The 288,358-nt window shown below is 40.3% G+C and overlaps 5 protein-coding genes across 7 annotated transcripts; 4 read left to right on the top strand and 1 right to left on the bottom strand.

The window, feature by feature from the left end:
* The first annotated feature begins 134,961 nt into the window (after positions 1-134,961).
* On the top strand, positions 134,962-167,777 carry lama4 (laminin, alpha 4). Its single transcript, XM_053337220.1, has 40 exons — positions 134,962-135,392; positions 140,757-140,858; positions 140,987-141,114; positions 141,217-141,297; positions 142,493-142,707; positions 143,275-143,375; positions 144,471-144,651; positions 145,104-145,184; positions 145,271-145,422; positions 145,678-145,788; positions 146,155-146,266; positions 147,394-147,558; positions 148,546-148,739; positions 152,579-152,695; positions 153,324-153,472; positions 154,303-154,444; positions 154,535-154,628; positions 154,712-154,828; positions 155,833-156,018; positions 156,145-156,284; positions 157,058-157,222; positions 158,110-158,255; positions 158,364-158,526; positions 158,642-158,775; positions 159,169-159,340; positions 159,456-159,587; positions 159,678-159,820; positions 160,053-160,182; positions 160,470-160,607; positions 160,909-161,042; positions 161,931-162,095; positions 162,377-162,530; positions 162,689-162,882; positions 163,002-163,191; positions 163,308-163,463; positions 164,661-164,820; positions 165,348-165,475; positions 165,610-165,703; positions 166,932-167,051; positions 167,151-167,777. The coding sequence occupies exons 1-40, from the start codon at positions 135,288-135,290 to the stop codon at positions 167,294-167,296; spliced, it is 5,637 nt and encodes a 1,878-aa protein (XP_053193195.1). The 5' UTR covers positions 134,962-135,287; the 3' UTR covers positions 167,297-167,777.
* A 1,076-nt stretch (positions 167,778-168,853) lies between these two features.
* tube1 (tubulin, epsilon 1) lies at positions 168,854-179,225 on the top strand. The gene is made up of 12 exons (XM_053337137.1): positions 168,854-168,937; positions 169,068-169,141; positions 171,307-171,359; positions 171,449-171,506; positions 171,719-171,834; positions 173,671-173,792; positions 174,070-174,257; positions 174,342-174,514; positions 175,420-175,560; positions 177,027-177,167; positions 178,125-178,299; positions 179,067-179,225. The coding sequence occupies exons 1-12, from the start codon at positions 168,913-168,915 to the stop codon at positions 179,223-179,225; spliced, it is 1,425 nt and encodes a 474-aa protein (XP_053193112.1). The 5' UTR covers positions 168,854-168,912.
* Positions 179,226-179,839: 614 nt separating this feature from the next.
* Positions 179,840-184,916, bottom strand: ccn6 (cellular communication network factor 6). Its single transcript, XM_053337053.1, has 5 exons — positions 184,869-184,916; positions 181,971-182,250; positions 181,096-181,338; positions 180,204-180,376; positions 179,840-180,121 (listed from the first exon to the last, which is right to left on the bottom strand). Exons 1-5 carry the CDS (start codon positions 184,914-184,916, stop codon positions 179,840-179,842), a joined length of 1,026 nt encoding a protein of 341 aa, XP_053193028.1.
* A 7,963-nt stretch (positions 184,917-192,879) lies between these two features.
* Positions 192,880-206,459, top strand: si:dkey-119m7.4 (uncharacterized protein LOC560629 homolog). The gene is made up of 10 exons (XM_053336740.1): positions 192,880-193,233; positions 195,381-195,484; positions 195,763-195,917; positions 196,613-196,781; positions 197,226-197,349; positions 197,694-197,800; positions 200,489-200,700; positions 200,863-200,971; positions 202,133-202,345; positions 206,279-206,459. The coding sequence occupies exons 1-10, from the start codon at positions 192,880-192,882 to the stop codon at positions 206,457-206,459; spliced, it is 1,728 nt and encodes a 575-aa protein (XP_053192715.1).
* Positions 206,460-212,813: 6,354 nt separating this feature from the next.
* On the top strand, positions 212,814-287,941 carry fynb (FYN proto-oncogene, Src family tyrosine kinase b). 3 transcript variants are annotated; one of them, XM_053336507.1, is made up of 14 exons: positions 212,814-212,945; positions 227,134-227,202; positions 257,505-257,761; positions 262,606-262,702; positions 268,088-268,186; positions 269,920-270,023; positions 270,443-270,592; positions 275,601-275,765; positions 276,111-276,266; positions 278,197-278,376; positions 280,191-280,267; positions 282,637-282,790; positions 285,348-285,479; positions 286,170-287,941. In XM_053336507.1, the coding sequence occupies exons 3-14, from the start codon at positions 257,515-257,517 to the stop codon at positions 286,376-286,378; spliced, it is 1,770 nt and encodes a 589-aa protein (XP_053192482.1). In that variant the 5' UTR covers positions 212,814-212,945; positions 227,134-227,202; positions 257,505-257,514; the 3' UTR covers positions 286,379-287,941. The 3 variants fall into 3 exon arrangements, with proteins under 3 accessions (XP_053192482.1, XP_053192480.1, XP_053192479.1); XM_053336505.1 differs by lacking the exon at positions 275,601-275,765; XM_053336504.1 differs by lacking the exon at positions 276,111-276,266.
* The last annotated feature ends 417 nt before the right edge of the window (positions 287,942-288,358 follow it).

Below are 288,358 nucleotides of genomic sequence, written 5' to 3'. Positions count from 1 at the left end.
CAAAACTAGATTTACATCGCATTCCCATAGGATGGACTTTATATGGCCTACTTTCATGAGGCGGATGTGTACACTATTTATGCTACTTCTTCTGTCAACCTAAGTTGCATGACCGGTTCATCTTATTGGCCATTTAACACTGATACTGACTATAAAGTGGCTGCCTTTAGGCTACAGAGAACAAATAATATGATGAAAAGAAGCTTGGCACTTACACTTAAATTTTACGACCTTTATGCAGGAACATAATTCACACATAGAAGGTATCTTGCTGTGTAGCAGTTCAAACCTAATATTGACTGACGGATCTGCCAGAGCACTTGTTTTCTCTTTAAACTATGACAGCTCCAGCCATTTATTGTCTGATGGGTCCATATGAAGTGTTCCATCAATCTGCAGCTGTCTATAGTTCATTCTGGTTCAGCAGTAAAGCATTAAGACAGGACACCTGCTGATAACTGACCTGGGTACAAAATGGGAATTGGCGCGTCTAATAAGAATAAATGGCATCTTGAGGCTGGTTGAGGGTATAACTGTCATGCTGTTGATGTAAGATGGTTGAAATGGACCTTGATAAATAATGGACTTGTTTTCTAATCCCCTGCTGAGAAGCCTTACAACATTTCATGTGTTTCTCTGTGTTGTTGCCTGGCTACAGCCTACCACAGAATATGACATATTTTTTTTATCAAGGTTGCTGTGTAATCTGTGTTGTTTCCTTGGTTGCTGTGTACTCTGGTTTTTATGCTTGGACATTATTTGCTGGAAGATGCCCGTCTAATTCTTGATAGCATGTGGCAAATACAGCAACGCATTGTCTCATCTTATTTGTCCTGTGGCAGGGTTTTTGTTCCACAGTGGCTTTTTGCCTTTCGCATTTAGTCGAATCCCTCCTGAACAATTACACACCTGCAGTCCTGATAAGCGACACGGCCATTAGTGCGGGCAGTGCTGTCATCAACGATAATGGTGGCCATTTCCTCAGACTTTCACAGTCGGACTCGACTGTGAACCAAGCCAATTATGGCGGTCATATGTGACTCTGTGCGGACTCTGATGACGCATTCTGCCTCCGATTAATTCAGACGCTTATTAATTAGCCATTTCCCATAATTGATTTCTGGAAATTAATGACTACCTTTCGCATCTCAGTGTGAAGCCGTAAGATGGACCCCTTCAAATAAATCAAGGCCTTTAATTCAGTGCCACGTTAAATGGATAGTAGCTCTGTGAAGCATGAAAGCCTAAAGACAACAGCCCCCCCGAGGCTCAGCAGCGTGCAGACAGCAGGGCACAGGGCTGCACTCCAACTGATTACCTGAACCACAGGCGGACGACATGCCCTCTCTAGCTTCCTTCTCTTTCCATCTCTCACTCTGCCTATGTTTTCCTTCAATCTCTTTTATCTTCCTCTCAGAGTGGAGACCAGGCAGCACACTCTGGGAGAAGAAGCCACTTAGCTGATAATGACGCTTTGCTTCACCAGCCTGTGACACAAATAAGGCAAGTGGGCATGGAGAGGGAGCATGCCCATCTGCCACGGCTTCATCATTCCTAATATGCCATGCGTATCCCTGGGAGACCAGCAGGGGTTTGTGGGAAGTGAGGAAGTGATTACCAGCAGTAAACAGGCTGCTGGCTAGCCTGCATCACACACCATTGTAGCATTGGAGAGGCAATTATAAATAAAGAAAGGCGCCCTTTACACCTGGTATTAATACTGTGTATACCTCATATGCACACTGAAGTGGATTATGTTTATGTCTGGTATTAATATCCATCTTGTTAGGCACATAGATTTAATTTCTCATTGTCTTGCCAATCCACAGTAATGTTTATGTCAGTAAATATCTGCTGGCTTCTGAACAGCAGACACTTTCTTGAGACACAATATGGTTATACTTTGTTGTAAATGTGGCTAAATTGATTTCTCAACCATGTATTCAGAATGCAGTTTTACACAGAACCCTCTATTGTAACACTGACCATCTTAAAACATAGAAATGTAACCATGACCTCCCCCATAACAATAGGAACTGAATGTTGCAAGCAGCACTTCTCTGTTCTGTTTTATATTTTATCATATGTGTTTCATTTAGTCAGTTTCTGCCAAACAACAAAATTAAAATGTTGGCTGCTCTTTGCTAAACGTGTATTGCAAGCTGGTGTCAGTACATTGTGTAAAAAAGAGGTGCTAGCTGTATTTTTAATATTTACGACGATGTGGAATATGTATTTTTCGCTAGCCAAAACACCAACACAGTCCTAGCCTACCTAGCATTAGCTGACTGCACTTTTTTGTGTCCACCCAAAAGTTCCAATGTCAAGGGTCTGCTTGGCTACATTATTGTGTTAACAGCTGCCACTACTGCGACCACTTTTAAATGTCATGATTATTTGTGAGAATAACTAGGAAGTCAGGGTTTTGTTTACCATTTACAGGCAATATAAAATCTAAGCTAGCTAGCTAGTGAGCAATAACTGCCCATTTACACATCCAGCAGACAGCACTAGCATTCATTTGGATGTTTCTGATCACCTGACATTTGCATTGAATTCAAGACAATACAACACACTCCTTTCATATTAAACCTAGTAATTTGGTCAGTTGTTTATAGAATAATATTTGAGCCGCTTTTAAGATCTCATTAATGTGAGCTTCAATGAATGGCTGTGGTTTTCTAGATAGAACTTCAAGGTTCTTTGAAGTTTAGCTCCTAATATAATATTGATGAAATTTTCACTGGCACATTTAAGCACTGGTGAAACAAAGAGGTCTGAACCACTAAATTCTTAAATCATTTTAATAGCAATGTGCAGTATTGACAGTTTTTCCCCTCCTTGAATAGAGTACTGAACTCCTACAAAAGTAGTAGTGGACACATTTGACACCCAAAGACTATCCTGGTTCAAATGATCATAACACATGTAAAGATGGTTTATCTTGGCTGTACTATACAATCACCACGTCAGTAACTATTTCAGTGAATATTCGCAGGGTTTGTAAATAGGTACGCAGAACATACTGAAACGTTACTGTTACTGAAACGTAATCGGATCCTGACCACCGATCCACTGATTAAGCGCCAGTGGTCATTTGGAGAAATAAAAACTGAAGGAAAATTAGAATCTTATGTTGTTTTGGTTACCTTTGGAACTTTAGAACAGCACAGTAGATTAAAACTCACTTGACGTTTCCAGGAAAACCGCTAGAAGTGTGAACAGTCTCACATCCACCCGATGAAATGACCCCAATCTAGCTCCCAATCCTTAACCTCCCCAGAGTGTGACTGCCACTGCATTCCAGATCTGTGTTTTTTCCATCCATACTGCCAGTCGCTCCCTAAATCTTGTGAGGCTGTGTGCCCTGAGGGGAGGGTGGGAGGGATAGGAAGCAGGGCTGGAAGTGTGTGTGTGTGTGTGTGTGTGTGTGTGTGTGTGTGTGTGTGTGTGTGTGAGTGTGTGTGTGTACACCTGGGGCTACAGTCCCTGCAGGGTGAGGGTTTGTTTCCACCAGACTAATCCAGGACAGATTTAGGAAACCGTGTGCTTAAACAGACATCTGGCTGCTCTGTCTAGAGCATTGTCCTTTCCAGATTCGAGCTTAGATTTAATGCTCATCTCTTAGTGAAGACACTGTAAAAAAAAAAAAAAAAAATGAAAGCAAGACTATACAGTAGATGCATGTTTTTAATCTTTACGTGTTGGATCTCGGCAAGTGAGATAAAGAGAGCAAAGAACTGGATGAACTGCGGTTAAAGGAGAGGACAGACAGACAGCTGAAGCCACAGTGCTGCTGTACAAGTAAAGATTTTCTTCTAACATGGGTGGTAGTGGCTATTAACTGGTGCAGTGATGTGTTGCAAGTAGTCTCCGGTCCTTTCTGTAATTGGGTGTATATAAACTAACCATTTCCCTATTAGCCACACTTGGAAGGGCAGGGTTTTTATATCCACACAAGTTGTGTATATTTACTAGCTTTTAAACACACAAAAAGAGGTGTCATAAAATAGCATTTCAGGCCCAGGCTCTTGTTTGTATGGTATGTATTCAAGAGATTGCAAGAGAATAATTTACATGGCTAAAGCTTTGAAGGAAACATATGAGGCAAATTAATTTGAGCACCCTCACACCCTCAGAGAAGAGTCCCAGTGTGGAGGATTCACATATCATTATCTTTCTGATGTCATGTTGCTTTGCACTGTGTAACAACAAAAAGATCAGCTCTTATCTGACTGAGTACAGGCACTGGTCATCTCTTGCCTGACCTGACTGTAACCTCCCTCTGGCAGTGCTGTCAGCGTTCACAATAAAACCTCTGCAAATGGTCCAAATGGCACGGTACTTATGGTTTAAACCAGTCAGAAACAGCTCATGTTACTCCACTTTCATTACTTTCCACTGGTTCTCTCCCGCTGCTTGCCTACAGAGTGGCCTCTATCACAGCACCTACGTACAGTAACTGAGCTCCTTTCAGGTGTAGGAGCCTTCTTGTTAACTCCGGTCTGCAAATAAACGACTAGTCCTCTTTCGATCCTTCTCCATCTCTACTTGATGCATCTCCATCCTTGTGCCTATTCTCAAAGGCTTCTCCATGATCTACTGTGTTTTAGTCTAAATGGATACAGTCCAGTAATCTTCTTCATGTCTGGAATTGATTTGAATTTTCCATTCCAATGAGGAAATGATGCTCTGGGTTTCTACTGTACATTCCTTCTCTGGCGATCTTGTTGCTTTGTCAGTCATGCAAGTTTAACCACATTGGAAGTGATTTTAAATGGCTACCTACACCAGCGGCTCATGTTGTGTGCCATGCTCCCCATGTAATCTTGCACATCACCAGTTTCAATGCTGTCTAATTTCACAGCAATTACTCTCAAGATGAGCAGCAAGTTTATCATATTGATTGGCACATTGCTGCAACTGTACCCTAACTATGGTGTGTTGTACTTAAAGACAAATCAACAGTAGATTTCTGAAGGGGAAGACACAGCTGCTCTGCCCTCTATGGGCTGAAAGTTATTAAAATCTCTTGAACCTCTGACCTCACCCATCATCACAGCTGTATGTGAGCAGGTGTGGTCTTGTGATCACACCCAGCTGTGATGTAGTGTCATACTTTAGTGCAACACTTCTGCACAGGCTGAAAAAAAGTACACTGTCACCACAAGTTGGCAGCACAAGAAAAAAGTAACTAGACTCTTGTAAAGCAATAGCTCAGCAGTTTGGGGAAATATGCTAATTTACTTTAAGAGTCAGTAGATTGATATCACTTTCATATCTGAATGCTAGATATGAAGGTACTGCCAGCAGCAGGCTACCTTAGCTTAGCATAAGACTAGACAGCTTCATATTTAACTGTACAGACATCAGTCTTCACATCTAATTCTCTGCAAGACCGCTAATAAGTGTATGTTTTAAAATGTCAAACTACTCCTTCAAAGATTTAGATTGGTCTGCTCATTTGTTCACTGCTATGTCACAAAGAAAGATCTCCTATTGGCCAAATATTAATGAAATATGGTGTAGATAGTCATGGTCCCCAGATGATGATGATGATTCTCTAAACTTATAGAGCATCTTTACCTTTCTGCTAGTGCCACAATCAGTTTGTAATTTCCCTTCACCTATGAAAGTAATGGCTAGTTATCTGTGGATATTATTGGATACATCAACATTTTATGCTCAGACTGCCATCAAACCAACTTAGCACATTCATACTCCTCTCAGGGTGAACTCTTTCCATGTTTGATCTTCCATGAACGTTCTTCTTGTGCTACTTTCAGGATAACATTTGCATTTTTTTATTTTGGCAAAGGATTTTTGTATTCAGTTTGCCCAGAGATTGTAATCAGGGTTATCATTGTAATGTAGATGACATTTTTTTGCCTTTTTAAAATCTCCACAACCTCTCTTAAGAAAGGCACTAGCAGCTAACTGGACATTCAAAGTCCCATACAGACAAATACAGAGTGAGTGATTTATGACAAAATTGGTTTGTAAAAGATGAATAGTGTCACCAAGTATGAGTGACGGACACAATATTTACATGGACGTGAATGAAAAACAGTTTGGCAGAGAAGGTTTTATTTTTCAGCAGCAGGACATGTTAACTGTGTTATAACAGGGGCGTGTCAGTGGCTCGCAGGGGAAATACGATACACAACAGTGAAGGCAAGAGAAACCCAATCCCCCAACTCTATGACTCCTCCCCACTTAGCAGGTACACTCTTTGTCTCATTTAAACACAAACACCAAACACTTTTTATTTTGTTTGGCCGCATATAAAAATCTCTTACACATTCATCTCACATTATATATCATCATATTACTCAACCCATGTATAATATGAGCTTTTAGACGCATGTGAAAAATGTTCTTTGTCCTGTTGAATTAGTAACAAGAAGTCCAGATATTTGGCTCCCACAGCAGGCTGACAATAAAACATGTCAGCCTGTTAACGATGCTGCTGTCATTGGAGACAAGAACATGCAAGCCAAGTGCAGTGACAGGTGTCGTACAGAGACATGCTTTGTCTGCCACATGTACAATACATGCTACTGTATGTTGTCCAGAGAAAATGGAGGCCTTCATTATGGGATGAGGAGCTTGACTGTGGCCTCTGTCCTCATTTATCCCTCTGGAATGTTCAGAAAAATCCTTGTGTAGTGTATTTCCTCCTACTATACCAAACACACAGTACTCATACTCATAACCTATATACAGTAGACATGCAGGAGGAAGACTTGATTGTTCTGACATGTGATTGCTTTCTTTGCTTACTAATGCACATTTTGCGGTTAATTAGTAAGACCAGTAAGACATTTATACTAAAAATGCTCAGAGGCCATGAAAAAAGAATTGATGAGAGAATCCAAACTTTCCACTACTTTCTGCTTGATCTTGTTTTTTGGCTGCTGTTAATCACGTGTTCTTGTGATTTTTGTGTGTTGATGCATTTGAGTTGAACCCTTTGCTAAATCGAAAAGGCACACGTGATACAGTGCATAATTTATTAGATTAAGCATAATTTACACTTTTCAGGGCTATGCATATCTCTGATCATGGATGGGTGTTCATAAATCCACTTTGAATTTTAAAGAGATGCTACTCATAACTGCAGCTTTAGCCTTGTAACTATCATATTTGGAGTTTTGTGACAGTAATCCAGTGATTGCTGCAAACAGGATTTGCTAACAGTCCATTCAGCAGGACTTTTTCATGGTGATAATCTGCCAGCATGTCAACAAATACTGGCTAAATATAGGTTCAGGTGTAGCCCACACTGACTCTTTTGCACATCCACCTCCTAGATTATCAAACTCTAAAGTCAGGAATGTCTGTCTGTCTATACTTTTATATATATGTATGTATGTCCTTTGCATACTGTGAGAACCGTTTGTCTGATCTACTTCATACCTGGCAGGTGTATTACTGGGGACCCAAAGAAGTGCAGTGTGCAAATTGGTGCAATTTGAACATGCAGTTCAGTGTAAATAAGCCTTGAATCAGCAGCTGCTCTGCTCTGCAGCAGTGCGGTGGGACTTCTGGGCTCTACTCTACGTTCTAAAGCACAGATAACCATCAAACACTTAACAAAGGATCTGCATTTGTCCTTTTCATTCATTCATTACATCCAACTAATGCAGCAGTAAACACAAAGAACAACAGGGCACATCTGGGTCTTTTCTTTATTTGTGAATGCTGTGTTTCAAGTATGTCAGCTGAGGAGAGAGAGACAGAGAGAGGGAGTGGTAGAAAGCTTTATCTGAAACAGAAAGCCTGTGAATAAGATTAATGACTGACCAATCAGCAGTCTGCAGTGTTTTCACGTCACCTTTAAGTGTCAGCTCAGCTCGAGAAAAGTTTTTTCACTTTGGCATGCTCTAAAAAGAGAAAAGTAGACAGAGAAAACACTGCTTTTAATCAAGAATAAACAGACTCTTAGGCTACTTCCCACGAGCAGTTCAAAACCAACATGTCTCATATAAGCACAAATCTTATGAGCACTCAAATGATCCCAAATGAAGCCACAGAAAATAAAAGATCTAAGAGCCTAGTTTAATAGATCCATAGATGATGGATATAGATATGATAGATCTTTATTTTAGGATGCTCTCTCTCTCTTTTTAAAAAAAAATGTGGCCCTCATTAAACTTGAGATGAGAAAGATTCACTATGACAGTACTTAAACTCTGTGTATAATAGAATGTTAATGGATAATCATTCACACTTCATTTCTCTGTGTTGAAGCAGCAACAGGCACCTTCCGAACAGGCATGTTTTGAACGGTTGCTGCACTAGTCCCCCAATAAAGAGCAAAGATAACAGAAGAATAGGCAAACATGGTTCTTATTTCCCTGGAACATTGTAAAAACATTAATTTGGGCTTTTGAGGTATACTTTTTCACTGCTGGATCATCTTTTCTGTACAGATCTTGTTGATGCCATTTGAAAAACAGCAACATCTATTACCAGTCACAATGTAGCAGTTACTCTGGTGGATAACTCAAAGATCTGTTGGTTGGTGGACAGTTTTAACAGTTTTATTTTGTAAGGAAATTGTCCTGATGAAATCTACCATTGAGGTCAGACCTTTTCTGGAAAGGCACATTGCTGCTGAATTGTTTAAAGCTTTGGAACATGAATGGGAAATTCCTTTCTCATCCATTGTATCGGTGCAGGGGCAGAAGTTTAAGTCACAGCAATCTCAAAACTTAAGCAAATAAAACCAAACCTAACTGCAGGACTCAAAACCACAAGAAGCATGTGCCCAAAAATCTTTTATTGAATTTGATTTAGGTGAACAGACCCTGTCAGCCTGCTTAGAACAGCAAATTCAGTTAATATAAAGTCTTTAATAATGTGGCTGGAGGTTACATTTATATTATGTTGGAGTAAACATACGACTTATGTTAAACTTGAAAATGGCTTGTATAAATATGATATAAAAATGTCATGCTGTATGACTTTCAAATGAACACTGATCATTAAAGTTTACTTTGGCAACAATTTAGCACTTGTATGATTTTTCTGCCTGGATCTATAAAGTCAAAACACTGCACATGTTTCATATTTAAAATCCACAGGCTATCAAAAGCCCGTTGGCACAAATAATAAGAATATAGACATGAATAATTCAGATCTTGGGTGTTGCAGAGGAGGTGTTCCCTTAAACTGAAACACATTTTTGTCACGGAATAAAACTTGTAAACACAACTTTGGGTAAACATTAAAATGTTTTCCTTATAGGTTGCGTAAATCATGACAGAAAGCTGTTTTTCTGGATTGTTGAAATGTTAATTGAATCAAAATGTTTATTTTTATGATGCCAGAAAACACACATGATCCAGTATTTAATGCCTGAGAGTTATTTCACCAATATTTACATGTTTAAGTTCTTAATCATATCAGATACAGTTTTACGACATGAAATGTGCTCTGGGGAGTTGATTTAATTGTATCCATAAGCAAAGCAGGGTTTTGAAATGATTTCAAATGTGGTCACTATAAACATTTGTGGTCACACCCACATGAGAAAGCCCCAGAGCAACGGATAAATCATCAGTCACCACATATTTCAACTCAGTCTGAGATCCTCTGTCTCTGTTTCCCTCTCTTGCACACTCTCCACCTGAGTAATCACAGTTCAGTCTCTATCTCTCCCCCCTTTCTGACACAAAATAAAACATTACAGTAAAAGTTTGACTTGCACTGTAGGCTTGTACTTGTAAAATGAAACATTTCAACGGGAAAATTGTAAACCAAAACCACTTCTTTTCAAAGGAATTAATGAAAGCAACATAAATCTGTGGTGAGTTCTTGTGTAATTCAACTTTGGTGAACTTTGACACTTACATTATGTGTCACAGATCAGTGATGACCTTTAAGTGTTGGAGAATCCAAACCAGAGGAAGCTACCATATTTGCTGTGGCAGCATATAAAGTGCCACACAATAGATACATTGTTTGTTGTCAGCTGAGATGTAGGGGAGGATGGTACATTTTTTTAATTTCTATTTTGAGTTCATTAAATGGGAAAAGGCTCATCAGTGAATTACTTTTGTCCCTAGCTCTATTTCCCTAAAAAGACCTCTAAAGTAGAGTAAAAGTTTGAATCCTTCATGCAATCACTCCTGGTTTCTGGAGGACAATTCAAAAAGCCTTTCTACATACAGGAGGAATTCACCAGAAATGACTCAGCACATAATCCATCCTTACTGTTTGTAGTTTAATCTTACTGATATCAGTCTGTTTACTGTTCACTCTCCTCACACCATGCCACAGCTGTACTAAGTTGCTAATGCAAACCCAACATTTACATCTGCTTTTGCCTAAAAGAATTCAAGCGGCTAAATTGGATGACTTCCATTGTTAAAAATCTAAAATGTATCTACAAAACATCAGTCATTGTCTGTATCAGTTGCAAATGTTATAGGGAGTATCACCACAATTGACTGTGAACTTTACTGGTCCTGTGATTAATGATGCCTTCTACTCAACTCTGTTTTTCTGTTTTCGGTTTTCTGTCTGTGTGTTTTGATTGCCCCCTGAGTTGGAATATGTTCTATGGAAATGGTGGACAATGGGTTATATAATTTAAGTACTGGCTATCTATCACAACTGTGATTTGTGGATTTTTGGATTATTCAAGGTGAAGTAGTATAGTAGTGTAGGGTTTTTCTTCAACTGGAGCTCCCCTCATGTTTGCTTTAAAGATCTTGACTGTTTGACTGTGTGCACAACACAGCCATTCTGCCTAGATGACCCAACTGATTTAATTATGACGTCCTACACCACCACACAGCTACAGGGTTTATGCAGCTACCTAATTACAACCGTCATGGGGTTTTTAACCTGCTAAGACTTTGGTATTTTAACAAACAGATATCCGCCATGGTTTCAATGTGGAATACAGAAGCAACACAAACTACCAGGTGAGATGCAAAATATGGAGTGGATCACAGTGTTCGAGTTTACAGAGCCTACCTTCCTCAGCTCTGTCTCCTGCCACCATGGAACTAACTAAATACACAATCACTCACTAAAAAATCCCTAGACCTACATGACCACATGTTGGGCAAGGGGCTTGATTTGAGGGCCTTTCTGAAACCTGGTATAAACCAAGGGAATACTCTGTACTTAATGAGGCCTGTCCTACTAGCTATATTTACATGGAAAGAACCCGCAGCTCTGGCCATGGTGGTGGTTTAGCAATCATAAACCAGGCTCTACTGAAGCTGACTCCCCTACCAATGCCTGATCTCTCTTCTATTGAATGCCTTGCCCAAAAATGTAAACCTTCATGCTCTATGACAGTGCTTCTAATCTACCACCCCCCAAACCAAAGCCATCACTCATCCCTGACACAAGATACAAGACTTCCTCACCTCACTCTGATCCCTGTAAACCAACATGTCTCTGCTATTATTTTCCGGTGGAAATTGTGAGTCTGATTGAGTGCCTTGGCTTAAATGAGCATGTTGGCACAGACCATGGGGCACACACTTGACCTGGTCATCACTAACTCCATAACCTATAGGTCCATGACCTGGGTGTGTCTGAACCCAGGGTGGTCTCAATGGATTTGACATTCCTGTCACCCTTTTACTAAATATAGGTGTCAGATATCTTTTTAGGACTGCATGATGATGGACCCCAGCACATCACCTGCCAAGCTTCTGCATCAGTGGATGAACTAGTGCCACTCTACAATAAATCCTTGAGCAGTGTCATTGATCTTCATGCCTCTGTCAAGACACGTTAGGTCAATTTATCATGTTAAGCTCCCTGCTTCACTCATGACCTGTTGAAAATAAGAAACAGCTGGATGGGTCCTGCAACAGTGCTTCAGATGCTCTGGGCTCTCTCTCCACACATTGGCACTCCATGAATATCTTAGTGACAGTCCCTTAAAGATGCTCAGTCACAGTTCTACTCCTAATTAATGAAAATCCTGACAACCTTAAGAATCTTTTTCCATCATAAATCATCTTCTGAAGTCATAATCATCTTTCCCAATTAAGGCTACAAAAGAGTGTTCAAAGAGCTTCCAATTGGACTGAGTACATCTCACTGGGAGGATGCAGGTCTAGAAAACCCATGCTGATGACACCCCACTGTACATTAAAATATAAAACCCAAGCCTTTCTGCAGCCATGTCACACCTTAGCACCAGTCTTTCTACCATCTCAAAAACATCTCTACCCTCTATCTCAACCCCCCCAACCCTGTCAGACGTAGAGAAACATGTCTATGCTTCTATCTCCCCAAAACTGGACCAATGAATTGTGCTCTATACAAGGATCCCTGGCAGGAGTATCCTTCTCCAGTACATTCAGAGCAGTCCTGCCAGAATCCTGATGAGAGTGCAAAAACATGAACATATAACACCAATTCTGTTTTCATTGCTCTGGTGGCCTGTCTTCTTCAGGATTGAATAGAAAGTCCTGCTACTCCCATACAAATCCATCAACGAACATGCGCCTCCCTACCTGCAGGAACTTATCATACCACAAACCTCCACCCGCACCCTCACATCTGTCAGCAGCTTGCTCCAGTACTAAGCTACACACCGTGGGAGATCAAGCTTTCTGCTCTGCTGCATTGTGGTTATGGAACAGCCTTCCTAACCATCTGACAGAAGCACAGACCCTAGACTCCTTTAAAAAAAATCCTAAAAACCTTTCTATCTAAGAAGGTTTTTTAATTTGAACTCTTATTACTATTTTCTTTATGTTGTGTGTTTTATGTCATTAATACGGCAGTATTTACTATGAATGAAAAGTGCAGTGCAGATCATTATTATTATTATTATTATTAATGGAACAAGAAGGATGAGCCGCACTGTTAAATGAGGACCTCCAACTTTACTGTACTTGTGTGGAAACTACTCAGACCTTGCAAAGGATGAAATCAGTTGTAATTATCTTAACTAGATGTACAAGAAGTCAGCATGTCTACAAAGTATTTTGCAAGGACATACAAATTAATTTCACTGTGTCACGTTCTAGATTAATAGGCATACATTTGTAGTTGGTGTCCATCTGTTGCTCTGTGTGCCAAATCTTTCATTTGGTTAAAATTGTCTTTTTATAAAATTTTGGGCTACCTTAAACCATGTGATAGATAATAATGGTAGAAAACACTGACAACAGAAAGAACAGCCAGAATAGTGATTATTTGCGTAGATGTTTCTTTTTTTCTTATTCCACATGATGCAGTTTAGCTGTCTACCAATCCAAATGCTGTAGAGGTCTAATGAATGCTGCTCGCCTCCAAGGAGACAGCTCCTTAACATGACAGACACATGTTAGATGGAAACCTTAACAAGTGGAAGAAGGAAGAACAGCATTCTTATAACACTTCCTGCCTTCTGGCAAAAGTTGCATAATGCAGTGTTACTTTAAAAACAAACAATCTGTCTTCTGAAGAGCTGCTGAGAAGAGCTTCATCCAGTGAAAACTACATTCATAAATGTTAATTATGTGTTTTATATGTTTTCTCTTTTTGTTCACATGATAAAGTTCAGACCCAGAGTACAACATTAGTGGCAGCCTTGAGTATCTGATGTTACATTGCATGATTTCCAATCATAGATGTCTTACAGTTACATCAAGTTAGAGTCAAAAACACAGATTTTCAAACATGAACATAAGAACATGAGTGGGGTTTGATGCATTTTTGCAGAATTTTCTTTTAATGCTTTTATGTGATTTATATCACATTCTTGTCAGTGTTTGGAAAGAAGATTTGCTCTTTCCTGGGGGCCAGAGGATGACAACAATATCTGGAGCCATTTCAAAGTTTGCAATGGAAACTCCATTACTAGTGGAGTGTAGAGGTCATGCAGTCTCTTAACAATAAAAAGAAGAGCTGTGAGTAATGTCATTTCCAGCTTGTGTTTTGTTATCCTCAAATGCATTGCCAAAATGTAACCATTCTCCTAAATATAAATTTATGGGCTGTACATAAATTAGACATTTAAAATGTAGACCTCTGTTAAAGTCAGAAAAAGTTGTTCCCGGATTTGGCTGCTCGTCCTTAGAAGTTCTTTTGGCAGCCGAGTTTCAGCATACCAAAGGTCTGCCCTTTTACCTGTTGCTTGATTGCTAGTGCACCAGGTTCTTCCTGCCTTTATGAGTAGTGGGCCCACATGGTGCCACTTACCTCTTTTGGCTCAGTCAAACCAGGCCCCATGGATACAGGTGCAACCTCCAGGTGGTCATCAGCAAGCTCCAATCCCAAGCCTGGCTGCATGAAGGGGCCCCAGTATCTCTAATATAGACAAGGTTGATTCCTCATCGGGAGGATAGGGGGAGGACCTCAAACAGACTGATTCACATCAAAAATTGGTTAGAGCATCTGTTAAAGGCATCAATATGCTTCAACCAAAGTGCTTGTAAGATGGTTGAGTGGTATCTTAGACCCCTTACCCCCACACCCTTACAACACTGTAATTGGGGAGTTTGTATCCAACAATTTTTGTAACTTTTCAAAACCAACAGTCCAATAAGCACCGCCAGTTTAGGAAACAACTGGCCAGGTGACAAGGATCGAAGCTTCTCTTTAAAGCTCTCTTTTATAATTCCTTACGCGGTTGCTTTGTCCCCATTTGAATGACTATCATACATCAAGCACTATTGCCTCCAGTGTTTGGACAGTACACTTACCAGCCCTAAGGAAGCCTTTCTTTAGAGGTTTTCAGACATGCCCTACTTGGAGGAGACCCCAAAGTGCTGGTCTGGGAGTACATGCCCAGAGAGAAGGAAGTCTGGGCTAACTTGCGTAACTTGCTGCCACCATGACCCGCATAACTGCCTGAAAATGACTGGATTTGATTTTCTCATAAGCTGTGATTCCTTTTGCTTGCAATGAATGAACAATCGCATTCTTGTCATTTTTAAAGACATGAAAGGAAATGCCTGAAGTAGCAGTGCATGTCATCATGTGTACAGTGGGAATTCTAAGAAGAGGCCTCTCCACTCCACAGCTCCTTCCTTCTTATCAGTTATGAGCCTTTTGTTCTTTGTGCATATGCACTGCCTCTGGGTTGGACGTGTCATTACAGAACTATTTGTATTGCAAAATGGAGGGTGCAAAGTTAATGAAATGCCTTTTTGACAGCCAGCGTCCCTCTATAGTCACAGCCAAAGGACAATGACACTGTTATGTCCTCTGGTTTTTAAGATGGGACACAGTCAGCGGTGTCTGCGGGAGAGTCAGAGGTTCTGCACTCAGTGAATGTACTTTTGTGATGGCTCTCTACAAAAGAACCACACATCATGTCAAACAAGGCTCTGTACAATGAAAGAGCATTATGCTGTGATGTATAGACTCGTACCATCTGGATTCCTGGCAAGTGACAGAAAGATGTTTTTGAGGCAGAGACTCCGGGCTTTGTTTGATTTTTTTTCTGTGACTTTCATTAAGGACGAGGCCAGATTTATGTGATTCGTACCCATTGGGGAGGATGGCACACATGAAAATACAATGACTGCACACACAGACACAGATATCGAGGCAGTGCCAGATATAGAGATGAATCGTCTCATTCAGTCTGCAGGTGTTGTATTGTGCAGCCAAAATAAAATCAGGTCAGCTTTGAACTCCCCCGCAAAGCAGGAGAGAAGTTTAAGAGAAGCTGAGCCGCAGGAGGGTAAAAGCAAACATCTGGAATGTTTGCAATGCAAGACAAGCACACGTGCAAATTAGTACAGTGCTTCCAACCTCGACAGCAGCTAATATGCAAGTATTGTTCCACCACAGTGACATGACAGGAAGACATCAGAGCTTAATAGACTTAGCTTTCCAGGCTTAGTTGTAATATTGTTATGGTTTTTATCAGGCCCAGATGTGACAGTGCAGCATGCAGGTATTCACAGCTCTCTCGGAGCAGTGCCAAACAGGAAACTGGAATAATAACAGCCCCTCAGCTATATGCTACCGCCCCGGGACAGCAAACTCAACCGGCGCTGTCCAGCCCAACACACCCCAGGTCTGTGTGTGCGTCACACCGCTGTGGTCTTCCCTGCCAAGCTGGCCAACAAAAGCACAGCAATGGGAAGTTTTATGTGTTAAATTGCTGCCATGGGACAGATTATCAAACTGGGTGTGCACTCTTCACTTGTTATGAGCCACCCCCCACCCCCACCCCCCCTTCCAAAAAATAAATCTTGCAAGATAAGTGTATTGTTGTTGAAGGAAACTCATGATCAGATTATTTAGGATTTTAGCATTGGCTTGTGGAAGGCATTTAAAGTCTCTCCTTTGAGATGTGTGCTAATCTGTTACAGATGAGTGCACAAACCCCAGACCGTCACAGTTGTCAAACAGACATTCTTTAGTCCTTTAACTGAAGGGTTCACCCAGCAGTATCTGTCATACTTTGTTTTGGTCAGATTATATAATGTTGTGTACACTTTGATTTATATAATGACTCTTTTTTTTGGCAATATAAGCAGCCTATAAATTTTCCATTTTAATATCCTGATTTAAATGATTACAGAGCTATTAAATAAACCAAGACCATCACAAACAACATCTGTCATTGATAAGTCATGTTATCTTTTACATTATACTAGAGCCTGACTGATATTATCGGCCGATATTGACCTCTCACAGATACATCGCTATTGATGGATATGTTATATGTTATGTTGTATGTGTGCGGGTATTTATTTTATATTATGTTAGTTATATGAGCAGAATTTTATGTACATAAAGTAGAACAGTAAAATATCACAGCCTCCATTATGTATCTTTGTGTTTGGTAACCACATCTGATGGATCATTGCTACTAAAATGTGTGTTTATGTACATATTCTATACATGTAACATTATCGGCATATATATCCATATAAGATTTGTTTTGCTCCCTAATATCAGTATCAGCATCTGCCCCAAAAATCCAGTATCGGTTGGGCCCTATGTTATACGGTATTATATTACTACTTATAAATATGATTATTGAATACAAATGGATGTAATTAAACCTATGTAAATGTCATATATATATGCGCCTACTAAATATACTATGTAGGGTTATGTACTGCTTTCTAACTTTTTGCTTTTCTTACCTACCTCACTGGCCTTTTTTGGATTGTTCTGTTAAATTTGTCTCTTTGGATCAGTAAAATTTAATTTTTCTAACTTTAAAGATGTAAAAACTTAGAAAAGTGTGAAGGCTTCAAGGTGGAGGTTTCTGGTTTAACTTCACCTACTTCCAATGTGCATGGAGAAGCGAAAAAGTCAGTCTGTTATTGAAGTTTATTCACGTCTACGCAAAATAGGTGGTGTTAATGGATTGGTGACAAAGTGACTATTCACAAGGTTAGCTGGGCAAGCTAACCATTATATATTTGAATTAGCCTTGCTTAATCTAGCTAGCTTGTTTGCTCGTTTGTACAGTTTATTGAGCTTATGTGTAGATTTTATTCAGTAGAGGTCAACCCATTGTCTGCCAAACTATGCCTCCACTGTGTAGCAGTTTATACCCATCAATTTGATAATGCGACACAACTGATATTTAGCTGTTTTAAAAGCCAGTGTGACTCGGCCATTATAGCTACTGCAAATTCATCATTTTTCTCATTTGCTTCATACATTTTCTCCTGTCCTGTTTTCTGAGCAGTACATGGATATCCCATTATCCCTGTGTGTGTGTGTGTGTGTGTGTGTGTGTGTGTGTGTGTGTGTGTGTGTGTGTGTGTGTGTGTGTGTGTGTGTGTGTGTGTGTGTGTGTGTGTGTGTGTGTGTGTGTGTGTGTGTGTGTGTGTGTGTGTGTGTGTGTGTGTGTGTGTGTGTGTACACATTCACAAGTGTATGCATGTCCTTTTAAACCCACTTAGTATCTGGCTCTCAGAAGTAGAGGACAGCATCACTGTTGCTCATCTCATCAAACAGAGCGAGGCCTGAACTCATGAGGGCAAATCACTTCAGGGCTGCTCATCATCGCCATGACAACCTGACAGACTGCAGCTCCATAATCGCTCTTATGTCTCTTTCTCCACTTTATGAAAGGAACTGCAACCATCAGTCACAGAGGAAGTGAAATACCTGTAGTTAGTACACTGTGACAGTGAGATACTTCTGTTATCTTCATGAACTCTTCTATTAATGATGTTCACCATGACAACAAGATACTAGTTTTGTTTCTGGCAACATAGTTGATGTTAAGCAGTCCAACACAATGTTCCATTCATTCATTCAGTCATTCATTCATTCATTCATTCAGTCATTCATTCATTCATTCATTCAGTCATTCAGTCATTCAGTCATTCATTCAGTCATTCATGCAAACCTTTATTTATACAGGGTAGGCCAAGATTTGGTGAATTTGTTCCCATGACTTTTTACAGTGAGTGCGTTGACACAGTAATATAATACATTTTAAGGTAAGATATTCCTTTATTAGTACCACAATGGGGAAATTTGCAGTCTTGCAGCAGCAAAGTGGACAGTAAAAAAATAGAAGATCATCATTAAAAAAAAGAATAAGAACAATAAATAATTGAGTATAAAAGCAATAGTAGTAAAAAATATAATAAATAAATAATCATAACATTATGTTACAAGAGCAATAATGGTGACGTGTCCCACATGGGGTGGAAGTTGTTGTTCATCATTATTTATAGAGCACTTTTCTTAACCATGTTACAAAGTGCTTTACAGAAGAAATACAACCAAACAATGCAGATAAAAATAAGGCAATAAAGAGGACGGAGCACAGAGATACAGAGAGGCACAGACGTTATAGTACATGATGTAGAATATAATAAAATGATAATAATAATAAAATGCACAGAAGTAAAACACTAAAAGAATAAGATCAATTAAAAGTTAACAATAAATATGGCAACATTTTAGAAATGATCTTCAACTGGAAAACTATTACCCCCAAATTCCTTGCAGCCTGTGTGACATTGTTAGACGGCTGAACAAGATTTTGGGGACCAAACAGAATGACCTCACACTTGTTGTCATTGGCTTTAAGGACATTTTGTGACATCCTAGATTTAATGTCAGTGAGGCAAGATTTAAGTTTATGTAGGCTGCTGGGATCTGAGGGTTTTAATGGAAAATATAGCTGTGTGTCATCAGCATAAAAGTGGTAAAACACATCATGGTTCTGTATACTGGGGCTTGAGTATCCCGGTTATGATAGGGTTTTTAAAGTATTCCCTTTTTGTGTTTGTGCTTGTAAACCACAGGCTGTAAAAAGTAGCAGATGTAGCCATGACATCACCCAGTGGTTTGTTTTGGATGTTTTGGAGCCAGAAGTGACCATATTTGGACAAAAGGGTGGAGCTGACCGTAACACTAGCAGCTTTCTTTCTTAGCACGGAGCATTTACAGTCTATGGTTAACTATGATCAGTTTTGCTTGTGAAAAACAAGCTTAAAACCATTAAAACAAAATGTGCTTACTGGGGAAACTGAACGCCTGACTCCTTAAAGGATCATACAGTATAGCCAAAATGAACAAGATTTTTTTTAGGTAACCAGAACGTTACAATTATCTTTCATGAAGTGAGAACACACTAACATAGCAAAGGCTACAGCTACACGCATACTACTGTAATTCATTATACTTTGGTATCCTACAGTCCACTTTATCCCATCTCCAAGTCATTCAAAATGCTGTAGCTAGAGTTCTGACAAAATAAAAAAAGAGAGATCACATCACTCCCATTTTCGCCTCTCTACACTTGTTGTTTGTTAAGTAGACCATTGATTTTAAATGATCAACAATTGTTTATAAGGCCTTGAATAAAAAGAGAGAGGTCTTTCGGGACTGACTCACTTTTGGAGCCTCAATTAGCTCTTAGCTACTAAAATGTGCTTAACCTGCCCAGTGCAGTGTCCAGCATTAAGGAGAGCACTTTAACCAAACATTAGCCTTTTTTTAAAAAAATTATTATTACCTTTCAGCAAGAAGCACATTTCACATACTATGTGTCTCCAACAACAGCAAAATTTGCATTTACTGTAACTAAGAAGTACATCCGCATTGGCTCATTGCACCTCCAGTCATAGCAGTTGCCACTTGTTTGAAGCACAAGGAGAGATGAACAGTTCCAGAAATACTTTTAGGATTTCCTGATGAAGTTCTGAGCACTCTTTCAGCCTGTTAAACCATGGTTGTTAATGCGGCTCATGCTAACCACTGAGATAAGATTTTATTCCAAACAAACTGTGTTCTCAAATATGTAAATCACATCTCTTTGTGTTTGCCAGGAAACATCACAGAGTTCATATTGCAAATCAAATAGTTTTTCTGCTGTCTGTCTGGCAGTGTTTGGAGTGAGATGATCTGATTTACATTCCATTGTCATGATTTTTATGGCACCAACCCTCTTCATTTTTTTTTTCTCTCACAGACAAACACATGTCACACAATGACGAAGCTGGTCCGGGTCAGAAATGCGCTTCTTCCTGTTCTCAGATGTGACCCCGTGGCTTAGGAAGCTCTTTGCAGCTGGACCACTTTCCCAACTGTGACAGCAGCTCTGAATGGCAGGATGTCCTGCTCCAAGGTCCCCTGTGAGGCTCTGTCAGAGGCCGGCCACCGTGGCAAGGTTCACTGGCCACCGGAAGGATCCTGAGTGCCACGAAACAAGGTATCCTCATACACACCAAGAGGACAGTAATGGTGCAGTTGTGGCATTTAAGGGTGTTCAGTTTATACTAGGGCCCAACTATTCTGGGGGCCTGATAGCTGCAATATTAGTATTTGTGACAAAGATATGTAATGAAGGCATGATATTTTACCATTAGATATTAAACTTCACTGGGAATTTAATAATTATAAATAACTTAACTAACTATAACTATAATTAACGATAATAACTACAGTAACTAATAACAAAAAACGCAAATAACGAATGAAAACATGTATGTATGCATATATACAGTATATGTATTAAACTTGAATTAAGAAAAAGGATCAAATATAAATTAAATGCGGCCTATGAAAAACATACAACAACATACAGCAACATACAGCAATACTGATATATCTGTAAAAGGTCAATATTGGCCGATAATATCAGCTGACAGAGATATCAGTCAGACTCTAGTTTATACTGAACGGAAACTCATGTTTTCCGTTATGTTTTTGCAGTGTCTGTTTATTCACTCAACTGATCAAACTGTAGCTAGTGAGCAACATATGCACTAACTGTGTGAACTCCAGTAGAGACACACAAACTTTTCACTTAACTTGAAATATTTTCTGATGTAGTTGGGTCAATGCCTTGTTTAGCAAAGGCAATTTTGTATCAATTTGTGTCTTTGCATTGACTTTCTATTCAGTAACATTGTATTTCACATTGAGTCCGTCTATGTGGAAAAAACATCCAAACTTTTCATGTGCAAGATGGCCAGACTTTTGACTTTTTTATCAAATATCTTTATTTTCTATTCTAAAATCTACATGAACTAATGAATAGATTTTACAATGAGAGATAAATGTTGCTTTATAAGAAATGATCTCTCTTATAAATCATGTCAGTATCCATGAAAAACACCTGGACTTAGATTTTGGTGCTTAATTGGAACATTTACCCTAACAGCTGAAAACATTGGTTAGAACATTAGAAAAGTCATCAAATGTAATAAGTTACATTACTTTGATGAAGTCATTCAAATAGTTACATTACTTATTACATTTTAAATAGTATAACTAGTAATCTGTAACCTATCATTTAAAAGCCTTTCAAAAATATATTAGCATATCATATATAAAAATATATGATCATTTTTTGTTGGTTGTATAAAGAACAGCTTAAAGCTCAGTCAACAACCACATGGGTAACTCACTGTAGCAATGTTGATTGTGTTTTCAACCTTTAATAAGACTCTGCTCTGTTGCATGGAAATAGGAATTCTAATAGAACAGCTACCTTTATAAACCTCTTGTAATCCCACAATTATTAGTCATAACCTGATTATGTTGTGCATTTTCACCATTTATTATGTAACCTATGAGTGTAATAGCAAATGTTGTCCTCCACAGCCCTGCACAAGCAGTCTGCGATAATACTTACAGGAAGCTTGTGTGACTGTCAGACTGGAAATACCATTTGGTAATCTGTCTGGAGCTGATAGACGGTGTCTGAGTTGTTGGGGTGAGGGGCTCCGCTGCCGTCAATCTTGCCTTGCTTCAGGAAGTGTGCAAAACTCGTGTTTCCCACAGAATTAGATAGTAATTGTCTGGTTGTAGCTTACTAGAGGAGGGTGACTAACAGCAAAATACAGCGTGCTAACCTGAAGTAGCAATGGATTGGCACACACTATCAATGATGCCACAGTTGGACTTGTTTGATTTTTGCATACTTTGTCTTAGTTTTTTCTACTCTCTTCCCAAATTCATCCCAAAGTTACAATTTTGGACAAATTTGTGCAGAGGTGTTGATGATACTAACAAAGCCGTAGCCAGGATTTTTCAAATACCGAGGTCAAAAAGAAGACTACAACTTATATGTAAATTCAATGTAATCTATGATGTATTTATAAAGCTTTCTTGCTGTGCATTCCTCAGTCATGGTCACTCTTGTGGTCCAGTTCTTTCTTATCACTTCCAATTTTGCAACTTAGTTTGTTCTTAAAATATGGACTGGAGCACGGCCTGCTGGGAAAGGGGGAAAGGGAGAAAAGGGCTCATCCAATGAATGAAAAGTTTGCAAAATCGGGTCTCGACGGCTATTTTCACTTCACAATGAAATGAAACTACGGCCATGGATACTAACTATCTATGTTCTCCAGCTGTCTTCCCTGTAGGAAAAAGTCAACCCTCCTCTTGTTCTTCTCTGGTTTTAATAAGGGACTTCACACTCATACAGCCACCTACTGTACTTAAGTGCGTAACATCATGTGAGGGATAGAGGTAGTGGGCCGAATGCCTCCAAAAATAGAAAATCATTATGTGGCGGGATTTGTTGGTATTGTGGCGGGCCGTCAAAAATAAACGACTGTACGGGAAACCCTGAAACTCATCTACAGGATTTTCCTGTGCACAAATCATCATCCTGTCTCAGAGGAATTATTTTTACTGCACTTATCAGCTGGAGTATCCTCTAAAGGTCACAGTTTTTGGCGTCAGTTTACAGTGAGTGCATCTTTACATGGATGTCCCGAATGCCCCCATTATCTTTCCTCCTAACACGCATGCCATGATTGTTAAACAGTCAGATGACATGACTTGTTAGGGCTGTTTGACACCGGGGACTGAGACAGCACTCAGGATGACACGATGACTGCATCCCATCAGAATGTCAATGCCCCAGCCCAGCTGAGTTCAGCTCACTTCCTGTGGATCAGGGCTTTCTCTCATGCTCCAGTGAATGGGGATGGTGTGACAGCGCTGAATTGGGTTCCTGTTTTTGCTCTTCAACCGAAAGTGATCCACTTGCCAAGGTTCTGCCCACTTTTCAACATTCTACCCAATAAAACGACCCGGGAGCTCTCAGGAAAAGAGAAATGAAAGTAAGGAGATTCTTTAGAAAAAAACCCTTGTGCTTGGGGATTTTTCTTGGCCAGAGAAAGGTCAAAATGTTTTTCATAGGAAAAGCCTTTATTTCAAAGTTAATGTAAAGAACTTCCTTAAGGTATTTTTTTGAGGAAGACACAATGTGACTTTGGCTATCATTTTTGATGTGGCAGGAGATGTTGACATTTGGTTTTGGTGTGTGCTAAGACTGCCCTGTAGTCAGTTCCTCTATGCAGATTTGACAGACTACACAGAGCAGAACTGCCTTAATGTAGGGCATAGTAACTATAGTCCATCACTGCCACTTTGACATGTGAAAGAAGACTATTTAGACTAAGTGCTGTCAAACACTACATTAATTGAAGGGAAAGGCTTTTATTTTCATAGTTTTGTTCATCATTGGTTAATGTAACATTTGACCAAAGTCCCATCAGAGATCTAGGGACACATCAAAGCTACTGAAACATTTGCCAACAGAGGATCAGACAGGTTGTAAACACACCTCCTGTTGACCCATACTCACTGAACTCATGATGAAACCAAAACCAAAAGTTAGCACTGCCAAAATGTTGGTCAGAAGTCTTCACTGGCTCTTTAAAACTGTACACACACACACACACACACACACACACACACATACTTATAATAAGTAATGGGAATCTGTAAAATCTATGGAGGTATGTTAATAACATACTCCACTCATTTAGCATTACAAAACTATAACGTTATGGGACTGTCTAGAGGCACAATGAAGCTGCACTTTGGATTAACAATGGATCAAATGACTGTAATAAGAAACCTGTCACTCATAGAGAAGAGCCCACAGGGAATTATCACTATACTCTGCAGCAACCCTCAGCATTGTAGTATCTTTCAGTTCATTATTTTGGTCTGACTGTTTTTATTCACTCTCGTCAACCTAGTTAAGGTTAGCCACTAGCCTGTGCTAAAGAGCACGATCTTTCCCTCAGGGGTTAATGGAGACCAAAACATAGGTAAACAGAAGTTAGGATATATAATATTGAACTTGCATTCATCAGGTTGCCAGGAACGTGACTAAATAAATGTTTACGGCAGCTTAATTTTATATGGTGATAATATGTCAGTTATGTTTACCGCTGGTTGTGCTGCCCCCAAGTGGCAAAAAAATATACCTACTACTGAATAAATTTACAGTTAAAATTGATGTAGCAGACGCTGAGATGTCCCGATTTTTGACATCCTCATGGCTATTTTCACAGACTTGAGTACAGCACTGAATATGATTTTTTTTATTGAACAGTTTGGGTAATGGTTTACCGTTCACCTTTGTTCTCTCTTCTAATTAAAATGGGACTTTGTTTCTAACCTGTATAATGATCTGACAGCTCATTATTTACTTTTCACAATGTTTGCCACATGTCAGCAGTCACTTTGGTGAGCATGGAAATATAGAACTCAAATTCCTCCAATCCCATGAACATTATCAACACCGATGGACAGAAACAATTTTACATCTTAGTTTTCCACATATTCCTGCAAACTCTCTCTAACCCCCGAATCTAAACAAGAAAAGTTTGTTGTTACAGTAGCAGCCCCTGGGACCCTCAAAATATATTGTGCATAAATTCAGTCACTCATTGTAAACTTTTCTTGAACTTTAGGGAAACAGAGTATGAGCAGAATTGGATGAATTCTTGCTACAGCCACAAAGCTCACAGGAATGCGTGTCAAGTCGAGACCATATCCCAGAGAAAAGAATATATCTTTAATTAATTGCACATTACAGTGGTTCTGACTTAAATTCCTCTGTCAGAGCTCTAATGTTTTCCATAAAGTTGGAGAATGTGTTGATTAGTTTCTTCTGAGATGAGGTTGTGGAAACATCCCACCACAGGCTTGGATTCCTCCGTTGCTCTATCATTCAGGGTCTCACCTGGATGTCCTTGTCACTAGGACTGTATAGGAACAAATGATTTAGGCTTTTGGCAGGCCAATTTTGTAGGAGAAAAGAGACCATTAGACGTGTTAGATTCTGTGCTTTGAGATATTCAGAGTAATAGAGAACTGAAAGCACATTTGCAAAAGCTGTTTTTGCCATGAAGCTTCTGGAAGGAATTTTATCTTTGGAACTGCCAAGAGAAGCCTGGAGTCTGTGGCCTTTTCTGTATTTTAAGACTTTTAAAAGTCCTTTAATGGATCTTTGGAGAACTTTCCTCTATTTGATGTTTTTCACAGGTCATCCTGACTTTGTGTAGAATTAAATATTCCATTTAGAGTTGTACAAATCTTTCCTCCCAAAATGAGAAAATGACTTTTGCATTGCATGTGGTTCTCAAATATATTTTCCTCCAAACATGGCTCAGGGACAATGTGCAACTTATTATTCCCTGCAAAGAATCTCTGTGTTGAATACAAAACTATGTCAATGTTGACACTGGTGCAGAGTTGTAGTGCCTCTCCTAGAGAGAGAGGTGAACAGCCTCTTTGTAACTCATCAAACAGTCTTTCTGATTCACATTGTCTCCATGACAACTACATGTGGAGCTGCTCCTGGATCTGGCACTGTTCATGTAATAACACCCCGTGTATTTGCTGAGGACTCAAAATTGGATTTCTGAGAAGGAGCTGTTATCTCAGTGATATAGTGGTCATACAAATAGACTAACAATATCAGAATGACTTCTTGAGCCCATCACCACAAATTTAATTCACTTCAAATTCTTATTGACAGGTGCATCGAATCATAAGCACACTAAAAAACAACAACCAAAAAACATGACAAAAGTGTGTACCCTACTAGCATGAACTTAAATGGTCAGTGCATCTAAATGACATACATACATATATATTAAGAATGTCAAACGAGAATGAAACCTATTTTCTGACATGAGTAGAAGGACAATCTAACTACTTTCTTACTGTTGTACTTTACACGTGTGCTTTGAGCTAAATGCCAATGTGAGGCGATATATTCACAATGACAATGCAAACACATTGACGGTTAGCAGGTCTATTGTTAACATGTTTGCTATTATAATTTAGCATTTTAGCATGATAACATTTGCACTACGGAACCTCATTAGTTTTGCAGGTATTTAATCATAAATTAAAGAATTGGACAAATTAAAGTAGTAGTAGCTTTATTGTATTGATATTGAGGGTCAGACAATGATATAATGAAATTTAATGAGCCATAAGAAGATTTAAGACAATTAAATTACCCTATATACTCTATAAATAAAACATTGATAATCTATAAGGACAATAAAGTGCAATATAAAAAGGTGCAAACACACCAAAGAGCAGCAATTCTTGTTGTAACACTAGGCCATATGTAAACTATTGAATCAATTTAAGGCACACGGTCATATTTTTACACAAAAAGAGTTTTTATTTGTAGTCCTCCAGTGAGTGAGTGTGTGTGGGTGAGTGGGATGAGGGGATCAGGCCATGTTCATTAGTTTAACAGCTTGGGGGAAGAAGCTGTTTTTCAGTCTTGTTGTGTGTGACTGAATTGTCCTGTATGGCCTGCCAGAGGGAAGTAGTTGGATGAGGGTGGAAAGTACAAGGATCACTAGATTGATTACAGTCCATCCTCTGGGAAAATGTGTGTTGCAAGTTTCATGACAATCCATCCAATAGTTGAATTATGTCACTAAGAATCTAGTACAACCTCAAGGATCACCAAAATCAGTTGGGTTCCTCTTCTTGGCAACATCAATATCTGTACAAAATTTCCACAGGATGATGGTGCTGAAGTCCAAAGTCATGGAATCGCCAACATGAGTACAATTCATCCTAAGCAGGACATTAAGCCAATAAAAACAGACCCCCAGCTCGTGGCCCGAACCGGCTGTGGGAGATCATTGTTTTCATAATCCTGTTCAAATTGATCTAAAAAAAAAACCCGTCAAAGCTAGAACACTGGGAGGCTTCTGTCTTTCTCATCATCATATTATACCCTGATGTCGCAAGTTGACGATGTCTTTACATTACAGTACGTTACGTGGTAACTAGTCAGTAGATCAATAGTTCATATCAAAGAGAGATTGAGAGAAATAGGATTTAGTAGCTTTGAGTAAAGTTTCCATCAAACAACAACCACCCATAGCCTGTTCAGTGCTGCCTGAGGGAGGTCAGGTTCCATAGGCCAGATTTGTATATATATTTATAGTTTCAGTCATTTTATCGCTCATCATGATTTATCGACTAACTAATAGCATTTCAGCTTATCGTACAGATGTTGGGGATATGAAGCGTTTGAAGATACTCCAAGAAATGACATCACCAGTAAGCAATAATCCTAACGTAGGCACTGGTGGACCATTTCTTTTGCAGAGTTCAAAGGGTTAATGTCTGTACAACATTCATGACTATCCATCCATGTTTAGTGAATTCACTCTCAACCACAAAGTCAACCTCCTGGTGTCAATAGAGGAGAAGTCAGGGGATCGCCACAGTCATTAGAATACATCCTCTGGGGACTCTGAATGTCTGTACCAGATTTCATGGCAGTCCATCAAAGGACCATCGTGGTTGGCTGACTAGCTGACAGTGCCATCCCAGGAGACCCATCACTGCCATGACTTCACTGATATTTAACAATGTAAAGAGTTTTAGTTTTTCATAGGATTACTTTTTCAGTGGAAAATAGCCCCAACTGTCTATCAGGAAGTTTGTGGATTATCCTGGGAAGCGATCTCATCTCCATTTGATTAGCATGGTTGCAGACATCTGGGAGTTTTTTCTTTCTTTTGTGACCTGGGTGAACTGACCCTTTAGTAAAGGCAATAGCAGCGTTGGCCTCATTTGTGCTCACATGGTGATGAACGGACAGGCACATACGTGATTTGTGGTTTGTTGCAGTGGTCACGCTTGCAGGACATCAGGCCATGTGCTACTAGTACCAGATCTACTCTGAACTCTGCAAATCACATAGCACCAAAATAAAAGGTTGAGTGAATTACAGGCCTCTTGAGAGGGTCTTGTGTGTATGTGTGTGTGTGTGTGTGGAGACAGACCTTATGCATGCTTTGCCCTGCCCTGTCATTATTAACAACACTCTGAAACCCTGGTGACAGGCTAATGAGCAGTGCCAAAGTGTGAGTCATTCTCTGGCTGGCACTCTGCATCCTAGGCAGGACGGCTGATGACCTGCCCCAATGGCCAAATAGTTGCAGAGAGGATGTGTCTGATAGAAACCCTCAAACTCTGTCTGAGCTGCTGCTTTTCCTCTCATAGCTAAGATTGTCTTTTGCTCTTGCAGTCAGTTATCATAATAACAATACACCAGGGCTGTCATTAAAAATAGTTTCCATGCTTGTTATTTGTATTTTGAATGTGCCCTGTGTGTGTGTTTTGCTGTGTATACTGACCTACTAAAGGGATTGCAGATGAAAATTGACTATAAGCTAACTCTGGTACAGCATATCAGATGGTAACATTTATGTTTATCACTGTACATGCGCTCAGTAAATAAATGACTACTTATTATCATTTTGACTATAAAATATCAGAAATATAAACAAAATTATCATTAAAAGATGTATTTCTATTGCTTGTTTTTGCCCAAAACCCAAAGATATTCAGTGGCTCTATGAGGGTGTATTTGGACACAGTGCTAACATTATCACAATGACAATTTAAAATGCTTATTTTTAGCATGTATAGTGTAAATCATAGTACAATGGATGATAATTAGATTGTCATTAGTCAAAATAAGTCAAAATTAAATTTTGACCTTATCATTGCACTAAACATCAGGGATATTACAGAGAAGATAACATACATTATTATTAATCCCCCATTACATTGACACAGCAGTACAGTGGAAAAAAGAGCAATTTAATGGTGAAAGTGATAAAATAAATAAAATACTATACATTAAATAATCTGCAATGGATGAATATGCAATGCTGAGATTACATACAGTGTGCAGTGTTCCTGGGATTAAACAGTAAGGACAGCATCAGTCTTATTAGTGGGAGTGGGAGGTACTGGGAGCTGTGGTGTTGTACAGTCTGATGGCTGATGGTATGAAGGAGCCCCCAAGTACTTTGAGGCACATGGTAATCCATCCAACATTTCTAAAACATATTTCACTCAATAGCACAAAGGTCAGTTTTATGGTGACACTAGAGGACCAAAGTAATTAGGATGCATCCTCTGGGCACCATACATATCTGTACTGAACTCCCTGGCTGTCATTCCAATATTTTTAAAAATGTTTGAAACATAGAGGCAGACCAACAGACTGATATTCCATCAAGATGTCTGGCAATGCAGGTAGATACATCAGGCGAGACTGCTGTCATACTTGCCAGAAAAATGGACATTTTATCACATTTGCCACCTGAATGTTCACATCCTGGCTACTGTACCTTGACTTTCTCTGTCTGTGTCACCTGTGCTGTAAGCAGGGTTGTGAAGGTTACACATTACTAGTTACTCTATTTAAAAAAATAATATAACTTATTACATTTGATGACTTTTCTAATGTTCTAACCAATGTTTTCATCTGTTAGGGTAAATGTTCCCATTAAGCACCAAAATCTAAGTTGAGGTGTTTTTCATGGATACTGACATGATTTATAAGAGAGATCATTTCTTATAAAGCAACATTTATCTCTCATTGTAAAATCTATTCATTAGTTCATGTAGATTTTAGAATAGAAAATAAAGATATTTGATGAAAAAAAGTCAAAAGTCTGTCATGAGTTTAATTGGTACTGTGACTCTATTTAAGCCCATGTGTGCTCCAAATAAGCCCACATCATGATTTATTTACTAAATATAAAAAATATTGATTTCAAAGAATTAAAAACAGTAATATATGTATTCAGTAACATGTTAAATATTAAAACCCTCCTGAGTAAAATTACATGTTTTCTCAGTAACTGGAAAGGATTACGCTTACATATATTTTGTCATTAAATTACGTTACACCATTACATCTAACGATTTACTCCCCAACACTGACTGTCAGTCTATAAAATGACATTAAGGAATGCAAAATGGCCAATTTACATTCAGCTTGACCTTCAAGCAGCAGTAAAGTGCATGTTATGTACAGAATGTTGTCGTTGTAGCTGACAACATCATGTAAAGAATTAAGGACCTGGCTGCCAAAGCAGGCGTTGAAAATTGAAAAAAATTAAATCTCTTATTATACCACCTGCTTCAATTTCAGTCAGCAAATTGCCGATAGCTGCATTTTGTTAAGATGATAAGCAGCCATCTACTTTTTCTTGCCAAAATGAGCTGGATCCATTCATCCAGTGATCACACGTACATGTAACTGAGCTGTTAACAATCTCCCTGTGTGATTTGAACAACACTTTGATTAAACATGACTAGGGCAGAAGAGAATCATAACAACTTAAATAACTCCGTCTTTTAAAACTGTGAAGCATCAACGAGTGAAAAGCAAATCCACTGTGGTGGTAAAGAAACAGCTGGCTGACGTGCTATGAATGAAAACTGATAACCACTTTGCAGCTTTCATACAGATTCCATCCCCAAACGAACAAATGGAACTGTTATGAACTTTTAGTGTTTGCATATCTTGGACTGATTGTTGTAACTTTAGTAGATTCAACAAGCGGCATAAAGTAACAGCACTTAGGACACCAAGAATGTCCACAGTGGTTTCTGTAAATTGAAACTTTTCCTTGTTTCAGTTGTTTTCTTTGGCCAGGTGAGTAGACTGTCATTTAAAGTAAAAATCTGGCTTTCTGCCTTCTTCCTAGCAACAGCCGCAGTTTGTTAGCGAGAGTCCGACATGAATTAGTGTCAATGCAATCCGAGCCAAGGACATGAACCCACCCTAAAACCTGCTATTATATTGTCATAATGAAAAAGGTGTTGACATTCGATAGCCAGAAGAGCAAGATAATAAAAAACTAGCAGTATGGAAGAGCTCATAATATTAGGTATATGCAAGCCAATTCAGTTTGGGGGAAGACATATCCATCATGCTTTACTAATGTTAAAAGTCAGTTTAGTTTTGCTCATATCAGCTAAAATACATCAAATATAAAGATGGTAAAAGTGCAGTAAAATGTAAATAATAGTAGATTTTACACCATGGTTTGATCCACCAGATATTACATCATGTTAGCCCCCTCATGTTTACTCTCCACACACGTCACTTATGATGTTCAGGCAGGTTGCAGTTGTTGTCACCATTGCTGAAAGGGGATACAAATGCTTGCTTGGACAATCAGAGCTTTTAGTCACAACGTGCATTGGTGTGTATGACTGTCAGTGCTGGGGAGGTAGATTACAGTCCAGCAGCTCTTATCTCCCACAGCCAGATTCCAGTAGCAGGTGGCTCAGGACATTCGATTTCCATCCCTCTTTACCTTAGCCATCATAGAAAATAGCTTGAGGTGCCTTCTGTAAAGTGCCTCAGCAACATGGATCTACTGCCCACCGGTATCCACCTAAAACATTTACACCATATATATCATTATAACCCTAACCCTAACCCTAAATTTTTGTAACGAACACGTCAGAAAACATCCCACACATCCTGCAGATGGGTGTTTCTGGCTACCTGATGAATAAAAGTCCACTCTGCTTTGGTCTCCACCAACTTCAGATAGAAATATCTGTCTCTAGCTGTTAAATGCTCCACACTATGCTAGTGTCTATCTCTGTCTGTTTGCTATTCTGTGTTGGGCCGGTGGTATACAGTGGGTCTATCAGAGCTTTCTTCTCTGAAAACAGCTGCCTGGACTGACTGGAAACAGGTGTTGATAAGAGTTGAGAGACTGAACCAGACAGTTAAATTTCAGTGTGTAAAACCAAAACAATGAGTTTAAAGAGACTAAAAAGTTTCAGGAAATGGCAACGTCTGGTAATAATTCTATATTGTAGCTCAGGAGGTAGAGCAGTCATCCACCAATCAGAAGATCAGCAGTTTGATTCCTGGCTCCTCCAGTCCACATGTCAATGTGTCCTTGGGCAAGATACTGAAACCCAAATTACTCCTATTGGCTGCGCCAATGGTGTATGAATGTGTGTGACTGTTATTTTCCTCCTGATTAGCAGGTTGGCACCCTGTGTGGTCGCCCCCGTCATCAGTGTATGAATGTGTGTGAATGTGACATGTAGTGTAAAAGCACTTTGAGTGGTCAAAAAGACTAGAAACGTGCTGTATAAGTACAGTCCATTTACCATTTATAAGTTAATCACTGCTAATAACCCCTTTTCACATTACACATAGTTATTTGATCCATTGTCACCGTCAAAATATTGATTAGTGTAGCTTTAACCCTCAGTTACTCAGGCACCACTCGTTGTCTAGCTCCCAGGTACAGAATGGACTCTGGACAAATGTGCTTGGTGAACTGGATTAAAAAAATTAGAAATGTTAAAAAATTGTTGATATACAGTGTGGTGAATTTATCCTCACAGGCTTAATATTTAATATGACTCATTTTTAAGAAACTGTGCCAAGCCTAAAAAGTCTAATTTATCAGCTCATTCGTGTTTACATGCTTTACCTTTAGGTGCATATTGTTATCAGTTTGTAGCAGAGCATGCTGCAGTTGCTTCACTGTCTCAACAAGTACTGCTCATGAATGGCAGGCAGGATAACAGAGCTCACAAACACTTGTGAATGTCTGCCGATTACATCTGGTGGATCATGAGCGGGGCAATGAATTGAACTGTGCAGCACAATCTATCATGGTCTGTTTTTAGAATTGCATGCCTCATGTACAGCAGGTTAAACATCAGCAGATGAGAGTTACAAATGAAGCGAGGAATGATGGCATGATGCCATGTCATAAACTCGTCACGTCAAACACTGACTGTGCAGAGATGCTTTCTATTAAACCTTGGAACTTGGAGGTTTAGAGTCTGTATTATTATAAACTGTGTGAACGCTTCTGCACATGGTCAGTTTAATTTGATGATTCATCAAATAGACAGCAATTAATAAGTCAGGGGGTCACACCCAGAAATAACGTGCAGGTTTTGCAGAAAGCTTCATCAGGGGAACACATGGCCCAAACATGTCAGGCTATTAAATCTAAAATAAAAGATATGTCTGGTGTTAATTCTGTATGTTTCATCTTGTCAACAAATCCATTGAATGATCAAAGCTAACAATGTGTGAGTCCATCATTCAATACTCAATGATTTGTCTACCCTGGCTGTAGGATTCAGCTCCACGCCCACTGATTTCTACCAAAGACTAATTTCTAATTACTAATTACTACAGGTATAGTTGAATTATATGTGGTGGCTATAGCTCAGGAGGTGGAGCGGGTCATTCACCAATTGGAAGATAAGTGGTTCAATTCACGGCTCCTCCAGTCCACATGTTGATGTGTCCTCAGGCAAGACACTTTACCCCAAATTGCCCCCAATGGCTGCACCAATGGTGTGTGATTGTTTGTGAATGTTAGAATGTTGGTCTCCCTCCTGATTAGCAGGTTGGCACCCTGTATGGTAGTCCCTGTTATCATTGTATGAATGTGTCTAAATGGGTGAATGTGACATGTAGTGCTAAGGTGCTTTGAGTGGTCAAACTAGACTAGAACAGAGCTACAGAAGTACAGTCAATTTACCATTTATTTGGAGCAGAGGAATAAGCTGTATCAGACTCTGGCAACACAAGTAACAGTTGTCTGGATTTTATGAGAAGCTAGGTCATGTAACATGTCATCTGACCACATCTAAAAGCAAAAGTATTCATACCTGTGCCATATTCTGTGTTGGTCTATTGCCATTGTCATATTAGTTACTTTTTATGTATGAGAAAGCCTTTCCAAAGCAACCATATGACTTTGTCTTTACAGAAGGACTCTAGAGAGAAGTTAAAACCTTGCCTGACCTGATGCTGTCCTGTGCAGTGCTTGTTGGATTGTCCGCGTCAAAAAGTCATTGGGAAGGTGTTCTAGAAGTGAAGAGTTTTCAGACACTGTTAGATGATCCGGCAAGAACACATACTGTACAGCTGACAGGTTGAGTTTTTTTTCCACTGAGAACAGTAGTGTGGAGGGAGAGGTGAACTACTGAGGAGCAGTAAAAAAAAAAAAAAGTAAAAGAAGAGACCTGGAGAAGCACTTGGCCTGTTTGGCCTCCAGTGGAAAGCATGTGTGTGCTCTCAGGCGTATCTGTACAGTCTCTGAGATACTGAATAGAATAAGCAGACCTGGAGTCACGGAAACCCCTCTGCAGCACCGACAAGCATAGAAACTCTCTTCAACATTGATACAATTTTCTGAGTAATATGACTTCAAAACCAACAAAAAGAAAAGTGGAACAATTGCTAACAGGCCTCACAACTGTTGGGGTTCATTACCTCTTTATGTGATCCTGATGATGGCGGACACAGTCACTTTGGGACAGCACAAACTTGACTGCAGAAGTTGCTATCATCATGAACATGTGTTGGAAAGAAACACAAGTATGTGCTGTCCAAAAGAAGGCACTCTGTATCTAGTTAAGCCTTCTCAGCAGCATTTATTTTACTGCACTGTCTGTTTTTATTGCATACTTCTTTTAGTGCTTTGTGCTTTAGCTGGCCAGACTACCACTACTAACAATCTCTATAATTATAATGGATGGATGCCAAAATAATCACATTGGATCCAAGAATGTCAGACCATCCGCCGGAGACATTCCCCAGAGGCTATGAAGTGCAGCTAGGTGTGAGGTGTAGCGTTTGTAAAAAGCTTGTCGATACAGTTCTATCAAGTGAAATCTGTGTCCTCAGATGACCATGTGAAGGACAGGGTAATGTGGAGTTCACTTCTCTGTTTACCTCCCCGAAAATGTCTCAAAACTGCTGCGCTCAGAGGCTCTGCTTCGCTTCGGCTGTTCTCTGGTTTTCCAGTTTGGCACTTCACTCGAAGACGTGGCTGCTGAAAAGCATGACACAGGCACATTTGTGAACTCTTGACACAAGAAGGCTTCCAGAAGTCCCCTCTGATGATTTTACATTACACACTAAAGGCTTTGAAAACACATTTCCCATGACGTTGCTTTGGGCTTTTGTGGTAATGTAACTGGCAGATTTGAATGCCATTTGGTTCATTGATGTTTTCACTGCTCTAAAAAGCTCAATTCTCTGACTTCTTGACTCTAGGTATCCATTAATGAGTTATAAATGACTCTTGTATTACATAACTCACAGTAATGTAAGTTCATACTTTTATTTGTAAAATTTGTAACTGCAGACTCAAAGCAACTTTAAGGCTTGTTCCAGATACCAAACATTGATACAGTCTCACATAGCCAGAATTACAAGCAGAGACTTGGCATCCACCATTTACAAACTCTCCAATGTGCTGCATGCCACCATAAAGTAGAAAAACATTACTTGGACTTGAACAGATAGTGTACTCAGACTAGAAGTAAATAGCATCCAGTAATATTGATTTTACTTTTATGTTATACATCGTGCACACACCTGAACTCACTTTTTGTGGTGGTCCCAGTACCCCAGATATTCACAGGAGCCTAAATCTGCTTACAAATCATAAAAAATAACTTCAAATCCTGCCTCATAATCTTCAAATACATCATCTTTTCTAACTATCAAAAGTCGTCAGGCTGATTGCTGACAGCGTGACTTTCCATCGTGCCGATTCGCCAAAATTTAAACAAACACAGACTCAAACAAGACCGAGCTGTAACTGTATGAATGCCTTCATGTCTGAGATGCAGCTGCAAGCCCACAGCTGGTCTACACTAAGGCCATGTGACCTGACAACCAACCAACAGTGTGTCATGGAACTGACTGCTCATGTCAGCATCAGTTATTTATGCGAGTGCCCCAAAATAACATATATTTACGTTCAAGTGACAGAAACCCTCCTGCAGTTGTAGTAATTATGAGCAGATGAGAGCAATTGATGGTCCTTAACCTGCCTGAGGTTGGGCTAGATGGACTTGATTACTGACTGATGATTACTGTCATCCAAGTGTGTTCAGTGGAGGGACTTGTCTAAGGCACGTTAGCTATAGGTGCAGGGGCCAGAGTTACTTGTTGAGCCACACTGTCTTCTTTTTTATTTCTACACGTTATTTCAAATGTAGAAAATGCTAAATTTCTATGTGTAGACTTTGGAGTTTTTGGAAGGCACCTTTGATGGAGTCTGGTTAAGTAACGGAAAGTCCTGCAACATAACAAAGAATGTACAGTAACTAAATAGTTTTGTTGTTGTATCATTAGTAAAATAATGTCATTACTGTGATACAATTGTGACATAAACTGAAAGTAAGCTGAAATGGACAAAGAGGACCTCAAAGATTTTATACACCCAAAAATGTCTAAAAATCTTACCTCATGCTTCTCTACTAAGGGTTTTTCTTTTTGTGTTAAACTGAAATACATAATTCATTCACAATTAGTCTTTGCTTTTCTTCTTCAACATTTTCCGCTCCAGATAGCTTTCCAGCTGTCTGGCCAAAATACATATTGTTCATTGTAGATTAGATCTTCATGTTAAAATATGTGGGTTATATTCATCAAAAGACATGTTTTATATTTAGTGTCAGCCTTTGGGTTTGGCAGGACTTACATTGAGCGGACAGGCAGAGAATGAGTCTCCTGCTCAAGGTCAAACAACATTTGGCTGCAGCAGGGATTGAACCTGTGACCTTTCCATGATGGTACAGTCACGCCTACTGCCAGGCCAACCTGCCACCACAATCCAGGACTGTAAAGGACAGTGTCTCCCTCCTGCCAGGCCCTGCTGCTCAGGATCATTTTCTGTTAACAAGGCTTGAGCAGATCATGGTGACAGCTTTTCTGGCTTTGACTGATATCAACAAACCTGTCATTTTGATACTTAAACTGCTTTGCCCCCTTTCAGTTAATCCACCCATATCCAACAACTAATAAAGCACAGCTTCAAGGGATCAACAAGGCCACTTAATGCGTCTAAAGTGAATGGAATCCTGATGCCATGATTCGAAACTGGATGCAACAAAAAAATGAGTGAGATTGGTTATTTAGATTACATAAATTCACTATGTGTTTGATCAAGCTGCACCTGTGATTTAATTCATGGCTACAGAATCAGGCCAAACTGGAACTGTCCTCTTTACCAGTAACCAAACATGCCTGCCACAGTTTATTCGCCCAGTATCATGATGCTGAAAAAGTAAGTGTGTCATCTCCATGACAACTTTGCCACAAACAAAATTGAAAAAAAAAAAAAAACAGTAGTCACGGTCAGTGCGCTCACAAATCATCCTGATTTATGAGGAAGGGAAAATATCACAGCGGGATCAAATTAGAATGGCTGTTTCCAGTCAAAGGTGACAACAGAGTGTGTTTATTTCATGACCTTTACCTGAAAAAAAGCACAATTACTGTGCAAGTAATGTAAAGATTCAAATTCCAGGCATGACAACCCTGCAACAAATCCTACATTTAGGAGGAGTTTGTCACATGCAATCGTTGAGGCACAATCAGAGAGAAAAAATAAATAAATAATAATAGTAAAATAATGTTCAGTTTTTGTTGAAAAATTCCTGAGAGTTGTTGATTGAACTTTGTGATCATTTCGGATGCTGTAGTTGGCGATTGTATTGATTTATAATATTTTGTCTACCCCATTTACATCAACAAGGCATGACTAAATATTAGAATCACCTCTCAGCAAGAAAACTGTACCCAAATATCATCCTCATACAGTACATTCTTTCATTGTACTTGCAGTGATATTGAACTCTTCCTGACCTTCTGGGATCTTCTCAAAGTCCCTGCAGCCCACATGACGGTGCTCAGTCAAACTAACTAGCATTGTGTTCTGTTTGGCACAGTGAATGGCTGTCTAATGTCAGATCTGCTCTTTGTCTCATGTCAGATCTCTGGCACAGTAAGCAAGGGAAAGGTTTGGGAGCTTGGTATGGGGTGAAATATCACGCACTGTCTTCTGCTTCAGCCAGACCCTCAGGGCTTCTATCACCCTCAGACGACTCGAGATCTGGAATGCTGGATAGACTTTCTGTAACCTCCTTACCACAATGAGAGTGTTCACTGTGGAAACATCCACCCATTTACTAGGTCGTGTAAGATTCCTCAAATTATTCTCCTCTAAAGAACTTGATTTTTAGGCCTTGGATAATCACAGCTCATCTAATGGCTCCTCTCAGCAGGAGGCCCTTTATGTACTGTCACAATAACGTCCTGGCTCTTTTAAGGATGAACCTCTTGCTGTGACCGAGAAACGTGGCCCATTTGTAATCGCAGCTGAATTATTCAAAGTAAACAGTGGAAAAACAAACATTCCACAGAGTGCCTCATGCAGTGTCATTATTTCTTCATATTAAAGGAAATGGCCCAGGCTTCCCTTTGGTTTAATTGAAAATAATCGACATTCAGCATTGCTTGTGTTGAGTCTACAAATCTGTGTGAACCAGACATGTAAACAATGAATAACCGTTCCTTACACCTTACTAGTGTCCCCAAGAGGCCGTGAAAACCATTACATCCCACAGTACGAAAGCATTAGATAGACAAAGCTTATTCTGAGGGTGACGCTAGAAAAAATCATGTATTAGTCAAATCACTAGTATATCCTCTTGGGAGTATGAATGTACTCAGCAAATGTATTGTGAGATTATTAGAAATCACAACTACAAAATTCACGTTCATTTGGTTTTTGTGTTGGTGTGGGGAGGAGGAGTCTGGGGGGCTATAAAAATATGACGATCCATCCTCTGGGGACCATGAATACCCACAGCAAATTTCCTGAAAATTCAGGCATTAGATTAGAAGATACCTTGTCACCTTGTTGTATTGGTCAAAAGTACATTTTAACCTAACCACGATGTTATCAAAGGGTCATGGGGTCTATCTTCAAGAAGGTTACATTAGACATTTTGTAAATGATAAGTCAACAATCTAAAGGAAGGAAGGAAGGTAGGTCTTATATGATTGATTTGATGTCCATGGTGCTCTGGATCTGGGATCAAAACCAATTGGCCAACAGCTTCTTACTCTCAGCCACCACCAACCATCATTATTGCTGGTTAAAATGGGCAACGTTGTCCATGGCAGGTCATATTGGCAGGTCATATTACACATCTCTAATTAAAGTAAATCCTGAAAGTAACTTTATTACAGGCCCAAATTAAACATTGCTTTTGTCAGGTTCATGTGCTCCCTGCAAGCTGGTGTCTGTACTTAGACAAAGATAATTTGTGAAGGACGATACTCACTCCCTTCAAATGAGACTTTCAATCATATTCTATCAATTTTCTTTTATGAGCTTTTTTACCAAGACCTTCAGTATTTAGATCAAGTCGCAAATGTAAAATAAGTTGTGCTAGAAGTTCATGGCTGTTTTATTGCAATGTTTCAAATACATTCAGGTATATTAAAGTGTCAGGTTGAACTTATTAAATTACTCGGGTTGGAGTCCAAAAAAAACTTAAACAGGATATATTTTTATACAGTATAACTGTGTAGTTTGTAGAGTCTGGAATCAGTACAGCTTAAAAGTGAAGTCACACAGCTTCTGTTTCATTTGTGCATGTTAGTTACTTGGAGAATTTCCCAGCTTTGGCAGAGCTTTGCACTCTGTAGTACTTAACTTGTAGTGGGGTTGCACTTGGTAATTTCACTTCTATGGTGAACATTTGTTCCATTTGGGGGAAATTAAGACTTGAGAGAAGTTTGTTCAAGGATATTTGCTCAATTATCAGCCTATCACAGACAGCTTTGTTTGTTACTTGGCCTAACTTGACTGCTATCAGGCCCAATCCTCTTTACACAAATTCTTATTATTATTCTCCATTTAAATTTAGAGTAACTGACAAAGATTGTAGTGAACATGTAACATAGAGGAGACTGTCCATGTTCTTTACAGTTAAGCTGTCATTGCTGTGGTTAAGGAGCAGCTAATACATAGCTATGGATTTATGATCTGTCAGATATGTCATATACAAATCTGTGGTATAAAATGAACATTTCTATGCATGTAAAGAGGCCACTTGTCTCACATTTAGCAGCAGTACTCATAAGGACACATCTCACATTAAAATACCCCCAGGCCATCATAAAGAAATGTGGCAGTTAGAATAGATGTCGCCATAAGGAGGACTAGGGGATGTCCCATGCCATGAAATCTACCCTATATTATGCCACTTAGACACTGTTGTATTATCATGGTGAAAGTGAGTGTTCATGTGTGTGTGTTTTTGTCCCACGTGAATGCATAGTGATCTACAGTCCAGCTGTGTAGGCATTAAAGCAGACAGTTAAGTGGACCACTGCTGCCTTAGTCTGGCCACAGCTGGGATATGGCAGACATGGCAATAACACCCATTATTTTATAATATTCTACAGTTTATGACTCATATTATTGAACTCCATTGTTGGTCTAACAGTGTTGGCAGTATACAGTGTAATTCTAATCTTATTTGAAGGGTAATCAATTGGTAATTACGCTTTCTTGTAGTTAGGGCTTAAATGAGTGTGCTAGAACTCATTTCATTTTCTTTTGAGCTTATTGACTCTTCTCATGCATGATTAATCGCTATGTACTGTAATTTGTTCAGGGACACTCATCATAAAGCTCGACTGTTAATTGCATCAGCATCTTCTCACACTGGCTCAAATGCTTTTCTAATGCTAACTGCACTGTTATGGTTTATTTTTGTAGATAATATGATGTTTTTATGTTCCATCTTGTACTTATGTCTGGTAGAATTTTGTCTTTACTGACAGAGGTACAAGGCAACAGTTGGACCTGACTTAGAGGTTATAAATTATTAATGCAATATGTACAGTCCTGCTGAGACAGAGATTGAAGCTGGAAGTAGAGTATTCACAGCACTGTATGTGTCTGGAGTCAAAAGAAGTAGAGTGAGATGAGAAGGTTGATATCAATTTCATGTCTGTTACATGTGGAGCTAAAGTGGAGCACTTGTTAGCTTAGCTTAACAAAAAGAATGAATGTAGGGGAAACGGCTAGCCTTGCTCTGTCCAAAGTTTAAAAAAGTGATACAGATAGCACATAATAGGTGTGTTAGTCAGAACTTTAAAGGTATTGGTAGGTGTATTTTAAACATTAAACAGAGCCATTATGGTCCTGCTAAGCTAAACTAAGCTAAATCCTATCCTGAATCCAGCTCAGTATTGAACACACAGATATGAAATTGATGTTGAGCCTATTTTATTCTTGGAGAGAAAATAAGCATAAGCAACTTTTGTTTAAATGCAAATATAGGTACAAATATTTTGTGTAACACATTAGCTCCAGGCTAATTATTGACCTACTCTGCTCTGTAATGTCTGGGTTTGATAGACTATGTGTATAAGAGCTACTGTATGTGTAGTTAGTTGTCTTAGTTACTTTAGTTTAGTTTACTACTTTTGCTTTTGGATATTGCTTCAAAGAAACAGCTTGCTGTCATAGTCTTTGTTGGGGCAGATAAAGTAGAAGACAAGCATACATTTTCACCACATGCAAGAGCTGTGTGTTGTTTTTAGATTGAATTTTTGGTATTCTGTCTGCATGGTGGAATAAGAAACATTTCTTTTTATCCAAAGTAGTCTCCATACTTTACTCCTGTCAGGTCACACCTCTCCTAGTTGACAGAAGAAGTGTTCAAAACTGCGCTGGCAACATATCAGAGGCGAGCCTCGCAGCATGTTTGTATTTTCACACGTTAAAATCAGCAACATAAGCCCAGTGGTGTCACAGATTGCCAGACAAGACGTCTGTCACATTTTCACACACCAATTGAAATAAATGGCAGCTTTCCATCACAACTCTCCTCAGCTGCTCCACTGTCTTTTCTACGTCTGCCAACAGCATTTCAGTTAGCTTCAAGTGACAGACAGTATAAGAACATTTCTGATTGAAATCATTGATTCACTTTTTAAATATAGCACATGGCCTGTAAAGAGCTTCTATACTGTTTAATCCTGCATAAAACATGCTGATCTAGTGTATGGCAACCAGACCTTAATGACACAGATATGTGAGATGTTGAAAGGACCCAACCCCCCCACACCCCCCTCTCTATCTCTGTCAGGCGGTTAGTGTGTCACACCAGAGAGTCAGCGGCTCTGTTAGGTTTTGCAGCGTAAGCCCCGGCTGTCAGTGAACCACAGCTATCAGAGCCAGCAGCATCCTCCCCTCGTTTTTTTTTTAAAGCCTCTCCTTCATCAGCATTATGCCCTGCTCTAAACCTTCCAAAAGCTCATCTCTATGCGCGGCTGCCTGACGCGTTACCTGACCCTCCAAATGAGCATGCACACACACACACATGCAATTTTCAACTGAAACTAACATGAACTTGACCCACACATGGTCTACCCCACCCCCCACACACACACACACACACGCACACACACACACACACACACACACACACACACACACACACACACTTACTCTCTCTCTCTCTCTCTCTCTCTCTCTCTCTCTCTCTCTCTCTCTCTCTCATCTTAACCAAAGAAGCAGCACATTAGCATCAAATAGTTCAACATTGTATGTGTGTGTTTGTGTGTGAGTGTGTGGGGTTGGGGTGGTGGTGGGTGTAGATAATCAGGCAGCCGTTCCCATTGTTCCAAGCCAGGCTCTAACTTTGGAAAGCCTAAATTAATGTCATTACTGCGGGAGCTGAATGTTTACATTGGCTTTGTTTTTTTGTGTTGGACAGCTGAGCTGCAGTGTGTCTCCCCCCAATGCAGCGTGTGCAGTTTTACCCCCCCCCCCCCCCCCCCCCCTCCTCTCTACAGCTCCCCCTTTTTTTGTCTTTGACCCCATCAGGGTAACAGCAGTGTGATGCACACAGTAACAGGACGCTCATGTGTACCAGCCTGGGTGGTCTGTGATCACGTAATACCCAGTAGTACAGAGGAGAGGAAGTGGGTTTGCAGGTTTTACCCAATTTTCTTGAAGTCATGTACACTTTACATTACTGGTGACTATTTTCCTCCACAAGCCATTAGTTTTCCCCATCCTCTACCCACCACTGGTTTCAGTTCATGCCAGTTCAGCATGAACTTTAAGGAGCTGCGTCCACCAAAGCATTTTTTTTTTCTTTTTTCCAGCTGAAAACATCAGGCACTCCTCTGAAAGCGACCGTCTGGGAGCAGTGTTTTTTTGGTTGCTTTGGTTGCTGTGATATGGAATATCTGCTGAAGTATGGCTAATTTATATGTTGCAACTAATTTGTAAGATAATTTGTCAGCAAATAGTTAAAGTTCTTGCTCCAGATGAAGGGAAGGCTGAAGTATGGAGAGAAGACAGACCCAGTAACTTGGGTAATGTAACTTGTAGTCATTGTTCAGTACGTGTAGGATGTGATGGTTGGTCTCTGTGATATTTATACTGTCCATACTCCTCTGTAATTGGATGGTTGGGTAAAAAGTGACGGTGACGAGCACAGCTTTGTATCCAAAGTTGAACACTTCAACTTTCAGCAACCAGAAAAAACACCAAATGCTCAATCCACAGGGATACTCAGCCATCGCTGTGTAACTTCAGAGAAGTGCTGCTCATGTTTCTGCAGAGTGTCGTTCACTTGTGTATATTTCTCAATGTGGAAAGTTCCTCAGTTTTCAACTGAACTGAAAGATGATGGATCTATGGACTGTTTTATGTTAGTTATGCACTTTATTATAATGTGCTGTATATTTTTTGCACTTCTGCATATTTCTCTATGTGGAACAGTGTAATCCTTCAAAAAATGAATGTATTTCACAGAAGAAGCACATTGAAGTTGTGTTCGACTTCAAGACCACACTGTTGTTGTACCATTTCTTTTCTATAGTTTTGAAGTAGACATTATGTTACCTCAGGCTCATTGCAATTCTTTTGATTAGAACTAAATCTAAAAGTCAAGTTCATAAATTTACTTTCTTTGCATTAATTTGATTCCCAATCAAAATACAGTGGCAAGAATTACTTTACATTGTTAGTATGGACATAAAAAGAATTTTAAACATGCAATAAAAAATTATTGAATTATTGAAATTAAGCAAATTCAGCCAAAATCCCTCAGTTCTACTTTAAGCATTTAATCAAGTTAAGTGGGATATCTGGACATTCTAAGCTTCTTCATTAGTTTGTAAAACTTCAATATCAGCTAGCATTAGCTAATGTAACATTAGCACCCAAAGGAATGACTGGGAGCTGCCTATAGAATCAGTTTAGATTATATGTGGTATTTGATCATATTTTGATATTTTCATCTTTAACTGACACACTTTGTCCTTATTACTACCAGCCATCATTACACATGATGCCACGTTTGACTATGATGATATAATAACCATGTAGTTCTCACTGAGTGTGAACTACAGTGTATTGCTCTGGTGTTTTATGTACAAATTACTTTTCAAGTTCTTTGAAGTTGACTTCAAGTAAAATACTGATTATTTGTCAGTGATGTAAAGTCTTGATGAAAGGAGAGTACCTGCTCATATATTTCATCATTTAAGAATTCACATTCCATCATTAGTTACATGTCCAAAATAATATGTCACATTTATATTCTTATATCATTTTAATATTAGCATTCACCAGATGTACAGATTTTTTCAGTATTATTTACTGTGGAAGGAGCCATGAGCTCCTTTGAGAAGCACTAATGGGCTCATTTGATCTCCTCCCAGAATATCCTGGCTCCAACACTACATGACCACGCTGATCACCCTGTTCCTCATTATGTGTTTTTTTGAGGAGCCATTTTTAGAAACTGCTAAACTATCACTGTGAAAACAACATCTGTTATTGACACTGGCCAGTCTCTCACATGGCGTTGCTTGTGTATCGATTGGCGTCTTTGAAATAAAACTAAATGTGGAAAAAGTGAGTGATGTGATGGTGATGGACACAAATTGCCTGAACCTTATGACAATTCAATCAGTCCAAAAGCCCTTTGTACAAATTCATTGTGTAAAGTAATCATTTTAACATTTACTGTCACTTTCCTCAAAGAGTGACTTACTCTTAAAAGCCAAAGGGTTCAATATGTCCTCAACTGAACACAAAGCTGCCTTTCATTTTCCAACTCTTTGTATCTCTGCGTCCCCATAAGGGAAATCTTGTTCTCTTATCCCCGGGAACTTAATTTATTTCCCATTATTGTGCGAGATGGCTATTTGTTCTCGGAATATAAGTCAGGTGTCCTTGGAGACAAGCGCACAAAGGGCCCCTCTTGGTGGTTGTGGAGTTTATTCATTGCTGTGTAGCCTCCTCCCACTACAACCCATCAAGCTTTCACATAGCTCACAGGAGTCTCCGAGAAATTACACAGTAGAGCAGAATTACACCTTCAGCGCCTTGTAAGAAAACTCAGTAGGACGCTTGGTTGGGAAAGATTGGCTCAGCTAAAAGTACTACGTTGTGTCTTGGTTTTTTTAACGCTGAGGTCAGGTTGTAACAGCACAGGGTGAAGCACATTGCCAATCCAAGCATCGTCTCACGCTGGCACTGACAATGCTGTGATTATTTAACTGAGTGGTAATGAAGATGCAGATGGAAGTAAGACACAGAGCGGCTCACAGAGGCAAGAAAGAGTTCAACCTCGAGGATAGGAACCCAAATTCAGCAGCCTGCCTATGAGCTGAGTTCTAATCTATTGCTAGCAAGGCTTCTTTTTTATATAGTAAAAATAGTAATAATAATAATTAACTATTTCTATAGAACCTTTCCAAACTGAGTTTACAAAGTGCTTCACATAATACAATATACATCATTAAAGCAAAATAAAATGAACGGATTATCATACAGTACCATACAGCACAAGGATAGTATTTAATGAGAAACTGTGGAGCCCAATTATAGAATAGAATAGAAACGTGCACTTACTGATTCTATAAAATAAAACTCAAAAATATAAAAAACATAATCCAGTTTTTTTTAAATAGTTTTTATAATTTTTGCTGTTTTGCTTTATTTTATTTCACAATGTTTGTCTGTAATATTAATTAAGTATTTTTTAATATTTTAGTATTTTATTTATGTTTATTTTGATATTTAACTTTGTTATTTTGTTTTATCTTTTTATAGATGAGGTTTTTAAGATAAGCTCATAGTTGGTTTCCCCTCACGTTTCAGCTGCTATGCTTTTACACTGAAGCAGTTGACAGTTGATTGACTTGCTCAAAGGGACCTCAGCACTATTTACTTTAGGGGAGGGGAGGGGCGGCTCCTACCTAGTATTGATCCTCATCTGAACACTATGGTCACTGATGAGTCGTGACTGGTAAGACCAAAGAAAAAATCTTTTATTACATATATTGGTAATGAATGAATGCACCCAGCTGTCTTCTATTGATTAAGTTCATTTTAATATGATTATTTTATTGTTGTATTGATATCATGAAGAAGTCGATCACATGATTGATTATAAGATGATACATTGTCTAATCTGCTCAGTTTAATGGTTAGTGGATTTTCCTCATGATGTCATTACCACAGGATGTTCTGACCAGCAGAGAGTCAGTGTGTCCTATCAGGAGTCAGTGTATCGTATAAACATGTGTTGATCATTATTAGAAGCGAGGGGAGCAGCAGGCGCCAGCCAGCTGACCTGTATGACAGAGAATCTACCGGAAGGGTATAACGATGCACTTCAGGGGCTTTTAAGTGTGTGTAGGTGTGTGTTTCTGTGTAGTATCACCATACGTTTGTCCTGACGTCATGTGTGTGTGTGTGTGTGTGCATGTGTCAGAGCTGGTCTGTCTACTGTTATGAAATAAATGTCAGTTACATTTTATGTAATGTCAGTGTTTCATGGGGTCTGCTGGTCGTGCTGATAATTTATCAATTAGGATCCAATCATAAAACTGAAGATTATAATAGAGTATATTTTCAAATAAAGGTGTGTTTTTTTTCTGACATGAACAAATATGTTCTAGTACTTATAGAGGCTGGAGGTAAAGGACAATATGGCTTACATGATGAGTTTAGCATTATGGAGTTGTTGCTACATAAATAAAAATAAATGATAAAGATAAAAAAAACTTCCTAAACAATATCAGTTATTTCAGTTTTGCTGTTATTTTTTTGAAAGTTAAAGTCCTCCACTCACAAATGTGTTTCTCTTCTTTTCCTTCAGTTTGATATTTGATCTTCTCTGTGCAGATTGATAACAACAATAATAATAATAATAGTATGTTTTATTAATATAGCACCTTTCACAGACCCAAGGATGCTTTTTATACAGAAACTGAACAACAACAAAAAGATGCATGTGTAGAATTTATTTTCAAATGAATCTGCTGAAAGAGAAAAAGTGTGATGGGCTCACCTTAAATCTCAGTGTAACGTGTACCTACGGGTATGTTTTGTGACATCACAAATAGTTTGGAACCAATCGAGGGCCAGTATATGTATATCATAAGAAGTGCCATGCACAAACACTGATAATGGACTTTTGTGTCCAGCAGTTAAAGTTTAAGTGTCAGATACAATTAATTGTTCCAAACTGGATGTTTTTATATGTCTTAAAATATTTAAGCTGTCATCACAAACATCAGTACTAATCCATCTAGTGTTTTCATTATCTGTGTTGTTAACTTTAACCTGCTGGTGACACTAAATGAAAAGTTAGAGGATCACTAAAATGATCAGAATTCATCCTCTGGGTGCTCCAACTGTTTGAACCAAATTTCATTGCAATCCATACATTAGCTCTTAAGACATGTCATTCTGGACCAAACACATCTCCATCCATAGAGTCCTGCAGCTCGTGTTGCTAAAACAAGATGTTTTAATACAATATGATTAAATCTACTGAAAATGAGGGATACAAAAACATCAGCACTGATTACCTGGATTATTCCTTATTTCACCAACCTTCATCAGAGTGTAATTGATGTGTTTCCATAGTGACCCCTTCAAAAGAGACAATGTCCACTTATAACCTTTTGTCACCTGTACTGATGACACTGCAGCAAAGTGATGTTTAATCTTTTGTTGTATCCACTAAAGTCATCTTTGAACCCTTCAAGTTTATTTAGTGACTGTTGATGAGGTCATGCTTCAGTTAGTGCTGCAGTCCTCAGGTCCAGTCAGCAGTAGCCATGCACATGGCCTCACAGCTGCTCCATGTCTCAAGGATGCAGCAGGCTTGTGGTGGACCCAGAGCTGTAATCACTGTGAGGCAGAAATCACTGTTATTTTAACCCAGCAGTGTGAGGAACTTCTACATTCCCAACACAAGACAGAGCAAGCCAGAGAGAAACAGAGCATGTCCACGATGCTCACGGAATTCCTCGGGCAGTTTCTGAGAAGTGCGGTCTAATGTCGGTAGTCCTGTCTGATGCATCGTTGATTCATATCAGCTGTGTCCAAATCTCTGGATTCCTATTTGAGGCCCCAGTGTCAGGGTAGCATTACTATGAGATACCCTTAAACATACCATAAAATCATCCAGCCACAGCCCAGATTTAGACTTCCCCGTGGATGAACCCTGCTCAGAGCTCCAGAGGCCTGCCTGGTGCCCCTCATCATAAACAAAGTGATTATGATGTGATGAAGCTGTAGCTCAGAGACTCAGAGAGCAGCTCTTTGCTCCAGGAAACTTATATGTCCTATTCAGAAGATTGTGTTAATGCATGTGTGTGTCTCCATGTGGATTACATGTGGTAGTGATATCCTCGATGACATCATCTGTGAATAATTTGTAAAATTATCCAACAAATTTCAGCATGGACAGAGGTCATCTAATGATATGTGTCCCATGTGAGTCGGCATCTAATTTCAGGGTTAAGTAGGTTTCCTGTGAGTTTTTGTTTTTTGTTTTTTCTTTTTCTTTTTTACTTTTGAGAAATAAAACTTGAGAAATAGTAGTAGTAAAAATTCAGAAGGGCTATTTAAGTTTGATTTAGTGGGAAAGTTGGGGGAAATGCAGAATGAATTAACCTCATAATAATACGGATAATATTCACTTAGTGATTAACATGGAGTTCTGCCTCCAGCTATTTAGTATTACACTGCTAAGATGTGTGGATTCAAGTTATGAATCTGATGACTTGACAAAAATCGGCTTTCAATCAAACTGTGACTTTAATACCACTGACTCATGACTTCAGTTGAACTTGCAATTTTTGACTTGGAATCATTTTATGTTCTCCAAAAGCCAAAAAAACGAACTAACATAAACGTAACTAACATGTTTCACAAGCTGGAGGTAAAGGAACAGACCAGCAGACACAATATGATGGTTTGGATATGAAGACAGTGCTATTAAATACATTGGGAGGTATCAAATATTTCTGTTAATATACTGACTGTTTAAAAATGTAAATAGTATAAAATTTGATTTCGGATGCACAATACAGTTCTTCTCCTAAACCTAGCTTACTTTTATCTATGAGACCTGTTCCAGTAAGATTCACCAAACTGTACAAACGTGTCATAAATCCTTCATTTCAGGCTGATGAGTGTCACTAATTCATAGAGTTATTTGATCATTAGGCTGTCTGTTCTGCTTTATTGGTTAGCAAGCTTCATTCACAAAATGTTTTCCATGCAGGAATAAAAAGAATTTCACACTGTGGAGCTTCAGGTCTCAATGTCAGAAATCAGATGAAAATCCAGCAGTGTCGGTAACTCTGTATTAGAATAAAAATAACATAAAAATATGAATACCAGCCAACAACATGTCAAAATAGTTTGACATGAAGTTAGATGCTAAAAAATGTCAAAGTGCTCCATGATTGCAGAGGCATAAGGAAATCTAATATAATACAACTGTCAGGTATTATGATAAGAGGTTAAACTGGACAGTGACAGTGATGCAGCTTCTGAATGAGACATTTCTTATACTGAATATACTGAAATGAATTCATTGTTATATCCAAATATGCCAATAAAATCTATTAAACCTCTTGAACCTCTCACAAGACTCAGAAACTATAAAATATGGATGTCTATGGTTTCTATGGTTCAGTTGCACTTGACACTTGCCTGAGGGGGAATAAAAATGTAGTGTAGTACAGTAGCAGGCCACATATGTTCCTGTAAGGGATGATGTCACCCGTAACACACAACAAAGACGTGTCATGCTCTTTTGGGAGCTGTCCATTGTGCGCTTTATTGATTTCTACAGTTTCCATCTGTCAAATACTGTCTATACTGTACCATCGACTCAATGAAGATCATTGACGTTCTCCCATGTAATGTGTAATGTATCAACGCTGGGTGTCATGATCAGTAAGTGGATTACTGTACAAGTGTTTGGGCTGTCACACTGTAAAGGAGTTTTCACCAGGTCACTCTGACCCTGGCTCTCTGGAATAATGAGTGTGAGCAGCATTGTGCAGGCGTGTCAGTCTGTATCTGTGCCTGCCCAGTAAAACACCAATGCCCTGACCAGCAGACCATGGGAGGGAATGTGCTGTGGGTCACAGACAGGCCGTTTGGCCGTTTCAGGCCATCCACTGCAGACTCTACCCCTCCCCTCCTGCCAGGAAGCAGTCAACTGTGTCCACAACCCGTCCCACTGCCAGACCTGCATATTGATTAGGACACACATGTGATGTAAACCTGCACACACACACACACACACACACACACACACACACACACACACACACACACACACACACACACACACACACACACACACACACACCTCTCAGTCCTCCAGTTCACCCTTTTTGAGTGTCACATATTGTTGCTTTTTAATAAGTCTTCAGTTGTTTGCTCTCTGGCAGAGACCCAGCCTGCATTAAATCACACATGAGTCTTTTATCCGGGGTCGTGAGTGATGAGTTTGAGGTTTTCGGTTACAGCACATGAAAGAGTGTTTGTTCAGCTGTTCTCTGTCGTCTTGGATCCATCCTGATGGAATTCAGGAAGTGCTGTTAGCAGACCCATTCAGACGTTGTCAAACCACATTCTGTATTTCATCCATGAGATGTTGTGATAAGTCGATATCCTTTTTCTTTTTTTTTTTTCCTAAAATTTACAATTTGACTGAGTTTCATTTGGACACCTGAACGTGCCACACAAGAAATAGAACAGAAAGCGGTTTCCTCGAGAACATTTTCGTGGAAGTCAGTAAATGCAACAATAAGAGTCTGATCAGGCAGGGTAAGCACTGAAAGACTGCAAATAAACTCCTTTCCCACACAGATTATTGTTCTGTGAAGCCAAAGCAACAGTTTCAGGCAGCTTTGGAAGACAAATATATTTGTGTTTCCTCCCAAACTCCATAAAATAATCCAACAGAGAGCCAAGATCCACAGTGATCTTCAGGAACTGCACGATGTTTGCAAGTCCGGGTTTTTTCAGATGTTTCATATTGAGATTCATAGTGAGAGAAATGTTATGTTTCTGGTGAATGATGACAACTTCATTAATACACACTACTACTTCTCATGGAAAATAAGTGACTGCTGCTGTAAAACCAAAATAATGAGCTGTTTGACATTTGATTCAGTGTTGATATAAAATATATATATATATGAATGTAGAAATAGTTCTGAAACCTTCAGAATGAAAATAAAAAACTTTTTGAGAATGTTTCTCCTGTAACTTCTGTCCAATCAAACCACAGCAAAAGTACAACTAGCCATCAGCTGACTGGGCCACATATCCCCCCCACCCCACCCCGGAGTGCTCCTCATTAAAGTTGCATTAGTGAGGACTCAGCTGTGTCGTACCTCCCAAGCTAAGAGACTTTGCCTACTCCTGTGTTCACATACAATAGATCCTGAAAGACCAATATCCTCGGCTGAGATCAGTTTGACATTTGAATGGCCGGGGAAGCTAGAGCAGAATAGGAAGTAATTTAAGGGGCCGCTTTCTTTTTCTGGCTTTTTGATTTAAATATCAGTAATTGCTTCGAAGGACTGGCAGAGATGAGAGTTTTAAAGCAGACATGTCCTCACTGATTACCCTCGCTGACGTGCATTGTTTAAATCCCATGGAAGACTGCAACCATAAAAGTAGTTGTCTTCCAAAACTATTGTGATAATGCAGACATCCATAAGACTCAGTGATTTAGGGAGTTTGTACTGAAACATGGCCAGTTTATAATCCCTCTCCCTACATTCCTGTCTCACCCTGCCTTCTACTTTAAAAAAGAGAGAGACAATTGTGGTAATGTGTAAAAAAAGAATTAAGAATCAATCAGTGCAGGGAGGGTTTTTTGGGAGGTAAAGGTGAATGCTTTTGACCCCTGTGGTCAGTGAAGCAGCATGTAGTCTGTGCTGACAGCTGACCAGGAGGTTGAAATTTCTCAATTTTGGTGATGAAGGCTTTGTTCAGACCAACGGTGAGAAAAATCCAACCACCCTCATTCAACTCAATGACATCACTGTGTTGGCATACTGCCCCCCCCCCCTAAAAAAAAGCAGGGTTGTTGAAGGATGAGGACTGTGATAACTTTCCAAAGTTATAAAATCCTGTCTCACAGTATTATAAACTCCTGTGCAAATGTTTTGGCTGCTACATGTAAGCCTCACTACTCACAGATCTATTACTCAGTCTGGCTTCTCCTGTCTACAGTAACGCACCCACCAACACAACTCATGCATTTAAACTTGGACTTGGACAGAAATATAGACCCTTAGGGTCAATTTATTTGTAAGGTATTAGGTTTATTGAAGCTGTGGTTTGGCCTGAGTCTGTAACAGAGCTTCTACAGTGGATTCATTATCATGGGTCATAACTGGCTGAACCCTGGTGATAATGGGAAATATGAAATCAATGCCTCTTACACATGGAACAATCTGCAAAAGGCCTTAAAATTAGATTTTTATTTATTTATTTTTACTATCAATACAGCTGTTCAAAAGCCTTATTTATTCCTTTATTTGATTGTAACTGTTTTTAACTTCACTGTATCTTAACTGTTAATCCACATCATAGACACATTACTCAAATACACTAATATGTCAAACTCATTGTGGTGCTAGAGGAAAAGACAGGGAATCACTGAAGTCAATATAAATCATCCTTGGGGGATCATGAAAGGTATCCAGGCATCTATTGGTAGGTAAAAACATATACATATTTAAACTTCCACACACAGTACTGTAATCATGTAGCTTGTGAAACACAGGTGTACTACAGTTCATTACTACAATGGTGTATGAATGTGTGTGAATGTTATTTTCCTCCTGATGAGCAGGTTAGCACTCTGTGTGGTAGCTCCTGTCATCAGTGTATGAATGTGTGTGATTGTGACATGCAGTGTAAACACACTTTGAGTGGTCAAAAAGACTAGAAACGTGCTGTATAAGTACAGTCTATTTACCATATGCAGTAGAATAATATTCATATATATTCCTAAGATGACCAGATGTGTGATTCCTGGAGGAGCTGTGTAGTTGTGAAACATCTACACCTCATTGTCCTGTGTTTACCGGCTGTACTGTAAATAGTGATAAGCAAACATTATCTCTGAGGTAAAAATGTAAGCAGCCATTCTGAGAATGTCAGAAATTCCCGGCCGAAAACAAAACAAACCAGACGACATAATGACAGCACGTAGATGTTTGAAACAACAAAACAATATTCCGAGATCATAACTCCAACCTGGTCAGTGCGTCGGGCTGCTCTGTTTACACTCGGAGGAGGAAGAAATTGCAAGTGTAACCGCGCTCGAAGAATGTGTGTGTTGATTGCTATCTCACATGTCCCATATACGTTCCGAGAGGAGGAATGCTGGCGGTTTTCTCCAACTAAACGGTAACAGCTGTTTCTGAGTGATGTGTTTGATGGAGGTCGAGAGAGCCGTCTGCTTTTATTTACTTTGGCCACAGCCTTGGAAGGGGAGTACTTCAAACGGACACAGTCTGCCATCAGACGCCAGGCTCAGCGGTCAAACATTCTTTGGTTTCCTGCAGCAAAACATGGCATGTTACCCTGGGCGTTTAGTTTCAATGGGAAAGACCCAGTTTGTGTTGGGCACCGCAGGGCCCGCAGCTGGACTTTTTACAGGTCAGCACATTTCAGCTGGAGGGTTTACGTCTGATTATGGGAGGGAAAAGGAAACAAAATAGATTTACCTCTGCCTGGGAATGTGTTTACAGGCTGCTGGTTATTCTCACACTTCACACATAGCTTGGCTGGTTTTGGTTCTCACTCGGTGTGTTTACACTGAGCACTGAAATAACCAGCTCTCCTACCTAACTCAACTATATGTCATTTAGGAAATTAGATTTTCTCTCCTTGATTTAGGCTGTGAATGTGATATATTTTTTTTGTGGGGGGGGTTGGTTTGTTTGTATGTATATACTGTAACTTTGTGTTTTACATGTCATCATCTATTACTGTAAGTCAAAGGTGTCCAAACTGTCCCATGTGACTGCAGCTTTTCATTCCAACCAAACAGGAGCAAGTGACCTCAAGTGATGCATCATGTATTCAAGTCCAACTAAAACTGAAACTCATAACGTATCTTCTATAATTGTGAATAAGACCATTCTGTCTCATATCTGGATATAAGGTTATTCATTGGTATGATATATATGTGAACCAGTCCGCCAAATGAAACAATAAAATACATAGTTGGTCCAAAAACTCCAGAAGGACACACGGATGGATTTTCTGATCAGAAGGGATGACATCATTTGTCTGTGCCCTCTGATCTCATGTTAAAATCCAGTATTTTATTAATGTACCCTTCCACCCTGTCTTCCTCCCTATATCAACTTTGTCACCCTGTAATTACATCACCTGATTATCTCCAGACAGATCATAAATCTGATTGTAATTAATGTTGGTTTTCCTGGGCTACAAACAGAAACAAATGACCCATGTCTGTTCCAGAGGGATGTGTTAATGCACCCGCAGTGGTTTGATGACCAAAAACACTAAAAGAAGAATAACGTACACACCTCAGCAATTAAGCTATCTAATAACTACCCATAAAATGATACAAAAACATGGCTGAGTCACCTGCTCTGCTCTTTCATCCACATTACATCTCATGTACAGTATGACAGTATGTGTTAAAACTGCTAGAGCAGCGTCCTTCCAGATGTTTTAGTAAGAGAAAGAGAATGATGGCTCATCTGCCATTTTTACAGAGGACAGACCAAAACAGCCCAATATGATTTCAAGAGGGCGGGGCTAGTAAAACTATTGCATAATAATCTATAAATAATATGTAATATATATTATAAATATACTACAATAAACCATCTATTTACAAATACAATGAACAGCCCGAGATGTCTGAAGAAAAACAAGAGCAATTTCAACAATATTATGTATTTTTTCATTTTATTAATGGTTTAATAAATATGACCACAATATATATTCATTGTTTTTTGTCAGGATGGAAAAAAAACTCGGAATTAGCTGAAATATTAGAATTACTTTTCTGCAATTTTTATTCTTTGCAAAGTTATTGGGCCAGATTGGACCCCTTGGTGGGCTGTATCTGTCCCACGGGCCGTATGTTGGACACCCCTGCTGTACGCTCTTTTCACAGACTGCTTCTTTACACAGTTCCACTCAGGAGAGGTAGAGTTATGCTCTTGTGCTTATTGGAAAGACTGTATTTAAACTTATGTAGAATGATTTCTGACTGACTCTCAGAGCAAATATATTTCAGTCCGTCTCAAATGCTTCTTGATTACATTTATACTTGGTTTTGTTCATAGCAGATATGATCCACCCAAGATACTTAAATAACTACATTAACCTCCTAACTCTGAATTGTTCTTGATTGGAGCGGTGTGAAAGCTGTAATAGTCGACTGAATGGTCATTATTGAATATAGTGTTATTCAGAGACACACAGAGCACACTTCATTGGTGGGCTTGTTACCTACTAAGTACTCTCAGCTATACACACACACACCAGTCATGTCCTGATGTAACACCGAATATTATACTGTACTGTCTTTAAAATGTCAACGTTTCCTGTTGTGCAACTTACCGTTATCCATCGGCCTCAGACGTAGATTCCAAAGCAAAACAAGTGTACTGTGATTATGTTCAGCACCCTTCATTTGTGTGTGTGCATGTAATGCTGCTTGGTATGTCCTGCCTCAGCCTACTGTAATGACCAACTGCCTGAGATTTTTGACATATCTGCGGTGTGTGTGGTTGTTCACTATGGTTAGTATTCTGAGAGAGATTTCCTGCTCTGTGACAGCATGTCACTGTTTAACATTTATGTTTCTTAGTAGATCTCCATAAAACTTGGAGTGGGCAGTTGTGATCTGCAGAGGTAGATTCCTTCATTTTGATCATTTTGGTGCTAGTTTTTACCACCAACAGAAGGCCATAAGGTCAAATTTTACACTTGTATATAAGTTATCTCATAATCGAAGAAGCAGATTGACATGAAATGTGCTAAGACACATTTGTCTGAGCCAAGATGATAAATCCTTCTGATTTTAGCAAACATTCCTGTAGCAGCAACCAGGACAAACTTCACCTTTTAAGTCTGACAGGTAAGAACAGCAAAATCATCAATAGCTGTGCATCTTTTTGTTTGGATTTTCCCGGGGCTAAAGTTCAATGATTAGATGCATCAAAAGAGAAGCTCCCCGAGATGAATCTCACATTTTGTCAGATGTATTGCTGCCTTTATTCTTTAAACTGCATCATTGTATGCAACGTAACGCAGGGTGACAGCATGACAGGCTGTACACTTTTATAGATATTTGTCACTAAATGATGTCAATGCAGAAGTGTGATGGAAACACATGGAGGACAGCATAGTGTTTCCTGCTCAGACTCTGATGTTCTCATCTCAGGTGTTAAATGTTACTGAATGGCTGCTCTACTGGTGTACTGGATGGTACTGTAACTGGATGACTAAATGAATGTCATTTCTTATAGCAGCTGGGAGGCTATATTGAATAAAGAAACAACAGTAATAGCATTAAGTATTTAAAAGAACAAATGTATATTTATATAACACTCATGATCACACACAGTTGATGGTGAGGTTATAGGGGCATATTTGATTATGCCCAACTCTTTCTGATTGTGTAGTGTAATTGAATTTCATCATATTGCCACAGCAATATGTAAGAAGGCCTTTTTATATATGGGTCAATGACGTGATGCAACCCAGTGTCAATTGGTGTAACCAATATTTTTTCAGAAAAATATATGTGAACTAAAGTGTGGAATAAATATAATCCACTTTAGCAAGGCAACATTATGTTTTGTTACAAATTGTACATCATTTGTCAAAACTTATTTAGAAAAAATGGCTTTTTTAGGATATGTCCTGCTCAATGTTGATAAAATGCTTTAAAATTGCAATGTGAAAACACAAAAATGTCTTTTCATGTTTAAAAATCAAGTCATTATTTTTAGTACACTTATATACACTGTAGGTGAACAAAATATTTAATATTTATCATTCTTTTATGGTTACCCCATTTGACATTTTCAGGAGCATTCAGTCTTACTTTTGGTTAAAAAAAAATGTGTACAACAAAAATACTAAAAGTACATTTTAACAAACCTGATGCTGCTTTTAAAACTAGTTTTAAAGATATTTTTGAATTGTTCCGTTGTTGCCGACCCTTATTTGTCACTGAGTCATATACCTGTTCATTATGGAGGCAACAATCCAGAGTCACCACAGTTCCTTGACTCACTGAGGCTGCATATTCATTTTGCGGAGATGAATCAAACATACAATGGGACTGCTGTAATCTCTTTATGCATGGGAAGGTGAAGTTGAACTTAGTCAACTCTGGCAGTAATCTCTTCTTCCTTCACTGTCTTCACCCCCCCACCCCCACCCATCCTCCCCCTCTCTAAGAGACAGAGAAGACAAGTGGGAGCTGAGGAATGCACTTTAGCGCTGGCACAATGGAAGCCTTTTGTGGAAGATGAAAAGAATATTAGTCACCACTAATGAGATTTGATGTAGGGCTGCCATTGTCAGTTCAGGCCAGACGGGCAGGGTACACGGTGGAGCAGCCCGTCTCCATACATCAAAGACGAGGGGATCCCTGTATTGCGTGCTCTTCTGGCATTTAACGCAGTGACAGAAATGAAGAGATTAATTAAAAGCATGGCTTTTGTCAGCTGTGATGCTAATGAGGAAGCTGTTCTGCTGCGAGGCCTTTAGCAGGAGCCACCTACAATCCATGACTGGGTCTCCGCTTTGAACTTGACAACAAAACATCCTCTTGGGCTGTATTCTTTTCATCTCCAACACTCTACTCCACACTTCGCCTCCCTCTGATTCTCGTCTTACCTTGGTTCAATCTTCCTTCCCGACTTTGTTTGCTCGCTCACAAACTGTATGATGACACAGTCCTGAAAGTTTTGTAAATCATCTTTGTCAGCTGCAATAAAATCATTTAAAAGTATCTGTATGGATGCAGACTCAGAACATACATTATATTACATAATTTTAAGTTAAAACCAGACTACCTTTACTTTTAATTAAACTAAAGTTCTGCTTTGTGGAACATTTAATTCACAATCTGGTTGATAATCCCAGTTTATAACAACTAGAGTCCTACATGTCTTATATATGTCATTCTTATTGGTAACTAAGGCTGGGTATCATTTGCAAAATTACAATATCAGTACCAATCCAAGTACCCTTAAAGTGATTCTGATACCAATTGTGTACTTCATTAAATACCCATTCCACATTTAGTCTTTTATCTGGTGTAACAGGTGTGTAGTGTAGACACACTTTAGAGTGTTTAGGTGGCACCTTGGCTGCTGAACTGCTAAGCACACTAACTCAAATTCACCATGACTTTACCACCACAGACGGGTTGTAGGTGCTGTGGCACTGGACCAATCACAATGCAATAAATCGAATAATGCTTGCGTTGATTTGCTGATCTATTTATTTCGGTTGATATCTTAAAGGTATTGGGTACTGACACCCAGTCCTATTGGTTACAATGATATTGTGCTGGTGATAACTGCTGAGGACTGGGAATGCTGCAACATTTTTAAGGTTTTAAAGGTCAGTTAAACTAACTTGGAAGAGGAAAATTAAACAAACTGTAAAATTATTCCCCAAACTGTTGACATGATTCATCACAAATGGATGGATGGAATTCAGACTAACTTCCTGCTTCAACATCCTGGTTCAGCTGCACTTACTCTAGTTATGTGTTTATCTGTGCAATGACAGATTATCACAAACATACCTGGTACACTCACTAGTTAAATATCTTGTTAACTCATCATCAGCCCATTGAATTGTCTGAGTGAACACATTATTACTCATTGCTTCAGCATGTATGTGGGACTGAGTCAAAATAAACTGCAGTGTGTTTGTTCATAGTAATGAAAGAACATGTTAACAATGTGGCTCACTGATGTGTTTTTAATAGTTTTTGAACAACAGTGGAGCTCTACACAACAGAGGAATAAGATATATCAGGTTTTGGATACACACACACACACACACACACACACACACAATACTTGTTAGTCTTGGGTTTCATCCATGACAAATCCCATGGGAAAACAGGAAATACGCAGCAGTGTCCCATCCAAGCTACTTTCACCTTTGCTACCCTGAAATGGTATGTAAGCATTTAAATATACAGTGACTGATGCTGTTTTTTTTGGAGGGACAGTCTGTGTTTCCTGTCCTGTCCTGTACATACAATATCATAACCTATAGAAATTATGACTAAAATAAGTTCTATGTTTTGATAAATAAACTACAGACTACATACAAACAGCCCAAGCTAAAGCAAAGTAATGTAATTATAGATTATCTTTAAAGGACCAGTGTGTATGATTTAGTGGCATCTAGTGGTGAGGTTGCAGATTACAACCAGCTGAATACACCTTACCCTCACCTTCCCCTTCCAAGTGTTTAAGAAAACCTATGGTGACTACAAAAGTCACAAAAATAAATTAAAGGCAATTGCTAGAGTCAGTGTTTGGTTTGTCTGTTCTGGGCTACTGTAGAAACATGGCGGTACAACATGGTGGACCCGCTCCCTATGCAGACATATAAGGCTCATTATAAGGTAGTGAAAACACAACGATTCTTATTTTCATGGGATTACACACTAATTAAAACATACTTATAAATATTATATTCAGTTTTTCAAAGCATTTTCCACTAGATGCCCCCGAATGCTACACACTGCACCTTTAAGTTTGAACAGCAAATCAATCTTAGCCCTATTTTTTCACTGATACTTGATTTAACAGTCTGCCTTCTCTGTTATGACTCTTACTGTTAATGGATGGAGGGTAATATTATCTAAAACGTGTTTCTATGCTCAGTACTTTATACCAGACTGTGTACATCTTGACTAACTGTAGAAGATCAAAGACCATATGTGGAATTTCTCTTTAGGTGTTTTATTAACACATAGATGACGCCTTCTAGCAAACCATGCTTCACATAAATGTATTTCTCTGATGATGAAGTACTGGAAACAGGCAGTGTTTGTTATATATTGTTGTACACTTGTTCTTATCAGAGCTGAAATGAAATTTATTTCAGTCTGGGGAGTTTTGCCAGCAATTAATATGAGATGTAGACAAGCTATTTATGTATATTCCATGCATTATACTTGATTTAGCTGAAGTGATTCCCTCCTTATTGGACGTGTTCCAGGAATCTTTCTCTTTCTTTCTCGTAAGAGCGGTGTTAGAAAATATTGTGGGATGTTTTGCCAGACTGTTGCACATAGTAATGACTATGTCTTGCTCATGCCATTTATTATTACTCATTATTTGTCCTCTACACCACCTGAGCATCAGAGCTTTATATCCCATTATTTGTTATTCCACCAGAACCCTGACTTGTTTCTCAGCCGAGTATATTATCTTGTGGTCTCTGTATACAAGCACTCACACCTATACATTAGGTATGGGGGGGGGGCTATAATTCATGTGCTGAATCAAGACTTGATTTTGCATTAAATCCTGACCTCAGGAACCGAAATCAAATTGAATAATGACATACCCAAAGATTCACACCCTTACCCAATAACACAATATGTAGTTTGTCACCTTAGCTCCCAAAACAACTCAAACATTCATTATTTGAGTGTGTTCTGATCTGCCACCTCAAGGGTTTAGGTCTGGTTATGTTTAGGCATAAAACTTAATTGGTTAAGTTTGAAACAGTCAACTTCATGGTTAAATAAAATCAGTGTAAACTACTAGTAGGCAACAGAATGAAAACCATAGTTTGTGACACGTAAGCTTGTAAAGCTGGGTTACTTAAAGGATTTGTAATTTCTATTTGTGTAATTAGTGAACAAAGACTATGTAAACAGATGGTTTGCAATCTTCAACTTGCTTTAAGACTGCTTCCCTGCTTTGAATAATAATGTATGTCTAATATGGTTTTTATATGAATGGAAAGTGGTGTCCAAACTTTTCACTGGTACTGTAAAATCTACGGGTTAGGGTTAGATTTGGGTTAGATTTAAGGTTAGGGTTGGATTTTGCAGTGGGACAGGCCAAACTCACCATTTAGAAAAGCAGGAAAAATCAAATGGAAAATGTTTCAGGTGAGGAGCTGCTGTCAATGTTTAAGTTGTTGGTGAAAGCCAGAGTTAGAGTGGATTTTAGATTCTGATCACTCATGAATAATGTTAATGAGTTTTAGTCTCAGTGGTGCTTCACTAAAGCTCCTTGCTCTGTTGCTGAGGGGCGGCTGATTTCTTTACTATTAACTCTATTTAGGCTTTTAAATCCTTAGTTTTGTTGTTTTTTGTGTTTTTACTCTGTTTAATCTGCTAATTATTATGGTCAGTTAACCCGTGGGTTTAAGTGCCTCCTTGTCACTACTGTCTGCTAACATTCATGTATTGCATATAAGTACAATGTATAAAGTGTTTCAGTATATGCTATAAACTGCCTCTTCATCTCTGGCACACTTAAGGGGTTCAAACAATCCTTTGACCAGCTGCTAGTTTCAAGCATTTTGTTAGTGTTTCAGGACTTGGTTGGATATTATGGCGCCAGTTGTTTTCCACTTCTGATGGGCGTGGTTTTCAGATGTTGAGGCGTTGCTCTCTGTCTGTATACTGTAAGTGCCAAACATCTTATTTCCCCCCACAGGTCTCTGGTCCCGGACAGGGGTAGCTGGAGCCGCTCAGAAAAAATGTTTGGTTGACCCTGCATCCAGATAACCCAAGTTCTGCTGTCGGTCACACAATGTGGACACTTCCTGTCTGGGCCCCATCCAACCTGATAAAGAGGAGTGGGATCAAAGGTATACCACAAGTTATACGTTGATGCTAAGAGTGTGACAGTTTGAGGGTGTTGCATTGATTTGAATACAAGTGAGAAAAGTCTTTTGTGTGAAATGTTGCTTTTAAAGTGTCTCTAAGAAGCAGACAGGAAGTAGGTTTGGTAGGATGGTCTCTCACCTTTTAACCTCACAAATTCAACACAGCAAAATATAATGCAACTTTGGATCTGCACTCCGTTATTATTGGTGTCATGCTTTCTATACAACTGTTTGCATTTGATTTATGATTTAAGGTTTTGAACCTTGTTTTATTTCACCAGCTGTTGCAGTAATTCAGTTAACTGCTCTCCTAAATGTTTTTCACTCTTGTAAAACAGCACATATAGCTAGCAGAGGGGCTGAGTAGCAAGAACTCATACTAATTAAAAACTTGCATTATTTCTGTTCTATATGTAAAGCTTCATTTAAGGAGAAAATATAAACACCCCAAGACTTTACATTTCTAAAACATTCTTTCTGTATTGTTCTCAAGTGCCTTTTTTGACTGGACCAAGCAGTTGCAAAAGCTCTCCCCAAGGATAATGGGAAGTGGAATTTCAAGTACAACTGAAGTCCAAACAGCAGTCAAGTAGCATGTAAACATGTATTTCCTCCTTTTAATGTTTGCAGTCATCCATAGATGCATACCATCTGGAAGATAACCAAAGCTTTCACTTTATCTGGGAAAATGACACTAATGCTAAGCTTTCTCCAACGTACCTCCACCAGTTATTATCCACTTTACAGTTACAGTAGTTTGACAGTGTTTTGCATAGACTTAGTGATGCCAAAAGGTTAGTTTTGGTTTTGTACTGAACAATGCCAACAATCTGTTTTTAACTGTTAATGTACAGTGGCAAAGAGGGAGTCGCTTTTTCTGCGAGCTGTCTGGAATGTCGACTCCCCCTTACTTCCCCTCAGCACTTCCTCTGCCCATCAAAATAAGTCAAACTCCTCTGCTTCCAGGAACTGAAGCTGCTCAATCAAGTTTCCAGATTGCACACAGCGAAACCAAAAAATGCTGTAACAGAATGTCATCGTGGCGACAGGAAAAGTGTTTATGCGAAATTACAGCTGACACAAATCAGATGAATTTTGCGGTGACTGGAGGAAAAACACAGCTATAATTTGACTCTTGTTTATGCCTGGAAGTGAAAGTTGGTTTGGAATTCATGCTGGTAATGAATGATCTGGAGCTTTAAACAAGCTGACATTAATGGTGTTGAAGTCGACAGGAAGTCTTGTAGGATATTTATAGAGACATCACCCTCTCAATGCAGAGTTCTCTTTTAACCGTAATCAGCTACCCATCAAGTTTCCTGGAAGTTCTGGACTAGGACAGGGACCAGTGTGGCTGCTAAAATAAGATTTTCCCCACCCAGTCCCAGAGCCAGAGCTTGAATCAGCTGACATACATGTGGATGTAATGACTTGTAAAAGCTTGTTTTAACAGTATAGTATGCAGGATTTGTTTGTTGGTTTTGGTAAATGCAGCATTCAACGTTGGTGCGTTCAGGGAGAGCTGAGAGCAGAGAGAGACAGTGGTCAAACAAGCTAGAGAGTGAATAAAGAGAGCAAGCAGCGGTGGCATGAAGCCGTGAATCGGATAAATAAAATGTTATTTTCCTATTGTTTCATGATGGTTACATTCAAAAACATACATAAACACACCCACACACCAGCACAGGGTCATCCCTATGTTCCCACAGCCCTATGTTCCCTCATTTTTAAGAAATATTCCTCCCATCAAAATGAGGCCCTATGTTCCCTTAGCCTTATGGTCCCTCAAGGATTTGCCACCAAATTAGGTCTGATACAGGGTCTTCAAGTCCTGATACAGGTGCACATTCTGCCTTCAGAGTAGTTGAAGCTGTATCACTTATGTACTTTGATTAGTTTTTTTGAGGGACAGCGTATAGTAATGAACATCTACATGAGATGTAAGTATGTCAGATTATTAGCGGACCATCATGAAGTCACACTGATCTTGACCTTTGAGCTTTGACCGCTAAAACCTAATCAGTTCATTGTTGAGTCCCAGTGGACGTTGGTAACACATTTGAAGTAATTCAGTCAAGGCTTTCACACTAACGAGAGTGGGGCAGAGCATCTTGAGGTCACAGTGACCCTGATCTTTGACCACCAAAATCTAATCAGTTCATTCCTGAATCCCAGTTGACATTGTCACCAAATTTGTAGCAGTTCTGTCAAGATGTTCCTGAGATATGACGCAAACAAGAATGGGTGAGAGGAGGATCCTTTTCTGCGTCCCCCCCCCCCCCCCCCCCCCCCCCATCTATGAAAACGTTTGAAAGACAGGAAAACATTTTATTATTAAACTAAGGGAACATAGGGCTGTGGGAACATAAACACGCTCCCCCCAGCACAAGGTTTTGGGAAGGTGCCCCATTGCTGGATTTAGTGTGAATGCAGAGCTTCATCTTCTCTGCTGTGGCCTCTCTGCTCTGTGTATGTGTATCTCTGTAACAGACACACAGACCTGCTGCTCTTTATACATCTATGAGACAGAGAGCAGAACAGAAGAGTGATGTAACCTGCTCACTAACCTACCAGTCTTGCTGTCACACCCTGCGTGCTGTTACTGGCTGAGGGCTACATACCCGCTGCCCAAAGGCCCACACCCAGAACTATCCTGAACACAGCAAAATAAGAAGAAAATAAAGGCAGAGGCCTAACCGTAACCCAGAGTCATAAATGATGATCCATCTACCTAATTATACTGTACATATGCCTGCATGGCCTTACTTTCACCACCTCATACACAGAGGTTCATTTGGAAGATGTTTTGCACATGTCTCCACATCCAAGTCTATTCCGATTATAAATATTTACACAGGTTTAATCTGGACAGTTGGTTTCAAAAACATTAATTTCATTATTTGCTTACTGCAAATAATTATCATTCCAAAGAGAGCATACCCAGTAAGAACTGATTTGGTCATTTGCATGTCAGGAGATATGTAGAATTGTGCTGTAGTTTTAAACTGGGCTGACTTTGGTTGAACATTTACAGTTGCTTGTACAACATAGTTCGTTTGGTCCCCTCCAAGAAAAAAAATGACATTGTTGCTTTGTAGTTCTGGTCTGCCTCATGTTTACACGTTTTTATTACAAATGAACAAAGAGCTTTAAACATGAAGTCATATGGACTGAAGCAACACATCTGTGAAATTTGCTCATCCATGTGAAATAAGTGAGTCTGAAAGCTTTATGGCTTAGTGATACTCATATTACTAGTTGTTGGTGAACTGTTGTGTTTGGCAAGCTAGTGCATTGAGATGACTTTTGTTGTGATTTGGCGCTATATAAAATAATTGAAGCTAGCTGTTGACTGACTAGCCGGGCTAGTGCTTGTCAGTCACAATCACTGCTGGAGCTTCTGTTTATCTTCTCTCTACAGTCCTGTTTGCTTCCCCCCTGGCATTTTCATTAGCATTACACACCATTTCATTTAATAAAACATTATTGAAGAAGCTTAGTTCGGTCACTGAGTTCACACCGCTTATTCAAAAAATAAAGATGTACCATCAACTCGTCTCTCATAACTGTAAAACATTGCTCATCTATGGAACAGTTTTGTCTCCAATAAAGGAGGTTACATAAATGAATGGAACAACACACCTAATGGTATGTTTTTAATTTGTCATTTTGGACTCGAGGACACTCCATCCCCTCTGAAGCTGGCACTGTCAAAATAGCTTGTACATGGTCAACAGTGAAATGTGTGTGTGGAAAGTTCACCAAAGTTGAACTTGATTCAAAAAAATCTGCATATTTACTTTGCTGCTGTAATGGTTTTGGTGGCTCATCTAGGTGGACCCATGTAGGGAAATCTAATTCTGGAGACTGACGGCAAATTTAACAGTTAACTAAACCTTGGATGGATGGATGGATAGATGGATGGATGGATGTAACTAGATCTTGTGTATCACAAATAGTGGCTAGAAATAGGATTAAAAAATAGTGTAATGGAGATCATTTTTGTGGTCGCCACAATTTAAAGATTTTTTTATTGAGAAACTATTGTATAGATCACAAGTTTAATAGACCTGTGTTTGAACTATTTTCCAATCCCCACACTCACATGGTGACACGCATTCATTTTCATGGATGATCATATAGAAATATAGGCTGTACAGCACTTATACCTATCAAGAGCTTTCTCATGGTGTATTTAATAGAAGTTGTCACAGTTAACTAAAATCACACATGCACGATCATTAAAATCTCATGTTTGGTCTGTTTTTCTTTCACATCACAAGCAAAATGCACCAGAGTCTGTTTTAAGAGTCCCTCTTAGGTGGTTTTAGCTCAAGTGTTGGGTTAGCACCAGAGTGTGGCAGCTTTCACGACTGAACTAAACAGGCAAATGCAGCAAAGACAGTGACTGATGATTTCAACTTGTAGTTACAACCTGCTTGGCGTTGCAGTCTAATCATTGAAATGATGTTGAAACAATAGTTATACAGTGGATAAGCCAAAATCTTTTCCATCAGGCTAAGACCAGTATTTATTTTGGAGTGACATAGAATTTTGAGTCATTTTTAACTTATCAACCAAATTTAGGTCAGTTTGAACCTACAGCTCTAAGAAAAGACTGCAGCTCGCCTATTTAAATATTTACTGCAGTATATATAAATATATGCATAGTTTCTGGGATGCTTTACATTACTGCACCAGCATTTTCTACATACACCAATGTACTGTAATTAAGTTCATTTTCAAATGACCTGCAACCAACAATTATCCTCTAGTTCACCCTTGGCTAGTTCAGAGCTGATCCAGGAGGCAGGTTTCTATAGGAGACAAAGCTATGAGCGTCAGTGCCTTTGGAGGGGGGTAAAGGAGTGTTTTTGTTTAGACTCTCAAAGGGGCCCAGAGGCCGTCTGTCCCTCCCTATCTCCCTTCTGTCTGAGGAGGAAGGGGGAGGCTGGGCGCACGGTGACTTTTGACACTGGGCATCTGTTGCCTAACCAAGCAGCTCTTTCTGGAGTCCATGTGCAAACTAATACTGTACACAAACACCCCCGACTCCCCCTCCCCCCGTCGGCTTTTGACCCCGTAACACATGGCCCACACTACTCAGGTTAATGCTGGACAAAACATCAATGGATTCAGTTTCAGTTTTATAGGCCAGTGTTTCAACTGGGTCTAAGAAAAGTTTGAAAAAACTCACTAATAGTGGAGGTTGTTAATGTGCTGAGTAGTGAACATTTACAGCTTGTTTCATTACAGGCAGTTAGTTAATGTCCCCTCCAGAGGATAGTTACATCAACAATTTGCTAATTTGGACCCTAGTCTGTACTGATACTTTTGTTAAAGAAAGAATGCACAATCTGTCTTCCATTTGAACATTAACAATGCTGTTTATTTCCAACTGTTACCCTGAAAAATGTCCTGTAAAGCCTCACATGAATAGTACAATCTGCTTCCATTTGGATGCGGTGAGTCCCTCGGTACTCCCAGTCATTGTCAATCTGTGCTTCTCCTCTTAATTAAATAAGAGGTGTTTTTTTTTTCTTTTTCTTTCTCCTTCTCTCGCTCCGTTGGGTAAGTCTTATTCATTAATGGCACTGCTGTGATTAATGGCTTCGTTTCAAGCGGGCAGTGTGCTGCAGCTGTTGTCCTCTCGGTCAGGGCGCAGGGTTTCTTTTTAACTTGTAGAAGCAGGAGATTTGAGCATGTGGAGGATGGCGGTGGAGAACTCAGGCATAATAGTCCAGACTTGAAAAATGAGCAAGCAGTTCATTTAGAAGTCACTGTGAATATGCATCTTCTACAGTGACGGAGAAAGAGAGACATTTTTGGGCTGGCCTGTGACAAAGCAGATAAGATAAATAGGCCAAGATATTGTTTGCTTTGACTCCATTTTCCACAATGCAGTCATTCCAACCACTGTATAGAAAGCATACCAATAAGGAAATTGTAAAAATACATAATCCTTTTGTAAATATTTTATTATTGTAGAAAACAATGTTTGTCAACTACGTCAATATGGAAAAATATGTGGCATATCCTGAATCCCCTTTGTGTTAATGAAAATGGAAAATTCTGGTCAATCAAATTTGACTTGGTGAGGTTTCAACCGAGCTGAGCCGAGTAGTGCTAGAACTGTATAATGGAAAAGCTCCATTAGCTCCTGTCTCTTTAAGGCCCCATATTCTCTCTAATTGGTCAGCTCTCTGGAAGCCTGCTGAGTGGCAGCCATATCAGAGTCGTGTTAAGTTACCGCCGATGCAAACCCAACATTTCCTGCGTTACTGCTTCATATTAAAAGCTTTTAAATACCTAAATAACTGGAAACATTTATTGTGAAGAATTTACAGGAATTTGAATGTGCTCCTCACAGAATTAGTTAAGCTTGAAAAAGATGACCAACAAATCCGATGTCAGTTTGGACTGAAAGTAAAAAATAACATTGGAAACTGAGTGTTCAGAGTAGTCTGAAGCTAGTGCTTTTTGCTCACAGAGACTTCTACATATGTTTACCTCATTATTTGATATCTTTAGAATGAACATCCAATAACGGAAAAGAGTGAAATATACCCACATTGATTGGTTTCTATTGTACATTATATAAACAACCACAGAGATTAAAGGCACTATTTGAAATTGTATGACTGAGGACCAAAGTGCCACGCTGAGGTCATGTGACACTATAAAAAGCTAGTACGTGGACCTTTTTGAAATCAGTTCATTATGTAACACATATGCTGCAATGATTCAGAATTGTATGGCCATGCTCAAAGACAAAAACTCTCCACATTTATAAAATAGACATTCTCAGCAATGCTTAGATTAAGTTTTCCCTTCCATTTAAATGTTTAGGCCTCCCCATCCATGCTAGACCTTGGTGTGCCCAGGTCTTCTTGTGGCTACACATCTGGCCTACTACACTTCTTTTACTCTTTTTCTGACTTGGGTGCTCCAGGCTTAATTTGTAATTATCAGTAAAGGCCAGGGTGGATCAACAGGCCCATCCAGCCTGACAGGGTAATTCAGTAAGTCACTCTGAAGGAACCAGGGAGGGTTTCAACAGGAGCTGGCCTGCTCGCTGAGCCAGAGAAAGCTGTCAAGTGCACCATTAAGCCAGGCGCAACAAACTATAAATCTGCCAGCAAAGATGTGTTACAGATGTCTAATTCCACACACAAGAAAGACAGACGTGATGAGAGCAAATCAAGCATGGAAGGGTTTCAGTGGTATGTGTCAAGCATAAATCTGAGCCGTGCCACTTTCCCCCAGTGTTTATGTTAAATTTCCTTCATGTGAGCGCAGCATTATTTGATCTGAAACTGGAATCAAGCCAGAGAGACACATTTTAAGCACCACTTGGCCAGTAATTTACAGAGATAAAACCTTGAATGTTTAATTGTATTGATCATGTTCCAGAGCACTGAACCCAGTATTAAGTGCTTGTGAGCAGGAAATTAAACGCCTACTAATACAGTCCAGCAGTGTTCCTTAATACATTACACACCAGGAAATCTGTAAAAAATGACTCAACTAGATCGACTCATTTCCATAGCAGTACACCCACTAATTTCCATGCTAGAACAACTGCATTTTTCTGTACGGAAGAGGATTAGGGCCAGATGTGAATATTTTATTTGAGTTCAAAGTTAGAATTCTGAGATTAAAATCAAAATTCTGAGAATAAAGTTTATTTTTCACGTGGCCCTTATCTTCTTCCATACTTGCGAAAGTCCAGATAAACGTTTATTTTAAATAGTAGAGCATGACATCATCATTGCCACAACACAGGTTCCAACTGGGGTCACCCATGCAAAATAATCCATGTACCATGATACTGCAATTTACCCATCAAATGGTAGGTTTTGAATGTCGTATTGAATGGTCCAAAATGTCAAAAACCTAATTTAAATCTCTATAAATATAGACTGTGCTGGCATTAGCTTGAATGAATTGTCCCTGTAAGAAAGAAGGAGGTGAACCATTTAAATCGGGTCTTTGAGAAGAGGTGTGGTGGCTCATAGAAAGGTCAGTTCCTCCTCTGGGAGAAAAAGTAAAGAGGAATTAGTCAAAAGAAAAGGATACATGAGAAGCCAGTGCCTTCTTTGTGGCAGTGCACTGTGTAATTAAAGCCTGTAAAACCTTAATCAGTGTGAATTTGGGCTAAATCATTAGTAAGAAAAGAAGAAACTTGAGGTTATGGGAACAACATCCCAGGATATTCTTTGACAAATTTGAAAAGGGATTTAAATAGCTTTTTTGGCGCCACAGAACAGAAAGTAAATGATTTTTTCCCCCCACTGTCTCAAGGGAAGGCCGCGCCATATATTGGCCTGAAGTCATGGCCACAACACTAGGTTTGTCATTGGCCGGCCTCCAGCGCTTCTCCCTTATCAGATAATCAGGTTATGATCCTCTCGCCCGTCCAGACTATGATGTCATACCCACTGGACCTAGAACAGGAAAAAGAAAGCAAACTCAATCTCTTCCTCATTATATTACAGATTAATGGCCGAACAACCAATGATAACGTAGAGTTTCTGCAAATCCAATCAAGCTCCTTGCACCGAGTGAAGGCTTCATGCCCCTATGAATTGAATGTGTTAGCAGTCAAACCTGGCTCCATGTCTGCTGTCCTGAGCTATCTACCATCTGCTGCTCTTCTGGACGATGGGAGGACCACATTTGTCTCACTGCATGCTTAGGCTTGAGCGTTACTAATTTGGAAGAAAAACACTAACACACAGCAGAGAGGTATAGCAAAAACAAAATATTTGAAAGATTTACCATTTCTTAATATGTGATACTAGAACAAATCATTATACTACCAGATTGAAAGCATTAGATTAAGCACATACATCAAACTGCTATGTTGCTGCCATGATGCTGCTTGACTTAATTTAAAAGAAATCAACATGGGAAATTCCATATGTGAGTTTTACTCTGAGGCTTTCTAGTATGTTGTACATGGCACCACACTAAGCAGCAACATGTCAAATAAGATCCTGACATATTAGCATCACTTCATTTCATTTACAACCACTATGTTTTGTGTTATTATACATTAATACTCTGTTATATTAACACATTTTGTCCCCGTTTATCCACATTTATAGATTATTTGGACAAGTGTGTTATGAATAGATTGCACATTGATACCCAGTTTTGGTTGGATGGCCAAGATTTGATTACATTGGCTGAGTTACATATAGACTATGCTAAGCCAAAGTACAAAGAAAACTATTTTAAAAAAGCACAGATGATGTATAGTTTGCTCTGCATGAAGATATGAGCATACCTCAGTAAAAAAGTAGTTATGAATAACCTTCTTATTGTTTATATAATATGTTTGTTTGTTTTATTTATTTATTTTTTGGCATTTTTGCCTTTATTTGACAGTAGGTGGCATAGGGGCCGACAGGAAACAGGGAGAGAGAGAGTGGGGAATGACTTGCAGTAAAGGTCTCTTGCCAGGACGCTGCCATTATGCGGCATGCGTAGTAACCACTTTGCTACCAAGGCGCTAAATATATATAGAGAAAGAAGATAAAATGGATAATGCTTGCCAGGTAATGATTGACTGATCCTACAGTACTTCTGTTCTATACAATGTTAATCTCTTTAGCTTCTCTTCTCATGTCACAGGTCACATCCACATCACCATCTATCCCATAATTCTTTGTTCACACAGATACTCCCATCTCAGGCATTAAAAAGGGAACATTTATCTCTCTTAAACTCGTGTGCAGCACACCCTGCTCGGATATAAAGGTCCTCAACAAAAGGTATGCAGAGAACCTCAACTGTGAGCAGATAAGCACCATAATCCAGCAGATAATGTGAGTGTAATAGCTACCTTTTACATGTCTGTGTGTGTGCAGCAGCACAGAGATACAGAGACAGCTTTAAATACACCTTGAGCAGTTTTGGTTGTTCTTTCATGTCAAGTCAGGTCATGTTTTATTCACTGTATTCTGCAACAAAAATGTCACTATAAAGTGTGTTGAAAAGAAAAATACATGTCCATCAATGTCATGGCCACACTGCAAAAGTACATATAAAAAATGGAAAAGGCCATCCATCACAACCATGACAGGACAGTAATAAGTACCTGACGGTCTTTTACAACTACTCTGTACTACACCACTGCACCATCAGTGTTTCAATTTCAAGCCTCCAACACCTTCAGCAGCTGTTCAGGCCTTACTTTTGAGGCAGTGCAACAAGAAGCACCAGCAGCTTTTTCACAGTTTGGTATTTTTCGTGACTTTGAAAATGACTTTGCCCATCTGTGTAGTATTTTGGTGCCCAGCATGGTCCACATGTGCAATGGTCATGTAGATGAGGAAGCACAAAGCAAGCTGTTGGTATTTTGGTGGAAATTGGGTTTTAGAAGATGTCTCAGAACCACATCTGTTCCTGCTTTTTGTGACATCAACAAACTAAATATTTGCAGCACATGCACTGCAATTAAGGAATCATGCTTAAAATGGAAATAAACTTTACGTTTTGATTAAACACTGGCATAGTTTAGGAGCCAAATGTGTTTTTTTTTTATCAAGGGCTGGTTGATTCAAACAAACAGTTAAACACAGCAGCAACTTATATTCCTTAGGTTGCCAGGATGTTGTTACATATATGCAGTAAGCAACTTAACACATTAGCCTTGACATCTTTATGAAACAAGAAGTCAATGTTGTATTTATAGCTTGTTCTGCTGAAGTTACCAGGAAATAGAAAAAATAGTAACTCAGCTTTTAGATGATGGTGATGGCACACCAGGAAGACAGGACGTTGAGAGGAAGACTGGGGTAATGTGAGATGCAATATTTAAAGAACACATTACTCTGAAGAAATAACAAAGAACCTAGGCAACAGAGTGAAAGAACAACAGGCATTAGCAATCCATCAACACTGGATTAAAACCGCTAAAAAAGTCTCAACTAGGAAACAGTGGATGGATGGAGACAGATCCAGGAAGACATTCACAACTCACACTGAAGACCATCCTGGAACTGAAGACCATCCTGGAACTTAAGACCTCAGTTACAAGATGAAGAAGACTATAAGATGCAATTGAAAGCTCTGATTTGGACACACATGCTAAAGATGACTTGTAAACTAGCACAGAGCTAAATAAGTTTCAGTGATCCGGTTTTCACAAGTCCACTCTCAGATTTCATTACATAACATCTCAGTGGAAGCCTTGCATTGACAGAAACAGGAGCATGACCTCATTCACACACTTCCAAGGAAGCATACTGTATGAGATGCTTTGAACAAATGCAAGACCAGAGGGAATGTGGAAGCATTATACAGTGGGTTTCCCATCATAGTCAGTGAGTAAGAAACAGAGAGAGAACAAGAGGTCACCTGCTTACTAGAGGGCGAAATCAAGTAAAATATTCAGTAGTTTCTAAAAATAACCTTGATCCCAGAAGCTCTTTAAAATTACATTCTTATGTCTTGTATATTACGTGATAAATATTTCATCACCAGCTCTTGTGCAGTTGCTCTTTGCTGCTCGGCTGCTTTGAAGTTTCTTTTCATTTTACTTGGTGGGTTTCCATGACTTTTGGGTGCTCTCGCTTTGAATGCAGTGCTGATGTTGTGTGTGGGGGTACACCAGGAGGTTTGAGAGGTAAATTAGGTTCCATACGTTAAGTTACTTGTCAGCCAAGGCCAGAATATTGGGACACAAAGTAAAGGAAACACCAGTCTTTTATGGAACTCTGCACAGATTGTAAATGAATAGAATCAAAGATTGTTTTAAAGTTGTATGTAAATAGGGACAGAAGCGTCTATCCTGATGAAATGTCCTTCACCATGTTCCTTTATCCCTACCCCCTCTAAGGTCTAACATCCACATAATCAATCAATCAATGGGATCTTGTCTTGTTCGTAACCATTCATCTATATGTGTTGTCTTATTCACGAGACTCCTGTCTTGTTATGTTGATGAACACTGGCATTCTCATTTAAAGGAACCCATAAAATGTTGATTTACAGTTGGGAAAAATACAAAGTATTAATCAAGTGAGGTAGAAGCCATTCTTTAATACTGTAATGGGATCACTGTGAGAAATGAAATGCATTCTGGGAGCATTCTGGGAACAATTACAAGTTATTCCACGCTGATTCCATGACTGATTTCTCCCATATCTGCCAGACTGAGTTAGAAAATGAGAACAGGCTTCAGTTTGTTGCTTTCAGCTATATGAGTTATAAATGCAGTGGAGGGAGCAGAAGTGAAAGAGATGTCGATAGACAGCGAAAGAATGAAGCTGTGTCCCTCTGGCAGCCTTGTTGACCTGTTATGACATCTTTTGCCTTGAAAGGTTTTGAAATAGGAGAAATGGGAGTAGAGAAAAAGTGAGAGTCATGCCCCCATACTTCTAACATAACTTGTTAGTCTGGTTTATTAGAGCTCCTGTTGGTGCATAAATTGGTATCTTTTCTGCAACACCTTTCTCCTTGTATGATTGCTTAACCTCTATGCAAAATTAAATAATGTGAAATATCAAGCAAAATTAGAGTTTCAGGAGTGGAAAGTTCATATATTTTAATGTGTTTTGGATGAATTTTCTAATCAGTGAGTCATTTCAGTGATGGCAAGAACACCAAGGTTAAAAGAATATTCATGCGATGTTACATTGCACTCCTGTAATATTGTCAGTCTCATGATTGCAGACCAGAGACATTGTCTTTTTTATTTCATTATTACATTTAGAAAATGTGCTGGAAACACCACAACACAGTACAGAAATGATGGTCCAAGTGCATTCGTCTTCCAACCTGCTGTACATAGAGACCAGTGTTGTTTGTCCAGCTCAGAGGACAACTTGTCAAATTGATGCTTGTGTTTTGACTTTAAACTACTTTTACAGCATGGTCAATCTCAAACACAGTTGTCTCCATTTTTTGTATAAAATAGATTCTGGCTCTGGAGCAGGAAGATCACGTCCCCAGTCTAATCCTAACCCTAACACCAATCTACAAAACTCTCTTAATTTAAAGTACTGAAACCGAAAAAGGAGAAGTGAGCACTCTGAATATAGTTTGTAGAGATATGGGGCTGCTCCAAGACTCCAAGGACTCATAACCTGGTAGCAGTTATTTGTCAATTCCAAAGTGAGTATCTGTGAACCTAAATACAGTATACTGTATCATACAGTCTGTATGTCTGAGCTGTGGCAATGTGGCATACTTCCATTTTTCACTATTTCTGGTCAAATTCGAAATGGAAGGAAACACTTGGTGTGCTGTATCGGCTCATGTAATATTGATGGGGAAAAAAGAGGATGAAAAATGCATTCCGTATGCAACAACACCCTCTAGGTCTCCACAGTCTTCCTGGATATGAGCTTTGAAGCCTTGTGAGTTGGTGTTTGCTGCCAGCCATCTGTATAGGGAAAGAAGCAGGTTATATTTAGATCTGCCATGCATTCATGTGTAGACACTCACCATGGGAATCAGAGCTACTATCAATACACTTCCTGTCTGTGTCATTCATATAGGCTTGGTTATAGGCTTCCTCTGGGAGTCGATCATATTCAAAGGAAACATCCAAATGTTGGGGAAATATATTCCAATTAATCATGCTGTGTTGATCACAGTTAAATATGTCATGTATTATTGTTTGTCACTTACTCTGACATGCAATTTATGTAGGTTATAGGCATCTTTACACTATATTTATTGTATCATTGTGAAAGGATAGTCCAAATCAGAACCATTGAGTTGAACAGGCCAAAAGGTCTGAGTCAACATAAACCGTTGTGGTTCCCTGGGAAGCTAATTAAAATCCATCCCAATAACAGGCAAACAAATGTATTTATGACTTCTTGTAGAGAATGTTTAATGAAGGTGTGGGATGTAAGGTGCAGGCGTCGAAGGAGGGCTATTTAATGAGGCAGAGAGGGCAAGGGTCCAAGTTGAAAGAAGGCAAAGCTGTTTTTAAAAATTCTGTTTTCCATTAGTTTTGTTTTTACTCTGTTCTGCATTTTGTATGAGAAAACTAGTTTTGCTTCATAAGTGCCACATATTTCATCTGGGGATTGTGTTTGTCTTACTTTCAAGGAGGAGTACACAGGAGTCAAGTCTTAGTTTCCTTTAGTGAAATGATGGCAAACATGTCATTAAGTACATGAAGAAGAGCTGTTTTTAACTCTTTTGGGGCTAGTCAAGTCTCAAGTCTGTCAGATTAAAGGCCTGATCACACAAGCATTTGGAGGAGCTTAATTATGAATTCAGTTCTAGTTTGTTAACCTTTAAAGTGCAAATTTACATTACTGTCCAGTAGCGAACTGTCTTTACAGTGCAGACCTTTGAGGGAACGAACAGCAGGGAGGGTCTAGTAGAGGTATCTGTCACATTAGCTTTGTTGTACTATCCAGTTATTGATGGCCTGCTATGCTGGACTGTATACTGCTCCACAAAGCAGATGAGATACAGTTTACATTCAGTCCTGAAGTGAGAGAAGTTGATGTTACAAGTATTGTATGCCTCTCACAGGAACGGGATTAACAGGATTTTAGTTAGCAGTTTAACTACCTAGCTTGCTAACAGACAGGTAGTGAGCTTGGCTAGCAGCTGGCTAGTGTTGGCATGTTATTGATTTGCTCACCAGCCACAATAGCTTGCTAGCTAGCTCTGTAGTTGTCAGATTACTTTCTGTACAGTACATAATGTACATTGTAAACTGTAGAACTAGGAAGTCAAGTCTCACAGGCCTCATTTTTATGACCATTTTTATGTCCACAGCTCTGATCTGAGACAATGTTCAGATCATTTTTCCAAGTGTTTTGTTTAAACAGCAGAGTCAGCCCTAACAGAGAAATAAAAACTGTAAGCAATGCAGATCTTAAAGGTTATTAATGTCATAAAGAGGATCTTGTTAAGGTTAACTTTAATATATTATTTCCCTCAAATATCAATGTGGTCAGATCCTGATATTTGTTTTTTATCACTTCCTCAAACTTCTCCAAGCAGGCAAACCTTTAGTTCCACAGTCACTTCTGCACCAATGGCTCTCTGGGTTTCATAGTTGGAGCCTTATAGGGGTGCCTCATTCCTCAGTAATCCCCCCAGCTCTGGTCTGACTCATAACCCTCAGTGTCTTCCACTGCCATGTGATGAGCGCTGCAAGGACTTGTGGTTGCAGCCGCTGTAAATCATCGATCCCAGCTGCACTCTTGGATCAAGTGGAGGACAAGCAGACTTTTGTAAAGTGTCTCTAACCGATTCTCCAGGGTGCCAAACACACTGGTTAGCCTCTTCTCTGGTGCATGCTCGAGCTGCATCAATTTTCCCCAAATTGTAACGCGTCACACATACTGGAGATGCCAATACAGAGAGGTTAGGATTCTCTTGGACACCTGTTGTAACTCACTTTACAGACATACATTTCTTTCTTTTTCCTTTGTTCTATTTTCAAGAACTTAATGTTTAGAATGTGGAGCTCATCATCATGTAATTGAATGATTTTTTAAAAAAAAGTGAGATGGTCATCAGCATTTCCTCAGTGGAAAGTGTTAGCAATAAAGAAGTGAAACTCATGATGCTTCAAGTACAGCCACATGACAATTCCGTCCTTACACTTGTAAACAGCACAATTCCTTAACCCTTACATACTGTTAGGGTCAAATATGACTCATTTTATCCTACTTTTGACCTTGAAACCAATTAAAAAACACCCTAAAATGATATGATTTAAGTCTAAAATGTTATGAGTTTTCCAGAAGTGGCCCAGACAATACATACATGGAAATTCTTTTTCTTTTTTTTTGTAGATGGGTCAATGTTGATTGGTTGGTTGGCTTTAACGGTTATAATGAACCCTAACATTCAAATATTAAAACTTTGTTGCATCCATCACTTCCACTATTTTCTGTATTCGCTAACCACTGATAAGATATCTATGGATGCAAAACACATTTGTAAAAATTTGGTATAGGAACTAATGACCTGCTATCCTGCTGTGAAGGGTCAGAATATATGTACAATACAGTAAAGGTTAAAATGTCTGACTCCCATTTATATTAAAGGTTTGTAATCTTCTTTAACCGCAAATCTGAAGATAATAATTAACCACAGATTAATGTTCATATCTTATTATATGTAAGTGTTTATTATGCGGCCCCACTGGGCACATTTTCACTGTGCCTTTTCAAATCATTGTTTGTCTTGCAAAACCAAACCAGAGAACCACATGGCAAAAATCATGATTCTCTGCTGCAGCTGCTATTATCTCACATTTATTTGTATTAATTGTTCAACTGGAATCAAATAGTTCCTCAGAGCCTCCTGATTTTGTTATGACATATTAAATGTGTGCAAAACCAGCTTGGCAGGATCTCAGAATGTGTTTGTACACACCTCCACTAAATATATCCAGCAAAAAGATGCTGCTAAAAGTCAGTCACAGGGGTAGAAGTCTTACAGTAGCTGCAATAGGAGGCTTTGAGGCATTCAGCTTGAGACAAACAGTGGGGTTGTCAGAAGAATACCTCATTACTTACCTAACCAAAGTAATAAGTGAGGTATGTACACTTCATTCAGAGAATGTTACTAACCTTAACATGAAATTTGGGTTGGAGTGAAATACTATATCTCAACCACTGGATTGATTTTGATGAAATTTGGTACAGATGGTCCTGTTTTCTCAAAAGATTAATTATTTTAACTTTGCTGAACCCTGAATTTTTGTGTAGTGCCATGTCCCAATGAGCCCACTCTGTTCTGATTGGTCAGCTTTATGTAATTCTGCTCAGGGCCAGCCGTTTTGGAATCGTGTTAAGTTACCGCTGATGAAAAACCAACATGTCCTGCTTTACTGCTTCATATTAAAAGCATCAGAGCAGAGCTTCATTAGCAGCACTAAAAACCAGTCAACACAACAACATCTGGAGATATTTGGAGCTGTTTATTGATCGGATCAGTTAGAGATAATAAAGGGAGTGACAGTACAAGCAGAAACAGCCACAGTGATGATGATATTTAATGAAGAGCTGCAGACAACCTGCACACCTCCAACAGGTTAACCACTTAATTTAGTTTGCTTGATGTTAAATGGAAAATCAGTCACTGCATTCCAGCTAGACTGGAGTCATGTCTCGACATGACTACCCCTAAAACATTGGAAAAACACCATAATGTTAGCAGTAGATGTGCTCTGCATGGAGCAGATGACCATAAATAGAAATCCATCACGAGCTGATGTCAGCTTGGGCTGAAAGTAGAAAAAAATGCAGTCTGAATCTGGTGCTTTTTGTTCACAGGGATTACTGCTACGTGTGTTTACCTCATTATTTTAACACTTTGGCCACATTTAATATGAACATCCAACACTGTAACATTATATATGTGACTGAAAATAAGAAAAACGATAGTAGGTCCCCTTTAAATATTTGTGGGTAAAATACCAGTAAGCCTGTTAGATGTTAAAGTCGTGATGTTTTAATCAGAGCATCAGCTTTGCTTGTGGAACAAAGAAGAAAATGGACAGAAAATAACCCACGCACGTGTTTTTCATGGAGTTCCCCTATTGATCTGAAAGCCTGAGGGTAATTCTCTGGCTGTTCAGTGGGAGTTGTGTTGGGAGTCGTTCCAAAACCAGAATAAATTAATCAGAACTTCACTTTGCTGCCTGGCTCCTGAGGAGCGGCCGGTGTTATAATCAAAACAGGGCTTGGAGAAGTGCTGTGTGTTTCCTACAGGATCATCAGGAAGAAATCAGCTTCTCCACTTATCACACCAGTCACAGCAGAGGAAAAACTGGCAAATTACTGTAGACTTCCCTAATTGGGTGATGATGCAGTTTTTTGCTAACACTCTGGAGTAGCTTCATTCCAGTGTATTAACCTGTGCATTACCAGTGCCTAAAAATCACAACAAATACAGATCATCTGCAGTAGTAAATGTAATGCTGCTCACATTATTTTTAACAGCATAAAAAAGGAACAACATTATACCGAACTTTCCTGCAAACTAATCACTGCTGTTGCAAAATGTTTAGACATAATATATCTGAAAAATGTTCACTCTCAATGCATTTAGTAAATGGTGTGCATTTGTGTAGGATCTTTCTAGTTTTTTACACTGCACATCACATTCACCCATTCACACACATTTATATGCTTATGGGAGGGGCTGCCATGCAAGGTGCCTGTTCATCATTCACACACAGATACACACAGCGATGGCACAGTCTGCAGGAGCAATTTGGGGTCCAGGATCTTGTCCAGGGACACTTCAACATGATAATAATGAAAATGTGTAGTTTTAGAGGAATGATTACATGCTGTATTTATTGGTGGACAGCAGCCAGCGATCAGCATTTCACATGCTTGTCACAGAGACGTTGTGCCTGTACGCAATAGTACCAAAACCAAATCCTGTGCTCACCAGCAGTAAACCTTCATGGTAGCAGCAGACACTGCACAGAATCTGATTGAAATGGACGGATGAATAAAATGTTGTTCTTCAAGAAATAACCCCAACACCTCCTCTAAAATCATCATATGTCATATTTAGATATCAGTTAATGCACTGTTTTGGATTTGGTTTTGTTCTCTTATAAACAACCCACCTATTGACTAAATACTAACATTTTTTTTAAATGAGAGACTGTTTTAATCCAACATGGAGTTAAAACAAACTAAATCCATAGTTTAAAGTAGTCAGCTTCAGATGTGTTGGAAGATTTATTTTTAACTATGAACAAAGCCAAGTAATGCTGTTTCCCCCAACTACAGCACCTAATGCTAAGCTATAACCACATCTCAACTCCTGCATTGCACTTATATCACATACACTAAAATGATATCAATCCTCTCATCTCACTGCCAGTAAGAAAGACACATTTATTTAATCAAGAGAAGCCCTGAGATACAGGATATACACCCCGCCATTCACCCTGATCTATTTTCTCCCACTTCTGTGCAATATGAGGATGTCACACTTCCTGTAATTGAAGAAAATGAAGAAATGGTGCTAGTGGACATTTTCTGCATCAGCAGTTGCTTTTCCTCCAAAACAAATTAAACAAAACAAATGAGTTGTAACTGAACTTTCTGACATGGCTGCATTGATATGAAGATGTATAAACATAATTTTGAAGCATGAAAACATAATGTACTCTCTATCTATCATATTGACAGAATCACCATTGACCTTGGTCAGAGCATGCTGTGATTAATATGATTTGTGCTATTATTCCAGTATGTTCTCAGCTCCCCATCCCCCATTCATAGGCACAGATAATGAAACAGGAATCACTTAGAGCCAAAGCCTCTTTTCAGTCCAGGAACAAGAAAGCTATTTTATGGCACATACACACTGTATGTCTGTAATGATGAAGAATGTCCTTGTAATCCCAGCTCTTAATGACACCATGACATAAAGGAGACATATCGCTGTGTGTGAACAACAAGAAGAGAATTCTCAGTCTTGGACCACAGTCACACACACACACACACACACACAGACACACACACACACACACACACACAGAGGAACATGTGTGACACTGTTGATCACTGCCGTCCCAAGCACAGAGACGGCTGCACCCATATTTATTGGCATAGGCCTACTGTAGAACCGGTTCAGATCAGTGTTATTTACTGCCAGACAGTGACATGAAGCTGTTAGTGTGTCTGTCTGTCATAAAAAAAACATTAAAAGAAAATTGGGCCATATATTTGACTGACTTGTAAAATATTGATGAGTCAATGAGGTTTTTTTGTGTCCATGTGGTTTAGTCAAATTTAAAGGGGTTAAAATGTGAAAATAAACATATTAATAAGTTGCACACATTATTTTTTGTGGACTCAGCATCAAATTTCTGCTTTTAATCCATTTTGAGAGAATATATTGGAGGATTATGACAAAAATGTCTAAGTGGTGTAACCATAAAAACTTTGTACCAAATAATTCAAATAGCTTAAAAACAGTAAATAGTCAATAAAACACCATATCAACTAGTTTGACATGATCTTACATTATAACTTTTATATTAAATAAAGCTAATGGAATACTATTGTTCTAAATATTACATTTCATCTGGAGAATCATGGAGATCAGGAACCATTTAGTCATTATTCATTATTCAAGTCATTATTAGTATAAGTCCACTTAAATACACTGTAGGTGGATGAAATATTAAATATGTATGTGGTTACACCATTTGACATTGCAGGAGCATTCAGTCTTACTTTTGGTAAAAAATGGTGCAAATGTCATTTCAAATGATATAAAACCAACAAAAATACTAAATGTACATTTTAACAAACCTGATGCTGCTTTTAAGACTAGTTTTAACATATTATTGAATTGCTCATCTACTTGTCACTGACAGTGAAACATGAGGACATCTACTGTGACAATTTGACAGTGTTTCATAATAAAAGTCATTCTTACGGCAGACATTTTGACTTGTCATTGTAGGGAAAGTGCAGGTTTTACTCATAATATTAATGATGGCTCCTGGTGTAGCTAAATGGAACTTTCATTATTACTTCATTCATTATTTACACCTCTACGTTTCCTAATGTAACATAATGTCCCCTATGAAAAGGGCCTGCTGGACCTAAGACACTGCATCATAGTTACCCAATGCCTCCTTTTTATAAGATCTTAATCCTCAGCTTCTGCTTGCTGAAGTTTAAGCTCAGTGATTCACTCTTAGTGAAATGCTCCTTTGGAGTCTTACTTGACTTTTCAGTAGGGTATTATAGTTTTTGGCAAATGTTATTAAGACAGAAGTTGCTGAATTGATTGGGGACTATTTTCAGTCATAGATTTGGTGGAATATTTCTGGCAGCAGGACTGTGTGTGTGAGTCAAAATAAATGACAGTGTATTCACAGTAATGATCCTTCATTACTGTAAACACATACCACCCAGTGCAACAATGTGGCTCACTGATGTGTTTTAATAGTTCCTGGACGACAATGGAGCTCTGTGGCACAGAAGAATAAGCTTTATCAGGCTTTGACACACAATACTTGTTAGTAGATCAGTTCATTGTCAATGTTGGTATTTTCATGGGATTTAGTGACAAAAAAATGCAGAATATTGTCAGACATATCCTTTAAAATAATGTATTTAATGGAAATTAAAGATTAAAAGATTTTTCCACCAAAAACACTGACTGCCCAGAATAACTCCTCCCACTTTGTTCCCACATCAAATTCTGATAGAAAATGTATTATTTATGTTCATTAAAATCATATTAGGGGACAAATACTGTCATTCTAAAGTCTCACCTCATTTGAATACTGTAACATTCATAGAACTGATTACATTTTAGTCAGCATTACACAGCATTAAGTGTGTATGTACACCACTTCAGGATTGTTTTCATATAACTGCAGCTCCCAGTGGCTCTTAGCTGTGTCCACTGTCCAGCCCTCATGTCTCATTTGTCTGAGCAGGGCCATTAGCAGAGTCAGTGACACAAGACGGCAGAGACTCTCCTGAGAACCATCCAGGACCATATGGCCGATGACACGGGGGCCCGTGTCGTTTATCTGGACCAGTGCGGGAGCGCGGATTACGCTGGCCTTGTTATCTGAAGCCTTGATAAGGACACTGTAATATTCTCCTCCCATAATGGAGATCACATACTGCCAAAGAAAAGAGAGATAGAGAGAGAGAGCGGCTGGGGAATGGTGGTGGTGGTGGTGGTGGTGGGGGGGGGGGGAATGGGATGGAGAGGGTTGCCAAGGCAACTGGTTACTCAGCGACAAGCGCACCATAGAAATACACTCATGTTACATCAGTCTTATTACTCCATCGCTCCCCTCCCCCATCTTATCAGACACAGAGCTGTTTTAGTGAGCTTAAATTAAATGGGTCATTAAGTAAAGCCTTAAATAAACCTCACGTCTTCATACAGAGCTCTACTGCCTCATCCACTCTCCACTTTAAATACACCATGACTCCGCCATTAAGAGCTTGTTTATCTTTATTTTCCCAGCTTCCAATGGACAGAGATCATGAGGCATCTGGGACTGACCAATTCTAAGCAGGCCTCACTCAACAGTTGTTTTAAAAGAGCTGCATTTGTGGCATTCTTTGCTTTAAAGAACAGCCACCTGCAAGGACTGCTTTGCTTGCAAGGGGGCTGAATAGTATTTAGGTTACCATGGAAACTTCAGGAGCAAAACTGAAATAAAGGAGTGAGCACAGCGGCCCTTTTCTGGGTGACAAGGGAGTGATACTCTCTTTGTAGAGGAGAGGAGTGTGAAAGGCAGCCTCATCGGTATTCTGGCACATGAACAAACCCAAAGATATCCTATGCATAACTGCTGTTGCCCGAGGCTACTTTAGAGGTAGGGGGAATCTCTCCTTTCCCTCTGCTCCATTTAAAACTTCAACACTCCATCTCAAGTTATTCTCCAATAGTGAGCACTTCCTGGACAATTAACAGATAGAGTAACAGCCCTGCACATAAACCTGAAACTTGTCACGGAGTGAAAAAAACAGTTTCTCCAGACATCCGCGCTAGCTTTCAGGATGCAAGTCACTGAGCGGAATAATGGAGTGTCTCAGTCCTGTCCCCACAGTCTCCCATTTAGCCACAAAAAAAAGTAGTTACAACGATGAATTTAGCTGAATGGTGCTTTGTGGCTAATTGGAACATTCTCGTGAACTCAGACCAGCGCCCATTGTTAACTCAATTTGAGTCACCTTGGCCTGAGCCCCTATAGAAACCCAGAGCCCTATAGGACTAATCTGATTGGTGCATGTCTTGGATTCCACTGTTGGCACACATGCAGAATGCTGAAGTGTCAAAACATCTTGCCATGCCAAGAAGCCCTGCTTGTTGATGTAATTATCATTACTGTGACAACAACAAAACCACTGTGGTCTATGCAGATGGTAAATTGCTGACTTTGTCCTGAAGATGTTTTTCATTTTATTAGAATAAGAAAACCATATTCCAGGAGGCTTTGCCAGCCAGATGTCTCTATGTGATCATTTTATGAACCCAATGTCAGTGTGTGTATTTTAATTTAGTTGTATTTCAATACAGTTATCTGAATGGTCACTTCTCTTACTTACATTTATAATAAATTGTCTTGCTTTCGTTCATCAAGTCTTTTTACATTTATATTGAAGATTTCTGCCTACATGCCAATAAAATGGAGATGAATGGAATCTAATTTGTCCGAGTCCAGTCCAACTGGCAGTTTCAGTAATCCTAAGACTGCCAATTGGTCCGACGGCCCATTATTCTGAAAACCCCAATAGTTTGAAAAATGTCCTATTGGAATGAAAGTCCATAGTCCAACTGCCCAATGGTTTTTCCTGAATTACAAAAGCCCAATGCTCTGAAGACTTTCTTTTTCCGAAACTACATCCTCTGGAGTTGGTGTTCAATGACTGCCGGCCTTCCGTTCCGTGCTTTCTGTTGTTAACATTTTGCTCAATTTAACAAACCATAGCTCCCTGTTACACAAATGACACTAAATCACAATGTCTGACTTTGTATGACTCCTAAAGAAAGACTTCATCTCATCTCTGCTCATATTTAACTTGAACAGCTCCTCTGTGAATTAACCTTTACATACTGTTCTGATTCATAATTAGTCTCTACACCAATTTCATTCTCACAAGATTATTCATCCACAATCACTATTTTATGGTCCATGAGAACATTTTATAGACTATAATAAATAAAACAGGTTTGAATGGTGATTTTTTTTAATATTCTTTAGTAAACATGGGTCAAATGTGTCCATTAAATAAAAAATACTGTGGGTCACATTAGGAAAAGTCCAGCTAAAAGAAAAGTATATATGGTGTTTTTACAGCTCTCACATATAAAAACAGATCAAATTGACCCTGAACAGTATGTAACAGACAAGTTAAATAAACCAAAGTAGGATGTGTAATGTTACTGTTTGATGTTTTGAAATACACGTCCAATTTTTATAACCCATTAAAGGGAAACTACAGTATATTTCAACCTTGGTGTTTTATGTCTAAGTCAGTGCACGTCAACTAAAAACAGCCAGAAAAACACTTTATTTCTCTGTTGGGTTCTTTCCATAATGTCATCAGACACTTATATTAACAATCTGAGCCTGTCAGCAGTAAAAGCAAACACTTTCAGTGGACATTCATTGATGGGGTGCTATTGCCCCATCAGATTACATTGCAGCTCATTTCACAGCTGCCGATTGCAGTTCTCACTCAATACTGGACCAGTGTCAAAAATGTGTTATCTCCATTAGTCAGACACAAAAAGATGGGAAAATAAAGTCCAGATTGAAAAATACCAAAGTTTTCCCTTAAATTAGAGTTCTGCTTTGTGAAACATGACACCAGGTTTAGCAGAACTGAGTAAATTATGAAAAGTCTGTTTGATAAGTTAATTTCTATCTTGAATGACCTTTAACCAGTAATGATGCTCTGCAGTTATTTATGTTTAGGATACCTCTGTCATCTTTTGCCATTAATATGTTAGTATAGGCAGCAGGGTGGTGCGGTGGTTAGCACTGTCGCCTCACAGTAAGAGGGTTCTGGGTTCAAACCCACCGGCTGGCTGGGGTCCTACTGTGTGGAGTTTGCATGTCCTCCTCATGCCTGTGTGGGTTCTCTCCGGGTTCCTCCCACAGGTTAGGTTAATTAGAGACTCTAAATTGCCTGTAGGTGTGAAAGTGAGTGTGAATGGTTCTTTGTCTCTGTACCCTATGGGCATAAGCGTTATGGAAAATGGATGGATCTTTGTGTATTTTGATTTACTTACTTACTTTTTTGACTTTCTGGAGTGACTTACATACAGTTCATAGCTACTTTTTAATTAATCACAGTTCATATTGGACTTTATTTTGATATTGGCGGTTTTGCCTCATACATGTTGACACTTGTTTAGTTCTGTTTGCCAAGAGGCAGATATCCATAGCTGTCAAAACATCTCAATATCAATCAGTCATTTGTAACCAGGAGGCAGGCATGACCGGTTTTTCGCACTAAGCTGCCATCAATTATGGTTTAAACCATATAATGTGAACCCAACTCTACTCTGGATAATTCATAGTCCTCAGTGTCAACCGTTTTCATTGGAGATAAAGCACATGAGAACATATGTTTTTTCCATACCATTTGGGTAAAGTGACCCCAGTATAAGGATTTAAGCATTTTAACATATCTGCTCTTAACACGAAGAGCCTGTAAGCTTTTTATTCTCACAGCTACTCACGAGCAGAGAAAACGCATGTGTTTTAATCCTGGCCTGTGCATGAGTGGACCTAACACAGGAAGGGCAGCGTAGTATTACCTCATCCCTTAATCGCATTATTCAAATTACCCCCTCCTCCTCCTCCTCCTCCCTCTCTAAACATCAAGCACCACAGGCCGCATAGTCTCTTACTTACTGTATTTACCACTAAGCTTTCCTGTGCTATACTGAAGAAAGAATATTACATATTCACTCCTGGAATCAGTTCGCTCCAGTGTAACAAAAGCGGGGAAAAAAAGAGGAGATCAAAGTTGCTGTGCAGTTGGGTAACATGTAATAAACCAAAATAAACAGGCAGGAATTGGAGCCGCTTGAAAGCTAGCAATTGTCCAGGTCTGGAGGGGTGATGTGATGCTCGCTTGGCATCTTTGTTGCAAGCTATTGTAAACTTAACACAGCACCATGGTTTTCATTTTTCTTGATTACTTTATTTCTCAGGCTGCATATGAGAATCATAGTGAGGGGAAGAAAAGAAAAACAACTGCAGGTATTCAATTGTGGAGGAGGAAAAAAAAAAAAAAAGTCTACTTCCTTGGGTTGACTCCAGCCGTGGTAAACACAGCCTTGGGGAATGGAGCCAACTGTCGAGGCCTAACAGGAACATCTACGCTGGTGATAACAGCAAACAAATGCCTCAGATTCCAAATATTTTCAGTGCGTCGTATTAAATGGCTCCATTGACGTCAGGGCCACACACTCCTTCTTATCTCTATGGACAACTGGAAGTACTCTGTCCTGATGTTGCATTTCGAGACCTCCTCCTCCCCCTCCTCCACCTCCTCCTCCTCTTGCTTGCCACTCTCCTTCCTCTATTTCACTTTCCCCCTTCGTCAGAGCTTGTGGTTGACCCACAGGGGGTAAATGGGTGACCCCTCTACTTTCTCCGGACACAATAGCCTTTGATACCCGATGGTGGGAAAGGGAGCGAAAAAAAAAAGGGGGCTCGTTGCACATTCAGCCACATTTGGGCAGCCGGGGCCGGTGCAGCAGCCCCCTTAAATGGATGCTGCCATTGATGGTTAAATCAATTCGGGATGGTGACAGCGTAGCAAGGCTCCAGACTGTAACAATTGCAGATTACAACAGTACTACGCCCCTCCCCCATCATACACCCCCCCCCCCTCCCCCCTTCCTCCTCCTTCTCCTCCCCCCCTCCTTGCACTGCCTTTTTAGATGAAGTGTGGGGGACTTCAGAAGGGTTTGGATGGGTGGGGTTGGTGGGTAAAGGTGGAGGGGGGGGGGTGCTTTAGATGTGCGGGGAGGGTTTAGAGTGACAAAAGAGAAAGCTCTCCAGTGAAAGAGAAGAGGGCGAGAAAAAGAAAAGACACATTCGGCGCAGCTGAACGCACAATGCTGTTTCACTCTTTTCTGAAGAAGAGAGAGAAAGAAAAAAAAAAAAGGCGGCGCGAAACATTACTCAGTGATGAGAGAGAGCTGCTCCACTCAGCTGCTCCCTGTCCTCCTCCTCCTCCTCCTCCTCCTCCTTCTTCTTCTTCTTCACTTTCCTTTTCTTTCTTGCTGCTGCTGCGCACATACATACATGCATGCATACCAGCACACACACACACACACACACACACATAGAATACATTTTTTGTGTATTTTCTGTAGGTGATTTGACGGGTGGGGGTGGGGGTCAGTAAGGTTTAAATCCCAGCCAGGGACTTTTAGTGCTGGATGGGTGGTCCTGCATTCATAGTGTGGGTTGTGACACAGCAGGTTTGTGTGTATTTTTTTTTTTGTGTGTGTGTTTTTTGTGTGTGTATGTGTATGTGTGTATGTGTGTGTGTGTGTGTGTGTGTGTGTGTGGTGAAGGAAGTGTCAACACGGCTTTGTGAGGAAAGGCTCAAGGCTGCCCTCTTTAGATAAAACCTGGTAAAAACAAATGGGAGTTCTGCATTGCCATCTCAGCGTTCTACTCGCCTCCACTCTGCTGTTATCACCACTGAGGAGATGAGATGGTGGAGTAAAGATCTACAAGCATGAGTTAAAAAATGAATGAATCTGTCATGTAGTATATTTTTTCTACAACGGCCTAAAAATCAAGCATATTCTTCTATAAACACATGAGGAAATAAGGTCCATGCCGATGCTGAAACACACCGTCATGGTAATCAGAACGAGTGCAGGCAGTGTGTTTGTGTATGTGTATAAGAGGGGAGGGGGATATTGGCTGACAGATGCACTAGAAGCCAGAGGTGGTCCATGGTTGCCATAGCGACAGTGTGGGCTGAAGGAGCTGTGAGCATATTGAGTATGCAGAAAACTGGTCCCCTGAGATCTCTGAGTGGATATAAGATGGCTGTCAGAGAGAGATCTGACTGGGCTTTCATTTGCTGTGTTGACAGCATGAGGAGACGTTCTACAGATGCATCATAACTTCAATTTGTTTGGATTTTGGAGCACTCTGCAGACAATAAGAAGAGATGAAGCCCAGTTTCCTTTTTAGTGAAAGATCTGTTGATGAACCAAGTTTAGATACATCTTCCTTTCACCTACAGTTGGCTTTTATTCTGCTGCCTCTCCTGTTGAACGCTGCCGCTGCCTTCGCTGCAAGACCCCTGTTGCCATGGTCACAAGTAACTACGTGACAAAGTAAAAGGAAGTGGATGATATCTTTTCCAGATGTTGTCTTTTTCCTAACAGACAGGAAATGAAAAGCAAATATTTCAAACTTGCTGATTTTTAAAATAATAATAAAAAAGAAGTATGTTTACATACCAGGGAGAGGTCACAGCTCCATGCTTTCATTTCATTCAGAATGAGCAAAAAACAGCATGCAATAAAATTTCATAAGGATGGATCTGTAGTGTATTCACTTTTTTTATAGAATGCATGATACAATGCAATAAAGCTAATAGGCTTGTTTTCTCATTTTGTCCTTGTGTGACATTAAATGGATAAATGTACACATTCAAAAGTCTGAAGAAAGATCCAGTAGATTACCAGACCAACATGTTTTGCATTGGTCTGTTCAGAAACTTCTCTTCTGTCCCTCTCCATGCTCCTTGGAAGTAGGTGAAGTTGTGCCAGAAACCTCCACCCTGTTTCTACATACTCACAATTCAATCACTTAAATATAATCACAAACAGCAACTATAGAGCACTTTGTAGGCTAGTAAGTAAGGAGGGGTACTGCCCAGCACAACCCTAAAAAAAATCAAAATAAGGGGGTGAAGATACATAGGTCGACTGGAAAACAGATTCAACAGATAAAGAGACTGCTACACTGATACACAACCACAAATCTGATGCAAAATTTGTCAAAAATCAATATGGCTGTCAAAAGCTGATCTCTAAAGTTACTCTTTCCCTCTGTCCATGTATTCGTGTTCCTTTATGTGTGCATTTCTTTCAGTCCGCCCTTTTCCTGTTAGCTTGCTAGCTAGCTAGCTTCACTCTCCAATCTTATCTATTTCAATAAAATTCCTGACAAAATAATTCCATGCTGAATTAAATAACATAAGTCTGACACTGCAGGAAATTGTGATAGCTGGTGGCAACATAAAGTTACTGATGACAGTAATGTTAGTGTTAGCAGCTAATGCAAGATCAAAACCGCAATTTATAAGGACAAGCAACCAAATATCATATGAAATAGCATATAATGGTTGGCACTGACCCAGAAACCAAGGTAAACAATATCCATTAACTGTGGAATGATACAGAATTATCTGAGGTATGTGATATAGCATTTTAAATAAAAATTGAGGAGATGCATTGATACAATCTTACTGAATGAGCCGGAGTATTGTAAAACTGTAACTGAAATGTATCGAACAGGCTTTTAATCGCAGTTCATCACATTGCTACAAATGTAATTGTACTTTATTGTATCAGGTAGTGGACTATGTATCTAGGTATATAAGTAGAGACCATTTAACAACATATATAGAGAGAAAGAGACTGAATATATTAAGATATTTAATCTAACAGCAGGAGTGGCTTCTGACAGGAGCACGCTGCCTCGGAAACACATATACAGTAGGGTTATAACATCTATGTCTGCTTCTTACAGTCAGCTCCTTGGCAGCGTTCAGATCCAGAGCTACACATCAAACAGCCCAGCCTCCCATTCAGCCTGGTCCATGCTGTTATACTTATGAATTCATTAAGCCCCTTCTTCAACGTGCCACCTCCACAGCACTTCACATGTTCTCCAGGACTCTTTCCACCAGATCAGACGAGTGAATGAGTGTGCTTGTGTGTGTGTGTGTGTATGTGTGTGTGTGTGTGTGTGTGTGTTCCCGCAGAGTAGGACCGTGAACAGATGTGGCTGAGATTGAAATTTGTGCCAAGTAATATACAGTAGTTGGAGCATTTAGGCTTTGCTGGAGTTTGAGTTTGCAGGAAGAGTAATTTTTTTTTTCTTTGGCCCTTTGAAAATCTGAATGGGGTGTTCTTTGGTTGAAATCAGGCCCCACTAGGCTTTAGAATGTCATAAATGAGGTCCCTTGTGGCAAGAAGGAGATAAGTCTGGGAGCACTGTACTTTGAACTTGAGAGAGCTGGAGTCTAGCAGAGTTGCAGTGTGACAACAGAATGCTGCCTTCTCTGGCATAGCTGCATCTTTTATTTTGCTTCAAACATTCGAAACCACATGTAAGAAAATATTCTTCAGTGAGAAGTACATCTGCAGTGATGCAAGCACTCCTTGCAGCTTTGTTTTTACTGAGGCCAAACTTCTTAGGCTTTTAAGTTATTGCAATTAGGAATTTCTATTTTGGCATTAGAAAAGTCAGAAGTTCCCACACACAAAATTAACAACACCACAACAACTGGTTTTCCCCGACACTGTGTGCCAACCAAGACCACCTGGAGCTGCCTCCCCTTGAGTTCCAGTCTGCTGCAAGTGGCCAATTTTATTGCACACAAGGATCATGAAAGGAGTCTTTCATCTGTGAAGCCTGTCTTTAACGTATAAAAATTGGATTCGCACTTCTGCGCATTGCTAAAACAGCTGTTATGTTACACTTTTGTGTGGAGCCTCTTTTTTATTGTCTCAAAGTTCTCGGACACACAACCGCACTTCCCTTTAATAGAGGAATTGCGGTAGAAAGACACTTATCGAGATGAGTTCCCCAAATCCTTTTCTTCCCTCTGTTTGTCCACGCTGTCTGACTGCTAAAAAGAACTGAGCTTTTATAATGTAGATTAAAAGCTTTGTGCAAACTCTCGACTGGACATTATCACTCCAGTAGAATTAGGAAAGCGAATGAAAGGTAGTAGAGTTTAGTTCTCACATTCATCACTTGTCAGTGTGTGTGTCTGGTGGGTTTGAGAGGAGATTACTCCCATGCTTGTGGTTTATCCAGCAGGATAAAGAACCCCCCCCCCCCCCCCCCTCTTGCCGTACCTACTGTATCTGTAGTTCCTCCCTGGATTCCATTCCACTTACCCAACGTATGACCCGCAGCTCACATCACCTAAGCTCTTGGAGGTGTATACATTTACCCAAGCATTGTTCATGGATCATGTATCATGTTAAGTGCCATGGGCTAAAGAAAGTTTGACTTCTCTGCTCAAGTGTTGTGTTACATATAATACCATCACAGCACTTTCTATCATTCTGTTAAAAAAAAGGACATTTTGTAGCTTTTTATCAGACAACTCTATTCTATCTGATTCTATTTGATTTCTATTACAAGACAAAAACATGTATGTGTTTTGGTATGGTTAAGACCGGACCGGTTAAGACTGGTTAAGAGCGCTTTTCTAGTCCATATGACCACTCAAAGTGCTTTTACACTACGTCTCATTCACCCATTCACACACTGATGGCAGGGGCTACCACGCAGGGTGCCAAACTGCTCATCAGAGGGAAACTAACCATTTGTACACCGCTGGCGCAGCAACGGTAGCAATTTGGGGTTAAATGCCCAAGGACACATCGCCATGTGGGCTGGAGGAGACGGGATTCGAACCGCCAATCTTCCAATTGGTGGACGACCGCTCTACCTCCTTAGACACAGCCGAACTTTACTTTTCTGTACTGTAGTGTAGTGAATATTAGTGTAGTGTAGTGTAATGCAGTGTAGTGTAGTTTAGTTTAGTTCAGTTTAAGTTAGTTTAGTTTAGTGTACTGTAGTAAAGTTTAGTGTACTGTAGTGTATTGTAGTGAAGCGTAGTTTAGTGTACTGTAGTGTATTGTAGTGAAGCGTAGTTTAGTGTACTGTAGTGTATTGTAGTGAAGCGTAGTTTAGTGTACTGTAGTGTATTGTAGTGAAGAGTAGTTTAGTGTACTGTAGTGTAGTGAAGTTTAGTGGATTGTATTGTAGTTTAGTGTAGTATAGTGTTGTGTATTGAAGTGTAGTGTAGTGAAATTTAGTGTGGTGCAGTGTAGTTTAATGTAGTGAAGTTTAGTGTAGTGTAGTTTACTTTTAGAGCTTAGTTTAGTTTAGTGTAATGTATTGTATTGTAGTGTAGTTTAGTTTATTAGGATCCCCATTAGCAGATTACAAATGGTAATAGTTGTTCTTCCTGTGGTAAGATTTATCCTAGTTGACATGGAGACATATACCTACTTACTCGTGGTATCAGCAAGATTGGTTAAATACTACAGCAAACACTTGTTGAACAGGGGCTCCTTCACAAAAGTAATTTGCGAACACTGCTTACAAGCAGGTTGCAAATGGTGCCAGCTCCCTATTTCACAAATGAGTTTACAAATTGCAGATAAATGTGTGAGCCCTACAGACCTCTTACATACACGTGCTTGGGCTGCAAGTATGTTGTTACTTTTGATAGGTTGAACATGTCAAAATGAACGCAAGAGGAAATTAATGTTGCAAATTTGGTGAAACAGGGCCCAGCTACCTCTCAAGAAATCCAACAGAAAAAACTGGTGTATCTATCTTTACAGTGCAGGCTAATAAACTTATCTTGCTTTATTAAATAAGTCAGTCACAATCTGATTTCATGCTGCACATGGTGCAAATAGCTTTCCACAGAACAGCAGTAAAAAGTTGGTTTCCTTGCTGTGGAGTTGGAGGTCTGCAACCTGTCAACAAAAGCTCTTCATACAGCAGCTCACTGTAGCAGCTGCTTCTTGTTCCATTACTTGTTATAATGTTTTCAATGTTAAACAGCAGCAATAGGAAATGTTTGGTTTAGCCTTGATATCTTCTTGTCAGACTGATATCAGTGAGACAAAATTGAAAAGCATGATGATGGACTACATAAATGTATAGTTAGTGAATCTCTTGTGCATGGGAACGTAATATAAATCCAGCATGGGAATAGCAGACTCCACCTTTAACAGTAAAAACTAACATAGAAAGAGGTCATTACAAATGTATAGAATGGCAGTTGCTGAAATGCTGCAGGCTATATATAGTATCAAACACAGGGCCCGATTTCATGAAAATTGGAAGGATTATTTGGTTACCCATCCATTACCCTGACCTCCATATCCTTCCTTTTAACCTTACTTCCTGCATTGGGACTGAACGTTGGCACTGGGCGTAAAGGGTGAGGTGTGGAATCATCCGGGATGTACATAAGTCCTAAACTTACAGGGCTGGACAAAGGTCTCATGTAACTTTCAGTTCCAGAAATGCGACAGACTTTTTTCCTCTTTGAGAGTTTCATTTCTTGTGAGTGATGAAACAATATCTGCATGTCCAAGTGATGTGAAGTAGTACAAACACTTCCACAACAAACAGTGTTCACACTGACAAAGATCCATTTCATTGCCCCATTTTGGACAAAAATAAGTGGATCTAGGTTCCCACTAGCAGTTACATCCAAAGCATTAAAGCTCCAAAATTGTCCATGATTTAATTAACCAAAGGAACAAATCCCCTCTGCATTTGGCAACACTTGATAGTCCATGGATACAGCTCATTAGTAAAAGAAATCTCCATGACATTGGAGAAAAATGTGCTTTCATAGGCCCAAGGGTAATGTTCCCTCTGACTGCTCTCACACAGTCAGTTCCTCTGTCCACCCTTCAGTTCCTCTCTGGTCTCGTCTCAGCAGACAAGACAAAGTGGACATGATAAATATCACATCTGCATATCCATAGTTGGTTGTTTGGAGTCTCACATTGTACACAGTAAAGATGGGCACTCAAGCAAAACATTTGAATGAATGCGCCTTTTCTGGTCATCTCACCTAAAGCCTGGTCCAAGTCCAGGCTTCCAATCAGCATATGTTTAACTATTACAGAAGGGGACCTAAAATGACTCCTTGTGGAACACCTTTGTGTAAAGTTGGGAATCAAATTTATTTTGTTTGTATTGCAACTTATTGATGACCATTTTAGTGTGTTTTTTAAAATCAAGTTTGAAGGTATGACGGTGTATTAGGGCCCTATACGTAAAAAAATAGAGAAAGAGAGAGACCTGGAGGGGGTGAGGTAATATTTTGGGAAAAAACTCTGAGATTAAAGTAGTAAATTTAGGAAAAAGAAGCTCAGATATTTTCTGATATTATGAAGTGGCAAATATACGAGAAAAAAAATCATAAATTTATGAGCAAAAAAAACATGTGAAAAAAGGTGTTTTATTCTGCCAAGCAGTCACACCGCCTCACTTTGCAACACTGGAGAGAGACGTGGCTTGTCAGACATTATGCCTGCTGTGGAAAAACTGATCCAATTGTACTCAGTTTTTTGTTGTTTCTTTTTACACATATGGGCTTAATACTCTGTCATATACAGGAATCCAGCGTGGTGAAAAGATTAAAGCTGATGATGATGATTGACAGTGTCAGAAGACTTTCCAATGAAGGCACAAGTCTTATCTTTTACAAAGAAGCTGAGGGGATTGTACTGAGGGGAAGCCAGACTGATACATATTTTAGTTTGGAGATAACAAGAGCTTCTCAGATAGAGAAGGAAGTGTTTCCAAGGTGTTCAAGAACTTTTCAAAACATAGTAGAAAGTCAGAGATAGAGTCCATGGGTCATTCCCTTCCCCCTTCCCCACAGCTGTAGTTGTGGCAGGCTACTCAGTCCTGGGGCCTCCCTGCTTCCTGACCCTGGAAGCCAGGGAACTCCAGGCTTCCTGGGCTGAAAAAAAGGACTCACCCACTGTGAAATATCTGCAAGGTATTAGTATTGACCGGCCACAATGGCAGAGGCCCGCACACAATGCTGGGAAGTTCTGCACAGCAGCATGAGATGACACATCCGGAGCGGCCAAAAGAACACATCATCCCATTGTACGCTATCATTGTGCGGCTGTGGGGGTGCTCTAGGGGAAGAGAGGCAATGTGTCCCCTTTGTCTTTATCTCCAACTGTCTTAATCCTTGCTCTTTTCACAGGGAGGCTGTGGTCTAGGCTGGGCCCGTGGAGCAGTGACAAGAGCCCGACAGTTAGCAGGCAAGAAACTGGCTCCCAGACTCTAGGCAGCCCCTGTACTGGCCTTTTCTTTCCCTCTCTTTTCTTTTGACTCTGAGCCAAGCTGAGCTACCAAGTAATCTCAACCATCCCCTCCTCCTGAACTATATTGTACTGCAGACTCTTCCCATCTCCGGAGAGAGATTATATACTATAATAAAATAGCTATTTTCTTGGCACTGTGACAGTTTGGCCTCCGGTCATGTGGAGATCCTGCTGTAACAACCTCTGTCACTCAAAAAATGACACTGCCTGAATTCACAATGCCACACTAACACTAACCCTTATGCAGTTCCACTTATGGAATGTATTGATCAGGGTCAGAGGCTAGAATATTCAGTCACATCTGTCAGCATAAGACAGTATAAAGGATTCAGATTTATTGGATGTTCAGGATCCAGTTCTCCAGGTACATTAATGTGTCAAACAGAAAACGTGGGAAAATCCATATGCAACTGTCCATTACATAGTTCCACATGCTATAGCTTGCATGTGCGTGCATGTGTGTTTCTGTGAAATATGTTTGGGTTTTTTTCAGCTTGCTGAAATGTGTACATGTGTTAAAGTCCTCAGTGTAACTGGAACATTAACAGGAAGTGAATTATAAACTTGTCTTCCTGAGACACAGCACCGGTCACCCTGCAAATATCCAACTTGACAAACTTGAGCAAACAACTCAGATGTTAAACAAGTGCAGGCAGGGGTGTGGGGTGCCCTTTTTTTGCAGTATCCTGGGGAGAAGGATAATAAACAGTGTTGTTCAGTGTGGCCTGTGGAGTCTGATGTATAACAGACTAACTGAAAATGCTGCCTAATTTATTTATTTTTAACTATAGTGCAATACATATAACATAAAATTTGTTGAATCACGGAATTATATCATTCTATTCCCATTTATCAATTACTCACTTTCATTGACAAACCATGTTCAAGTAGCATTGTTTTAGTTAGATTGTGTTGTTAACGTTATCAAGTTAAGCACAAGAGTCCCAGAAAGAATGCAAACCACTGATGTGACCTATAACATAAAATCTAGTCATCTAATAACAACTGAAGGGTTTTTTTACATTGTGACAAATGAACTTTTCACCAGATATTTCTGTCAGATTTCTGCTAGCCTAGGCACAAATTCTAGTGGTGCCTAGTGTGTGTAATGTTGTAAACTCCACATTATGAAATTGTTAGATTAAACAAACCACTGAAAGTTAAGCCTCACTAGAAATCAGTTGGAAACAATGGAGGCAACTACTCTGTTTCTGAAAATACTTGAAATTTCATCACTGGGCATCATAACTATGGGTCAGTGACATTTTTTTGTGTCCATGTGGTTTAGTCAAATTTAAAGGGATTAAAATGTGAAAATAAATGTATGAATAACTTGCACACATTCTTTTTCATGGATCCAGCATCAAATTTCTGCTTTTAATCCATTTAGAGAGAATATATTGGAGGATTATAGCAAAAATGTCTAAGTGGTGTAACCATAAAAACTTTGTACCAAATAATTCAACTTGCTTATTAACACTAAATTGTCAATAAAACACCATATCAACTAGTTTGGCATGATCTTACATTATAACTTTTATATTAAATAAAGCTAATGGAATACAATTGTTCTAAATATTACATTTAATCTGGAGAATCATGGAGATCAGGAAACATTTCAGTTTATTTTAAAATGAAGTAATTATTTGTGCTGTAATGGTTATACCATTTGACATTTTCTTACTTTTGGTAAATGGTGCAAATGTCATTTCAAATGACATAAAACCAAAAAAAATACGAAAAGTACATTTTAACAAACCTGATGCTGCTTTTAAAACTATTCTTTAAGATATTTTTTAATTGCTCATCTTGCCAACCCTTATTTGTCACTGACTCATATGGCAAACATCATAGAAATATGTCCATTAAATATAGCTAGTAGACAAAACTGATGGTCAAAGAGAAATGTTGACCTGTCAGTGCAACCAGAGGAAAAGCCAAGAGGTCAACCAAGTTATTAGAATTCATCCGCTGCCAATCATGTGTATCCATATCACATTTCATGGCAATCTGGCCTGGAATTGTCAGCCACACATGCACTGGACTGTAAGGCTACACAGGTCAGCCAACTGATGCCAGTTTTAGGGTCGCATTACTAGCAGGACAGTAATTTCACTATGGTGTTAATGTCAGTAACATGACTCTATGAGATATTTTATTAGAGTACCTGCTTGTCACTGATTGAGGCTGACACACATAATTGATGATAAAGGGCTGCCGCAGTGGCCAGTGTGTTAAGCATTGACTTGCTACTCTATCAGTCATTGCTTGGCTTTGCACTCTGTCCTGGCTGGGAGCTGTGTGGTCACGAGGTCAGAGCCCTGTGCTGCTCCAGTAGTCGTTCTGGCCAGTCTGAGCGGGAGACGAGCCAGGGGCAGCACAGGCAGCCGGGACTCCTGCCAAACAATGCAGCCAGCTGGATGCAGCAGGAAGCTCGTTTCTCGCCTGTTTTGAATCAAACCCAAGACGGGCAAAGTTCTCCTGTTTTCCGATGAGTATTCACTTCAAAGTCATTGTAGTGACACAGATGAATGGTGTTGTCGGTCGTGCACCTGTATAAGCAGCGACTCTGTAACCAGAGATGGAAAGAGAGCTCTAGCAAAACAGGGAATTCACTCATCAGCACGTTTTCACAGTGAGAAAAGTCATCAGATGATCCCAGTGATTGCCTTTATTCATATCCTTGTTTGACTTAAGTTCAATCTCAGGGTGATTATTTACTTCAATGCACTAAACATACAAATATTACTGTAGCACTAACATGGCAGTCTAATATATCTTAAAGGTTCATTTTTCACTTTGAAACAGTGCCCCCCCTCCCCTTTTTTTTGAGTAATGTTATCTTGTACAGCCACCACCCAACACTGTTTGTTACTTAGAAGTGTGCTGTACAGTAAGTACTGTAACTGGGATTAGGTGGCTTGCTTTAGGCATTTTAGGTATAGGAACCTGTCTAGTGGGAGGACATGCTGTAAAATATTGCCCATGTATCAGTATCCATGACAACCTTATGGTCTCTGCCTATGTAATCATTAGTATTTATCTCAACAAGCCACTGCATCCACCCTCAGCCTCCCACTCAGAGGTCTCCTCAGGTGGTCTGTGACTGACAGCTACCTGCTGGCCCCGGCTAGACTCCACAATCATCCAGGCCACACCAGAAATAATAACAGGAGGGATATTGATCCTCTCCTAGGCTGTGTTTTCCTTCCACTGAGAGGATCTTCAAACTCACAGCCTTCACAGCTGTGACAACACGCGGGATTCAGGAGAGGGCTCAGGTTACAGTAAATGGACAGTATGGGCTGATGTCAAGTCGCGTTTGAGCTGAAAAAGAGAGAAAAAAAGAGCATCGCACATTTGTTCAAATGCTTAAAATGACCTTAATATGTTCCTGTCAAGCAACCTCTTGCGGTCATGTGAATAATGGCTGTGCTCTCTCAGAAGAAAAGAGGAGAATAGTGTGATATTATAGCACCGCAAAACCTCTAATGCTAGGTTCAGATGGATGCCGTGTCAGATTAGGGGATCATAGTCAAACATTGTTGCTGTGACTTTGCCACAGTAAGTGACATGGCAGACTACATTATGGGCCCTGACCAATCATAGCTTGCCGTCTTTCACAATTTGGTGATGTCGAAGGAGGTGCCAAGATCTGACTTCTCTGTTCCAGGTTGATAGTGTGATCTTGGGGTCAGGATAGATTGGGAAGATATCCAATGTGTTTCACTTTTACACCAGAGAATACACTTCTTCACTATCTCCTACCAACAGTCCGATTTGGCTTATTTTAACCACAGACCACACTCTTTCCCAAACCTTTAAATGGTAATCAGACCTGAATTATAGAGGTTGCACATTAAAAAACACCACATGGATGATTTTGGAAGGCCAAATGATGCCATCCCTCAGATAGGCAACATGGTATTAGAACTTACTGGATAACATACTGTACATACTGCGGTGGAGTTATTCAGTGGCCATTGGAAGTAAACCAAAAAGGATAAAAGAACATTTTTGCTGAACAGAACATATATCCTCTGACAGCTTCTCAAGGATAACTAAAGGTTCAAGTCATGTCAAGCAATGAGGTGACACATGTAATAATTCTTAGGGAAGCTAATATATGACCGTGTTAGCACCGAGGCAGTGAACTGTCTGGCATTGAACTGTTTGTTGAACTGTTTGTGGTTTGGCGTCAGTGTTGAGGATTGCAGAGAAGTGATTAATTATCATCTCAATGGTTTAAGTTGCGTCCAAACACAACGACCTCTCAGGACAGCAGAGGGAGGAGAGAGAAACTACTCTGTGGCCATTGTAGTTTCAGATCTCAGACAGCCAGGAAGTCTCTCTCCTGGGAGGCAGCGGCTCATAAAGTCGACTCCAGCTGGAAGACTATGCGCTGTCTGTCGATGGAGACCACTTCTCACTTTCTAACATCTGACTTGGACAGAAAAGAGAGATGTGAAACTGCTCTGCTTCTTGTCAACATTTTTTGCCACAGTGCTACAACACAGCACAGACAGCTTTCTCTCTGTTCTGGCTTGTTAATCGTAGTTGTGCGTGTGCTTTGAATTGTATGCCCAAACTTCAGTAACATTTTTAAACAGGTGATTTATCTTCATTTCTTAAGTTTAAGCTTTGATTTGATCCAATACACTGCTCTCAATTTATTCCAGGATAGAGTCACATCATCACATCATATTGAGTTTATCTATGTGCTGTCATACATATAATCAATCAATCAATCAATCAATCAAACTTTATTTATATAGCACCTTCCAGATAAGCTAGTGTAGTTCAAAGTGCTTTACAATGAGTTGATAATAGCAGATAGCTGATAATAAGACAGAACAAGTGATAACATAAAGAAAAGAGCAAATTAAAAGACATAAAGTAAAATAAGAGTGAAAGGACAAAGGGTTATTAAAAGTTAGAGTAAAAAAAACTTAAAAAGGCAAAAGAAAAGTCAATGAAAGATAAAGTTTATTAAAAGCTGGACTAAAACTAGGTTTAAAAAAGAGAGATTACGAGACAAAGAAACAGACAAATAGAATAAGATAAGAAGATAAAACTATAGAATGATAATAAGATAATGAAAAATTAAAAGATAAAAAAAATTAAAACATTAAATCAAATACAATAAAATAGAACAAAAAGACTATAAAACAATTCAGATTTGAATCAAAGGCCAGACTGAACATGTAGGAGTTATTTAATAATAATAATAGATTATATCTAAACATAATAAATAATAATGTTACAATTTGAATAATAATGTATTATTATTATTTATATAGTCCTTTTCTTTACCACAAGTGCTTCACATAAAAGAAAAGAAAACCAGATGAGGCAGATAAAAAGAAAGTACATGTAATAAAATGATAGGATCAAATAAATTAAACCAAATATTGAACATTTCCAAAAGCTTTTACAAAGAGAACAGTTTGAAGAAAAAGGATATATTTGGACATAAAATTGCTTCATGTTATAATGTTGGAACCTCTGATGTGGTGTTACTGTTACAAGGTTGAATATCATATCATGCTGTGGAATCAAACACAACAGAGTATGAGCGACCACCAGAGCTACGTTACAGCCACAGCCGACACAGAGGCGCCACAGCCAGAGTGGCTTTGCAGTCTCCACCGGTGCCCAGTGAGGATCATCAAAAAGAATGGAGACAGTATTGAAACCTCAATGCGGCAACTCCATAGTAATAAAAGAAACAGCACCTGAAGGTAGTTTTTTACTCCCAGTCCATCATTATTTCCTAAACCAAGCTGAAATAGAGACTGTAAACCGATGTGCTCTGCCAGCATTCTGGCATGTGTGTAGCTCTCTGTAAGTTTGCAATGATCCGCATAACTAACTCCAGCATACTGTTTGTTTTTATGATCCTTGCACATACCAATACTGCAAGAATATAGCTTACTTGAAAAGCCTTGATAAAGAGATAAAAAGCTGAAATACTTGGTGTCTCCTGGGCTGATCTGCTGGGAAACGCATTACCACTATACAGTCATAGGAGTGCTATAGTAATGAATACATCTGTAAAAGAATAAAGAGATAAATGTTTAGTTTAGTTGATTGACAGCTTGGCCCTTCAAGGAGTAGCAAAGGGGGAAAAGAATAAGAAAAATAAAGGGATTAAAAATAAATAACTGAAATTATATGAAATTGATTGAAAAATAATAATAGGTATGTATTCTTTTTTAGAGCAATCCTACTGTATGACTCCATATGCCACCTGCCTTCTATAAACATACCATCAGTGGCCTTGGACGGGACCATGCACAATGGAAAATGTTGTAGGAACCTCTACCATGTGATAGGGCCCAACCTTAAAAATGATCCAGTCATACAGCACCAATTTTGAAAATAATTGCAGATTTCTACCACACATGTAAATGGTAAATGGTAAATGGACTTTTGTAGCAGCAAGAAACTAGTTTAATTTGTTGACATATTGAATTTTTTACTGTTAAATGCTGATAATTCATGTTTCTCATGCCCTATTATGTCTAACTATTGTGTAATTGCATGTATCTGCCTCCTGCCAGCTTACCTTTTTACTATTGTACATAACTCAGCAATTAGTGTTTCTTACACACACAAACTATCATCACAATCATCATCACCGCCGCACCTCACATCATAGTAGTGTGTTACTGATGGAGACGAGGTGCTGTTTTGTTAAATTAATCATTAGACAGGGAAGCTCACATTCCTCTGTGAGTGAATGATTAATACATTTCTAATCACCAACACAAGGACATGAACTTGGGGAGATATGGGAAATGTTGAGGGGGAGACAGTGACCAAACATCCAAAGGTATTTCCCAGGATCAGTGCTTAGGACAGCGCATACATTCAACATTACTGTAAAATAATGCATGTGGAGGCTTTTTTTTCTCTTGGTTTTCGCCACCTCCAGTGTGATGTATCGTAAAACATATATTTTCCCTCCTTTCCCTTTCCAGCTGTGAAAATATTTTCTCTGTCAAACATCTGTTGGAGGAATGTGGCGACAGAGCGGGACCGCTTCCTGTCAGTAAAGCTGCCGAGTGGTACCCACCCCACCCTCCCACCCACAGCCACACTCGCTGTTATGGGCCAACATTGCTCACCACAGTAGGTTCACAGCCATGCCCCATACAACTCCCAGCATCCTTATACTCACTTATACCCTTGTACAATTTTATATGTTTATATGTCCAGTGGTTTCAGTATAACCTTTTTTTTTGCCTCACGAAGGGAAGCAGAAAACCTATTCACTCTGGACAGCCTGCTATCTCCAGTTACCATTTTGACAACACTCCTTTAGAAATAATGTGGCAATCTTTTAAATTTTTGCACGAAGATCATGTAAAAAATAGCCAGAGGTTGAATGTAAAATGAAATAACTTTGGTATAATGTATATTAACAATAGATCGAATGACTAAGTGTAGCCTACTGTTCAAAGTATTTCTTGTAATTCCCTTGCTCTATGAGGATTTTAATGCGTTTTAGCCCTCCTGTTGTCCTCAGGTCAATTTTGACCCAGGAAAACAACATACTTCCTTAAATGAGGCCCATTGACCACCAAAAAAATTGTGTAAAACCTGTAGTAATAAGATGGAATGAAGTTGGCTAAAAAGGTCTAACACAGCTTTGGGTAATGCTTTATTAACAGTAAAAGCAGACCGGGTCTATTTTGACCTGGGAGAACAAAAGTTGCATAGTAGCTAGGCAACAGGAGCGTTAGCTTAATGTTTTGGTTCCTAGCCCACAAAGTTAGCTGTCGTCAAGTTTGTTTCCAACCACAACAAAAACACCCTGATGAACCCAGTGTACACTACCTTCCCACCACCAAAATGGCAGAAAAGGTTAGCTACTAGCCTGTGAACGTAGTTGAGTATTAGCAGCTGAAGAACCACATCATTTTCTCAGGTGTTGATGAAAAAAGAAACGCAGAGCTAGAAGGTCATGAAATATTGAACTTAGATGGACATAACAAACACCTGAATGCTAATGTTCGTCTGTGTCTGTTGGATAACACATTAGCCATAGCAACTTCATAAATGATATTTCAAATGTTTTTTCAACCTGTTCCACTTTCCCCAAGTGGCCCAAAAAATTCAGTACTGCAGCTTTAAGGTAAATGGCTACATGTCTATAAAACTTTGGCCAAGATTCACAAGCAATTACCACTTCTGTACAGTCACATATGTGGTTTAAATACAATGTCATGACAGCTAATAACACAAGAACGGACTCAGAAGTGGAAAATTTACAGTGTATAACCTTGGGCTGTCATAAATTCATGTGAACCCCCATAAATACACAATTTTGTCATAATATTTTGATGGTTGGGGCAAGCATAGGGTACAGAAAAGTACATTAGTGGCAATTATTGTAAAATGGCTTTGTGTTTTGATATGAAGAATTAGCTTACACGTTGAAAAGGTAATTGCTCATGTCATTGAGGCTTTGAGGTAGTACAAATAAAACTATGTTGTCACATTTAGGATAATATTTTGATCACAAGATCAATGGAGAAAATGGGTTGCCATGCCCACCCATAACCTGTCTACTGGTTAAAGTATTTTCCTAAGTTGTCTCCATAGACACCGTCTGAAAGGCCAAAGTAAATGTGTGTGTGTGTGTGTGTGTGTTCACCCAAACTTTTTTTTTCATCTCATTACTTGAGTTAACCCTAAATGGACAAATCCATAGAAGCACAGTATTTTGAAGCACCAGGTAGTTTACTACAAAAGCTAAGTACCTAAAGCTAAATACAAACAATTAAAAATCTATAAGGCTACTGATGGTTTTTCCATCTTATTTAATAGCCAGAGTGAACACTTCCACATTCCCAGCTACTATTACCTCCTGTCTTTTTCTCTGGGTTTCAGTTGAAAGCCCCTGTGTGTAGGTATTGCACATTTCAGCTTAGGCGATGTCTAGTGGTAATATCAACACATAGACTGCACCACTCTCCACTGGGATTGTCTCATTTTTCTTCAATAACAAATCTTACACAGTAAGAATAATATAATAGACAAAACTATACCCATAGGGGCTTTAACTGGCCCCTTACCTTGAAGGTGTGGCTCTGCTCTGAAATGATTTCTACCTCCTAACTGCTGAACCGTTCTTGAACAAAATATTGAGTCCTTGCCACATTTACATGAGCTATTTTCTTTGCATGAATCATTCAAATATAACCTCTGAGACACACACATAAACAGCCCTCCATCATGTTCCCTGGCCTGTAGCCTGATTGACAATATTTTGTCATTTCTCTCACCATGAACTTGAATTGAATCTTGAATGCTTGTTGATGTGTCTTTGCACGTTGCTGCAATAACCCCAGAGTCATGAAGCAAAGACAGTTCCTGTCAGCCGGTGCTGTTCACACACTGACAGCTACACAGAGCAGCTCGTGGGATTTTATCATAGCAGGTCAATAACTGTCATTTGACTGTCTACCCATATGATCAGTCTGCTTATTCAGTGTGTGGCTTTGCCTCTATAAATATCACTTAAGGTGTATGGTGTTATGTCATGTAGAATGTATTATTTGTATGCTTTCAACCTCTGATTATTATTAATTATTTTACAAGAGAAAGGAGGGAGGGTAACTGTAGCGCCACATATAATTACCTTTTGTAAAATGAATAATGAATGTTATGTCAACATTACAATCATGATTTAAGGTTATCATCAGAATAAAGTCTGATCACACATGTACTAGTTTACACATATTACCATTACAGGTAACGTGTGATACAGGTAAGTTAGTGGCTAATATCATTTACGATTAGGATTAATATTATATTAAGGCAAGTTAACATTGCAAAATATTTTTACATTAAGAAAACATCAAATGACTATGATTAATGTGAAAGAGAGAAATGTGGTGCCAAAACCAACAAAGCATTAGCACCCAACTCTTCTCTTTAGATCTTTAACTTTTTTATGTTTTTCATTGTTTTGGTTCAGTTTCCGCTCTCATAAACCTCATTTCCAGCAGCAGCACGCAGCTGTTTTCACAGGAAAAGCTTTCATAAATCCACTGTATGCCGGCTGAACAGCACACAAAGTTAGCAGCTAGCTGGTGAACATAGAGGAGCATTTAGCAGTTAAAAATACAGATTTTCCTCAGTAGTTGGTGGAGGTCGGTGGATATCAGACTTCAAATGGTACTTAATCTCTGCAATATTTGCTAACACATAACTTTATACAGTGATAATATGTCAGTAATAAGTGTATACCTTGTTCTGCTGCTCTCAACCACTGCATCTTTAAACTGTATGACAGTTTGGATCTTGTTTTTGTAGTTTTGGCCATCCGTCCTACAGATAATAATAACATAAGGCGGCACCATTAAAAAAGAAGTCAGATGATTACAAGAGGTCAAACTGTCAGAAAGGTTCATCAATAGAACCAACAGCTTAGCCAAATGTATTCAGAGATGAAAACAAAGGTGAACATTACATTTATTCCCACACTTTCTGTTATGAACGCTCAGCACACTTTACAGGCTGATTTTTGGGCTCAACACTGAGCTATTGTGCTTATTGTAGTTTTGCATAAATGCAGTTGTCATGTTTCTTGCTGCTTCAGATCACAGAAAGCAATTACTTTGCTGAGTACAATATAATCATAACTAATAGAAGCTATAACCACAGCTTTGGCTATAAGGTGCGTTACACCAAAATTATTATTTAAGGTTGGACTAGTTCAGAGTAAAATGTGGTATTAATATTTATTTTTATGTATTTGATTTATTGTGCATAAAATTTAGAATTGGTCAGGGTTGTAAAAGAAAAGAGTTAAGCTACAAAGTCAAACAATTCCCTTCAGGTTTTGTATTTGTTCTATTTCTTTTCTTTTCTTGACTGCAGGTCACACAAAACTAAGCATGGGTCTATCTTTCACTTAGAGGTCATCTACTCAAAGCAACTGGCCTCATCCTTGGCCTTACATCCGCTGTCTGTGTGACCTCCAAGGTCAATCAGGCCAGGAAGCAGATGGGCAGGGGTCTGAGATATCACCACACGCTGTGGTCAGTTGTGATTGGCCGCGTTCCTGTGTGGCTGGACGATGACAGAGCGTGTTATCAGAGCAGAGTGTGAGGGGCCTGCTGTTTGGCTTTGGCTACGCTGAGGCCCAACAGGAGCAGCTGGGCCGCTGCACAGGGTTCCCATTATTCATGTGGGGTCCTGGCATTAGCACTCCTGCACACTGCAGTTGCTGCACCAACTGCCACTTACTGTACAATCAAGTCTGTAGAAGGACACAGCAAAGGAGAGGGCAGGGGGTGGATGGGAGGGTTTCCTGCCAAGAATCCTGAAAGACGCCCGTGATACTGTACTGTGAAGAGTAATTATGTTGTATCGCTGAATGCACTGAGGTTGTACTCAGATCATATACAACAGATACTCTTCTTGCCTTGTAATTTGTTTCGGAGAGTTGTTGCAACTGCCCTACTAGCAGTGGGTGGTGTGGTTACTGATGTTGGTTGGTTGGTTGGTTGGTTGGTTGGTTGGTTCCATACCCCTAAAGCTGAGATCCAGAGTGAGACATCTCAATGACTAAAATGCCAGAATGGTATAAAATGTGGTATGGATGTTCAAGGTCCCTGTAGGATGTCTCCTTCAAAGACATACTTGTTTAGGCTAATACAAAGACCAAGTCACAGGCAAAAGGAATGGAGTGGCTGCCCACTGCACACCAGTGTGTGTGCATAGGATGGTTCAGATGAAGAGGATCAATTTCCCCATAGGGATCAATAAAGTACTACTACTACTTCTTCCTCTTCCTCTAAGAATTCCTGTCTTCTAGCACAATTTTGAGGTCAAAATATTAACTTGACTAATGTTTTTCATTTCCATTAAATCTGCTGCGGACACTCACAATGCCCAGAATATTTATCTTAATATTTTTGGTGACTGCTTGATCTTTTTTACATTACAACCATAAAGGAAAACAAATCCACTTGTATGAGCACCTACTTTATAGTCCACCACCATTGTCAGTACAGTATTAAGATGCCTTAAATGTTTAGTCAGACACTTGCCAACAGTTGTGCCTCATATCATCTTAACAGCATGTGGAAACTCCCTCCTCCCACAGCTTTCTGACACCAGAATTGCAGAAACAATTCGAGTAACTTTAATTTACACAAGTGCAACACCATGAATGCCTTTGAGGAGAGACTATCTGCACAGTAAGAGTGCACTGTTATCCCTGTGTTCATGATTATCATGTCTCTCCTCTTTTTATAACAGCAGGCTTTTCACACAACCATTGAGTGTGACAATATGTAACACATTTGTGACACATTTGCTTTTTAAGGGGTGTTCAGACAATTCTTCATTTAATTTTTAATTTATCTAAGGCAAACTCTAGCATTTAGCCCCACTAAGATTCTATCTATCTCTGCTCTAGTGATATACAGGTGTACTACAGAATCTCATGTTATCACTCTGTATGGACACAGGTGCAGCAAAGTGCAACAACTCCTCTGACCACACCCAAGTAGGTGTTAAGTTACTCTATAAATAGAATCTACTCTGTGCTCATTGAGGTTGAGTTGCATCCATGTGAGTTCAAACTTTAGCTGAAGAGCTTACATTTATCCTGAGGCTGTATGACTCCACTTCATAAACATGCAGAAAGCAGAAGAAAAGGAAATGAAATGAAATAGAAGAACATAACAGTAAGAGTAGCTTTCTGGTCAGTTCTGAAATCAGTGAGAGTTGTTACATAAACACACTAACTATAACTTCAATTAGTGCTTTTAGTGCTTTTCATTTAGTCTGAACACATCACAAAGCAACATATCCCATTCCACCTTTTAAGTTACAGTGAATATATAAGCAAACTTAGAAGTATATCTTATGGGTGCGCTTATTTACACAACCAGACACAGAGCGGCATTAACATTTTTTTGAGCTCTGGCAAATGTAAGTCCAGTAGTCTCTGTCTCTGTTTGGCTATGTTTTGGTTTTTAAATCTCCTGTCATAACAGACAGACAAAGTTAGTGACTGATCTCTTCAGACTATCTGTCCAAACAGATCTGCCTTTCACATTTGATCAATTTGCTTTAACAACAACTAAGTCATCTCATATATTGTTGGCCCCGTGTTGAAAACTTTTGTCTTTTCATTGTGTGTAATGAACATGGCCCCTCATACTTCATATAGCCTTAAAGGAACTCTGTTCCATTAAGGCTGGGGTTGCTGTGTGTCTTGAAAAAGACTGTAATGACTGTGATTCTAAGGAGTTTCTAAATAGAGCACATCTCTATATTGTCTCTGTTACACAACAGCGCAATTTACAAAGCCCGGGCCCAGCTGCACCATCATCTATTCCACAGGGGCCCTGACTGATTACAGTTGTTGCCTCCTACTCTTCCTGTCTGTGTAGCACTGGCATTCATTGGGTTCATTTTGTTGAGCAGCTTGTCCTCCCTTCGCCTTCCCCCCGGTGGGGCGATTAGCGTTCTGATGTGGACCCCGAGGATATGGCGTTAAATCTGGGCTAATCACCACTGTCCCTCTCCTCTGCTCTTTGCACCTCCATTTAGGATAATAACTTCCTGCAAGGAGTCATGTGAGGATCCAATATCTGTGCACACTTGTAAAGTAATCTTATTACAGGGTCTCTGAGCACATGAAATAGTGCAGCAGGAGTCCTTCATACCATCTAATCTCAAGTGCTCCATGGTGGTGATATTACTTGGCCATGGTATTATTTGATTAAAATGTTTTGCCACAGTGACTGTTGGTGGTGAAAGCTGCAGTAGTATGTCCTTAGCATGAGATTTATATTTATCTCAAGAAAAAGAAAATCTGTATGTTATGGTTTATAAAAGAGCAGCACAACTCTTAATGTAGCATATAGGTGACTTTTACTTTCCTGTTATCATACCATCCCCATACATGTGAACTGCCAGAAAGCACATTGTTATGGCTGACAGGTATTAACATGTCAACAGTCGTATTTCAACAATGCATCACATGTGAACTCTAGCTCAGGCACTGCTGGTGGCAGTTCCTCGTCTTCTACAGGGAGACCTTGGGGGATTTGGTTGCAGTGTCCATCCATGTAGCAGGTAGTGCCTGAAGTCCTGAGGTATCGCCTGTATTCTCGAAAGGTGGAGTCGCTCTACAGAAGGTGGAAATGGTTGCATGCAGTAAAGAATGAAGGACTTGCATTAGCTCATGCACTGTTCGATCACTCTCAAGATCCATTGAGCGTGTCACTGCCAGACTGGGGATGGAGAGAGATAGCATGTCTGCCACGATGCTGTCTTGTCTGGTTGTAAACTAGAGTTGAAAGTTGTATTTCTGCAGGCGTTCCAACCAGCAACGGAGGCAGGATGGCATGTGCTCTCTCTCCCACTAAGTAGCGTTGCGCTGTAGGGCCCTTGAGGCAAAAGCGATTGTACATTCTACTTCATCCTGTATTCGGGAGAGGACATCCCCCATGGCCAGAGCAGAGGCGTCACATGTAACAACAGTATTGCTGGCCAGATCACAGTGGGTGAGGATAGGTGGAGAGGTGAGCTGACTCTTCAGAAGGCCTGCTGCCTCTGCACACTCGGGTGTTGGTAGTATGCTGCCATGCTCAAAATCAAGGTGACGTGGGTAGTCTCTGGTGGTCTGTTGATTGCATCTTTGTTGAAATGGAGTGGGAAGATGCCTTAAGTCGAGAGGTGGAAGCCCACATACTTGAAAGCAGGTGCTGCAAATACACACTTCTTCAGCAGAAGACAGCATGAGAGATGAAGGCAGTGAGGTTGCAACAGCCGCCTGGATGTAGGAGAAATTGGAAGTACCCCTATTGAAAATCCAACTTGCTGAATACTGCGGAGCCATGGGTAGAGAGTTCCTCAGCAGTGGGGTATGATGGCCATTTTAACTGCTCACAGGTCTGTGCAAAGCTGTAGGCGTCCCAACTTTCTCCTGGCTGGTACTATGTTGGAGATCCATGGTGATGCATTGATGGGCTCAATGATAACTTCCTCCAGGAAGTGCTACTGTTCCACTGACACCTCTTCCCTCAAAGAGATTAGGGAATACAGCTTGGCGGTTGTATGACTGGCTTGACTGTGGCATCGACCAGTTGTGGTGGTGAAAGAAGTAAGGCACCTGAAACGAATAATACTGGCCATTGTTTATGAATCGGGTGATTGGTGAATTTCCATAACCCAGTAAAGGAATGGATGGGGCACTGAGAGGATGATTGGTGAAAAAAATCGTTGTATGTGTCCAAGTTGAGCAGGAATGTTGTTGCCCCGTAACTACAAGGAGATTCAAAACCTCAGCAATTACTATACAGGTTTTAAGATTGACTTATTTGGAAGTGACATAATTATTTTTTGACTGTTAATGATTCCAGCGCTGTTCAGTTTTGGCTAAGTGACATACTTTGTTAAAGAGATTGAGCTTGCCACAGTTTCTTCAGGCCTGGCCTCAGGGTAGTTTTGGGCTCTTGTTTTATGTGATGATGAAACACAAAGTACAAAGCTGGTGTGGGCGGGGCCAAGCCTGGGACACAAGTCAAGTCAAGTCAAAGATTATTTATATAGCACATTTAAAACAACCTCAGTTGACGAAAGTGCTGTACAAGCTGAAGACACAAGATAAAATAAAATCACAATTATGAGTATGATGAACTATAAAACACAACAATCTTTAAAACTGAACTGATGTGTTGGTCAAATTTAAAAGCTCTATCAAAGATCACACCAAGGTTCTGACACAAGGGCGAGTGTACTGTCAACGCCATCCAGAAGTTCAGATTCCCAAATATGATAATTTTGTTTTTCTTTTCATCGAGGTTCAGGAAGTTTAATTCCATCCATGATTTCAGCATTTTTGTTTTTATTAGCAAATAGATTTGTAAATCATCTGCAAAACAATGGAATGAAATGTTGTATTTTCTAAAAATGAATCCCAGAGGCAGCATATATAAAGAAAAGAGAACATGGCCTAAAATGGAGCCCTGAGGGGACCCCACAACCTAGTGGGGCTACTGCTGACAAGTATTGGCCTAGATGGATGGGAAAGGTCCTATGACTGAAACCATTTAAGGGCAGTACCTTTAATGCCTACACAGTTCAAGTTGTGATAAAAGAATCTGGTGATCAAGTGTGTCAAAGGCAGCAGTCAGGTCTAAAAGTATCAACACAGCAGAGTTCCCAGAGTCAGCAGTTAAAAGAAGATCATTAAAAACTCTTAAAAGTGCTGTCTCAGTGCTGTGACGTGATTTAAAACCAGACTGGGACTCTTCAGGAATGCCATTAAAATCGAGGTGCAATTGTAGTTGCTTTAAAACTACTTTCTCTAAAACTTTGGACAAAAATGGAAGCCTAAGGTTAAAGAGAACCGAAGAGTCTAGATTGTGCTTTTTAAGAAGGGGCTGCACTACAGCATGTTTAAAAACAGTTGGAACACAGCCTAAGGTTAAAGAGGTATTTATTAAACTCACAATGCATGACCCAACAGTGTTAAAAGCATCTTTTAGCAGTCTGGGGGGAATGTGATCATACACAACCTGTATGATCTCTGTGTTTACCTCAGAGCCTGAGGGGAGGGACTGTCACGTATGAAGGCTACTGCTTGGCAACGGTTTTCAGTTAGGCAGCACAATCTGCAGCAGATTCAACTTGGAACGACAACTGTAGAGCCCTTAGAAGTGTGAGATCATCAGGTTCGAGCAACAGCTTATCTCTTACTGAGAATGAATGAGAATGAGTTTGAGCTAAGCCCTCATCATTTTGTCCTGGTAAGCCTCAAATTTGCACAAACTTGCGAGCCCATGTAGATTAACCACCTACTGGTGCTCTGTCTCTCCTGATAATTGGTGCTTAATTGGTATCTTACTCTGTCTGAAGCTCAAATTCACCTTACACCTGTAGAGCTCACTAGTCAACATGTTATAGCTCATCTGTTAAATGTGTACAGTCTACCACCATGCAAGCCACTCTGTGAGGCTGTGCATTGAGCTAAATGCTCACCTCATGACAAATTTGGATCAGTGATGATGGTGCTAGATGAAAAGTGAGGGGATCACTAAAGTGATTAAAAGTATCCTGAGGAGGGCAAATATATCCAATAGTTTGGTATTTCAGTCTGTTCGTATAGAAGTCTATGAGAACATGACCCTACTTCTCAATTAAGTTATTACCTCAGTAAACAGTTCCCCAATGCATGTATGGTCTCAATCATTAGTTTCATGTCTTTTCAATACAGCATGATGTTTATTTTGTATATTATAGTCCAATTTAGAGTAAAATAATCAATAAAGCAGGATATGCTTTAGGGCATGGCTCACTTGTGATTGACATATCGGGTGCATGCAACTGTGGTGCATGAGGGGCTGTAGACACTGGGGAGCTCCTATCCAGCTCCACACTCTCGTCCAAATATGGTCACTTATCCTCACTTCTGGCTCCAAAAAAACAAGATGGCGACGGTCAAAATGTCAAGCTTAAGGCTTCAAAACAGGAGTCCACAGACTACATCATGGTGTCATGGTCAGTCTATGGGAACTGCAAGTACCCAAGCAACTAGTAAATACCTTTCTCAAACGAGAGATACCTTATTGTGAAATGAAACTCAGTTATTTATTATGGTTCAAGTCATAAAACGGTTCATGTTTGTTCAGAGACTGAGGGGTGTTAACAAGAAACAGCTGTGCATGTATTGGTTAGGCCACAGTATATAGACTGTAATCTGAAAGGGCCTCTGGTCAGAACTATCCAGCAGCTGGTTATACTGTACCGTGAATCACTGGATTGGCAAGAATGTACAAGTGTATTTTGTAGAAATTGTATAAAGTAATGGCTAATCAGTCCATCATATGTTTATGGATGTCTTAAATCTCAGGCTACGTGATCAAAGCTGGAGTTCTGCCTTTTTCTAACTCTGTGTTTGAAATTGAAATACAAGCTTTGAGCATGTGATGTATTCAATACATTTCATCATTCAAATGTCAACCCAGGCTGGAATTTACTACGACCCTGGTTGACTAAGATATATTTTTTACATTAACATGCGTTAAATGTGTATTGATTTTCCATTTGGGCTGAGAGCAAATGGAAAAAATGTGTCCCATCTCTGATGAATTACAGTATAGTATAATTTGTGCTGCTTGTGTACTAAGCTGAGAAGCAAGAGGCAGGCAGGCCCAACACGGGAGGCTGATGGAAACTGGCCTGACATACCTAATTGAATAATGGTTCCATAAATTGCTATTTTGTGGGAAATCTGTAATCATGTCAGAGCTGCATTAACCATATTTTACAGCCTGTCCCCCCTGGAGTTCCAAACATGGGGGGCACAACAAACTACCTGACTGGCACAAAGGTTTAAAGAATATAAAAGTGATTGATGAATTTAACATTAATGTTGACTTTTTCCTGCCTATAGCACCATAGAATTTGCATGCATTCATTCAATGTGACACACTTTATACCCAATCCTGGTGGCCCTGAGATACTCCAAAAACATGCATGATACCAAATGTAGCATCATTTTGGCCTTTACTTAACATTATAACAACCCCCAATTTAATTTGTACTCTTAACAGTACACTTTTTTACTCTGCAGGGAAATGTCAGTCAGTTTGCTCTCTACGGGATTCTTGGGGAGAGTGTGCAGAGGAAAGCATTCACAAGTCTTATATGTTCTCCTTATCTGTCGTGGTTACCCTGTGATGTTATTTTTTCAAAGATCTATTATTCTACAATATGCATCTTATACAATTCAAACTTTTTGCATACTCCTGCTCTGCACCACACACTGCACACATCAGCAGAGGACTGTCGCAACACATCACATAGAGAATAATAGAGGAGTTGCACAACCGGTTTTTCAGCAATAATGGGAATACAACATTACAGGTTCGGATTATAGAAAGCTGTTGTTGTGGAAATTGGGTGTTTACACGTTCAGACATGCTCATACATGCAAATATGTTCAGATGTGCATACATGTTCACGCGTGTAGTTAGCACGTTTGTCGTATGTTCCTTGAGCTAAATGTGAAAGGTCCACGTGAATTTTGTGAGCAGATAACAAAATCTCTGAATGTTAAAATGTTTTTCAGTATGGTACAACATTGAGTCCCACCAGCAGAACCCAGAGGTGAGGAGTGTTAGACAAAACATACAATGTACTGATCACCAGTGGAGCTAAAATCGTAAAGTTTTAATTTGAGGACAGATCATGGAGTGCCTTGATAATCCTGATAATCCTGACGGTAGAGATCAAGGGGCTACCAGTGTAATCAAGAATCATCCTCTCAAGATCATGAACCCCAATAAGTTTCATGTCAATCTGGCTAGCAGTTGTTGGGAGTATGTTGTCCTTTGCCCATATTTTTTTGCCATGCACAGTTTTGCCAGGTGTTTCCAGGTATTTTCTAAGAGTATAATTCTGTTTTTGTAAGAATTCAGAGATGCACAAAACTAACCTCTCTTCTATTGTTTACTACAGTAACATTGGCTCGTGCATAAATCTAGCCTCCTGTCGATGCCGGCATGTCTCTGGAAGCCCCTCCATCAAACTTTGGCTGCAAACACTGGCGTAAATTCAGGTAAGCATGTGTCACTATGGCCCACACAACAGCTCAGGCAGCCCAGTATCCCTACAATTTATGTCCATATTGGCAAGTTCACACCTCATATTTTAAATACAGCATCAACATTCACTGCAAATGCAGGAAGTAGTGTGTCTATTATGTGGAAAGATGGAAAGTAAGTGTGTGGCGGTCTGTGGTGGATGGGCCTGCAGAGATTGGAATTTACTTTCCAGACTTTCAGTTTATATACGCTTCAGTTTTAATTCATTCAATTTTTTTGGAAAGTGAGAAAATCAAACATGTTGGCATTGGACATCAAACAATGAACATAATCCATTTCGTTTACAAAATCTTTCAACATCGATGTTCTTGTCTGGCGATTAGGTTGGCTCAGGAGAGAGCAGCTGCACTCTCCGTTGGAAATAATGGCCTTGCTTGGCACAAACGTCACATTGCTCATTCAGTGTGAAAGCCTGATGAAGCTCCTCTTGACACTTAAACACAACATCCCACCAAACAGAGCCTCAGCGCTCTTCTGTAGATTCACAATGTAGCGAGTTGGTATGATGGCCATGCAGGAATTAAGCCGTACATATTCCCACATTAACAAGAGCTGGCAGTTGTATAACACTGTAATGAATCAACCGTGTCAGAAGGTCATAACTGCCTCAGCAGAGGGAGTGCCTCGTTCCCTTGGAGAAAACTGAATATTGTCTCACATTTTGAAAAATAAGCTTGGTAGATAGAATAACCTGCAAATGTTCCAGATGGGTTCAGACAGAAACAGAGAGGCAGGGTCAGTACTTGGCAAACAGGGCTATTTATTTGAGGACTTTTGATTGAGTATTATTACTTAACCTTTGGAGGGTAACACAGAGCTACTTGAGCAATTATTACAGCTAATATTGTATTATAGTCTAACTCCAGAAAGGACTTCTTCTGATCCCATCGGCCCACTGTTTGCATTTCTCTGGAACTCAGCGAGGATGGCTGTTGTTTTTTTTCTTTACATGACGATGGCAGCAATTGTGTGTCTGATTTTGCACCCGTGACCTCAGCAGTCCCAGGGGAGGGGTCGCGCCAGGGAAAAAGATTAAATCTCCTCCTACAGGTCTAACGCAGGAAGCACAAATGTATACAGCAGTCAATTTGTTATGGGTATACGCAGCGAGCCATTGCACTAACAACATTTCTTGCTGATGTTTGTTGTTTTGTGCACCTACGGTCTTCAACATATCCGGCCCCAACATGACTGATGCTTCAAATTAGAATATTTTATTATCACAGTCGATATTTCATAGTGTATGCTTTCAAGTCAGCCTTGACCTCTTCCTATCCTTGGAAAATATTTGAATACAGATTAGACAGAAGTGACGTTGAGGGATGTGTTTGTCATTACATGTCAGAGAGACTTGACACTGCAGAAAATGTCCACCTCTAAACTCTCTGAATGTTTTTTGCAGCGTGGGATCTCTGACCTGGAAGAGCTTGATTTACAACTGGGAGAATCTGAAGAGTGACAGGCCTGATTGGTCACGCATAAGATTGATTGTAAATTACAGACATGTCACATGAGGGTAACCCAGCCCAGCCCAGCCCAGCCCAGCCAAACCTTCTTACACCCCCAACATTCATTTGCATATAGTGAAAAACCCTCAAGAATGCATATATGCAGTATATACAGGTGTCTAAGGTCCAAGATGCATCTTAATACTAAACTATACTTCTCTAGAACCTGAACCTTTACACCTTTATTCAATGGATCTTGAATACAATTGTGGAGGGCTCCAGGTCCCTCAGGTCATCAAATTTATCTCCCAACAGTCCTCTAGTGTCCTGATTCACATTCACGATCCAGAAATAACCTCTTTATTTTCCACCTTTATAGTTCTTGTGGATCTAGAGTACACATTTAGAGGGCTCCAAAATCTACAAACCACCTCTACATTGCTCCAGAATCCTCATTGTTGCATGTGCACAACACAACACACAACAAGAAGCAACCCCCACATTCTTCAATAATTGAATGCATGTTTTTACAGTCCTCATTGATCCTGATCATTCCACTTTGATAACACCTCAGGATCCATAGCTTGACGTCTGTGGATCCTCAAAGCCCCCAAATCTGGCATGGACACAAATGTTCAGTAATCAAGATCTCTATAGTCCCCATGGATCCACAATGAACATTTATCACCTTTCCAATTTTAAAATACACCATTAGAGTTAACCATTGCTTTCTTTATGAATTCAACATATGCTTTTACCTTTCTAATGGATCTAGAATAAACATTTAGAGGATTTCATCAAAATCTGAATTATACTCATCCAATTCTCCAGAATCCAATAACCTTTCCACACTTTAGGATCCTAACATAATCTAGAAATCAGGGTTGATTTTAAGTTTCATGGAACCCAAGTAAATGCCCCTCAAATCAAGAGTTTAGATAAATGCGACCCAGCTTCTTTCCAGGATCTAAAACTCAAATTTACAATTCTTGTGGATTAAAACTACACATTTTTAGGAAAAATCTAGAAAAGACCTTTTAATAATCCCCTTTGCTGTATGAAGAATCAAGAATACATATCTACTAATTGTCCAAAATCTGTAAAAATGTAACACTCTCCTGCAGGAGATCATAATGGTCCTTATGAATAAACACTAAACCTTTTATAGGACTTTAAAATCCAAGGTAAATGTTTACATTAACCTCCACATGGATGATCTTTACAGTCCTCATGAATCCAGAATACACACTTAAAGACCCTCAAGATCTAGTATGTGCCCCTATGGCCCTCTGACCTCACACTACTCAGACATACAGATGTTTTTTTTTCTCTCTTTTCCTTCAAAAATACACCAGACCTCCACAGTCCATCCATCCATATGGAAGTGTGGTTCTGTTTGGTGACCATTTTGCAGTCTGTACAGGCATAGCAGTGTGATACAGATAAGGTCATCTATTCTGATGCCGTAACAAAAACAAGCACCTCAGGGAACAAGGACATCTCAGGGAATACACCATACATAATTCATACTTTGAATACACTCAGCCGACTGGACATGTTTAAAGTTTGCTCTCCTGTGCCTGAACACAGCAGGTTTTCCTCTCCATCTCTCATTTCTATGGAAAGCAGCAACATGACATGAAGACCCAGGGTGCCTTTACCCCATATGATACCCTGAGAGGAAATAAAATGCTTCTCCATTGACTGGTCCGGACCATAATTGCTGTATAGCTGCAGCCATAACACTCAATAAGCGAGCCATGCCAGATCTGCAGATTTGTGATCCGTCTGCTCTCTCTGCCGCACAGTTTTTTGTTTTTTTCACTCAGTGTTTTAGAGGGAGGCTGGCGGGGGTCCCGTCCTGCAGCAACTGGGAAACAAAAGAGGAAGAGAGCCTCTTTCCTTTACCCTGGGAGGCCCTGGGAAGACACTGCAGCTGGTTCCTCTGCTTCAATCTGAGTGCAACACTGCCCTCTAGAGTGTCTGCTGCTGCAACTGCAGGTTTAAAGAGGCTGATGACTGTCTGCACTGTGCTGCTGTGGCGGGGCTGCTGCTGGTGGCGGTGATGTGTGTGTGTGTGGTGGTGGTGGTGGGGGGGGGGGGGGTGCTGATGACAAATCAGATTGTTTATCCTGCTGGGTCTAGTGTAGTGCTTTGTTTACCCATGCAGATGTTGACTAAGCAGCAGCAACATACGTGTGTGTGTGTGTGTGTGTGTGTGTGTGTGTGTGTGTGTGTGTGTGTGTGTGCGCTGGAGATACCCTGTGCGATTAAGATTTAATGTGTGGCTGAAATGTTCATTAGCAGAGATCCAGGTTGTGAGGTGAATTGCTCATTAAGGATATGATGACACACCATGAAATACATTTCAAAGCGTGTGAAGGGTTTCAATCTCAGCTCTCGAACTGATTTTCTCTGATTGGGTGACAGCTGTCGACTCATTAAGCTGATTCAGTTCTTCTGTTGACAACTTCTTACCAAGACATGAGATTGCAAATTAAGCCTTTGACAATTATTTTTCAAGTTCTGCCAGTATGGGTGAAATAATGCCATCATTTAAAAATGCAGATTCTACTTTTTTGTGATGTGTGTGTTTGAAGGAGCAATTGTAAAACATTATGGTGGAGTTTATGAACATTTAAGTGATGGAGAGAAAGGAGGACATAGCTGATGACTATATGCTAACAGCAGACTCAATGCTTTTAACACAAGATTGATTTAATGCCTGCACTTCTTTTCTTTTGCACTTATAGTAGAGAATAGAATAGTGCTGAGAATACTGCACGTTGAGGGTATTTTAAGACTGATTCTGATGTATCACTTTCCTGATGCTCACTGAACACACTCAGACCTGTTCTGTCTTTTTTAAAGGATACTCACTCATTCATTTTGGACTAGAACCCCCCCTAACCCTAACCCTAACCCCCCTAACCGTAACCCTAACCCTAACCCTATACTGTCCCTTCATGCAGTCCCTCAGTTCAGCCTCTGTTTCTAACAGGCAGCCTTTGCTCCTGATTCTCCTGATTTGCTCCTGACGATGCAAACCCAACATTTCAGAATAAAAGCTTTTAAATGATTGAATAATAGGAGACTACTTTTGTGAAGAATATACAGGGTTGGAATGAAATGTGTCTTTAACCAAATTAGCAGAAGATAGTGGCACTAAGAAAACAGTTCAACTCAACAGGATATGGAGATATTTGGTGCTCTTGGAAATATACGGTGGCTGAGGAGTGCAAAACAATATTACAAAGAAGAAGAAGAAACCACGTAATCCTCCAACCCCTGTAACCAAAGTATGTGAAGTGTGATACTCTCTGGCAAATATTTAGCCATTTTAATTGATGCCTGTCTTCGTTCTGAGCCACCTCTCATTTCCACATGATGTTTTCATTTCTTCACTTGCTCCTTTTTTCCCTTCTGTCTCTTTTATTGCTCACATTTGGATTTCTCTGACAGTTTTCTCGATAGAATCATCCTTCTCTTTCTCTGATATTATTATGAGTTCCATTCAGTTCTCCATTTTGTTCTCAAGAGGAAGGACCGAGGGTTAAGTAAAATGGGACATGCTCCAGGCAGTAATCTCATAACAGTCTCTGATCTCAACCTTCAGTTCTGTCTACAGGGGACTGAACAACATAGCAGAATCAGCTTATAGTGTAGTAGCCACACAGATATCATCTCATAAGGTCCAGCAGTGTTTCAATATCAGTCACAACCACTGTAACATGATGCAAAATGAAAATGTCACAAAAGTCATGTTGACATGCTGTACTGTACGCCACAGGCAAGCATTATCATAAGTTGATCCTTAGCAACAGTGACTGACTGACACTTCATATGAACACACTCCTCCAAAATGAACAAATATTATTTCACTTTTGGTACGGTGACTTTAACAATTCAGTATTAGAATTAGAGTTTGACTTAAGTCTCTGTTTTTATTTATTGCACAACATGCCAGGTTCTCATATAGATAATAAAAATACAGACTTTTAATAATGATATCATACTTGTATTCTTGCTCTCTGGAAAAGTGAATCAGCTCCTATTTTCAAGATGTTTATAGACCACTTAGCAAAATGTTTTCCTTTGGAGAGACTGACGTATGACAAATATGCTCATGGAGAGATTTTTATTGAATTATGGAGACCTTTATTTTCTCGTTTTAAGGAGTTATGATTATGATCTTGGTTTTGAATTTGGCCCTTTATGGTTTGAAATGTTAATGAACTCCAGATGTTGTGTTGTCGCTGTTTTGTTTTTGTTTTATTTATTGGTTTGTTTGTGATCAGTTCATTTTCTTGCATTGCAGTTTTGACCAATTTGCCACCTGAACATCCAAAATCTGGCAAAAGTTGAAAAATAATGTATTTATGTTGCACTTCTGTTACTTCTTCCTCTCCTTGACTATGTAATGTCTTCCTGTCTACATCTCCAGCCAGTTAATACCTTTCAAGTGTGTGATAATGACATTCTTCCATAAATCTCTTCTAAAAATGAACTCAGACTGTCTGAAACAGTAATGAAGATGTCAAAGTGACTCAGCCTCGAGCACAGGTGTTATCATTCGGTGGACTTACTGTCTCTCCTGCCTCAGAGAAATAGAAAGCAATTTCCTCCTGATGACAGCATCTGAAATTGAGTGTGCACCCAATTAGAAACAGTGCATTTGTAGCCTAAAAATTCTCTCAGGCCAGCTGTAGAACAAAACAGGAGATATGAATGAAGCTTTCGGTATATAGAGAAACAGGGTGAATGAATGGATGGTGGATGATGGATAGTTTAAAGCTGTCTCACAGGGAGATTTGTCTGTCAGACAGGGTGTGATGCTGCCTGGGATTACTCAGAGATTGTCTTGTGTTCACAGCAGCAGAGAGAGGACAGCAGGTAGACGGCTTCATCTGGAGACTGCAGCTCTCTGATGTCTGAGGTGTTAGTGAGTCACGCTCTGCTGTGACCAAATCCTCTTGATTTGATGCCAGTGAGACGCCGACTCTGCTGCTCCACTCCTCCCTCACTGGTTCTTTTATACTGAGAGTCTGTTTTTCTCTCAGTGTAGTTATAACTCACCATATTTAAACAGACTACGAGCAACATAGTCTAGCAGAGCAAGTGATGGCAAAAACAGCTTTTTCTCACTGACTGCATTCCAAAACACACAAACGCAGTGATCCTAAGAGGAAGGACACACTAAAGCAGTATTCCTCATATCAGTCTTTTTTTAGACTTTTCCTAAAACAGCTTTTTGTGAGGTTCTGACAAAAAGATCACCTATCTGCCTCAATGATGGCTTTTTTTTCTCACTGAGTATTGTAGCTGTTGTTAAATACATAAGCAGAGTATCATACACGCGTTGTACCTGTCGTAACTTAATATGAATTCATTGTGGAGATAGAAGGGGCTCTAGTGGCTCAGGAGGAAGACCTGGGTCCACTAATCCCAAGCTCAGCGGTCCGGTTCATAGTTCCTCCAGTCCACATGTCGATGTGTCCATGGTCAAGATACTAAACCCTGAATTACTCCTGATGGCTGCACCAACAGTGTGCCGATGTTAGTTTAGTTCTGATGAGCAGGTTGGCACCCTGTATGAATGTGACATTTAGTGTAAAAGGGCTTTGATTGGTCAACAAGGCTAGAAGTACAGTCTATTCACCATAAAAAAAACACATCCAATATTTTGTATGCAATATTTGTTTGGGGTTTTTTTCTTTTAGATTGAAAGACAGATAGAGAGAGATTGTGTGTGAGAGAGAGGAAAAGAAATGTGAGACCAACATGAGTCATCTGTCTCCTGCTGTTATAGATCCATTATTCTTTGCCACATGGAACATTAACAGCTACACAGCTTTGATTTAGACTCAAATTTGTCTTTTTCTTATTTAAGATATGGTCATTAAATACAGTTCATTGTTTTCCATTCTGCTAATTTAAGAACATGAGTCAAATATTATCTGCTATTTTTTGTGAGAAGAATTTTAGTACACAAACACATATTGTAGTTTATCATTACACCCATGATGTTTCTCACAGCATGGCCTGATCATTGTTATATTCCCAACACTTCTCAGTCTAAGCTGAGACTAAAATAGTCCAACAACAAGCATACAAACAGTAATGTGCAGTTACTTCAGCTCTGTTTGCATGATTGAAAGCAAATACATGAACATAGAATATAATGTCAATGTAATAATGACATGTAAGAGCATACACATTATTTGCATAGATACAGTGTCTGCACACAGTGTCTGGTGTAGCTTGTTTTTCATGGTTTGGGTTAGACTCCTTAGTTCCAACCAAGCAAAATCTTTAAAATCAGTGATTTGTTTTTAAATGTAGCCAATGAGCAGGCATAAAAATTAGTTGCCTTTCACTTTTTGACCAGTAGGGTGCACTAGTATTTACAGTTTAATTGGATTATAACATCAGGTCTGACAGTGTCTTACTTCCAGATATAATTGTAATCAGTGTAAATGTAGTGTGTATTTGAGATTCCATCACATGTAGTTCAGTGTGTGTTTCCACTGTGGAACTCGTAACTTGTGTTGTACAGTGTGTTTGTAGGCTGCATGAGAATGTCACTGTCACTTTGCATTGTGTCTCTGATAGAAGGATGCGGTTATGTTCTCACAGTGTTGGGGGTGGGGTGGGGGGGGGGGGTGGTTCCTGTTCCTCTAAGCATTACACATCTCTGTTCAGTATCCACACTGCTGTCTGTCATGTAACTCTTCATTCACACTGAGCCTGAAGTGGAACGCTCACAAGCCAAGCATTGACTCTCTAACCTCTGTATGTAAAGTGTTGTGCTGGTGGATCCCATCTGTTCTGAGTCATTTCAAAAGTAGACTACACCAGACTGGAGGACTCTGGGCTGTCCAAGGTTCTGGGATTAACGTAAGCATGATGGTGTAATTTTGGTTTGATGTTAGGTCAATTTGTGAAACTCTCTGACTCACAGGAAACAGTTTAACTGGTACTTCCAGCAGCAGCTAGAGCAGCATAGCAGCATGTTTAAGAAAAAATAGTTGGCCAAAAAAAAGTCCCAACTAATTGTGAAAGAAATGCCAACTACATAAATTCACACTAATCAGATAATTCAACAGGAAATCTGACGAAAAGATGTAACTACACTTAATGGCCACAGTTTTATTGCAAAGTAAATTTTCCACAATTTTCAAATTATCACCTGGAATATTTACTTCTCTCTCAGGAATCTGAGGAGTTCTTGCTATTAATGAAAATAGTGTATTATCAGTCATGAAATGGCATTTATTCTTTCATACTACTACATACGTAGATAAAAAATGCGCAATATTTGACGTGCCATACTGTATATTCTCATTTAACATTTGGATTTGGATTTAATACATCTTTGGTTGTTTTGTCATGGAGTGTATGATCATGTTAGTGATGAGGCAACAAAGGAAAATCCATCACATGCAGACATTCCAACATGTAATGTAAGTAGAAGAAGCTGCTGCAGATAAAACATGGATTCGGTCATATCGCCATCAAACAGCATATCAAGGTGCAGTAATCTTCAGTATAGATGCATTCCTAGACACACCTCCAGGTTCCAGCAAGTATTTTTCCCTAGAAACAGGAACAGATTCCAAGAATTCCTTGTAAATACTAATTCCCAACATTCAACCCTAATCTTTATAATGTGCAGAGAAAAACACCACAACACTGAACAGTTAGCCCTGAATGTTTGCTCAGTGGGTTCTCAGCCTTGGGTTTAGGACCCATGTGGGATCACTTATGGGGCTGCAGGATATTTGTACATTTGAGTCATTAACATTCTTCTCCAGCAGTCCTTTAGGAGTTGTGCAGATGTACAGTATATCAAGTTTAGCTTAGTGTGAATGAGTGTACTGTATGTTACACAATGGAATGGGCATCTTTCATCATAGCTTTAGCTTTCATAGCAGGAAAATCACATATAATCAATGACTGTGTTTCATTAGGATTGAGCAGTTTCTTGGCCAGGAGTAAACTGTATGTAGTGTGCAATTAATAATAATATGATAATAATAGTAATAATACAAGTTTGCATCAATGTAATGCACCATGTGTGATTGAGATTCACAGATGTGCAATTATAAGATGATGGTGTTTTAATATAATGTGTAATGTTAATGGGTGGGATAGCGTCGGTGTCATTGGGGGGTCCCAGGCCTTGTTGATGAGTCAGACTGCAGATGGGAAGAGCCTTTTCTTGTTGTGTGAGGACTTGGTCTGAAGTCAAGACATTCTGAGTTGTTTTACTCAGTTGGTGTTTGCTGACTAGATAGTACGTCATATGCAGTGCAATAAATACTGAAGATTCTCAGGCTTTGGATAAATGCTAAATTGAAAATAAATTGCTTTCTCATTTCACAGTCGATTTGTCAGCCCTATTGTACTACACAGCACTGGAGAACAGCTCACTGTTACACTGTAAATGGATTCTATCATGTTGAAGTAAATAAGGTGGTTAAGGTGGAAAATATTGGAAAAACTGAGTCCAGGTCCAAAACAGATGGAGCTATGCGTGTTAAGGATGTTAAGTGTGATCCCACATAGCAGCTGGTCCCATAGCAACTGTACAATGACGTCTGGCTGTAATGTATATCACAGCAACGGTACATCCTGTAGAGGCACACAGCAGCTGTAGTCGATGTGGTCTGTGCTGCTGTAACCCAGTGTGTGGGCAGATAATGCTGTGTGAATGTGAGCATTCACCACTGCAGCTGTGTCATAACATACTATCACAGAAAGGACTACTTAACTTACTTAAGAGGTTGCTTCCATTCAAGTCATCATGATAAAAGCCTGTTTTTGATCCAGCTCAACATAATTCACATCTCATTTCAAAGCTTTTAAAACCTCTGCGTGCAAACAAATTTTGGAATTTGCAGATGAGTACAACTTAATTGTCCTGCCTGGTTTTCATTAGTAGCATTATACAGATAAGACTGTGCTTTAAATGATTTCTTGCTGCAGTGTAATTATGGCAAACGCTGCATTATTGATTCATCTAAATTAAAATGCTGCTTTTAATCACATAGACCATATTACTTTATTTGATCATCAGAGGAAGTGGTTTGGTGGAGCAGTCAAATGGTTCCCCTCCCCTTAAACTAATCAAAGGATCTTTGTTTCTGTTGCTGAAAGTATTTGATTGCGTTCCTCAAGGATCAATCCCTGGAGCTGTCTGAAGGATTCAGGATTGAGGGAACATCTGAAATTGGGAGAGAGGTTGCATCTGACCATTTTTTTGAAGTTTCTGAATCTGACTAGTGACTGCTTCATTACTTTTTGGTGTATAAGGGTCAGTGACAAATAAGATGAGCAACTGCAGCAGCATCAGGTTTGTTAAAATGTACATTTAGTATTTTTGTTGGTTTTATATCATTTGAAATGACATTTGCACCATTTTTTACCAAAAGTAAGACTGAATGCTCCTGAAAATGTCAAATGGTGTAACCACAAAACAATGATAAATGTTAAGTATTTGATCCACCTACAGTGTATTTAAGTGGACTTATACTAATAATGACTTCATTTAAAAACATGTAAATGTTTCCTGATTGACATGATACCTCAGATGAAATGTAATATTTAGAACAATTGTATTCCATTAGCTTTATTTAATATAAAAAGTTATAATGTAAGATCATGCCAAACTAGTTATGATGTTTTATTGAGAATTTAGTGTTTTCATCATAATCCTCTAATATATTCTCTCAAAATGGATTAAAAGCAGAAATTTGATGCTGGGTCCACAAAATTTTTATTTTTTTATTTTCTCATTTTAACCCCTTTAAATTGGACAAATAGGTATATGGACACAAAAAACATTATTGACCCACACCAGTCAACACCATCAGTACCTCTTAGAAAGATAATTTTTTTTTTAAAAATTGGGTAGTTATTGTTATTTAAATGATAATCATTACCCACTGCCAATCGAGTATACCTCAGACTGTATTCTCCCTTTACATGTTCCCTTTAGAACGTACTATCCATCAGTTTGTCTATTCTGACAATATGCAGTTTGATGTACTTGTGAGACCTGTGCTTCTATTTTCACACAGTGGGGAATTTTCTAACTGGGTCTGAAATGATGTCTTATAACAATATCTGGCAGCACAGAACATTTTTCTTCCAAGTAAAATAAAAAACAGTGTATGACAATATCACATTTGTTCTCTTCATCAGTTCTTTGTTACATGATGCTCTGACTGAGTAAAATATTCAACTAAAATGCATTTTTTCACTTTCACTTGTACTATTCCATTAATACTCTAGATCAGTGGTAGGCAAATAGCAGCCCGTGAGCCAAATTTAGCCCTGCAGCAAAAGTATTTGGCCCTCTGATGAAAATTCTGACTTTCATACTAGTTCAATCTACAAATAACACAAAGTAAACACAAGGCTCCTGTAAATTGTAAGCCTGTTTTATTCTTAAATAAATTAAAAGAAATAAACATATAAACCTGTGTTTCTACTGCATTGATTAACAGCCCCCCAAATGAAAAATCCTGAAAAACTGGCCCATTTTTAACCTAATTGCTGACCCCTGCTCTAGATGTTCCTAAATAAACTTCTGCTTGAATGTTTGCCACTACGCCAGACCTTAAATTAAAAATTAATTGAAGCGTCAGACTTTAATTTCCTTTCATTTCAACTGATCTGTAAAGAATCATATTTCAACTGATATGTAAAGAATCCAGACAGCTGAGGTTCACCTATTTAATATCCTTAAATCAGTTCCCTATTTTTCCCATCAGATGTCTTGGAAAGAGGCTGGACTCAGCAGATGATAAGCTAAACTTTACTTTGGGGAAATGCACAGCAAATCACATTAGTTCTGCCAGCATTTACACATGTGATTTGTTGTACAAACTCTGTGGGGTACTTTCAGTTTTTCGGCGAGGACAGCTTACGTGAGTGAAGATTGGATCATTGCTTTTCCCACTAAGTCAGACCTCTGTTCTACATTTTTGAAATCGCTCTTTCACACACCCCCGCCTCCTTACATCTGTTTCTAATAAACATTCGCTGCCAAGACCGAGATATTCTTCCCCCTGAAGAGTCATCTCACAAGCTGAGAGAAATTACGAAGCATTATGTAAACTGGACAGGATCCTACAGGAAAGATGCACTTAGAAGAAGAGACTGAGGAAATCAGCCTTGTACACTGTTGACTTTATTTGTATCCATACATATATATTTATATTAGCTCCACAGGAAAAGCCCTTAAATGTCTAAAAATTCTAATCATTAGAGATTCTGTAACACTGATATTAACACAGCCAGGTCCTTAAAGCCCCAACCGGTCGAGGCAGATGGTCGTCCAACTAGAGTCCGGTCCTGCCTGATGTTTCTTCCTATTAAAGGAGAGTTTTTCCTTGCCACTGTCACCAAATGCTGCTCATGTGGGAATGTTGGGTCTCTTTAAATTAAATTACAGAGTACGGTCTAGACCTGCTCTATGTGTAAAGTGCCTTGAGATGACTTCCGTTGTAATTTGACGCTATATAAATAAAGATTGATTGATTGATTGAGTGTACAGCATTCTCACAACGTACATGTATACTTGTCAAAGACAGAATGGAACAGGTCAAACTATCAGTTTGGCACTCCAATAAGTCATTCCACTGAATTTGCACACCTAGAATGTAGCCATTAGTAAGCAGCAGGGCCTATAAGTTTTAGTATGCTTCAAGTGAAGTGCTTTATAGACTGTCCAACAGCATCTGGAGACTCCTTTCCAACTGCAGGATCGAGGAAACGACATACAGTAAGACAATTTTGTAACTTTTCACAACGGAAATCACATGATCTAACATCTCATACCTACTTTCCAGGGATTAACCAGGTGTGCAGATGTGTTCAAGTAAACAGCTATTGAACTCAAGTTCCTGTTTTTCATTCTTTACTCAGTCACCTTTTCAAACTGTCTGAAAATGGGCACCGTTTTCCCCAACTCATATGATTCATTGTGTCGAGACTACAAGGCAAGGAGAAGACACTGAATTCTGTTAGAGAGATCAGTGATCAGAATCAGAATGCCTTTATTGTCATTGTATTGTTCAAAAAGCCATACAGACATTCAGACATACCACACACAATGAATAGAAATAATAAATACATGTAGCAGTTAAAAAAGTGCTGTGAGAAAATGAATGTAAGAATATTGCACATAAAAGAAACATGTTGCTTGAATCTATTCAAAGTGTGTTTTGCTGTTGAGAAAAAGCTGAGATTGAGTCTATTAGTGTGTGATTTTAGTGATGTGTAGCGCTTCACAGATGGCAGCAAGTCAAATAAGTGGTATCCTGGTTACAGTAGGATGTAACTCGAATGGTAGGCTTTGAGTGTAACCATTTAAAACAGGTATAAACATGGACATCAACTTGTACAGTCTAGTTGGTGTGAAGCATTCTGAGGCCCGGGCCTTAGGAAGACCACTGTAGGTCAGTCTATGTTGTGTGTTCTCCATTTGTCACCAGATATCTCAGCAACTACTAACAAGGTTGCTGTTAAATATAGTATGGATTTCTATGGTTCACAACTGGATGATTCCTAACAATACTGGTGACATCCTACTGTAGCTTTTTTTTGTTATGACATTCACACAAAGCATACGTTTGAATATCAGACACTTGTGTACCACCCTCAGAACAAACCCTCAACTTTGTACACGTGATACAATAACTAATATCTGCTTTGCCATTAAAGGATAATTCTGGTTCATGTAAAAAATATCTGGAAATGCTGTTACATTGCCAAAAAGAAGTCAGACAGGGTGAGGAACATAAGCAGTCAGACAGATTTTAAACAAATACTCAGCTAAGTGAAACTCAAGCAAACAGTGAAATTATTCCCCAAACATATCTGTTGCAAACATTAGTCACAGTCTACAGACTTACTTAGTTATTCACTTGCTGAAGTTAGAGTTAGGGAAGGGTTAAGGGTTAGGTTTAGGGAATACAGTATTTCTGTGCAATGAAGGATTATAGCGACAATTCAGGTGTTTCACTTTTGGTTTTAGCTCCAAATAAAGTGGTCCATATAAACTGTCTAAATTGTTGGCTTGTTTATAACATGTCTGACGGCTCCAGTTTAATGCCTTGTTGGACATTGTGTGCATTCCCTGATCTCAGCTATTATTTCATGGCTTTCAACACTACTGTTGCACTCACCCAAGTCAATCCAAAGCATGTCAGCTAAATTGGTAAAACATAAATTTCACCATTTCCCGACATAAAAAATCTCTTGTGTCTGAAGTGAACATTATTTATCTCTAGAAGCGTGTGCTTGTGCTCTGCCCAGGGAGCTTTTAGCACTACCAGTGAGTCTGTAGCATTATAGTGAAGAGGTGTTTGTTGTGATAGAGGTTATAGTTTTCTCTGGTATGTGTGGAGAGTGTAAGGAGACACCGCAGGCCGAGGGGAGAGGGCTGACCTGCTAGACTCTTTGACCTCCCAGCTCTCTCAGGAGAAGCTGCCATGCATCTCTTCTTCTTCTTCTTCTTCTTCTTCTTATTCCCTGATCTGCAGATGAACTTACAGCATGCAGATGAACTCACAGCATGCATGAGTTAGGAGCAGTCTCCTTTCAAAGTGAGTTTGAACATATGTGGACAGAAGTAACTGAAAAGTAACCTCCCAGGAAGGTAATAACTTTGTTGTTCAGCTTTTTCCTCTTCAACACATGTTTAGCTAACCTTTGGGTTTATGTGACGTTTTTATGATATTGAAGCATTCCCACATTAATGTAGTATTATTTCTTATAGTAATGGCCAAAATTTGGAAAGTACGACATTAAAATTGTCCTCTGTGTGACCCTATAGCCCTTTTAACATGTAATTTATTTCCAGGAAAGCTAGAGAGAAAGTAAAAGTAAAACACCCTGGGGTTGTAGCAAAGCCATAGAAAGTGTATTAAGATCTTGTGATACTCACACTGCAGCACTGCGGATGGATTTCTCCCTGTTGTTTTTGGCTCAGAGAGCATGTATCATTCATCTGCCAGACTCAGTAGTGGCCTTTGATCACATGAATGGCCTTAGCTGAATAGGTTGGACAGAAGGACCCCTCCAGTACTAACTCATCCTTTTGTGAAGAAGTTAAGAATACAGTGTGGCTGCTGTGAAAACCTCCACGATCACTGAATACGACCCTGGCCCGCAAATGATCTGCGGTGTTTATACTGTCCCCGTGCTGAGAATACCAATGCACAGAGGGCCAAAGAAGGAGAAGGAAAAGTCCTCTCAGTCTCAGTGAGCTGGTGAAGGAAACAGATTGCGGTTCAGCAAAGCCTAACATCAGCTCTTCGGTGGTTAGTGCCGCCCCTGTGCCATTTACTTTGCATGAAAGTGGTTTAAAAGGCTGAAATTGAACTCAAACGTGCTTAACTGGAGTACAGTGGCTCCCAAGACAGCAGTTAACTCATGTTGTGATACTTTACCACAGCCATTTCGTAAAGGCATATAGGAATAATATGACTATTTTGATTTTAGTGCTCTACTGGAGCAATTGTTTATTATATTTTGCTATCAGTGTTAAAAATGCAGCTTAAAAGTACAGTAACATTCATTTTCACTAAGAAAGTATTGTATAGGCCTATATGTTCTTGTTTCATTACCAAAAAAGAAGAAAAGTTGTTTTCTGCAGTAACGCTTCCTACATTTATGTTGACTGGGTTTGAATATACTTCTACATTTATGAAGTTTATACATTTTCGGTTTTTGTGCACATTTATTTCTGAGGTTGTTCTAAGTGGTGGAGTACTGAGGTGAATTATATTGAGTGGTGTTCTTAATACTTTGCCACCCTCATGTAATGTTAAAGCTATCCTAGACATACATTTTTACACATTTGTTTGTTTAGGTTAAAATGCTATTGATAAGGTAATAGCACTCTAAAATGTTAGATAGATCCACCAGGCATAGAAACTCATCATTATTCCATTCTCACAATATTCTGTGGAAACTCTGACCAATCATATCATTCGGGCCGAATGATATGATTGGTCAAGTGACCTGCCTAACCTAACCCTAACCCTTTCCCCTTCCGCATTACGTTATCGCGCGCACCCCCACCCGGAAGAGAGTCTGTTGTGGATCCATGGCATTATAATACATCCATGATAGCCATAAACAGACAGTAGCGACTGACAATGACCGACAAAAGTGGGCCACGGCTTCCACCTCCAGCCGCTCCCACGGGGAAAAAGAAAACTATATATATATGGTGCACGTTCGCAGAGGGGAACGGAGTGTGGGGGTGGGACATAGGAGGGAGGAGGGGTTGTTGCTGTTCAAAGTGCTGTGTGAAATGCAAGAAAGGTAAGAGTAGCTTTAATGGCGTGGACAAAATATTAGGAACACTATTCAATTTAATGCACCACCATCAGCCACTATGACCTCAGTAATAAACATAAAGCAGAATGATCACCTTCCTGACAATGTCACACAAACACAAACTGAAAATGTATCAACTTCATAAATGTAGCATTTAAAGCAGAGCTGTTGCATTGGATTGAAATAGATTGCACAGGTGGACCTAAAGAAGTGGTCACCAGAGTGTACAGTACCAGTCAAAAGTTTGGACATGCCTTCCAATTCACTTGAATGTGTGTCCAAACTTTTGCCTGGCACTGTATATTGAAAAACAGTTGGAAATGGGAATAAAAATGCACAATTGGTGCAGTATCATATTTTAAAAGATATGTCATATTCACAGTAAGTGAGGAGAACAGCCCTGGTCCTGTTTACAGTAGTAAATATAGAGCTGCCTCAGTCCTTGTTTTGCTCTTCTTACGTGAAGTTAAAACGACGTCTCTGCCATAGTTAACTGGAATGTGACAACCTGTTTATTAGTCACTTGAGACATATAACTTCTGCATGGTGTAACGGACCGACACGACATAACTTGGACGTATTTGGAACTGTTTACAGCATGGTCTTTGTGAGCTGAAAAGAAAAGTCACAACTGTCTTTGGACTTGTGTGATGTACAGTATCAGCTATAGGAGTCATGAGTTTCAGCACGTGTAAAAGTAAAAACACACTTAACCAGGTTTAAGTGGCCTTTACAGTATCCAGCCATTCAGATTGCAAAGGAACTACTGTTTTAAGACCGACAATGAGTCCTTTGTGCTGGAAGTGTGATGCTCAGGCTCTTCCTGTTAAAAGCCTCGCACAATATCCATAAATTTAGCAGCTTTTGATGGTGTGGCCTTGGAAAACAAACAGAAAGCTGAGTCTGAGGCTGTGAGGTGGAGCTGGGGGATATCAGAGCAGCTGTTTCTTTTCTGCCTGCAGAGTGCAGAGTGAGTGTTGAAGCTTTTAGACCCCCTGCCCACCCTGGACGAACAGAGGGGAAGGGGAGGGGAAGAGTAGAGGGAGGGGTGCCTGCCTGTTGAGCCCAAGGTGAAAGGGTGCCACGGACCTGCAAATGGAGACGAGGAGCTAAACACTCAATCTTTCTCTGCCGGTCAGGGTTGAGGGGGAGGTGGGGTGGGTATGCAAGCTTGGATGGGTGCACTGTCTGCCTCAAGCCTGCCTCCTGCTCAACAGACAGAAGCCCTCTGTTGCTCATTTGCCTCTCTGTCTGTCCTTCTGTCTCTCTTTCTCTCTCTCTCCTCTTACTCTTTCTCTCAGTTTCCAAGCCTTCCCATCTGTATGTGATTTAGGCACAGGCTCAGGGGAGAGGCAAGTCCGCTAGGGGAGAGGAATCAGGGCAGGGAGGGAGGGAGAGAAAGGGAGGAAGTCCACACACAAGTTTGTTTTACAGGACTCAGCCTGGGCCGGGACTAGGCGCAGTGCCGCATCTGGAGGTCGGAGCAGTGGAAAAGTGAAGCCAACGGGTGCAGCGTAGCAAGGGGAAGCTGCCCAGAGACCTTTCCTACTGCCAGGAGACACTGACAGAGACGGGCACAGAAAGGGGGGATCAGTGCTCTATTAGGAAAACACACAAATATGGCTGCTAAATCTCTGCCCTGCCTCTGCCTTCTCGGCATCCTCTCAGGGATTGCCTATCCAGCTTCTGCCGCCAGACTCGGGGAACAGCAACACTTGACGAAGGTATGACAGATTTGGTTTTATCTCACTTTGACTGCATGCTACTACTGCTATGTCTAGTTTTCTGACTTCTACCACCTATAGTATACTGTATGTACATTATGTGATGAAGCTGATGATCATGTACACAAATGTTGATATGAAGACTGAGGATGACCTACGTTTGTGAGTTCTGTCTGTCTGAAGAGCTCCCTGTAGGCGTCTGTGTTCCTGTCTGGACTTTGATACTTCACAATGGTCCTGCTTTGAGTTCCTGCTTATATGTGTGTGTTTGTGTCATTAGAGATACCTCAAGGCACTGAGTTACTGTCTCCACCACTGTCATGCCCCTCCTGCCCCTCCCTGACAGTTCACTAATGGAAAGCAGCTGCCAAATGTTGAGCAACACCCCAGAGAGAGAAACAGAAGGAAGAAAGAGTATAAAAGACACTAAGGGCATTAGACTTGATAGACAACTACTGGCACACTGGCCAGTGTTACCTTGACTTAGTTTAACCAAATGGATATAAGCTCAGAAGTCTGAGTTTCTATGTTTTGCTTTTTTGCACTGTACCCAAGTTCTGTAATTATTTCTCTTACATTCTCACTTTCATTATTGGTGGAGCCTCTCCCGTGCACAGGGGATACACAGAAACAAAGCAGGCATGCAGTGGATGTACATGTACATTTCTGAGGAAAAACATTTGCTTATGAGTTCAATATCATCAGTGTTGGATGACAAGATACTGAACTCTCTTCTTCAGTTTTCAAAATATTGAAAAACATGATGCTTGATGAATCTTCTCAGTCCACAGTTTGTTTGGCTGCGCTGTAAACAGATATACCAGTTTTTCGTCTTCTGTTGGATTCGTGACAGAAAGCCACTCAAGGTGTATATGTTTCCTCTAGTTGTTGATACAAGTGTCATTTCAAAAAGAAGTATGAAAGCTGTTCTTAAAATGCATTTGCTGCCACCACCAGTAAACCCAGGTGTTAGCAAATCTTAAGGATTATAACTTTTTTTACCTTTCGATAATGTCATTATGTCATTTGACATTGGCTAAATTTACACCCGTATTGGTGATTCTGCACATCATAGTTTATTTCTAATGCCAGTGTTCTGTGCTAATGCAGGAAGAAGACTTATGCAGGGAAGAAAAAATTAAGGGTGTGGAGGTTGGGGGTTGGGGTGGTGGAGGGGCATGCAGCACATCAATCTGTCATTTGGGAGGCTGGAGTTTGCATCCAGTCCCAGGTCTGCAAATGATGTTAGGGTTTTTATGAACCAAACCTGTCATCTTTCTTTAACTTTAACAGTGTTTTGGTGGCCCTTCTTTAGCCATAACCACAATAATTCACTAAGAAAGTAAGAATTTTTAAAATTCTGGCATTGGACAAAACAAAACATCATTGACCTACCTAAGGTAGAATCCTTCACTGTTGATATATTTGGCGATTGGGTTGCTATAATCACAGCAACTCATTCTGAGAAAAACCATAGCAGTTGCACCACTGCATCTTGCTACTCGGATAACCCAACACGACGGTGTGCCAGTTCTAGAGTCTTAATTATGTCTTCATATCTTGGTCTATAATGAGATTGACTGGTTAAAAGTCTTTATTGTGCCAATCTGATGCCATTGTGATCATCACTTCACAACATATTCACTATACAAAGGCTAGCTTCCTGTAGATACTGTTCAACAGAACAAGATGTCAGGTTCTTCCTTTTACAGAAATGTTCAGCTGCTCTGTGACTGTGAGTATGTTGCTGGTTTGGATGCTTTTGAGGTTAATTTGTGCCCATGGGCCCCATAGAACTGAACTGGAGAGCCATGATTCTTGGCTACCATTTATAGTGAGTTTGCTCAGAAGAGATAACAAGCAGAATCATTCTGGGAAAATGGGTTTAGGTCAAAATGTCAGGGAAGTTTTGGAGGTATTCAGTTTCCAAACTGCAATGCATATCCAGACCAGTTTCAACATTTCCTCTCCATTTGTTTTGTGTGGTACGTGTTTATTTCTCCATCTCTGGAGTTTTCAGAGTTGAAGGTCCCCTGAGAGGAGGCCTCACCCTTGCAGACAGATTGTCTGGATGCAGTTATTGAGTTACGATGGGATTCTCATGACCCTGGATCTGTCCCGTACTGAGGATGTTCAGAGGGCTTAGCATGACTAAGTCTCAAGGTCAATATAAGTACAGCAGCCAGCTCCAGTTGGGAGGTAAAGCGGAAATGAGATTCAACCTTCAAGCTTTAAAATTTAATCCACTTATTTCGCCCACTCTGGGAAAACTCAGTCAACAGTAAAATGTACATAACAACATACCTCAGACATCGCATTTAAACATTATCTTTATAAAACAGCATTCTAGAGATTTGCCTGTCGAGGCTTCTCACCCCCCACATACAGTACAGAGAGAGGAACTACATGACCAGAGGGGGTGTTGACTTTGGAAAAAGCTCATCTGTGGAGCCAATTCCTGTTTTTATGCTTGATATCAGCCATTTGTTCAGCTCTGTATCACAGAGATAGAGCTGAATAGTGATAGAGCCTCATGGTCTGCTTCATAAGCACTCGATCAGCACACAGGAAACACACTGATAAATACTGAGAAGCCAGAGCAGAAGGTGACAGAGTCGTTGGAAGAGGCAGCCTGACATGAAAACAGAGAGAGGCTATAACATGTTGAATGTCATCTTTGTTCTCCACTGTAGTGAGCACAGTGGGAGGGCCACAGAAATAGTTCACATTACTGAGTGTGCTCATAGCTGGTGGAAAGCTTCTGATGTCAATTGTTTTCATTTGCATGATAGTCAAAGGGGATTAACTACAGTCACTATGGAGTTGGAAGTTGGGGAGTTATTTCTTGGTGTGCAACATCCTTATGGTTTGTCCTCACAGTCAGGTGGCTAGATGTGGAACCATAATGTGAATGAAGATCAAACCGTGGGTGAAATCTTTTTGGTCTTGGCTGCAATTTCCATTTCTCTAAATAGTTATGTTTGCAGTGCAAAAGGCTTACAGCAGTTACTCAGCTTGTTTTTGTTTCTGTTGCTGAATTATCTATGTTGAGATTACATAGCCATTTATTCAAGTTTGTTTGTTGATGTTAGGTTTCCTCATTCATTCTTTATGGCACTTTATTATGGCCAGGCTAGCTGTTTCCTCCTGTTTCCAGTCTTTATGCCAAACTAGGCTGCTAAACACTACCCTACTCTACCTCTGCAAAGGCATACAATAAATATCAATCTTTTCATCTCACAATACAAAGAAAGTAAGTGTATTTCCCAAACTGTTTAACAATTTCCTCTAAGTTCTGTGCTTGAATTACATATGCAAATAATTACAGCACCAAACATACAGAATTGTTATTCCACCAAACACTGGGCTGTATATTTGAAATGCATTCCTCTCATTTTAGGAGCCTAAAGAGATCTGTGTCCTACCTCTTGACCATTTGCTGCATATCCCTTCAACCCTCCAACCCTCCAACCCCCTGTCCTGTGCTCTCCTTTGTATACACACTGCAGCTGTTTGACCCATCACAGATTGCCACACAGTTAATAGGTCCAAACCATTTCAAAACTGTTTTAAGTGGCTCTACAAATGGTAAACAGCACAGGATCTCAGTGGTTTTCCCATAAACTTGTGCTTTATTACTCCTAGTGGCTTGGACTACCATTTGGGGCCAGAACTTCGCATCATCCGTTGTATATTCAGGATGTGTTTACCTACAAGGTTGACACATTGAGTGTTGATATGGCAATGTGGTATGAGTGTATGTGCACTGTCGGCAGGGAAAACCACAGGAAATGGGTCTGCAGGAGGAATCTGTGCTGCTGTTCACGGGATGTTTCACTCTATCTGGCTACAGAGCGTGTCTTTGTCTCACTGCCCATCTGTGAATAAATCAGAGGAAAATATGAATCACAAGTAGGCATACAGTACTGTATGTCTGAGGAATGTTCCGTCTTCTGGCTGTTCTGGATGCACAGCGTCAATGTCCACTTGACTGAGCGGCATCAGACTATGGACTTCTTACACTGCTGCAAACAAAGCACAATTGTGTGCTTCATTGAATTGTGTTGCTTCAGACATTCAGACATGTTGAAAAGGGTGTTTGTCTACGTAGAGGGGGGTTGGTGTTGGCCATGAACTCTGACATCACACCATCCCGAGAGGTAAACAAGTATCAGACAGGATGCAGGTGTTAAAATGACATTCTGTAAATAGGAACGCCTGCAATTCAAAAGGGTTCCCTTAAAACTCCCCGGTCCAGTTTCTCAGAGATCAACACTAGTCCACGTTAAAGACAAACTTCTGTGAAAATATCCACTGACTGCTGCCCACTCTATAACTACTACAGCTAGCAGAGCCTATCTTTGAGTCATTTGATTGGCTGCACCACATTCAATCTGTAAGTGCAGTAATGAATAGTTTCTATGTGAAAATTCACTTTGATCAGGAATGTGCTTGTTTGACTATGTCCAAATCTTTCTGAAGAAAAAAGATCTATGTTTCAATAGCCTCTTTCATGAGGTTTTTCCATTTTTCGTCATGCTAACAGCGTGACAGGATGGGTCTGTCTGTCAGTGCTGCACTTTAATACAGGCAGAAATAGTTTAACAATTATTGGATTCATGGCAATATAATTTTGTCCATAAATCTGTGTGCCCACATGAATCATATTGACATTGGTGACCTTGTGACTTTTCTTCTTGAGCCCCCCGCATACTGACATTTTTGGCTTTTAATTAAAAATCTTGTCAGCTATTGAATGGATTTCCATGCTCAGCTTCAACTATGTGTGCATATGCTATCAACAATTTCTTAAGATTTACATAAAGAGTATGCACTGATTTGATTAACTAAATATGAATTGTACTTTTTTTTAAATTTTAGTTGATTTCGATAACATTCATTCTGGTTAAGGCATTATACTGTAATTATCAATTCAATGTAATTTCTCCTTACGATAGGCCTGGATCACTCATGACTTTTGTTGGTGGATAAGAGTCAATTCTAGACACTTCACTATCACAATGTACACTTGTATGAAGAAGAATAAAAAATCCAACAGGCAAATTAACATGAAATTAACTGAACACATTTAGGCTCCTCAGAAGATGAACAATTTCCATGTTTGACTCTCTCACCCTCTGGGTAAAATTATTGTACAGGACAGATTGCTGGAGTATGGGCAGTCTATAATACTTAGCACATTCACAGAAAAACCAACAGAAAAGCAAAGGCTGCAGCTGGATACTGGTGTTGCCTGCAGGGTGCATGTAGCTCCAGATGTTACAGACTCATTATTGTTTGAGCACATATACTGTTGTTTGACTTTTATGCTTACGTAAGAATGTACATTTCTGTTCCCTACAGTTGTGTGGAAAGGGATTTTTTCTCAGTCAGCAAAACATGTGCTTACCATGTAACTGCAAAGGCCATGCAAACTACTGTGAAGACATCACTGGAGTTTGTATAGTAAGTTTCTCATCACTCATTAAGGAATTAAAACAACCAAATCAGTTTTATTCATTTCCATGAGTGGATTTTTTTTCTTAATACTGTGACAACTAGAGTGCAATGAAGTGCTATGTTTTCACTTTCAGAAATGCAAGGACCACAGTACAGGTGATTTCTGTGAAATGTGTGAAGATGGCTACATGCTGGTTCCCAGCCTAAATGGACGCCACGTCTGCCGACCCTGCGCCTGCCCCCTATCGGTCTCCTCCAATAAGTAAGCCAATGTGTTCTTGTGTCTCCAGCCAGAAGGTTGTGTGTCTTGTGTTGGCAAGCAGTGTGTAATCTCTGAAATACTTTCCCTTCTGTGTCCGGACAGCTTTGCAGTGCACTGTGACAAAGGAAGTGCCACTCTGCGCTGTAAGTGCCAAGAGGGCTACGCTGGACATATCTGTGAGAGGTCAGTGATGGGTAGGCTTTCAACAGCCAATCAGTGGTCTTATTGTGTTTACTTTCAAGATAGCTAACAGCAGGTTTTAGCCAGCTACCATAGAATTACACACACAACTGTTTACACCAACATACACAGATTATATAGTCTTTGACAGTAAGAAATGAGCACATGTTGACAGACAGAGACAATAAAGAGTCAACACACAGGACATTAGGTAGGCAGTGATTACAGTTATAATGCTAGGCAACAACCACAATCCTGTTAGACTGTACTTAATGTTGACATCATGTGTACAGTCAGAAGAAAAGAACAGCAAATGGAAACAGTCGGTGATGTTGTAATCCCTCGATCTGCTATGTCATTTGAATGTAGTGGTCTTCCTCCATCTTTTATCCTTTTCTGTAAATACTGCTTGAAAAAGGCAGCACATACTGTACAGATGGACAACATCTAACAACAAATCACCACTTTAACAATAGATTTAATTTATAAAAAAATACTGTAAATGAAAAGAATACAAGGTAAGAAACACATTCTCCAGTCTGATAACGCACACAGGAACATGCTGCAATTTGTACAGAACACACACATATTATTCCTCTATTTCAGGCATATCCAAACTATTCAATAAAGGGCCATTTGCTTGCAGGTTTTTGTTCCAACCAATCAAGAGCACACAATTTGACAATCAACTGTCTGAAGATTGAGATCAGCTGATTAAATTATCCGAGTCTGATGTGCTTCTGCTGGGTTGGAATGAAAACCTGAAGCCACATAAACCCTTAATGAACAGTTCGGACATGCCTGCTCAATTGGATGGATGGTGTTGTTGCAATAAATTGAGCTCTCTGAGCCACTGTCATTTCCACATGTACTTCAGTTATAATGGAATGTGATAGCATATGCCACTATTAAACTTAAATTGTCAGTCCATCTCTGGATTCATCAGCTTACACTTATGTTCAACAGTAGTAGACATCAGAAGCTATTATTGAGGGCAAAGATAGGGATTGGTCCTTCACTGGGAACCTCAGTTAACCAGAATACTTTTACTTAAATGTGTGAATCTGTCACTCTGTTGCAATTTACTACAAAAGTCATAGCATCGTAAATCAAAGCGAATATCCAAAGGTAGATTTTTCCTTTAGTTGCTCATAACAGGCAAAGAAATTGTCATTCATGTGCAATTTTTCCCATCCAGGTGTGCTCCTGGTTACTATGGCAACCCCATGGTGATTGGTAATTCCTGTAAAAGATGCGACTGCAATGGCAACTCCGACCCCAACCTTATCTTCAATGAGTGTCACAACGTGACGGGCCACTGCCAGCATTGCTGGGGAAACACTGCCGGAGCCAGCTGTGAGAGGTGTGCCTCAGGTTTCTACGGAGACGCCATCACTGCCAAGAATTGCAGAGGTAGGGGGCCATGAGTTAATATTTGATGCCGAGGGATGAAGAAGCAATCATCCATGATTTTAAGAAGAGCCACTATATTGCAAGATTATGCTTGAGTGAAGGTATTGTTGTTGCTTAATTCTGTGCGAAATCCACTTGTGCATCTTAAGCTGCTCACAAAGCTGCTGTATGATGAAGACAGGAAAGTTTTATTTAGTTTGTTGACACAGTTGCTCCGGCTGAATGCTCAACATTCTTGCCAGATTCTTGCCAAATTCTTCCAGGTTAGTGTAGCACAAAATGGCCTGTGGTATTGTGTCACACTGTGTTAGACTCAGCTTATAAATAGTTTAGAGGAATTGCGTCTTTTTACTATTGTAACTGTTGTTCTAGATTGTATTTCATCTGTTGTGTAATCTTGAAGCTGTACAGCCAAAAAACAGGACAAGGTCACAGTTGAGATTTGAGGATTACTGTATGCCTTTTGAGTCCCTGCCAGTCCAAAAATAACCCTCTACACCGTGTGCGTGACATCATCTGACCTCTGTCGTTCTCATCGCATGTGCATGTGTCTTCTGTCTGTCCCAGAGTGCGAGTGCAATGAATGCGGCACCTCCTCATGCGACGACAGGACTGGAGTGTGTCACTGCAAGCCGGGCGTCACCGGAAGGCTCTGTGACCAATGCAAGGTTAGATATACCACGTGACTCTGTACAGTTCAACTGGTATTTCTTCCAGGTGACTCAGGGATGCCATGTGAAGCAGGGTTAAAGGATCATCCTGCTTTCTTACAACCTGGGACTTTTTTTCATAGCCTTGGCATTAACATTGTACTCCCCAAGTTAATTGCTAAGATCACACCACCAAAAATAAGACAGATGACACAAAACCCAAGCACTCAAGTGCACAGTAAAACTAGAAAAAGGAAAATTGAGGAGAATCCAGGTGTGCTTGCTGCTTTTAATGTGTTTAAATGCATTAACATGTTAAACTTTAAGCTTAAACATGTTAAAAAGTTTTAAAATGTTACTTCTTTGCTAGTGAGAGATTGTATGAGAGTTCTAGTTAACGCTGAAGCACTTAAGGAGTTGAAGTGTCAGGGTTTGAACAACCAGTTAAAGTGCAAGCACCAAAACAGCTGGAGTTTCAGATAAAGAATACAACATATTGAAAGCTGACATATAACAGTTGAGGTGTCAGTTGAAGTGGAAGCACTGGAGATAATAGTAGTGTGAGCACTAAAACTGTAAGAGTTGATATGTAAGCATTCAGAGCAGTTGATATTTCATTTGATGTTGAAGACCTGGAATTGATTCAATGGTCAGTTGAAGAGGAAAAGATGAAAGCAGTTGAAATGTCAATGTGTTTAATATTTTTTGGAAGGAAAACAAAGGTGAATAGTAAATTTACTACCCACACTGTCAATGCTAAACTATTAACATCCAACAAAGTTTGCAGACTGACTTCATAGATCATATTTGACCTTTTGTCTTTACCATGTGCACACAATTTTCCTATGCAGTGAGGGAGAAGGACCAACATTTTTGGTGCACTCACTTTCAGTTTCATGTCTAAATTAAGCAGTTTGGATAGTCTAGCTACATTTCTAGCTTGCTTACAAGCTCATATTTCTTGCCCTATCTCTTATCTTGTTGTAGCATGTTAATATTAAGCTTGAATAAACTGGATATATTCTTTAAATAATGCAGAATGATATGATTCAAAATGAAACTACAACAGCCAGTTACTAGGACCTAACAGTGTTTTTTATTCATGTAATCTAGGAGGGTTACTCGGGTTTCTCCAGTTGTCAGGGCTGTCGGAGGTGTGAATGCGGGCCAGCTTCTATGCGTTCCACCTGCCATCCCCTCACCCACAGCTGTCCATGCCGCCCGGGAGCTGGAGGTCGTTACTGTGAGCGCTGCCTCCAAGGATACTGGGACTACAGCCCTTCCGGCTGCCAGAGTAAGTCATCTGTTCGTCATACCACATTTCAAATGTTTCAAATATCTCTTGAAAAAACGTCCCCAGAACATTTAACGTCAATGCAGATGAGGCTTTCCCAGAGGAAAAGGTTGAACTCAGTTCTCACGTTCCCACACCCACTACCACAGTAGTGCTCATGATGTCAGAGAAGCATCTGCTGAGAACTGTGACCCTGTGGCCAGAGACTCTCCTCGGAGAACCAGATGACATCACCGTCCAGTCCAAACCTATATACACACACAGCTGCTAAAACCATCAGTCCCATACAAGAGAGGCCACAAGACAGATGTGCAGGCCTCAAGCCAAGATACCATCTGTGGGTCTTGAAGCTGCGCTGAGCCGTTTCCAGCTGATCAAGAATTTGAGTTTATGTGTGGAGTGTTTTGTCTTGCACTGTTTGATGAAGTGTATCTACATCTGTTTTTTTACAGAGTGTGACTGTGAGAGCGGCCACTGTGACATGCATACAGGAGAGTGTCTGTCAGAGGCTGTAACAGTCAACTTGTGCAACAGTGAGTGGAGGGAGACATAGACTTTCAAAAGAACAAAAGACAAATTGTTGTCTCATCTGTAATCCACTTATCTACCTTGGTTTTAGGTTGTGATGAATGTACTTGGCATCTAATTGGAGACCTGCGGCTGTCCAATAAGACACTGGACCAGCTGAGAGTTGGAGTATTGAACATTTCAACTGGGGCTGCTGCTAATGACAGGCTCAAATACTACAATTACACCGCTCATCGCCTGCAGGTACATACACCCACAAATATATGAAAGGATAAATCCAGTGTAAATGGATGAATAAATCATGCAAAATGTATAGAAAGAAAACCAGCCACACTAAACACTATTTGTATATGAACACTAGGTCAAATGACTGTAATGTTTAGTGTGAAAGGAGTCAACCCACAGAGAATAACCACTAAGTCTGCAGTTCTCAGTTTTCACCATTTCTTATCCATTACATTATAGATTGTTAACTGAAATTAATTGCTTTGTTCCCAGATTCAGTTTCAAGGCTGGAGAAACAAGTCTTCTGTGATGAACGCCCAGGCCGCAGACCTGGAGGACAACACAAACGATGTGGTGTTAGACATCAAACAGCTGGGAGAATCGGTCAGCAAAGTCATCATCTTTTGTTTACTGCCAATTAAACATTTATAATGGCTTTAGAAGTTTAAGCCAATGTTTTCCCCTGGTTTTCCTTAATGCATTATCCCTCCTTACCATATGTCATCCCAAACTGCATATCATTTGTTTAAAACTGCTTGTCTATCTTGCCTTCAGTACAAGGAAGTACATTGATCAAATTCTGTGGATGCTTTAAACTGCAGGGACATACATAACACAACCTCTAGATTTGAACCAGACTTATTAAAGCTGTTTAGATCTTCCTACAAGTCACAAAGTTGGAGGTGCAACTTTGTTTAGAAGTTAGCCCCCGATTGATTGTCACTGATTAGTTTGTATGACGTTTGCCAGGAAATGGTGGTGAAGACTCTTGGGAAGAAGCTGGATGAGGACACACTGCAGACTGTGACCCTGGCTGAGCAGCTCAACACAAACCTCACTGAGCTCAACTTGCGCATTGAAGGTACCAGACAGTTCTGCTCAAGTATAACTGACTCCCTTCTTCTATCAGTGTCATGTAGTTTAGTCTTACTGTAGAGACTAAATCCAGTTACGGTATGTTAGCCAAAAACAGAGGAGGGCCCACAAACATGAGGTGTGCCACTTATGTTGTTGTTGTTATGTATGCTCACATTTCAAGACTTTAATTGGCATTTAAATAATGTTTTTTTTTTGTCAGGTTAAAAAACGAGCTAAATTTTCATATGTTAGCAGTGTAAGACATAATATTACAAAAGAATACAACCTGGTTGACATCACATAAAGTAATGTTAGCTTGTCTACAGGCTAACATTAGTCTGTGGGCAAGCTAACATTTATATTAGCCTATAAAACCATGATTCAATACCAAAATCACTTATTTTAAAACTAAAACATAAACCTTTCATGAGCTGTCTATCCCTATTAAAAGTGTTTAATTTAGTTTTATGTGAATTGTATCTACTCGTAAATTAATGTCTTAACTCATCCTGCATTGAAAACGTCAACATAAAATACAGATATGATAGTATTTTTTAAACTCCTGCTCAAGTCTGTGGACAAGCTAACATTTACTGTATATTAGCCTATAAAACCATGATTCAATAGCAAATATCACATATTTGATATATGCTTAAGATAAAAGGGTAACAGCAGCATTATTTCATTGGCAAGCACACAGCTGCCATGTACAACAAGGTAGCTGACTAAAGTTAGCCTTCAGTTGGGTCTTATTCATATCTTCCCACCTTGCTAATGTTAAAATACTCACTGTGGGGCTTTCTTGGGTTTTTAGTTGAATATTTCGATTGGATATTTTTTACATAGAAGCTACCCTCATATTTTGACTGGAAAATAAATTAACTGTAAAAGTAAGCATTTGTTTTTATACTTTTGTAGCAGAAATCTTCAAATCTTACTGACTAGTTTTCGGGAGTTTATTTTACAGGAAGCATAGAGCGATTTTAAAGCAGAGCCTGAGCACAAATATATAGTATTTTACGAGTGCTGAACTTTATGGGACCATTTAACCTCTAAATCTACACTTGTAATCTTGGGCAATTATGCGTTTCGGTTGCTAACACAACTGTGTGTGTTTGTCTTTGTGTGCAGAAATGATCCATGACTGGGAGCTGTACAGTGTTCACCAGGATGTGGACCCAGAGGTGGCCAGACAGAACACTGAGGCAGCCCAGGGAATGGTGACCTGGATGAGGAAACTGGACCTGTCGCCACGAGAGCCCATTGCCACCGACGAGTCTACTGAAGCCCATGACTGTAAGGAGTAGTATAGAGTAGTTCACAAACAAATCCAGATGTATTCTTATATTTACCATTCTGATGAAGAGCTAAGATTAAGACTTTCTCCTGCAACTTTAATTTCTGTAAACATATTGTAAAGTCATAGGGCTTCAGATGTTTACTCTTCTTCAAATGTTAGCCTGAGAGAACTGTTCAAAATCTGCTATTGATAATGAGTTCCAAGTTTCAAAAGCTATTAAAAGTACTTAGTAAGATTCTGCCACAGCATGTCATGGCCTATTTCATGCCTCAAATTTAGTCAAAAACTGATTTGATGGATAGTGTAGAGGAAATTTGTTAAAATTTCCAGAACAGCTGCCAAGTGTTTTTACAGTGTGAAAGCCAGAAACCAATTCCAATACCAACCTAACCCAGCTGTGATCTCCATGCTGAGCAAAGCAAACTGTGCACACAATGAACAAAGCAAAATGTGTACTTTTGGATAAGTAGTGATGTAAATCCTGAGTTCATTCTCTCAAACGTCTTTCAGTTGGTTATACAGTTACATTTAAATACAAAGGCTCTGCTCTTTGAGAGACCTCTTACATATAGTAAGTAACAAGGATTACACTAAGAGAACTATACCAAAAATTTAGCACATAAGTGGGAAATGTTCATATACACCTGCATAAATGTGATTGAATGTTAGTAGTCAGCTGGTGGCTGATCAGCAGATGTAATGAGCTATCGATATTGAAGCATGAATGAAGTGGCTGATGCCAGTCAAGTGATGCCAGTGTGCAATGCTCCATATATTTTCCTATCATAAAAAAAAGAAATACAAAGACTTGATAGCACTGTGGTAAACCTAGTTTGGACAAGCATGTCTATAGATACACACATGATATCTTTAGACACAGCATGCAATATTTGCTAAGCAACAGTTTAACAGTATGGTGATCATGAGTCATTTAAATGTGACACCAGTGATGATGAAGTTACAGCTCATGTTCCTGATTCCAGTGCTGAGGCGCATCCGTCAGTTGGAGAAGAAGTTGATGAACACAGATGGCCGCCTCCCGCCTATTAGGGAGGTCCTGTCCCGCTTTACCACCAAGCTGTCGGACGCTCAGGGCTTCCTCCACAAAGCAGCCGGCACAGTCCAAGAGACGGAGGACAGGAACCGAGCCAGTGTCCTCAAATTCCAGAGGAATGAGGTGATTTCCCATGACCCCCCCGCCAGGCTCCCGCCAAGTGCCGCTCCCCTGTCTCATCTGTCCTCCAGCACTCCCTTCTCCCTTCTCCCTTCTATGTTTGTCTGTATGGATTCATTAGTATGCAATGCTGCTGAAGAGCCAGCAGTCCTTCCTCCCTGCTGTGGGGGAGTGTGCTGGCAGGGAGATGTTGAGTACTGTCTGCTTTATCTCCACTCACAATGTTTCAAACAACGTTGAGTTATGTTCGATCACACAGAGGCAGCGAGCCTTTAAAGAAACAAGAAGAGCCTTTCGTTAGCCAGCGTTGCAGAGTTGCTGATTCCTTAAAGGCTGTGTGAGAGAGATCTGGTTGTTGTTTTCTTGGCATGTCAGAGAAGTCTATTACTCTTGGTATTTAAGCGCAGAGAACAGAAACACAAAACCATCTGTGGGAGCTTGGGACTGTTACATTAGGAGGAGGCCTGTATCGGGGTAGATTCTGCTGCAACGCTGAATTTTTTCCCATGCTAATATCCAGAACCTACACATAGAAACATGACTTTACTTTTTCCCCATGGTACAACCCACAGCCAATTCACAGAATCACTATTGTATAGAGGAGATTCATCTTATCCCAAAACCATAACACTGACAACCAAACATTATTCAGTCAATATGATAGATAGGCAGGAGAGGTGAGGTAATGCATGTATGCAGATATTGTAAATGCTTGGAGGATTTATGGAATATCTTCTTGATAGCCAGAGATAGAGAGAGAGATAGAGAGAGATAGGGATAGCTAGAGTGCCATAGTAGGTTAATGTTGAAGGTGCCAAAGGCTTTGGTTCGGGTCCAACCGGGGGACCTTTTGTCAAACATCTCTCTCACTCCAGGTTTTTCTGTCCATATCTGCACTGTCAATCAAATTATGGTTCAAGATGCCCCAAACAATCTTTGTAGATTGTAAGAGATTTGGAAAAGCACCATCTTAACCTGTTTTTGGGCAAAAAACTGTATTTGGTAACTTTTGTAAACATCCAAAATAGCCCCCCCCCACTCCTCTCTGTGAGGTTGTAGAAGCATGTGGATTTTTTATATATAGACTTTTTGGAAAATTATCCTAGACCGGCAAGGAACCATATATGGTAACTTTATTGACCTTGATTTGCAGCATAAAGATGAAAGATTTTGAAAAAGTCACAAAAGCAAAAAAAGTAATGTAATATGGGGATATTGCATTACTTTTTTTGCTTTTGTGTAATAACTCTCTAGGGTTGAAATTTTGAATTTCCAGTGATTTCAATGAGTGCTGTATAAAGAGTTAGAGCTGCACTAATCTCAATATTTATATATTTATGATGGGACAAATGTCAAAAACTACTGTACCAAGAATGATCCTGACTGCAGTTCCAGGTTTTTAGCATATTTCAGCTCATTGCTTGGTTTTACAGCCAGCAACTGTATTGTTTTGGTTCTCTGTCACCAACCTTATCTCCAGTAGCAGCATTGAGCTCTTTTTAGTGAAGCCCCTCTGATAAACCCAGTGTCAGCTCCAAGATGAGCACCAAATGGCAGGCAAAGAGAGTTTGCAACTAGCTGGTGAACACAGTCGAGAAGCTAAAGAGCCATATATATTTCCCAGAAGACTATAGACAACAAAACAGAGATAAAATAGTTAAAGTACGCCTCCAAACGAATGCTGATGTTGTTCTGCATCAGCTGGATGTGTAAATATTGTAAATGCACATACACACGTGTTTTGTCTGCTATGCTACTGTATACTGCATTTTCAAAAGCATGCAGTTTTCATATTTAACTTAATGTGTTTTCCTACCTTTGAAGCAACCATTAATTTTTTTCTTTTTTTTTCAATGTCGTGTCATAGTAATATGGATCGATTTAAACCCTATTTGGTGTGAACCTTGTGTAACTTCATGTTCAAGTCGTAGTGAAATAGAAGAATCCAGTAAATGCCTGCCAGGTAAAACACATCTAACATTTCAACATCCAAACATCTGCCTTGAAAAGTGGTTGCCAAAAACATAAATATACCACTAGTATGATTCTTCCAGTCACTGAGTTTATATGAATTTTTAATATCATGTCTCTGGACATGTTGATTTACAAGTGTGTAAAATCATGTGTGGTTGGAATTTGGATCCAGGAAGTTGTAATCTAGCCCTTATCGTCATGCCTGAGTTGACATTATGGGTCTGCTGTCCAGCAGAACAGCTGCTGCTCAGTTCTGTGTTGGTCTATGTGCCTGTCTGTGTGCGTGTGTTTTTGTGTGCACGTGTGTTATCAGGGGTGGAGATCTCCATGATCAGGCCCTCTGCTGTAAATCAATGCCATGAATGGTGCGCTAACCAAACACGGTGCCTCTCCTAATCTGGGGCTCTTCCTAGCCTCAGCACAGACCGGCCGACACCAGCTGCAGCCACAGTGCAGTGCACAGTGCTGGGTTACCACAGCCAATCAAATGAGCTCATCATTGTGCCAAACTCAGTCATGCAGTGGTCAAACTGGAGGTGGGGTGTTGGTACTGTAAACGTCCATCTACAACATCCACATACCATCTGACCCTGCTTACTAAACAGTAAAGAAACTGATATTATAACTCTTCACTGAAGTATCATTTAAAATAGAGTACACAACCACAAAGCCTCCTGAAACCTGCTATATGTTCTTGTTGTTGTGGTTTCACCCTGCACTGCATATGTTGTCCTACTGAACCAGTGCTCACTGCTATTACTCACTGCTATTACTCTTCTATGCATTACGGGCCACCCTTAAGTTATTTTAAAAACTACCACACTTACAGTATGGCTGCAGTACCTCAATATTATGGTAGGACGCCCCAATATCATGGTTTTTAATCTATTAATTTAAGCGTAGTGTGAAAGTCATTGCATCACATAAACTAAACTTGTGTCACACAATTCAAGCAAAACTAGAAGTAAACTATAAACTAAAGTTTGATAGCTAAATCTCATTGTAAAACAACTTGAGTGAGCTCACTTTACTGTAACACAATGGTCTGACTAATTTTCAGAAATATACTTACATTCTTTGTTGGTGTTAAGGTTAAGGAGCTGGAATGTGATTAGGTTAGCTTAGCATGAAGACTGAAAGCCGGCAGACATGACAATTTGTAGCTTTTGGGTAAACGTGAATCTTCCTAAAACTACAAAAGTTTGTGTACAAATTAAAGAAACACAATACATTTTAATTAAAGAACTTTAGAGATTTTGGTTGCCGTACTTTTGATACAGAGCCAATTAGCTGCTCCCAGTCTTTATGCTAAGCTAGGCTAACCTCTTTACTTGACATGTCACATTTTGTATGTCTCACATCTTTCCCCAGGACACCATGTTTTTTTCACCACCACCACAACATTTTTGGCTATTTTGCCGTCATCAGGTGATTTGTTTCAAACGGCCTCACCTGTTTGGTGAATAAATGACTGGGATGTTGAAGAAGAACTGTGCAATGTATTTTGATTGTTTGCACTTCACTGTGTGTGTTCTAGGATATCCAAACTTAACACAGACATTACAGTTGTATTAGTTTTCCCCATCTATCTTTCAGCATTAAAGCAAAAAGCCTATCTGCCAAAATGACAAACTATTTCTTTTAAGATAGTGGTTCAGGGCTTCCAGGTGGCCCAAGGGTTTGATCACAATGTCCCTGGTCTGAGTCTCTGTTGCAACCACCTCGTTCCTATCTGACTCTCTTGCACCCAATCTAATAAAGCCAAATAAATGTCACCCAACCCACCCAAAATAAAACAACAATGTTGGACTTTAAGCTCTGAAGCTTGAATAATGAAATTTCACCATGTTTATTTCCATGTCTCCCAGGCAAAGCAGGAGAGGCTGACTGAAGACCACACTGCTGTCAACGATACTCTGGAAATAGCCAGTGGTTTCATCTTGGAAACAGAGAAGACTGTGGCTGAGGTGGATGCTATGGTGCAGGTGAGGGCTACAAAGCTGTGGAGGGCCATGACCTGATATTTCTGAAGCCTGGATCAAGGGTGAGGCTGGAAAAATCTATGGGTCCCTGCTGTGTAATGATGCTCAGGTTTTCTTTATTGCTCACAGAATGAGGGAGTATGTACCATAATCTAATAGACTGTGATATGGGTTGCAGTATCTCGGGTCATGCATTGAATTTATTCATGAAATGGATTCCTGAGATGCAGCCTGTGTCAAATTCAAAAGCTGGCCAATTTAATTTGGAAGCAATTTGTGGATTGCTGGAGACTGCGTAAGCGGTGTTCTCAAACAGTGCTCCATTTTTAGTCAAGTAGCTCACTATTGAGTTACTCTGTAGGGAATTACAATCATCCAGAGGTAACAATGTTAGCTTGGACGTGTGCTTTTGTTTGTGTGTGTGTGTGTGTGTGTGTGTGTGTGTGTGTGTGTGTGTGTGTGTGTGTGTGTGTGTGTATAATCACAAGGAGAAATACAGTTCTGAGGATGTTACTAAGAATAGGAGAGATTGTTAAGGATGGGACATAAGTTCAAGCCAGCTGAATGTCTTTGCAAGTAGTAAGTCATATGTGTAATGTGTGTCTGTCTGCGTGTGCATCTGTGTGTAAAGAATGTGACTGAGTACCACGCAGCCATCGATGGTGCCAGTCAAAAGCTGACGGAGAAGGCGGAGAGTCTCTCATTGGCTGACACAGACCTGATTCAGAGTGCTGACGATCACGCCGATGAGCTGGAGAGACAGGCCAACGAACTGGAGGAGTGAGACAGCTTTCTGTATAACTTATTAGTCATAAATAGTCAAACTCATGAAAAGAGAAAAAACAATAGTGCATGAGTGCATCTCACACTGCTTTCCTTAACATGCCTCAACTACTTCCAAGCTCAGTGGTTCCTATTGGAGACATAAAACGGTCTTCATGTCTTTTTTAACTGTTACAGCTGAGTGCTGAAGGATATGGCACATTTGTTGGGGACTATTTTAAACAGTAGATTAATAAAACTTTAGTATGCATTTCATATTTGCAGCAGCAGAACGGAGTATGTGGGATTGGCTTAAAATAAACTAGTGTGTCTGTTGAAATGAACATGTCAACCAGTGCAACAGTGTGGCTTATTGATTTGTTTTCCACAGTTTTTAAATAGCAGCACCAGACTAGAGTGACATATTAAAGGTGCAACAGCAGAAAGCAAGAACATTTTTCATATGCTCTTCAAGGTATATGATGAGGAAATAACTCATCATATACCTAACATTTACATTTGAAAACATGTTAATTGAAATCTAACGCTGCATTTACTTGTCTGGCCACTTGGAGCAGTAGAACAAGCTGTAAACACAACATTGAAATATTATTACACTATTTACACAGTTTTTAAGGCAAACAGGTTAGCAAACAATTGCCTAATAGAGACACAGAAGAACATTAGAACCATGTGCAAACCAAGTAATAAATAAAGGTGTAGGCCATAAAACATGAAATAAAACAATAAGGATTTTGAGTCACTTTCACATTACACAGTCATTTCCACCATATTATGAGCATTAAGAAAACCTTACACTATAACTTCTATCATCCTGTCTTCTCTAGGGATCTGAAAAAGAGCGATGCCAATGGCTTTGTGCAGAAGGCCATAAGTGCTGCCAACGTCTACAACAACATAGTGAAGTACATCGACGATGCCAATATCACCTCACTCACCACCCTGAACCTATCCCAAAGAGCTGAGGATGTACGTTAAATAACAGAAATATACAGCACACACTCACTGTAATTCCTGTCAACATTCTGAAGCTTAATGTTTCTGTGTTCTCTGTTTTAGGCCATTAATGGGATCAACACGCAGCTCGACTACCTGGTAACAAATAGTGACAGCGTTTTCAAGGAGTCTGTTTCATTGCATTCAGAACAAATAGGTACAGTACTTTGACAGAGTGAGGTTTCTCTTAAGGGTCATCATTAATGTGTACGACCTCAGATAACCATCTCTCTGTTACAGAGGTAAAAGCTAAGGTGGCTGACGAGACGAAATACATTGAGGAAACCAAAGAGACAATGGATAAAAACAGCAAGAAACTTGCAGAAATCGTGCAGGATATCGATGGAATTCACACAGGTAAGAAGATACAGTGCACATTTCATATTAGAATATCAAGTGCAGAGGGGTGTCAGTGGTGTTTGACCTAGCTTAACACAGACACTATAGAAGTAGTCAGATCCTGCTAGCTAGACGGAACTTGCTACTATTTCCCCTTTCAACAAGCATTGTTCTCAAAGTTTTGGACTGTTCCATTGATGCATGAATCAAAGGGTCACTTATCCTGCAGCTGGGGCTCAGGAGGTAGAGCAGGTTGTCCACTAATTGGTGGATTTTAATTGATTTTCGACCCCAAATGTCAAAGTGTCCTTGGGCAAGATACTAAATCCCGAAGTGTTCCTGATAGCCATCGCCATTGGTGTGTCAATTTGTGTGTGAATGGATGAATGTGGCTTTTAGTATAAATGTGCTTTGAGTGGTCGGAGGACTAGAGAGTTGCTATATCTACCTTCTAGATACCTACCTACCCTCTATATCTAGATATATATCTACTTATATCTATCAGTCCATCTACCTTTTACCATGCCCAAATGACTAAAAAAGTATTTTTTCATTTACCTCGAATAGTTTCCAGTAAGGTAGATTTGTTTTGGTTGTCCTCACTTACAATGTTACCATAATATCCTTTTGGTCCGCCTTGCAGACTTTGTAGTGGTCTTCCCAGTGATTTTAATAGCCACCAGACTTGTATGCCAATGATTCTACGCATTCACAATTGTTGATAATTTTTTCCCATGAAGTCCAGCTGTTGCCAACATGAACTTTTCTTGTGATTGCTTTGGCTGAGCAGCTGTAATAGCCTGGTGCATGGCTATCAAAATCTCAATAAATAAATCCAAAACTATTTGTATGGACGCCATCAGGGTAGGGTGTGATGATGTATTTTTTGTAATTTGCAGAGCTAAACCTTTCAGCATCGGGTATTAGTGACAGTAGGCCACATGTCTCTGTCCCCTGTTCTAATGCTAATGCTTGGGCATAGCAGAATTTGCTCTTTTCTTACCCTCTGTGACGCTTTCCAGACAGAACACCACAGCGACTGGAGTTTACCATGAACGTGGCTGAGGGGACTCTTAACCGCTCAGTAGAAGTGCTTCACACCATCACCCCCATCAGTAAAAAGGTGGAGGAGTGGGCCCAGAACATGAGAAACAACGAATACTCTACAGATGCCTATGAACAAGCCATAGTCTCTGCCGAGGAAGCAGGTATCATAACTGCTACAATGTTCAGGACAATATCATACATTTTAAAAATCCTCGGTGGGAAATCAAAGTTGTGTTTCAATACCATCTTAGAGTAATTATTTTCCTCTTGATCCATGTTCATTGCAGTGGACAACCTAAATGTACTTGTTCCTGAGCTACTGGGCAAGTTGAAGGTGGTTGAGGAGAAGAAGCCTGTCAACAACGTGACCACCAACATCATCAGGATCCGAGAGCTTATAGCCCAGGCTAGGAGTGTGGCCAAGAAAGTGAGTTCATACTTTTAATGTGGTGAAATGTGAGACAGTGAAATTCAGCTTCCTCTTAGACCTGTTTCCCATTTACAAACCATCAAAGATGCACTCAGACCACATCAGGGATATTTTCAGTTTTTATAAATGAAGGAAGCCAGTAAAATTACTTTTTAGAGATTGACACACATTTCCAAATCTGTCTATTACACACCTTACTAGCTAGCATTACACATGGAATCCCAGTACTAAATGGCTGTCACTAGCAGTAGGTATTATGACATGAACTGAGAGTAGGACTCAGACCATACACAGACAGCATGGGTTAAGAGAACAGAAGAACCAAGTGATGTTAGCATTTTTTAAAGTATCATTAGCATAAAGTTTCTGCTATTTGCTTGCAAATACAGAGTACAGAAGCTCCTTTATTATGGATATTATATTTTTAAAATCAGCATGTAGGATGCCATGCTATTTACCATGAAAGCAGACACTAGATATATTCCAGATTTGTCACGTTGGTTCAAAAACTCAGATTGTCTGCAATGTATATAGGCAACGCTTCACTCATAAAAAAACTATGCCTATGCAGGGTTTAAACAGTCATACCAACACACTAACTGTGTGAGCTGTCTTACATAAAACAGGTCCAAGATCCAAGGTTCTGACCAGATCACTACATGTGAAAAGCTCTTTATTCAGTTTGAACTGACAGGGAAGTTTCCTTCTGAGGAATGACTGTTGGTGGTCTCCTGAAGCTCACAGTCATTTCGGTATGTTTTCTACTCCAGGTCCGAGTATCCATGAAGTTCAACGGTCGGTCCGCAGTGGAGGTTCATCCTCACACCAACATGGAAGAACTGAAGACAGTGACATCCATCAGCTTGTTTATGCGAGTGGACCCTGACGAGGACCACATAGAGGACCGCGTCATCTTATACCTGGGAGATAGAAATGTGAGGAATGAAGGGAAAACAGGATTGGTTTATTTAATAAGTTAAATTGGATAAAACAAATCTGGGCACTTGTGGGGAAAACTTAGACAAGTACAATTAGCTCACAAATCTAAAATAAGGTGTACAACTTCACCTTTCTTCCCTCATTTAAATTCGTTCTGGGAGTGGGAGGGTTCAGGGTATGAGGCCAAGAGTTGCTGCTGAAACTTTACAATGAAACTTCACAAACTAGCACCCAGAGGACGAGGGCAAAGATAAAAGGCAGAGAGCAGCTTGTGGACATGAATAGTTTGTTGTGATCATGGGAGCAGGAATGACAGCCTTTGAAAGCGCACAGTTGCCCCTTTCAAAGGTCTCCAAGAGACGAAGGTGACAATGGTGCATGTGTGCGCCTTCAAAGATGGAGTTCATTTACATAAATACCGTTAGCCCCTGCCCCTCAGGGAACAGAAACCGTGTGGCTACCCAATGTGAGGCCTGTCTGTTCTCTTTAACTGCACTTCACCTTGGTGATTTCACTTCCACTGTAATCTATGCAGTACTGTTTGTCTACAGCTTTCAGAGCAGAATAATAGCCTCATCATGAGCACTGTTTGCAATCAATCAGTCAATCTTTATTTCTATAGCGCCAAATCACAGCAAAAGTCATCTCAAGGCACTTTACACATAGAGTAGGTGTAGACCGTTTTTATTATATTTAAAGGTGGAATTATGTAAAATATTATAATTTCCCTGCAGGAAACTAATACCCCTATGGTGAACTATTATATATGCCAACAACAAAAAAGCCCATTATAGGGAAATGAACAGTTTCATCAGTATTTTTAGTAGTGTTTGCTCACCATAATGCACCATTCTATGATGCTTTCTGCCGTTTTCTTCCCCAGGGTAAGAAAGACTACATGGGACTGGCCATCAAGAATGACAACCTGGTGTACGTGTACAACCTTGGAGGCGAAGATGTCGAGATCCCGCTAGGTTCAAAGCCTGTCAGCCAATGGCCTGCAGTCTTCAACTACATCAAAGTAGAGAGGTACTATGCATTCATGAGCCTCAGATCTTAATATTGTCTTAAAATGTCTCTCAAAGCCAGATGGTGATTACTTTGGTTCCTCATGCTTCTTTGTGTTCCTTGTTTCAGGCTGGGCAGACATGGAAAGGTCTTCCTGACCATCCCCAGCCAGTTCACCACAGACGAGCAGAAGTTCATCCAGAAAGGCGAGGCTCCGGGCACCGACTCACTATTTGACATCGACCCCAAGGATATAGTGTTCTTTGTCGGCGGTGTCCCAGATGATATCACGGTAATGTATTTTTATTAATAATCCTTTAATAATACAAATGAAACCTTATTCAATCATCTGTTTTGGGGTTTTTTTGCTGCCAAATGTTGACTTATAGCAATTGTTTTCCACCTAGCTCCCACCTCCTCTGAGTCTTGCTCCTTTTGTGGGCTGCATTGAGTTGGCCTCACTGAACAACGATGTGATCAGTCTATATAACTTCAAAGAGACTCACAAAATGGATGTGGTTGCATCAATACCATGCTCCAGGTACCCTACTTGTCTTTTTAAAGATTTGTATGTTATATTTACCTAGATGATAGTATGTAGATAGACAGGAAGCACAGGGGGCCCAAGGGTAAAAATGTTCTATTGGTCCCCATTAATCCCCCCCAAAAAAACCTAGCTTGTGGTGATATGATTAAATGCAACTTTAATGAGAAGTATACATATGTGAGCACAATATAAACAAAAATAAAGCTCTTGATGCAGGTTCACAATACAACACAGTGTGGATTTTTTTTGCCAATAAGGCTGTACCCAATAACAGTACCACCACCAACTGACATGTAGTAAACCTTGGCCTGATGACACAGCATGCACTCTGAATGTATCACAAACTGCTGTTTAACAACCCAATTCCATTCCTCCTTCTGCTCTCAGGAACAAGTTGGCATTCTCCCAGAGTCGTATTGCCAGCTACTTGTTCGATGGAACGGGCTATGCAGTCATCAATAATATTGAACGGAGAGGGAAATTTGGTGTTGTTACAAGATTTGATATTTCAGTGCGAACAGTTGCAAACAATGGTGTTCTTTTCCTCATGGTCAATGAGGTAAGTCTAAAATCAACTTTGCACTAAAGACCATTTTCACACTGCAGTATTTAGCAAAATGTATGTTTTACCACTGAGGAGGACTCCCAGTAATGTTTTAACCTCTTCTTTTCAGGATAAATACTTCATTATAGAATTAAAGAATGGCTTCCTGCGCCTAATATACGACTTTGGCTTCACCGATGGACCAAAACGTTTGGACAGTGAAATACCAAAGCTGCATATTAATGACGCAAAATATCATGAGGTAGCTTTCTCTCCTTATTTAGTTGGTTGAACATGAACATGAACTTTCAGTTACATTGCTGTAACGGTTTGTGCTGGGCTGTTTGTGCAGGTGTCAGTGATTTACCATCAGTCAAAGAAGGTTATCCTACTGGTGGACAAGGGCCATGTTAAAACTCTTGATAATGACAGAACCACACTGCCCTTCTCGGATATCTACATAGGTGGAGCTCCCTCGCACATTCTCAAATCCAGGTAAGGTAAACATTCCCCAGCACACTCACTGCAACAGTTACAGTCTGTTTTCCAAGAACTGCATTTATGCAGAGACACTTAAAGTTTAACTAGGAAACTTTAAGACCTGAGTGTCAGAAAAGCTTTGAGTGAATGGATGAATAAAAAGAGTATATTTTCAAAGAGGAATCTTGCTTAGACTAGCTTTAAAAAATGTTGCTATAACACAGTGACAGCATGCTTATTATCACAGGCCTGAGCTATCTGCTGTGGTCGGACTGAAAGGCTGCGTGAAAGGTTTCCAGTTCCAGAAAAAAGACTTCAACCTCTTGGAGGAGAATGGCACCATTGGCATCAGCAGCGGCTGCCCTGAGGAGTCATTTGTAAGTACTCCCTGCACTACTTTACACACTGCCAGTGATAATACGTTGCATTACATATGTCTTTGTGGAATCAATACCAAATATGGGTGATGAGTAGATGGCACTCAAAACCTCACAAACACACATCTGCACACACAAACGTTCACTCTTAAGCATGAGAGAATAATTGGTTGGTACAGCTGAATGACCATCACATGAATCAATTGATACTCAGAAGATCTCTTAACTCTGAAAGGAAAGTGGAAGGTAATGGGTGATGTAAGTGAGTTGTGTTTTTATTGTGACAGATGTCCCGTGAAGCCTATTTCTCTGGAGAGAGCTACCTGGGATCCACAGCAAAGATTTCATTCTTCGACAGTTTTGAAGGAGGTCTCAACTTTAAAACCCTGCAGCCCAATGGACTCCTGCTCTACCACAGTGAAGGGGTATATACACATTTTTACACCCTGAAAAAGATTCCTTAAAATAAATTTCCAAATGCAAGTTATTAAAAACTATTGGTGGGATAAGACCATTTATTTTTAGTGTAGTTTATTTATTCTTTTTTATTTATTTTTATTTTAAAAAGGGACAAAACCAAGCCAATGTTTTGATGTGAAATCAGTCAGGAAAACTTGAGAATTTCATATTATAGCCTTTTCATTTTTATGTGTATTGTTAATTTGCTAAAATGATAACTTTTGTAATCTGTAAGTAAAGTCCTCTCTTTATTTTCTCCCACTTCAGTCTGATGAGTTCAGTGTTTCTCTGGAGAATGGAGCAGTGGTGCTCAACATCAGAGGAACAAGAGTCAAATCACACAAGAAACAATACGGTGACGGAAGGACACACTTCTTAGTTGCCTCAGTTAACAATCTGAAGTAAGCATTTAACTATATATACTACTAACACAATTATGCTGGTAGTCCCGGATGCAGCTGGCTTTGGTATACATCTCTATATCGTGTTTCCTCTTAATTGTAAACACTACTATAAAGCAGAGCTTCCATACAAGACAACAAGACAATTAGACATAAACTCCTCTTAGTGACACAATTCTTCAACTTGGTGGTGCACCCAAAGTGACATTTGTATCAACAAAAGTAAGATGATGTACATTTTCTTGACCAGCAGCCACCGTGCCTCAAGTCAAAACTATGGGACAATTGTAAATGCTGATACAGTGTTACAGCAGCAGAAGTTGAGAAGAGTCATAAAGTGAACAAACTGGCTCAGCATTGTCAATAGCCCGGAACGGACAAACCAAACATTTTTTGCAGTTTCCGTGGCCCCTGTCGGTTGTCCTAAACGCTTGGAAGAGCAAAGGGAGGGGGAAGGAGTATTTATTTGGTTGCAATCTACAACCTAGGTTTTGCAATCTAAACCTTGGGTTTGTAGGTTGCAATCTACAAACCCAAAGTAGATATCACTAAATCCTACACATTGCACCTTTAAGTTTGCTAACATTCGCCACACATTAGTCATACCAGTGGGTAATCTTGTGTATATGTCCAAAAGCCAATCTGAAAGCCCAAATCCACAAAAGTGCCATTACATGTCATATTTCACAGAAAACTGTTAGCAACTTTTTGATACATCTTGCTGACAGATAATAAGTGATATTTTACTGGATTAGTCAAAAACAGACTAAATGTGATAACATATATAGATAAAAAACCTTATATTTGTATCACAGACATGTTTTAAGTATATGTGCTCGAAGCTCAAAAGTGTCAGAATTGATTGACTGTTTCAATTGTTTACCTGAGGTATTCACTGTTGGTGGACGACAAAGATAAGCAGGAGAAGAAACGTCCATCCTCAGCCCCACAGTCCTCCTCTCCAGCATCTGCAAAGAGCTTCTACTACGGAGGGTCTCCCAGCAGCAGCTTCAAGAACTTCACAGGCTGTATAAGCTACGCCTATATCAACAGGTAAATTACAACTGAACATTCACTGCAGCTCAGAATAAGAGGAAACCCACCTGGTTTATCACACAGGCTGTATGAGGCCCAACTGTCAGAGCCGTCTAATAAAAGATTTGGCTCTACTCTCCCTCTATGTGGGGGAAGAGACTCTCAAATAAAGCTGTGAGCTAAATGGTTGAGGATGTGAAGTTTGTTGCCATGGAGATTCTCTAATATGTTGAGAGCGTTTACATGTTTGGCACTCTTGCAACCCGTCTATGACTCACCTGCTATCTGTGTTTCCGTAGACAAGACAGGGACATCGAGCCCGAGGACTTTCAGCGCTACCCAGAGAAGGTCCAGACTTCCCTACAGGACTGCCCAGTCCAGCGACCCCCTGCTGCTCTGCTGTCAAGGCACAGGGAAAACACATCTAGAGCCAAACAGAGCCTATCAGACAAGGTAAAAAAGGGGGCTTTACATTAAGTAAGGAAGATGAGTATATTCTCTAGGGGGGCTTCAATAGACTACAATAGAAACTGGATTTTGGAGAGCTATCCTTTTTTCACATGGTTACAAATTTGGCCGTCCTGACCTTGAATATAATTATGCTGTCATAGGCTGGCAGGGATAAATCCAGCCTCCCTTTAGGCCTGATGGAACTTAAAAGTGATGACCAGGAGCCATCAGAGCTGAACAGGGCGCCCTGCTTTCTCTCCTCCCGTCCCCGAGCAACCCGCCAAGCCTACCACTACGGGGGCATCGCCAACAGTAGGCAGCACTACGCAGACTTCCCACAATCACTTTCTGAGAGGTATGTCAAGGTCAAGTTTGTTCAAGAGCCTCTTCTGCGTGTGCACTTCAGGCATGTCTTCTCCGTCAAGGGTTTCTTTGGGCGTGCACACATGACTGAATGCACCTTCCACCTCACAGGTCCCACTTCTCCCTGTCCCTGAAGACCCAGTCATCGTTCGGCCTCATCTTTTATGTAGCTGATGACCAAGAGGACAACTTCATGGCTCTCTTCCTGGCCCACGGGAAGCTTGTATACACCTTCAACGTTGCTGATCAAAGAGTCAAAATTAGGAGTGATGAGAAATACAACGATGGTGCATGGCATAATGTAAGTTTCTGAACTGATCCCATCTGCCGGTACTATATGTATGCATGAGTGGATGCGTATTTAGTAATGTGCCAACAATTTGTACAGTGACAACCTCCTCTCTTCTCTCGCTCAAGGTTATTTTTATCCGTGATGGGAACATGGGCCGATTAATAATTGATGGGCTCACAGTGCTGGAAGACAGAGCTCAGGGAAGCAACGTCTCCTGGCATGTCAGCAGTCCCCTCTATGTCGGAGGAGTTCCTCCAGGGAATGCCCAAAAAAATATTCAGGTATGAGGTACAGTGTATATGTGGATGAGATTTAACATTAAAAACATGGACAGTAGGGATCATTTTAAACTTATGACTATCCTATCATGGACTGTAGCTTGGAATAAAACAGTAACTTCTACAGTCATTTATAACCCTTTAGTGTTTACCAGAACAGATATGGTCACACTGGCAGATTTCCAACTTGGCGTAGCTCAGACTGCTTCCCACAGACCACAGGAAACCACCATTGTGACCGTTTCCCCTTAGAACCCAACAGGAAGGCATCTGAGCTTTTAAAGCTGGATTTATTTGTTCTTTTAGCCACTTGGGAGAAGCAGAACCAGCTGTAAACTCATCATTGACATACTCTTAATTCTCAAACCTGCAGTGTATATGTGTCGCCCCCTTCTGGCAGTGAATGTAATTTCAAAAACTCTTGTTGACGTGCGTGCTCCATAGCCTTCATCATAGCCTTCTCCATTCTAAACGGTGGATAAATTATTTTGAGCGTCATGCAAACCCCATGAAATGACTCGTTTTACTATCAGAATTTGATCCATTTGGTATGATCTCATGTGGAAAGTCTAGGAGAGCCACATTTAAGTTAGCAGGGACACTATTTGCACTATTTGCACTCTCAGTAAACAAACAGCAACATTAGCATTCATTTGGAGTCATAATATGTTGCCACCTGATGAATGTGTGAATGTGTCTAATATTCACTCTCCTTCTAGTTTTTTTTCAACCTCCAACTGACCACATTGGGAAACTCCTAAGGGAAACGTGTAGCTCTTTAGCTGCTAAATGCTCCACTCACTAGTTCACCAGCTAGTTGCTAGCTTGGTCAATCTGTTGTTTGATACTGGGCATGTAGTGTACAGTGGGTTTTTCATCAAAACTCGCTCAATGAAAACAGCTGCCTGCTAAAGAAAAGAGCAGTGACACTAATCCAAATCATTGAAGTTGTAAGCAAAAAAACGAAACAATGAGCTAAAATGTGCTAAAACGCTATGCAGAACTCTGGAACTGCAAAGTCAGGTTATAATTCTCAGTGGGAAAGTCACTAAGTCATCTATTATACAGTATATTACAAATAGTCTTTGACCCTTTTGTTAATGTCAAAAAATTGGATTAGTGCAACTTAAATGTATTTCTTAAGAACAGCCCCATACTGTTTATTTATACCTCTGTTATTTTCCTTCCACATCCCTTCAGAGGAACTCTGCATACAGCTTTACTGGCTGTGTAAAGAACCTTCAGCTTGATGGACAGGCGTTATCCTCTGTGTCAGAGACATTCGGGGTCACTCCATGCTTTGAGGGACACTCTGAGGCAGGAACGTTCTTCTCACAGGACGGAGGATATGTCGTCTTGGGTATGTTTCTTATAGTTTGTTAAATAGCTTCAAACTGTAACCAAGGAATTCCACATTTTAAAAAAAATCCAAATTTTAAAAATATTGATTTTGAGTAGTCACATGCATCTGCAAACTGAACATCTGATACATTACATGCCTCATTAGATTTCCTTTTGTAAATCACAATTTTATATGCGTGGAGAGTTTTTGGTTTGGCCAGGGAACATGATACCCTCAGTGCAGCTGTGGTGAGATTGTGTCTGGTGGTGGGGGGAAAGTATTAGGGAAGGTGGCGAGGGCCCCAATGGCCTTGGGAACTGAACTGCAGCTGTTGAACGAGTCGAGTAATTTCACACGTGCTCGCACCACAGAGACGCACGGTTGATTAGTCCAGAATGGATCAGGTACTCAGAACTCTCTCTCTCTCTCTCTCTCTCTCTCTCTCTCTCTCTCTCTCTCTCTCTCTCTCTCTCTCTCTCTCTCCCTCCCTCTCTCTCTCTCTCTCTCTCTCTCCCACTCTCTCGCTCTCTGCTTTCCTTTCTCAGATGAAACATTTGACCTGGGTCTGAGGTTTGAGCTTGTGATGGAGGTGCGCCCCCGTGTGGCATCTGGGGTGCTACTACATGTGCGCTCAGCAGAGAGCTATTTCACCATGTACATTCATCAAGGGGCAGTAAGTCAATGTCACAGTAATCTAGCAGACTGTACACATCCATGTCAGTTTACATTGAATAAGGCTAACATGTTTCTTCTGTTCCAAAGTCTTTCTTTAATCTAGAGGATTAAATACTGCTGTGTTTTTTTCAGGTGGTGGTGGTTGTGAATGACGGGACACGTGAGTTCTCCACAAAGGTGTCTCAGAAACAGGCTCTGTGTGATGGCAACTGGCACAAAATCACAGGTGAGGATCAAGTAGTTCACCCAAAATGCATTAAAGGAATGATGAGAGACAATAATTACCAATGGCAACAACATGGCAAATCTTACACAAGACAAGACGATGCTCAATTGGATCTCTTGCTCAGATCTAATGATGTCATTGATCTAATGATGCACAACAACATTACCAGAGATGTTACACCTTACACAATGCACTAACATATAGGTGTGAAAATATACGATTTAGATTGTATAATATTGTAGATAATGAGCACATCCTTGTATCACATGAATAATCATATAATCACAGGAGAGCTGCTCTTAAATGTTAAAGGTACACTTCCCTTATTTTAATAATAATTTATTCTATTTACTTGTTTTTTTTAATGGCGAATTTATATATATTTGAATGTATGTGAATGCATATATATTTATTAGTAATTATATGGTTAATTAGGAGTGTCTTGGGAATACTTATTTCTAAATTATGTGGGTGCACTTTTGATAGGCCCATGTGTGTATGTAAATTCAGACACAGTTTAAACTGTTTTATATGAGTGTATGTATGTGTGGAAGTAGGTGTGTCCATTCCATTCCATTGAATGTTTTTTTTTTGTTTTTTTTCCCCTTCATGCTGTATGGGGGGGATGTTATATGTTGTGTTTGTTTTCAATTTAAAAAATCAATAAATAAAAGAAAAAAGAAGGGAAAAAAGTGCACTTCCCTAAAAGCAGGAGTGACTCTTGACCCACCTGCTTGTATTAAATAAACTAGGATTTAATTTGTTGTAAAATGGATACATTATCAGATTTCTCATCCTTTTACTCAAGTCTTAAGTGTCTTAAAGGTTTATTTAACGCAGCAGTGTAATGTGTAACTCCTCCATCACAGCTGTCCTCCTCCTACATTCCTAAAGTGGAAATGTGGAGTTATCATGAATATTTTACTGTAAGCCACAACATTTCATTATTTTTAAATGGTAGAGTTGTAAATTATCTGAGAATTTGCATGAATTCTGACTGATGACTGTTGCATTGCCTCAGATCTAATTTATAATCTGGATATATAACAAACTGGCCCAAACAAGAATTAAAATATTAGATTTAGTGTGATTTTTAAAGTTATTTATGTGAATACAAATCAGGCTTTTGACATTTTGACTTTATGTATGAATGTAGAAACACAACAGCTCATTCTTTACTGAATTATCAGGGATTTCAATTGATGTGTTCTGTCTTTCTTGATCACAGTGATCCGAGATGACAATGTTGTCCAGCTGGATGTGGACTCTGAGGTCAACCACGTGGTGGGACCTCTGAACTCTGGCTCCACAGAGGCCAAAAAGCCAGTGTTCATTGGCGGAGCTCCAGGTCAGCCAATAACACAAATCCTCTAGATTTACTCCTGTTGTACCAACACCACACCTTTCTAACCATGTCATGCACTCCTTCTCTTCCTCCTCCTCTTAGATCTTTTCCTGCCAGAGAGCATCGCCACCAAGAAGACTTACGTGGGCTGTATGAGGAACCTGACAATCAATAACAGCCGAGTGAGCTTCAGCAAAGCCGTTCTGGTCAGCGGAGCAGTCAGTGTCGGAACCTGTCCAGCAGTGTAACACTTCTATCAACACCACTGTCCCCAATACAGCACTGACCAAACACATTAAAGAACTCTCCTTCAATTAACCATTAAGACAAGTATTGTCATTGTTATCACTCTTTGGCAGGTGTTTGTTCTTGGTTTTGTCTTTAATTTGTTGGCTCTTGTTTATTGTTTAACATGAAAATGTCCCCTGCCAAGAATACGACCAAAGTGTCTCATTTTAAAAATGGAAAATATAACCTGAAAAAGAAAATGTTAAACCTATCAGTTATAAGAGAATGAGAGCAGATGTGAGGTCCAGAACCATCATGATTCATGAATACATTTAGGCTTTATTTGGTGTTAATACATTCTATGTTCCATGTCCTCACTTTATAATCTCAATGGCACATTTTTTTTGTACATTTGTACATTTATATACAAATACATTTGTATTACATGTTCTAGGCCTTCTTTTTCTACTGTTTTATTTCTGATAAATAAATAATATTTCACATCCATGGTATTTTCTGTTTTTTCTTCTTCAGTATTTTTGTGAATGACTTTTGTCTTGAATTAGATCTAATAATACAGAATTTGATTGTGTGAGTTGTGATGACAAAGAGTTATCTGTGGTTTTATTGTTTATTTAGCAAAGTTGTATTTTGTTTTGTTTTTTAAACATTAGAAATGCACTATCACAGTGCCTAAATAGAGGATCTGCTGTGAGACAGCTGTTCATTCAACAGGATAGTGTAGCTGTAAAAGAGGAATGGGGCATGACTTAGTGACATGTTGTAATGTGTTTTGTTTGTTTATATTGGACAACACTGCCCTCTACTGCACGTTAAGTTGACTTTTACAAGCAAATAGTGGAGGATGCGAGAAAGTAACTTTCCTCTGATGTGAAACATGGAAGTTGATACTTTTTCCTTTGTCTATATAAAGTTAGCCTCTTCTTTCTTCAGTTAGGATCGATTTTTGTGACTACCAGTCAGTGTAAGGCATTGTCATGTACCCAAGATTATCAACATGAGCCACTCAGTTGGCAGTGCAGTGTCCCTTAATGCAAGGCTTCTTTTAAGAATCATCTTGTTCTTTTGTGGCCATAAATCAGTGGAATACAATCCCAACCGAGCTGATGACATGTACAAACTTTAAAATCTTTTCATGCTTGAAACGAGTGACTTCACTGAAATCTATTTGGAAAATCGTCAAGCTGTTCATAGTGACCAGTAACCAGTTTTGTATTCATTTGCTTAGATAAAGAGATAACTCGCAATGATTAGAAAAGTAACCAATAGGCTATAAACTGTTGAGTTGCGTCGCTGCAGTACACTGCCAGTTACGCGCGGTGTTCTTTTCCTACCCGCATTCAACAAAGACCCGCCCCTACTCCGTCTCTGATTGGCTCTGACACTGATCTTTCTTTGCCTAGCCTATGAAAGTTAGAGGAGGGCGGGTCTTCGAGGAATGAAAGACCGTTTCCATGGCATTATACATCATCAGCGCGCGACCAAACACAACACAGGCGCGAAGTATTGAAAAGTCTGAATGAAGAAGTTGTTTGAATTAACACGTTTAGATAAATGTTAACATGAACTATGACTTAGGCCGATAATATAAAGGGCTGTCCGAGTTTCTGCTGCCATGACACAGTCGGTTGTTGTCCAGGGTGAGTAAACACTGAACTAACGTTAGCATGTAGGAAGGTAACGTTAGCTGTCAGCTGCTGTGTTGTGGTGGCTAATAATAACAGTAGTATAGTATAGTTAGATAACAACGTTTAAAATGGTGTTTTTCAGTTGGACAGTGTGGAAACCAGGTCGGCTGCAGGTTTTGGGATCTTGCTTTGAGAGAACATGCTCACGTCAATAAAGTAAGTGCAACAAACACTACCGTATATAAGAGGGTTATTTATGTATATAGTTAGTTAGTCAGTTAGAATTTACAAGACACCAGAATAAAGTTGCAATGTTGAAACATTTATCAAAAACAGACAAGAACAACATTTCTTACATTGCACTACAGATATTGTCCTCTTGTCTCTTCAAATCAAATCAACCACAAAACCACAGAAGGGTATAGGCATGTACCTGAGACCTCCCCTCAGCTGTTCTCATTCATACACTGCACAATCTGCACACAGGCCTTCCCAGCCAGAATGAAAAGGTTCACATGGATACTGAAACTACAAAAATCCTTCTCAGTTACATACTTTAATTTCATATTCAATAGTTATATTAAAATAGGGGTGGGAGGAAAAATCGATACAACATAGTATCGCAATATTGTATCGATACACGGACGCCAAGTATCAATCTTTTGTTATAGAAATTTCAAATGAAAATGATAGTTCATATTCCTTTGGGGACATAATTTGCAGGTGAATATAATATATCGTAATATATTGCAGCATATTGCAATATATTTAAAATCACAATAATATTGTATCGTGACACAAGTATCATGATAATATGGTATCGTGGAGCCTCTGGTGAGTCCCACTCCCACCCCTACAAAATAGATCATTTGAGGATTTTTTTGTTACTTAGGAGAATTATCAAGATGTTTAAATATCACTTCAAAAAATATATATATTTTCCTTTTATTTATCCAGGTTTTCTACACATGAGATCGGGTCAGGTTTTGTAGATAAAGTCTTCAGTTCTATATTAGTAATATTGATAATCATTTCACAATATTTCAGATCTGACAATATTGCATATGTAAATCATAATTTACTGACATTACTTTACACCATACACTCTACATTACTTTTTGATTCTCACCAGTGTTTCCCAAAAAACTGTGCAGGAATGACAGACCAACAAAACCCACAGCAGGCCAAAAATACCTTTCTTGTAATCCCAAAATAACAGCTAGTATTGATTCAGGTATCAATAGCGTTTGGAAGCCTCTGTGTGGTGCTCTTCTGAAACATGAGGTGACCTCTGTGTTGTTGCCAGGGAAACTTTTGGTAGCATAGCTCCTTTGAGGAATAGAGCAGTGCACAATGTGTGTGTATAGTGAGTGTGTGAGTAAGTTATCAGTGTGGCAGTAAATGTACAGTACAGACTGCAGTGTGTCAGTTATAAATGCTGCAGCTTCACAATGCAAACAAAAGCATAAAGTGCTGACACAAATCTCTACAGTTAAACCTTTGCTATGCATGATGATTATGATGATTTGATCATTTTATCTTATTATGTATTTATTTATTTAAAACAATTTGAATAGTTTGAAGTTTTGGACATAATGTATTTCTTTTTAAACAGTTTTTAAGAAGCAGAGCAGAGGTTTCTCACAAATTCACCTACTTCCAAGGTGCATGGAGAAGGGAGAAAAGTCTAATAGGTGCTACTTGAGATTGCACAGAAGAGGCCTGAGGAAAAGAGAGAAGCATTTTAGATTTTCTATTTCAAAAGTTTATTTCCAGAGGCATGAAGTGGACTTCTCAGTTTATGAGTTCTTACATACCTCTCATTGATGTGGTTTTGTAGTGATGTTTATGATATATCTTGTTGCTCATCCTACCCCTTCTATATGTATGTATGTATGTATGTATGTATGTGTACATATGTATGTATATATATATATATATATATATATAATGCTACATCAAATAGGCACATTTTTGTCTTCTGAACAAACTCAAGTATGGCCTCTTAGTTGCACTTCTCCAGTTTAGGGACCAAGAACAATGTCACTCATGTCTCCTATTGGACACTCCACTTGCCTCTCTGCCAGTCTAGGAAAACAACTGGCCTGAAGCCACATGACCATATACCCAGCTCAGCTTTGTAGGTGCCCCATATGCTGATGTATGTTTGAATGCATGATTGGTTGTATACTTTTATGCTTCATATCCACCCTATTTAAATGTTGTTTATAATGTTCAGTGTCAAATTTGACCCTGAACAGTATATAAGGGTTAAGGGAAGCCTATTTATGTTTTGTCTTATCTCATCATTTGAAATGAGACATGTTCATCATCCATGCCCTCTAATAACACCACTAATCTGTTTTTTTTCTTTTATTTAGAAAGGAGTGTATGACGAGGCCCTCAGTAGCTTTTTCCAGAATGTGGACTCAAGGTAGTCACACCTGCCATCATTGACATGTGCCTTCCACACAGTGGTTCAAATATAGTCACTTTCAACATTTGCTGTGTTTTTTTTCCCAGGAGAAGTGATGGGAGAGCTTGTGGTGTTGGTGGGAGAATCCAACATCTGAAGGCCAGGGTAAGTTCTGCAAATTACTAGAAAACAGCTTGAGAGGGCCATTTTTACAGGGGTAACAGCTTATTTTAGAGCGAGGGTTAAAGGTCGGGGTTGGATTCATCCTTTGGTTAGGGTTACAAAAAGGAGTTATGGAATGATAGCAGGGGGTGACAGGCAAGTTCCTGGTGTATAATAGCACTGAAATATATCTACTCGCATATCTGGATCCACAGGCGGTGCTGGTGGACATGGAGGAGGGAGTGGTCAATGAGATCCTGCAGGGCCCTTTGAGAGAGGTGTTTGACAGCACGCAGCTCCTCACAGACGTGTCCGGTTCAGGCAACAACTGGTGAGAGACACGCTAGCCCGTGGGACATTTACTCACAGGATCACACGAGTAGAGGGGACTGTTGCAAAATCCTGTTTTTTATGTGTTCCTGTTGCACAATCATTCACACGTCTATTACTGTTAACAGTGGTAACAGTGTGCCGTTCAGGAGATGAGATGAGAAAGTGAACTGTCAATAAGGAATGTATAAAAAGAATTAAAACTTGCTTTTCCAATTTCCAAAAATATAACACAGCTTGTAAACAGAGGAGCTCTAGTGGCTTACAGGCTTTTTTTTTTTTCAATTTGCCCTTTCTCACATAGACACAGTATCATTTAGGGGAAAGGTCAGTAGTGCTTCTTGACAGGGCTGGTGTGAATATTCCCTCTTAGCCTGACAGCCATTGTAAAAAAAAGAAGCAGTGCTTCTTTGCAATGACATGCTTGTCTAGCAGAATTGCTGGCCAGACACTGGGAGCAGAATATTCAGCATATTAAAGGGCAGCTCACATGAGACAGAGAGCTGAGTGACGGTGCAGCGAGGGTCCTTTTTACATGTCCCCTCCTTCAACAATGGCCTTTTCTTCTGAAGCTTATAAAATGTCGAGGGTGAACTGAGTTAATGTTTTTCTCTGCTGCCGTCAGCATGGTTTAAACACTAATATTAATATCTCCATTGCACTGTGTTTTTATTTATCGTGTTATTATTAAGCACTCACTGTGAAGCATCTTTCAATTATTTCTGTATCCCTGGGCAAACAAACGCCTGAGGTAAATCCTGCACATAGCACACCACCTGAGGAGTGTGAAAACATTGGCATTTAAGACATGTGAAATATTCTGCATTGAATAATCATTTATGCCCGATATGTAATCTACACAAAAAAGTTAAATAACCTCCTAAAAATGACATTTACTCCTAGAAATAATCTATGAATATGCAAATATTTTTCATTACTGATGTTTAACTGCTGGGCACACAATGTCTCCTCCTCATTCTCAGTGTTTGTACACTGGATGCTTCAATTTTCCACGTCATTTGATAATTGACTTCAGTTGACTTCCAAACTAGTTATGATGTCACAAATCCTGCTCATAAAGTACACAAGTCAAATCTGAGATGTGTTCTGGCACTATTTTATATCAAGAAGCACAAAGTCGTTTGTTGTCTTTCTGAGAGTTTATTCAGTCGTCTGCAGACGGACTTGCTGTCTCAAGTGTGAGATGGCATGAATGAGCATGTTATGAGCAGAGGAAATAGTCAGATTATATACAATACATTATCTTGTGAAAGGATGACCTTGTTCTATCATCAATGTAAGCACAATAGTCACGTCATAATGTGTGTACAATCAGGACAATGGTTAATCAGTAGATTATAACATACATGATATTCACTCAATGTTCAATGATGTTCACTCAATCAGCATTTCATGTAACATAAGTGGTGTCATGGTCAGCAGATTATCACACATACACCTAATGATAAGACATAGATACTCATTTGTATCAGAGAAGATGAATAATAAGAATTCCCACCACAGATGTGAAAACAAACTCTGCACAAACATCATTGTGTACACTCAAACATATAAGTGAAGTAATAACAAGCAAAACACATTTGTGAGTGGAGATGGATTTGAACATTTACCTTTGGCTGTGTTCATTCTTCATGTTGAAATTTGTGATTTTTAAGCTCAGCCTCTTGATTGCTCTGCCATCACCTCCCAAGATTTTCTACGTCTAAATTCTGTTTTTTCTACTATCTAACATATATCAACCCATGGCCCATTGTTTTGATTCCTTGTTCAAAAACCAACACATTCACCAATCAGTGACACATTTCTTCCTCTCCAGGGCGGTGGGACACATGACGTATGGCTCAGCCTACAAGGAGCAGATAGTGGATAAGCTGAGGAAGGCAGCAGAACACTGTGACTGTCTGCAGTGCTTCTTTCTCATCCACTCAATGGGTGGAGGTAAGATGCATTAAAACATCCAGGCATGGAGGCATGAAGAAGAAAGTCCAGACAGTGTTTGACATAAGTAAAGGACTATTGCACAGACTTATTATATGTTAAATCTAAACTCCAAGCCTTTATTTGGTCATCAGTGATCTTTACACATCAGTGATAAATGATGATGCTTCCTGGTTTTATTTTAGAGGATATGGAAGTTACAGTATACAGGGGTTATTCTTCACATTAAAGATACTGGGTTACTGCACACAGTAAATGCATTAATTGTGGATTTGAGGAACGGGCTCTGGACTGGGGACCAGAGTGCTGAGCCTGCTGGAGGAGGAGTTCCCCGAGGTGTGTCGAATTGTCACCTCCATCTACCCGTCTGCGGAAGATGACGTCATCACCTCTCCATACAACAGCGTCCTGGCCATGCGAGAGCTCACAGAGCACGCCGACTGTGTCCTGCCTGTAGAGAATCAGGTCTGTTTTCCCAAAGCTTCTCTGTGTTTTGCCGTCTTTAATCATCAATTATAACGATTTTCACTCCTCCTCTCTTCTCTGCAGTCGTTGGTCGAGATCGTGAACAAGATCAAACACATGTCTCATGGTGCAAAGCCTGGGGCGGCGATCAGGAGAGACAGCACCGTCATCTCTGGGCAGGGCGGGCTCAGCGGGGCAGAGAAGCCCTTTGATGCCATGAATAACATTGTGGCCAACCTGTTGCTCAATATGACCAGGTATAGTATTACTGTCTGCTCACATACAGTAGAGCCCTGTCTGCTGAGGGAAGAGGCCTGTCACTGTGTTTATGTTAATAGTGGATATGCTCACATGGGGCTTTTATAGCTATATCATCTATTCAATTTAAAATGTTATAAACCCAATAAATGACCTTCCTTTTGGGTTGCTGGTCTGTCTAAAATATTAATACCACTCCTATAAGTCTACAATAATACTTCTAACCTCCAAAAGTGCACCTTTATCGTTAGCTTGTCTTGAAAAGCATTAAATTCAGTTGTAGTTGCAGGCTTTCAAGAGATCCAGAGCACACAGTCAATTAGATTATTAGGAATTATTGTTATATGCAGCTGGAAAGTACTAACCAAAATATGACATATTGTTATACAGTCATGCACTTTCATAAAATATTAAAAACATATGAAATTTCATTCTAAACAACTGTGGGACTTGCAGTAAAGGAACCATGTGGAGTTTTTCTCCGCTCGTAGTAATGCTATATGGAACAATCGTTTTTTTATTTTTACTGCACCTTTAGATTTAAACATGAGATAATGTAGATGTGAATCATTTTGCAGTAATTACTTTACTGATACGTTTATCATTAGTTTATTTAATTTCCACTGTTGAATATCTCCTGGAGCATATATATATATATGCTATTCATATTTGTATAGGGTGAACATGTCCTGTTAAGATGATTGTTGATATGTTTAATATTTCTATTTGATTAATGTGACTGAATAATTCTTTGAGACATCAGTCATATAAATGCTGAGACAAGACAATAAAACTAACCTTTCATGAGTGTGTCTCATAATGAAAATGCTAAAAGTGATAAATAAGATTTTCTATGCATATAAAAGTTGCTTGTGTGTAACCAGTTGTTGATTTTATGTTACAGCTCGGCCCGTTTTGAGGGTTCCCTCAACATGGATCTGAACGAGATTGCCATGAACCTGGTCCCCTTCCCTCGCTTACACTACTTGGTTCCCAGTCTCACCCCTCTCTACACACTGGCTGATGTCAGTGTCCCCACCAGAAGGTTCGCTGTCTTTCTGTCACTGCAGTCTATTTTTATCTTCCAGTTGTGTTTGACTCCCGCAGAGCTCCTAGTATTGAGCTGACAGGAACTCCATCATCCCCTCCACACGTGTGTTCAGTGGGCTGTGATGAGTAGTGATGAATGATGAGGGGGGGACCCTTACAGCGCTGACCTCACTGATTAGACGTGTGTAGAATTTATTTACACTGTAGCGTAAAATGTCCTTTGAAACCTGATGAAACAACAACACTGTTCATGTGGGACAAGGACTAAACGTGGGATAGACAGTGTTTTGGATATATGGTTAAAAGTAGTGTTACAATATACAGTGTACACACATTCTCATTGAAGTGAATGGGAAGGTTTTTGACCGGTAAATACACTACATATATATAATCAGTACATATTATGATTTGACAAATGTATTCATTTTTATACAACTTGAATGTATTTATAAATACAATACAATATAAAATAAATGTATTTTATTTAAATGTTTATTAGTAAAGCTACAAATATATAATTAATGCCACATAATAAAATAATAAAACTGATGCTCATTGCAATGAAGAATATTTCACTATTATGCACTGTATTAGACAAACCTCCTCTTACTTTGTAGTTAGTTTTAGTTTGAATTATTTATATAGACTACTGAATGTTATGGAAATGAAATATAAGATCACATCATCATGATATTATTCTACAGAATGCCAACAAGAAGTTATTGCTCAGATCTGATTATAGACATTAATCCAGTCCTCTCATAGAATCACAAAGAATCCACTTAAAATAGTATTTCATTTTAGAAAAATATACATGATTGATGAAGATTTAAATGACTTTCTTTTGTTATTATTTTTGGGTCTGATAAGTATCCTCAAAACAAGAGGCATAACATTTTCAACCACCACAGAGCCAGCTTTCATTTTATCAACTTCAAGTTTAGTGCTGCAGGCTTATGACAGGAAATCACTATTTGACCCACCCTCCTCCTCCTCCCTGGCAACAACTGCCATGAAAGTGGCCTTGTGTGAAACCATATAGACCTCATCTAGCTGGAGCAGAGCTGTTCATTGGTCAACAGGACTGGCAGTTGTGCTCCCATGTGATGTGAATGTATGTGACTGTATGAATGCAGAGCAGGGTGTTCCTTAAAAATATCTTGCCCGCTCAGCAGAAACCACCCTGGATAAATAAAGGTTGAAAAATTCTTCTTTCTCAAATGTTGCCCCCATGGCCTCCCAAATCTTACTCAGCTGTGCATGAAATCTCTGCCAGACCATAACTACACTGAGTAAATAGAGACAAGGTGTGCTGAGCAAGCAAACAATAAAGGTATTTATCACCAGGATTCAGAAAATGTTTTATTTATAGAAAGAAGTCTTATAACAAGTAATGATGTGAAATTTACCTGTCTGTCTACTCTCACTCTGCCCCCGTCCCCCCCTCCCCCCACTCCTCAGACTGGATCAGATGTTCAGTGACGCCTTCAGTAAAGAGCACCAGCTCATCCGAGCCGACCCAAAGCACAGCCTCTACCTGGCCTGCGCCCTCATGGTCCGGGGCAACGTTCAAGTGTCCGACCTGCGCAGGAACATCGAGAGGTCAGAGAGGCCTCCTAGGGGCCCACCCCGATAGGCCCCCCCAAAGATGACCTTCACAGTCATACTCCCTATATAGTGCCCCCATTTCAGCACAGACAGCAGTGATTCATGACTGGTCCATTCAGCACCCGCTTCTCCCCGCAGACTGTGTTTTTACTGTGGCACATTGTTGAGAGAAAGGAAAACAGGAGGCGCTGTGAGAGCACATAGTTGTGCATGACCACGGTATAAAAGAGGAGGAGGGGAAGCTCATAAATATTGCCCACCATATTTATATTGATGCATATTATACTATTGGTGACTGGTACTTAAAGTGATGAGCAGCAATTTTGATAACAAATGAATTGTCATTTTTCATGTGCCAAATTTACTCTGCATTCAGCTCCTTTTCCTGACATTTTATATACTTCAAAAAAATAGAAATAATAATGGTTCATTGCAGCCCATGACATCTTCACTGGGTCATTACCATTTCTCTACCGGTGCCAATATTTATAAAATGTTTCTTTTACTCACAAGATAGCTCAGTTTGAAGTACAGACAGGTTTTTGTTCCAACCAATCAAGAGCATGCAATTCGACCAATCAAATGTCTGAAGACTGATTTCTGTTGATTAAATGAGTCCAGTCTGGTGTGCTCCTGATTAGTTGGAATGAAAACCTGCAGCCACATGAACCTTTTATGGAATAGTTTGGACACCTCTGCTTTAAGTGTTTAACCTTCCAGGCCTTTAATAGTTTAATTTAAATGAAGTCTATTGACCAGAATTTCCAAAACAATATGTGTGTAAAACCCATCATAATATATTTGAATGAAGTTGGATAAAAAACACAGAATTAAGTGATAATTTATACATTATGCTTTTTAAATAGTCAATATCCTTTAAATTTTTAGCTTGATTTTCTTGCGTTGAATGTATAAAAGAGTCCAATTTTTTTTCCCTGCTCCATCCTCTAGGCTGAAGCCTTCTCTGCCCTTTGTCTCGTGGAATCAGGAGGGCTGGAAGACGGGTCTGTGCTCTGTCCCTCCTGTGGGTCACTCTCACTCCCTGTTAGCTCTGGCTAACAACACCTGTGTGAAGCCCACGTTTATGGAGCTGAGAGAACGTTTCACCAGGCTCTACAGGAAGAAGGTACATTTCCTGTAATCATGTGTATGAATGCCTTTATTGTCATTGTCTCATAAAAGAAAACTGTTTCCGTTCACTCTGCTCAAACATACACTCACATAAACACATAAAATGGAATAATAATAATGATAATGATAATAAGCTGTAGAATTAGAAAATCTTTTATCAAATAGAAACACCAAATGCTTTCTGGTTGCACTTTGTCAGATGTGGATTTACTGTTTCTGTTTTTGACTTGCAAATGCAACTTTTAATGCGATGAAGTCTGTACAAGGACAGAAACAATGAGTGAATCTTTTGAATAGTGTTGTTCACATGTTACTGCATACAGAAACTGCACTCATATTGTGCTTGTATGTAAGATTCTTTTATTTATTAAAAACTTGTAGCCATCCCCTATGGCGATGAATAAAGTGTATTCATCTAAATATATCTATAATTTGTAATCCTGGTGAGAGCATGATACTCTGTCCAATGGTTCCTCTGTCTTTCTGCAGTATGAATATTTACCAGTTCAATCTTTTTTCATCATTCAACACTTAAACTTTAAAAATGAGGTACAGCTTATACACCAGCAAGTACACTTTTTCCACTACCTTCTATTTGCCCCCTTGTGTCTGGTTTTACAATGTTGGCGTTGGCTCATATTGTTAGTGTCTGTGCTGCAGCTCACCCAAGACAGAGCAAAGAAAACACATATTTATACTTTATGCTTATATCCAAACTGAGTAACTTCATGCTCTACTCTCCTCTGACTATGCTTTCTCTAGGCTCACCTACATCACTACCTGAATGTGGAGGGGATGGAGCAGAGCTTCTTCTCAGAGGCCATCACCTCTCTCAGCTCACTGATTGAAGAGTATCATCATCTGGACGCCACCAAACTGAAACTGATGCCAGACGCACCTAGACTCTGCATCGCCACATGAAGGTCCGCTGTTGTGTGTGTGTGTGTGTGTGTGTGTGTGTGTGTGTGTGTGTGTGTGTGTGTGTGTGTGTGTGTGTGTGTGTGTGTGTGTTTTTCAAAAATGACTTCACACAAACCAAAATGTTTTGTATATATCTTTATAAGTTATATAAATCAATAATCAATTAATAAATCAATATTGTTTAATTTATGACCTGATTGGATTTTTTTTCCTGTCTGACAAAATAAACAGGAAGCACATGCGAACAAAGACAAACAGTTGAACTCTGTAGAATGACCTGATTTGCCGTTTCTTGGCTCCCTGACATGTATAGTATTATGAGGTACTGTTCATGAGTGGACATCTGCTGTTCCAGCTACCCTGACCGTTATCAATGTTGTTATTGCACATACGTATGTTGAAGACGAAGTTCACTCCTAACTAACAACATTTCATTTATTTAATGATCCCAGCCATTTCACCTCCACAGAGAGGTTTCGTAGTTTCACTCGTAAATCTCTTGTATGAGTTTTCTTGAGGCGCTCCACTGCTTTGCTGAGAGGAACCTAACAACCAAAGCACAGCAGGGCTCGTACCTCGTGTCTGTGTCTCCGCTCTTCTCTGGACGGACCAGTTTAAAGTAACCGCAGCTCAGAAAACATGTCGCCTGGATCGTTGCACTTCCTCTGGCACACGCAGGATGTTATCCACTGCATCTTCCACTGTGTGTTGGTGCCTCCTTTGCAGCTGAAGTTAACCTTGATCATGCGGGACTTGTTGGGGACGCAGCAGCGCTTGTCCGTGCACACTCCACAGTACGTGGGTTTGAACTTCTTGGTGCTGGTGCAGCCTGAGAGGACCAGTTTCTCTGCTTTCTTTGCTTGGAATTTAGGCTGACATGTTTTTCCCTTTGGTGCCTAGAGGAAAAGAATCATTTAATTTGTTTTTCTTGTTTTTAAATCATGTCAGTATCTTAATAGAATTTATTTCGGTTGTCACCTTGAGGTTCTTGAGCACACTCTTCTCACAGGGTCGCAGCAGACACAGGCGCCGGTCCTTCCTCATCTCACATTTGCCGTTGTCGTTGTTGACACGCACGGAGATACCCAGGCCGCAGGTTTTGGAGCAGGGGCTCCACGGGGTGGTCTGGATCAGGCAGTTCTTCTTCCAGGCTAAAGGAGGATCCCTGTAAGCTTTCAGTATTACAGTTAAAGGGCACTGTGTCAACAACACCCTACATAAAGAGCTCTCCTGTGTGCTGCCAGGCAGAGCACAGATCCTGCTCAGACTGAACTGAGAAGACCCCAAATACCTGGTCAAAGCCACCATGAGGGGAGTTAATCTTCTGCTACCAGTTGTATAAACTGTGAAACCTTTAAAATGTGTCGTTTGAGGAGATGTGAAAGGACAATTTCCTTCTTCACCAGATCTCTTCCTGACTTGATTCAAGTGAAAGAAGCTATAGCTACAAATGTGGAACGATCTTTTAGACATCTAAAATGTTTTCAGTTACTTTGTGCAGATGTCAGTTCTGTGCTGTGCTCTGCTGTTCCCACGGTGACACATTAAATCAGTGTTTCCTAAGATCACACACCAAGATATATATTGTTTTTCATAGTTGGAGGTCAAGCTGAGAACTTTAGTCAGAATACATTAAAGTGAAATGTTTGGTGTTTTTAATAAAAACCTGAACTGCAACCATCAATCTTTGTGTTTTCCTCTACGAGGCAGTGTAACCACAGTCAGCTGCACTTCACACTGCCAGAGTAATGAATTCCCCCCCCCCCCCCACTCCACCCTCTTCCCCTTCCTCCTGACCAGCGAACTCAGACAGCAATTAACATTCCAGGGGCCCGGCTCTTCTCCACAGGTTTACTCTCTAAACACACACCTGACATGTAGGTAGTATCCTGCTGGTGCTTCTTTGTGCTCTGGCTGCTGCTGCTACGGAGGCCAGCTGGCATGTTGCCCATCAGCGGGGCGGGACCCAACAGACCAGCAGGCTTCTGGATGAAAGCTGGGGTACAGCCGATGGCTCCGGCAATGCATGTGCATTTATAGAGGGGGCTGGGCTGGAAAGCTTCTCCATTCTCATAGTGGGCCCCATTCAGGTCGCAGCCCACTGCCATCAAGTCTGAAAGAAACATGGAAAATGGCAGGAGGCTGTGTGATCAAAATACTTTATATATGATGTTACTATACATAATCAGTGTGACTGTAGTTACTATATTATTATTCCACAGTAAAAGTGCATTCAGACAGTTCTACTAAAAATAATGAGTTGACAAAAAAATCAAAAGGTCCACTAACATTTTTAAAACTTTCACCCACATCTCATGGTCTTCATCAGATTGAATTTGTTATTATTATATATGACAACTGAGCAAACTCTATCTGATCATGAAGACCATGTTACGCATTTAAAAGCTTACAAAAAAAAAAAAGTTATTTTGGTCAACCTGCTACGAAAATTCCATAATCTCAATGGGATCATTTTGAAGTCAGTTGATTGTTTAATTGATATAAAGCAACAGTATTATATCTAAATAATTCAGTACTGTATGAAGACTCAAATTTTGAAGTTATTCTCTGTATTAAGATGTGAAGAGTGATTTTGCTGGGTTGACCTGCATGCTGCTTTCTCACCAACATGATGTATATCCTGAAGAAGCTCTAGTTTAAATTAGAGATGGAAAATGTGCGGCACCTGTGTCCGTTTGACCTGACCCACCCTGACTAATCCCAGAGGAGATGAGAGCCACTCACAGGCACATACTCCGACCTCATATTTAGGCCGGTCAGCTGAAAAGTCGCAGTACATGCCCTTGTGCGGGTCGCAGACGTCCCTCTCGTTGCACGCCTGTCCGATCTGCCGGGCGCAGCTCTTGCAGCAGCCGCACCCGTCCAGGACTGAGCTCACCCCCGGCGCGCACTGAGGCCTTTCCCGACACTTGCAGGGCCACTGGCAGAACTGCCGCCTCTCAGCCGCAGCCCGCCCATCTCGACGTGCAAGCAGCTGCCCATTGTTCTGAGCCCTGCTGAAGCACTGAGGACAAAGACAGATATACCTTATGAGAGCACCTCTGCAGTATCGTTTGTACTCCTGCTGTATCCAGACACTTGTATTCATTATTTTTATAGTTTAGAAATCTATAAAACATGTGCTAACAGCCACATTCTGATCTCCATTTCACTTATTATCACCTGTTGATGTCACATCCAGGTGTTCTTTGATTTGTCTTCAAATGTTTATTCTTGACACAGCTACCTTTTAACTGCTTTTTACACTCTGAATACATCCCCCTACTTTTCTACAATGACAGAAACAAGTTGTTGAGCAAATTCTGCATCTTAACTCCACATAATTTCATTAGGACCTGCAGAGCTGGTGCTCAGCTCATAGCATAAAATGTTGAATGGACAACTCCGGTGAACAGCTTCTTGTTCTGCCTCCAAGTTTAACTGCTTTGGAAAAAAGTGAGCCTGGACTGCTCAGAACGTGCCACGTATGAGGTAGTTTGTTGATGTGTGCAGAAAGGTTAGTAGAACGTCACAGAGTAAAATGCCTTCTCATACAAGAAGAGTGAGTTAGCAAAAAATACCCTCATACCTCAGTCTTAATGTAAGTTGCCTGAATTTTATCTAATTCCTATTAATTCACTTAAGGGATAATAATGAGATTTGTACAGTTTTCAAAAAAAGTCTCTTGTTAAAACTGAAAGGAGGAAATGTGAATGATTAGATATTAAAGCAACACATTGTAGGACTTAATTGATACAAAATCCTCCCTTCCTTGCTCTTTGTGTCTCTCCTGTAACCTCTCACACTCATGTTCTTTTTAAAACGTAACCACATTTGGTTAAAAAAATCAATACTTTGCTTGTTCAGTGTAATTGTAGCTAAAAAGTTCACTAGTAAAAATAGTTTGCTAAGACTGGACTCTTTATTGAGGCGGCAAACAAACATTGTGACTGTGTTAATGGAGCACTTGTGTTAGCGCTGGGCACACTTAACACATTCTAAACCCTTCATGCCAACCACAGATCTGTCATTTTTGTCTCTTTTTATCAACAAATACACACTTTTAATATTGGATTCAAGTCACAGTTTGCCAAATCTACTAGAATAAGGCTGCTGATATTCCTCTGTGCCATAAAGACCCATTTCTTTCATGTTCTTTCATTACCATGAACACAGCCACTGTAGTTTATCTCACACATGCCTTTGTCCTGCTGCTACTTATTAGCAAACCAAATGTGTATTAATCCTCAGATGGAAATAGTCCTCAACAAAAGACCTCTTTACTCCTGTTGAAGTAACTTTTGCTAAAAGCTAAAACTTAAAGTAAAAATGAAATTGAAGAGTGCGGATCCCTGCTAAGTGTGGACATTCAAGATAGTGGTGAAGATAACGAAAACAAGGATTTACTCATCTCATATCAAGCCTAACTTTAGCAGATCATAACATATCAGGTATGGAATTAATCTGCACGTGATCCGGTTTTCTATGAATGTCAGATTTAAGCTAGGTGAGACTAGGTTAGTCCTGTTTTTAGCCGAGATGATTGACAAAACTACATTTTTCTATGTTGTAACGCATACTGCCATAAATAAAAAAATAAATGAGCATATGGTCTGAAAGTGCATTAATAATATTAGGCTGATGGGGGCAGAAATATAAGAGATTAGCTGTAGACAGATACACACACGGCCAAATGCATAAAAAACAATTTGTGACCCATTTTTGAAGATTTACATGTTCTTTAGGAACCAGTGTGCTGAGGGTCAGAGACAGAGGGACTCATGTTTGGTTTTGATCTTGATGATGAAACAGAATAAACCTTTAATTACTACTACTTGACCGACAGTTGTGAATTTGTTCCTTATCATATGTGTAAGACTTATACATGTGTGATGCTACATTTAACACATCTTCCATTCTTTCTCACCTCACATCTTTCTCTACTGTAAAAATATTAAGCAAAAAATGGCATGAACAGCAATATTAAGCCCAATCTGCTAGAATCCTAACTTCTTTCTTTTGACAGCTACCACATATGTAACGTTCTTTTGTTTAATTTGACTGTATACTTCTGGTTAGATAGCCGTGGCGAAATAAAGCGATCTATTTTGAGGTGAAAACTGCCCACACTGTGACCGAGAGCAGCTTATTAATACTCCAGTGTTCAACTCTGTTAAACCTCAAATTCTTGGTTTGCTTTAGTTTTTTAGTGTTTGCTGTTGATGATGCTATGATGCAACCCCTTGCATGGGTGCCACTTGTGCTCCAATTGCACCCCCACCCACCCAGCCACTCAGTGCTTCCAAGGGTCACTGAGGGTTATGCCAAAAATCTGAAGCCTGTCTGCCAGGTTTACTGAATGAGCTCATTTCATGGTGTGAAAACGGGACCACAGAAGCTTTAAAAACAAAGAGCGCAAACTTTTACTCCTCTTTTGCCAACACACACCCCTGAAACAAAGAGTAGTATTTCGGGTACATTACAGGAAAGACAAATTCTGAAAAAATCCTTAACTTTCTACAAAAAACATTCCTAAACTTACTGTAATTTTTGTTTGAAGTGCATTTTAAATAGCTGGTACCGTGCTACTGACAACACCCTAATCCGTTGTGTCTGAATAGAAAAAGATAAGCCTCTTCTTACCTGTTGAGCAAGGATGAGCAGGAGGGAACGGCAGAGAAGCGATAGCATCTCTTAAGTAAGTTGGTCCGTGTGAGCTCCAGGAGGAGAGCACAGGGGGACGAGGGAGCACGAAGGCGGAATAGAGAGAGGGGGGGACTGGGTAGAGGGAGAGAGGAATAGGGGGAGAGAGTGGGAGAGCTGACCTGTCGGAGAAGGGGACAAAGCGCCCCTCTGTCTCCTCTCCAAACACACCTTTCCCCGCCTCACAGATCCAGAGGGGAAATATTTGTCTTCATAACTGCCGAGCTGCTCCAAGGCCTTCAAACCCTGCCCACTTGTTTATTCTTAGTCTGCAGGCCTAACTCAGATTTATCTGGGTGCCACTACAGTTAAATCTCTAAAACCATGTGTGACAAGCTGTTACACAGTACATGCCTAGAAATAATGTCTATTTAATTCTTAACTGCTCGGACAAAAAGCTGGATTCATGAGTAGAATTCTAGTCAGTAAATGCATTCACTATATTCAGTTTGTTTCATGTGGTGCGTTCGCTGTACGCTCGCACTTCATGTGGACTGGCACACATTTAAGTTCACATTCCGTTATTATTTACACTGAGTAAAGAGGTCCTTCTCAGAGCCGACCCTCCACCTCCACGAAAAGCCAACGCCCCCTTTGAGAATTCACATGGGGGGGAAAACAAGAAAAACTGCTCATTTGTTATGTTTTTAACACTGATTACATCCTACTATTACTATTGCTACTGCTGTTAACTATGAGTTTCTGATCATTAGGTTCTTGAGTTTAAAAACACAAACAAATATGACAGTGCTCACCAGTGTTCATTAACATTTCATAAGTTGAGTTGGACATTTTACAAAACTGTCCTCCCCCGAAAAAGATCAATCGTTTATGTAAGCTCCCCCAAAAAACAAACCTTCACGTTAAAGTGGCGCCCTCTAGCTGCCCTAGTAATTATGATGGGAGTAAAGGATGTCAGCTGATTTTATTATAGATTAACAAAGTCCACACAGGGAGGAGGTCAGAATTGGATGAAGGGTCAACAAAACATTTATGTTTGTTTCCTGTTTCCAACCACAAATCAGCATTGTTGTTTTGGTTTTTTTTTTACAAACTATGACCACGGTTACCGTCAAACAGAAACTATGATGTTATTATTGTAACCATGACAACAAAGGTCCCGTAACGTTGCCGCAATTTTGACCCAAACCATGATGTTTGCCTAAACCTAACCAAACATGCAGTGTATAACATCCATGACCTAGTAACCAGTTAGATATAGGCATAAGTAAGCCTGTATCTACCCTAATGTAACGAAACGAAACATATTTATTATTTCAGCAGTGATTTGGAAAGATTTTGGAAGGCACAGACAAATGATTTCAGTGCCAGATTGGAAAATGCTCCTGTGTTACTCTGGAGTTCATGGAATGGCAACAAAGTGCTTTGAGGGCTTGTTACATTTTTCAGCCAACAGTGTGTGATGCGTCAAAACACGTTAAAACACCTGTGCCTGTTGTTTTCTATGTAAAACCACATACCACAGCAGCATCTCCAGAAAAGCAGCAATTTGATCACATTCACTCCCTCGCTTGGCTTCTGAGCGTTTAATAACTACTACTGTTTATACGGTGCATCCAATGTGTGCTAAAGACATCTTCAAACAAAGCAGCTTTATGAAATGCAGTCAGTGGAGTTTCACTCTTAGCTATCTGGTAGCAGAGGGAAGGAGAGAAGTGGTCTCAAAAATGGGACACACGACTAATCAACAACACTTGAAATCTTGGTAGAGGAGGAGAGAGGAAATTTGGGCTGCAGCTATTCTCAATTGAGCAGCACAAAACTAAAATCCATGTCAATACAATCTATCGTGATATGAAACTGCATATCGTCTCAGAATTTGGATATCAAACTTTTAAAGGCTGCATTCTAGTATAATGATGTCATTTTCTGAACTTACAAGATTGTTGTAGTTGCCTTTACCCGCTTTGTCATTATATCCACATTATTGATGATTATTTATCAAAAATCTCATTGTGTAAACATTTTGTGAAAGCACCAGTAGTCATCCCTACAATAGTGTTATGATGTTGATATTGAGTTATTTGGTAAAAAATATATTGTGATATACTATTTTTCTAAGTAGGGCCTTTATAAAATACCAGGGTCCATTTGAGTCTATTATCAAAATCCTGGAGGAGAGATACTGCCCAAGAAGACCTTCAGCCAGTTCTCAGTGTTAAAGTGTATGATGTTTGGAAGATAATACTGATAAGTGTAAGAGTTTAGAATCTATAGGGTATATAAGACATCAAACGTGTTAGAAGAAGATTAGTAGACTCACAGAGCCATGATAGGAGCACCAGTGACCCTCCACATCACAACCAAACCAGCATACAGCAGCTTACCTCAGTCTTACCTCAAGGTTGTCCTTGTTTGTTTGATCTAGGCCTGTAAAAATCAAACATTTCATATTTTACTATCATTGTAAATCTGATTTTAAAAATTCTCAATCTTTCTGGCTGTAATGCTACTGCACCTTTTTAACTAATGAAATGGGACCACGTTTACCATCTGTCCCATTTGGTCTATACCATGATGTAGCTATCTACCTTTTCAAAGTTTCTTCCCACTGTAGTAAACCAAAATGCTTCCCAGACTGAGCATGATGATAAACATAATATGCTGCATGCAGTAAGAAGAAGAAGTGGATCAGTGGATCTATTTGTTGGAAAGACTTTAGGATTATACCATAATTATATAGAATTACACCATATTGCCTGTAAAAAGAAAACTTTTATTGAAAGTTCCTTTAAAACTTCCCTCTCAGGCAATTTCCAGCTTCCTGTCATTGCCCCATCACTGTAAGATAGGAACTCAAACAAACACACACACACAGACACTCACATTCAGTAACATAAAGGACCATAGCACTGTTTTTGCATGGTGGAACATTCTAATCTAGTTTTCTATACGTATATATGGTTTAAAGTTAATTATTTCCATGTATGTACAGTGTGTACAAAACCATCAATTCACTCATCAATCGTCTTTGTGCAAAGTGGTAGATACAAATAATTACAGGTGGTCTGGATTGAGAATGTAATCCAAACTAACCCCAAAATACAGTGTGTTATTTATTCATCCTTGTCCTCAGAAATGTCACACAGCAGACTTTCAGGTGGGCGAGCTACTGACCAGACACAACATTGTAAGTAGGCAACGTGACCTCCCTCTGAGAATTTGAAGAATGCACTCTGCTGTGTCTTATGTGTAACAATGCTAATACACATTTGTAGTTAGTTGTTAGTCTTTGTAATCAGTTGAATTGATTTGCAGATAGCAGGTCTGCAGCTGTCACCAGCCAATACAAGAATGTAAATACTTCCAGGAAAACGGGTATATTTCCCTAACCGGTCTGGTGTGTGGGATCATGAAAGTGTATTCGTGCAGTGATGGTTTTATGTATGAAGTTGGAGACGCTAGGCAGAGGACTAATTGTCTCCTCCTGTGCTTGAGGGCGAGCTTCTCAACTCCAGGTCCTTATCTCACCTTTTAAAGACCATAGTTGTGCTCTTTCATTTGATCTAACACGCTGTGTCCTGCTTGGTGTGTTGTGGTCCTCATTAAGTGCCCCAGCATTCCAGCTTTGTTTGTATACTTCCTATACCAGGATGTCAGTCTGGCAGTAGAGTTGTAAAACTCAGTTGAAAGAAACTGTGGCTAAATCCAAAATCCAGAACCCATATGACCTAAACCACATTTTATAATGAAAACTGCTCGTGTCATCTGTGGTGCTTCCACAGCTTCATAAGATAATGAAACTGTAAGGCAGGCGCTTTTTACAAAGTCAACAAACCTTTATCCATAATTTTTACATCTTTATTTTCTTGTATTTAGTTTATTTGTTCGGGACAATACAAATGAACATAGTAAAACTATAGTTTGTTACACAAGCTGCAGTAACTGATGTTCTGCATATAGAGATTATATCTATTGCTGGTTCCCATCTCCTGTCCCTAGTTAGGCTTTTAAAAGACATTTATCAATATTACATACAAAACCAATAACAATGGAGCGTCCTGGTGGTCGAGTGTGTTAGTGCACATAACATATAATCACAGCGTCCTTGGTTCGAATCTGGCAAGGGATCTATGCTGCAGGTCATTCCCCGCTCTCTCTGCCAGTTACTGTCTAATTAAAGCCAAAAAAACCCAAAATAAATCTTTAAAAAAAAAACACAGTAATGATAAAAAGGGAAAGAAAAAATCTTATATATGATTACAACACATGGGGTCTGATTTACTAAAGGTTTGCGTGTGCAAACTTGACATCACCCGCAAAAAATGTGTAAGCTGATCTACTAACACAGCGCACTGAGGTTTGAGTCTTTCAACTGTGCAAGATAATACACACTGTCCATTTAGTATGTTTGCCATAATGAATATGTAATATGGGGCGTTTCAACCCCAGTGTGCAAAATACAGGGAGGAGAAAATGCAAATATGTTATTTAGCACGCGCATTGTGATTTACCAAACCTGAAGGTAATTTCACTGATGCTAACTGCGTCTATAAATAATACCTTTGAAGGGCAGTTATTAACCGGCTGTGCACTGCACTCAGATGACTTTTGACACTATGGAGAGGAGGAGACAGAGGCACAATGACAGAATACACACAGGATGGAGTTTTTCCACCTGTGTTATAGTTTTGGAGTGGAATATTTGTGGTTTTACTAACAGCATTCACTTCGTCACAAATAATCTCCCATATGTCGTTTTTTCCACTAGAACCTGATCACATTTCATTTTGAGCTTACAGCTTTCTGCTCGTCCAAACTCTCCATGAAGACACAAAACACTCATTTACATACTGCTGTCTCCATCCTGGTGCACCTGTTTTCATTTACACAGTTATTCTTAGTAGATCACCCACAAAACGCACGCAAGCGAATCACGCTATCTATTGCACCGTGCACGCAATTTAGTACCCTTTATTTGGGATCTTAGTAAATCAGACCCATAGTCTTTATAGTACATTATAGAATAATTAATTAGAAATGCTTCACAGTTTTGTTACAGACCTTAATATCTTTCATCAGTTTATCTTGGTTGGTAGTGTGTTCCAGATTTGAGAGCTTTTTCCATAAAAAGCTTTTTCCATAAAAAGCTCTCAAATGTGGAACACACTACCAACTGCCCCAAGGGAGGTCTTATAACTTGCAATCTCCATTGTCCAATTTAGAATGTGTCCACACATTGCATCTCAGGTGGTTTGGTGTTTGGATTATTGGTTCAGCACTGCTGGCTAGTTTTCTCTATTTTGTGTTAACAAAGAGAGCAACAATAGCCTGGAAGTCAGTAACAGGGTGTGCAGTGGGTCAGACAGAAACAGATGCAAAGCATGGCCTGTTGAGGATTTGACATGAAACAGCATCTTAATGTGTGTAAATAACTTTTACATCAACTAAACAGATAAATGACCCTAACCCTTAAATGTTCTTCATGTGTTGTGAGCTTGGAGGATCTTGGACTAATGACCTAAATATTTCTGATATCCTGACTACAGCAATGATCACATGTTTTTAACTTTTAGATTGATCATTGTGTTACCTAATCACTGCTGATAAGCTTAATATTAATCTGGACTTTCCCCTCTTGTTTCTGGACATTTTTTAGACGTGGTTTCTTCCCTGATGTCAGGTAGAATCAGTCAACTGGACATGGTGGACTGGGCACATTCAAAGGTCTGGACAAAGGCAACATAGTTTCACTTTCAGGGGGGAAAAACAGCACATACATACATACATACATACATACATACATACATACATACATACATGGGCTTGGCTGGAAAATATGCTTTCATAAATAAAACTAAGCTACATTATAAAGGACTGCTAGCAATTCGCCTTTGCATTCATCTCACATACCACCAACAGAATTCAGACAGAATGAATGTGTATTGATGTATATATTGCTGATCAATAAGTCTTTCGGCAGAGATTAAGACAAAAGTTGAAAGCAGGTACGGTCTCATGTTTCCATTCACTGACATTTCTTCACACTTGGCCCAAATAAGGATGTGATGCTACTGTTTGTAGGCTGATAGTGTGATAATGTGATAATGTACTAGAAATAGTGATGAAACACTAAAGTAACATGAACAGTGAACAAATGTGGACTCCAACCTACAAATCTGCTAAAGTCAGTAGAATTAAATGGAAAACTGAGCTGCAAAACAAGTCCTGTGACAGTATTGCATCATCACCACCGCTGATCTCAAGATGAGGACTCCTTAAAAATGTAAATGTATAGTTTGCATTTCTAAAAAGGCTTAAAGCATGCCACAACTGGAGACGGTTTTCTTATGCTTTTGTTAAAGATGTTTTTTCATTGGGAGATTTGTCTTCATTTACACTTCACACTACTGTCTAGAGACAGGAACTATGGGGAGAGATGGGGAATGACATGCAACAATGGCCCATGGCTGCAGTTTTTCTAAGGTTGTTGATGTTAATGTGGTATGTGCTTTAACTGTCAGGATACTGTGGTGCTGGCCACTGTAGTTTTTAGCAAATGTTATTCAAACAGGAAGGACTAGTGCATATTATGAGGAGTATTTCTGGCAGCTGGCACATGCATATTGTGGGATTAAGTCAAAATAAACTACATGGTGTTTGTTCATAATGAAGGAGCATGTCACCCAGTTGTGTAACACAGAGAAATAATATATATCACGCTTTGATACATATTTAATACTTGTAATTAAATCAATTCATCATCACACTCATCAATTAAACATTGTAATATATTTCAATTAGGGTCTATGTCTAATATATTCTACGTTTTGTCTCTATTCAACGTATTCCTGAGGGGAAACTCATTCCTGAATAAGCCCTTGAATAGGATCTGCTGTATTGTTATATTGACCTTCCATAGTGTAAGACTTGAACAAAACTGGAGCCCCACACCTCATCAAAGAATGCAAAAAGAGTCCTCTCAGGTTACCCCCAGGAGCTCCGTTCCAGTTTTGTGAATGGTTTTAATAGTGATGTCCTTTTGAAGCCACGTTGTAGTGCCATGCTCACCTGGAGAAAGAATCGCTCCCATCTTCTAAGTATGCGACAGCAGCACTTGCCAAGAAAATGAGTTGATAAGGCAGAGAGTTAATAATGATGGGAGTGAGTGTGGAGTACCCAGTACAGCCTTAAATCCCTCTGTGCTGTATTTATCTGCCTCCTTTGTGTTTAAAGCTTAGACGCTCCCCCCTCCACAGGGCATCTCATGGTCGATGAATTAGTGAATACAAGTTGGAATGTGCACGTCTTTTAGCCGGTATTAATGTCCCACTGAGAACAACTGAACAAGCTGACAGCTGAAATACAAGGAAAATGACAAAGGCCATACTATACCTTTAGCATTTCCTCTAAAACTCTGTAAACATGGGAAGTTTAGGTCAGTGTGAAGGGATTTTTGGCACGCCCTTTTTTTACTGCAGTCCATAAAATTTCATTGAGTGAGGCCTGTTATTCTCAAACGAGATCGCCACAAACTCTTGGAAAAATGTCAAAAAGAGTTACTTAAGATAAATGCCTGTTATGAAAGTTTTTAGGGAGAGGAGGAGGGGAGAGAGACAAAAGCAACGACTCAGCCATCATCAAACATCAGCTCCTCCCACTGAGAGCAGCAAACGCCTCCCTCCCTGCTTTAGTTCACTCCCATCATAGTGAGGTTAAATCACCCTCACAGAGCTCCACAGTTCACTACAGATAGCCACAGGTTGCTCAGACTGGTGCACAACACAGGTGTGACTGCATGTGAATGAGGACGCCTTCTCTACCTGTTAATCATCAGCCTTGCACAGACACTCATTTCAGTCTTTTATCTCAGACATTTGCCTTCATCGGCTTGAGCATCTTTGGCAGTACTGTTGGACCGTCTGAATTAGACCTGATACCTTACAGAGCAGCACATTTTTTTAGGGTTTCTCCTCAAAGAGCCAGAGAAATGAATTTTGACGAAATTCTCAGTCTTATCGGAGGCTTTGGGAAGTTCCAGAAGATCTTGTATATATGGATCTGTTTACCTCAGATCTTTCTGGCATTCCACATGCTAGTCTCTGTGTTCACTGGGGCTGTTCCTCCTCATTTATGCCACTCCACAAGGCCCTCAGCAGACACTGCTTCCTCAAACTTCAACTTCAGCCTTCTGTCTGACCCCAACCGCTGGCGTGAGCTGTCCTGCACAACCTCCTTGAACCACAGCCATGCTGTAGCCACTGGCGATGGGCACCCTTCTGGGAGCTGCCAGGGGGGCTGGGAGTACAGCACAGAGAGCTTCCAAAGCACCATAGTAACCGAGGTAAGTGAACTAACAGGCTCACTTACAGACTCTCAATTCAGACTTTGAATATAGTGAATATGTGCATTTTCCCCTGATGTATTTAACATGAGGACTCCATGCAGCTAAGGAATTTGGAGGGGCTTTGCAGTTGTATTACAGTGGAATCTGGTGATATCTGAGACGGGGTTGAACAGGGTTAGGATAGGGATGGACTCCTGGGGTGCAGGCATCCTGTAGGCCTCCCCACACCCCTTGCCAGCCTGCCAGGTTTAGTAACACATGAACATAAGGGCAGCAAGGGCAGTTACATGACTGAGATGATGTGATTAGACAAAGCAATGGCACATGTGACACGTGAAGGTTCAGCTGCAGTGACCACTGAAACTGGGAAGCAGGTAGAAGATCTGCACTTACAAACAATTCAAACTGGCCAGTTCATTATTGTGGAACTTTATGGGAAGATTATTGGGGCTCTATAACATTCCTGCAGTGCATAACATGAAAGGCCTATAGTCGTACTGAAGATGGATCTCCAGCACAACCCTAAACCTCGAGGGCAAGATTTGGAGCCATGACATGTGCCTTTTATTTAAAAAAAAAAAATACTAACAGTCCAAAGGCCTAGCAGAAGTAAAGGCTGTACACCACAAAGCATAATTGATCATTATTTTTATCTCTGTAACTTTACCAATTATGGAGGTTAAAGGAAAATTATGGTTCATTTGAAACCGATGCATTTCGTATAAATATGGTAGTTGTGGTTTTATGTGTCAGGGTTATGAGATTCTGGAGATTCAGACTGTGGTTTAGGCGAACAAGGCCTTGCATATAATGACAGTTATTGGGGCAACCTCCATCCGCTTCCTACTGTCTGTAGCATTATTATGGCGAACTGCATTGAGGTGGAAAACTTACATGTTGGTTTGTTTACATGTGAGGCTGTGGATAGCTCAGTGTCTTTTTGTGATATTAATTTAGTAGATGAATAAAACGGTTGATGCCTGCAGGTTCCCAAATTGCAAGGATAAAATGACAAGAAACACATTGTGTACCGGATGATAGAGACTCACATACTGCAGTTCCTCACACAGTCATGTGTTAAAATACTATTTTTTTTAGCGTGTGGAGCTGAATGTTTGATCCATCCAACCTCACTTTTTTCATCCAGCTGTTTCTATGGAGGTGAAACGACAATATTGATATATGCTGTAAAGCCATGTGTAGTAGCTACACAGATGGGATTATTCTCAGACATGCACACTTCTAACTTTTCAGAGTCTGGCGGCAACAGCTGCAACAGGTGCAACTGAAGAAAAAATGTTGCTCTTAACTCTTAATGAGAGCAGTGACTGCAGTAACAGCAGCAGTTTCTCTGGGATAACAGTTACTAGTCTTGTTGCCCTTCTGCTTCCATCCTTCATTTTTCATCTTTCAGTTGTTTTAGCTTCTCTCTGTGTACTCTAGCTCAAATAAATACATTTTATTTGTGCCATTCAATGTAAAATAACTCCCGATCATCCTCATAATAGTCCACAGGATAATCCATCATTGTACTTAGTTTTTGTTAAGTTTCCTTACAGTCTAACCATGGTGAAATTCAACCTCATACATGTAAACAAACCGGAATGCACAGATGAATATGCAGGAAGTCCAGGTAGCCGTCAAGTTGCCCCTGGGGCTGTGATAGTTGCTACAGACAGATAGGTCAACCTGTGTTTACTTTGATTTAGACTCACAAGCCAACTTTTGAAGTAATTCATGTAAAAATGATAACCGTCATAATATGAGAGGCTCAATAGCAGAGCAGACTCCTGGGACCATGACAGTCAACAGAAAAGTTCATGAACATCAGGACGAGTGTTTTTGAGATGTCTTGTCCTGGATCAAACGCATCTCGAGGTGGAATTTGGGCTTGAACTGGCACTAAAGAAAATTTCATTACATTTTGAATTTCATTAGCAGTCATCCTCTGGGGACTATAAATATAAATGCCAAAATTCACAGTGATCTAGCCAGTAGTTGTGAAATGATCTCACTTGGACAGGTATTCTCGGGTCTAACGATCTTTGTCCAACTATTTTTAGATAGAAAGCAGAATGCAGGACAGCCTAGAAGTCTTGCAATCACATATTTTCTCCTAACGTTCTTGTTTCTGTTGCTTTCAGTGGGACCTGGTTTGTGAGAATGCAAGCCTGAACAACTTGGGCTCTTCTATCTACATGTTTGGCCTGCTTGTCGGAGCTGTCATGTTTGGGAGCTTAGCTGATAAGTAAGTGTGATAAGACCAATCCGTCCTCACACCACTGTTGGAAGGATGACATAACCCCTTCCTTTGTAGGTTTGTCCTCTTTAGTTATACTCCAGAACTGTTCAATGTACCATGTGTCACAGCAAATAAAGGTTATCTTTACAATTCAAATTTTGCCTTCGTAAAAGTTTTATATCTCAGTCTTGCCTTTTCCCAAATAGCAATAGAACTGGAAGAGTTTTAATAAGTAATTTACAACATCACAAGCATTTGAAGTAAACAGATTGTTGTTGTTTCAGGTACGGTCGCAGGATCATCATCCTTATTAGTCTGACTATCCAGACAGTCTTTGGGGTCGGGACCGCTTTCGCCCCCAATTTCTACATCTACATAGCGCTCCGCTTCATGGTCGGAACATCCATCTCTGGTGTCATCATGAACGCCTTTGTTCTGGGTCAGTGCTCTATCAAAGAGTTAATGGGTTCTAGACTAAGGGTTCATTTCAGATCAATGATGGAACACAATTGGAAACAATATGAAATATTAATAAAGAATAAAGAAATATCTCATCTGAAAACAAAGGAATAATTTTATTACAGATTTTAAATTATAATGTTGGGTTTCATAATGATATAATTTATTAATCATGATTACCATTTTTAATATCACACATCATTTAACTTGATCGGTGCAATATTGCTGTTGTGCACTGAGAGGACCAGCCTAATGTTACTGCCAATTTTTGATTTAATGGGTCAATTAATCCAAATAAAGAAAAATAAAATTAGTTTCAGTTTTATGTGACAAGATTTTGAGATGTCCACCTATTACATATTTACTCTAGTCTCAATACATATCAAATATACATATCTTATATGTAAACAATTCTCAGATATTAAGGATAATCAAATACAGTTTACATAAAGAAGGAAACTCTATCCACCTGCATTGTATAGTAAATAAATTGGCATATGTGAATGGCTAAATACCAAGAGGGATGAGTGGAGAATGTTCTCTAAATTGGTTTAACTGATCCTTTAAAAATGTATACATACTATTATAAAGAAAAGTTAAAGGAGTCTTCTTTATGTTAACTATTACTGCTAATATTATGCTGTGTAATTCATGTGTTCCTGTCCTGTCATTCAGGCACAGAGTGGACAGGGTCTAAGCAGCGGATGCTGGCTGGTATCATCACAGACTACTTCTTTGGCTTTGGCTACATTATGCTGGCCGGTGTGGCGTACCTCATAAGAGACTGGCGTAAACTGCAGCTAGCTATCTCAGCCCCTGGTTTCCTCTTCATCTTCTACATCTGGTGAGTAGGCAGCACGGTGTACATTCAGAGTTTCTCAAATAACTTCACCAGCATTGTAAAAATTCAAAAACAGACTGCGTGACTTTATGATGAAGGAGATCCGTTTTCACTCCCTATGATTGAAAACAAATCTGTAGTGGATTTTCAATGTCACGCATAATTGGTGCCAAATTCCTTTCATACTTTAATGCAGAAGTACAGCACTGACCTACTTTTGGCCACTTTGAAGAATATATCCATTTGCATCTTGCTACAGATCAATAGTCATTTTTCCTTGTCAGACATAACTCATAGCATGCATAATGGCTGCATTCTACGAATGTTTCACTATTTGCAAATATCATTTGTTACACCTGTCCTGTCTTAGTCTCATCCTGCAGCACAGGAGTCAAGTACAGATGTTAGTATGTAGGTCACCTGAGCAATTTGTCTTCACGTTTTCAGGGTGTTGCCAAAGTCAGCACGCTGGCTGATGGCCAATGACAGGAAGGAGGAAGCGTGGGAACTGATCCGGAAAGCGGCAGAGATGAATGGGAAGCCCCTCACCAAAGATGTGGAGATGTGTGAGGTAGAGACGCAACAAATTTACAGGAACATGTTTAGCATTTTTATCTGACAAAATGACTCAGTTTTTTAAATCATATATCAAAATTAGGATTTGTTGAAGATTACATAGATTATCATTATACCATTCTGAATAGTTCCTGCTGTTGTGGAGCAGGTGCAGTGAGTGTGACAGAGAGACTCCACCAGCACGGCTCTGCTGAAGCAACCTTTATTACTTTGCATAAATGTTTCGATCACTTGCTATCATTTAAACATGCAAACTACTTAAACAGTGCTGTGTTTTGTTCCCTTTACAGCCTTGACTCCAAAGTCTCTTCCTCACTGTCTCACTCACTGTTTCACCAGGTCTATAAAATTGAAGAGAAGACCAAAGTGAAGAGAAAACACTCATTCATAGACCTCATTCGAACCCCAAACATGAGGAAGCAGTCTCTGATTGTGTTTTATCTGTGGTGAGTATTAGCAGAGCATTCCCTCTCTATTTACATCAATTTATGATTTACTGGACCACCAAAAATATTCTTCACAGCTATAAGTAGGAAAATCAGCCTTGTGGTTTAGTGTAGATAATGAAAACTGGGCTGCTGAAAGATGAAGACGTAAACCTGTGCAGACACAGTCAGGGTGATCTGTGGCTGTTAAGACAGGAAGAGAAATTTCCCACAGTGCAGGTGATGTCATTGTGTAGTCACATGACTTCAGAATCTTTAAAGAATCTTTTGATTGACACATTATCTACAGGTTTTATACTAAATGATTTTGTTCTTGCTCATTTGTCGGACCACAAACAGAAAAATCTTGACCAGAGTGTTGGATTAAAAACAACCATTGCAGTAGCATAGCAGCTGCTGCCATTAAAACCCCACCAATAAACTCAGCATTTTGTGCAAAGACATAGTTTGATATTGTTGATTGTTGACCTTTTAAACATTTTGTAATGACACCCTGCTGCGCTGGTGCTCAGAGACCACAGAAGAATCTGGGTCTCAGGTTACTTTATCTTTTTGTCACATTAATCACTATAATAACATAATTGCAAAATAATAAACAACCTATAATTAATGATTGCAACATATGTTTGAGGTCATATCAGACATTACCCATTTAAATCTAACATAGTCCTCCTGGTTAGTGAATCCAAATATTACCTGATCACTGCCCTTATTGCTTTGCAGAGAAATGGGTAAGACTGCATTCAGACTGCAGGTAAGATAGATTTAGGTCAAGCAGCTGATACAGGATATTGGCCACACTGAAAAGATATGTGAATGATCTGACCAAAGAAAACAAAATATTTTGGCAATAAATTCAAATTAAGTTAATTTCAAACATCTCTTTTGTACATTTTGTACATTTAGCCAACTTTTGTCAGGTGTTCAGTGCAATGAGCAGGTTTCCTGCTGGTGCTGGTTAATGAAATAGATGTGCGGTAGATATGCTGATAAGATTTATGCTGTTTCTAGAGACAGGTGACATATAAAGCTTTCATTTGTGAATGAGAGTAAAAGTATTGTGAGGGTTGTTTTTATCTGAGATGCAGGCAGTGATGATGATGCCGATTAGATTTAAAAGATGTCAGCCGAACAACTCAGATAGAATAGAATAGTCTTTATTGTCATTGTACATACAACAGAATTGAAAGCAATCCTTAGGTGCTACAAGTTCAAGATAAAAAAAAGTGCTTATAAAAGAGAGTCATCAGGTTTAATTACTGATGCTTTCTCATCAGTAATTAAACCTGCTGATTCAGTGTTGTAAAATACTAAAATAATCCTAAGAGAGGTGAATACTTTTATAGACACAATACCGTATCTACTGAGTGTGTTAGCTGGTGTGATACTGGTGGCTTGTTTAGTTTAATTATTAAAATCAAACTGTAAGATGGTTTAACTTTTAAGTCCAAGGTTTGATTTTTAAATCCATAGCGGTCAAAGTATAATACATGTAAAGATGCTAACATGGTCAAAATGAGCAGGTTTAGCAGATAATCATTCCCACATTCACCATGTGTTATATTTATTTTTATGGTAATGTAATGTGAGAGACTCGTAGTGATGAACCTACATAGAATTATCAGTGACTCTGCAGTTCACCCAGCAGCTGTTCTCAAAGAAAAATATGTAAAAATCCACTGTACACTAGCTGCTCTGCTAACAGCAAACAGACACAGTTAGCTGTAGACTAGCTGCTGAACATAGTGGAGCATTTAGCAGCTAAAGAGCCAGATATTTCCCTCAGGAGGTGGTAAAGCAAAAACAGCCAAACCAGAGTGAATATTGGACTTACATTCAAGTTCAACTTAAAAGGTGTCAATTTAGTGTTAACAACTTGTTTTTGTTTGACGAGTGGCCAAAAATATCAGTTGTTGCAGGATTAAGTATGCTACCATTAGCAGACTATCATTTGCTAATGTTTGCAAATGTAAAATTTCCATCAAATGCCAATGACTGTAAACCAAAGTAGGGCACAAACTGAATTCATGCACCGATGTTGGAGCTAGTTAAGGCAGTTCAGTTGGAGAAAACTTGCCAGATGATTTAAGCTAATTAATATTGAGACAGATATTTAGATACATCTTTAATCCCTGAATGTGTCTTTCTATATGCACACGCTTCTCTGCAAGCTCACACGTGTAAGTGTAGCTTTTTTTTAAGGAAGGTTCTTGATTCATTCTTAAGGCTGTAGTCTACATAAAAACATAGTTTTCCTGCCATGGCAACTGTAGAAGTTGATTTGCAGCAGTGTAGTCATAAACATTCACTCTGAGCTTTATGGAAACATTAACAACACAAAACAGTTTTCCTTAAAGAAAAAGTATTCACACCTCAGTTTCACACAACCAGAGGAAAACAGAAAGCAACCAGAACAGCTGTTCTCCAAAAAAATGAAATAATTGCACAGATCAGTGGAATTGTTGAATTTTTGCAAAAATTTGTTTAACCATTTTTTCATTCTTTAAACCAAACCTATGCCATAATCATTTGTATGACACTATAATCACATATAATCCTCCCTATTGTAGCCCTAAGACAAGCTTTTTTGGATATAAAGCACAGGAACATATTGGTTATATATTAAAATATCTACGGTCATATAAGATGAAATGTGAATAAGACGTTTAACTTTCCCATTTGTCTCAGGTTTGTCAATGTGCTCGTGTACTACGGCCTGTCACTCAACATCTCCGACTTTGGAATGAACATCTATCTGACGCAGATGATCTTTGGCCTGGTGGAGATGCCTGCACGCACCATCACCCTGTTCACCCTCAACCGCTCACGCAAAATCTCCCAGCTGGCTTTCCTGGCAGTGGGTGGCTCAGCCTGCCTGATGACAATCTTCATCCCCAAAGGTGCGGATGCGTGTGTACCTCCACCACATGAAGTAGACTCTTATTGTAAACCAAACAGGGACACTAATACCAGGCTACAGCTTCCTCTTCCTTGTTGTTCCAGTGTTATTATCAGTGTGTGGTGGAAGCGGTGCACTGACTCTTCTTTGACCTCTCCTCTAGAACTGTCCGTCATCAAAACAGTCCTGGCCATGATTGGGAAGTTTGGCATCACAGCCTCTCTGTCTATAATTTACGTCTACTCAGCTGAGGTGTTCCCCACTGTTATCAGGTGAGTTCCAACAAAGCCTCTGAGCCAGATTTGATGAAGCTTTTACAATTGTACAGGATTTAGTGCTTTATGATTCTGGGTAGTTTCCATTTTGAAATGAAGCCATCTGTGATTAAGTCACAATTGAGGTACAATGCCAAAAAAGCCCTCTGTACATCATGTGGTGCCAGTCATTCAAATTCACTCTGTCTTCTTAATAAACTAATAACCATTTGAGGCAGTGGGAAAATGTTATGAATTGTACCTCTTTGTGACTGATATTTTATATGTTGTATATTTTCCAGAGCAGCAGATACAAACCAGATGTTAGCACATCAGACTTTAGAGCAGCAATGTTCATGTTTTTGTTCTCAGAATGAAATATACACACACATTTCTAGAAGGCAACTGCATTAATGAGCATGCTATAATCAATATTTTTATATTAATGTATCAAATGAATAGCTGTATGTCAAGCATGTCACTCATGTCAACATCCCTGCAGGGAATTATCATCTAACTCTGCAGCTTCACCTGCAGATTTACTATTTTGGTTCAGTCTTACGGCCGCTGATATAGCTAATTTCCAGCAGCAGCAGTCAGCTGTTGTCAGTGAAAAAGCTTTGATTGACAGGCAAAGTTAGTGAGCAGCTGGTGAACACAGATGAGCATTCAGCAGCTAAAGAAGCAGATATTTTCTTCAGGTGTTGATAGAGAGTAAAAACAGCTAAAAGAGAGTAGATAGTTGTGATGCTGTGATAAAATTATCATAATTATGTGCTAGGTGAATGAATATTGGACTTTCAATTAACAGTGTTTGCTAACATGTTCACCATAACAGTTGAATAAGCTGATGATATATCAGTGTTATGTTTACAGCTTGTTATGTTGCCCCCTAGTGGCCAAAAGTCGCAGCAGATTCAATGAAGTTGTATAAAGGAATGCCAAAGATGCTGGTCCCAACATTTAATGTTATGTTTCACAACAGCATTAAAAAATGAATATCAGCTGATTTTCAACTGTCTCTAGTGCTGATCATCATTGCCCTAATCCTCTCTCCTAATCTAGTTGTCTTCTGCTAAAACAGAAGGACACTGAAACAAGTGATTAATTAACCCCCCCAAGCCCCCAATCTATGATAGTCTTCCTTCAACCCTTGACTCACGTCTCTCTATTTCGCAGACAAAATGGAATCGGCCTAGGATCCATGTGTGCTCGGACCGGGGGTGTCCTGGCTCCCATGATGTACCTCTTGAGGGGCATCAGTCCACATGCTCCTATGATTCTGTGCGGTCTTTGCCCCCTGCTTGGCTCTGCCCTCACCCTGCTGCTGCCTGAGACGGCCAATAAGCCTCTGCCTGACACCATTGACGACGTGGAGGGATCCAGCCTCAGGTTTGACCTCACTGTTCAATAGCCAGGCACATTTCCGTAGAGTCATCATTTAGCAGCAAAACTCTTAAAACAAGTTGATTTTTATCACGGCCAGGTAGAATCATCTGGCACCATCTAAAAAAAGTTAGTTTTCAGTACTAGACAGTATCAGTCTTCATCCATGCTTGCCAGTTACACATCTCACTGTATTAAAGTGATTTTGAATAAAATGCTTCCCTCTGTCTTTTATCAGTGAGGAGGAGGACAGTGTGAAGCCAGTTTTCTTTGACTCTTCTCTGAGGAACACAGACGTGGTCGGCAGCACCAGGATGGACTGATGAACAACAGCAGCACCACATGTCAGGAGGTTTCCTGTATATTTCAGGACTACTCCAAAGGTATAAGTCTTTGCTTCCAGTGGAAGTCGAGATTAGACTATTTTTTCTGGATCTTTGCCAGATTGTCAACATTTGTATAAAGTGTGTGTAAGTATTTTTACTCTTTTTTTTAATATATTTTTTGTACACGTTTGGTTTTAAATTACTTGTTGGTGTTTGTCAGTGAGTTGAACATCAACCTCAGCTTTTATGTTCTTCGAGCATGGAATAAAAGTATTCATTTTTCTTGTTTAGATGTTAAAATGAAGCATACTACTAGTATGTGTGTTTATACAAATGACAAGGCCCAGCTACAGTATTGCAAACACTTGTGCGTTCTTACATCCATGTGGAGGTAAAACACCTCAAGGACTGGGCTGCAGTGACAGATGTATATGACCAAATGGATTCATTAAAGGAGACTCTTTCATCCTTTTTCAACAGTTAAATCATCTATTTTCTGCAATAGCTCAAACAGTAATTCATACTTATACACATTTTAAAACAATTTCAGGTACCACTCTTTCCTACACAACACTTGAAATTACAACATTTTACAAATCTGCCATGCGCCTGTCCACAAACCTCTGTGAATTTTTGGTCCTGTGCTCCCTCCAGATGCTACAATGAAATACTTTAGACATTGTGTTTCCAACTTTGTGTCAACAATTTATGGAAGAGCATCTCCTGTTTCAACATTGCGGTGTTCTCATTGCCCATAAAAATTGACTACACACATGCTCTTGTGGTTGAACGGGAGCAATTCCCTGCCGCCAAAATCTGGGGGACTGAAATCAGAAGAGTGGAAGTTGTTAGAGCTGCAGATGAATGAATGTTATGTTTACATACTTTTGGTCATATAATATCCTCAGAACACTCTTGTAAATATGGACAAAGAAAGGAACCATCTTTGAAGCTGTCGTTTTAGTCAAATCTGACAACACTGCAAGCTTGACTTACAAATGTATCGTTTTCCACTGTTTTTAAGCTTGTATTGTGATTTACAGGATGTAACTGTATTAGTGTGTCAGCATGTGCAGTACACCTCACTGTGGGCAGCTCTCTAATGGAAACAGACTCCTCCACAACATGGCTCAGACTGTGAGCTGATACACTCCCAAAGAAAACACTGTTCTGTTGGGATGTTTGTCTTGTTAATATTCGCAAAAGCACAGACCACACAATGTGGCCGGGCAGGACAAACTATTACAATATGTGTATATTTTTGTATTTTTTTTAAACATTCACAGTATATGAACATCACTGATTCCAGTGTCTCCCAATTGCTGAGGCAACGTCTAGTCAGCTCAGTTCAGCCAGTGAAAACTAATAAAACTAAATAATTACCAGTGTTATAACAACCAGAATGACATGCAAGCCCAGTACTATATGTTTTGCCTACCAGTGAACTCATGTCCGAAAGTTCAGACACTAAACACTAAAGTATTTGCAAGTCAGTAGTGGATAGTAATGCTCTCTGGATGTCTGGCGAAAACATGTATGGTCCACGTCTCTCAGAATGGGGGTTGAAAGGTGTGCAAGGTGAACAGTATATACATTTCCCCATTGTGGGACTAATAAAGGAATATCTTATCTTACATAGCACTCAGGAAAAGCATTTTGTTAAAGTACAAACAGCAGAAACTGTCACTGAGGAAACACTCCCACCTGCTGGGGTAGCAGTGGTATCACATCTTTTCTGACAGCTCATCAATAAATGCTTGAAATATTTACGAAACATTTAAATGTTTTACACGGTTCTTACATTTTGATTTTTTGTTTATGAACTCAGTGTTTGATGTTCTGCATGCATATGCTGATTTAGCAGAATTAAAGTCAAGTGAATTGTATTTTTATTGATTTCATTTATATACAATAAAAACTTACGGTACCCACCATGCTTTCCAGGGTTAGGCATTCAACAACTCTGAGTCTGCTTCCTCCAATCTTCCTCACCAAACGGGTCTAACTAACAGCAGTGACGTTTAAAAATATGTGTAACTAATATCACTAATGGCTGCATAATGAAGAATTTCTGACTCATTTGCAGCTGATAAAGACAAATGATACCTATCAAAATCCAGATGAGCAAGATTTATTAAAACAGCACTACTACAGACTTGAAGTACAACATAGTGAAAAACTGATGAAGCTAGTCAAGCAAACACATCACAAACATCCAAAATATGAAGTAGTATATCTGGCTTTTGATTTCAGTAATAAGTCAGCAAATATGTACCTTTGTATATAAGAAGTTCTGGAAAAGTTAAATATACATTTTGTATTTGCACATTTCATTGTGATGTGGTTTTGATAGGATGTTTAAATGGAGAGATGAGGGAACTGAAAATGTCTACATGTGACTGTTTATACCAGAGTGCAACCAGTAGTCGATTAATCCATTAGTTGCCAACTTTTTTGTTTTTGATTTCTCTGGTTCCAGCTTCTTAAATGTGAAAATGTCCTATTTTCTTTCTGTGCCAGAAATCTAAATATATTTGGGTTGTGGACTGTTGGTCAGGACAGTGATTGACATTTTTCACAATTTTCTTATCTTTTATAGACCAAACAATCAATTAAGAAAATAATCAACACATTATAGTAATGTTGACAGTTCTGTCCACGTTACTGAATACATTGTTGGTGTAGGGTATCACTGTGAAAGACTGAGCATTACTCGATGTGTAAAACCCACCAAAAAGAAATGATACAGCCTCTGTAGTACAGTACAGTGTTTGGATAATCCAGTTTTGAGTCCAGAATACTCAGGAGGACCCATAAAATTACAGTCAAAACATGTATAAGTAGTGCTCAATAACTCTTTTCCAATCCCAACCTACCACATAGAGTCTAGATGTGATGTGATGATGAAGCAGAGTTTTGTTATTTCACATCATGCAGTGAAACAGAGCTGTGTGCATGTTAGCGTGTCAGTAATAACCAGAGTGTGACTCTGTCGTGCCGATCAGGAACAGCTGTGTGAAGCTGGCACAGTGTAGTGTGACTGTTATCACTGTGTGGTCAGTCTGCAGACTCCAACTCAGACACCAACTGGCACTTCAATTAGCAGAGGATTGACTTTACAGCTGGAGAAGCACAGGTGGAACTAACAGCATTAACGATGGCCAGAATTTACAATATTGACAGCCTGGAACTGGATCACCTAAATGGAGTGCAGCAATATTATTATCTACACCTGTGCTTTCCTGACCAGTCAACATGTCCACGCTGCTTTTTTCACTGTGCATGTTTTTAACAAAAGAGGAAAACTTCCCTGTTCTGTGTGCCGAGAACTTTTTTCATTTTGTCGAGTTATCAAAAGAAGAATTGTGTATAATTGACGGTACAATTCATTTCTACTTTTGTACTTAAGAACATTTCAGAGCCTGTACTTTTTTACTTTTACTTGACTAAAGGAGTTGAATCAGTACTTCTACTTTTACCAGTCTTTTTCTACACAAGTATCTGAACTTCTACTTAAGTACAGAGTGTGAGGACTTTTGCCACCTGTCAGCTTCTACTGCTGCACAACAGAGTTACTCTTACTCACTTACTGTTACACTATGTGCTACTCCAGCTGCACTGCTGCTGACAACCTGCAGCAGGTTGTAAAGACAGCTGAGAAGACTGTCGGCTCTGTCCTCCCAAAATTGAGCGACATCCACTCAAGCCGTCTCCTCATTCAGGCCAAGAAGATCCTGCAGGACCCCTCACACCCTGGAAACCCCCTCTTCACTACCCTCCCCTCAGAAGACTGAGAACTCCTATCACACACACACACAAACAGGCTGAGGATTAGCTTTTTTCCCCAGAGCTGTGGACAGACTGCAGAGATCACACACACACACACACACAAACTGGTTTATGCTGCATTGGACTGCTCAAACAGCGTTTCGTTGTACACCTCTGCTTTGTCTTGATGTGAGTAGAAACTGTCCTGTTTTCAGAGATACTGCATCTTTTTAAAAGGAACAGCTAGAGTCCAGCTAATTTGGTGGTATATGAAAATGTAGGTGTGAGATAATGATCATGAATTAATCATCCATTAAGCATTAAATACCCACACAGCCTTGTACTCTCAGCTGTGTGACTGATTACCTATATTCTATGAATATGCAAATATATTTTATTTCTAAAGTTTAATTGTTAACACAATGTTTCCTTCACTGTAAAGTTCATTCTCAGTGTTTGTACACTGGAAGCTTCAAGTTTCTACATCACACCTGTGTAAGTTGTGTATTGGATCAGCATTGGCTTCCAAACTAGTTGTAATGTCACATATCCTGTTATTAGGCCCGCCCCCATGAAAACATTACAATTTTGTCATTGTGAATCTGTTTGATCTGTGTTCGACCGCCTTCCATGTGTGACGGGTCACAGCTATCAGTGAAATACAGCTCCACACTACTGTCGCTTCTACAGACCACAGACGACGACCAGGTGGATTATGGAGTGTTTATTACACACAGTTGCCTCCTGCAACACAGCATACAGCACAGCAATGGCCTCAGGATAATCACAGTCACCATGAGGTAAGTATAAAAATACACTAAATTCAGAGCTAGGTGAATGAATGTGGCAGCTCACACAGACAAAATATACAATAAAACGTCATGAAAAGTAACATAACAAAATGCACAACATATTACCTGTAACACAGCATACAGCACAGTAATGGCATGTGAAAATGATCATCGGCCTCAGGATAACCTGAACAACACATGAAATGGGGGTAAGCATTTACGCTAGTTTAGCATCATTACAAGTCTCCAAAAAGTAGCTTTATGGCTTAACAAATCACAGTAAGTGCTCAAAACAGTTAGCACAAATCTCAATGAATACATTACACAGCAAAATATGAAATATGAACATCTGAAACATTTAACAAAATCATTAATTATCCCAGACCATGCAAGAGGACATCTTATCACTATGAAGTCCTCTTTTCTCTATGCAGTTCCCGCGCCAACCACTGCGCTAACAGATGGGAGTGTTGCACCTTTTTTTGCCATAAATTACCAACAATAAATCTACTCTGTTACACACATAGACTGTGTCAGCTGAGCAACGTGAGGACAGTCAGCAGCAAATGAGACTGAAGAGATCATTGGAGACACCTGCAGCTACAAGTACTCATACTTTCCAATGAACCCTTTCAGACATTTTCCCGTAACCAACATGTGGCCCCTGGTTATGTACATCTCATTTCAGACAACATTCTGACTTTTAAGGTCGATGATGAATGGCAGCTCAGCAGTGGAAAACAACAGACAAAACCAGAAAGAGGAATCAAACTTCAGAAGAGCATGGACAGCTCCACGTCAAGTCACACATGCAGTTCCAATTGATACATCTCACATGGATTTAGTCTGCATTTCCAGGGCCAATGTGTTTGGGACCTTCATATACAAATACATTCTTCTCACTGCTTTAATCTATGAGCGTGTGTCTTTTGGCAAGTAAACATGCTGCATTGTTCTAGTTAAGATAATTGTCACTGTGATCCTGAGCAGTAAAATTATTATCATTATAATATTAGAAATCACTTTGTGTTTTGGTATCTGATATTACTCAAACTGGACTTCCTGGGTCATATTTCATTATCTCACTGGCAACCTGAAACAACAAGCCTCCACTAATGCAGCCTACAGGCCTACACAATGAAGGGATCTCCTAATAGCAAGTATGAACAGGAGGAATGTTTCAGCGTTCAGTGATGGACACCTGACTGTTGTTTCAAGACATGAAAACCAACCTTTAAGGACAGCACCTGGCCTGGACTTAATTAGTTGCATATTGTATAACATTTCCATGAAAGTCACTCTAACAGTTAGGACGAGTTCCATTTTAGCAAAGGAAATAATTTACAGTGAAGTACTGTATCTCTGTGAGAATGTGTGGCTGCATAAATACACTGTGAATATTAATGGTGAAATTATTTTAACTCTTCAGGGCTCAAAGACAAAGTGTTCATAATACCTAGATATGTGTAATGATACACATGTTGACATATTGCTGTTTGTTGGCGGTGAATGACCTACACATCATTTTCACATTTATGTATTTAGGTGTGTCGGGGGGAGTTACACAGGACAATTTTTCCACTGTTAGACATGACAAAGTTTGTTCAAAAAGTCCAAGTTTTTCTAATGGTATGCCAGTGAGAGTTGTGTTCGGGGATTAAAATTCACTGTTTAACCCCTGAGAAAATCCCCACCTCCTTCCACTACATCTCACTCCAGGTCTGCCCCCGGAGTCCACCTCATCTCACTCCAGCTACGCCCCCAGAGTCTATTTAGGCAGCCAGCTCACCTGTGTCAGCCCTTTTCCCTCTCTGGAGAACAAAGGAGCTGGCTGACCTACCTCCATACCTACACAATTGTTTAAACTATGTATTTGATGTGAGTCCCTTTGTTTCCATATGATTAATCTGTTTAGTAATTATGATAAATGTAATGGAAGATTATTTCTACTTCTTTTGTTTGAGTAATGTTTCTTCTCTTAGATATCTTTGATTGATTGTTAGTTATTATTATGCATACATTTGACCTATGATTTCCTGCCTTGTTCTTATTGCCAGATACAAACCAGCTTGGATAATAAAATGGACTGGAACTGGATCCTCCTTGTTGTGTGATTGTTGTTCTAACAAGCAACCCATTGCATTGATCTACTATCTTTAAAACCAACACTCCATCCTCACTAGTCCAATATTTTACAGATGCCATAGATTTTATTCCTCTCCAGGCAGCTCTAAGATCTCCACTACAATACTGACTTTACATTTTATTCCTATACTTTATTTTGGCCTTCCTTAACTTTTTTCTCCAGGAGGTCACTTGAATAGAAAATCATTTTCTTCTTGTTGATCACACCTTTAAATTCTTTGGTCACCCTGGGCTTATTATTGGGGTAAGTGATCACTTTTTTGGTGGGAGTTATCAAGTCCACACAGAATGTGATGTATGATGAAATACTGTCTGAGAGTTCATTTACATCATCATACACATCATAAAAGCAGTTCCACTCTGTACACTCAAAGCATGCCTGGAGGGAGATGTTGTCCTCTGATCAGACTTTCGCTGTTCTCTCCTCCTGCTCCAGACGTCTGAAGGCTGGCTTATATACAGACATGAGATACACACTGTTGTGGTAAGAAGCACCAAAGGGAGGTAAAGGCAGGGATTTATAAGCCCAACTAACGGATCCATAGCAACGATCAGGTATGGTACTCCTCTGTGTAGTGGGACAAGTAACATACTGATCGTATGTCCTCAAAGTCTTTTTAAAATTACAATGATTAAAACCTCCTAAGACAAACTTTGGTGCGTCAGGGCAAATAGAGTCCAGCTTGTGTGTGATGTCACTGATCAGCTGGGAAACAGCTGATGCGTTGGCTCACGAGTGAATGTAAAGCTATAGCCTTAACTTGATGAGATCAATGTGTGGATGACTCATAAAATCACAACTGATTACCCTACAACTAAGTGAGGCTACAGTCTTATTACAGCCCCTTCATCTAAGTAAGGCTACAACCTTACCTTGATGAAATCAATCTGTGGATGACTCATAAAATCACAACAACTGATTAGTCTACATCTAAGTAAGGCTACAACCTTTACTTGATGAGATCAATGTGTGGATGATTCATAAAATCACAACAACTGATTAGGCTACATCTAAGTAAGGCTACAGTCTTACTATGGCCCCTACATCTAAGTAAGTCTATAGCCTCATTACAGCCCCTTCATCTAAGTAAGGCTATAGCCTTACCTTGATGAGATCAATGTGTGGATGACTCATAAACTCACAACAACTGATTAGTCTACATCTAAGTCAGGCTACAGTCTTACTACAGCCCCTTCATCTAAGTAAGGCTATAGCCTTACTTTGATGAGGTCAATGTGTGGATAACTCATAAAATCACAACAACTGATAAGTTTACATCTAAGAACGGCTGTAGCCTTACCTTCATGAGATATCAATGTGTGGATGACTCATAAAATCACAACAACTGATTCGCCTAGATCTAAGTGAGGCTACAGCCTTACTACAGCCCCTACATCTAAGTAAGGGTATAGACTTACCTTGATGAGATCAATGTGTGGATGACTCATAAAATCACAACTGATTAGTCTACATCTACAGTACGTAAGACTACATCCTCACTAGGGCCCCTAAATCTAAGTAAGGCTATAGCCTTACCTTGATGAGATCAATGTGTGGATGACTCATAAAATCACAACAACTGATTAGTCTATATGAAGAATTCCAACACATCATCCAGGCCAAAAGCAACACTGTTGCCGCAGCAAAAGCCAGGAAGGAATGCCGGCGGAAATTCAACATTCATTTGACATTCCAAATACAAACCTACTGTGCGCTTCAACTATTTGAGTGAATGATGTCAAACCAACTGTATAACATACAGACTATCCCTCCTGTGCCACAATGATTCTTTTTTAAATTTAAATATATATTTTGGTCAATTTTCGCAATTAAAAAATATGAATAAAATTCTGCTTTTCTGCACTTTTGCAGCGATTACTCTCAAGATGTTCTTATTGAGACTTTTTGTCAGGTTTCCTGACACAAGTTCTGAAACTAGAGTGGTGGTAAGGTTATTTATTTATTGTACATGTAAACAATTGACGAAAAGATATATTTGAAAAATAATATAGCCTTGAGGCACATGAGGGATATTAGTCTATGTTATACAGTTGGTTTGACATCATTCACTCAAATGGCTGAAGCGCATAATATGTTTGTATTTTGAATGTCAAATGAATGTTGAATATTAAACTAACTTAATGTCGCTTGAAAATCTGATCTGTACCTTTCGTATAGGATGTCATCGGTTACATCTAAAGGATTGTATCTCCCTAAAAACTCTTGCTCTCCTATAAGTGATCCTCTCACGATCCGCACACCAATGTCGACAGTATCTTCTAATGGGCAGGCCATTTTCCAAGAGAACTGATTGGTCAACTCGTTGATCTCTTATCCAGAACATAAACAGCAGGTTAGCCGTTCACCATAAGTTACCATGGTGATTTACCCCGGTAAGAAGTGAACCAGCGTCGTAGGACGGAAAACCCAGGGTAAACCCTGAAGTTACCTCAACAAGAGAAAATCCAGCTTCGTAGTACAGTCCTCAGATCATACTTATCAGCAAACAACAATACAAAACAGACCTGATGTGCTGTTCTACATGTGTCCGGAAGATGGCGCTCCTACGTCGTTGTGATAAAAACAACCCCAAAGTGGGCTCACTGTAGCGCTTCATTACTTAAAGTTAGCAGAAGTTAACTTAAATAACAGAAATATAGTGAGTCGCCTACCACTTGTTTCAAGATATAAAAACAGACTTTTCATAAACGTCACGTTTAATTTGAAAAAATAAATGTTAAATAGCTTCCATGTAGTCTAAATCAGTCTATATTGCTATGAACAGTCTGTGTAAATAATCTTCTAAACTCTATTTAAAGCCTTTGACCTGCTAGTTTAGTATATAACAGCTGACCAGTTAAAGTGTATCACAGATGAGACGTTTTATTAAAGAAGTGTTTACTCGCATACATCTATCCCTTCTCCCAGCCTTTGCTGCCCGCTGATTGGACGGGCATACTGTCAGTCAATGGACCGGGCCCGTTATGTGTGCTTCACGTGCTTCTGAAAAGCTTGGGATTCTGAGTGGTAAGTACATCCACGATTTTCCTTGAATGGAATGGTAAACAGCTGGGTGGGAAAGCGGATATGTAGTAGCGGTGTTTAGTTTTGTCCGCCAGATGGAAGTATATCGCTGCACAACAAGGCTCATTCTGTTTAAGCCATTTAAAATGAACGCTTGGCTGTAGTTTTTCAGAGCACCTTCCAATACAATAATATACTGATGTGACTTTGCGTTCTTTTCTTTATACATCACTTTAGACACATTGACTATAATACGCACTCCACACGTCATCCTTAATTACAGACTACTTATTATTTCTTTCTCTTTTTTTTAGTCGTGTGTTTTTCTTTCCTGTGCCATCCTGATATTTCCGACAGCCCCTGAAGGCAGCAGCAGTTGATGTTGTGGCCCTGCAGAGCTAACGCCATCACACTCATCACGCAGCGGCTCTGACGAGCAACAGCAGGGCGACAGCAGGGCCGCCACACACTGCAGTCTCTACCACACTTCATCATTTCATCATTACGGTTATGGAATATAGTGGTGCGGATTATTAGACGACTTTGAACAGGTAAGAAACACTATGTTGTCCGTTTTACTCACTATTCATCTCACTCCTGTCTGTGAAGCCCAATGAATTGTTGTGATTTCACCTCCAGGTATTATAGTGTTATTCTTCTTCTTGTTATTATTGACGTTTCTTGTACGTAAACGTGCCTGCTGGTGAGCTTCACCTCCTCGTAGCTCCGCTGTATAGAGGCTGTGAGGGTGAGGCGTCGGCTGCTTTTAATACTGTGTGTATTGAGTGAGAGATAGACTACACACCAGTGTGAGTGGAGCCTGTAGAAGTGGAAAGAAGAAACAGAGAGGTAAATTAAACGTGGAGGTTATCCACGGTCATTGGCTAAAAAGAAAAGAAGGAACGTGGTGTGTTTGTGAACGCGCAGGAGCCCTCAAAGCATCTTGACGCATTGTTTTTTTTTAGAGCCTTTGCTTGTTGTTTACCATGACCCCCCCCCCCCCCACACACACACACACACACACACACACACACACACACATACACACACCCCTCATCCCTCCTTCCTCCTTCTCCCCCATCATCATCATCAGCAGCAGCAGCATCTCCAATTGATGCTTAGTGGAGTCATGTGAAGGACACAACCTCACATGCTTCACAGTGGCTGTCTTATCTGGGATGCTTTCAGGCTCCTCTTCATGAAGCAGGGAAACCGTAGTGCTCAGTTAACTTTGAGGACCAGCTTGCATTCCTCCACACAGGAAGTTGTGTTTTGGCATCACTTGAATATTGCCTTGGCTCTTTCTGGAGGATGACATGGAGTTCAACTCTTTTGCGTCCACGCTTTGTGTTCCTTTCAACAAGTCCCTTCTACTGCAAGCTTCACTGTGAATCGTGCAGTTTAATCAGGCTTGTATTCACAGTGCACTGACTAAAACTGTTGCTCCCCTATCTCCTTTGGTTATTTGCTCTCATCCCCTCCGTCTCCTTTTAAAACAGTGACAGACATCCCTCCATCCATTCCCTCAGCGCTTAAAACCCAGGCAGGTGTCAACTGCAGCCATTTGTTCCACGTGTTTGTTTGCAAAAAAAATCAGTGTAATCGATTATATCATCAGCTGCTGCTTCTCTCTTACGTCAGCATCAAGTGTTTTTTAATGAAGCAGCCTCTTTTAACCACATGTAAGACCCGCCGCTTATAACGACTTTATTATAGGTGGCACTCAAGGGAGAAACGAGAAGCGATGCAGTGTGATGTAGAGTTGTAATTTCCCCCCGTTTTCTTTTGCCATAGAAGTACTATTATCCCTATTTTCAGAAATCCGGCTTCCTCAGGTTTTGAACGGTGCCAGCAGCTGGTGGACAGCTTGCTGACTCCGCTAAGAAGTGTAAGATTTCTGCACCAAGAAGACGAAACCGCTCATTTTTACAGCCATGTGACGTTATGGCCCGATGAGTTGAGGTGCTGCTACATTGGATTCAGGTGTATGGAAGGGGAGCATATGGCTGTGTGGATGAATGCGTCCCTGAGGGGGCCAGGGTAATCTCTGATGAGAGGTAGTAGTCTTGGAAACAGAGCACAGGGACCACTGGTGCTCTGTGAAATATCATTTTTCATACAGTGAGAGCTGATCACACTCTGTAGCTTTGAAGAGCTGAATCCTAATCATGTAGTATCTGTTGCCTTTTAGCATTAGTATTAATTGGAAATGTACAGATATGAATTAATAAGCCTAACCCTTTCTTAAATCTGACATTTTTGCAGTGAGGTTTTGTATTGCACACGTCCCTGTATGACTCGTGGCCTTTTGCAGATAAAAAGGGCTCTCATCAGGATGAGTTATGAGTTGAGGATGGCTCTTTTTTTTTTTAATAAATCCTCAGCACCATACAATAGGGTGTAGCGTGCAGTATATCTCTGATGACTCTCAGGCAGTTAGCATGTAGGCCAATTTACACAGACAGCTTCAAACAGCTTCACGCGTTTCACACTGGTGGTGAAATGCTGTCAGAGTGCTGTGTCTCTAATCACAGTTCACCCCCATCACTGCACGACTGACAGATACTGTGCTGGCAGGAGAGAGCAGGTTATCTAACAGCGAGGTGGGATAGTTCACACAGTAAAACAGTGGAATTCCAACTGCCTGACGTTTCCTGAGTGGTAATTTGATTCAACTGATCAAATGAATTTAGGAATATGCAACATGTAAAAGTGTATTTTGGAACCAGGGAACCACTTCAAGGTACAGCTTCGCTTCAGGATTAGGAATTAAAGCAGGAACCACCGTAAAGCTCTTATCATGTCAGTTAATGTAGAGCTTTAATGGTTCCACACACACTCACACAAACCTGTTTAACACACACACTGTGTTCCAGATCTGTCTAACGTACTGATTCACAGTTTTCTGCTAGTATACAACAGTGTAGTATGTTGATACTGTGTAGAGTTAAAATGTAGAATGGAATTTAGACGTGTGGAGTTTTTGGGCCTCAGTGCAGTTTGGTCTCAGTTTTTAAAGCTCCGGTTTTTTCCATCAGATCCAACCTTGTTTTTTTTTTCCTTCTGGCTCTATAATGTTCCTCCAGCTGTTATGAGATACTGAGCTAATGCTTTCTTTAAATGAATATTAAAGGATAAAGTACAACACAGTGTTCCTGGCCCTAACTTGGACTGTTTGTCATTCATTGTCTCTGCTATGGAGATTATATTCTCTGTTGTTAAGGTTGGTTTTTATCAATGGAGTGAACACATTATATTACATCTTTCTTTTTGCCTTTTGGTGCCTTTTACCTCACATAGGACTGATATGAAAAAGACATGTTGGAGCAATGAACAGAGCTGCCAGATCTTCAGATCAAGTTTCCCCCATATTTCACTCTTAGTCCAAGTTTTTTGCAATATATAGTCAAACTCAATCATCCCTATACCCACATCTCCTCCACCGGTCAGCTGATATCTCATGAACATTCCAAACAGGTTTTGATAGACTTTGTTGTGGAGACAGTCAGGACATGGTGAGGGCAGACCTGGATATACACACTAGTTGGTTGTTATCATAATAACACATGTTGGCACATTGAGGAGCCTTGGTTATCAGGTATTCACTTCTGGACTCATTTCCATTTCTAAACTTCCCTTGGCTTTGACCCGCTTTCAGATCACATCTTGTCTGAACCTGGAAAGCTCCTGGTCCTGGAGTTTGCTCAGACCCAGTTCACGTGACCCTCATTCATCTTCTTCTATGTAGCTTTGATTCATGCTGCTGGGCTGTACACTGTTCATCATGTACTGTAGCACTGCAGATACCTACAGGGAAGTACAGGTGTGATCCACTGTCAGTCACTCTGGAGACATGTTGAACAGCTTTGGATGTGAAGCACCAGTCCTCATCACTGCTACTTCATTATAACCTTTCATGCCTGTTACTGAACAACATTTTCTACTTTGTTAAATAGTTGTTGACAATGATAGCTGCAGCCCTATAATCAGCTGATTGTCATACAGCAGCAGTAATCAGGACTGTATGCTGCACAGTTAATCAGGTCAGTGTCAGCTAACTTACAATCAGAATGCAATTAATGAACTAAGCAAGGTAAGGGATAGAGTCAACTGTATTGATCCCTCTATGGAGAAATTCAAAATTGACACAACAGTATTCTTGTAATAAGTGATAAAAATAATAATAATAAAAAAAAATACTACATACAATAAACAAACTCTAAATACTATATGCAATAAAGTATGTTGATACATAGAAAGACTTTGAGTCCTGTTAGGAATCAGTAGGTCATAATCACCAAATCCAAGCAAAGTGAACAGAGATAAGCAGACAAACATAAACAACTAAACTAAAGATCCACTTACTCCACTTTTGGTTTTGTTTAGTTTTTTTGGCACTTCTCGGTTATCATGTGAACTTAAGTCATATTATTACAGTTGATTGTATGATCACTTAATAACAAATGAGCTAAGCTTGGAGGACAACCTTGAGTGACCTTTTGTCTTTCTTGTTATTAGTGGCAAGAGGTATGAAAACAGTTATAACCTGTCCATAATCAAGTTACATTATTACTGTAAACTGTATATGGAAGGTTGTATTGTGTACAAGCAGTGCAACAGAGTTCAGCTCAATGAATGATATGTAATAAGATGCTGTGCTATTTATGTATTCAGTTGCTAGTAAAAGGATGTTCTGTATGTGCTGTCACATTCACTGATTAACCACAAGAACAGTGGAAATGCTTAAATGTTCCCTCCACCCTTCCTCATTAGTAACATTTAGGAGATAAAAAGGCCCAGTCCAGGCGTGGATGTCATCACAGAGAGCTCACAGGGTCCCATGGGTCACGCATTCTGAACCCAGAGCTCAGTGGGCTGCTCCTCTGCGTTGGGCGTCACAGCAGAGCTCCAGAGGTCAGAAAGACACCACAACACAACAACGCCGTCCTTTGTGTCACACTTCCAGCAGAGGAGATAAAAATGCGTCTCTTTTTCTCTCCCCCGTCTTTTTTTTTTTTTTTTTTTTTTTCTCGGTCAGTTGGCGGCCGAGTCGTGACGTACTCGTGGGCTCCAATGAAGTTATTGTTACAGATAAAGTAAATGTTGAACCGCAGATGAATGCAGGCTGTGACAGAGCCGGCGGGGACGTCCGCTGACATGTGAGAGCACAGCCACAGATCATATGATGGCCTGCAAACCCCTCCAGCTGTTCAGAGCTTCCACTGCTGATGTTTTTTTACACCATATTTAAAGCATTTCAGAGATGTGTCCGTCTAAAGGGAGGGAGGGGTGTTTCTTCAAAGGATTTCAATTAGCAGGAGGTGTTTGTCTTGCTTCCAGGAGCCGGAGGTACACAGATCCTATCAGACAGATCACATCACGCCACTTCCACCTGCCACGGCTTCGTCTTTGTGTTTGCTTGCGTGTAAAAATGCGCAAAGTCAGTTAGCAGTGTGTGTGTGTGTGTGTGTGTGTGTGTGTGTGTGTGTGTGAGTATGGCTTCATTTCCTCTGACAAAAAAATAAATCAGAGTTGCTCATTTACATCTGGAGTGCAGGAGCAGGAGAAGCAGCGAGCGTGGCTTTCTTTCTCTCATATCCTGCTCTACATTTTTTCCATTTTTAATCTCTCTTACTCTCTTTTTTTTTTCTCTTTTTTTTCTAAAACTCTCTCCAATTCCATTTAGCTCTCAAGTCCATTTAGCCTTTATTCAGGAGTTCAATAGTGCACTGGAGTGCCTCGTCTATATTTGAAACCTCACCGCTGAATAAATCGAGCAGAAATCTTTTAATTCTGCCAGCCGCCACCCAGCCTGAAAGTTTATACTGCCGCTGAAGCAGTGGAACGGCAATAGTAGGTTCCTATAACAGGTTCCAGCCATATGTGGGTGTGTGAGCAGCTTGCCAGAGAGAGCGAGCGAGCGAGAGAGGCCGTGGCATCATGTGGTGGTTGAAGAAACAGCTGGGAGTGATGCTGTATACCTGACTCCTGCATCACACTGTGTATTAGTCATGTTGGAATTAAAGCAGTTTTTTCAATAATATCATTTATCATGATTATTTCTGAGACAATATATCGTCCAATAAAAGTAGTGATCATGACAGGTTTAAGCAAACTGAAAATGTTTCTTCATTTTTTTTTACGTTGGTTTGATAATTCATCTGAAGACTCCTGACAGTTTACAATTAAGTGAGGATTTATAGGGTTAGGATTCATAGGAAATAATCAATAATGACATCATGTCAGGCTTCATGTCTCTGCCAGTTTATGTTCATTTTCTACACAAATGATCTAATGAATAACACAGTGAAAATACTGCAGCTTGTATGTACACTTGGCCGGAATATACGAGTACAAAATGATTTGTAGTGAATGCAAAACACAGATGTGGCAGATGTTGGGTGGTTAGCTGTCCTATATAACACGCAGTGAGTTTGAACTGAGCTGCAGAGAGCCGAAAACATCCATTGTAAACAGGAGGCTTCGGTGCGAGCAAAGGTTTCTTTCTGACTCATTTTTACATCAAAGTTTCCGCTGACAGCATTTCCTCAGTAGACCAGCAGCTCTGCAGCCACAGCTTGTAGATGTTCACATGATTTACTGAGTGTGTGTGTAAAGCAAAACCTTCTTCAGTTCCTTCTTTTCCTTTTTGAATGAGCAGACACAAACAGTGCAGGTGAACGGAGAGGAGACGCCGAAAATGAACGTGGCCAAAAAACGCAAAGAGGAATAGAAGATTTGGTGACTTAATCTCAGAGATACTTGATTTTATCTTTAAATGGTCTCCTGATATCTTTGCATGTTAGAAAGATAAAAAAACTATGATATTTAAAATGAGGTTGGTCAGATTGCTTGTTGTTGCTGTACAGTGTGTGAAAATTGGCCTGTTTCTTTAAAAAGCTTCAGCGCCTCTCCACTGAACACTGGAGCATCTTAAAGCAGGTAGGAATCATGTGGGTGTAGCCCCTCCACCCCTTTTAAAGGACAGACGAGGCCCTCACACACACACACACACACACACCATGCTTTATTATTAATGATATGTTTACCACTGTGGCGCGCAGGCTGATGATAGGTGTTTGGGTTGGGAGGTGGGGGTGAAAACAAAAGTGCTCTCTACATATGTTAATGACCTGCAGATTTTTCATACATAATTATCCAGCTGTGTCTTAATGTCACGTGTGAGGCGACAAAGGACACATTCTGTCTCAACAAAGCCTCCCTGTGCTGAGCCACGATGACGCCCATACAACAAATCTGCAATGCAAAGAAGCCATTATGTTTTCTATGAATATCAATGTAGACATACAGTGCACCGGTTCTGCCTGCGCTTCATGCACACACAGGAAGAGCGGTTGTTTATGTGGAGCCGCGCCTTCGCCTCAGACAGTCAGCCTCCTCGCTGAGACTCCTCACCGCTGCAGAACGTGGTCTCTTGAACCCTGCTGCCTGTCTGGTCTCGGTCTGCATTGCTGATGCAGCTGTGAGATGCTGACCAAAAGAGATGATTGCTCATCCCGGAGGACGCGGCGTCACGTTGGCAACGCTACGACCCGGTTAGGGCCGTCACCGGGACCCCTGTTTGAAAATGCTGCGATGACGCCAAGAGATAAAACCACGCTTGGCAGAGTCACAAGGCTTCAGGTCTTCAGGAAGCTCTGTCACATGGTGGATAGTCTCCAAAGCCACAGATGATATTTTGATTATGTAAAAATATCTATATTTATATAGTGATGAGGGTTAGAGAGGGCAGACAATCAGGATCTGATATAGTTTAATGTCATTTCACAGGTTTCACTGTTAAGCATTTAATGTGTGGGTCTAAATATTTTGAAGAGGCAGGTTTTCATGTTAAAGTGTGATGAAACTATAGCAACTCTTTTTGAATTAGTGAAGTGTTCACCACCATGGTTAACAGCTGAATAATCAATGTAAAGCAGAACCTCCTCTAGCTACAGTAACACTGAGGTCTCTTCTCCAACTTTATAAAACTTGTGTCTACGGTTCCAACGTCATTTCAGTTTCACTCTCTACATACATGGAAGATTTAGGAAATCCTTGTCTTCATACAGGAAGACATTAAAGAGACTGATGTGGTCAGATGACAGTAAATCTAAACCCAACATAATGAACTTCACAGAAATCTGTAGTTCATGTTAGAAATATTATGTCCATAGTTTCCTACAGAGTGTAGCTGTCATATGTGAGTTATTATGATGACTGGTTTCTGACTTCATGTCATAATTAAAACTCATGTTCATCTGAAAGCTCTCATATATCTGACTTGACTCAGTATAAGGTTGTAAAGTGCCTGTTGCTTCAGTCTGTTGTTCAGTATAATAAAGCCTCATGTTATGTAGATGCAATATTGTCAGTCTGCACTGTTTTCAACCATCACACCAACTCTACAGTCACGCTCCTGTCTTTAGTTGTCTGGAGACGTAAAACAAAAGTTATAAACATGAGATTCTTTCCCATCTCTAACCTCCGCCCCATGTGACCTGAGCTCAGGATGTGGGAGGTGGTGACATCAGCAGTGACGAGCCAATAGCAGGCTGTCATTCTAAAAGGGCTCAATTCAGACAGCTGTTGTAGTTAATGAGATAACTGGTCCTCATTCATTTGTTCATCACTTGCTGTAAATCTGTAAGTAAGACTTCTCATTATCTTGGTTTGTCCTGAATTATCTTGATTGATTTTCTAATAACTACTATATGATGGTACATATTGATACCAATATATCATTTACATGTAAAGTGATAGAGGATTTGATCTACGTTGCACACCTCTTGCCAGTCATTGAAGTGTTTCCTCACTCAGTGTTAAGAGTTTATTTTGTGAGGTAGCTGGACTTGTGAAATCATGACATCACTAAATCATGCAGGAAGTCATCTAGTCAGGCCTCAAGTTAGATGCTTTAGTCTGAACTACTGGCTCAGACCAATTAGTGTTCTAGAAGGACTCCCAGGTGATCTTGTAAATCCAGCTGCTTCACACAACCTAAACGGTTAACGATAGATAGATAGATAGATAGATAGATGGTGATTGACAGGTGGTTCATCCAATCACCTGCAGAGTCATTTTTACTCTGCAGTTTCCATGGACGACTTCTCTGATAGTTCCTGTGTAACAAACCAAAGAACCAGCTGACGCCTCAGGTTAGTTGAGAGAGGCCTTTGTGGGAATAATATCAGTCGTTAATTCTGCCTTCCTATGAACAAAAGCTATTCAGCCTGTGAAGTGTTCACTCTTGATGTGAGAACACCCTCATTTTTTTGCTCCCTCAGTAATGCTTTAATCACCTGGCAAATCCCTCGCTCTAGTAGTGGAGCTGCACACAGCCTGCTGCAGATAGAGTCCAGGAGGCCTAATGTGCTGTGAGGATAATTGTCCGTTTTAATCCACTCCTCTGTGTGTGTGTGTGTGTGTGTCATTCACTGAGAGCCGCAGCACACTGGCAGGCCCAACACGTCAATCAAATCTCATCCCGTCAGAGCTCACGGGAACAGGGATGAAACATTGCGGATTTAATTAGCGTCGCAGCGTGTCATATCTTTACCATGAACTCCATGGCAATGTTGGTAGAAACCACAGGGAGCTGTATATATTATCACAACCCAACCACCACACAGTCTGCAAGGTTGCTCTAAATCCATGTAAAGGCGGTAGCCCGCAGCTGTAAGCTTTGCAAATGCAGCTATTATTGAAATGGCAAAGTGCCCTACTTACCCTTTAGAGACTAGCCCTGAAATGAACCAGGAGTGGGTGGCTGACGGCAAGTTTTATGTTAAACTCGACGAAGCGCTGCGCGTCTGAGCGGCGCAGAGGGAAAAGCGGTCGCCCACCATCATCATCATCATCATCACCGTAGAGACTCGCAGGTTGTTTCCCAGCAGAGGCAACTCTGACTGGGGCTCCGGTCTCACGAAGAATACAACTGGCTTTTTTTTTCCTCCATTGGGTGGGAAGCCAGTGAGGGAGCGTGTCCCCGTCATTGAAATAGTTGACTTCTCCTGGTCCTGGCCTTGACGTCGATGTTGTGTCTTTCAGTTAAACACCGTTGAATCACTGTCACCAAGTGTTGAGTCTCTTTAAATGAATGAAAGAGTTCAGTCTTAAGTGCCTTGAGATGACTTTTGTTGTGATTTGGCGCTATATAGATAAAAGTTGAGATTGAGATAGTTTGTCTCCTCTTCTTCTGCACCATCTTCTAACAGGAAGTAACATAAAGGAAGCAAGGAAAGGAGGGAAGTGGATGCATGAAATGGATAAAAGTATTGGAGGTCATCAGTGTGAATATTTAGCTTTCAAGAAATACACTCTTTTGAGAAGGGCTTTAGTCTATATAAAAGGTCAGATAATGTTACAAAATGTTACAAAACTCAAAGATAACGTGAACAATGATATAAAACAGAGGAAAGCAACTATTCTCACATTGCAGATGCTGGAACCAGAGACGCATTTTTTTCCTCAAACCTTTAAAGTTCATAAAGGGCGGGAGCTGTACTCAGTTTGGACACATTTACATACAATAGAATCCAATAGCAACCCCGAGTCATGACAGTAAAGCCTCAAAACAGCAACACAAACTCCTCAGACCCCTCCTGCAGCATTTCTCTGTCATAGTTTCAGAAGTCCATTATAAACCTGACCCTCAATCCTTCCACAACATAACCACATATGTTACTTCCATATCAAGGTGTCACCTCTTTAGAGCTTTAAAGTTCTACTGAAAGGAGCAGGGTGGTTTAGCTATTTTTAGGTAGGTGAGACAGATTGACTTCTGTTGTATAGTCTATATTTGTTCATAATTCGGCAAATAGGTAGATGAGCTATTATCAGTTCCTGTTAGTGTGTCATGATGTTACAATGTGATGATTCTCAGGCAGGTTCTATTAAGAGTTATGATGAGCTAATGATTTCTAAACAGATTAATAGATGCAGAGCAGAAGCTAACGGTTATTTTCATTATCGATTCATCTGGTGATTATTTGATTGATTCTTCTAATGTCTTGTTTTGTCCACAACTCAGATATGTTCAGTTTACTGTCAGAAAGAACTAAAGAAAGAAGAAAGTATTTACATTTAAGAAGCTGGAATCAGAGAATGTGGACTTTCCTTTAAAAAATAGATTGATAGATTATCAAAATAGTAGCAGATTAATTTAGAAGTAATGAATCAATGAATCAATATGCTGTCATGACGACGATGTCCTCAGCAAGTGTGTATCATTTCTGGGTTGATTTTTTTCAGATTTGACATTTGAGTTATTCAAAGAAGGATTATGAGTTGTGATGCAAATTGCTGCTCAGGCCTCCCTTCTCTTACTCTAACACCACCACCACACCAACCCCCCCTTACCCCTCACAGTTTGAAAACCTCTGTCACTATGAGGATAACTGATGCCACTAAAATAACCACAGCTGGTGTGTTTGGGTCGCAAAGGAAACAAGGCGTAGGGAAAAGAAAGGAGATGAGGAAGCGTTTAAAGGATAACAGAACATATTGCGTGTGTGTGTATGTGTGTGTATGTGTGTGTGTATGTGTGTGCTGGAGCTGACACATGGTGTGACAGAAGGGGGGTGTGGGGGTGTTGGCACTGACAGGAGCTACAATAGATGGACGGAATAGAAAATCAGCACAAAGCTTGATGCCTGACTTTGAACCCTGGCTGTACAGTAGGTCACATGGTTTTCCGGCTTTCCTGCCCACTTGCACCCCGAGCACCCTCAGCACCCTCAGCACATTCACTCCAACTCCCCTCTGCATGGACCCCGCTGGACCTCGGGCCAGTGTCGCTCGTACCCCACTCAATCTGCACCCCCACCCCTTGGTAGCCGAGTGGCAGTGGCGGAATGACTGAGGCTGTTGTGCTTCTGCCGGGTCATGTGACAGCTCTGTTGGCTGAATGACCCCCCCCCCCCCCCCCACCTACCCCTCACCACCCCCCTCTCAGCCCCGACTGCCATTATGTTTTATTGGTAGGGGCCGCTGATGAAAAGAGAAGAGTCAGCTCTCCCTCCGGGGGCCGCTTCCACATGCACACACACACACAGACAGAGAGACACACTTATACATACACACTCACAGCAAAAAGCCTGCTGGGAGCCCGTCGCCATGACTGCGCCGGGGGCCGACGGAGGAGAGGGAGGAGAGGAAGGAGAGCGGACACGGACACACAGGGCAGCCAAATGGCAATTTTCTGCTGGTAAAGAAGACTTAAATCACATGTTTGACTCACACACTGAGGGCAGCGAGAGTATTTTGGGACTCCCTCCACTGATGCCCCCTCTTCCCCCCCCCAAAAAAAAAATAGACCTGCTGTAACTTGCCACTAAAAAAAAGCTATTTCCTTCTAACTGAACATCCAAATACTACTCTTCAGGTTTTTTTTCTGCTATAGTACTGTAGCTCACTTTTAAAGGTACTTTCCAACCGCCTGTCTTTCACCTCATCGTCGTCATTCTCTTTTTAGCTCATTCTTTGTCTCTGTCTGTCATCTCCCCTCTGTCTCACCTGCTGTCAGACAGGCTAAAGCAGTCAGCAGGTTGTTTTTTTTTCTTCATCTGTGGCAACGAACACACAGTCCACCTGCTCACCATCTACAGTACATCACATCCACATCAGTGCCATTCAGCGGTTACACTGGGAGGATATTAAATCACAAAGTTGGGTTTTTTAAAATAGTAGGTGGTGTGTGTGTGTGTGTGTGTGTGTGTGTGTGTGTGTGGGCGAGCAGGTGGCTGCAGCACAATGATATTATATTAACTGCAGGGCTGTTTTAAAATAACATTTTTATATATGTGATCTATGCATGCACAAATTAAATGCTGAATATAACTGAACATATAGTCCATATTTTGCAGGTAGTTTTCTTTAAATGTGTGTATTGAACCTGTTTGATCAAGTGTAGCATTCAGTCTGTGGAGACCTAATTCTGACAATAACAGGAAATTATCACGTAATAGACCACACATACATAAAACAACAGCAGCAGCAGCAGGTTTCCATGTGGGCGGCCACCACCACCACCACTGCTGCTACTTCTGCTGCTGCAAATAGTTGCATCAAACAACTGAAGCTGGCATGCACTACTCTCAGCATCATCACCTCCACCACCACCATCTCCGCAGCCGCTACGGTCCAGCAATCAGTGAGGCCACAGAGACAGATTAAATTAGATTAGCAGGACTGAGCTTTAAAGTCAAATCAGCAGCTAATGGGCTCGAACACATTTGGCAGCAGTGACAGCGCGTCTTTTGTAAATAAAGGGCAGTCGGGAGGCGTGCCGTGCAGTTAACCCCCCCACCCCAACCCACCCTCCCGCCACACAATGACTCCACTGTGTTCATTCCACTGTCAGTCACAGAGTTGGCAGCACTGTAAAGTTTAATCCGTGCCCCGGTGGAGATTTATCTTGTAAATAAAAAGTTGCCATGTCAAAAAAAAAAAAAAAGTGCTTTACGGTTTAATTCAGAGCTTTTGTTCTCTTGTTTACAAAGAAGCTTTATTACTGGAGCTGTTACTGAAGCTGAAGGCTGAGTGAAGCTGAGTTTGATTTGCCAGAATGAATTTATTGCTGGGTTTTTTTTTCATATTAACACAGAGGTGAGAAGTCACAAACACAAACACTACACAAAGCTACTTCTACTTATACTACTTTTCATATTTAGATTTTACATTTAAAAACACATGACAAGCTTATATAATACAACTGTGAGTGGTAGCAGTTCTACCAAAAGTCACCTATCAACCTTTTTAACTTCTGGGTTTTTTTCTCTTTCTGTAATAAAACATCTGAAAGCTCTAATCTTATCGGGTGGAGGTCCGTGGTGTCATTTGTGTCAATTTAGGGCTCATTGATGTGAAAAAGTTAGAGATGAGAGATGAGGGGCTGGGGGGGGGGGAGAATACAGATCTGTTCTTATTCTTCCTGCCACATTAATCATCTTCTGTCCCTTTGTTTGGGGCCTCAACCCCTAGGTTGAGAACCGTTGGACTCAACTAGCTTCTGCAACAATATAAAGCAGTTCCACCTCCAGCAGCTCCAATGGTTAAATGCTGTGTATGCATTGATGCTTTTCAGTATGAACAACAATAATGTGATGTGTTATCAGTCACTCAGCCATTGTTCTCTATACTCAGCAGTAGTTTCACATTGTTGTATTGGCTCTTCTACCTCACTCTGCCTCCATTTAATAACACACGTCTGAGCGCTGCCAGATGGCATTGAGAAGCCTATTTCTGATGCCTTGTATTTAATAGCATCTCTTCATTCACACCTGGGGAAGTGAGTGAATGGATTTCTAAAAAAAAAAAATCCACCTGCCTGCTGGAGAGGCAGAGACACTACAAAGCACTGAAAGAAGGGCCAGTACTCAGCCTTTTCATTCAAGCTGGCAGCTCATGTGCACTTTGCAGCAACCTGTTGTTTACTAGTTGAAATTTTACATCTCACTGTGGTGATGTGTGTGTGTGTGTGGCTGTGAGTGGATGGAGGTCATATATGTAGGTCATCCTAGCTAGACAAAGCTGTGTCTTTTATCACATGTTTCAAGTGTTATCGCCATAATAACAGATTTTGCTCGTCATCCCCAAAGCATTATGGGAAAAAAAACTGACAAGACCCATTTTTGCAAAGAAGCGTGAATGACGGCAGCTGGCACACGTTGTTAATATTCATGTTTTATTGAATCGGACAATGAATAATTGAGCGTCTCTCTATGTGTGTCCCTGCAGGGCCTCTGTTTTGGCTACGCACAAAGCAATGTGGAGGAAATAAAGATCCTGATACGCTGAAAACCAGAGGTATGACCGAACCTGTACACACACACACACACACACACATAGCCTACATTTAACCTCACACACACAAACACACTAGCAGATGAATTGAGGCGTGTTCACTCGTCATCGTATGAGAATAACCACATGATGGAGGCGCTGGCGGCAGATGGATGGGTGGGGGGAAACATGCTCTTTCTGGAGGATTTTCCTTGTCTGTAAGTGCATGAGGGTCATAAATATAGCAGAGACACACATACACACACACATACACTTACATACATACATACATTAAACCACACACACAGATATCCACCAGCTGGCCAACACAAGCTCAGATTGGTTGCCAAGACTGAGCTTCCACTGTTTCAACCTGCAGCACACACACACACACACACACACACACACACACACACACACATACTTGCAGTGTGTTAGTGTGTTCTATACTGTGCAGCTATAAAAGGAAACTATAGCGAATGACACCTTGTGCACCTTTTAAATCAGTAAAGCGGTACATTGTTGTTCCAGGTTGACCCACAGGGCAACACATGCAACCAGCCAGTGTTGTTTTCCTCTCTATCATCACATCAACACGACCTAACTGTCTCTTTCCGCCGTTGCCATCTTTAATCCGCAGTGCAGCAGCGAGGTCGGCCCGTAAATCGCCACGAGGGTTAATGTGAGGTCAGTCGGTACACACTTAGTCACCGTGTACTGTACTGTATCAGCCCTTCCCTCCATCCTGATCTCTGTGTTTTTTTTCCCTCATCCCGTGCAGCTGACAGCATATTTCCGGGGCTGAAATTGCGGCGGATGAAAGACGAGTAGGTTATTTCCTAATCCCAGCGTTTTAGTGTGCCGGCCGGGGGGTCCCCGCTAGGTCCAAGTGGAACATGAAGGCAATGATGTCAGATTAGTTATCGACAGCAAGCAGCGGCCGCGTTCTTTGCCTCCTCCTCCTCGTGTCAGAGTGCATCAGAGCACCAAAACGTAGCCGCTTCTAAAGACAGTTTGTGCACATGCTGTAAAATGAGCACAGTGTTTGTCATCACACACAGATTATTTGTTAGAGGCCTGACAGTCAATAAGCAGAGTTTGGGATAGAGATGACGCAGTAAAAGGTGAGCATGCATGAATGATGGAGAGTCAGACGGGAGGATGAACTACTTTAGATTTTTTGTTCAGTTCTGAAGCTTTTTGTGATTTCAAGTTGTTTTTACTTCATTGGTGAAATAATGTGACAAACTAGGGTTGACATAGAGACGAAAAAACAATAGACATTACATGAGGCAGTTGCTGGGTGGGGTGAGTTGTAGTTTCTCTGTGTGTGTGTGTGCGTGTGTGTGTGTGTGAGGTAGACTGTTTTCACAAGCCTGTGGAACATAATAATACTAATAGTAACAATAATAGAGATAATAATGATGATAATGACAATGAGTATGGTAATGACGACTATATGTTGAGCAACAATGTAATGATAATAATAATGAAATATATGTTTTTATATATAATAGACAGTATCATAATAATCCTGTCCAAAGTTCAAGAGGCTCTTATTAAATATACAAAATGTGCTAAATATTTATAATTGACTTGATTTGACAATTAGAGCTAGTAGTATACTTAAATGATTTTACATGCATTTTTTCTTTAAGGTAGCACACAGTTAACACTCACTTTACTTTCATGGTTTACACAGTTGTGTACTGTAGCTCCCTGCAGTCCTATTCATCAGTTTTTGTTACTGTGGTTGATCTGACAGCATCTATGTGGCTAACAGGATGTACTGAACAGAAGATGGTTGTGTACAGAACTGAATGTACTGAACTGAGCCGTCCAACAATATTCATGACACATTCACTGTAACCTTCTATAAACGGATGTGTAACACTTCTGCAGAGAGATCAAATACATTCTTGACATTCAAATGGCTTTAATTAAGCAGAAGTGGCAGATTGGACTGTGGCGATGTGAACGGTAAATAGAATAGATTGTTTAAACCAGATTTTATATTGTTTGATTAGATAACACAAAACTATATGTGTGAACAATACCAAAAGACAGACAAGAATATAGTTTAAAGGAGCAGTGTGTGGGATTTAGTGGCATCTAGCAGTGATGTTGCAGATTGTAACCAACTGAATATTCCTCCCCATCCCCTTCCAAGCATGTAGGAGAACATACAGTGGCCATAAAACTCACAAAGAACTCAAAATTAGCTCTAGTCAGTGTTTGGTTTGTCCATTCTGGGCTACTGTAGAAACATGGCAGGCTCTATGGAAGAGGACCCACTCTTTGTGTACATATAATGGACACATTCTAAGGTAACAAACACACAACACAATGATTCTTATTTTCAAGTGATTATACACTATAATTAAAACTTACTTATGAATATTATATTCCATTTCTGTCAAGTCTGTTCCAGCAGATGTCACTAAATTCTGTAAACTGCAACTTTAACTAAAATATTAATTTCTGGAGCACTAGTTTGTTTTCAATTCAATTTCATTAGCCTGTAAGTTCAGTTTTAACAAATGAAAGGTCAAACCTGAATAGATAAGTGGAGGAACATAATAACTGCAGATGTTTCCTTACAGGCCATGACAGATGCTCCCCAACTGGTTTATTAAAATTGATGTCATATGGTGTGACCTCCACTGTCACCACATCTCAGCACAGTTTAACACCAAAGGCAGATTTTGGAGCCAGCATTCTCCACCACATTCATTCATTCATCAAAACATCAAATGAAGGAAGATCTTTTTGAAGACATTCCTTCAGTTTGGTTCTGCAGATTTGGAGAATTTATACCAAGCAGTTCTGAAACAGCTCTGGAGATCATGTGGATGTTCATTCCTGACATTGGGAACACACATTGCGGTTAAAACTTCATGTTCATATTTCCTTTCATTTGTCACTCATCTGTATGCAGAAAACTAAAATTAAAACAAAAAACCTTCTTCTGCCAAATGACTGGCAGCCAGGCCTCATCATATTTTTAGTTTCCCGGACGATTTCTGTGAAGTTCAGCCCGAGTCAGGAACGCTCTGTTCTACACAGTAGCTATTTGTTAGCTTCACTTGGATATCAGAGGCATTTCAGTCAGGAGCTTCCTCCTCTCTTTGAGTGTGAGGGGAGCTTCCAAAAATCAGAACCCGGGCAGCTAACAACAGAGACACTTTGTGAAAACCCCTGCAGAGCTACTGACAAACAGCTATAAATGGATAGGAGAGGTTTTTTGGTAGAAATCCTCATCAATGGGTCGCTGGAAACAAGCTGAACAAGGGATTCTTCCAGGAAACCCGAGTCAGCTGAGTATCCAACATTCATAGCAAGTGTATTCATTATGCAGGCTCAGTCATCGCTGGGCTAATAGCTCCTTTTTTAACACTTCCTATAGTGCTCCTGAGCGTCTCGCTACATGTCGACAGAGCCGGCGGAGCAATCGGGCTCGTTACAGAGTCGAAACGCGGTTTGACGCGTGACTCAGCTCATTTCGGATGAGCCGCTCAGCGCGCGAGGCGGACGTGACAGGGAAGACGCTCTGCAAAGCTGCAACAGTAGCACATCGACAGCACCCTTAATGTGGGAATGTAGAGCACATGTATGCGGGTGTGTGCTGAAGTGTGTGTTTGCACTTGAGCACATTGCCGGGTGGGTGGTATTGTAGGCTGGTGAGAAACAGAGAATGAGTCACTGATTCCAGTGATGTTTGCATGCTTTCACCTCTCTCCGTCTCTCACTCAGAGGATCTACATTGTGTTAAAAGAGGAGCTAAACAGCACAGCAGTAATTATCCTCACATTATCCCAGACGTTGATAGTCATCGCTAGAATCATCCACAGCTATGAGACAAGCACATGTGTGTGTGTGTGTCTTTTTGCCTCCTTCGCAGCTTTGTTCACCCTCCTGCTCCTCTTCCTCCTCCTCCTCCTCCTCCTCCCTGCTTGTTACCTCCACGATAATGACTGTGCCAGTGTGGGCTGCTCAGCTATTCACTGTAAATGTCAGTGTTGCCCTCAGACTGTGGCTCCATTGTGGTTCCCAGGTCGCCCAGTGGTATGGAGACAAAATCAGTGGGTAGAAGTGGTGCCGCTAATGAGCCCAGTTAAGCTTCACTCCATTACGTTGACACATCTGTTGGCATTTTTCTTCCTCTGCTTCGACTAAGTGATGCATTCAGGTGCTGGGCTCACACAGGATGTACCGCTCTTGTTACTGAGTGTGACACATCAGCAGTCGTCAACCAACAGGTCCCTAGCGCTGGATGCCCCCTTTGTCTTCCTCTGGCCGTTTTGATGGCCTTTAACTGTTCTGCTCTCTAAGAAGGAACGTTCTGTCTTGACCGTCAGATCTACTCATGTCACAGCAACGTTCTCTCATACTCTCATACTCTCATCGAGGTTCTGTGTTCAAGAAAAGCAGCGGCGTTGGTGCTCGGTCTCCCCCGCTGAGAGACGTCAGCTCTGGGGAAACATCAAAGCACCGCTCGCTGTGGTGTGCTCAGTCTCCTCAGTCAACATGGCGTAATCCCCCATCAAGACACAGTTACAGAAAGCACATCTATCCCATACGATACCAGTACCAATCCAAGTACCCTTAAAGTGATGTCTATACCAATTGAGTACTTCATTGATACCCATCGTGTGAATAGAAGCATTAAATTGCGACTTCACCACCACAGATGGGATGTAGCTGACAGAAGGACAGGTCGATTGCAGGTATCATTTGGCGGGAGATGTTACCACTCTTGCCAAATGATGTACCAAGTTACCACTTGGTATCGGTTTATTTCGGTTTATACCTTAAAAGTATCGAGTATACCTTATAGCCAAATCAATTCATCGATTGGTCATTTTCAATAGGAATATTTGCTGGTTTCTTCAGGCTTGAAAGAGTGAATAAATACAAGCTTTCAGCTCTTTATAGGTAAAATCAGTCAGTGAGCCCTTGATCGTATGAAAGGCAAGACACATTTATTTGTACAGCACATTTCAACATCAGAAATTAAATTAAGCTAAAATAGAATAAGACAGATAAAAAGTCATGAACCCTTAATTTTGATTTAATAAAAAAGCAGCACTAAACTGCATATGTTATATTTATGTTATACAGATTTTTCTGTTCAATTGTCACCCATCTACAGGTCACCTTCAGTTAGCCAGGGAACTCAAGGACCTGTTGGTTGAACATGGTGATAATAAGCAGCACGTCATGTTCTATGCCCGAAATGCCACATTTTTTGGTGGTGGCGTTGCATTCCGGTTTATTTGAGTGACTTTCAAATGTGTATCTTTACCTCCCTTACGACTGCAGAACAATGTGCCTGAAATATCACATAGTAAAAACAAACACCCAGAGAGGCAAAACTCAATCCAAAAATGCAGGTTTGCTTGCCAGTAGCTGCTTTTTTTTTCTTCTGTTCTTTTTTTAGGGTGGATCTTTGTGTAGTAGTTGAGTCTTGCTTGCACATGAAGAACGATGTGGTTTTTGGGTTATTCTGTGTTTGAGTTTTTCGATGGAGTATTTTCCTCCAAACAACGCACACACACACTGAAGAATCTAGAGGAAGCAGAGAGAGGGAGAGGTGAGATGATTGACCACCACCTCAGTCATTTTAATCTACATCGTCCTCTACTGAAAGGCATTTTTTGATGTTTCACCCTCTCTCTCATTCATCCCTCATCCATCCCTCCATCTCACTTCAGATGAAAGAGGCTGAGATGGGCGGAGGGAACCTACCGGCTTTCCACCGCAGCATTTTAACGACCTCTCGCTTAACCCCCTCATCTGCGTGCCGTGTGCCTGTAATAGAGATCGGCCGTTTGGGCGGAGGCCTCGTACTGAATGCTGAAAGTTTGTCTCGGAGAGGACGGGGATGTTTAGGCGGCGTGTTGTCTGTTTATACTGAAAGTAACATGTTTGAAATTTTATGGAACTGTTTCTCCTCAGCGCCTACAGTGTGTTACAGGATGCGTGTGTGTGTGTGTGTGTGTGTGTGTGTGCGCGAGAGAACCTCCTGTGCAGATGGTACAGTAGCATAACCTCATCCTGTTGCACCAACTCGCTAAAGAGCCCACCTTCAACACATCTGCTGCAGCATGCTAATGACTTGTTCAGATTTACATCACACGTCTTCTTTATTTTAAGTGTGTGTGTGTGTACTCGCAAGATTGGAGGTGTGAGTGTGCTTTATGTAATCATATATGTCACTGTACTCTGTGTTAATCTCAGGCTTTCTGTCACAGCAGAGATGCATCTATACAGGCTAGGTGAGCTCTATATGCATGCGGATTAAGCGTCTAGTCCACCATATGGCCACAGGACAAGGGAATAAACACAGATTTTTATTGGCTGGTTTGAAAAAAAGCAGGGGTGGGGGAATTAAGACAGCCGGGAACAACAGCAGCTGTATCTCTTCATTGACGAGCTTTAGCCCGCTGAGAGCTGTGACAGGTATATTGTCACCGGAGGCTGCGAGAGGCCTAATGTCTTCACACTTGGACGAGCTTATTATGAAGACGGCCGCACAGACACTAACAATGGCGTCTTTCACTTGGCTGTGGCCGGAATGAAAAACCTTGCACAGAATCGTTGGTTTGCAAATCAGCCTAATCTCAACCCACCCAGACAAGATGGCCATCGATCCCACAAAGAAACTATAAATCCCCCCATCGGGTTTTAGAGGTCACTTCACAGAGCTCCAGTTATCTAAATTCACCACATGGACTGCTGCTCTTTGATTCTCCAAAAAAAAAAAATCCTCAAAGCTCGCAGTGTTCCCCCGCTCAGTGTTGTCATTATGTGTTATTTACCAATTTTTACGACGGAGGAAGCTGACTGCTGAGGCAGTGTCGAGTGGTTCGGTGCTGTTAAACGGTGCCAGCGCAGAGAACTGAACACTTTTGATGTTGCTCTTGCTTCCTCTGCTCGGGGCAGTCTGGCCTGTCAATAATCGGCCACAGTTTCCATCAGCGCTCCACATGTTGGAAGTTAAGTGGTGACGTGGTTTTAATTATAATGGGGTGTGTGTGTGTGTGGGTTGGGGGGCGGGGGGGAGAGAGTGGGGCTGTTGGGCTGCAGCCATATGCCGGCCTCGGGTCCCCGGGGACTAAGCCAGAGGCTTAATGAGCAGCCCCGCAGGAATTAGTGCTACTTTAACTTTAGTGTTTTGACTGGTGGGAGAGGCCTGCTGCTCAGCTGATTTACAGCCACTGATGAGTTGAGGAGGAGGAGGAGGAGGAGGAGCTGGGACTTCATCCGGTCTGTGAGCAAACATTTAGTCTTCTTCCTGAGATGTTGCAGGTTTAGAGTTTGAACACAGCACTGAACTTGAACACAACAGTTTCCTCCTCTGCCTGAGGCAAGTCACATCTAATATAGAGCTGACTGTCCTTAGAAAGTTTGTGATATCAGTACCGATACACTACCAGAGTATCTCTACAGATTATAAAACACAACCTCTTTTTGCTGCCTTGCTTTGAGAATTATACACATTTTTTCTATGAAACCCTTTTTTTCATTGAACACACAATGCCAAAGTTGTCAAATGTTAAATGTCAGCAGAACTTCATCCAAATAAAATACCGCAGAGGTTCTGATTTAAATCAAGAAACATTCTTATTAGAGAATAAGTAAACAAGATTGTGAAAGTATTCATAAATTAAATGCAAGCTTTCAGTGCAGGACAGTTTTTATTTCAGAGTTGAGCTTTGCTCTGTAATTTTCTGAACCTACCAGACTGTTCTAACTGTTCTATTTCTGTACTCCAATATCCACATTACTGATGATTGTTTATCAAAAGTCTCATTTGTAAATATCTTGTGAAAGCACCAATAGTCGCAATATCGATATTGAGGTTTTTGAATATCTGTTTACATCACCTAGAGCCCGACCGATACATCAGTCAGCCTATCTGCATAAAAAGCCATGGTCTTGCTTTTTGATTTGTGAGTCACATCTCAGAGACTTGGACATGGACGAAAAGATCCTGATTTCATCCCCACTAGAGTACCTGGATCTTGGGTTCAGTAGTAGTAGCAGTAGTAGTAGTAGTGCTAGGGCTGCATTGTCAAAGTGGGCTTAGAACAGCAGAAACAAAAGTCTGCATGTTCAGTTATTGTTTGGGAACTTCCCATTGTAGAAAAAGGTGTCATTGTGGTCTGTCTACGTGACTTGTGTCATCGTTCACAATCAGCTGCACAAGGAAGAAGTTGAAGATAATATAGATAATAGAAGATAAAAGATAGATAAATGAAGATAATATAGTAGCAATAATATAGATTATAGATTATAGTAGTTCCTATCTGCCGTAGATGTATGGTAGATTAGAACTGAGTGAGAGTTGTGAACCTGAATGCAGCATGGTGGGAAATCATGACACAGAAAACATGTAAGAACATGAAGGAAACAGGAAGCAGGATGTGGGGCAGAGAATCTGTCATGAAGCATCTAGAGCACTCAGACTAAATGAGAGCATCAGCCTGAGAGCTGTAATCTCATATGTAGCTTCACATTTCATATCCTTTCTCTTTCATTCTATGAAACTGGAGTGTCTGTTTTCAGTGTGTCTGACTTTTGACTGGTACTGTATGTTTAGTCCAGACTGAATATGTAAGCGTTCTCACTGTTCTCACAGGCTCTCATCATGCATTACTGCTACATCAGCATTGAAGCCCTCTTCAAACTTTTATTTGCTGATTGATTTAGATGGAGCCCACCTGCTGTGTTGTGCTGTTGAGCCTCGAAAGAAACCAAGGAAAGACAACGGGTGGCAAATTGCATCACAGGCTTAAAGATCTCTTATGATATTACTTTGGTGACTGAAAGTCTGCCTCCTTCATAATCGAGTCTGAGAGGTGAAAAAATATGGACTTGGAGCTTTGGCGTCTGCGGTTTGGAAGGACAAATGCTTCCATCAGACAGGCCGCATTGATTTGGAGGAGAGACTTTGATGTCCAGGAGACAGAAACCTGGTTCCAAATTGGCACGATGTTACAGTATAGGTGTTTCATGCATAAGCCTATTTATAGATGTATTGATCGGGGGTTGGTTATGCTGGATGTCGCTCTACCTGAGGGGATGGATCAGGGCTCTCCAGAGAGTGAGGCCTGCTGTAACCAGGCTGACAGGCTGTGTTTGTTTCCACATGGCTTCACATGATTGAACTGTGATTGATGGTCAATCGATCACACAGGAAGCCCACTGGAAGCCCACTGGAAGCCCATCATTGTAGCCCCTCACAGAACGAGACCGCTGCATGAGCAGTGTCTCAGTCGTCAGTCATTTGTCCTGGGCGGTTTGTCCGTCTGTCATTCCGTCCATCTGTCCAACGCAAGACAGACGAATTTAAATCTGAATGACCTTTCTTCTGAGGATTATATTAGGCCAGAATTTTCCATTACCCAGCAAACTGCCATTGACATTTGATCTGAAAACCAATGATTGGATTTCCATTAAGCTTGTTTTGCATTTCAACGAAATTTAATACATACACTTAAATGCATTTTTGTTTTTATGATTTAAAAAACAGGAGTGCGTATTGGCGTCCACATGGTCTGGTGCATTAATAACATCCATTCCAAGGATTACATGTACATTACACTGTTTTTTAGGGGGTGGTTTTGTAACTTTTTTTAGGCAAAAACCAAAACTTTAATGATAGTATTTGGTACTCTCCACCACAATTATATATCTAATAGTGTAAGGAAGGTTTTGAAATGACATTTATACCAATGAAGGACGATTGTGTTCAAACAAAATATAGTCAAGGCTTTATTTAACAGTCCATATATTCCTAATCATTTTGAACAACATGTCATTTGGCTCTAGTTACAGGCAAATATAAACATGTTCAATGGGTTCACTTCCAAGAATTTAATTACAATTATTTGCAAAGACAGCATAACCTAAAGAATTTGAGTCGGTTCATATCAGGTCAGCTGAACATGCAAAATCAACAACTGCTTTTAAACTCACCATAACTAAAATAACAGTCTCAGGGCTTTGTCCTCAACCAAATTACTGGGAAATTATAAGCAAAAGTTATAAGGAAATAACACACCCATAAAAGAAAACAACCCTTACTAAAAGACATTTCTTTGTGCTCCTGTGTTGTGTCATGACAACAAAAGTGAACCTCGGACCTTGAAATGTTGATTCTGTGATTTTATTTGTTTTTAAATAGCCAAAAGTTTCCTTTGGTAGTTTGTCAAAAATGTAATGGGTGAGTGTTCTGAGAGACTCTGGACTCCTACCTGTAGTGCTGGACCCCAGTTCTGTTCTGGCTAGGTTGTAATTACAAAGACATCAGAATAGTTAAAATGATAATGATCATTTCTGTAGGTCGTAATATAGAATTATTGTCCAGTCTGTTTGGATAGCTTCATTATTTTAAATTTCTACCTGTAAGTTTGCAATATAGTCATTAGTCCTGCTGAGCTCTCATGCATGGCTGTGTGTTTGTGTGCGTGTGATCTCAAGTATATAAACCGCGTGAAGACAAAGAATGATCAGCCTTAAAGATTATCCCTAGCCGGAACACAATCCTCTTTGGAGGTGCTGAGCAGTGGGGGCGTTTCTGAGGTCTTGGTGCTGTCTAGACGCTCAACGCTGCTCCTCTGCTGTGTGTGGAGGAACGTGCTGTACTGAGCCCAGCAGCTGCACACACTGGGGCAAGAAGTCACAGCTGGATCACACTGTCTCTCTTTAGAGGCACAGCACATTCTCATGGCTGAAGTCAGACAGTCTCACACAAAACCAGAGATGTGTAGTTTTTCTCTCCAGTCACATGCTGTATGTGAAGCAATTCTGTCAAAGATGGAGGGATGTTACACTGCTTACGCTATCTCTCAAAACGTGTCCCCTCATCCCCCGGCTCATCCTCCCTCATTCACAGGCTCTTAAATCGTCATGGCTACTGCGTCATTTCCATTCCCCAGACTCTGCCAACAGAGCAGGGACCCATAGTACTCGCTGTGCTCAGGAATGTGGTAACCTAGCAACGGGGGCTGGAGAGACAGATCGCTGCGTTGGGTCGGTGATGGGCGACCGTGCCTCGCCTGCTTAGAGGTAAATCCTGCTGCTGAAGGGCACGTGCGACGTCGCCCTCCAAGGTTTATCAGCCCTCCCTCATGCACTTTGAGGACTGCTATTCTTCAGTTGTTTACTGTATGGCAGCAGAATATAAGAGCTTTTAATCATCTTAATCTGTGTAGCACTTTGAGAGTGAACAAAGAAATAGAGAACAGTAAAACAAAAAAGCAGAGTAAAAACAACAAGTAAAGGTTAGAATGTAACTTGTAAAAGGCCATATTTTAATAAAAATAAAAGTTTCACCATTAGGTTCACGTCAAACTGAAATGTGAATTGTCCTTACTTAAAAGGATAAAAGTATTGAGACTTTGTGCCTTTTAGCAGCTGTTGATTGTCAGTTAGAATATGTAGCATTTGTTATATACTGTTAACAAGTTTGATAGATAGATAGATAGATAGATAGATTGTATTCAGCCCCATAGGAGAAATGCATGTGTCCAATACCTCATACATAAACACAAAACACAAATACATAAATAAATAAGTTAAAAATGATATATACAAAAACCCTAAAAGTTATAAAAGTAAGCTACATTTTTATTTCATTCAGAAAGTGGAAGCTAACAAATCCACAGCGAACAGAAACTAGCCAGCCTAGCTTGATACCATTAGCACATATTACCACTAGACATTATTTTTGGTTGATGTTATGTCAACACCTGCTGAGTCATCCAGCTAGGGGTGGGTTAGCTAGCTTTAGCTTACTTTCTTTCTTTCATTAGTCCAGTTATGGTGACTGCAGATGACCAGACTGTCTAAACCTGCTGAGACAGACTCTGTTTATTACATGGTGATGTCAACAAGATCTCACAGAAATACGTGACAGGGGCACGACCTGTTAACACTGAATTCCGTGATGGGGACACGTAATGTGTCAAATTTACGTGTCCCAATCACGGAAACAATACCACAGTAAAGTCAATGGGAATCCTCTTTCGTGGTGGACACACGGATTCCCCGGTTCAACTACGTCATGTAGTGGGCGGGGGATAATATTTCTAATCTATAAATCTTTTATTTCTAGCGGTTTTTATTTTTTATTTTTATATTTTTTTCAAAGGTATTTCCTTTCATAGTAGGCAAATTATATTAATAACAAGCTATTGAGTGAAAAGAAGAGTCAGTCGTTACCGGACCGGAGCACATCTGTGCAATAAACCCTTGTTTTTATGTGTTTATTATCACCGCTACATTGCTCAATATTTGACCAGCTGATTTTCATTCTTCTTGAGTATGCATCTGTCCCGCGGGAAGACCGGATAACTCGATTCTTGCCTCGGCTATTTTCCACACAGTCCATATCCTCATATTTCTCAATACAACAACACGAAAATAAGTAGATTTTTTACCTCACCACGAAAGAGGATTCCCATTGACTTTACTGTGGTATTGTTTCTGTGATTGGGACACGTAAATTTGACACATTACGTGTCCCCATCACGGAATTCAGTGTTAAGAAGTCGTGCCCGCGTCACGTATTTCTGTGAGATCAGGCTGGGTGATGTACCCGGTGAATCATGAAATAGAGTCACTAATATACAGAGTGCAAAAAAGAAAAAACACAGATGGAGGTAGCATGAACTAACTACGTCAACACAGAAAAATAAATAGAAAAAATATGTAAATTGGAAATTGGTAGCATTGTTTTGCCAAATTAGGAGATATATACTGGTTGATACTGGTTTCTTAGCTAATCTGAGCCTGAGTTTGACTTTAAATGTAAATGTACAGCTGTGGTGGTAAGAAGCATGCCTCGTCTGACACCTTAGATACTACAGCAGAGACTAGTATGGCGTCATACTAATTTATCCTGTCTGCATAGGCGGTGAAGAATGCATGTGGCTGCGAGGTAATAAAACATGCATCTGCTGTGGGGGTGGGGTCGGGGGGGGGACATAATAGCTCAATATAGGGACGGCAGTGTAGTTCAAAGTGAGCTGTCTGTTTTGTTTCTGCTGTCGGAGGCTGTGCTAAGATGGTGGAGAAGGGAGGATGACAAAGGAACAAGAGCCAGAGTCAAACCTGTGACATATACACTGTGGCCCTGTTTGACTCCAGGTCGGCCTGTTGGTTGACGATGAAATGCAGAAAGCTGGAGCGGGACGAAAGGTCTATTTATAGACCGAATGGTCGACTGGCGAGAGACACCTCATCAGCAAAACTGCCTTCCTCCAAATGGAAGAAGCGAGAGGTTATTTTCAGCGTTTTGGGCTTAAGCCATAAAATTATGCAGCTCTCTTACAACATTGTTCTCTGATGGGTGAATGGAAACTTAACACCCATCAAGGTGTATTTGAGGCTTTTAACCACATCCTGCAGGCAGCTTTAAAATGATGACTTTGTTCTCTTGAATGCGTTATCTCTCTGCCAGGAGGGTAAGCAGAGTGTTGCATCTTCATCTGCAGAAGGTGCAGCACCCACAAGCTGAAAGATACAACAGAGTTAGAACAATGTTGTCTGTCCTTTGGTTTGTTATCAGATCAAAGCATTTCTTCAGAATTGTAACGATAAACCAGTTTTTAGTCTATGGTATTTAGTCTATTTAGTTCATGTGTGTAAATATGCTGTTTTAGTGGTTTGCACACAACGTGTATTTAATGTGGACACTCCTACATCTATTTCTAGCAGTATCAGTGAAAGCATGTTCCTGGACACACTCATCACTGTCTCCGCAGCCTCTTTTCTAATAATATGTAATTTGAATACAGAGCATGACCCCTGCAGCATTGTCCTTTGTCTCACCGCCCTGAAAGTTGAGGACTTGGGGAAATTGCAGCAATGCGCCCGAACAATGGTTTACATCCTCTTGCTTCCTGTGGAGCATGCAATCAGCCTCACAGCACTCTCAGGAGATGCTCAGTAATGCGAGGATGTCTTGACAGAAGGGCTTTCCTGCATATTTCACCCATAATAATAAGTTGAAAGTGACACTTAAAGTGTTTATCTGCAAGCTGCTCTTTAGTGCAGTCATTTGTCTCTCTCTGGTTCACGCAGTAATGTAACCGATGGTTAAAATTTTGTATGATCTAAACAACCAGTGTAATGACACATCTATCTTGTGCCAAGTCCAAAACACTGTGGGTTATAACTATGTGTAGGGGAGTTGTACTTCCCAAAAGCACTCAAGTCATCTCTCAATTCACTTACAGGAATAGACTTATCTGTACTACAAGTCTTCTGGGAAATATCAGTCTCACTTGACCATACGGTTTGATCAAACATCAGTTTCCTTTGAAATGTTTTCAACTATACACACCTGTCCTGAAAGAGAGGTTGGAATGTGAGTTTAGTTTAAATGAACAGCAAAGATAGATGTAGTTCATTTTCAGTGTATGAACATGTTGTTTCTGTGTCTGTTCTGGTGATTGAACCCAACAAACCTACAACCAACTCACCCAGTATGGGAGCTTACAACAATGCCTTTAATTGATGTACGTTCTGAAGACCAGCCCTATTATCACAACTGTGAGTGAGTGAGTGAGTGATGAAGATACACCATTGGTTGGACGGCTAAGTTTTGGAGTTCCCCCATTGGTTGTTGCTCTTTCAAAATTAATTGGTGCAAGGTGATGGAAGCAGAGATCGGCAACGTGACTGTGTTTCCTGCTCCGAGCTCTGATAAGTCTCCTGCATTCGCAGCAAAAATGCTCTCCATGCCTACATGATTCTCGACCGGGACAGAGGCAGAAAAATGGCACATAGAGGCGTAGGGGAGTAAAAGCACCGCAAATAACCATCACTCTGACAAAACACTGAATACACTCAACAGAGAGAAACAGATGAAAGAGCAGAGGGAGTTAACAGATAATTAGAATTGTTATAATTAGAATTAAAATAAGTTCCCTTTCAAATTAAACATCCCAGGATATGAGTGGAAAGTGTTGTTCTTGCAACAGCATTTATAGCCTTATTTTGACTCAATCGTAGTTTAACTATGTTATGTAATACATTACTGTTATGTAGTACTTACTTACTAACCCTAACCCAACAACAAACATTACTGGACTTCTACAGAAAATTAGAAATGAGCTTTTAATATCATGGAATTCACACTAATTCACACTATTGACACAATCACTGACTGCTCTATAATTTCACTAATTGACTACACGTGGTCCAGCTTTATTCTAAGTTTAACTCAATCAATCAATCAATATTTATTTATATAGTGCCAAATCAGAACAAAAGTAATCTCAAGGCCCTTTACACATAGAGCAGGTCTAGACCGTACTCTTTAACTATAAAAAGTTTCTGTCACACAGTGGACAGAAGTTTCAAACTGTGTCAGTTTTACTTAAGAAGCCAGTGCTCATAACCATTGTTAGGAAATCTGAAGGACAAATGTGAAACCTTGCCATTCCCCCAGTGTGACAAGTGTCTGCTGAAGACAAATAAGCACCTGAAAATGTCAAGATATCTCTCTAAGGGTGATTACTAAGTGACTCTGAAGGTGTATGCTCTGTTCTGTGCTCATGTGCTACTTTGTTCCTGAGCTAAAGCACCTGTGCTGTTGTCTACCTGTTGTACAGAAGACTGATCACTACCTGACAAACATACAGCCATTCAGAGGATGACAGAGAATGAGGTGTACACACAGGAAACACAGGATCTTTCTTCTCTACTTATTTACCCCAATGTAGAGCTTGCTTTGTGTCATTCATCAAGCAAAAATGCCAGAAATGATTTATTATTTGTTGCTTTTCCTTGTTTCCTGCTGCTGTGTTATTGTAAATCAATTGGTTGGTCAGACAAAACATGACAGCTGAGGACTGTGATAGACATGTTTTTCTCTATTTTTTGACAATTCATGGACTAATGGCTGAATTGGAAAAAAGAAGATTAATCAATAATGAAAATAATTCAGTGAAACCAAATTTGAAGTGTAATTGAAAGATAATTGGTGTTTTTCTTTTGAGGAACAGGTTAATATTTCAGTGAGGAGAGCCGATGGCAGCGTCTTGGTGTTGGTGTTGATTCATCCAGAGCCCAGGGAGGGGAGGGGGTAGAGAGAGAGAGAGAGTGTGGGGGCTGTCAGGTCAAGTCCTGGACACAGCTGCATTATTAACAGAAGGTCAGCTGTCAGCACACGTCTGCAGGGCTCACATCAAGCAGCTCACTCAATTTTGCGCCTCTGGCTGACATGTTAGTAACCTTGTAGGCCATTTAATGAAGGTTCACAAGCTGCCTTCTTCTAACGTGCTTTTTTCTCATTCCAATAAAACAGAGTCAGACCACAAGGAGCCCATAACACACAGAGAAACTGGAGCAACTTTTATTACCTCACAATAAAAAGATATTTAAGCCTTATATTGACTGAGAGCCTTCACATACTGTATTGACCAGGTAGTATTGAACAATCGTCTGAATCCTGCAGTTATACCTTAAAGGGGACCTATTATGCTTTTCCTTATAATGTTACAATGTCAGATTTTCATATGAAATGTGGCCAAAGTGTCAAATAATGAGGTAAACGTATGTAGAAGTAATCCCTGTAAACAAAACACACTGGCAGCTCTTCATCAACCATCATCCTAACTGATCCTCTGTACAGAGAGTTCCAAATATCTCCATATTTTGTTGAATCTTCCAGTTTACAGTGCCACTAACCAACCTCCACTAATTAAGTGAGGAGCATGTTTCATTTCCAGTAAATTCTTCAGAATAAAAGTCTCCTAAATCATTTCAAAGCTTTTAATATCAAGCATTAAAGCAGGAAATGTTGGGTTTGCATCAACAGTAACTTAATATAACTTAATATAATATGTGACTGCCTCTCTGCAGGCTTCCAGAAAGCGAGGCTGAACTGAGGGGCAGCATAAAGGACCACTAGAAGATGAATGTGGAGTTTTTTGAGTTGTGAATCATGTAGAGCTACTTTTATTTACTTATAGAATACTGTTGTGCCAATTTTGAATTTCCCCCTAAGGGTATCAATAAAGTTTTCCCTTACCCTCACCTTACCCGTTACCTATTATGTCTAATATTAATCATCCTATAATTTCAATATTGTTTTGTAGAACTCACCAGCTGTACACAAGTACACTTTTCACAGTGTTGTTCTTCTTAACCCCCCCCCCCCCAAAAAAAACTTCTAAAGCCCAGCTGTCTCTGATTAAAGTTGGCAAAACTATCCGTTGTTGGTGATCCTCTCCTCTCCATCAATGTAACTCTGCACAAAATCAATCCACCTTTTCTTCAACACGAGCTGAAGATGTATTTTCGGGATGCAGGCATAGCTAACTGGCAAACTGTAGCCTTTAGTAGCAGTAATGTCAAACAATTGAGCAGGATGACCACTGATGAGAGGGCGCTCTCTGTCTTACATAGTGGGGGAGGGGCCAAGTTCATTCAGGCTACACCACTATGTCACGGTGAGTGTGTCGCCGTTTTTTGCAAGCTCAGCAAATCAGGAAAAAATTAAATGGTGAGAAACAGTTTAAGGCTCTATCTCCACAATGTTATCAGCCTTTTCACATATGGTTATTCAGTTGTCTTAAATCATCATCAGCTTGTTTCCTATAAGGAGCAGAATAGTCTTCATCTTCCAGCGCCTCAGTGTCAGCAGTTGTAGCCCGAGTCATCATTTCCCCTTTCTCCATCTCTACCTCAGAGGATCATTAGGCTTCCTCTGTCATCTCCCTCCAGCTCTTCATCCTACCAGCTCTCCTGCCGTTAATGTCGCCTGCTGCTGACACAGAGCCGCCATGACACAATGGTGTCACCGCTGGCCCCGCCTAGCTCCACTTGACAGACAGGATCAGCGAGGACAGAGGCCTCCCTACGCAATATGGAGAGAGCTGTGTATGTGTGTGTGAGAGATAGAGGAGGGGATCATGGGAGCAGAAATAGTTGAGGCCAGTGTTGTTGTGATCTGGGCTCAGCCAGCAGGAAGAGATGTAGACAAGCATGTGGCCTCTCAGCTTCCCCCAGCGGAACCAGGGACGAGCAGGGCAGCAGGAGGAAGGGCTGCTCCAGTTATGACAGCTCGCAGCTCATAATCCTGACCGGAGAGGAGAGGAGAGGAAAGGAGAGGAGAGGAGAGGACCATGAGCGATGTAACAGTAGATACAATAATGGCCTAGCTTCTTTGTGCTTTATGGCTGTATGAGCTGTAGCGTCTTCATCATCTCCACATCGAGAGGCGACCTGAACGTGCCGAGGAGCTCACACTGAGAGGGATAAAAGCAGGATAGACTGTGATTTTTAATGAAGGGGGTTGGAGCATCCTCAGGCAGACCTCCTGCAGAGACACGTGCTGTAAAAAAAAAGAGCTAAAAAAACAAGATAATTCAGCCCAGCTCCTTCACTTAATAGACTCTACTCCACCCAGCTCCTTTGAAGTAAAGTGAAACCTCACTTCTCACGAGCTCACGTTGATTACTTGAGGGTAAAATGTAGCTAAACTCTTAAATGTTGACCTCAGGGAGGCCGGGGGGGGGGAGGCAGCCACGACTCTGGAGGAGTCTGCCTTTGTGAAGTCCTCACAGTGTTTCAAAGAACAATCTTCTTAAATTGGGAGAGTTTTTTTTTTTATTTCCACTTATTTGAGCATTTCCTTCTTTTACTGACATCAGCCCAAGGATATAAATCATGTCCTTCAGTTGTAACTGAGCTGTTTTTAGGCCAGCTAAAAATAGTCCCCGACTTTTTCCTTTTCAGTTCCAGCAGGCTGATTCTCACTGTATCTGGTCAGCTGTGTGTATTTTACTTTCACTCTCTGCAGCTAAGACTGGAAAAAAGGAGGCATCTCTCTCTCTGTCTGTCTCTCTCTCTCTCTCTCTCTCTCTCTCTCTCCCTCCCTCTCTCTCTCTCTCTCTCTCACTCTCTCTCTCTCACTCACTCTCACTGTGGGCATGCAGGCGGGTCGGCTCGGTGGAGGCTGCAGGAGTGTTTTTGGGAGGTAGGGGATCACAGCTGCTGCATCATTGGTGGTGGTGTTGTTGTGGGTCCGGAGCGTTTCCTCTAATGTGAAGTGCCAGATGACCTCAGTGACCCCCCCCCCCCCCCCCCCCCCCCCAACGGCATCAAGCCAGGCCTGCTAGAACAAGGACCAGCCTAACGAGGGCTGCAACAGAACAGCTGTGGAGGAGAATCATCCCTCTGTTTCAAACCAAAAAAAGCCACGGGTTGTCCTTTTAAACCCTCGCTCTTTCAAGGTCCGACAAGATGTAACAAATTCAGACAGGGAATACGAATCTGTGTATCCGGGAATCCGTGTTCATGGAATACGTGTCTGTTGAAGTGATGGCTTTTTCTCATTTATGGGGGGGGGGGGGAAGAGAGAGGCAAATACTCAAATAAGTACACGTCAAAACAAACACAAAGCATTTGTATTGATTTCTCAGCAAAAAGTAATTTAAAGTTCAGTTTGACTTGAGTTCTTAAATGGAAGGCAGTGTCATTTATCATTTTCCTTCAGTGAGGGATTTGAAAAGATTCTGATTCATCCTTTCCTCTCCTCTCATCTCTGCGGCTCTCCCATCTTTCACGCCGTCTCCTCGTCAGCGAGCGGTGATTAACGATCTACTTCGAGATCTGACGAGCGGAGGCAGCAGAGGACGCGGTTCACGCTGCTGATTGGACTCCGAGGTCGAATAAATATTCCTGGTTGAACTGGTGGGTCAACTGAAGCAACACTGGCTCTCTGTCAGGATGCTGCTGCCTTGTTTGTGCCTGAATCTGATACGTAAACCTGCAGCTGTGGTGATAATGGAGTGAGCTGCTGGCTGCACTCATGCTTCCAGCTTGAGTGTGTGTGTGTGTGTGTGTGTGTGTGTGTGTGTGTGTGTGTGTGTGTGTGTGTGTGTGTGTGTGTGTGTGTGTGAATTTTTAAAAAAAGAAGGAAGTGATGGATATTTGGAGCATGTGTGTAAGTAACCTTGACTGGCACAGGCCTTCCTCTCTCTGCGGGATGCTGTATGATACTGGCAGGAGGGCATGCTGGGAGTGCAGAGAGCAGGCATTTCCCTGGCAGAGATGGGAGGGGGGGTAGGGAGGGGTGCAGCATGTGACACCCGGAGCCCATCATTAGCCGACTCTCTTTGTCAAGTGTCTGGACGCTCAGTCCTCCCCAGCAGCCGCCCTCCCCCTCTATGTCTTCTTCCTCTCTCTTCCTCTACCTCTACATCAGCCACTGTTCCTCCTCCACAGCTCCCCTCACAATACTCTATATGTTATATTACTGGCATCCAGCACCACTATAAGGAATCTGGGACTTATCTTTGATCCTTTAACTCCCACATAAAACACATTTCAAGGACTGCCTTTTTTGCACTTATGTAACATTGCAAAAATCAGACACATCCTGTCTCAAAAACATGCAGGAAAATGATGGCAGTTCCTTATTATCAGGCTGCTATAACAAGTCTCTAAAGACTCTACAGCTGGTGCAGAATACAGCTGAGTGTGTACTGGCAAAAACTAGAAAAAGACATCATATTTCTCTTATTTTAGCTTCTCTGCACTGCTTCCCTGTGAAAGCCAGAATAGAATATAAAATCTTTCTCCTCACCTACAGTACAAAGCCATAACAGTTATCTTAAAGAGTTTATCTATTACCTCACTAGAACACTGCACTCCCTGAATGCAGCTTACTTGTGCTTCCTAGAATCTCTAAAAGTAGAATGGGATGCTTTCTGCCTGTAGAGCTGTAGAATCTAGATCTGTGATTGCAAGCTTACCACTGCTACTAATATTATTATTATAAATGGTGAATGGACTGAACTTATAGAGCACTTTTACACTACATGTCTCATTCACCCATTCATACACTGATTGGTGGACGACCTGCTCTACCTCCTGAGCCACAGCCGCCCACATATACATATATTATACATGTATGTGGAGCTTACATTGTGGTGTCTATGCTCTCTGTCCTCCTGCAGCCCAACTCAACCACGCAAGGCAGATGGTCACCCACCTAGAGGCCGGTTCCACTTGAGGTTACTTCCCGTTAAAGGGAAATGCCGCTCATGGGGGAGTTTTGGTACTATAAATGATATAGTAAAGGATATAGTCTAGACCTGCTCTGTAATACAAGTTCCCTGAGATAACTTCTGTTATGATTTGGCGCTATATAAATAAAATTGACCTAACTCTTTTGCCCCTGTAATCATTCTCTCCCTCATTATTACTCCATGTGGACCACCCTCTCTCTCTCTTTCTCTCTCTCTCCCTCTCTCTCTCTCTCTCTCTCTCTCTCTCTCTCTCTCTCTCTCTCTCTCTCTCTCTCTCTCTCTCTCTCTCTCTCTCTCTCTCTCTCTCTCTCTCTCCATCTCACTGTCTATTTTGGCGTTCCCATCTTGTCCTCCTGATGAAGGACACAGCACAAGGACGATATAAATTGAATAATTATTTCATGATGTCTTGTCTGTGCTTATAGAGGGTGAGAAACAGCAGGTTTGGTTATAGAGCTAGGTAGGAGTGAGAGTGTTGCGGCATTCTGAATATATATGTGTGTGTGTGTGTGTGTGTGTGTGTGTGTGTGTGTGTGTGTGATGTGACACAGCCATCTGATAGCTTCCTCCGTGCTGGACTGTCTGGTCCTCTCTGTCCCCTCAAAGTGTCAAAGTCAACACTGTCGGGACACTTTGTGGCATGATGTTGCAAATTTACTGTCCTGAAATGAGATTATTCTAATTTAGTTAAAATTCTGCGATAATAAGTACTGGTGTGACCGTAGCAGCATACCAGCTCAGAAAACCCCCCAAACACTGCTATACACTGGGTCACACCAAGTTCAGTTGCAGTTTGTCAGATATGAAAAAAAAAACTGTGGTAGTCAGCACTTTTATAGGAGTGAGTTTTCAAAGCACGCAAGTAAAGTGAGCCTGGACCAGCAGCACAGCATAACACTCTAAAATGCTCAAGAGTTATAATATATTAACTGTGTCCTTGTCAAGGATACATGCTCCCACATGTATGTCCAAATCTGTGTGAAACTAATTAGTAGTCAAGCTCTCCACCCTCTAGCCACCATGTTTCCACTCTCCTGGAGTCGGAGGTGTTATATTCAAGACAGATGCGATCCCACCGGGTTTGTCTCCAGCCTTTCATTGACCAAGCCTCCCATTGGGGGGGGGGGGGTTATATGTTATTGTGCCCTCCACCAGCTCCTTCACCGACAAACCCACAACCTCCTTCTAATGAACCCCACCCATCACCTCCTCCCTCAAATATAAATGAAGCCAGAGAACGTCTCTCTCAGCAGCAGCAACAGCAACCCCCTAACCTCCATGGCATACCTTCAGCTCTGCACAACCACCATGAATTATTCACCTAGAGTGGCACGTGGACGTAGACTTGCCTCTGGACGAACACCCCCCCCCACCCCCCAACACCCACACCCTTCTATATCAATCCCCTCTTTTTCCTAGACATGAAACACAGGTGGAGAGCACCTTATTTCGAGTTGAGTTAATCAGTTTTCATCCCATTAACTCCTTTAATCACGCTCTGTACATCTTCAGATGCTTTAGGTCTTTGGCTCCAATTTAAGGACCTAATGAATTTTGTCCATCCAGTGTTATATGACCAGCCTTTTGTGTTAACTAATTATAGATCCGACTCCACTACTGGTCATGTCCTGCTCTGTAATTGGATTTTCCCCAAGGGTTCATTGATTTCATGTTGAAAGTGGCTGGAACATGGGAGTAGATGTTTTGTCTGATATGAATGGTGAGGGGATGCAGATAGCTTCATAGCATAGGCCGTCTTCTCAAGTTGTTCTTTTTACATAGCAGAATCATTTCTGTTGTTGTACATTTTTAGAGACTCTCCAAAACATTTGTAATAAAACCATGCTGGAAAATGTTGGTCGCTTCGTTAGTCACCACTAGAGCTGTTTCCTGCAGCCCTCTAGGGTGATGACGAGTGATAGACCGGGGGAGTAAACAGCAAAACAGCCCCTACGGCAAGCAGGTGGCAGCTTTTTCTGCGAAGGAGGAATAATTAATCAGCAGAGAGGCTGCATGAAAAGGAGGGAAGGAAGAGGGAAATAAAGAGATGAAAGACCCTTCAGTTCAAAGAGAACAGCCAGTGATGAGCTCTGCCCTTTCTGGGCACGCAGAAGGCTGTAGAGGAGAGAATCGGACAAACGAGGCTTAGATCTGTCACGGCTGTATTTGGAGAAAAGCAGATTTCATTTAACCTGAATCCTATAATCTGATTGCCTAAACAATTGTTCTAATTGATTGGAGTTGGTAAGTAATTCAATTACAGAATGTGGCATTTGTTGGATGGATGTGGAGAAAAAAAGAAAGCTGGTCAAGTAGTTTCACTGAACTGAACACTGAATATAACGTGTGTATGTTGGTGAGAAATTTAAAGGAAAAAGAATGAAATGAGTGGAGAGACATAAGGAACGCACAGAGGAACTGATATGCACTTATACTTTAGACTTTACATATTTTATGGCGTTTATGGATTCTATGAACCTTATGTAATTTTTGTATACTGTATGTTTGTAATTGGTGAGCCAAAGACAATTTTACACCATGGTGGACAATAAAGTTCTATTCTATTCTGTTCCAAACTCTAGTACCTTAAGTTGGCATCAAACAACTGGACACATTTTTAATTTTACCCATTCTTTCATCAGATGGTTCCCAACTTAAACCAACATTTAGAGTCATTTGCATCATTTACAGTAAATGGCTTTATAGTTGGATTTCAAAAAAAGGTGTTGCTCCTTTTTTCAAAGTAAGGTCTCACAAATAGAGTGTGGTTTTTCGTATCAGTACAGAAAGCCACTAGTTCTTGAAAAATTTCAAATAATACTATATGTGTCGACTAAAAGTCAAACTGAAACTTAACTTGCCTTAACCAGTGACTTGATGTTGATGTACCACCTTCATCATTTTCAGTTGATGTGGAAGCTGTGGGGGCGTATTTTTTTTAACCAGAAATATGCTTAGACGTTACAACATTTACAGCTGCAGTGATCTCAAAGACATTAGCCATTTTTTTGATTAGTTGATAACTGTTTGATCACTTTTCCAGTCTGGGTAAACAGTCCTCAATGAGTCACCTACATGTCAGAATATATTTCATTTAGAACAATGAATGGCAGCATAATGTGTCATTTGACTAATTAGGCCTGCAGTGGTGGAAAGTAATATCGAAGTTGTAAAAGTAACCTTCTGGTCCGGGGTTTTTCTGGCTCTTGGGGCTGTGTCTGTTTCTGCGAGAAGCAGACTAGAATAACAATGCTCCAACTGGGCCTCTGGTAGCAGCAAATACATTCATTACTGAATGCTTGATGTGTAATGTCACTCTGGGTGACAGCAGTGCCTCCACAGTGCTGTACATATTGCAGTGATGAGAGATAGTCTGTGCGTGATAGTTTGTGTGTGTGTGTGTGTGTGTGTGAGTGTGTGTGTGTGTGTGTGCCCCAAATCAGAATCTAAAATCCTTCAAAACCGCCTACATTTAGCAACAAATGACTGTGTCTAGACTGGATTGTCATCCTTCCTCCAAAGATTATCATTTAAGAATGGCACGGGAACAGCTTTCCATCCGCCTCAGAGGGATCAATACATTTGTTTCCCTTCCCAAAAGCCGATTCGGTTCGCCTTTGCCAGTCATGGGTTTACGTAAAGATTCAAAATGCAGAGCAGTTGATCCCAGTCTGCAGGATTCAGCAGTGAGCATGTATGATTAGAGATGCTCTGCAGTCTTGCACTGAGCAAAGCATTGCTGCTGCTGCTGTTGCTGCTGCTGCTATCCCCCCTCATCCCCCACCCGCACCCCCCGTCTGCCCAGCGTCCTGTCACACAGGATTACAGCGTCTGTTGACATGAGTTGGTGCGTTGTGCTGCCGCTGCTGCACATGTGAGCCAGCCGTTTCATTCTGCCCACCGTTTTGATGCCAGGTCATTGACACAGGTCACACCAACTCGATTACAAAGAGGACGACAGGGATATCGCATTCACCGTGATCCTCTTAGCATCTACTTCATGTACTCTGTCAGCAGAGTTGTGTGTTTTAATCCATAAGGCACTTTCTTATATGTAGTGTTTCCGCTCCTACTGAATCACTGGATCTGACATTTGTAGACTAAACCAAAAATCTGTATCAGGCAATTTAAAGCAAGCTCTTAAAATAAATAAACACAAAGACAATGAACGGATCACTTTACAGAACCAGAGAATACAAGAGTGTCAGTTTGAAAGACTCACTCTTGGCACAGACTTGTTATCTTGTTCTAAAAAACGCACACACAAATAATACGGTAAGATTTCTCTCCTTCACACACCCCCACTTCCTGTGACAACCTCTGATTGTGCTGACAGGCATTTCGGCCTCTGTCTGCTCCAGCGTGCCATCTGAGGGATCAGTCTGTAATTATGTTGAAAGAGAGTGGTCATGGTGTGTCAGTCAGTGTGGGGCCACCGTTCTAATTGGTACAGAAGCAAGGTTTCTTTCGGCGGCTTCACTGGAATCAAGAAATACCCGAGCTTGATAATTTTGTGAATGCTGCAGTAATGCTGAGCACAAAGAAGCTGCAGGAAATGTCAACAAGGCTACAAGGTTAAAAACCTGCTGGTGACCCATAGAGGCCCCACAGTATTCATGTTTTTATTGAGGCAATAGGGAGGTTTTGATGTGGCATTATTACCTTACATTGTATTTTGATATGACGTGATCATCCTGAAAAATTATGAAGACAATAGTTTCCCTTTTCATCATCTAGGAACCACGAGTGTCTGTACAAAATGACTTGCCAATCCATCATACAGATGTTGATATTTCACAGGATCAGTGAAAACCATGACCTGTTGGTGGTGTTAGGTGAATAGTCATTACTGTAGGTTTCATCCTCTGGGCACCAAGCATATGTATATTGAAATTTCTTCTACAAAAATTGTCAGAACAGTTCACTAAAATCCCCAAATGTTGACCTCATGGTGGCACTAGAGGAAAAGTCAGGGGATCACCAAAGTCAGAAGGCCTGGGGACCATGAACTCTTGGTGGGAAGCTGTGTTTCAGGAGGTAGAGCAGGTCGTCCACCAATCAGAAGATCAGTGGTTCGTTTCTCAGCTCCTTCAGTCCACATGTTGACGTGTCCTTTGGCAAGATACTTAACCCCAAATATTTCCTGATGGCTGTGCCAATGGTGTGTGATCGTGTATGAATGTTAGTCTCCTCCTGATGAGCAGGTTGGTACTCTGTGTGGTCACTCCTGCCATCAGTGTATGAATGTGTGTGATGAGTGAATGTGACATGTATTGTAAAATTACTTTAAGTGGTCAATAAGACTAGAAAAACCAAAAAAGTACAGTCCATTTAACATTTACCATTTGTACAGTTTCATAGCAACAACTGTTGTTGAGATATTTCAGTCTGGACCAAAGTGGTGAGCTGATCAGCATTGCGATCCTTTGAGTCATGTCGGCATTATGAGCGTTAGATTAGATTAGAATATTTCTTGGGAAACCATTAAGAATTATCCCCTGTGGGATATTCATATCCGCAGAAGATTTCATGGTGATGTTTAACCAGAGTCAGACTCATATTGTGTCATTGTGTTGCTGTTTGATTGGCTGCTGTTGCATCTTTTTAGCCTCTTTTCCTTAACTGTTAGTTTGTGCTTATTGTTAGTAGATGTTAGTGGAAGAGTGACATTCCTTCTTATGAACCTCCACTTGTTTCTTCCTGCTGCTAAGATGGGGAAACCCATGTCTCTCCTTCATTATTCTTCTCTCTGTCCTCACAGTGTGTCATGAGTGAATAAATTTTCATCCTCTCGCTGTGACTCAGAAGACAGAAGGAAAGAAGGGGAGGGGAAAGAAAGAGCAGGGAGCGAAATATATTCTCAAGTGACACATTTGGGGACAGACTGGAGCTGAAGGCCAGACCGGCACTTTGTCTTCCAAGGAGAGTCTGGATTTATCACCCGTTGCGTCTGCACTAATACTCTCATGCCGACACACTGGTATTTTCATAGTTGTTTTGCAGAGAGACAATTAGATGGTGTTAATTCCTCTGGGAATCTGAGAAAATGGTCCAAGGGTAATGCTGTACCCCCGCTGAAGTGGCGTTCAAGTAATTTTTCTTAAAATCTCAGCGTTTAATTTTGCTTTAAGGGAAAGACCGTTTTAGCGTAGTCATAAATAAGCTATTCAGAAAGTATTTCAAGATGTTTTCTAGTCTGTAGTCTGGAGCTGTATCTACATTATTACCCACAAACATATGTACAGCAGGAACATTCATCGTTCCATGCAACAGGGCTGTCTACAGTGGATACATTCCTCATCCTCGACTTTACAAGGTCTGATTATTACAAAAGCAAGTATAGATTTCTATGTTTCCACTCTTTGTAGAAACCCCTTGGAGAAGTCCCTTAAAAGATTACTCCAGCAATGTACTATTACACTTTCATTACATTAAAGGACTTGAAAGGGAAACATTAAATCCCGACTTCTAGTCCCTAGTATGAGTGAATCTCTAAAAACACAGTCCCTATACTTCCCATACTTCTCAATGTAACTCCATGACAATGTTAGACCCTTTCAGCCTGGTAAATACCCATGTCTTTCAAACTCTGTGCCCCCAATTTGACTAAACTCCTCCAGAGCCCCAGAAGACATTATACATCTGTTTTTCATGGCCTGTGTAGTACTCCCCAAGGCTAGTAAATTGACTGTGACATGTAAAACTATGGAAATATAAAGGATTTAAACAAAGGATGTTTGAGAGTGTGTTTGCTTTACCACTGTGACCTCACCATCACAGTGTACCCAAATCCAAGCTTCAAACCTTTCGAAAAACTTTTCTTATAGTGGAAACTCCAATGATTTGATACATAATGATCAGTTTACCAGTCATGGGACGTACTAATCAAATAATAAGCTCTTTCACAGGCATTAGATACTCAGCCAAACTTGAATGATAAATGGCAACGATGTGATGAATGGTAATACAGTTTGTAAAAGTCAGAGGTTTTTTTAAATTAAATGTTGGTTCTGGCTTTAATGCATTCAATCTTTTTTTAATCAAATCATTCATGATTTTTTCAACACAAATTAGAATTTAAGAGTAAATTATCAATTCAATTAAACTTTTATCAAATTAGTTTTTATGAATGATTTAATAATGTCTATTTTACATAGTAATTACTCATTCTCATTTTGTGGTAACATCAGTGTCGATCATCTGGCTCTCTCTCATTGGACAGTCAACTAAAACCTTTTGATGTCATCTCAGTTTGAGCCTGGAGACAAACAGGAGTTGGGCATAAATAACCAAATTGTTTTTTTTCTGTAACTCAAGATCCACTTAATAACTTTTTTCTAGAGCTTGCTCCTCATTAGCGAGTGGAGCTGGCTCTGTTGTCCCTGTGATTCAGTTGAAAGCCCTGATAAAAGCTAATTAGTACACCTTGAGTTAAGATTATCTGGTCAATTACAATTAGCAAGGTCAAGAATTAACTTGGCAGTGTGGAGTTTGAAATACTTGGTTATTAACCAATCAGGGAAGAAAACTGCTATTGGTTGCATTATGGGAATTGTAGGACTCAGCTATCTTGAAGCTTGGTGCGTCCTATGGATTAAAAAGCAGGACATCTCAACCTCTGCTGCTTAGACTTTAGCCATTTGCTTTTTAATCTGTCTATTGTGAATTCCCCTACTTTATAGAAGTGCATTTACGTCACTGAAGTGCCACTTTAAGCAGCCTGTTGGCAACATCACCAACTTTAGGTCTGTGTTTTTGTACCATCTATGTCATACTTACAGCTATAACTGTATGTGCAACTTGGATTTTCAGCCCCTTCATTTGGAAGTTTGGATTTTCAGCTGTCTGACATCTCTAAATTAATAAGTAGGCTATGTTCTGCTGTGGAGGGCTGCAGGAGAACCTTTGCAGTGCCTGTTTGACTTCCCCCACCACCCCTGATACTGGTGACCAATGGAGCTGTGTTGACCCAGTTGTGACCTCAATACACCGATGACAACTCCATTACCCTTTTATTTATCCAATCATATGTATTTTTTGTCATTACCATGATTATTTATCATTATTTAGCTATTTATTTTTCCTGTTTCTTGCCCATTCAGCTGTAGTGTATGTGTGTGTTATGGTATTTGGGGTATTAAAGTAGTTGTTTTGGTCATGTTTAGATTGGTTGCTAAGGGTCGGCACTTGAGACTCCAGACTTTTGTGACCTCCAGACACTTGTATGTGCATGTATGTAGGTATGGCCAGTATGTTGTATATCGTATATATTACATGTCTCAATTGGAGAGAAAAAAGCCATTGACCTTACGAAATGAATTAAAGGTAGTCTGCTCAGTAAAGAAACGGCTGAATGCAGTCCAGACATGTGGAAGGCAGGTGAGGAGCCTTACTGCCTGCACAGCTGACTTTGATTGGTGAGCACTGCGATAAAACCAGTCCAGTCACCGACACTGTCCTCCCACCATTCTCCATTAAGATCAACAGTGCGATGTTGACAGCACAGCGCAGTGCCTCCACATCTCCCCTTCTCTCCAGCCAGCCTCCCTGACATCAGTGCGATAGGAGCCGTTATTCCTCCTGACCATGAAAGAGACACACTGTTTGTGTGAGTCATCCGGAGACCAAGCTATGTGTCAGGCAATAAAAAAAGGTCCCTGCCTCCCAGACCAGAGTGCTAATCAGTAGAAGGATGTCATCTGCAGAGAAAGTAACGTGAAGTGAAAACCTTGAACAGAGTGATGAGTTCAGTTCTGTTTTCTGTGCTGTGCTGTGCTGTGCTGTGCTGTGCTGTGCTGTGCTGTGCTGTGCTGTGCTGTGCTGTGCTGGGCTATGTTGGGCTGTGCTGTGTGGTTGAGTGCTTTTTCGGTCAGCTCGATCTTCTTCCAGACAGCATGTTTCATCTTATCGATCCACCAGTCAGGCTCATAGTATATAAGATGAATGCATTTTCTGCGTTAAGGCTCTTTAAGCCTGTTTGCGTTTTGTCTGCTGCCCATTATCACATTTTATTTCTTATCAATGATGTAATCTTCTACTGTCAGGTTCAGTTAAGAGTTTTGATCCAAATGAGTCTTTGAAGATCCTCAACCTGCTGCTTTTTATAAATCTTTGGAGGTTTTTATCTCAGACACACAGTCATTTTGGTTTTATTAAAAGTATTTTGATTATTCTTATCACTTGCTTTGTATGATTTATCGCTGATGCCAACCAGACTCCACCAAACTACTGTAACCTAACGTCTGTTCTTCTTTCTCCTGTCATCCACAGATTATAGATAATGGGCTGTGTGCAATGCAAGGATAAGGAAGCAACCAAACTCACAGACGACAGAGACACCAGCATCTCCCAGGGAGCGGGCTACCGCTATGGGGCCGACCCCACGCCGCAGCACTACCCCAATTTCGGGGTCACCGCCATCCCGAACTACAACAACTTCCACGCCCCCGTCGGACAGGGGATGACCGTCTTCGGAGGGGTCAACACTTCCTCTCACACTGGAACCCTGAGGACTCGTGGTGGGACAGGTAAGCATGGTGATGTGCTTTGTTTAGTGTATGTGAGGGGCGAAGACCAAGTTTTAAACTTTGTTTGTTTCTGCTTGAATATAAATAATCAAATATTAACATCTCTAACATGTTTCAAATACTAACCCCAGCGTAAATATAAATGATAAATGGGAGAATCTCAATGAATGATAATGAAGTCTAAAAGTCAAGTTGTTTGTTTTAATTAGCGATACCGCCTTCAACACATCATTTCTGTTTGATCATGTAATTAAAATCTTTTTTCCAAATAAGATAAAATCTAAGAGCAAATGTATCAATTCAGTAACGAGTTCATCAACTGTTTTTATGATTTTTTTTTTCAAAACATCAATGTCAATCATCCTTCTCTCAGTGATTAAAGACAGCACAAACTTACTCAGTTATAATCAGATACACTCACACCAATCAATGTGAAAATAATGAAGAGTGATTAAAGAAGACATACATATTAATAACAACGCATAATATAGCACATATTAGTCAGACACACTGCAAAGAAAACTCTACTATGTATCAAAATATCTATTATTTGTAGGTGCAAGGTGAAGCAGAGGGAACATGTAGAATAGGTTAACATCACCAATGTGCATCATGTAACCTCAGAGCACTGTTGTGTGTTGCATCATGGAGACACATCTATCACATGTTGCTCTTAGCACATGTCGAGGATCGCTTTGATCTTAGTCGTTGCCCGTCTAAAAGCCAAAGTTCAAACTGAGTGAACTTTGAGTGCAATGGAGAAGGCAAAGCGCAGCCCTCCGTAAGTATTTCTGCCTCAAGGTTTGAGATCTTTATTCTCGTAATAAGAAATGGATGACTCACGCCTGAGCAAAGCAGTTCTTCCCACGGTTCATGTGTAAAGACGCTGCTGCACTCAGAGCTTCTGGATTCTGTGTCCTCTGCTTGTCTTTGTAATGTTGTAATGATGTGATGAATCATACAGATTGGGATGATTAGGGTTGGGCTTTTTCTGTTAGCTTAGATATTGAAAAAAACATCAAAATATCTTAGCATAATGATGTATATAATGATATCCCCAGGTGAGTATTGCTCTCAGGGAAGGTACTTAGTTAAGGTTATAAAACCGTAGAAGTAAACGAGAACACTCATTGGTTCCTGGGTCACCAAAACTTTACATACAAGCAAAAGTAAGGAGTGTTCATCCATTCTTTATTCCTGTCACCTCTGATTGTAGGTCAAGGAAAGCAACAATAACAGCTAAGAGAGATAGATGGTATATGTTGTACCTAACACAGAGAGAGGAAGTCATTTATCTGATGGCACTTCTTATAGAAATGTATTGTTGTACAGCAGAGGCAAAGTATTTCTCTTTGATTCATTTCCACACAGTTACAATGGTCTATGCACCCAGTGATAGTTGTATGAGTGCACTCGCTCACAGCCGCCCACACACATACACCTCCATATGCATAAGAAAAGACTCAGAGGGCTTCTCTGTGCAGTTAAAGACTTCCTAAGGCATCCCCAAATCCTGACAATCCTCACCTCGCAGCCCCTGCCGCAGCCCCACTCCGGACCCCAGCCCAGCCCGGCCCTGTCAGGAACGTCCGGCTGGTATTAGCACAGGGCTTTGTCCGCCGGGCTCATTGTTTAGGATGGGAATATTCCTACTCAGGATTTCCTTTATGTTTGACTGAGCCCATGCTGCTCTGCAGAGGAACTCAGCGTTTCCACTCAACTTAGCAGGAGTCCTATCTGTCAAAGTGTGGATTATTTTTCTGCGCTGTATAATCCAAATCCACACAGTGGCAGAGGAGCAGAGAGGGGTTTAGCTTTTTAATTTTCTCCTGGTGGGGAAATTTGGACATAAGCCGCCCCTTCTTTCTCAACCTCTGTCATAACACAGCAGCCCAACTTGTTTGCTACACAACCACAAAGTCCCCCCCCCCTTCAGTCACACTGCAGAAAAACACAAATTGCAATTGGAATTACACCATCTTATTGATTATCAGTTGATCTTTTGCTGATGTAATTTACCCAAATGGAAATGCACAGCCAGTCCCATAATCTTATGTAACTAATTGAGTGGGATCCTAGCAAACAATTCTAAAATGAGTCAATAAAGTAGTTTATACCTAGCACCCACCTCTGCTGACTGACCTAATGGAACATTCAAACATTGCAAACCCCATTGGCAATGCACTCAGGGTGACTGTTGCCAGGGTTAGAAACTCAAATTGTTTCAATCGGACATTTTTTTTTAGTCTGTTTGTTATCACATCAATAGCAGCATGTCCTCTCTATCTGCAGTCCTATCAGCAATAGCCCAACTGGCCCTCTTCATATCAACACTTTTTCTCAGAAAGCCTTCACCCGCTGAGAGTATCTGAAGTGAAATGACTTGAATAAATGCGATCAAGAGCGTTTAAGTGGACTTTGAAGAAGTGCCCATTCAACTTCCATTTGTCAAACACTGGGAGCACGAGAGAACTGAACAGCTGCAGTCACCTCAGACCAGGGCAACACTTTGAGTGCCTCTTTTGTCTTATCTCAACACTGATGGGTCTGTTGGCGTTTCCCTGTCTGATGTCCAAATAACTCAGAAATCAAAACCTCTTATAGAATCATATGAATTTATTGCATGTTGGTTCATAGTTTTCTAGTTTCAGTCATCGTTCCTCATTAAAACACAGTTAATTGCTGGGAATATGGCAACATTGCTACAAAGAAGTGAAATGGGACAATAAATTTAAATATCCAAACAATCAGCCAGGTTGTAAACCTACTCATATCATGCAGGTAACAGTATATGTAGAAATATTAACTACACATTCAAACTGATGCCACACAGCTCTCCACAAGATTTATCTGCAGCCATCTTTGCTGTAGTCTGATCATTGCTGTTAAGGAAAGTGAAGGATTTCAGTAAATTGTGCACTGATGTTGTACTGAGGATTTTAGACATGAAAAGTCTGTCTCCTTAGCAAACAACTCCTGTTTTATTATCACCACTATAATGCTCCTTGTCTTGTCAGTGAATACAGTTGTTGGTTAGATAATACTTAAATAGCTAAAAGGGCTTTTAGGCCACTAGTCTTTATCTACAGAGGTTTTAGTCTAATGGGAAACTGATGGGTCAAACTGGAATTGAGGCAGGCCAAATCCCAATTTCACTGGATTGTTAGACTTGTGACGTACCCCCTGACTGCCCTGCAAAGCTGGGTTCACATTGCTGTCAGTCCATATGCTGGATTTAATTCAGACAAGCAAAAAACATTGTGTAGAAAGGGGCAATGTGGCCCCTTTTTAACACAACTGAAATGGTGGTGAAACTACCATATGACCTTGTCACCTCAATCAAAGGAAGAAGTCACAATGTAAGTTTAGATCCTGATACTACACCTACAGTATGTGCTCATTTTGTTGCAAGATGATTTTCTTCCTCTATAATTGTATCTTCACACTATGGGCTGTTTTATACAGTATTATTCATGTTCTACACACCTCAACTAAAAGGGTTGTTAAACAGTTTGAGTTTTTTTCTACCTCTCAATTTTATTTGTATTGTTAACATTGTGCTATTATCTGTTAACACATCCTACAATCCGTCTTCACATTTGTTACAAACAAGTGATAAGAAGAAGATGTAGGTGTGAGAAAATGTTCCTCTGAGATAAGTGCAACTGTGGGATACTGTTCTTTGTTACTTTGTTAAGAGAGTAAAATTAGTAGCATTACATCAATGCGATGTGTGTGTGTGTGTGTGTGTGTGTGTGTGTGTGTGTGTGTGTGTGTGTGTGTGTGTGTGGGTGGATGGGGAGGAAAGTCAGGTCGGGTGCTTTGTGAAAAGAATTTTGATTCTGCAAAGGTTATTTTGCCATTATGAAGCCAATTCTACCACAAGATCTACCACAGTTGATAACAGTAAGCAAAGGTTAACAACAGTGTTCCAAAAAAACCCTTCATAGCCTTCTTTAGGCTACATCCCACTGTCCCCCTGATCTAACGCCAAGAATTCTTTGCCCTATGAGAGGTCTTTGTAGTCTTAGGCATTCATGTTTTTTTGTACACACAAAAAGCGATAGAAGTTCAAACCGTGCCTACTTCCACACCATTACACACCTTGCCAATTACTGTGTAAAGTGGCCTTGATTGTCTGTTTCAGGAAGTTGGATATCGGCAGATAGAGGTAGAATAAGGATTTCCAATGGTGTTACACAATTCAACAAGCACTTTATTCAAAGAGTCCTCAACAGTGTTTGCTAATACATTCAAGAGTTGTTGAAACATTTCATTCAAAAACCAAACCGACTGCCAGTGGCACTAGTGGAAAAGTCATTAGGAAACATCCTCTGGGGGCCATGAATATCTGAAAGGATGTGTCAATCCATTGAGTAGATGTTGACATATTTCACTGAATATTTTTTAAAGACCTTCTGATGATGCCATATAAAAAGTAAGGGGATACCAAAAGTTATTGTGTTTAATTAATCCCGAAGGATCATTAATATGTGTACAAAGGTTCATAATCTATTTAATAGTAGTTGAGATATTTCAGTCTAGACCAAAGCTGTGGAAATTGCAATCCCTGGAGCCTAGCTACTAGAAATGACTAATCAAAATTTGCTGTAATAAAGTTTGATGTCAGGAAATACCTCTGAAATGTCCTTCCTGTGCGGATTTGACGAATTTGATGAATTCCCATTAGAAGATGGCTGATTTACATTCAAACCAGAGATTGGTCCTTATTTACTCAATGTACTGGATCTTCCAGTGTACCATGAGTTCGTTGTGTGATTCTAAGCTTCATTTTCTCTCACCAGTCTGCTGAGTCCTGACAATGTGATTTTATCCCTCTGCAGGAGTCACCCTCTTTGTGGCACTTTATGACTATGAGGCGCGGACAGAAGACGACCTCAGCTTCAGGAAAGGAGAAAGGTTCCAGATTATCAACAGCACGTAAGTCGCTACAGCTGCTTATCACACTGTCTGTATTTGGGAGGAATGCAAGTTTCTATTTATCACTGTCTTAGAGAGCTAGCTGCTGGGAGGAGAGTAGACAGGGTTTTTCAGCCGAGGTAAAAGTGGCAGCTTGTACACAGAGAAGAAGTGTTTTGGTTTCATAATCCGGAGTGAGCTGCAGCCCAAAATAAATCTGCTTTACTTCAGTTTGTGTAACTATAAAACATAAAAACCATGTTCAACTGTTGTGCAACCACAACACTGAAAGCTGAATTATTTTAATCATGAAAAATGGCTTCAATACAATGAAAATTGTTGAGAAAAAGAATTGGCCTCAACTTTTTATAGGACACAAAATGAGGTGAAAGTGGTGGTTTGAATATGCAATACGACAATCAGTAGTAAACACAGTTTATTTAAGGTTTTAGTCAGGGTGGAGCTGGGTGTCCAGACGGCAGTGATGAGTGCGGTGTTCCTTCAAGACTTCCCTCTGAACTTGAACAGGAAGTGCCCTGTTACACCCCAGTGATGTTGGCTAGTCTTTCTTTCAGTCAGCAGAACTTCAGGAAAATAGCGTGTGTGTGTGTGTGTGTGTGGATAGGAGTAGAGGTGTGATCATCTGCCAGCTCTTTAACCAACCTGGCCTCGGCTCGCGGATGGTTTTCATTTTCTTTGTGTCCACACAGAGCTGCGTGTCAGCCTGCTGGAGTGATCCTCAGCTGCCTCTCTGTTTGTTTGGGTTCCTGCAGTGGTGCAGTGACATTTGAGGAGGCGGAGAGACTGCTGGGACTGCGCTCTGACCCCGTTCTCCTTTAGATTTTATTGTAATTACCTGCAGAGAAACAGCAGGTTTACTCTGACTGCATCGTTTCATAATTGAGCTGATTAGCTGTATGAAACCTGTGCTACACTGCTACATCTTTGATATCTTTACGAAGTGGACAGCTTAAATGCAATCCTATTGCTCAGTGGATTTTGGATACCTTAATACACCCGCATAAGTTCTTTTCAGGAGAAAGTAAGAGTTCCTTTTTAGTGTCAGTGGGTCAGCGGGGACACGGACTCATAACCTCCACTTTTCTAAAATCCTAACTACCGCTCCAGTCGCTGTAAAGCAGCCTGAATGTATCCCGAAAGGTGGAATCCAGGGCAAAAAAAACTCTCACACACTCATAGTGCACAAATTCCCAGCCGTCCCTAGTGGAAATCACACCCTCGGCATGTGTTGATGCACGTGGTATTAATAGTAGTTTAATAGCAGTCAAAACAATGATACTAGCAGTAATAGTGTTTTTATTATCCTATTGTAATTAATCAAACTCAGTAGGGCATTATTTATCACTGTATGAGCAATTGTATACAACAGCTCACAATGGAGATTAACAGATACAGCAGATAGGATAGACATTTATAAGCTAATGGAATTGCTAACTATAAATATCTAAACAACAAATTAAAATGATACATAAGTGGTATAAAGTAGTTAATGCTCATGCCGTCTCAGTAATATACAGTAGAAGCTCTGTACTGTATATGGATGTTATCACCTCAGCCTCTGGCCCAGCAAGGTCAGTCTTCCTCCTCACCACACCCAGTCAGCATCCTGTCCCAGCCGGCGTCTTACACATTCCACCGCACACCTCGCACCCCCGCTGGGCCTCCGCCAGAGCAGGAAGACACCGACCTCCTCCCATCAACCTTCTACTCTTCCTCCTCTCTCTCTCTCTCATTTTCTTTCTTTATTTCTTTCTCTGTCTGCTCCTCCTCCTCCTCCTCCTCAGCAGGGACAGGACAGAGCTGCATCTTCAACCACTCTCCCCTCCCTCCACCTCCCTCCGTCCGCCCACACCTCTCTGCTTCCACCAAGCCTCAAGTGTGTATACGAGAGCTTTCTTCCAGCCAGCCACACTGACCCCTGCTGGACAAAAGGGGGAAACAACGCTTAAAAATCCTCTCAGGGCTCCAGGCCTGTCAGAGCTGGCAAGAAGTGATTGACAGATGCCGCTCATGTGAAGCGGCGACTGGAGATCCCAGCACGGCCTCATCAGCTGACAGAAGGCACCGTTTGTCCCGATTTGTTTTGTGATGGCAATCCTTCAGGAAACAAGCCCCCCCCCCTCCGTCCCCTGGATGTTTAGAAGACTCAGGCTTTTTATAACCCTCTGTTAGTGTGTTATTGTGAAGCTTTAGGAAATAACTCCCGTTTTCAGTGAATGCTACAAGTCTACGCTGTTAGTAAATTAAATTAGTATTGTTCTGGTTCAACTGCAGGCTATGAATAAACACACTGTGGCGTAGTGAATAGCTTGCCTGTATGATTCCTCTCAGTCAACACGGTCCTGTGTTTAATTATTCTCTCATCAGCAGTCACCACAGGGAGAGAGAGAGAGGATTTGAATCCATTTGGAGACAGGAGGGAGGTTCTTTGTTTACTCTTGTTGTTGTTGTTTTTTTTCTGTCTTTTGCGGCACAGCAGAGTTGGTTTAAGGGGGGTTTGTTTGCGGAGACAAAAGAGGTACAGCGGGACAGACTGGGGCCCACCCCGCCCCGTCTGTTTATGGCTTCCCCTGGCTTCACACAAACACACATACTGACACTTATTACGCTGCACAAACACATCCACATCTCACTCCAGCATACTTTTCTCCCCCAGAAGGCGGATTGTTGAGACTCCCATCCTCCCCTCCCCTCCCTTCTCTTCCCTCCTCAGGGATCCTCTATGAACAAAGGGAAGCATGCCTGCTTCTGCCTGGGATGTCGTCCCCAGGCGATCCCCCATCCTGGCTTTATTCAGCATAAATGAAGGACCAACAACGCCTCCCCCCTCCCCTCCTCTTCCTCCTCCACTCCCTTTCTCTCTCTCTTTCTCTCTCCATGTGACTGTAGCATCCCTCTCACTCACTCATACACCCAAAGACAGGCCCTCCTGCTATATAAGAGATGTGATAGAAACAAGCTCCGGGTGGTACAGTGTGTCAGAGAGACAGCGATGAGAGGGGTTAGGGGGGAGAAATGTGCATGTGTGAGTGTGTATTCATGTGTAAGCATTGGTTAGGATGGTAAACCACTACTGGCAGCTTGTCCCTCAGGGCAGCTGGATATTGATGTGTGTGAAGAGGGGAATGGAGGAATGAAGAAGAGAAGAAGAGAGGAGTGGTGATGGTGGAAAGAGGAAACAGATGAATGGGAGTTCTGTAGGAGTGACAGAAAACATAAATGGATGTCAGCGGCAACACAGAAAACAATCAAAGTTTATATGTAACAGTCCAGCTACTTTAAATGACTTCGGCCAAATAAACAGTTTCTCAGCTTTTAGAGCGGAAAAGATAAGAAACAGACCAGACAGACTTACTGAGCTCAAAGTGCATCAGAGAAAAGATGAAATGTTAGAAAATGCAAGGAGGAGAAGATGGCAGATGAGCAGCTGAGTGGCTGGACAGATGAAAGAGTTTTGGAGGTGCAGAGAGGGATGGATGCACCCAATGAGAGCTGGTGGTTAGAGAAGAAGAGATGTACAGACGACATCAGAGAAAGATACTAATGGCTGTGTGGGCGTCCAGGCTGAGAAGGTCTTTAAGGAGCCTCTCTTCCCGCCTCCACTGCCCTTAACTCACATTCTACACATTTAGCAGACTTTTCTCTTTCAAAGAGGCTAAACTTCAATTTGTGTGTCACCAGCGTCACACACTCTCAACTGAGCACACAGGCTGACACGACAGATACAATAAAACATTTTCGCTTTGTTTTTCCTGAAGATGTAGTTTAGCAAATACACTTATATGCTTTCTTTCTGCGCTGTTTAGCCTAGCGTAGCATAAAGACTGAAAGAAAGATGCACGTTAAATAAGTGACATAAATGACCTGCCAATAACAAGAATTATAACAAACAATAACAGTCAGCTAAACATAAATATCCCCAATTATCTTTTTATTTAATCACATTTTCTAGAATAAACTGGACAATATTTTCAATTGAGAGTTCCATGATTTATCTCAACATAATTAAAATGATTTCTTGGCTTTCTTTCTGAGTGTAAGAAGAAATGATTGATATCCAGCTGTATGTCTGAGCATTAAATACTATGAGGAGCTGGAGCCAGGACGCAGTTAGCCTAGCTACATAGCCACAGCTAACTACACTCAGTAAAGAAACAGTGACAGCACACATCTTAAAATCTATTTTTTCTTTGGGTTAAACAAACAAGATACAATTTGCTAATCAGTTAGCTTTAGAGGTGATTAGGTTATTCTGTCATTTAGGTTAGAACCTGGCTAGCACTTTCCTGCCTTTTAGTCTTTACGCTAAGCTAGGCTAATCATGTCCTGAATACAGATGTGCATTTATTGCATGGACATGACATTGCTTCCAATATTCTCATTTTACACATCCTAAAATATATATGTATATGTATATATATATATATGAAGGAAAAGGAAGGATGATTAATTATGTTCAAATTATGTTCAATATAAAAAATTATGAGAAATCAAATAACAGTGGGCAATATGAACTTAATGACTCATATTAGTGTTTAGTGAATTGCTATTGGGTGTGTGTGTGTGTGTGTGTGTGTGTGTGTGTGTGTGTGTGTGTGTGTGTGTGCCTGTGTGTGTGTGTGTGTGTGTATGTGTGTGAATACATTGCAAAAAAACTAAGATATACCCCCTTCCAGACATTTTCAATCATTGTTTTTTAGATTGCAGTGTGTACATTGTTTAAAAGCAAAATGAGAAATTGTTCCTGAGCTCATTTTGATTGACAGAAAATTATTAGGCAACTATTCTGATAATCAAATAATTGTTTTAGTAATTTTTCAAAAAACAAAAAATGCCCAACATTTTCTGGTTTCAGCTTCTTAAATATGATGATTTAATGCTTTTCTTTGTCGTACATGATCATAAACTAAATGTCTTTGTGTTTAGGACTGTAGGTCAGACAACACAAGACATTTGAAGACATTACCTTTGACTCTGGGAAACTCTGAACATGTATTTTTCACAGTTTTGACATTAATATAGATAAAAAGAGGAATGAAGAAAATAATGATTATGAAAAAAGTTGCAGCTTTAAGGTATCTTTTATATAATTTGCATTCCTTTTAACTGGTTCATGATTCCTCTTGACTCTCACACTGTTTACATGTGTTTAAACAGTTTTATTACGGGTTGCTGCAGGGCTAAACAAACCCAAACTGCCTGCTAGAGCCACATGTTGTTTTCTACTCACGTGATGCTATGTGTTTTCCACATGGGCGGTATTAGTCCAACTGGAGCTCTACTTTGATGTGTTCAGAGGCAGGCAGCATGTCAGCCCGTATGAAATATAGTGTATTAATACGCCTTTTCTGTTTTTTGTGCTCTTTTCCATCTTCTCTCTTTCAGTGAAGGGGACTGGTGGGATGCTCGTTCGCTCACCACCGGTGGCAGCGGCTACATTCCCAGTAATTACGTGGCTCCGGTGGACTCCATCCAGGCCGAAGAGTGAGTAGAGTGTGTGTGTGTGTGTGTGTTTGTGTGTGAGAGTGTGTGTGAATGCTCCTCAGAGACCCAGGGTACACTGGCGCAGGGCACGTTGGTGTCTTTCATCTGGAATGTGCTCTGAAGTAGCTGCAGATTACTGGACACAAAGGCCGCAGACTGACAGCCGCACATGTGCAAAGTTAACCTTCTGAAGGAAGAAATTCAGGAGGAAAAGTCATCGTCATCCCACAGCTTCAGCAGTTTCCCCACAGAGTAGACGTTTCTATTAGCCTGATAACATTTATGTGACACTATAAAGAGATGGGTTTGGAATTTAAAATGCCAGACTGTGGGTAAGAGGTAAATATAGGCCTATACTTGTTGCAGGCTTTTTTTTAAATTCACAGTTCATTGAGTGCATAGATTTTTAGCATGGGTGGCCACAGTTAGAAAGAGCCTCTAAACCATTGAGTTTCACACATTTGACGAATGGAACTGGGGGGAAAAAACAATACACACACACACACACACACACACACACACACACACACACACACACTCAGCAAGTGTATGAAGTTTTTTCATCATCTGCTGCTTAGATCTGAACTACCACCGCCCCCGCCCAGACCCATTTACCAAAATAAGGTGTTTGAATAAAGATTCAGTCAGTTCTCAGCGAGGTTGCATCTCATTATGAGTCGACTGGTGCATGCTGGGATTAAAAACAGAGAGGAGGTGTGGGTTCAGCTCCAGTTATCAGCACAGATACCTCCGTCAAAGACTGTGAAACACACGTCGGTGTTGTATCGCTCACATTTCCTGTGTGTTTTCTTTCCTCTCGGTGTGCAGTTAAGTTCAATGTGACAGGCAAAGGTTAAACTTTCAGTGTTTTTTTTTTAAGTTTTACTTCAGTGGATTATTGTTTTTTCCGTTTGGGTTTTTCTCCGTTGTAAACAAATCATCATTATTGGAAATTTCTCTTTCCTCTGCTACGAATTAAGTTGTTTTTTGGGGGTTTTTTTATTCAAGTTATAGACCGTGACTAAACACTTATTTATGCACAGGTCTGCATGGAAGAAGGCAGCAGGCCATGACTGTTACAGTCTGTATGACAGGCTAGCTGCTGGGTTAGAGTAAAGATAATTACTACAGTGCTACAATGCTGCAGCACATTCATTATAACGCAAACAGCTGTACATCTAAAACTAAATACAGTTACAGTTGGCACAGTTACTGTCTCTAAAGTCACCACATTTTTGTAGTAGTAGTACATTTCGTGTCATTCATGTGTTTTAGGGTCACTCAGAGCAACACAGTGGTTTATCTGTGTGCAGATGATGTTAAAGGACCAGTTCACAGGTTTTCAAGTCTGTCTTAAAATAACAGTCAGCAGCTCAAATGAGCATTAAGTGTGTTTTTCTAGCTGTAATCATTCCTCCTGTTCATACTGACCATTAGAAGATCCCTTCATAATGCACAATAGAAGTGATGGAGGGCTAAGTCCACAGTCCTCCTCCTGTGTAAACATGGACTTAAAAGTTGATCTGAAGCTAATATGAAGCATCTACTTTTAAATGACTGTGTGGACACACTGTGGATTTTGTCCTCCATCACTTTACATTGAAAGCACATTTGAAGGAGATCTTTTAATAGTCAGTATGAACAGGAGGAATGATTACAGAGAGGAAAACCTCTTTCATCCTGGTCTACTAAGTCTACTGTTTGAGTTAACACACTGTCTCCTCTGCTTGCAGCTGGTACTTTGGTAAACTGGGCCGTAAGGATGCAGAGAGGCAGCTGCTGTCCACTGGCAACCCTCGGGGCACTTACCTCATCCGGGAGAGTGAAACCACAAAGGGTAAAAACCACAGACACACTCACACCATCAACCTGTGAGACTGTGGGTGTGTGTGTAAGAGTGTGTGTTTGTCAGATTTACTACAAGCAGGGAGAGTCCATTCACATCAGTCTGATGGTGTAATTACAAGTGCAGTAGGACCTTTGGAGGTTTTGTGAGCTCTGATATTTCCCTCATGGCTTTATCTGAACTGCAGCAGTGTGTCAGCTCCGGCTGGATACAGAACCTCAATACTGTTTACATGAAGACTGAATTGTTTCCTAAAGTGAGCACTGGATTGTTATGTTATTAGTCTTAATCTCCATTATGAAATCAAATGTCTCCTAATTTAAATCATCCTTTTGTTTTTGATTAGATTTTTGTCCATAAGTTTGTATTGTTTAAATGAATCCAACTCAAACCTTCATCTCTCCCCACAGGTGCCTTCTCCTTGTCCATACGGGACTGGGACGATGTCAAAGGCGATCACGTCAAACATTATAAGATCCGCAAACTGGATAGTGGCGGCTACTACATCACTACCAGAGCTCAGTTTGACACGCTGCAGCAGCTGGTTCAGCACTACTCAGGTATAAAAGCTTCACAGTGACATTTACACTGCTTTTGTGTGTGTTCTCGGTTAGGTTATTAATTGTAGGTATCTTTTTATTTTAGGTAATCTGTTTGAGATTAAGGTTTATTGAGATTAATTTAAGGATTTAAAGCATATTCTAGTACATGTTAGGGTGTATTTTGGTACATTTTGGGTAATTTTCAGGATAGTAGCTGAAGAACATGGGCTTAAATACAGACAGGAGTACTTGTAAACATATGTTGCATTCCAGCTGTACTCGGAAGTCAGAATATCTGAGTTCCCAGTCAGAAATTTCAACCGGAATCATATTTCTAATGAAGGTTGGAAGAGCCTCAACAGCCTGACCTCAAAATCCAAGATGACTGTCACACATGTCAACAGTGTGAAAGTTGTACTAATATCCTGTTTATAAGCACTTCTGTCTTATTTGTGTCTCATTAAATCAGTCATACACACAGCACAGACCAACTTGTATCTGTGGCAGATTGGATACATTTGCTCCCTTATTATACATACATGTATCTATTTAAATGCAGCACAACTGAGCAGTGGGCAGTTCAAATCAGGTTGCAGTGAGAGTGGAAGCATCCTTCTTGAGCACAGGGAGTTAGTGTGTCAGACTTTCACTTTGCATCACTGTGAGCTCATCCAGATGTGTGTGCTGTCAGGAGATGACCCTAGCATCTGTGCCGCTAACACACATATTTGATTATCAGATTTACAGGACGAGACAACGATAATTGGTTTAGTCTTACTCATTCTTTCTCTCTCTGCATCTCCACAGTTTTTTTTTTTATTCTCCATCTTTGAGTAATGATGTGTGTTTGAGTCTGTGATCTCATCTGTTCTCTTGCGTCTGTTCTGTTTTATAACTCGTTCATTGACTCCCTCTCTCTCTCTCTCTGTGAAAAGGATATTTTCCCTGTCGTGCTCCAGTTGGCACATTGACATATTGACATTTAAGTCCTAAAATCAACACCATGGATTTTCTATATGTGTTTGTGTCATGGCACATTAACCGTCCCTCTACGTTTTATCACCATTCTAGATGACGTACGGAGCCGACAGCACACCGTCACAAATAACCTTGACTGTTTTCAGTGCTCGTGCTTTTTTTATTGCTTTCTGCTTTCTTCTATTTGTCATCTTTTTTTAAATGAGGAAGAAACAGCACGTGGCCTTGAGAATCAGCAAGGCTGCACATCTTAATGCCAGTCATATGTAAAGAAAGGCTATGTCACTTTTAGATGAACATATAACATAATCTTCTTCTTAAAAATGAAAAGTTGAATTCATTCATTTCTGGTATGAACAGTAATTTACATGTTTGAGTTAAATATTATTTAACTGACATTACTGTGTCAGTTTATGACTCGTCTCTATATGTTCTACTATTATATATGGAAGCCTATTTCTGCCAATAAAAGAAAATAATGAGTTCTTAATTTGGACTTATTATATAAAAATTCTAATCACAATTCTAGTGAAATAGTTATTAAAAATTATGACTTACCAATACAAAATTGTTATAGTAAGTAATGAAATAACTTAATAAATTATGAATAGCAAATTAAAAATTAGTGTCAACATCTGACTTACTCACTAAATCATAATATTGAGTTACCATGAGTATTTTTTATATTCTTAACATTTCATTTTTCCTGGTGGATATGGCCTTCCTTAGGTACACTACACTATATGTTAGCATTACACCATTACACAAACACTATTACTAAAGTAAAACAATAAGTAAACATACTTCCTCATTCGTAGACATTTCTGTTGTTTCTTGCTTCTGCTCAGTTTCAGATTGCTCAATGATGATGTCTTTAAAGCAACGGAGTAAAAAGAATCTTTGGAAATTAGATGCACCATCATCCTGTCTTTGCCTCTTGTGGACACAGCCACTGCTGCTCAGCAAAAGTCCAGCTTTAAAGCATTTATGTGATTACAGCATCTCTCAGTGTATTTAGACAATATGGGGATTTCCTCTGTAGAAATATAGACAATCCCAGTGATAATTCAAGCAGTGTATGTGTTGCTTTCAACTCATTCATTCATTCATTTGCTCCAGGTCAGATGAGTGCCACTTTTTAAACAGACACTAGGGGGAGCTAAGGTTGGAAATTTATACTGGTCAAGTTGAGTTATTGATTACAAAACTGTCACTAATCACACATTAATGAATGATCAATATGAAGAAACCAAAACAGAGAGTAAGACAAAATCTAGTTGAAGAGGTTGAATAAATTGACCTGCCATAGACTGTATCACAATGCAAAGATCGATCACTGACACTCTTTAATATGAAATTAGCCGTCATGTGACGGTTTCAACTTATTAACTCTGGTCAAAGCTTTATAAATCAAAATTCCTCATTTTAAGCTGCCAAGTCTTTCTAATAAGCACTGTCTGTTTTGAAGCTTGCTGTGTAGATACAGTCCACATATTGATAAGTTTTATGACAGCCAGCAGAGTGAACAGAGGGGCTCTATCGATGCCTAAGTGGAGCAGCTGAGGCAGCAGGAAAGCAGCCCAGATGGGCTTTGATGGCAGGGTTGCAGGTTGAGCACTCCCATAGGTGACACACAAGGCCTTTATCTCGTCTTTACTGCCCCATGCAATCAACCTGGAGTCTTATCACTGGCGGCAGAGAGGGAGGGGGGTCACTTGTTCCCTTTAGTATTAGGATGTGCGCAGGGGTGGTGGTGGTAGGGTTTTTTTTTTCTAGATATCAGCTTGGAGGTAACAACGGAAACTCTGCCCTAATCCACTGGCTTAATCAATGACACGGCAAACACAAGAGCTTCCTCCTGAGTAAAAGCTAGAGATGTTTGATTTCATGACACAGACAACACGGTGTCGTCAACTAAAGTGACGGCGAGCAGAGCCGATCGAAATGGAAGCAGCTGGAGTACCACTCAGCTGCCTAAACAAGCATTAGGACACAGACTGTTAATGCTTCTCATGGTGCATAAAACCCCAGTCTTTATGTTTAACCACAACTGTGTCCATGTACATTTCCCAGAAGAGTGACGGACGGCCCGAGCTATCTCTTTACATAATTTACCATCATTATCGTAAAGCAGAGGCGGGTTGTAGATGCCATTAGCCAAAGTGAGCCATAACATAGAGCCTACACTTCTTCTGTGACCTGTACTCATACTTTCAGAGGCATGAGTTACTTTTACTGGAGGGCTGTTTCACCACAGCAAGAAGATCATGCCTTAACTAACATTTTATTATAATTAGGAGAAACACATGGGTCTCCAAGTCTGAAAGAAACAAATACAAGATTAAATTTATACAAATCAAATTATCCCCCTTGTCTTAAAAAAGATAAATGATGTACATAGAATAAGCTATAAACAAAAGATGATAAAACCTCTTACCAGGTCTGCCACCCATATGGTGGAGGGTGGAAAGAGAGCGAGGGAGTGTAGTCTTTAAACAAGTCTTGAGTGGACCAGGTGAATTTAATTAGGACAATTAGGGGTGACAGAGGGTGAACAAAACAGCCAGTTAGTGAGAAACAAAGGAGAAAAAGGGAAGTGAAATAAATAAAGAAAAATAGTGAATCTTTACTACAAGACATTTCAAAAGATTCCACTTACATACTGCAAATGTATTAAGAATACAGCGTACTCTGTCATAGCCACAATGCAATTTGTACATCTCACCTAATCTCCTCATTAAAAAGCCAACACAATGTACAGTATTACCTTCAGACATCCAGACTAAATCAGGATTCCTTAACTTTCTTTTGCATATGGTACAGTAGTGTGTGGGCATAACAACATGAGATGACTCACTCACTGTAAAGCAAATTTACCTAAGGCTACAATAAATGATCTCAATCTGAATCTGATGTGTCCTGCTGCAGCTAGACTCTTCTCTACAAAAACACTGGATCCTACAATTTATATAAAGTACCTCTATAGTGGCTCCATGTCTATCCAGCTAGCATGTCCATGTGGACCCCACACAGTTAAAGCCCACATGGGCTAACTGTATGAGCCCCATAAGGGATGTAAGTGGGCTAAGTGGGCATGGGCATAAACAGGACAAATTGTATGGGCCCCATATTATTTCAGAAATTTGGGCCCCACATGTGAAGCCCATGTGGGTTGGCTAAATGGGCCCCATTTAAGGTCCATTCTGATCCCATTTGGGGCCTACATTGTGTAACTCACCCAGTTGGGCCCCACCTGAAGTCCAGTCAGAGCCCACTTGAAGCCCATATGGGCAGATATAGGTGGGGCCACCATGGAAACTGCAGACAAACCCACGTGGTACCCATATTTGCAGGCCAAATGTAACCCTTATGGGGCCCACATGGACATGCTGGATGGGTAATAATTGCCCCCTTTGTTGTTGTTGTTTGTTTGTTTTCAGGAGTTTTTATTTCACATCATGCCTTTATGATCAAGTTGACATAAGAGAGAGGACAGGAAATGACATGCCACAAAGGCTTGTTTCATCAGGCTTATTTTTTGCAGACTTGACAAAGCTCCTTCAGAGCCCCGGCAGATATTAAAGAACTGTCTTCATTGGCTGAGTAGTACTTCACATGATGAGAAAGCTGATGTAGATGTTAGAAGTAGAGGGGGGGGGGGGTCCCCTTTAAGGTGTTAGAACTGTGAAAGCACCTCTGCCTCACTGGCTGCTGGACCTTGTGCTGAAATGTGTACATGCAAGCAGCACTCTGGTTGATGTGATGATCAGTAAGGATCAGGGAGAGCACATTAGACTGATTACTGCTGGATCCTCTGACCTAGAACACCCCTGCCTGCCATCAGGAAGTAGACAGAAAAGAATTGATTTCCAGCTGTGATGTTTACTCTGCTGTGTTGTCCTACATGTTGTGTTGCTTTGAGAATCCTCTGCTTTCCACTCTCTCTCTCTTTCTCTCTCTCTCTCTCTGTCTTGCCGGATGCTTTGCTAACTCTCTGTACGTCTCTCTTTTTTGCTCTTATTTGTGCCTCGTTGTGCGCCATGTGCAGACCGAGCCGCGGGGCTCTGCTGTCGCTTAGTGGTTCCCTGCCACAAAGGGATGCCCCGCCTAGCAGACCTGTCTGTCAAAACCAAAGACGTGTGGGAGATTCCGCGGGAGTCGCTGCAGCTCATCAAGCGTCTTGGGAACGGGCAGTTTGGGGAGGTTTGGATGGGTACGGATCCAGTCGACTCTGGAAGAAGAGGCCACATGGAAAGGGTCCACACTGAGCCAGCAGAGACACCACACCAACTCCAAAACATGAGATAATAATCCGACCTGGGAGGGGATCAAATGAGGAAAATGGGGCAGGAAATTTTGATAATTCTCAGTTTGGGGATGTTGCCAGGGAAATACTCCCGGTTTCATGACCCCCTCCTCCAAAAATCATGTGGAAAAACATCCAGTGTGTCAGGAGACTCTGCTCTCACAGTCTAAAGATGGCCTCCTTCCATGTCCCTCATTGCATGTGCCTCTCCCCGTAGTTAACCCTGTGTGCCTTGCCTTCCCTCCCCTGTAGAGAGTGCGGATGGTTTGTGCTTTCATTTAACGGGCGTGTGTGTGAACTACATCCCTGACACTATGGGCTTGAGTCATGATGCGTGGGAGATCAGCAGAGACGCACTTGAGTTGGAAGTAAAGCTTGGGACGGGATGTTTTGCTGATGTGTTTTACGGTAAGAAGCCCTCAATGCTGACCACAGCCAGTCAAAGTACTTGAAACGGTATTTATGTAATGCCTTCAAGGCGTTCTCTCATTGGCTAACAGTGACAGTGACAGAGACACAACACATAATGAACTACAGACTTAACAAAATCCCACATTGACAGACAGACAAATGTTGCTTAATGAAGCTACAGTTACCATAGTTACACATGGTTTTATATTGTGTTTCTATGTACTTACTGTCTCTGCTGTCATTCATGTACATGCACCGTCCCACCTGAAGGCCTTTCTCTGCCTTTCAGTAGTTATAAAAAGTATTTTACACATCTTATTTTTGTGACAGTGATTTGAGTTAGACTTTAAATTTAGCAGCAGTCTTTCTAAGAGATGAGCTGCTGCTTTACATTAGCTGAGGGGCGCAGTTTGTTATAAGACACACTGTTAAATATACAATACAATACAATATACTTTATTGTCCCGCTTAGGGAAATTTGTCTTGGACAACTGCACCATAAATACCTTGACAGCCACAATGACAACAGACAAAACATCACCAGCCATACCATCCCAACAGCAATTACATAACAGTATTGCACATATCCCATAACATTGCACACAACACATACATACACCAATGGGAAAAACAACATGCTAAAAGATCACCATAAATGTAATTACAGACAATTCCATTGTGAACTGAAAACTGACTTTAGAAAAAGGAAATCTGAAATAAAAACTTAAAATAATGTTTAATAATAATGCTTGATTAATCATTAATGAAGCTGTCAGATAGCAAATTCAACATGTTTGAGTGCTGATTTCTTTTTTTTTTTTTTAAACACAGGTCAAATTTGGACATTCGCATATATAAAAATGTGTATCAGTTGCAGAAAAATTACAAAACAAATGCGTTTTATTCCCATTTTTGTATGCTGTGGGTTAGGATTAGGAAAAGTCTGGCTGAAATTACAGCACTCAAAAAAAAGAGTAAAATTTGTCCCTGAACAGTAACAGTTAAATAATTTATTATTTATTTTTTAATTTATATTTATCTTTTAGTGCATTACTACTAATTTATATTTTGGCCGTTTTGTTACAACAAGAGGGTGTGCATTCTGATCATATTCCAGCTGGACAGATACTGGGGATAGGGCTTCTCCCAGATGACACCCAGCATCTGGGATCCTATTCCATCTCCACCCAGCAGGTGACCATCACCCGCTTGTCCCAACTTCCAAAAATGCATGCACAGCTGCATTACCGAAGAAGCTTACTCTGATTTATGAGCTAACTCTTAACCCCCACCCCCCCCCAAACCCAACAAACACATGCAGACCAAGTGTTAGCTGATGGGCTCTGTCGTCCCTTTGGGTCACTACTAATATTCCTGCATCCATTACTGTGACAGAATGAGATAAATGGAGCACTTCTTTATTGGAGTGATTACAGTGATCCATATCTTATTATGTGTGCTCTGACACTGTAGCTTGAGGCAGTGCACATTGGTGGTGTAGCCGTGCTGTGTAACAGTAACTGGCGTGCAACCAGTGAAAAGCTTATCCTACAAAGGATTATCTGCTCCCGTGTCGGAGTATTGTGGTTCTCAAAGCTCTGCTGGATCCCTCTCCTGGCTTTTAAAAGCCATTTCAAATTAAGGTCCAGTCTAAATCTCATACCCATTTAATTATCCTTCAGCACAACCTCTGTGTATGAGAATTAGAGCTGATTCTCATACCGTCTCCTGATCTCATTCTGTGTTGCATGTTTACCTCATTGTCATTTCAAAGTAAGACTTGTGCCCTTGTTTTTAAGTGCAGTTGCCCCTTACCTGCCAATCATCTCTTCAGGTTAGACAGTGGGGTTGTCAAGTCTGGCTTTGAACTGATGTCATTAGACTATGACTTACTGTACTGATGCCGCTGTGTTTGTGCGTGTGCCAGGAACGTGGAATGGCACCACTAAGGTGGCGGTAAAGACTCTGAAGCCTGGCACCATGTCCCCTGAGTCCTTCCTGGAGGAGGCTCAGATCATGAAGAAACTCCGCCATGACAAGCTGGTGCAGCTCTACGCCGTGGTGTCTGAGGAGCCCATTTACATCGTCACAGAGTACATGGGCAAAGGTAGATGAACACACACACACACACACATAGTCATACACATATATGAACACACTGCTCATTAACAGGCATCCGTGCAGCTCTTTGCAGAAACATTCAGACCCCTTGTGTTTTGGCACTTTTTGTCATGCAGTTGCATATACTTAATTTTATAATACTTGTATTTATTATTTTTAACCTCTCTATTTTTAGTCAAACCCCTCTATTTTATCAAAGAGAAAACACAGCTGTAGAAACTCATGTTAAAGTGTAAAATTGATGCATGACTGAAAGACTAAAGCCCCATTAGCAGCTTCTTGATGTAACCGTTTTTAACTAACAGCCCTTATACCCCTTATATTAAAGGCCTGAAACTGTTGCTGTGTCTCACATGTTGTTGTAATTATACTTCTGTACTTACAATTTTGAGTACGTAAGTGCGTACACACTGAGAAGTATGGATAAATGCAGTGCGCTACGTACCTTGATGGTGCACTCAAAATGGTCAAAAAGTTGAGTGTGGAACTATGAACACTTCTCACCCTCAATGGTCACCATATTGGTTGCTTAGCAGAAGGGAAGGGAACAGTTTTCACAGTGGAACTGGCGGCCGAGGAGGTTGCTGCATTATACAAATGTAAATTATACATGTGTTTTTTGCACTAAGCACCACTATACTGTTGTCACACATGCCATCAGTAGGGTTATTGGGTTAATTTAGCAGTCTATAATGATTTAGTACCATGAATGATAACGTGAATGCTAACGCCAGCTTGCTAACACTAGCATCTTAACTCTAGCTTGCTAACTAGCTAATTGTCATTTCCCGTAAATGTGCAACGGCAACATTTTATTTGAGACACCATTAACCTGTCGAAATTTGACCTGATTGGGCCTAGTTGGTTCTAGAAGAAAACTTGTGGAGTGTTTGGAATATAGTTGGTAGGTCGGTAGGAAGAGGGAAAGATTCAGAGGAACTCCAAAATCATTTCAAGTCTTCCTCTGGAGATCCAAAGTAAATGTAGGTGTTGAAATATATTGTTCAATAGAAGAACTGACTGACCAGTACACACCACCAGCTCTTCCGTTTAATGCCACATGAGTCAAATTTGAATCAACTGCAAAGGTCTAAACATACAGCCTTGTTCTCTATGTGTGCCTGTTGATGGTGTGTTGTGTTCACATGTATATAACACTGTTCACAAGTGAACATTGCAAAACGTATTTTAATTGAATTGTTTTTTTGTTCTATTTCAGTCAGAGTAGCAGTAACTGTGTTTTCTATGGTAAAGCCTTTGTTTCAAAGAGACTGAAGATGATTAATGCCTCCAAAACAATCCTCCAAACAAAAAAAAAAACACTGGAATTTTAGAAACCCCACAAGAAAGGGCTGTGGATGCACATTAAACACCAGAGAACACAAGAATGGAAACTTTGATGTGCATCGCTGTGTCTGTTGCATGCAGAGGATGCCACATCTAGGTCAGCCCACTGTGTTAGATAGAAGAATGTGTTTTCAAAAAAGACAAACCAGGGTGAAATATCGCCGATGTCAAAGTGTTTTGTGGTGATCGTCAAGTTTTCCATCCTGTTTATCCTGTAACTGTCATTATTGTTGATGATACGAAGTAGAAATGAGAAGATATATTACAAGTCTCCCAAAACATTCATCTGTCAGCTCGTTGTGTGTGGTTTGTAATGAATGAAACACAGACAGTTCCTGTAGAGGCTGGCAGCAGGAGGGTACCACTGATTCACTGATGGATGTAGGATGTACAGTTTGTGTCTTTGTTGATTGTATGTGTAGATGGACTCATATCTGTTTATGTCTACTGTAGGAAGCCTGCTGGACTTCTTGAAGGATGGAGAAGGTCGGGGGCTGAAGCTGCCTAACCTGGTGGACATGGCTGCACAGGTATACCTAGATCAAAGCAGGTGCTCTCCAGCCAGCATGTCCATGTGGGCCCAATAAGGGTTACATTTGAGCTGCAAATATGGGCCCCAAGTAGGTTTGTCTGCAGTTCCCATGGTGGCCCCACCTGCCCACATGGGCTTCACATGTGGGGTCCATGTTACTGAAACCATATTTTCCCAGTTCAAGCCCTACCTACTCAGCACCCACGTAGCCCACATTTAACCCATGTGGGGCCCACATGGACATGCTGGCTGGGTATTTACTTCATGTTTTATTTGTACACCTGAGTTTTCATTTACTTTTCAGATACTTTTGTATCTTTTGTATTTAATACTTAAAACCTTGCTGATACAGTCAATTCTCAGAGAACACATCTTTTGATAAACCAGTTTATATTAGACAAAAATCTTTATTTCTATATAATATTTCTATATTATAAAATAACCGTTTCTGATCTGTCATACTCATTTTCATTTCCAAAATATTTAAATGTCATCCTTTCTATAGATTTTATATTTGCTGTTAAGCTTCAATTCATGAAACTCAACACATTCTGCTCCAAAGTTTCACATTAAAATCCCTCCAGTGGCTCAGTGAGCGTAATCGTTTCCCTTTTCTGACAGGCCTTTCATTTGAGAAACGAAAGAAAAATTTAATGCAGCTGCTAGCTCACTGGCAGACATAGATTTTTTTTAAAGTGAAAGCTAAACACTCCTAACTCTGACACAATCATTTATTTCAACATTTAAAGAGTAATGTTCCAACAAACTTCTTTCTTCAGCATAAAATCCACCAATCATCTGACTGATGTTTATATTAACTAGGACAGATGTTTTAAATTAGGACAATCAACCTGAAGGACACAGAAATAGAGTCTCCAGAGAGGACAATCCAGATGAAGCTTTTAATGTGAATAATATTCAAGGATTCAAAGAAAGGACACCTGCTTTATTGTCAGTGCAATGAAATTCTGAGTTTGTTATGTATCCACCTGCTGCCATCAATGACTATTTAAAATATACAGTAGAAACCACATTTGATAATGTATTTAAAACATATTTGTAGCACACACATTAATATCCACCCACCACTCACATACATCCATACACACTGACGTAGACTAGGTGATAACAGTTGATAGCAGCATAAAAAAGGACAAACAACATGTACAAAATGTTCAGTGTGTGCAAAGCTGCATTAAGTCCTTTGTTTGGTTATGTGGGGAGGGTGGGAGGGTGGGAGGGATGGTGGCTTGGAGGTGTTTATTAGCCTTATGGCCTCAGGCTAAAAACTGTCCTTGAGCTTTGAGGTCCTGCATTTCAAACAGCAGGAGTGTGAAGGGGTGGTGCAGGTGGTGGGTGGGGTCTTTGAGTGGGGTCTCTGTGCTGTCAGATATGCTGCAGAGATGGGAGGGCTGCTCCATTGATGTCTTGGGCTGACTCCATCACTCTCTGCCGTACCGTATCGATATACCTGATCACATCATGCAGAAAGTGATACGTTTTTCTGACGGTAGCTGAACAGAAATTGCAAAAAAGTTGAAAGTAGAAGAAAAGATTGTGGAGAAAAAAGTGTAAGATTGAAAAGTGTCTCTGTTACAAAGAGAAACATCACTCAGTTTTTAGTTAAATTAGCATTGTGTTCTAGTACATCATGTTGTCCATTAATTGAGAACCAGCTTTTAATTTAAAGTTTACACTACATGAGCTCAGATGGAAGAAAATCACACATCACTGTCAGGGTACAAGGCTGAGATACCAATTATGATGATAATAATAATAATTATAATAATAATAACTTTCAAAACAAAGTGTTTTCAATAAAATAAAACTGCCTACTTCTGACATGGATGGAAAACAAGCAGAAAATAACAGTAAAACCAACAAAACAAAGGCAGGAAATAGAGAGAAAATATAGAATTTAAATAATAGAATTTAAAAACATTTAAAAAGGAGGGTATAGATGGGATGGGGATGAGGGATATATTCAGTAAAAACTATTAAAAGTGGGTCTTAAGAAGTGATTTAAAAGATGAAACTGATCCTGCTTGCTTGAGATAGTCATGCAGTAAGATCTACAACTTAAGTGCCTGAACTGAAAAGGCTTGAGGCTCATAGGGCACCAGTACATCCATCATATAGCTTGGGGCCTGACCCTGTAAAGGACCTTACAGGGTAGGGTTACGGTTTTAAAATCAATTTTCAAACTCACAGACAACCGATGGAGGGAATGGAGGAGTAGTGAAACATGATCTCTTTTTCTAGAATTCGTCAAGAGCTGAGCAGCAGCATTTTGACAGTGAATCTTCTTCTGTTCTCAGCCCTGATCACAGAGATGATGATCGTTTCTGTCGCTGTGCTGTTTTGCAGGTAGCAGCAGGCATGGCCTACATCGAGAGGATGAACTACATCCACAGAGACCTGCGCTCAGCCAACATCCTGGTCGGAGACAACCTGGTGTGTAAGATCGCCGACTTCGGCCTGGCCAGGCTCATCGAAGACAACGAATACACAGCTCGGCAAGGTGGGGCCTCACTCTCTTCTCCATACATGTACTTAATGCTCCCACTCACACACACACACACACACACACAGAGTCATCATGTATGGCTGCATTAGATCATAGAGGGAATTTTCCCAGCAGGCCACGTCATTTGCAACACGCCCTCACATCAAAATGTTGAGCAAGTAGTTAGCAGTGAAGCCATAATCAGAGTCAGCTCCAAGTGTTTGCTCAGTGCAGCGACACTCCCCGACCGGCCCCACAGAGGAGCAGGGAGAGAAAACAGAAAGATTTGATATGACATTTAAAGCACAGGAGGGACCGAGACTCAAACTCTGACCACTGAAGCTCGTCACAGTGTTTTGGAACATTTGTCGGTCAGCTGATCGAAGAAAAGTTCATTTTTGACTATGAAAATGGGAGTTTGACAAAGAATTCTCAACTCGAGGTCCACTTACTTGATTACTTCTGGGGCTTTCAGCTACATCACATGGCCTTCATCATCAGATTGGGTTGGTCCAGTTGTCCGCATGTGACAAGCTACTTAAGTGTCTTAGGTCACAATATATGACAGTTGGATTATATGAGTGGAAAGGTGAAGGCCATGATATGTGGTTGAGAGCTCTGGAGGAAATCGAGTAAGTGGATCTTGAGTTGAAAGTTTAACCTGTTTCAAACTGGTTCATATAAAGTCCAGCTCCACTAACCAGTGTGTGTCTACACCCTGTTTTCTGTAAGTGTGTCAGTCATCTCCCTGTTGGTTCGTTGGAGCTCATGACGGCTGTTCCTGTTAATACAGTTTATGATTGCTCAGCAGTGCCGTCATCATTCTTTATTCTCCCTGTGACATATTAAATAGTTGTGCAGCACATGTTTTTCTAGCTCTGCCCGTTGTTTCACTTTGCTTTTAAAAGTCATATCAAAGCGCTGACTATCAGGCCTCTTTTAAGCTGCCAGATGTTGTAAATTAGCATTCAGCCTAACATAACCCCGCTTTGTAAAAGGGTTTGTACGTGTGATTAACCTCCTGAACCCTGATTTTCCCCCTTCAATTTTCCACTAAGTAGGCCTAAAATACTCTGTGAAAGAGCTTGTCTGCACTTCTTTGGGTTTTTGGAGTGAATAGATGTTGAGCAGAATGAAAATGAGCTATTACTAATGCAAAACACACTTCTATCCCAGCACATAAAAGCACATTAAAAGTTGACATAAAGTTAGGGGACAGATTTAAAAATTGAAGCTGCAGTTAATAAATCTTGACTTTTAGTTTCTAGTATGAGTAAAGCACCAACAATGCTAAATCCTACATTTCCCGTAATGCCATTAAACAACATTTCTCCTTCAAACTCCACACTCCCAGCTACTAACAAGCATCCAAGTATCCCAAACTAAGATAACCTTGATGACATCATCAGGGTTACTTTCTCAGACATTATAAAACTCTTGTTGGAGACTCTGCTTAGAAATGGAAAGCATGCAGTGAAAGAAACATTCCCTCAATGAGAAATCAACAAAGCTAGTAACAAATCACACAACACTCCTTTAACAATGACAGCACACTTCCCAGAATAGACACAGATGCACTGATTGAGATAGATAAACACACCAAGTGCTTAAAGTGTTGAAATATCAGCAATTAGACAGATCCACCCCTGCAGAATAAAACACATAACTGTCTGCTCGATGATGAACATAACTGAGCCAAGAAATGAGTCTATAAACATTTCACACTGCAGGAGTTTAATGGATTTATACTGACATGACTGGGTTGGTACAGTTTATTTGTTTTATTTCAAATCAAGCAGTATGTAACATTTAATAAATCATTTATACACACTGTAAGATAGCTGTATGCAGATATAAAAACATTTTGTATTTAATATACAGTATTTGTCAAAAATTCTACCTTCATATATGAAGATATATTTTATAATACTGTTTATAATCCAGCATCCACTCATGACATACAGGTGGAATTATAGGGTAATTAATACTGTAATAAATACTTAAGTGTGCTTATAACTATATTATAGTAAGTATTTATTAACTGTTCATATACTGTTAGTAAATGCTACATTGGAGCATTTCTTTCTTTAAAGATCCCCTCCAGATGTTTTAAGATGTGTAACGCTGCTCTGCTTTGAATAATCATTTGTGTTGAAATTGTTAGAAATTCTTAAAATGACATACATGTGTGTTAACATTAATAATAATAATGATAAGTTTATTTGCACCTTTCATACAAGAAATGCAGCTCAAAATGCTTTATAACAAAATAAATGACATATGAGTGCTTCACATTAAAAGGAGCATAGAGCAATGTTAAAAAAGAAAGAAATGGAAACATTACTGTAATATAAGATAGAAAATAAAAATAAAAATCATTTTAAAGTAGTCTAAATAGTACATAGTAAAAGCAGCTAAAACATTGCATGGATGGATGGATGGATGGATGGATGGATGGATGGATGGATAGATGGATAGATAGATAGATAGATAGATAGATAGATAGATAGATAGATAGATAGATAGATAGATAGACAGATCACCAGTTAATCATCATCTCATCCCACTACAGGCGCAAAGTTCCCCATCAAGTGGACCGCTCCGGAGGCCGCGCTGTACGGGAAGTTCACTATCAAGTCTGATGTGTGGTCGTTTGGCATCCTGCTCACGGAGCTGGTCACCAAGGGTCGGGTGCCTTACCCAGGTGAGGAGGGACGAAGGGTTAAACCAGGCTTTCACTTCGAGGACATGCTCGGGACGCGTCGATAAAGTGGCTCGATAAGCAGAGAGAGTTGTTACCAAAGCACACATAGCTTTGTCTATGACAACTGGCGGCCCCTCCTGCTGTTTATGGGAGTAAAAGCTTCTTTAATGCTTGGGTAACCTTCGATTCCCTGCCAGAATGTGAGATAACCCTTAATTACTGCAGCTCGCCTGTGGGACAACTTGGAAACAAAAAGAGAAATAAGAGAAGAGGGGGAGGCTAAACAGAGCTCCGTGCAAAGGGAGGCGGGGAACACATGTTTGTCCAGATGGGTGTAGTGGGCCGCTCGTGCCTGAGGGAGAAGGTGAGGAGGGTTAGAACGTAATGAGCTAGGGGAGCAGCATCATGCTAACAGATGTGTAAGCAGCTTTCTAAAGCCACCACTGGGTTTGTGTTTTTTGACAAAGCAGATAGAGAAGCCTCTTTTAAAACCTCAGCTACTCAATTAAATAGCTTTAGCAGATTTACATGGATAGCGGCAGGATTTTAAAGCCCCGTTGTCTGTTTGCGTTGTAGGTCACTACGGCAAAAATCAAAGCGTTGGAGCTGTCGTATTGATCTGTGTAAGAGACCCCCACCCCCCGCCTCCGGCACTTTTACCCACCCCTCTATTTGTCTTTGATTTTCCAGGCATGAACAACCGTGAGGTGCTGGAGCAGGTGGAGCGAGGCTACAGGATGCCGTGCCCCCAGGACTGCCCCATCTCCCTCCATGAGCTCATGCTGCAGTGCTGGAAGAAAGACGCAGAGGAGCGGCCCACATTTGAGTACCTGCAGGCCTTCTTGGAGGACTACTTCACAGCCACCGAGCCTCAGTACCAGCCTGGGGACAACCTCTAAACCCCCCCCCCCCCTTTCCTCCTTCCAGACCCTCCCCTCTCTGTGAGGGTGGGGGTCGGCTTGGCTGGTACGGGACTGGCCGAAACAGTGCTGTCGAAAAAGAAATTTAAATAAAAAAACAAACTCTGGAGAGTTCCCAGCCAGGTTTTTATTTTAAGGATGTGTACAGCTTCCTCGGCTCAACCTGAGCATCTCAATTCCACCAACCAACCAACCAACCAACCAACCAACCAACCCCCTCCTAAAAAAAAACACGACCCTCAGTCTCCAGCACGCCCCCTGGTGTCTGAACTCTGCAAATGCAACTATTGGGGAAGTTTCTACGGAGGGAGGAGGACTGGTGGGAGTCAATGCAATGAAATGCCTGTATTCAATGTAAATAAGAAAGGCTTGTTTTAGTTTATTTGTTTGCTTCTGTTCAGATTTTATTTTCTCCTGCACAAAAATAATAATAATAATAATGACGACAACGACAGAGGCGAAAGGAAGAGAACCATTTCACAGACGAGCACCTGACGTGTAAGTTTGATTTTTCTAGAAATCCGATTGGAAGCCTCAGTATTTTTTTTTTCTCCATTTTCCATCTTGTATAAAAAAAAATCACCCTCAACCTGATTGCTTTATTCTTGACTCCTCAGTTGATAGTATATTGCAGAGGCTTCTTCAGACGTGCATGACACAGTCCTCCATCATCAGCCTCCTGTTCTTTTCTCTCAGAGCGCTAGCTGTTAGCCCGCGACATTCTTTTACAAACGATATATACGTCACATTTTGTAAATTACAGTCGAGCGCGAACGGATTTTGAACATATCCCTCCTCGCTTTAAAGATTTTCAGAAAAATGTGGGTGGAAATGTTTCTGTCTTTCTACCGAGAGTGTTTTGTTTTTGTTTAGTTTTGCCGGAACAAAGACGGGAGGAGTTTAATTTAAGAAGAGAGTATGTATGTTTTTATCTGAGCTGTTCCTTCCCAGGCTCCTCAGCGTCATCATCTTGTTTTCGGGGGAAGTTCAGCATCCACGGTGACATTTTCCTCCTCTCCTGCACATCCTGCGCCTAAGCCTGCAGGCCGCCCACCTGCAAGCTCAACCCAGACCAACCTCACCTCTAGACTTATCTCTTATTTTATGTTTTACTGACAAACTCGTATTCTATCAGTATTTGTTTTTATTTAACCCTGTCAAAGTGCTCCTTTAAAAGTCAGCCATACTGTATGTTCAGAGTCCAATTCATGTCCCAGTCCACTCCATGCAGAAGAGAAAGTGATGATGATGTGAAACCTGTCTGCATGAGCTGAACTGAATGTGAATTGAAGCGGGCCCTGCAGTGGGGGGGATGAGGGGGGGCACACTGACCCCCTCTGAGATCTGGTCTTAACTTAAATGGTTTCATGGCTCATGGAAACCCTGCATTTTTTTTTCAGTTGTACAGCTAAATGGTTTTTAAGTGTCGCTAACTTCCCTCCTTTATATCTTTCATTTCCATTTTTTAACATAACTTGTTTTGTTAATTCAGTGATTTGGCGTTTGAATTTCAGAAAAGAACAATAAACATTTTACACTCTTTCCAAGACACTTCTTTTCTACATGCTGTGTTGTGTTTGTGTGTTTGAAGACATGTTGGTGCTTGGGTGTGTGCATTTGTGTGTGTGTGTTTCTTTAAGACTCCTTACAAGACACAGAGAAGAAAAAGATTAGACTAACTTTAAAGTTTGTAAATTCATGAGGCTGCAAATCAATAGCTTTCATTTCATTTACGTTTGTGCTTCACTCAGCTATAATTAGTTGAATATTAGCATATTTTATTAATTATTTCCTCCATTCATGGCCTAATACAATTTTTCTACACATTCACATCTGTGCAATGCATAGTTAGAGTTACATAATAGTTTAAATGGAGTTGTAAATGTTTTCTATCCACAGAGAAACCTCCAACAAAAATAATTATCTGTATAACTGCATGAATTTCTGCTCATAATAAAT

This window comes from Scomber japonicus, chromosome 17, assembly GCF_027409825.1.
Source record: "Scomber japonicus isolate fScoJap1 chromosome 17, fScoJap1.pri, whole genome shotgun sequence".
NCBI lineage: Eukaryota > Metazoa > Chordata > Actinopteri > Scombriformes > Scombridae > Scomber > Scomber japonicus.
The sequence above is the reverse complement of the archived record's forward strand: the minus strand, read 5'-3'. Positions and strand labels throughout refer to the sequence as shown.

What these genes read in the sequence shown, in the direction of transcription:
- fynb (XM_053336507.1), top strand. Translation starts at nt 257,515, where the DNA reads ATGGGCTGTGTGCAATGCAAGGATAAGGAAGCAACCAAACTCACAGAC. An exon ending in GGAGAGTGAAACCACAAAGG is followed by an intron (nt 270,024 to 270,442) that starts GTAAAAACCACA and finishes CTCTCCCCACAG; the next exon opens with GTGCCTTCTCCTTGTCCATA. An exon ending in CGAATACACAGCTCGGCAAG is followed by an intron (nt 282,791 to 285,347) that starts GTGGGGCCTCAC and finishes ATCCCACTACAG; the next exon opens with GCGCAAAGTTCCCCATCAAG.
- ccn6 (XM_053337053.1), bottom strand. Translation starts at nt 184,916, where the DNA reads ATGCTATCGCTTCTCTGCCGTTCCCTCCTGCTCATCCTTGCTCAACAG. An exon ending in TGCTCATCCTTGCTCAACAG is followed by an intron (nt 182,251 to 184,868) that starts GTAAGAAGAGGC and finishes CTTTGTCCTCAG; the next exon opens with TGCTTCAGCAGGGCTCAGAA. An exon ending in TGAGGTCGGAGTATGTGCCT is followed by an intron (nt 181,339 to 181,970) that starts GTGAGTGGCTCT and finishes TGTTTCTTTCAG; the next exon opens with ACTTGATGGCAGTGGGCTGC.
- si:dkey-119m7.4 (XM_053336740.1), top strand. Translation starts at nt 192,880, where the DNA reads ATGAATTTTGACGAAATTCTCAGTCTTATCGGAGGCTTTGGGAAGTTC. An exon ending in CATGAACGCCTTTGTTCTGG is followed by an intron (nt 195,918 to 196,612) that starts GTCAGTGCTCTA and finishes CCTGTCATTCAG; the next exon opens with GCACAGAGTGGACAGGGTCT. An exon ending in GACAATCTTCATCCCCAAAG is followed by an intron (nt 200,701 to 200,862) that starts GTGCGGATGCGT and finishes CCTCTCCTCTAG; the next exon opens with AACTGTCCGTCATCAAAACA.
- tube1 (XM_053337137.1), top strand. Translation starts at nt 168,913, where the DNA reads ATGACACAGTCGGTTGTTGTCCAGG. An exon ending in AACATGCTCACGTCAATAAA is followed by an intron (nt 169,142 to 171,306) that starts GTAAGTGCAACA and finishes TCTTTTATTTAG; the next exon opens with AAAGGAGTGTATGACGAGGC. An exon ending in CCAGGCTCTACAGGAAGAAG is followed by an intron (nt 178,300 to 179,066) that starts GTACATTTCCTG and finishes TGCTTTCTCTAG; the next exon opens with GCTCACCTACATCACTACCT.
- lama4 (XM_053337220.1), top strand. Translation starts at nt 135,288, where the DNA reads ATGGCTGCTAAATCTCTGCCCTGCCTCTGCCTTCTCGGCATCCTCTCA. An exon ending in AGGTGGATGCTATGGTGCAG is followed by an intron (nt 152,696 to 153,323) that starts GTGAGGGCTACA and finishes CTGTGTGTAAAG; the next exon opens with AATGTGACTGAGTACCACGC. An exon ending in CTAGGAGTGTGGCCAAGAAA is followed by an intron (nt 156,285 to 157,057) that starts GTGAGTTCATAC and finishes TTTCTACTCCAG; the next exon opens with GTCCGAGTATCCATGAAGTT.